We start from the raw sequence: 288358 nt of genomic DNA, 5'->3' as shown, positions 1-288358 counted from the left end.
AAAAATTGACTGTTTCTACCAACATGGACCTAAGAGTATTACAGAGGTCCATGGTACTAATGAAACAATAAGAAAAAAATGAGAGTGATCTTTCAAATAATGATGATGATGATGGGGATGATGACGATGATGATGATGATGGTGATAATGATGATGATGGTAATGATGATGGTGGTGGTGATGGTTTGGATGATTGTGATTATTTGGATTGTGGTTTTGGTGATGATGATGATGATGGTTATGACGATGATGATTATCATGATGAAAATGATGATGATGATGATGATGTTGATGGTGGTGATTATGGGAATGGTGATGAGTGTTGGTTGTAGTAGTGTTGGTAGTGATGATAATTGCGATGGTGATGAAGATGCTGGGGGTGATGATGGTAATGACAATGACGTTCATAATGACACTACTACATGTACAAACAAAAATTAAACCTAAAACCGAACATGAATTTAGTTTGAATCTTCAAGACGTTAAAGTGATTGGTTAACAATGGTTTGACTTTTAAAAAATCTGAGCTAGAAGGTCACACTTGTCACCTGTGTCTGTGATATGTTCCAAAAATGAATCCCAGAAAAAATTGCGTTCGAAAATGATTATTTAGTGCTTCAAAAATTCAAACATAAAGTGACCGGAAACACCATGTTAATTTCATCCCATACACTTATGTGTACTATTTAGGTGTCTGTAAGACGCCTATTTACAAAATCAGGGTTTGCCTTGTAGTTTTAGCTTTTATTCTCAATAATTGTTGTTTTCAGGGTTTATTAGTTCTAATACATGCACTTGTACACATGTTTCATCTTGGTTTGAGAATTTTTTAAATCGGCTGCTCACAAAGTTAAACAATACCTTTAATCTAAATCCATACCTTGACTGGTTACCAAGCACAGCCAATCAGGATTCATTTTAAATCCATAAGATAACTGATGCGGTAAAATTGAATGTGATTTGTCATCATGATAAAGCCATGGACTGTACAGTAGAGAAATTGATCCACAATGTGCTGCACTCAACCCAGGTGAGGTAAATGGGTACCTGGCAGGAATTTATTCCTTGAAACGCAGCGCGCGTAACAGCTGCACTGCTAAAGCCAGGGTAATTATGCTGCATATACTGTAGAGCGCTTAGAGACTTCTGACAAAGTAAGTATTAAGCGCTATATAAGCAAGTATAATTATTATTAGAGATACCTTTCTATCTAATACCTTTCTATCTAATGTGGAGCATTGTGGCCCAGTGGATAAGTCTTCTGACTTTGAAACAGAGGGTCGTGGGTTCGAATCCCAGCCGTGGCGTAATTTCCTTCAGCAAGAAATTTATCCACATTGTGCTGCACTCGACCCAGGTGAGGTGAATGGGTACCCGGCACGATTAATTCCTTGAATGCATTAGCGCTGAGAGGCAGCTCGAGCTAAAGCCGGGGTAATGATAATAATAACAACGCGCCTCGGAATAGAATATTTCTAGATAGATGGCGCTATATAAATGCCTATTATTATTATTATTATTAATAGATTTCATTTTCAATCCTACTCTTTGTTCTGGTTGCCATCTGGAACAAAATGGATAAAATTATTTTCAAGAAAATTGCATTTTTAAAAAAATAATTCTAAACATACTACACAGTTGCATTGTCAAACTAAAACTTTAAAAATCCTTTTGTTATTCCTTGATGGACTTTTGCCAAACATTAATTAATACGCCTCTCTCATGTTTCTGCTTATATTAAAACAAATTTTATGTGAGGATGAACTTCCCCATTTAAAATAAATACCAGTTGTAATGATCTCAAAATGAGTTCGAACAGAATCCAATAAAATTACCGCCAAAGTGTTTGTATGTATGAATAAAAAAAATGTGCCAAGTGGCTCTGGAAGAAAATGCGTAATTAGCAAAAAATGCGTAATTAGCAAAAACAGCATGACGGAAATCCATTAAATGTTGGGTATTTTTCTGAGCATTTTTGATATACTGTCCTGCATATGCTTTTATGTGTTATTGGTCAGCAGAATTATTGGTTTAGAGCTAAGATTTAATGATTTCACAAAGATAAGTTTACATTAATGTACCAGATCTAGATATATGATAATAGGGTGACAATTAATCTTGATTTTAAATGCTTTCCCATTAAATGATTTTTTTGCTGAAACTACTTTCTTTTACCTTTAAGTTTTAACCAGTCTACTTTATCATTTCTTGTTCTAGCTTGAGTTATGACTTAAAGTGGATGTTGAAGTTATTTTCAAATATGACTTTAGTCCCACTAATAGGCATAAATTTAGTGATGGGTCCATCTTTAGCTGAGAAATCTGGTGGCATGTCGGGAGCCGAAACTCAGTCAACACAGGCAAGCTAATATTAGGCCACTGCTAATTGAGTGTATCATTGCTAATGTTTGAAAACAAATACATGAGGAGTTGAAACAGATGATGTCTAGGGGCGCTGGATGTTTGTTCGTCATTTGTAACCTGTCTTTGGTATCTAGTTGTTTAACAAGCGAGTGCTCTTCTTCACCATCTTCTTTCCTTGCTCCCTCAGACATCAGTTGAATCAATACCGACACCCATTCTTTTCCTTTTGTTTTAATCTTTGATTTCTTCCACCACCATCGTCGTAGCTCAGCTGACGGGCCCATCGTAATGCAAGAGAGGTGATAGCTCTATTTGAGCAATTGCCATTTACAAATCAAATAAACCCTGTTTGAAGCGATCCTGACTTGTCTATCAGTTTCATTGGTGGAGGAGAAGGTTCCTTTTGGTGTAAAACACGAAGCTAGTTTCTGAAAAGTTGATCTGTTTCTCTAACTTTTAAGTTAAATGGGTCAAACGGAAGTGCAGGATTGGAACTGGGTGAAAATCAAGCTGTCTACATTTTGAATCAATTGACCAGAATAGTTCATTGCTAGATATTCCCTATTACTGGAAAACAGTGAAAACTCTATTTTATTATTAGAAAACAATAGCATTACTCCTGACACAGTTTGTTTCAGTTTCCTTGTTCCTGATATTTAAATAAAAATTGTCACGAGTAATCTTAGAATTGTAATTAATAATCTTAATATTGCAATTGGTGATCTTTTTTTAGTAGATATACATTTTTCATCTTGACTGCATGATATTATCTTTCATATCTTGACGTGCTGAAGATGATGCACTCTTAAACCCTTTTCATAAACCCATCCTCCAATTAGCCGCCTAAGAGTAATGCCGATAATTCAATAAAAATTGCGTTCACAAACTCTGAAAATAAGCCGCATTATTTTTACGAGCACCCCTCCTGTAAAAGGCGGATAATCGTCATGACAACTGGACACGCCCCCTCCGATGCGGTTGTGTTGGAAAAGGGTGACCTTGTGACTGCACCATGGCAATTATCCGCATTATTTGGAAATGCGTTCATAAACTCAAAATCTTGTCCCGATGCTGCTATTATGAGGATAATAGCAGCATCAAAATAATGCGGATAACTCCGATAAATTGGTCCTCCTCCAATTTTACGACCAAATTATGCTGCTATTAGCCGCATAATTGGGTTTATGAAAGGGGTATTATTAGTAGTGGTGATGGGTTCTGTATGTTGGACTCATTTCATGAATGTTCTAAACTTTTTCCACCCTCGCCCAAACGAAAGTGAAATAAAAAAATAAAGGGACAAAAAAATGAACGAAAAAAATAAAGTAAAATGAAAAATAGAAATAAAACGATAATGATAAAATAATATTGGAGAAAGAATGAAAAAAAAAATAGAGCTAGGAATATCAGATGATCTCCTGCACACTGTTTACAGTAATGCAATGTGAACAAAATATTTCCATACTACCATATTTTTTTGCTTCTAATACCCCTTTCATAAACCTATCCTCCAATTAGCCGCCTAAGAGTAATGCGGATAAGTCAATAAAAATTGGGTTCATAAACTCCGAAAATAATCCTCCTTTTTTTTACGAGCGCCCGTCCTGAAAAAGGCGGATATTCGCCATGGCAACCGCACACACCCCCTCCGATGCGGTTGCATTGGAAAAGGGTGACCTTGTGACCGCACCATGGCAATTATCCGCATTATTTGGAAATGCGTTCATAAATCTGGTCCCGATGCTGCTATTATGCGGATAATAGCAGCATCAAAATAATGCGGATAACTCTGGTCCTCCTCCGATTTTACAACCAAATTATGCTGCTATTAGCCGCATAATTGGGTTTATGAAGGGGTTTAAGATTTTACATGAGCCTTGAGTTGTGGCATTATCATACTCCAGTATACAAATTCCAGTTTCGGATTTTATGGGTATTTTGAAATAAGATATATTTGATCAAGCTTTAAATAATTCATTATTTGAATCATCTCTGAAGGAGAAATAACCTGGATGACATTTTATTTGAAATGTGACTTTTCCCTGTGCAACCTCGTAAGATTGTCGATGGTCCATACTCTTAGTATTCATATTGGGTAGTGGCTGGCTTGATGTTGAGAGAGCTATCGCTTTCATCTTTATTTGCTTGCGTCAAGTTTTAACGTCCTTTTGTCTTCAAGTCAAGAATGTGCGGGGAAAGGGACTCTCGAAAGAGACTTGGGTTGTTTGTTTGGTGGTTTCTTCTTCAATCCACTTCTAAGGACTTCTATCGTTCTCTCTCTCCATCTGTCTTTATCTCTTTCCTTCTCTCTTCTTCCTTTCTTATTCTCTCTTATTTCATTCTGTCTCTCTCATTCTCTCAGTTTATCCAGTTGTATCAGTAGGGTATTTTTCCTTTTTGGGGGGATGTCTCTCTCACTCTCACTCTAAGTATCTCTCTGTTGTTTTCCATCTCTGTCTTCTGCTATTCATGTATCCATGTATCCAGACTTTCCTTTTCTTCTGGTCACTTCTCTTTCTTTCTCTTCCATCTCCATCTCATTCTCTCTTTTCCTTTGTCTACTTTTTCTCATCCTTTACTGTCTCTGTGCCTTGTTTCCAATTTGCATATATATGGATGCAAACGAAATAATGATAATCATGCCAGTTTTCATGCCCATAACTACCATAGTGTGAAATCAAACTTTCCATTTCAGGTTCATATGTTAAACATACTCTTTTTACCACTTTATATATATATGGAGGAGCTGTGGTGTAGTGGTCCTGACTCTTACCTTGTAAACAGAGGGGCCTTGTGTTCGAATCCCTCCGCGGTCTGGCGTCCTTTGGCAAGGCGTTAATCTACACTTTGCCACTCTCAACCCAGGTGCTAAATGGATACCTGGTAAGATTTGAAAGTCACTGTAGCTTGTCCAGTACTGTGTGCGCCTCACCGGCGACTGAGTGGAATACTCCCCAGGGAGTGACTGATTGAATCCGATGACGGGTAATGATATATCTGTAAAGCGCTTAGACACGTCATTCTGGTGTATTAAGCACTATACAAAAAAACATATTATTATTACGTATCCGCCTCACATGCAACATCTTTTTATTTGTTGAAAAGTATGATAAATACCTATTATTGCCTTCTCATGAAAACATTTTGTATACTGTTTGAATGCAATCATGAAGTCAAGGTCTTGAATGAGCTAAATTACTTGTCAAAATGAAACTTGTACCATGTGAACTGCCTTCCACTTTATACTCATCTAGAAAAAATATACAATTTCATTTACAAAATGAAAAGCATGAGAAAAAGTCCTAAATTAGTCCTGAATTGACAAACCATTTCTACGCCGGTTATTTGACGTCATTCAAACTTAATTTCAGAGCCTTCAAGTGTAATGAAAAAATGAGTTGTGTGTTGAGTGCCGGCCATGTGTACTCTATTCATATTTCTTTACCGATTTTAGGATGATGTTTTTATTGCAAGCGCAGTACAGGGCAATAATTTTTACTTTAAACAAGCCATGCACTTTTTCTTATTTATTATGATTTTGTTTCCTTGTTAATTTTTCTCTTGTGATTTTATGATTTAAGTAAAGAGGGCAACAACTTATCATATTTTGTTGGGGGGGGGGGGCTACACTAACTTTTCATAGCTTACTGTCTATATTTGCAATATTTGATAAGCTTTTAAAGATAAAAACCAGTATTGGTAATGATCTCAAAATGACTTTTTACAGAATCTAATATAATGACCACCCAAGTGTCTGTTTGTATGAATAAAAAATATGTGCCAAAGGATTCTGGAAGAAATTGTGTAATTGCTGAGAAATAAGCAAAATAAGCGCGGATTTGGTCACTTCCGTCAGGTCTTTATTCCAGCAATAATAATACACTGTCCCAAGTGTGCCTATCTGTGTTGGTGATCTTCAGTGTGAATATTTTTCGGCGTAGATTTCAAGATTTCACAAAGTTCAGTTTATGTAACTGTACCAGATCTAGATCCTCGATGATATGCTGACAATTAAGCCTGGTTTGACAGACTTTCTCATGAAATCAGTGTTTATTGCAACCACTGGTATTTCTCTTTAACATTGCAAAGAAAGGAGATTTTTTAGGGGTCCTCTTTGAGTTTCCTCGGCTCGTTTGAGCATTTCGGGGGCAAAGTCGCCCTGAACTCTGCATATTTTTTTTAAATCTGAAGTGAAGGGGATGGCACTGATCAAGGAATGCTAATTTTCATATTTGATGTTTTTTATACTTCACAGTAATCACATTTTCTGTTAAGAAAATTGTTTAAAGTGGTATGTTCAAGATTTGAAAACTATTTTTTTCTTTTTTTCTTTGAAACAAGCTGTCAATGTTATCTTTTTGAATATTAATTTCTCGGAAATTATAAATCTGTTGGCATTCATTTGCCATGTTTGTGAGAGCGCAATGAAAGTGCCATGGTTTAGGGATTCTGACTTACGCGTTGTTATCAGAGGGTCATGTGTTTGAATCTAACCACAGCCTACAGTCCTTTGGCAAGGCATCACTCCACATTTTTACACTCTCTACCCAGGTGCTAAATGGGTATCCGGTAAGCAATATTGAGTTTGACAGCCTTTTGCTGGAATGCTCCCAGGGAGTGGAGAAGGTGCATACATTGCATGCAGACCAACCTGGATCCAATGACTAGGGTATATATCAGTTTCTGATGTATTGAGAGCTATATAAAGCAGAATATTGTAATGATGATGATGACAATAGACTATAATTTTGTTGTTTTGTGTTCAACGACTTTGATATTATTCAAAGAAATTGCTTTGAACAGCTTGGTGTCGGAAGGGCATGTGTGATATGCATAATTTTGTATTTGTGAATTTATATTTTTGTAGCTATTTGAAGTGAAATCAATCAAATTTGGAAAGGGTAATGAGATGTGAAATTAACAAGAAAATAAGTAATAAATCAATGCCAGCTGTTGATAGTGAAAAAAATTAAGGGAGAGGTTTTGTGTCAATATTGTGTGATGGTGTGAAAGTGTCATGTGGAGTCTGTATCCATTTACCATTTAGAGGATTAGGTTTTTATGATGAGTCAATATTGACTTGAAATATTTGAGCTGTATAAACTTAGGATAGCTACCTCAATTGTCAATAACACCGAACTGATGAGAGATATAGAACCAACTGGATGTGATCTATGCAGTATATCAATTTACTTATCAAATGCCAATTTATTCACGTTTTCTTTGAATAGCTAATGACACGCAGGTTTATTTTTTATTTCTATATGATTATGAAGAATTCATGTTAACCATGTCAATTGATATTTAAAAAAAATTTGCTCAATATGAATTACATTCTCATCAGGCCTGGCATTTTTAAGAGGTTTATATTTATTGTGTAGACATATTATTGAGTAAAACTTAAATGGATCATAATTAAGATCAAGGTCATTAACTAAATGTTAACCAACCATATTCATAAAAGAAAATGTTTGTGTCAATCATAGGTGTGCACATGTACAGCACAGACCTCCAGACTTAAAAAAGGACAAGTCCACCCCAACAAAAAGTTGATTTGAATAAAAAGAGAAAAATTCAACAAGCACAACACTGAAAATTTCATCAAAATGGGATGTAAAATAAGAAAGTTATGGCATTTTTAAGTTTCACTTAATTTAAAAAAACAGTTATACTGTATGCACGTCCTGGTCGGTATGCGATATCACCCACTCGATATTTCTTATGTATTTCACCACACGAAATATGAAATATTCGAACTTTCTCATTGTCATGTGAAACAAAGTTTCATTCCTCCCCGAACAAGTGGAATTGCCATTGTTTGAAAATTCTATGGTTCAGTCAAGTTCAAGTTGGTCTTTATTGCCAAATCTGTAAAATTTGAAAAATTGTATAATTCAAACAATATAAACAAAAGAAATCGTGAGTGAGGGACATCATCGACTCTCTCATTTGCATATCACTTTGTGCATACTACCTTTCTATGAAAAATAAGCAAAAATGCCATTACTTTCTTATTTCGCATCCGATTTTGATGAAATTTTCGGCGTTATACTTGTTTGATTTTTTATCTATTGATTCAAACAGCATTTTTCTGGGGTGGACTTGACCTTTAATAAACCGCAAGATGTTAGTGATAATAAACTAACTTGAAAAATATGTTAACAGAAGTTCATCAAGATATTTCTTTACTGCCACATTGATATCCTCCATAAGCTTATTCTATTCCAGGTAAATTAACCATTTTGTGAACTTACGAAAGAAATGTTTATATCTCCATGGTTGCACGAGCCAATGAATCAGGATATATGACTGATGTGATTCTGCGATTGAAATGCCGGATCCTCTGTAGATTTGCTCCCAGATTCTATCTGTAAATGTCTTGTATGCATAACCCATGATATTTCCTGTTGCGAGCAAGCATAACCTTCTTTCACAAAGCATGCAAATGCTGAAATACACTGACAATTGTTCTCTCATCCAATGAGATGTGATGATTTCGGTAGCTTATAACAGGAGCACGTGAATGATGATGTTGTTAGCTGATTTCATGAAACGTGGTTGAGTCTCTTATTTTGAGTCCAATCTGACATTTCCGGCTTCAACCTCAAGACTGATCCTTCTCTCTTTCTTTGGGTGCGACAGCTAGTGAATGCCATGATTTTTTGTTTAATTATCAATATTTCTTTTTTATTCTTCAAAAGAAATTGGGTTAACCACAAATTGGGAGAGAATCGATACCAAAGAACATTGCTGCAACTTCAAGAAATCTGATACACATAAAATGGCAGGGGAGCGGACTGCTGACAGTTTAATTTGTGGTTCATTAATGTTTTATTAACTCAGTGCATTTCCTGATCTTTTTTGTGAACATTGAAGGACTGTTTTAACAGATAACTTTCTTTTAAAGATGCATTATTATGTAAGGATGTTAGGAAGTGGGTTTGTGTTTATAAATAAAGCAGGTAAGACTTGAGCATGTAATTTCCTTGGCTCTGTGTGAATTAAATTCTCCCATTGAAATTAGTGACAGTAGACAGAGAAAGAAGACAAATTAGCTCTTTTCCAAAATGACAGAATCATGGCATAATTTCCTTGTCAAATCTGGGAGCTTGTGTGTCTTCGCCGGGGTGACGGGCGGGAGCAACTAATTAGACGCAACAGAGGCGGTGAGTAATAGAGCCTGGGGGCACGCTGGCCGTGCAGCTCTGCTTTTGGTGCGAAGGCCGCAGGGAGAGAGCTTGACATTGGTGTGAATATGTTTATCGGCTACGAATTAAACGCAGAACAGAACAATCGAGATTTAGACAGAAGGAGAGACTCACTTTTTTGGCTTGGGATGTAACTAGCGTGCTTTCGTAGGATAATGTCAGGCAACTATTACATAGAATGTCTGGAACAAGATGGAGATTTAGTGTTTCGTAATCTAAAAGATAGCTTGATTTTGTTGCTGTGCAAAACATACGCAATTATTTAATGTAATGATATCACCACTGCTCTTAAAATGATATTACCATTGCTACTTTGCCTCTACTACCACTATAGTAATAAAATTAAAGTTTTTACACATGTAGTCCTTAATTAAATACATTGGAACATCTCTTTGCACTACTACTAATACTACAACAACAACAACTACTACTACTACTACTACTACTACTACTACTACTACTACTACTACTACTACTACTACTACTACTACTACTACTACTACTACTACTACTACTACTACTACTACTACTACTACTACTACTACTACTACTACTACTACTACTACTACTACTACTACTACTACTTCTACTACTACTACTAATACTACAACAACAACTACAACTACAACTACTACTACTACTACTACTACTACTACTACTACTACTACTACTACTACTACTACTACTACTACTACTACTACTACTACTACTACTACTACTACTACTACTACTACTACTAAGTGGTAATGCTACTACTACTTCTACTACTATACTACTACTATACTACTACTACTACTACTACTACTACCACCACTACTGCAGCAGTAATTTCTTCTATTACTTGTCTCTTGGTCGCATGGCATCCAAATCTGAGAATCAATTCAATTTCAGTAAAGTAACTAAAAATTTAAATCCCTTTTAACTTTCAATTGATATCATTTTTGATATTTTGACAACTTGCATCAACAAAAGTAAAATTTTAATTCAGTGTATTTATAGTGCATTGAAATGACTACTTCTCCTGAGCACTGCATCATCATCTACCACAGCCTCTTCGACACTTTCAGCTTTACACATCTCTCTGGGATGAATATCAGCAACTCAAAGTGGGCCTATTTTCGTATGATTGTTCTAGATTTTATAATTGAACTTGCTTAGAATGATATCAATAATATTAGATTAAACTTTTCACATCATGTGGGCAAAAATAGAACTGTGAAACAGAAATTTAAAAACAATACACAATCATATTCATTAGTCTGCTCATGATGTTTTTGTCCGAAGCCTGCAATTTGAACGAGGTCATACGCTAGAGTTTAGTCACCTCGTGTTCCTATATTAATGACAGAAAAAGGAAATGGTTTAGTGTTTGGCACCAGTAGAAGGATGAATATGGACACAAGATTTATGCTTTAGGAAGTTGTTAAATACTTTCCCTCACCCTGCTCGACGACCATACTTCTTGCGAGTTTAAATATGTGTCTGCTTGGCTACTTTGCACAATGCAGGGCTCCCTCTATTGTTGAACTATTTATTGCCTATAATGATGACACATTTCGGAGTGAAAAGTTTATTTAAAGTACATGTATTGTACAGTAGAAATTTGTGGAGAAGATTTTCTGAACCTATCCTTTTTGACTTCGAGATTCTCTGCTGAAATTTTAAAAGAATTAATTGTGCGATGCTCAAAAATGTGCCAGGTGTGTTCTTGTCCAGGCAAGAGGATTTGCAAGCCGAAGGTAGTTTTGTGAGCTGTAATTTTGTTGTTAACCTGTTCGAAACGGAGCCCGCGCATGCCGTTCAATACACCAAATTACGAATTTCCTGTAAGATTACGCAATCTGGTAAGATTGCAGGTGTTCTCGAGACTCTGCTGCGGGAATTTCTTTCATTTTAAGGATAAATTGTCTAACAGTGTAGCAAAAAAAAACATTCAGTCTCGTGTTGGTTAAAAACAGTCTTTTTTCCATCATTGACAATTTGGACTTTTTTTTCTCTGTACATCAATATCAGTAATACTTTGTTGGTGTATACTATTAGATATGAACTTTGTTAACCTTTTAAATCTAAATCTAGAATCTAAACCTCAATGTCACTGCTATAGTTTAGTGTCTGTCAAACCAAAAATGAAGTTTTTATGGCTTCATTATCTAATCCAGGGATCGGGCTGTACCGTTTGAGACGATGATTTCCTTTGCTTTTAATTCAGTATGATGAGAGGGGAGGGAAAGACAAAGAAATTAAAAAGTGTTTCAAAAAGGAAACGGTTCACGGTTGTCTGGGGTTTATGAGAGAAACCACTGCGCTGTTGGAGAGAAGTGATTTATTATGCATGACATGTTTCCTTGCAAAAGGCCGCACTGTTTTCTTCTGGTGTAATCAACAAGACATGTTGTGTCATAACGATTTTTGAAAATCATTCAGGTTTTGCAGCCACCAACTAGTATTGGTCAGCTGACTGATGTTTAAAAGCAGAGTGGTTTTTCTTGAGGTTTACCTTTTCTTTGATTTTATCCTTAGTAGGTACGTGCAAGGAAGTCTATAAATAAGTAAGCACGGCACGGAAACACAAGAAATGCTTAACACACATTTAAACACAAATGGTGAATAGACCAGTATGCAGTCCTGAAAATAAGATACGATCAGATAAAATCAGGTCAAAAGGGAGAATATATCCTTAATCTGGCGAAATGTCAAACAGAAGAATAAATTTCCAACTTTTTGAATTAATGATGGTCTACCCCCCAAAATAAAAGAGAGCATCACTCCTGTTTTTTTGTAATGATTAAAAAAGATGACTGAAAATGATGATTAATTCTCCTTATTTTTTTTTTCAGATTCGTAGATAGCGAGAATGAATTATTATGATATCATTAAAAACATTATAAAAAAAATTAATGTCAAATTAAGTTCAGTTTCTTCAGAATGAGGTTATGCCCAAACAACCTTCCAGACAGCCCCCATTAACTCATTGCCTTCTGAAACTGAATGGCCTTGAAAAAAATCTGTGGGAATAGAGAATTCAAGATGTTCAAGGGTTAATTTTGATGACCAAGATATCAGCTCTTTATAAAGACAAGCAAATCAAATGATAATTCACATCGTTTGCATGGCGTAACATTTCTCTTGACTGTTCTTTTGCAGGTAGAACTGGAAACAGTTGCCATAGAAACCCCAAGCAAGACTGTTATACAGCCGGGCATTTATGTGATGAAGTGGGCACAGTGACATAATTGTGTTACAGTCCCCCAAATTGCCTTTTTTTGCCTAACACCTTACAGATCTGTTCGAAGGTAAACATTGATAGAGAAATATGGATTTATAGAATTCGCTAATGAGAGAGCGCCTTATCGGGCCAGAGAGGCGTGTTTATACAGCGCAAGCATCGGCCAAACCTCCGTTTTCATTCAATCAACGGCATTTATTTGTGCAAGGAGGGGTGGCGAAGAGGAAGAGAAAGAGGGTGATGCTAATAGCCAAGACGCGGGGAGCTATGAGCGGTCCATCGTCTGTATTTATTTATGGATGGAATTCATAAAGGCATTAGAACGGTGTTTATCTCTGCACAAAGCTTAATTTGCTCTGCGTCAGATTGATAAAATACTCTATTCTTTGCCCCCTCTCCTTTTTTTCTTTTCCTTTCCTATTTTCGTTTCCTTTCTTTTTCTCACTTTTGGTTTGTTCTGTTCTCCCTTATTTCTTGATCTTCCATTGCTCACCACTTTGCTAAAAATGCATCTCACTATCTCCTGACAGTTGTCTGAGTTCTTCCCTTTTTAAAAATCTTCATCATGAACAATATTTAAAAGAATTAACTTAATTTGTGTATTGCATTTTCCATTTCCATTAAAAAACACATACCAATGCTGTATCTTAAAATACAACAAATGCGAATTATGCAAATGTACAGAAATTGTAAAGGCCACAAGTCTATTTGAAAGCAAATCCCAGACAAATGATTGAAAAGTGGTATTAAAAACATGGCTAGACATTTGGAAAAAATTGAGTAAAACACAAACAGACAAAAGCACACTCAAAAGGGCATTATTAGTAAAAATTCAAATTCAGCCTTTGTGAACCATCTTCACTATATGAAACCAATTATGACAAAAATAATTTGATATTTGTAGCAACAGCATGTTATAGATACATTGTTCATAAGAATCCATGTCAAGAGATAGTGGAGAGTATAGGTGTTGAATTTTATATATTACTTTACTTCAGTTAAAAACTTCCTACAGTGCAGCAAATAATTTGCCAGTTTTGCCCCGACCCAAACCACAAAGTCTTGCGCCATACTCGAGACCCTCAGCATTGAACTCGACGGATTGAACCCTGTTGTCAGTTTGGCAAACAAGAAGAAAGTGTAACAGTTTTGTAGCCAGGAGATAGGGAGTAAGCCGGCTGCGTTTGGCTGTGCGTAATTCCTCTTTCTCAATTGCTGTGCCCCCGAGCCAACGCATTTTTAAATTATGCATATGACCGATGTGTTGCTCGGCGCTTCCCCAGCTCCTCAACCCCCTTATCAAATTTAAACACATTTTTTTTTCTCGCTTCTTCTTCCATCCTTGCAACTGACATGGTCCTGGATTGATTTAATTTGGAGAGGAAGGCGTATGGGAGAGATGATGAGAAACGGTCGGGGTATATAGAGGGATAGGAGCAAACTATGCTAATTTTGAGCCACGCTTTTAACTAATTTTGATCATCCAGAATGGATGCCTTATGGTGATGATAATTGTTGAAATGATTGATATTTGGATAGAGGTAATGATTATGATGATACTAGTAATAATGATAATGATAACAACGAGTAGTAATAATGATAATGATAACAATGAGTAGTAATAATGATATTGATAATAGGCATAATAATTATAATAATGATGATTATTATTATGATGATGATGATGAAAATATAAAAATAAAAGTAACAACACCACCAACAACGACAACTACTACTACTATTTCTACTATCACTACTACTCATTATTTTGGTGATGATGGTAACTATATCTATTTTCACTTGCGGATGTAAAAGCTTGGATATGAAGATAAAAATAAAATGTGATTTTAATTGTTTGCCTCACAAACATTTAAAAACAAACTATGCACCTATTATAAAACATAAAATAGGAAATATTGAGAGAGAAAATCATAGATTGGAATAAAGATAGGAAGGGGAAGAGGAATAAAGAAGAATGTGGAAACAGGAAAATGGAGAGACCAAGAGAAAAAGAAAGAGAGAGTTTATGAAAAAGCAATATGAAATTGAAAGAGAAGATCGTTGAAGATTCATGAAACGAAATAAAAATCATCGCTGAAATGCCCATGGAACTCGCTGCTTCTTTGACATATTGGGTATACTGTTACATCACAATCAGTGGCAAATTTGGCACGGCTGCACTTTATGCTATTAAAAGTATCGACTGCGCCCAACTTCTTTTCTTAGTCATCTACCGTTTTCTTGCGAAGACGAAACAATTTGTTGGGTAGATCAGCTCCTTTGAAGCCACTGTCAAGGCTGGCTGCAGTGAGCGATGCACCTCTAGGCTAACAATATAGTATTTACATTTATCAGATGCAAGACAGTTCGTTGACATTTTCAGTTATATACAATGTGAATTTGAGGTGAAGCTGCCAAGAGTAAAGTGTTGTAATTCTTCACAAGAAAAAAAATCAACATGCCTAGGTTAGTTTAGCAACTTAGTTACTCAGAATTAAAGTGTTTTCTTTTTTAATCGATGTATGTTTATGACTCCCTTACACTCTATGATATTCAAAAGCATGTCTGAAGAGAGAGCTTCTCTTGATATTTGTAGTGAGTAATTTTCACAAACAAATTGCTGTCAGGCAATCAAATACAAGGATTTTAGTAGCTTTTACCAGTGATTCTCCAACAATAAAAAGACCTCATACTTTGCGCAAAAGGGTCTTCTATAATACTATTATGTTCGGTGGTAAAGCTAACTACGACCTACTTGTGAAATTTCATAAACACTAGAAATGGTGGAGACAAACCGTGTCACTGATGACATCATAGTAGGAAAAAAAAATGATGGCGGGTGAAAGTGGGGAAGCTGTGCTGTCAGCGAAACGTCTGCACCGTTAACAGATGTGATTATCCCTGGGCTTCTTGTTGAATACTGCCCATTAGACTGTGACGCTAACGCCAATCTCTGTAGCTGGGACCGTAGGCAAAGCTCCGGGCCTGATGCTGGATCAAAACAGGTCTTGATGTTTCTTCTAAAGCAGCTTTACATCCATTTTATGCATGTCTTCACAATAATATGTGGAGACATTTTGGTAATCAGCTAAGATTTCTGAGCAGGAACTGATCGGGAAACCCAACCGTGACATATTGAATGTGATATGTCACAATCCCGGCTCTGAATCAATAGAAACAGTTTAGTTTGAATGAAAGAATATTCCCATTTTTTGTATTACTAAGATCTCATTATGCATCTGTTATGTTGAGTGTGCTTAAAAGTTGAAAATGAATTAACTCTAGTTTTTTTGTTAGTGGGTAATGGTTGCAATATTGCGAGGTCAATGTCTTATTTCAAAATTTAGCATTAGACCTAAATTACTGAAAATCTGATGAGGGGCTAGCAGGGTGCAGCCCCAAAACAAATTAATTATAATCATATCTAGCACATCCTAAACTCAATCACATTACTTCAGATGCATCATAAAAATCATTAAAATACAACATGATTATATTTCACTCTAAATGGAGTTCAGTGGTTGAAACAGAGCTATCTTCGTGCATAGATATCACTAGCCAATCATCAGTTTGCCAATGAAATTTCTTGTCAAACTTCAGATTATTGTATATTTATCTAACCTATGCTGGATGACGCAATACTAGTGACAATTAAGGATTATGGCGGAGACGGCCTTTGTGATGCATTTATCAGAAATAGTGTGAAAGTGTATCAAATTGATTTGAAACGGATGTTATCCAGAGCTTTTCTGTGACATCACGGTTTGCATGGCAACACGCCAAGCAAACATAGTTCAAGGAAAATGATATATTTATTATTTGGGGCTGTCTGCATTTTGAATGGAATGGAGGTAATAGTCATGATTTCACCAAGTGATTTAATTGACATTCTTAATTCAAATAGTATTTTGTGGGATAGAATTGAAAGAGTTTTAGTATATGGTAACACTTTTTATTTTATTTGAACTTTTGCTGGAATTAAGAGCCTTGATGATATAAAACTGTGGTCAAAGCATCTTTTTTGCCAAGGAACTCAAGAACATGTCATCTTTCCAGATAGGAAATCGCTTTTATTTTCAGGTCACAATTTGTTTCATTTTAGGTCTAAAAAACGTAAAAGCAAATTAAAGGTATTGTTTAACTTTGTGAGCAGCCGATTTTAAAAAATTCTCAAACCAAGATGAAACATGTGTACAAGTGCATGTATTAGAACTAATAAACCATGAAAATAACCATTATTGAGAATGAAAAGCTAAAACTACAAGGCAAACCCCGATTTTGTAAATATGCGTCTTATAGACACCTAAATAGTTCACATAAGTGTATGGGATGAAATTAAGTTGGTGTTTCCGGTCACTTTATAATTCAAGTTTTGAAGCACTAAATAATCATTTTCGAACGCAATTTTTTCTGGGCTTCATTTTTGGAACATATCACAGACACAGGTGACAAGTGTGACCTTCTAGCTCAGATTTTTTAAAAGTCAAACCAATGTTAACCAATCACTTTAAGTCATTGTTAGAATTTATTTTTGTAGATAATCCTGAATGATTTTTGTGTCCTATCTTGGGGCGAATCTAGGAATGGTGGTCGCTGCAAAGCATGCATTTTGAGGGAATTTGGGGGCGATTTGGGCTGTAATAAGGGCAAAATAGCCATCGCTCTCATCAATTTCCCCACGCTGGATTTTTCTATTAGATGCCTGAATGTATTGCAACCTTAAAACAATATAACTGCCTGGGCTTTTTTAATTACAATGTGAATTGTGTTCTGTGGATTAGGGCACTGTAGCATACATTTGGAGGGAGGGGGGAGGGGAGGAAGGAGGTTAGAGGGCCCTTGGGGCACTGAACCCCCCCTGTTTAAACATCATGTCATGTCAAATAGGGGAATAGATAATGTGCATTTGCCCCCTTGCTTCATGATTGTTGAAATAGGATTTTGTATTCTTCAAAGTTCAATGCTGTTCTGTTAAGATTTGTCTGGGAGATCAGACATTATGATAACATCTGATCAGCTTCATAGAATGGCGGATGCGTGGTTGGCATGACTTCAATATGATTATATTGATGCGGTTTCATTCAAACTATATACTTTTAAAAATGAAACATGTTGGTGAACACGTGTCAGACTAAAGATAATGGTCAAAAACAAAGCAAACAAAACTTTTGGTATATTCTTATCAATAATTTGGCTAATTTTGGCCATTTTCTTTGCTCAGTGTTGGACTCATACTCATATTTCCCAACACTGTGGGTTATTTTGACTAATCATTTTTACGAGTATATATTTGTAGGTTTGAATGATCGCAGCTTGAAAACTAACAAACTTCCTTTCATTTTAAAATTAAAACGAGTAAAGATGAAAATATATATATAAATTTCAGTGTGAACAAAGTCAGAACATGTTGTGATGCACCGAACAGGAAACAAAAAAGTATGAAGACAGTAAGAAAATCTGTGACGGTATTTACGGAGAAACATGTATAGTGATGATCTGTTTGAATGGAGATGAAAATAATGATGTCCCTGCCAAAGTTTTCAGAATCCTCGTCCCCCTTTTTTGTCAAGAATCCTCGTCCCCCTTTTTTGTCAAAGAAAAAAACTCAGCAAGGTTATTTTCAGAAGAAAAGATATGATAGTTGATACTTCTGGAGAACTTATATAATGTATTGTTAGATCTTTTCTGGCCATTCAAACTTTTCCTCCTAGCTGTAATATGAGACAATTCCATGTTGTTCACTTCATATGCGAAGTGAGTTTGTGACAGAGTGTGTTACTGTTCCGGAAAGACTGAATTCAACTGTTGTGTTAGTTTTACTGTCATTTATTTTGAGGAAGATAATTGAAGAATACAAATTATGGAGACTGATGATGATGATGTAAGTAGCGTGTTATCTTATTTCCAGTTTTGTTTTTTGTATCAAAATAGCCAGTACACTCATTAACATTGTTCAAACGCATACATTGTCATCAATTTCACAATGCTGCAAGTGGTTATACCCCAAAAGACCATGAAGCGTATTTGTCATGTGCAAAAGACCTAGATGTTCATGACAAACCCCACTTAAACTTCATGAAAATCTCTAGTTTATTCATCCAACATTTTACCGTATAAGGTTACACGACATTTTCTACTGCGACAATTGCTCCGGGCTTAATTTCATCTAAGATGTAGGGTTAGGGTTATGGCTGCAATGGGGTTTTATCTTTGGTTTAGGGTAGTGTATAGTGTTAAAACCGGGGTGTAGTGCGGAGCGGGGATCATTACCAGAGCAATTGTTGCCAGAGAAAATAACATGGAACACTATAGTAACAGTCGGCAACCAGTGCTTCTCACCCAGTCAAAACAAAGGATTTCACTGAAACTGCCTGAGCTGACAATTTAGGCAGTCCTGACAACTTTCATGAACACGCCCCCCACAAAAAAAAATAGTTAACCATTATTTTTAATAATAAGTCCACATCTACCCCTGATGACGATTTAAAAGACTTTGAAAAGTAAAACACAAAAATGTGCCTGTTCTGCATGGTTTGTTGTCATCTCATCATGTTAAGTAATATTGTGTTAAATGAATCCCAACAAATTTTACCTCAAGCTTCAGGTGCCTGAAAAAGAAAAATGGAGGAAGTTTCTCCTTTAGATGCTTAAACGGATTTTCCGACAGACTGGTGGGGAACATGTGCTTGACCATAATACTGGTCAAAACCATCCAAATGGTTGTTTTCTTCCATTGTTTTTCACATATTGGCCAGTGTAATCATTTGCCTTGGACACCCACATACCCTACCAGAGTATTAGATAGGTTGACCAATCCTATTTTTAGTGTTTTTAAGTGGGTCTACATACATGGTCATGGTTGCAATTTACTTTTCCATGTTGTCATGTTGACCAATTATATTATTGTGGTATGCACTTTTTAAACCCAACCCATTATATTTGTAATATTGTTTTTATTGGCATGATGACCATTGCGGTTTTCAATAAATAAATGGTTGAACAAAGTATTGATTATTTCCCTATTAATATGTTTGAAAGCTTATTAATAGAAGGTCCTGGAGTATTTTTTATTAACTGGTTTTAAAGGATATTAGTCCCTTTTGTTGATTATGAAACAAAATTAACGCTCTTGACGAAGTCAAACCAAGCATGAATGCTCTAAAATTGCAAACCTGTGCAATTGAATTAAGCAATTGGGAAATTCCATAAAATGATCAACCTTTTTTGTACCTCCGACCCCCATTTTCCTCAAGTCTTACTCTACTTCATAAACTGGCCAAGTCATGGTCACTTGAGAGCATTACAGAATGTCAAAAGAATCAGAAATCAGAGACGGAAAATCTCATGAAGGTCCTACATATAGGGGGTTGGATGGGCATATTTTATGGAATTGCCAAATTATTGTATTAATGAATGTGCTCGAAAAGAGTTAGCAACTAGTTACATGTAGATTGCATAAGCAACAATTATTTTAACCACATTATTAAATCATTGGCACAAGTATATTCAAGAAGCTGGATTCAAAAAAATTTGAAAAGAAAAATTGTCATTATTTCTGCTACAAATAAATCCAGTGCACTTGGAGTTGAAGTAGGGCAAAAAAGTATTTTATTATTTATTTATTACGTCCTATTTTACCAGGGTGACTCTGTCAGTGGGTCAAACACTGTTATAGAGGCAATGGAAAAGTATAACTACTGCTTGTGTTTGTATGAAAATCACCATTTCAGCAAAACAAATGATGAAAATCTTGCTCTTGACTCAAACCTTTAATAATGATTGAAATATGAACTTGTATTTCTAAATGAAGATGCAAGGAAGAGAGCATTCCCATCATTACGGCAGTGTGTAAGAAGAAGTGTGGGAATCTGTAGAACGTACGTCAACATTTAGCTTCCTTCTCCAACTCACTTAAGGGCCATCCGGGTTTCCTGCCTGCGAGAGCACCCACCAAGCCGAGAAACACTCAAAGGAATCGACTCTCAAGGCGTTTAGAAAGACAACAACAATGGTCATTCTTATAGCATGATACCAACATTTCTTATCTGCAATTTCTTAAGTATGTTATATAATTGAAAATTGTTCTTACACTTTCGGAAGAGGATGGGTCAAAGAAGGAGTAGGCCTAAATACTTTTGAGGGGACAGAATGTGTCCTGCTAGGGTAAATTTATAAATAGTTGCGATTTTACCAACCAAGCAAAAATTATTACTTTTTTAAAGCGAAAATGTAATTTTGTGACTTATTTTAACACAAATGTCTAAAAAATAATGTTGTATGTTACCCTTCATTTCCTTTCCTTTCTTTTTCCTCTCTCTTTCTTGGTTAATCCACCTTTTTTGGGAGGGGGGAGGGCAACTGCCACCAAGCCCTCTACCTCATAAAATATGAATTGTCACTCATCTTGTGTTTTTTTTTCTAATTGTAACAAGACTGGTTGTCCAATTTTCCATAAAGAAAGAAAATACAAAAAAACTACAGTTCTAACGCATAGTTTGATTTGATGGGGGGATTTCAAGTAGACATTCATGAGTTTACTCCCTCTTCTCAAATAAATTACTCATACCTTTTATAGCCAGGCAAGCTATTTTTATAATGTGAAAATTTTTGGTGCTTTGATAAAAAGGAGAAGTATGAAAAGCGTGAGACAAAATGCTGAGAGGTAATTATGAAAGGCTGGCCAGAAATACTCGATTCTGGAGTACTGCCTTCTTTTAATAGATCTTAGAGTAGAGGAGGATTATAAGGCCAATAAAATCTTGTTTGCAGTTGTTGTTAAAATATTATTGAAACAAGAAATTTGGAGCGTCACAAGTGGAGAACCTTATAGATGTTTCTGCAAGAAGCTTGTAAATGCTTTAATGCTTTGCCTTATTGGCAAAGTCTTTTCCAGTAAGCAAGAAATGGCAAAGAAGATTACGGGTAGCGGTTTGCACAACTTGGCAATCATTTATCTTCTGCCATCTCTGTTACACATCAAAAAGACTTTATAAACATTTGTTTGCTGAATGAACTTAGGGATTGTTTGAATTTCAAATAAAATTATGACAATTATGAAGCAATGTAATGTCTAATATTTATTGCTTAGAAGTTAAACATTGTTATTTTTTCAAAACATTTGTTTAATCTCTCTTACTCTCTCTCAAAAAACCCCCATATGTTTATGTAGTTAAACAAAGGTATTTCTATAAAATATTCATTTTGTTTGAATTTACTTTTTTACTGTGTATTGAATCATGTGCAATAGCAAAATTGATTTTGAATGAGCTCCTGCACACTAGCAAACATTTTATTATTCATATTCACCTTGCTTATTTTTTAAAGAAATCCAAACGGAGTAAAAATTGCTTTGTACAGCCTTGTTTATTACATGACTTATCAGACATTGTTTGTCTAAATTTGAAACAAAATATTATAGTGTTAAACATCAATGTCCGATACCTGTTATATAATTCTTTAAGTTGAACATTTTTGTACGAAAAAAAATTGTTTAAACAGTATAAACTCTCTATAGAAACTGTAAGTTTATATATATTATAGCAGGATGTATTTAATGTTTATGTGTTAAATTTTGTTTTTATTGTCTAATCTTAATGCTATCAGGAGTTTCATGGCTCGATATACTCCCATCAAATTTGAATACTGGTTTATATGGTTTTGTTGATTGTAATTACCTTAAAAAAATCAGGAAATGTGGATTTTTACAGCATAAACATTATCTTATACATAATTATCTCACCTTTTTATTGAATTTCTTTGATGATAAAGGCAAAGCTATGAACTCTGTTGAAAATAGTGAAAGAAGAGGGGGGAGGGGTGGGGGGGGGGGGGTAGATTGAGAAGGGGGCATGGTAGGCCTACATGTATGCAAAAAATAATATAGGATAAGGATGTAAAATATTAAAAAGCAAGATATCTTCTCTTTACATTTGAACTTCATGCAATGTACTTTTTCATTTTGTTGAAATGAGTGTTTGTGATTTTAGTCTCGTGTAACAATCATCCCTGTCCGTACTAAACCTTATGGCAAACATTACACTAATCCCTCGCACCAGTCACAAACCCACAAAAATACCTTTCACCTTTTATCCGCTGCCCTAATATTTTCGGGGTGGTATATAGTCGTCGAGAATGAAGTAAAAGTGCAGGTTAGGACGCAGAACCCGGAGTATGAGTATGTTTGAAGGTTATTCTTTAGTAAATATCCCGTCCGATAGTGGATTGCTGGCTAGCGGAATGTAGCCTATGCCATTTTACAAGTTGGGAATGGATGATAATTTCGACACTACATGCAGGGAGATGTTTTGAGAAGGAAATTGATCAAAGTGTGATTGTTTATATAAGTTCCGTGATGAATCTTTTCCCATGCTCTCTTTGTTTGTCTTTGTTTCTTCTTGCGGATCTCTCAACAAGTTTTGATCAATGTAATTATTGGCACCAAGGAGGCTGGCAAGCCGGGGCAGACGTATGAAGAGCAATATTTGCCTTTTTTTTGTTTCAGAGCTCATTGCAAGATCGCAGATGATTTTCCCCATTTCAAAATAGATTTAAATACAAGAGGAATGATTGTCTAGAATCTCTAATTACATGATTTAAAAAGAGAAGAAACAACATGGTCAACAATAGCCTAATTAGCATATAATGAATATCTCATGATATTACTGTAGTATGTGCATGAATTTAATTTATAACTCCTGTTATAACAGGAGTAGCTTCCTAGCAATGCTAAAGCGCTGTATTGCCAGCTATATGCAAAAGCCTGGGTGAAAATATGAAGTGCTCAAAACATTAGTGTTAATAAATGTTGAATGTTATTATTTTTGTCATCATCAGACATTTTGTATACAAGACATATGTCCTATCCTCAGACAGATACATCTACATGTATACATGTATTCTTGTATTTTCAATATAATGACAAAAATATGGGAATGAAATCAAGGCATTGTCTCTGCCCATAATGATATCAGAGATTGAATGAAATGTTATTTTTGCATGTTCACCACCAAGAGAGACTTCAAGCATTCTTAACTAATTTTCTCCTCATGAGAATAAAGCCTGAAATAGATACATACAATCAGACCATCGTTTTTTTTGTCTCCCATTCAGGGTATTAATTTTCTCCATATTTTCATTGGAAATTGTCATGTCAGTTTCAGTTGACCTTGAAAATGAGATTAAAAATCACCATAAAAAATCCTCCATAATTCTGTACAGTGTTCAGTGAGTTACAGTAAATACATTTTTATCCTGTTTTGAAATCTAAACAAAGCAAACCTTATGATTGAATATGATTTGTTCTTCAAATTCTAAGTAGGCCTGCATCAAGAGAGATAGAGATGCAACTGATCAAACTCTTATTTTACTCTCAATCACATAATCTACCTTATTTCCACCCCCTATGGACTAAAAACTGGAATCTTCAAACTGGTAAAAAATGGAGATTCAGACCCATATATCTGCCCGAGTGCAAACATAGACTCGATAAAACGTATTTACGCCGATCACTGGCACATCGGAACGTGACTCTGCAACCACCCTTTTTGTCTCGGACCGTGCTGACGTGTAAATTTTTGCAGAGCATAAAAACTTCAATTTTGGCTGGAGGTTGATCGAGGGAAGCAGCACGCTTCTGGTAGGGTCGGAGTTTGTACACGGGTGGATGGGGGAAGGGGGTCACCATGCTATGCAATATGTGCGCATAATTTAAGCCATTGCCTACGCCAACAGGACAATTTCTGGGTCTAGCCAAGAGAGAAAGAGAATTAATGAAGGAAGTCGGTCAGAAATCGCTCCGAAAAAAAGGTAGAATAATCTCACAGTCTTTTGAGAAGTGAATACCAAATGAAGTGAATAAATGAAAGAGTGGGCATGATGGTGAAAATAAAAAAAAAATTATGCATGAATTTATTTATTATTCATTCAGTTTTATTTACCCCAGGTATTTTTTCCGTAAACAAACTGCTAATATAATATGTGACTACCCAAAAACGCCAGCTTATTTTATCTGTAAAATTAAATATTGTGGTTTTCCTGTTGACCATCAACTTTAAAGTAGATTTTTTTCATAATTTAGTTAGAAGGTACAGTCAGCTGTCACTTCCCACTTGATACACTTTATTTTCTTTACATTTTGATGAATGGAAATGGATAATTAAAGGAAATTTCATTTTTGTTGTTCCTTTTTTTTGGGGGGGGGTTACTGTGGAGGGTTATGTCCTTGTTAAGGTCAGAACTTTTTTTTGTAACTGTCCTTACGCACTTTTTTCCCTCAGACTCTGCCAAAAGAGAATGGAACACCTGTATTTGTTAGTGGTGTAGATTTTTAGGATTAATCCGTCAAAGGTTTTATGGTGTCAAATTTTTCTCAGATGTTGATTTTGAACTCTTAAGACAGTTTTTGCTGAATACTAAGTTAATGTCTATATGAATTGATACCATCCAAGTCAATGAGTGTTTTGAAGTAAGAATGAATTCATGAATGTGGACATTGTAACATTCAAACAAGAAGCATATTTTTATGTGCAACATAAGATATAAAAAAAGGCATTTCAGAATCCAAAGAAAGGCTTGTCGAGTCGTAAAGAGAAATGTGACAGAGCCACGTCACTACGTGTCCAGGAACCTCCGATATAAGGAGGCTCTGTGAAGCGGACCAGTGCACTTCAATCGGCGTCCAAATATTTGGTCTCGTCTAATCAATTTGACGGGGTCGTTATGCACTCACCCCCGCGGCTGAGGCAGCCAAAGACAGAAAAGAAGAAATTGCAACGCACCATTTTCCGCAAGCCTAATTTTGTAGCGAATTATTCCTGCCTTTAGATGTGAGGGCACGTTTCTTACAGAAGGATTGTAAATACTGAGGGGGAGGATGAAAAAGTGTGAGAGAGAAAGAGAGAGAGGGGGGGGGGGGCTGGAGGTCCAGGATAAGACGGGTACAGAAAGGATACAGAAAAGTGCATTGTTCTGAGAGGGTCAATGTTTCAGAATGTAGTGTCTTAGTGTTATTAAAAGCAGTACTCCATATACCTAGTAAAATTTTACTAATTTGGTCGAGTAGTGGTCAGCGGTTAGGTCATTTTCACTCAAGAAATACATCAGATAAAGATTTAAATTAACAATTTGGTCTGTAGATTAGCATAAGGCGGTTTCAAACCGCCTCGATCACAAGAATCCCCGTTAAATTACGAGAACTTTTTAAGGCTAAAAAATACCCGTTAATTATTCCTGCATTCACACCGCCCCGAAACACATCCTTCGGGATAAGTTCCCGAAGTTACGAGCATGCGCAGTGTGGTCTGATAAGCAGGCAAGGCGGGAGATTCAAAATCTCTAGCCCAGCAGCCATCCACGCCGCCGCGCCCAACGACACGCTGGGCTAAAAGTTCCCGTAATTTGCTTTCACATCGCCAAAATACCTGCGACCTTGGAAAAATCCCCACGAAAGTTCTCGTAATTTCGCCAAGTACCTACTATTTAGCGGGTATTTTCTTTCGGGGAGATTACGCGTAGTTTGCTTTCACATTACCAAAATACCTGGTATTTTCTGATCGGGGTAAATTTCCCGATCAGAGAATACCTGGAACTGGCGAACTTCGAGGCGGTCTGAAACCACCTATAGACGTCTGCTGTATATTTCTGGCAGGATTTTCGTCATCCTGGTAAAATGTGCGAGGTATTCTGGATCGACGAGCTAGCATCAACGCCAACGTATGACTCAATGATATTGTGTTTGCTTTCCATTTTTCTGTTCATGCCTCTGCTCAGTTGCTTTTCTTCATAGCGTATGAAGAAAAATTAATTTCGGGCATGGAAGTATGGATTGTAGCGCCACGCACGCATGCATGGCAAGCAACCAGAAATGCCCCCTTTCCTTTTCCGTCTTGCCTGCACCCTAATCAAGCAAGATATCCTCCGTGATCTTTTGATCTGCTCTCTCTTTATTCCTTCATCACCCTTGAACCCCTCTCCAAAGTTGCCTGTCTCTTTCCTTTCCCTCAAGTCTCTCTTATTCCCTCCGTCTTTACGGTGATATTCTAAAAATTGAACTGCCATAACAATGTTCATAGAGTATAGTGATTTTGAAAACAGTAGATTAACTTGTATTTATTATATTCATTGTTATTATACTGCTGCTGCTGATGATGATGATGACGATGATGAAGATGATGTTTATTATCATTATGATGTTGAGTAATAACTATTATTAATATTATTACTTTCATTATTGGGCTGAATCATTACCCTTTTTGATCGCCAGCAGAGACCAATTACCCGCTTAAATAAAGAAGTACATAAGAAATTCATTATTGTCAGAAACTATGAATATCAACCACTTTAAGACCTAATTTTTTTTTATCTAGATCCATATTTATCAAGTCTTTGATATGATACTTAAATTCAAACCTTTAATCAACCAAGAAGGGCTGTGGAAATAAGGAGTACCACGCAGAATTTGCAACAGGAGTTAACTAAAAGTTGCAAACCAAACAGAATGGCAGCACTCAAGCAATGTGCTCACACCATCATGGGCCGATACAGTCAAGCAAGAAAATTGAGAAATCATGTTTGGTACTCTTACAGCTCCACTTGGGTGATTAAAGGTTTGAAATAAAGAGTCAAATGCAAGGTTTGATGCTTAGATTTAGATAAGAAAATAAAGGTCTGTAAGCGATTAATATTCTCAAAGTCTTGGTTGTAGCAGTCCACCAGTCTAGAAGACATTGCACTGGTGTTCGGCAGCTTTGGTCAGTCATGGGTTGACCGCATGCTTTAACTCCGCTCTGATTACCATTATTTCTCTCATCATTCTTTATATTTGTAAACTTCAATTCCCCCCCATATTGTCTAAATGCATTTATAATTTGATTTTGTTAGTGATAATGGGATTCTGAAATGTAAGTACTATGAAAATATTTAGAAAGTAAATAACTATAAAGAGATGAAGCGACGGATATTAAACCATTATAAAGGGGAAGTCCCCCTTGGATCAAACAGGAAAGCTTGAGATGATAATTGTGAGTTTTTCCGTTCCTTTCATACCTTTTGCAATTAAAAATATATGATTTTAAGAAAAAGTTCAAAGGATAGGCCCTTGAAAACTTTGAATTTAATGCAACAACATATGAAATGTTTCAATCGCATAATGAATGATACATTCTTGGGTGTATTTAGGCCTATTCATATATGATTCTACAAAAAAAAATGTTGGTCCTCTTACGTTCATATAGGGGGGGGGGGGCTTTTTATGTTTTATGACATTTTATGTTTTATTTTTGGAAGAAAAAGTGTGCGCCTTCATATCCCCCTGGTAAATTTTCAGATGTTTCTGGATACATTTTAAGCCATTAATAAGAATAAACAAACGTCATTTGAATCATTTGAGTTCATCATTTCATAATCTAAAAAATATAACTCTTTTATCTTTGAATGATTTTTAAAAACAAACTTTCATTGATACGTTTCTTCCAAATGATTGCTTTTGTGAGAATTACTTTCCTGCCACTGCTATCTTTCCCTTTAAGTAGGATACCTTAAAAAGCATGTTGTAACAAGGAGGTATAATACCTCCTTGCCTTGTCCAAAGGTAGCCTAGTTAATGACTTCCCAAGCTATTTTGATTTCCTTGCCATCGTGTTTATATGCCGCCCCTATCCATACCGACATTCACTCTCTCAGGGGCTCCGTGGGGACCGCCTCTTACTGCACAGCTCAGAGACGAGAGGAGAGCGTTTCAACACCACCAGAGTCGGAGACAAGGGGGAAAATAAGAGGGTTTAACACCTTCAAGTGTGGTTCAACATCATCGTGAGGATGGGGGGAGGGGGCATACTCTTCAAGGATTGTTAGTATTCTTCCCAGCTAGGTGCTGCACCAGGGGCACAGGGTGGGGTGATATGTTTTTACCCCTCCTTTATGAGAAGTGCCCCTGCCCCTTTGGAATCGGGGCAATTACTTTTTGTTATAAAAAAAAAGGAATTCTACACACGTTGGCCCCCCCTCCGTTGTGCCTTCTTCTTGAAAACCATGAACTGCCATTGATGCTGCTGTCAAAACCAGTGAGGTAGGCCTACATAATCAGAAGGGATATCAGGAGGAGTGTACACATTTTTTTAAAGACTATCCTTTAAGCTCAGAAGCAATCCCAGCCCGTTTATTGCACATGATGGCTGATAGAATCACTTGTGAAAAATGAAGAAAACAGTTATGCAATCATTTTCTGATTTTTAGTGTCATCAGATGTTGGTATAAATGCCAATTTCTACAATTTTTGGCATTTTATCCCCCCCCCTACTGGCAAATAGTGATAGACTATCGAGGTCCAGACACACTCTCCACGATATTGCAAGTGATGTATTTCACCTATCCTGCATATGGCCTGCTTTTCTGGACTCTGTCACACATAATTAGCAATCTGTCATATGATTGATCCCTTTTCATGATCAAACACACATCGTCCAGTGCAATTAATCATAAAAGTCCTAAAGATCGATTGCTTGGCTCTGTGTTACAGGGTTCGGGTCCAGTCCCAAAGGAGTGCGTGTGTCAACACCGGTCTTCACTTGGCTCCCACTGCTCCAAATACCATTCAGACTGTTGCCCCAACCTAAATATCACTTCAAATACCAGCCAGATATGTTGCACCCCCACTTTCACTGGCCCATTCCGATCGCAATCGATGACCATAGCAACAATGGTCATGACCTCTGGGCCCCGTCTTACAAAGAGTTTCGATCGATCGATCAATCGTAACTCTGTGGAAATCCATCAGTGTCATAATGTTTTTTCTCCAGGAAATATGCACAATGTCCTTTGTAAACAAAGAGAAGCACAGTGAATTTTCTAGAAAACAATGACTGCATGAATATACATCATAGATATAAAATATTTTGAACAAACATGCATAACAAATGTTAATGTGGCTGGCTGTCCATAGTTGTAATTGATCGGATCAATCGCAACTCTTTGTAAGACGGGGACCCTGACATGTTACATGTAGCATGCTTGGTCATTAACATGAGCTGGGATCTTCTTTACCAAATGACACTTCTTTATTGGGTCTCCTCCATACTCTATATTTGACAACACTTGTAGACAATTCAACCCATCTAATTGCCATATGTTTGATACAGAGACAATAAATCCAATACCAATGAATTAACTTTTCCAGTGTATTGTATAATTCAGGTTATATGAATCCATACTCTACAAACTAATGTGTCGTAAACAATGCCAGTTGGTGTTATGAAAGGACTGTACACCCAGGTGTTGAAAAGACACCATGGAGTTAGATTATACCACAAAGTAGTGTCAATTAAACAAATAGAATGTGACATGATAAACCTTACAAGTGTTGAAGTTACACCATGAATTTTAACACTGGTATACAATGGTTTGTGCTGTCCTCTCACACAACCAACTGGTGTTGTTTTATGAATACCTCTTTGTTGCAGTGTAATGTTATCTCAATTAGATGTAGAGTTGTTTTATGAAGATAAAGATCTTATTAACACATCAAATAATTCACATTTTAATAGACATTTAAAGTGATATTTTCTAAAGCCTCAACACCGATTAGTATGAATATGAAGGATATCGCTGTATATTTTCATGAAAATTAACCTCCAATAACATTTTATTTGTGTAAGCCATCAGGTCACTCTCGTGAAAGTAGACATTTCAGTCTACATTATTGATCAGGCACTTTTGCAAGTTGCAACATTGTGTCACCTTTTTCTGTGAAAAATGCCTGTCACTTGTAATTGATATGGACGTTTAAGAAATTGGTGGGGAAATTTTCAAAAAAAAATTGCCTTTCTAACAGAACAGCAAGTGATGGTGTTTTTTAGGTACCTGATTTTTCCCTGCAAAACAGGAAAAATGAAGAAGGAGTTTCAAAGTGTAATAATTTCCTGGACTTATTGGAAGGGTATGTTTGGCAGACTACATTCAAAGAAAATTACAAGTATGCATTAGACAATAAGTAGAATGAATATTTTTTTTTTAAATCAACTTTTTGCTGGGAGGCATCAGCCTTTATAACATTTTTCCATTGCACATGGAATGCGTAATGTAATCAAAAGATGAATCCATCCAAATGTTGTGGAAAAGGTGATTTTCTCCAACTCTGGTGACCGTGCGTATGTTGTGTTGGATTGCATGGTCTAATTGAAATGGATGAAGGAAATTACATGGCCACATCTTAACCTCAATTTACCCCATTATTACCACCATCAGTCAAATTACATTTGAATTCACCGTATTAAGGCAGAGTAATATTGGTAGGAGAGAGACTTAGGGAGGGAGAGAGAGAATAGCGGGGGGGGGGGGGGGTGTATGGAAATGATCGTATTGCATTCAAAGTAGGATATAAGGGAGTGGGGGGTTCAGAAAATCAGAGGGATGGGGGTAGATGCAATTTGTAGTTAGGAGATACGTTGAATTGCAGATAATCAAAGAATGAGGAGGGGAAAATAGTGACAGAGAAATGGAGAAAATTGGAGAGATAGAAAGAGAGAGAGACACAGACAGTGAGAGATGAATGGAAATTAAAGAGAAAGAGAAATGCAAGGGGAGAGGTTCACTGCATAATGAAAAAAATAGAGAAAATAAAGAGAAATGGAAAGAATGGTTCCATTCCATTCTCTTATTTTCCACTTCTTAATCTTGATTTTACCAAATGGTGCTGTTTTCCCATTGCTAGTGGGGACCATTGATATAAACGATATAAACGTCATTTGAAGAATGGGGCGCGTAGCTTGATTGATTGATGGCTGGTTCGTCGTCGCTCTTTCCTCATTCTACCACTCCTCTCGGCTGGCCGTCCGGCCATTCCATCTTGTTTCTCCATTTTGCTGCAAATCTAGCGATGAACATCATTACCAGTAATGACAAATTTGCTCTCCCTCATTTAGCCTATCACCACGGGGCAGCCTTCTGCCATGGCTTTGCTTCCATTCATCACCTGTTTGAATGCATCATCTATCTTCTTCTTCTCTCTCCCTTTCTTTACTAAAAGAACTTTAAATAGTCAGTTTTGACTGTTTATAATTGTATTCATGCTCTATATTTTTGTGTATTATCATTTTCAACTGTCCTCGCATTTGCCAGAGGTTATTTGTTTACTGTATCGCATTAAGTACATATATTTGCTGTTGTTAAGCTATTTTCTTGTTGTCATATGATCTGATATAATTCTAGTAATTGTTACTGACTAGATTTTAGGTTACAATATAAAGAAATGTCATAACAAGTAGATTACAATACAGGCCGATTTGATTTCATCATAAGGGATCCCGTTCTAAACATGTAATGTGATTTACATGGTAAACACAAGGGGTATTCACACTGGCAGAGAATCGCAATGATTTGTGCGGTTTTTCTGACACAAAAAAACTGCAGGAAACTCTGCGATGAACACCGCATGAAACATAGCGAGCTATTTTTTTTCAATTGCAAGTACTTTACTCGCGATGATATTAATGTGATTTCAATGATCTGAAACTCTGCGATGTTTTGTTTAAATTTTGCGTGTTGCCGATAGGCAAAGCAAATTGGGTAAGGGCAATCCAGTGCGCTCGTGCACTCGTGTCCAAACTCCACAAGGTTTTTACGGGTCCAGAAGATCGCAATGTTTTGCTTTAGTGTGAATCACGAGGAAGAAAGATCGCAATGAGCTTGTGAGTCAATTCATTGTGGTCTTTCAAATGAGAATGGCCCTAGTGATGATGATTACACTATTATTACTAATTACTACTACTACTACTACTACTACTACTACTACTACTACTACTACTACTACTACTATTGCTACAGCTGCTATTACTGCTTCTACTACTATACTACTACTATTACTACTACTACCTTTACTACTACTACTACTACTAATACTATTGTTACAGCTGCTATTACTGCTTCTACTACTATACTACTACAACTACTACTACTACTACTATTACTACTACTACTACTACAACTACTACTACGACTACTACTACTACTACTACTACTACTACTTCTACTACTACTACTACTACTACTACTACTACTATCAAGACATCTATAAGGATACTGACAATAACATCTAATACACCAATACTACCACGTCCTTCATACTACTATTACTATGTTGACATTGACAACTATTTACTACTTCTAGCAACAGAAAATATCTAAATAACAATGATGAGAATGACAATGTTCATGATTTTTTCACATTTATAGTTACATGTTTACAATTTCCCATGGTATTGGACCACTTTAGTTCATTCTAATGCTCAGTCATCCTTTTGATTGATTAGAACAACCCAGTCTATGGCAGAGATTTACAGACCTTATGTCAGACAGATCAAAACGCCTGAATCACCTCTTACTTGTTTTAAAATCCTCCTCAAAAATTAATTGGAAATATAACCCATTGCCTGCTAAAATCTGCTTATTACTACACAAGGCATATGAGATTGACAGAACTCAGTATTGAAAGTGTTAAAGAGTCTTTATATTTTGTTACCTTACTATACTCATTTGTTGGTATCACAATTTTCAATCACCAACCCAGCATCTATAGAAATAAGTATATATATATGGGGAAGGGTAGTTCACCCTCCCCAAATTAAAATGACAATGAATGATATCCTGTAAATTTCAAAATATTTCCCTACATTGCTGTATATACTCATTCATGAAAAGGTGAAACAATTCAGATTTTATGCAATTACAATCATCATCAGCTCACTCAGTGCATATTATTGATGACATATGTCTTTCCCTGTAACATTAAGCAAAACTTTATATTTTGAAAGCTTTGTTATCTCTTATTTGATATTGATGCCATTATTGGTATTTTATTTTTTTCCCTTTTATTCAAACTGTGATATTATCGGGCTGTAGTATCACTTTAATCTTGCCCAAAAGCAAGAAGTTGGGCTGTTAAGTTATGAAGCTTTGATGGGCATAATTTTGATAATCAAAATGAAAGTGCATGGACTCTGAACATTTTGAGGGTATTCGCTAGGCACCTTACTGGAAATAAATATTTGTAACATGAACCATAGAGTTATTTGAAAATATAGCTACATCTTCAGCTAATGCAGACCACTATCTGGTGTATATTCATTTGTACCCTTTCTACAGACCCCTCAAACCATAAGAAATCCATTTTTGTACTGGCTTTGCTATTTGCCACAGTCCTTTATTGTTTCTTCTTCAGTTTTTGTGGTACACCAAGGACCTTTTCGCTCTCCAAGTTTCTTCATCCCTATGATCCTATCTCTGTATAGCCTATGTTTTTTCTCCATACCATCACTTACATGTGCCTGTTGTTTTATGATTAAAAAAATAATCCTGTTTCTTTCTTCTCAATCATGACCCTTCCTTTACTTGTTTTTCTTGTTCTCTCCCCTCTAACCCTTTCAAGTCTCACCTCTTTACCCCTCTTGTCTTTTCTCTCCCCCTCTCTCTTTCTCATTATCTTTCCTTTTCTCCCTATTTCTATATGTGTTTTCTTTCTTTCTCTCCTTCCCTCATCTCCATCTCTCCTTTTCTCTCTCTGATATTATACCTCCCTATTCTAGATAGATGATCTCTTCTTTATCATCTCCTCCAGGTCTCCCACCAGACTCTCTTTATTCATCTCCCCCAATGCTTCATAGCATACCCCACAGCGTTACCCACAATCCATCATTCTCCTTCTCCTTTGCCCCAGCTCTTCTTCTCGCGATTCTCACAGATAATGTGTTTTCCTCCTTTGTCATTTTGTCGCCCAATTTTGTCAATCGACTTTGGCAAAATGTTTTTCTGATCGATGGGCATGTTGGGGGGAGGTTTTCGTTAAAATTACCCAAATGCTGGCGTGATATTACATTACAGACTTGTACATGGAAGCTGATTGAAGAGGCCTGGGGGCCTTTGTAGAAGGAGATGCGATCAAATACAACTCCAGAAAATCACTCACAACATGATTTTCAGCCAATCAGATGCCCCTATTTAGGAATTACGCTTGCTTTGTTTAGTTGCAATCAAACGTATCTCTTTTGTGAAACTGGCCCCCTGAGAGTTGAGGTTGAAGAGACGGGTCGGTAGATGGGATGATAAAGGAAAACAATGGTGAAATGAAAACAAAAAGAAAAATGTATTTTCAAACAGCCAAGCTTTACAAGTGTTTTATTTAAGTGTGGAATGAAATCTCATAACTGGTAAACTACATGTAATAAGATTAAGAATACAGTGGAATTGGAAGCAACAACACAGCATTGAAGTGCTGCATGCCTCAATGAGGATCAAAAACTGAGGTAGATAATGAATGAAGATAATAATGTGATCTTTATATAATAACATAAAGGCATTATTGAATGGAATGATTTCATTTAATGTTCAATATTATTGTCTTTGTATTTGCAGGTGAAGAGAGCGAGAACAGAGACAGAGGCTGAGAGTAACACTTCTACCCCAACAAGGTAAGAATTAACAATAATATCTAGTTTTCATACCGTTTTTCTCAAAAAATGACCCCTAATTGCCCCCAAACAGAATGAGCCGATTAATGTATTCATTTAGAAGAATATTCGGTTCTGTTATATGCAATATATCATGAATGTCAACATAAAATTCTGAATGAAAATCAATTAAAAATCTTTCAAAATTTTTGAAGCTACATAGTTACCCTCTGAGCAAAAAGAAATCTTTATATTTTTTGAAGTATATTGAAATTACTTCCGATAAATGTAAATGCTAGACTCTTAACAATTTACCTGCTGAAAAGTTGTTAATAATGGGACTAAGGAATGGGCACTGGATATGAATTTCGCAAGTGAGCTGAATAAAACGCAATGTTCCAATGTTTAAACTAGGGCCCTGTTGCATTAAGGTTACTATTATAGTAACTTTGCCATTCAATGGTATACAAATAGCGAATAGGCATGAGTGCGATGGTGCGAGATTTCGCATGAGGTGAAAGAAAGATGCTCTATTCAACGAGGCGTTAGCCGAGTTGAATAGAGCTTTCTTTCACCGAATGCGAAATCTCGCACCATTGCACGAATAAGAATATTCGCTATTTGTGTTGTACAACGCCTCGGAATCTAGCGAAAATATGAAAATACAAGAGTTTTTCCCTCCAGTAATCTATGAAAAGGGAGCAAAAATATTGAAAGCGAAAGGCAAAATCCCACAAGCCGGGCCCACAAGCGCACATGACCTTGGACAGCGTTGCGCATTTAGCCAGCGAGCTGTACGCGCATTGTCATCTTATTCAATTAAATCGCATTGTGACGTCACCTCCTAAAGCCGTGCAATGGTACATTTTGGACGGTACATTTTTGATGTGTGCAACGGTACGAATGTGTGACGTTCAGCCTCCCATTTGATCGCGTACAACTAGCTAAGTAGGCGTTGTACAATATCTGCCATGATATCCTTGATTTGTATTGCTTGTTGGGTCATGTTACCATGGTTACCATAATAGTAACTTTTATGCAATGAGGTCCAGGAAGGGGTACATAACCTTAGGCTATGCAGAATTTGTATAAGAGCACTTAATAAAGCATGGACCTACAACATGATTAAAGCATATGTAGTATTTTGTAAATTCTCAAATAGCCCTGGAAATCCCCCTTTCCTATGAAATTAACATCATTTGTTGGTAAACATATTTTGAAAATACTCAGCAGCCCATTATAGGGGCATTATCTGGTGATAATTCTGGAAATACCTGTCACTTTTGGTTTCTCTTCATATTTTCTTCCTTTCTTGCTTGTCCATATTTTCTAATCACTTCCATTGCAAGAAGATGAGTTCACACTTGTGAATATACAGGCTACAGGCTTAAGAATTTTGAAGACTTGTTAAAATACAACTGCCAGAGTGACATAGATGTGATGCCCATATAGAGCCCATGAAATCCTACTGTGTCTTGGTTAAAGGTCAAGTCCACCTCAGAAAAATGTTGATTTGAATCAATAGAGAAAAATCAGACAAGCACAATGCTGAAGATTTCATCAAAATCGGATGTAAAATAAGAAAGTTGTGACATTTCAAAGTTTCGCTTATTTTTAACAAAATAGTTATATGAACGAGCCAGTTACATCCAAATGAGAGAGGTTAGTCACTCACTATTTCTTTTGTTTTTTATTGTTTGAATTATACAATATTTCAATTTTTACGAATTTGACGATTAGGACCTCCTTGCCTGAAGCACAAAATGTTAAAATAATGGAATTCCACGCGTTCAGGGAGGAATGAAACTTCATTTCACATGACAATGACGAGAAAATCAAAATATTTCATATTTCAAACAATAAAACAAAAAGAAATCGTGAGTGAATGACATCATCGACTCTTTCATTTGGATGTAGCTAGCTCGTTCATATAACTGTTTTTGTGAAATGAAGCGAAATTTTGAAATGTCATAACTTTCTTATTTTACATCCGATTTTGATGAAATTTTCAGTGTTATGCTTGTTGGATATTTCTCTTTTTATTCAAATCAAGTTTTTGTTGGGGTGGACTTTTCCTTTAAGTTATTTCCCTACAACCCTAACAAGGCCAATGCAGTATGGAAGATAGAATAGCCAAAATTCACAATATGGCTTTCAATTAGGAGATGATGCAAAAAGAGATCGATGCAGATTTGATGTATAATTCAGAACACCCATGTTCCAATGATAAAATGCAATTTTTATCATATAGACTTCATGTACAATTAGACATGGAATCTGCAAAATCAATTGTTTTGTACCCCTCCTCTTCTTTAATTTTAGGTCAATGAGGTACAGACTCTATAGGCTTTTAATGACCAAATGTGACTGAAGCATCACATGTAGATGTGACATATCAGCACTCACTTGTTGCACACTATTTGATGTGAGACGCCAGTGTTCACACATCAAATCCATACCTTACCTTATGTCCAATTTGTCTTATTCCAATACGTCCAATTACCAACTCGTCTACCGTCAGTTGGTCTACCATCAGTTGGTCCACTATCCGCATGGTCCAATTGTCAATCCATCCACTCACCATTTCGTCTAATAACCAGTTGGTCCAGTAATCATTAAGCCCATACACCATTTGGTCTAATTGGACTAAGTTAGGATTGTGCAAAATGAATGAAAGTGAAATGGGTATTAGACCAAATGGTTATGAGACTAATTGGTCATAGATGAAATGGTGATTAGACAAAGTGATGATTGGACCAAATGGTTGTTAGAGGAAATGTTGATGGACGGAATGGCATTGGACTAAATGAAAGTAGACCATGTGGTGAGTGGACGAGTTGGCAGTAGACGAATTGGCAATTTACCTCCATACCATTTGGCATTAATCAAAGTGAACGTTCTGGATGCCATCAATGACCGCATGCATTATATAGCATCTCAGTGGTCAGGCAATCCTTTTAAGACTGACCCTTGCAAGACCTTGATTTCACTCACATCCAGCCTCTGTTTAATTAATCTTTCTTAATGCATTATATGCCCCTTGGCTTGATAATATGAATCATCTTTCTGTCTTCCTGGAGTGCTTTCACACGGGTGAATAAACCTGAATTACAATTGTGGTGCTCCATATGATAATGAAAACAGATGATTTCAGAGAGCAATCGCTAAACTTCATCTGCGCCGGCAATCTCGGCCCCATCCTCCGCAGAAGGTTGATGAGAAAGATGAGACTAATGAGCTGACGGGAAAATGGAGAATGAAACCAAACTAGAACATGATTAGAATCACGAATGCTAATCACATTCACGATTACAATAGCATTTATCATTACAATGATGATTCAAAATTTATGTGTGAAAAGGCCCATGGTTATTTTGCAAAGTGGGTCTCTGGTCTACAAATTAAACAATAAAAAAATAATTGGATTAAATGTAATAAATTTCATTATTAATGTGAAAATGTTCACATATCAAATTTCAAACCATAGTAACTGGAGTACACCAATTCACGATCTACCTGTTAATTTTAAATCATTCACAAAATTAATGCAACTACATAATATGGACAAAGTTCCATTGAAAAAAAACATGGCGCTAATCCAACACTACAGCACATCTTTCTAGATTTTAAATAGCATATACACTTGCTTAAACACTGTTGAAATGCTTTTACTTTAATTTCTTGCCAATATCTCTCGTGTGAAAGGCTTTTAGGATCCTTCAATCTCCAGAAACAAGGAATAATATGTTTTCACACTGTTACATCTCTCACTTCTACCCACAAAATGGTAAATAATGCATGCAGTTCCATCTCTCCTTCCTGCCACCACAATTCATCATGTATTCTTAAGTGATTGTAAAGAATTGACATCCTTGAAAATGAAAGGTGAAAATGATCTATCTATCTATCTATCTATCTATCTGTCTGTCTGTCTGTCTGTCTGTCTGTCTGTCTGTCCGTCCGTCCGTCCGTCCGTCCGTCTATCTATCCATTCATCTATTCATTCCTCATTATATCTGTCTATTCTAGGGACAGTGATTTTCCGCGATCGCGGAAAACGGACGGAATTCACGGAAAAGGCCTTTTGAAACGGAAAGTGGCATTTCAAACGGAAAATCTGGGAAAACGTATTTTCCCTCAAAATACACAGAATAGCAACAGAAATTACTCCAAAATAACAACAAAATGAGAATATTAAATGGCCACAAAACCCCAGAAAACACGATCTCACTTCGCTACAATCATGACAATTCACACATCGTGATTGCTCTCGACATCAGCACACTCGATAATACCCGCGATCGTACTCGGCCGGCCGCCGGGTTGAGCTTCACATCGCTTCAGATCGCTCAACTGCACGGTCGTGTGTTGCTGCCCTCTACGTTTGAAGATGTAACAGCACGATATCGTGGTCTTAAAATCCAAGATGGCGGATTGGCGAAAGTCGTTGACTGATGATAACGATGTCCAAAAAAACCCCAAAATTATCGATGAAATTTAATTTCACCGTAAAATAATGCTAATTATGTGAAAGGTGAGGATGTATGCATGCTAAATCAGTTTGAAAAATCATTAAATACACCAGCATAGATCCGATTAGAACGGATTCTATTGTGTTGTTGGTACAGTAGCAGATACAAATTTTGGCCAGAGCGAGTGTATGCGCTTTGATTTTGCTATTCAATGTGTAAACGGAATTGTCACTTTTCCGTGTGTACAACGTCTATGGGGAAACGGAATTTCCGTTTTCTGACGTGCTGAAACGGAATTTGTGATTTTCTGAAACGGAAAAGGCCATTTTTTGAAACGGAAAATCACTGTCCCTACTATTCCACATACTATCTATCATGGTGCATTTTTTCTATGAAAAAGAAACATTGATGGGAGGATGTTAATAAATTCCATATACTGCCAGGCTAGGCATTACTGGCAAGGCTGTGTATTTTGATGCACTTTCTGCAGAAGAAAGGAAAATCATAAATGTTGGATCCTTTTGTTCGGACTTCAGGGGCAGGCTTCTTCTGGTCTCATGAGAAATCAATGGAATTAAGTCTGAAGATTGGCCACCATTTTACCAATTAATCTTATTAGGCTTTAGGTCAGCAGGAGATTCGAGTTAAAGAGGTGGATCATGTGAATTTTGGCCCAATTTCTCCAATTCATGAAGAGGAAATGGTTAAAGACAATTGTATTTTAATTTAATGTTTACTCCTTTGTATGTGTTCTATTTTTTACTTTTTCATGTATGTCTGTTGTCTCTTTACTCATTCGTTCGTTCGTTTTTTGTTTGTTCCTTCATTGATTGATTCATTGAGTCATTGATTCATTCATTTATTCACTCACTTGCGCTCATTCATTTGTTCATTCGTTCGTTCATTCATTCATTCTTTATAAACCTCTCTCTTCTTCCCCCCTCTCTGTCCTAAATACCCTAACCACTACCAGATCATGGCATCATTATACCCCACCCCCTCTCTGTTCTCACTTCCTACCCCATCATCTCATCTTTTCACTTTTCATCTCTACCCTGACTACACAACTCCAATCATCTCATTCTTTTATCCATCTCCTCGCCATCCTAACTACCCTGAACCCATAGCATCATCCTTTACCCCCTCTCCATCCTCCCCTCCCCCACACTATCCCATCGCCCCACCCTCTGTATCTCCTATCTACCCTCCCCTCCCCTCTCCCCCTATACCAATCTCCATACCCCATGTACCTCCTCCCCACCCCCTCTCCATCATAACTAACTTAACCCAGCAACCTCTTCCCTTATCCTCACCCCCCCCGCCCCCGTCTCCATTTCTACTGAGCCGCCCCATCACCTCATCCGTTTACCCCTCCCCTCTTTTTTTCTTCTTTCCCTGACTTCACCCTTCCCTCCCATCTACATTTACCCCCCATCACATCACCCACGTACCCCTCTTTCCATCCTCCCTTCCCCTCTCCATCCCAACAAAGCTACCGCAACTTCTCAACCGAAATACACCCTCCTTTCTCCATCATAGCTATGCTACTCTCCCAACTTCTATTGTATACTAGGATTTGTGTGCTAAATGGATTAAGGCTCAAAAATAAATTACAATGCAGAGAAAGAGAACATTTCCCAGTCTGAAGCGAACGGTGGCAGAGTATTTCATTTTTGTCTCCTTTTCCTCGTACAAGGCGTAGGGAGGTCACCTACCTGCCTCAAGCTAAAAAGCAATTTTCTTGGGGATTTTCGCTATTTTGCATGACCGGCTTGGAAAAAAAAGAAGAAAATAAAGTCTGAATAGGGTTGAAGAATTTTGAGGTCTAAGGAGGTGTGTGAGAATGTAGTGAAACTGCTTTGTGATACGATACAAGAGCTCAATGGACTAGGATTCTTTGCAGTCGTCTTAAAGACTCATCACTGCAGCTTTTAATATTCTTGATATACATTGACTATAGATGATAATGAGGTGCAGTTTATTGCATATATACACAGAAAAGACACAAAAATGAAAGAAAGGAAAAGAACCCCAAAGCTAAAATGATTGTTATTTTTGTGTCTGCCATCATAGGCAAAATAAAATGTTTTTTTTTACTTGACAAACAAAAATCAAGTCTTTTCTATTGTGTAGGCAGACCTGCCTATTCCTCTATCAATATAGTACAATGCACTGATAATGAAAGAATGAATTAAATATATCAAATGAACATCAGCTGAAATTATGATATATTGATCATATAGATCTTTCATGAATCTTTCCATTTTTGTCATCACTCTCTTTTCAAACAACTACTGTCCATGCCTCAGTCACATTCGCTGTGGCCGCTTGTAGATTCTAACATTTCTACGGTGAGTAGCAATTCTACATCTCGTCGCAGAACTTCTACGGTCACTGACTGTAGCAGTCACATATGATATGGTCGCCGCATGGCATATTTTATATTTCTGGAGACAGAAAATCTGCGGCCGACGTATGTCCTTGAAACGTTGACGTACGGTTGCCGTAGGTTTATTGACAAATACTACGGCAGACGCAAGGTGGCCGCAAGGCACCCTCACAGCGTCCACAGTGGGACTAAAGTAAAGTATTCCAAGTGTCGCACCACGCACCCCCACCGTAGACCGTTCTACACCAGGGCTACGGCTAGTCTAATTTCTATGGCGAACGTAGAAATGTAAAAAATGTTAAAACTCCGCTCTAACATTCTACATCCTGTAAGAAAAGGAATCCACCATACGTTGATCCTGTGAGCACCGCAGAAATTTCTCGAATTAAAGTATTTTTGGCCTCCGTAGAGCAAATGTGACTGAGGTTTGAATATAAAGCATCTTGCCCATCTTGCATAAAAAAGAAAACATATATTTAATCATATCATTCATTTTAATTTTAAAATGTTAACACTTTTATATCGTATCCTGTTTGCTTTCTATTGAGCTTCAACAGGAAATTACAATAACAGCAAAATAGAGGAAAGTTCAAAGATGTTGACATTTTTTTTTACTCTTTTCAGCAAACTTCCGCCTCATTTTTTCTTCTTTTGTTGTAGTGAAAAGTGAGGATGTGGTCTATATTTTCATTTTGAAGCTACCATGTAATACACTTCCTTGTCCTATTGTAAACCCTCTATTATTTCCTTTAGTCGCAATTGTGCCCAATCACATTTTGTAAAGGATACTTAATGAACAACTTCGCCAAGCTCAAAGTAGTTTATTAAGAATATACTTTCTTTGTAGTGGAACTGAATTATGAAAGGGTAAAATAAAGATATTCGATTTATAAGTAAGACTGCAATTAGTGGTGTAATAGCATGGGATGCAATAGTCCACTTTTAAGACAGAGATAAAACAAAACAATTACATTACTCGATATTGTACAAATAATGCAATTTTCCAAGGTTTTTTTTAATCATTGGGATTACATTAAATCTCTCAGAAGAAAAGTTTTAAATAGTATTTTCAGAAAACATTTTCTTCAATTTGATGCTGTAATAGTCATTGTCACTTTCACAATACAATTCTCAAAAGCTGCCAGCCACGCTTCACAAGCTTTTCATTATTTATACTGGTTATTGAAAAAACAGATATTGAATCATTATAAACAATATCACAATTAGTAGAATTAATGATTATTTTTCTAAGATTTTATTTAGGAAAAGCAGCACTAAATGTTTGAATGTACTAAAAATGATTTTGATAATTCATTTAACGGAAAATTGTATAAATATATACAATACAAAGGAAAATAATAATAAAGTCATATTAAAATGTGAACATAACACTTGTACAAAGGTCATTTAATGTCACAATGATTGTATTTTACTGGTTCTTCCTATGTAGCTGGCATACTTCCTGATATCGTTCTCCGAAGTAGCCTCTTTTCCTTCTATTTTTCCATGCAAGTTTACATTTTTTTCTAATATAGAATGTTTGCATTTAATTTTTATTACCTACAAGTATGATTGTGAGTTCAGGGTATGTCTTATTAATTTTTTTCTGTTTTCCATTCACTCGTATACACCTAGATGGTGTTATTCATTTACTTAGAATTATCCTATCATTTTTTGTTTAATTCCTTGAATTCTTTTGTCATGAAGTAACACAAGAATTTGTTCCCTTTAAATTTATTCTACATGTATAACATTTTTGTATTAAAACAAATGTTATACCTCAAGATGGTATGAAATTAAAGGCTTGTGCATTTAATGTAGTGACAAAATATTGTTAAAATGATATTGTTAATATTCAGTAAATCTTTTTCATTATTAAAAATGAATTATCATACTTCACATATACAATATAAAATTTTTTACTTGAATATCATATTAAATGTATGTTAAAAATATTTTACTTTGATATTGTTTAAATTATGAACAGACAGTTCTTGATATATACCTTTAATCATGGGTAATGAATGGGGCTTCGACTTTTCTTTCTTTACTTGTTTTCTTTTCATAATGGAAATTGTTCTCTTGTTCTCGGCAATTGCCTTCATTTGATATGTCATTCTGATTTTTGTTTGTATTTTTTATATGTTAATTGAAATTGTGAGCGCTTTGGGCCATTTGGGAAAAGCGCGTTATAAATATTGAGTAATATTATTATTATTATTAAATTACCAACAAGAAAAAAAAACATAACCGGAATCTCCATTCATTTGCAATGGTGAAGGGAATAGGAAAACAAAAGTTATTGTTCTCTTCAACTTTGATAAGAAATAAAAGTTAAAATTCACATTGATTTTGTTAAGTTGTATGTAGTGCTCTCATTAAAGAATAAGTATGTGCCTCTCAAAATTAGATAATAATCTCACTTTACTGTTTTTACTTTTTATTAGTAGACAAGAGGGCGAGATTCTAATAAATGTAAGGCCTCATTATGAATGTTAATTTGGAGAAAAAAACTTAATGTCGACTTTGTCTAGTCTTCTGTCACCTTTGAATTAACATATTGCTTACTGGAATGGGTGTTATGGGTGGTTTCTGAACCCAAAAGTGAGGAAAACAGAATTCAGAAGTTAGTGGGTGGGTCAATTAAAAGTTAGATCTGGATGGGTGTTGTCCTTGACTTAGATTAGTAACTGTTTTTGATGTGAGCAAAACAATACATAGGACTGTGGAGCAACTCACTAAGGTAGAGAAATATCCTACCCTCTGATTGGTTGAGAGGTAGTGGCTAAGTGATCTGCATGACAAAACCATGGCCTGTGATTGGTCAATTCCTCCCCCACAGCTCTGCAGGCAGCAGTGTCTGCAGTGCAGTGTGCATAGCTCCATTCACAATAGAGAATATTACACACCCCTACACGTGACATGCATCTTGTGTACTGAATGACCCCTCCACACACCCACGTACATAGCCTGTATGTATATGAGAAATTGAAGGAGGAACTGCCGAGGTTCATAGCATACAGAGACGTTAGTGCGTGCCTGTACTATCGGCCCGGCAACTTACACCACATGCCTGCTCTTTCATTATCATGCGTTAATAGTGATCATCATCTGAAAACTCTTCTCTATTTCTTGTTTCTTGTCGACTGAAACTCACTCACATCTCATATATTGCAAATTTGGGCTTTTTCTTTAAAGCAGACATTCTTGCAACTTCCTTCAATCCGTGTTTCCATGGCAACCAGTAGTTTTAGGCTCTCACTTTCGTAGCCAAGGTGTAGCGGAATAGAAAAGGAGTAACGTAAACCGTTTGATTCGTTCCCTGGTATTCTCCGTTTACCGCAATCGGTGTTTGATTTCGTCACACTATCTTTGGTATACAAGAGTTCATTTTCACCAAACTCCTTTCTGTTTACTTTATTTTCCCCCTCCCACTGTGCGTCTCTTCCTCATACAATTGCAGTCAATTGACTATTCATTAGTGATCCTGCCTCAGATATATTTTCTCCCTGATCAGCCTACTTTTCATGTCTGATTAACTTTTTATTTGTGTATTCCGCTCAAAGTTTATATTTGCTCTCCACCAGTGAAAGAAATCCCCTTCCATCCGATTTTTTTTAAAAAGCTTCATCCCCATGGAAACAATTTGCTAGGGTTGCAACACATACTGTGACAAAGATTTAATTAACTTAACATCTTAATTAAGTATTTCCTTATTTTTGGATATGAGAGCAGTGCATTGAATTCATCATCATCATCGTCATCATCAAAAGGACTTGTGCACACTCTGGCTTGCTGAAGCCCCCAACTCTATTGGTTCACCACAGACGGCCTGCTCAGAGCCGTGTCCGGGTTCAGTGGCTGGGAGACCCGGTCAACCACGCTGTATTAACATCACATCTCTCCGCTACCCACAGGGAAGCCAGACCGCCGCTGTATGCCCAGTGAGAGTCCGTCCGCCTGGCTGCCTAGCTGCGCTGTGCTGTGCAAGGGTGGTGAGGGTACCTTGATCGAGTTAACCATTCCATGCTTATGCGTGCTTCGGAGCACTGTTTCTCCTAAAGACTTTGGGCATTAAGTTGGAAAGATGATGTACTGTATCAAATAGCAGCCTTGTGATTTTCTTCTTTTACCCACCATTAGACATCTTGACGACTGACATAGCAGCAAAAATCAACACATGTGGATGTGGTTCTACTAAAGGTTGATGCATTGTAAGGAACAACTTGATGATTCGATGTTAATAATGCATATCAGTATGATCGTGGAATGAACTACATGGAACTGTTTGATTATCAGCGATGTGGTTTTGTTTTGTTAGAAAGGACACCTAGCCGATTGTGAAGACTTTCACATCTAGTTCATCATATTGCTCTTGGATTGGGATAGATCAACTACAGAAATATAGTTTTCAAAAGCAAATATCGTTCAGCTCCCATATATCTCCATTGGCTTCAAGTGTTGTATAAATCTACTTGAATGGGTTGGTAAGTAAAATATCTTTAATAATTATCTCTGTTGTCATGTGAACATAATATCATGTTAACATGATAATGTTCATTACTTCATAAGTAATAAGAAATGTTTTATTATCCCCACCTCCATTTTTCACGTTAGTCTGTCATTTACCATGCAGCCAAATACACTAATGAAATGAGTAGACACATTTGATCTCACATCTAGTAATACACTTCACAATTTCTTGTAAACCTTTGTCAAAATTTGATGATTATCGGTTTTGCTAGCCTGTTTTTTCATTCATGTATCATACTTTCATGTATCATACATTCATACATTCATGTATCATACTATGTAAGGATTAAATTTATAGTTCCATCTTTGAATTAAAGGTGTATGTTACATAGGCCTACTCATATTTGAAGTGGAGCAAGTAAATTCGATTTTATATTAGGCATAGATATTAATGAATTGAGTTTGAGTATATTCTCAATTTGGTGCTGGTTTGATTTCACTTTGTTGGACATGTAACTCTAAACTTGTATTATCATCAAAGAAAACACAGAAACATAACCTAAAATCATCAAGCAAATTAACAAGCAAAAGAAGAAATATAGTGGAATGAATATTTATGAATGATGAATAAGAGAAAATCCATTAAGCTACAGGAGAAAAAGGATAAAATACAGATTATGACAGATAACTGATGAATATTGAACTTTACTGTGTATATCACTTCATACATTTTAAAAATGTAAAATATTGCAAGAAAGGGGTAGAGAGAGGGAAAGAGAGATAGGGAAAGAGAGGGAGAGAAAACAAATTACAGAGAGATGAAATTAAGACATCAAAGCAGTCAAGTTGTGTAATTACCATGGGGATTGACGTTTTATTAACAATAAATTTTTACAAACCCAGCCCTGTGCAAGCATAATTATCAATTATGAAGGAAATCAGGATTTAATGGCGAAATGAGGAAAGAATGAAGCCACATTGTTACATTCAAACTTTTGTGTGCGGAAGCTAGATTGAGCGTCGGTCTTGTTATGGTTCGACCTGCCGGCCATGCAGTACAGCGCTCAGCTGCTGAGGCCGTTGCAGAAACTAAATCGTCCACTTTCACCTCGCTATCAGTTCTCCCCGATATTGACTTAGGTTTTGTGGAATATAAAATTTCCCTAGTTTGAGTGCGTGAGTACTCGCATTCGGGTTTACACAGCAATGTTGCAGTTTAGATAAGGCAAGGTACCATCAGCATACCCAATGCCCAGATACGTTATACATCTTCTTTTTTTCTCCCCCCCCCTTTCTGTTATCCTAATCCTATTTTTTTCTGCCCGTATTTTAGATCGTTAATACTTCACTTTATTCTAAAATATCCTTCTGCCTCTTAGGAGACATGATTAATTATTGCAATATTTTTAATGATTTTAGTCTAAATAACATGTTTTTAAATACAAAAAAGAAGAATTTTTCGAAATATATGTTATTTTAATTCTTTGAATATTCTTGCAGAGAAAAACATTAATTCAATTATTGACTTTTGTTCCTTTGGAATTTTATTATCCCATGTACTATTAAAAGCTGAATTACTAAAACATATTCACGGAACTTAGTTTGTTATCACTTATGAATTTCGATTTCACACTTTAATTTCTCAAGATTATTTGATCTGTGACATTAACAGGTGTGCTGTGTTACTTGTGTTAGTTCTCTAGTTGTATCCTTTCTTCAGTACTTTGCAAGCTTACTTATTTTTTTCAAAGTATTTAAGGGGAATTTAGAATGATTTCATTATCCCATTTTGGACGATGGGTTTTTAAAACCTTTATTTGATTGTCTTCTGGTCTTCAGGTTAACAATATTAGTATGTTTATTGTAAGTATTGCCGCCATTTTCCACTTTCATGAATAATTTATAATATTGATATAGAATAATTTTACCCTAAGACCAAAAAGAGGCTGCCAATCTGCCAAATCTTCCATTGAGTTGCCAATTTAAGGATATTAGTAACTATTTCGATTTCAAATTAGCATTAACTGCAACTGATTTTTTTTTATATGATGTTTAGTATTCTGTGCCAAAAAATATAGTAGGCCTATCTTTAAACAAAACCACAGAATTTGGGAATTTTGTCTCTGGAGGGTTTTGGACTAAAATGTTAATGGAATGAGTGGCATATATAGGCCTACATGATATATCCATGGATATCTACCACTTTGATTGCAAAATTGTGATCGTTAATGAGGCCAATTGAGAAGATATAAATCAAACTGTCTTCTCTGCAGGGATAAAATTTATTCACCAATTTTTATCCCCTCAGTTTAAAGTGTCACCCCATGGCTCGTAAATCATTTCAAATGACGGAGAAATGCTACGTTTTCTATCTCCACATTGTGAAGATTTCCCAATATTTCATTCACCAAAAGAGTCCTTTCCCCCAAATGAATATATGTGTTCACAGATTTGTCAGTTGTGTTTGCAAGGTAATAAAATTTGCTATAAATTCCCTTGAGATTACTAATATAATATTGTGTACAATTGGTAAAGATGGAAGTGAAAAAAACTGTATTGTTTTATAAAAGAGCGGTTGAAATACAATATTATTTGCATTTACATTTCTAGTGAAGATAGGAAATGGCACAGTTTCGCCCTAATTTTTTTTTTTTGTGTAAAAGTTATAGTTTAGGACTTTGTCTTAAAGATGAACCTGGTGGACAAAGTGAAATAGACTTGATTTACAGAGGTGGATAATTGCATGATTGATAATTTTGGGAAACTATGTTAATAGATTACTTAGGTAGGATTTTAGCTGATATACTATTATGGACTGCTTTAAATAGTGCATTTGTTTGCACCATTTTTGTGCATCTAATTTTGTGAGCTGTCTTGCAACGTTGAGTCAATTTTGGGACGCGTGGAGCAGCGTCAAATATTATGAGATAGTTTTATGATAAGCATTTCAGAAGGATGGCCTCAGCATAGAGTGCAGCGAAAACAGGCACTGGTCGGGTAAAAAAAAAGGACGGATAGAGAGAGAAAAACGGTCCCACTTTGGAGAGAGCGGGCTTCATGAAATGCATAGGCACTACAACAAATTGATCGGGTAAACATTGCCTTGTCTGCCGCAGTGCCTCATCACAGTATACTATCATAGTACACTGACACCGTAACTGCACCAATAATGTTTTTCTTTCTCTCCCCTGATCTTTAAAATGAAATAGGTGCACCATTTTTTTTTAATTCTCCAGCGAGTCATATTTTTACATTTTTCTCCCCCCCCTCTCCTTTCATTCATGTGGCTGAGATGTCTGATATCAGTATTTTCTGATTCTGAATTCAACACTTTTTGATGGGATGATTTGTGACAAAATCATCATTATGAATGATAATATGATGAAATATTACCAAGGGTCACGTCTATTCATTTATTCATTTCTTATTTCTCTTCAAGTTCAATTAAAGGCATTTTCCCTTTTTAATATTAATTTTTAATCATTTTGAAATGGTGTGATCTTGTCACATTGCTTTACACTTGGCACACTGGGATTTCTTGAAGCTATATTAACAACAATTAAATAATGATTACCAATTCGTTGACTTACCAACACCACATAAGCCATTCTCATTCAAATAAAGTGGGCAAGTTTAGTCAATTATCTGAAACTTTATTTTTCGAACAATAGTTTATTTCTATTCCTTAGTGATATTTTGATAACTTTTGTGTTGCTAGAAAGCAATACCCATGGGCACATACCTTTGCCCCATTATTCTTCACAAACCCCATCTGCCTATACCAAGTTATTTTAATTGCATTTTAACCATTGATTATATAAAAAGTTTACTCTTCAGTTCAAATTAGCCAAATATCCAATAGGAGTTATATACAATGCATTCACAGACTCCTTGCTGAAACAGACAGAATACACATAAGATTACATGGCTGTAAGACACAAACAACGTGTTTACTTTTCATACTTTGCTTAAACACTATTTTTAATCTCCAGTTTAAAACACAAACCTTCCATTGTCCTCATTGCTATGTTTACCAGTAGGTACTTTCTCATAAACAATGTATTTCAATCACTGAGTTTACACAATCACTCAAGCACTCAACCAGCATAATTGTCAACCATTGATGCAAGTACTAAACCAGCATGTAAGCAGTTGAGTTTAAATGTGAGGCTTGCATTGTCTTTTAACACTGCTACCAGCATAATGATATTATCGTGCCATTATTAGACAAAGACAAATCTTTGTTTAGCAACCTGGAGTAAAGTCATTAAGAGGACCTTTGTTTTAACGTAGCAAAATGTTAAAACGTTGAACAGTGTATTATACAGTATCTAATTGTATTGAAAATAAGTTTGAGCCAAAAGATGTATTGTTCCAATAAAATAACTCAAAGAGTATTAAGAAATAGTTAGGAGAGGATCTTGTTTCAAGTTTGGATATGAAAATTTAAGGTTGTAAAATTCAATAGAGTGTGAGCTATTTTGTCAAAAGTTTTTCAAAGAAAAGTGGAAATACACCCTCACCCCCATAAAACTTTTTTTTTTCAATCTTCCTTTTCCCCATGTTTTTCTGTGAATAATGACTATTTTGAGACTGTGAATTTCAAGTGTGTTAATAATTAAGCAACATTAACCAATAGTATGAATAAAGAATTATGCTTTGAAATTAATGATCACTGTTTTTTTAAAATGTTTTCTTCAATTCTGAAAGTGAATTGTAATGTAATTTTATTTATTCAATTCTTTATTATATAGATATTTGCCTCACTGAATGTTAGTTTGATCACTTCTTAATGCGAATATGTATACATTTCAATTTTTTTTCATTTTTCAATTTCTCGGTGACCATTTTTTCACAGAAAATGATTCAAATTGCCTTCTTCATTCCCCTGTTCAGTCATGCCATGTGTGAATTCATTCAAGTACATTATGGATGTTATTTGGTAAAGGAAGATTTCATAATAATATAGGCATTATGTCAAGTGCGTTTTAGATGGAAGCTAAGCCTTCTGTAGCTACTCAAAATAATGCATGCCTATCATCGGCTTGAGCAGGGGGGAAAATGTTTCGTTGAAACCCAAGACTATTTCTGTGCTAAATATTCATATTAAAGCGCGCCAGAGAACTTAGAGAATAGTGTGAGTGGCATACATAAATAGAAGCATTAAATAGCCCTGGCACAAAACCGCTATGTGCGTAGACAACCGCTCTTCCTCTTGCTGCATCCCCGTCTTAAACCTAATTGAAAGTAAGATCAATAAAATCTATAGGCTGCTTGTGCCCTGTCATTTCTGTCCTCCCCCTTTTCTGCTTTCATTTTGGCAGTTTTGAGGGGCATTTTTTTTCTCTCTTTGGCCCAGGAGAGGCAATCATTTTATTATTAAAAATACCACCGGAGGCTTCCGATTGCATATTTGCTTGCGATGTATTGATGAGGTTTATTGTGAGATGGTGGGATAGGGATATGTTTTGTATAGACCTTCATGCAACACCCCCTATTTATAATACTATTCTCATATTTTTGTTTTCACATCTTCCTTTGTGAATTCACTATATTAAAGAACATAATAATAGAATGCATTTTTAAAGTTTTATTTGTTTTATTTATATGAATTTGAACAAAGTATGCTTTCTTCCAGAATAGTATGCTTTCTTCCAGAATTCTTGACAATAGCATTATCCCCAAACTTGTCCCTTCTCTTTGTCATCATAGTGAAGCCAATGAATACTGTCTATTTTATTGTTATTAATGAGTGTTCTGTCAAGTTTTGTTAAATTTTGATGAAGATAGTTTATTCATAAAAAGAGCACAGTTGAATATATAGATCTTCTATTACTTGAAACTTACCTATTAGCTTGTTCAGTATCATTTAACTTACAGACTACCTACATATTTAATGATTTACTAACATGAAAATGACAAGCCCTGAATGCGAACTGATTATCATAAACAAAATATGCAAATTATACATAAAATACATTTTTTTGTAAGTAATGCTTCAGCATGATTTTTGATTAAAAAACTGAAATAATTATCAAAATACATGTATATGCACATTTTCTCACCTTGCACAATGAAAAATACTCTACAATAGAAAAATATAGATTAGGAATTCCCTTTTCTCTTGGCATCCATTTGATTTTGAAAATATTGATGAAGATGTGTATGTATAGCTCGAGTATTTCGTAATGTATTTATAAAAAGTTTTCTTCAAAAGAAGACTGACACAAATTCAAGGTTCCCTTCTCTGTTAGTTATTATACACATTCATCAAGAATACTGAAGTTCCATTAAAAATTACAATATTACTGTGCCATTATTTTATCAATAGATAACTAGAATTCTGGAATTCCCTCATGTTTTCCACATAGTTGTTTATCAATATGAAGGATAAATAAAAAAATGAATGAAATTGTTGATGACAATGCATGTAAGAGGGTATGGAATGAGTGAGGAAACCTTGGATAAAGAGGCGGTTTCTTCCAAAGGAGTGATAATGCAATTAGAAGGTCTTTGATGCGACCATGTCCAGTATGAAGAGGTAAAGAGGAGAATGCTCGTGCATATACGCTCCATTAGGGAGCTATGGTCTCTTAATAGCAAAGCTTTTCGCATCTGGAATTTTTTTCCCCTCGTCTGATCTTTTGTCGCCCCCAGTTCAACGCTCCTTATTAGATTTATTCTCCATTTTTTACACTCTTATTTTTGTCTCATTTGGATGCCACTTTTTCCCCCCTTCCATTTCGAATAGTGTGGGGGGAGGTGACAATATTCACGTAGAAGATTGGAATTAAAGGTCATGCATTTCCAGCAAAATACTTCACAGAAAACAGTAGAAGCCTGCATTGTAGCCTATATAGGCTTGTCCTCTTTCTATTGATTTATTTATAAACTGCTTCTGCATTTTGATCTTGGTAAGACAATTACTGTATTTTAAAGAAAAAAAATATTAGCATTGGAATTTTATAGGATTGCAAAGAAAATGTGGAAACTGCATATTTCAACTTGAGGAATATAGAACATTATTTTGGGTCATTACACTTAAAGGAAAAAATAGACAACGGACATAATAATGTAATACGTTTCAGAATTGGACTGTTGATGATATGATTTGATTTTAACTTAAACTTGATGATTGACAAAATGTTCACTGCTAAATTTTTGTTGGATTTTCTTAACATACAACTACTAATTACTAATGATTATTATTCGGTTTTATTCTTATCAAAGACCTGTTTGTTCTGTATAATAAACTATTGTTTATGAACCATTCATGTATGCTTGAAGTGAAATGATTTTTGCTACCATCATGTTGTGATAGGGTGTATTAAGATAGCCAGATGGTCCTGATTCCATGCTGTGAAAGGAGTTAAAGATGTGGGAGTTTAGTCAGTCTTCGTTCGGAAGGCCATATACACTCTCGCAGGCAAACCTGTTTTATTATGCAGGGAAAGACGGGCTTACCATGACCGTACAGCCAGCCTGCCTGACCCTCCGGCTGCCTTGCTCGCTGGCAACGGCTATACAGCACCCTCTCTCTCTCTCCTTCTCTCTTCTTTGTCTCTCTTGCCCATCCTGCTCACTTGCCGGTGTTCCGTGCCTGGCTGGCTGGCTTGGCTTGGCTTGGGTGGTTTGCTACCTCTTGGGGTAGCTTTGCTTTGTGTATCATCCATAGATAATGTACATTCCTTTTGCGGCTGGCTTGCCAGAGAGGGCATCCCCCCTGAATTTCTCCTCTTTGTCACTTTCTTTTTGTCTTTGTCACAATTCATTAGGATATGGAATGTTAAAATGAATGATTTGCCTTTCTCCTTTTTGTTTCACAAAATTTTGTCTTCCAACACAACCGACCTATTCATTGCTACATTTGTATTGGACAATAATCATCTTGTTATTAACTTATTTTGTAAAGAATGAATAAGGCCCATGGCAAACATAAAGAAGTTAAATGTTTATTTAATCAGTTAATTCACCTCTAACAGTAGACCTTTCCCTCTCTCTATTTATTTGCCCCCCCCCCCTTCTCTCACTTGTTAATGTAACAAAAAGCCTACATGGCAAATTCATAATTATACCAATTAGACCATTGGACGAGTTAGCAATAGACAAATTCTAATTTTCCATTTGTAACACACCATAATTTTTCAATGTTTGAACATGAAACATGGAAACTCACAAACCTATAGGCCCCTGTATCTCCAGTTGGATCCCAAAGTGACAAAAACATACCAATTGATGATTGGTTAAAATCAAATTTGTAGACATGATAGTAATTTAGAAAGTAAATGATATAAATCATAATAATTATACACTCAAAAATTTCTTTAGTTAAAATCACTGGCAGTTTTATGGGGATCAGACCAAAACTAAATTCAGATTGCATCACTAAAATCAGGCACTCTTTCCATTAGTTTTAGATAAAAAAAAACAATGTTGCTTTGGTGACTAATTGTAATCCAGTGAATCCAGAATATAACTTCTACAAGGGAAATAATGAATAAGAAAGGGAGGAGGAGAAGAAGATTATAAAGACAGAAAACTGTAACAACTGCCCTTTCACCTTCTCTGAAGGTTTGAGGTTTACTTGACACCATTTGAAAAAAAAAGTCCTTATCAACACATTTCCGTGAATTGCGAAAGGGCATCTGTGTGGGCAATGGAATAAAAAAGAATTTGAAACACAAACCCTTCACAAATAGTTCTGCAATTCATGTGTGTAGTGGAGAGTGTTTTCATCTCTCCTGTTACTTTATTATCATATCGGATATTGATAAAAACTTGGTACAAAGTATAAATTTCATCTCATCTACTTAAAGCCTCCAAAATATGTATTGGCAATCGAGATAGAGTACTGATATTTATTTATTGTTTTCAATTGCTCTATAAATCTATATCACTTTAAAAACCTGTGTATCCTCATTTATGAGAGTGACCCAAATGTTGCCCTTGCTAAATTGTCAAAGTAGATTGAAGACCGAGTCAATTTTGTGAAATATTGTAAAATCTTATTTGATATTTATGATGTATTGTTTTCTAAATGTCTATTTCCAATTTATTTAAGATTGTTGTCATGACAAACTTAAACATTATTTAGCAAAAGGCATAATAGATAGATTGCATTTATAAGCATAATTTTGTACATAAAAATAGCATATAAGCAGAGGATAAGCATAAACACAAACACAAGCATAAGCACAGGCACAAGCATAAGGCTTAGTAGAAGTTCATAATCATTCATAAGCATAAGCAATAGCTTAAGTCAAAGTAGAAGTTAAAGTATAATCGTTCATAAGCATAAGAATAAGGCTAAGTATAAGTAGAAGGAGAAGTTAATAATCATGAATAAGCATAAGAATTAGCATAAGTCAAAGTAGAACTTAAAGTATAAGCATAAGAATGAGTATAAGCAATGGCATATGCATTACGACAATTAGCCATTAGCATTTCAGTACAACTGTAAGTTTAAGGTTAGGTATAGGTATGAACATGAGCATTTGCTTAAAAAACCTGTATGTGCAGGTTTAATGTACAACAATCATACAGTTCCCTGAAAACAGCATTACAAGTTTTTGAAACCCCTGCACAATTTGATTTTGGTATGAAACCCTAGGCATAGGGCTCAAAGGGTATTTTTAAGAAGAGATAAAAGAACTATTGTTCAGTACTTTCCAAAGAAAGTGAATGTACTTGGAAAAAATCTTGATTATTCCACTTGAGCAATGAATAGAAACAAAAGCAATTGTATTTTCAATTGAAAAGCATATTGGGTTTGCTTTAAAAAAAAAGAAACTGGGGAAGTTGCAAGTGTATTTCATAATCTAACACTAGTGACAAGATATAGATCAGGTTTCTTTGATTGATTGTATATAGACCTACTATACATCCCTTTACCTTACTTGGATTGGACACACATCCTTCAGGGTTTTTTTTAAGATGTTGACAGCCTTTGAAACCTATCATGTGTTTCATAGATTTTGATTACAGCAATTGTTTAAGAGTTAATACCCTATTTACTCTCCAAGGGTCCAAACTCGTTAAAAAACATGGTTATTGGGCTGGTGACCGATTAACAAGAGCATTTTTGCGGTGTCATTTCATTTTTCTGGTGTCATTTTATTTTTCTGAGTGGAAAACTCCCCCGTACATGCTGTATGCAACAGGTTGTATTTGCATGTCCTGTTTCACAAACACTTGTTACAATAAGAAATGCACAATTTCCATTAAACAAGTTTATTATCAGCTAATCAAAGGTGATTTTAGACCGCCTCGAAGTTTGCCAGTTCCAGGTATTCCTGATAGGGGTAATGTGAAAGAAAACTACGGGTAATTTCCCCGAAAGAAAATACCCGCTAAATAGTAGGTACTTGGCAAAATTATGAGAATGTTCGTGGGGATTTTTCCAAGGTCGCAGGTATTTTGGCAGTGTGAAAGCAATTTACGGGAACTTTTAGCCCAGCGTGTCATTGGGCGCAGCGGCGTGGGTGGCTGCTGGGCTGGTGATTTTGAATCTCGCGCCTTGCCTGCTTATCAGACCATACTGCGCATGCTCGTAACTTAGGGAACTTATGCCGAAGGGTATGCTTCAGGGCGGTGTGAATGCAGGAATAATTAATGGGTATTTCTTAGCCTAAAAAAGTTCTCGCAATTTAACGGGGATTCTTGTGATCGAGGCGGTTTGAAACCACCTAAAGTGAATGATTTCAGTAGCTTTAAACCATGACTGCTGATAACGTTTTATGAAACTAGGCGCCTGGTTTGATGTTCTCTCAGTCTGGTACACAAAATGAATATGAATCCCCAAGATAATTAAAGTTGACACTAGAGGATTGACTAAATTCGCCTTTATTTCATCAATACAAATTGGAGGCACAGTGCCCCACAAAGCATTGTGGTTGGAGTGAATGAATGATTGAATGTATTGAAGGCTAATAGTCAACAATGCAAAGCAGTTTAGAGCACTATTAGCCACAATAAATCTAGCATTGTCAGAAAACCCATCAATAATCGACTCCAACTGCAGTGTCTCGGACACATGCATTGGGAAGGAAATTGTCTCTCGCCTCTTTTTGTAAAGATACAAATTTGATGCAGATTTTAATGCTGTTTCATTCAGATTCAAGAGTTTCATTCTGTATAATAGTGACATACCATGTAATAGTCGGGATTTGGTATATGCCTAGATGAGTTTTCACATGTAATTGTGTTGGCAAATTGCAGATTCGTCCACTGCCAACTCGTCCACTCCCCACCTTATCTACCTTCATTTAGTCTTATGCCATTCGTCCAACATTTTGTCCAATTACAATTTGGTCCAATAACCATTTGGTCCAATCATCACTTTGTGTTATCACCAGTTTGCCTATGACCATATCGTCTCCTAACCAGTTGGTTTAATATTCGTTTTATTTTCATTCATTTTGCCAAATTAACAGTCTAATTAGACCAAATGATATATGGACTAAATGGCTATTGGACCAACTGGTAAATGGTAATGGTGAGTGGACGAAATGGCAATTGGACCATGTGGATATTGGACGAACTGATGAAAGACCAAATGATAGTAGACGAGATGGCAGTTGGACGAATTAGCATTGGACCAGATGAAAATAAACCCTTTCAAAAAAAATATTGTATTGAAATAGCATTAGTAGGATTTCACTACAAATAGCACAAAGCTACATATAATGCATATTTTAATGATTTGTTGATAATGAAAATGAATACTCTCCCCCCATTAGTTTGGAAGTAAATGTTGGTGCGAAGTGGGCTATTGTGACTTTTTTAAACAACATAGCTAACATCTTATGCAGTTGAACATTTCCTGCCTCATTTAACAGAACACTTTCTAACATTGGGTGAATTTAATACGTGCATGTGTTTCCTTAAAATCCTTTGTACAGCATATGTAGATTAGCTGGTACTTAATGAGTGAGTAGGTTTGTTCTCATTTACTATCTCTGCTGGTACTCTGGACTAAATTTGGGTTTCCTGCAAGAAGAGCATACTGACATTTATGCCATGGAGTATACATTAAACGTAACAACCTTTCTGCAGGGAAGTGGGACAAAGGAGTAGCTTCCTTTTACAAAAAAAATAATCTTTCAAACATTGATTATTGTGGACTAGCGCATATGTACCGCACATCAAAAATGGAGAAGAATGATGATTGCTTCTGTCACTTAGTGAAGAATAAAAACCTGCTAGGAAATAGTTTTATAAAAAGGCCCCACCCCAAAAAACTGAAAAAGGGGAAAGAGATGATATTGATCCCTTCTGCCACGTACTTGTGAGTGAAAACATATTTGAAAAAAATATAAAATTTACTTTTTTATTTCAGATCAGGCCTAGGTTGGAGAACAACTAGTAGGTAATTCTTAGGGTGTACTAAGGGTCCTGTGAAAGTAAACGCACTTGGTGGAAATAAACCTTGAACCATTTTTGAGCTGATAATCAAACGAGACACTACATGAGAAAAATATTTAGATGGTTATATCAGCCAAATGGTTGGGTACACACAGCCGCACCCTCAAACATGGGATGCCACATGTGCAGCTGTGCTGTGACCACACCCTTGTAGATACCGGTGGTAGCATGACCACACCCTCCCTTGCTAAGGACTACACCCATGTGTATATGGATTTCAGTGGGAACCAAAACAGGTGTAATATGGCTTCATGAAAAAAGACCAGTCGCTGTCTTATGAAGACGTATTCACACCTATACGAACAAGGAAAATGCATGATATTTTCTTACATAGTATTCTATGCTTAGAAAATTAACAATTTTCTCTTGAAATAAAAAGTATTTGTAATATATTCCAAAGAAAATACAGGAAAATGGTTTGTAGGTACTTTTCAAAATAACAAGAACTTTCAAAGCGATTTTTTTTCTTCTTCAATTTATTGGGATGTGTATTTGCAATGTGAGTGGAAATCATGAGAACATTTCATTTTTTACTTGTGAGGCAAGAAAAATTCATGCACCTCCCACTGAATAACATGACTGTTTGTACCAGGGGGTAGGGAATGCAGGACGCAGGGGGCAGTTGCCCCCCAAAATAGAGAAAACTTATATTTTTCCTGAAAATGTTCATGAAGTTCACCACAATTGTGAACAAAATCCTTCAATTTCACTTAAGATAATACAAAAGTGAGCCTTGACAACCTTGGTTACTTTACTCCCTTTCATTTGAGTTTCTTCTTTAAAAAAAATGAATGCACCTTCCACCCCCCTGAAAAAAAAAATTATGCTTACGCCCATGCTGAATGATGTGAAATCCTGATAGTAATAGGAGATATAGTGTGGTTCAGACAGGTGCTTATTTAAAAAATGATTATCAGATAATTTGATGCCTAATCAAGTTCTCATAAACATATATTTTTTCATGGTTGAGCTGGTGTGAATGCCCCTCTGCAGAAAATTAAGTTATTAAGTTAATTACCTTAGAGACACTTTTGACAACGAGAATATAGATAAACCAATCAATAGTTTCTTCTCATAATGGAAATTAAACAGTTTCTGGTCAAGAGCAAAGTATTTATGATTGCCAAATGTTTAATTATCAATTGTTCATAAAAACAGTTTGTTTTCTACTCAAGAGGGAGGTAGATTTTTTTTATCACCAGATGTTTCATTGCATTTATTTTTAATTTTCAGAGGTGGGCATGTGTTTACTGATGGTTTAGTTTATTTCTTCTTCAAAATCTGTTTTCATACTTGAAAATTGTAATTGTCGGACGGGTGAAGATTATGCTAAAGATGTCAATAGATATAAAACCACAAACTAATCTTGTTAGCCGTTTCCTACTCTTGTAGGTAATCATTATTGAACAAGACTCTAGAGAACACTGCATTCTAATCGCTTCATGGTCCTCTGTAGTACAGTACGTCGAAACAAGCTTGTGTAAGCACGAAAGCCCGAAAAACGCAGCTAAAGAAAAGTTAGAAGCGATGGTTATCTTTGAACTGACAATGTCACATTCCACAATCTCAGTTAATCCCGCTTCATTATCCCCTGACTTAAGTGATTATCAAATGATTTCAAGCCGAGATAAAATGCATTTATTCATGACCCGTAGCCAGGGAATGCAGGCTCGTAGGGAGAGAGGGGAAAGATACGAAAGTTTAGAATTTTCCCCCCTTCTCTCTATCTATTAGAGTGTTTCTCTACCCCTGCGTTTCTTTACCCCTCTTCATTTCCCCGTCCCCTTCTTCTCTATCCTCCCTCCCCTCTCATCTTTATGTCTTTGTCTGTCTGCCTGTCTGTCTCATTCTCTCCCTCTTTCTTTCTCTGTCTCCCTCTCCCTATCCATTTTCTCAATCACCCCTCCCTTTCCCCTGCTCTCTCTCCCTCTCTCTCCCCTCCTTCCCCTCTTTATCCCTTTACTCCGATGTCTTTATTCACTCTCTTACTCCCTTATCTCCTCTCTCTCTCTCCCGGTTCGCTGCAAGTATAATCTCTGGTATTCTGCGACTTGTTTCGCACAGAGGGCTAAGGGGCCTCGTTTCCATAAAATGCATTTTTCATAAAGTCATGAAGAGAATGCTAATTAAGACGGTACCCAGTGAATATGCTCCACCTAGGGGTATTAGCAGGACTACTCACATCCATTCTTTCACACGAATCAGAAAACCTAGAATTAGAGGTGTCTATCAATTCAGATTCATTTTCAATGTGTAGACCCGACTAAAACATCTCTTCAATGAAAATCGTCTAGCTATATCTGTATGACTTAAATCAGAAAACCTAGAATTAGAGGTGTCTACCAATTCAGATTCATTTTCAAGGTAAAGGCCCAACCTAAACATCTCTTCAATGAAAATTGTCTACACTCTTAAAAAGGATTGGTCAAAATGACCAATCTGTTGGTTAATATGTGTCTGAACGATAAAATTGGTCAATATCAACCAAAATTTTGGTCAATTTGAACCAATAATTTGGTTGCTTTTGACCAATTTTATCGGTCGGACACATATTAACCAACAGATAGGTCATTTTGACCAATCCTTTTTTAGAGTGTAGCTATATATGTATGACTAGAATCAGAAAATTTAGAATCAGGGATGTCTATCAATTCAGATTTATTTTCAAGGTATAGGCCCAACTAAAACATCTCTTCAATGAAAATCTTCAAGCTATATATGTATGACTAGAATCAGAAAACTTAGAATTAGGGATGTCTATCAATTCAGATTAATTTTCAAGGTATAGGCCCAACTAAAATATCTCTTCAATAAAAATGTCTAGTGATAAATATATGACTAAAATGAGAAAACCTGGCATTATGGATGTCTATCAATTCAGATTCATTTTCAAGGCCCAACTAAAACATCTCTTCAATGAAAAATGTCTAGCGATATATGTATGACTTAAATAAGAAAACTTAGAATTAGGGATGTCTATCAATTCAGATTCATTTTCAAGGTGTAGGCACAAGTCAAATATCTCTTCATTGAAAATACCTAGCCATATTATATTGTAATCAGACGATGATACATTAAAGCCACTTGAATGTGTGACTAAAAAAAACCACCTAGCATTAAGGGCTGCCTATCTATTCAGATTCATTATCAAGGTATACGTGCAGGTCCAATTAAAACATCTCATCAAAGAAAATATCTGTCCATATTTTATTTGTAATCAAACAAATCCATCTGAATGTATGACTGAATTTAAAAAACCTACAATTATGGGTGTCTATCAATTTATATTCAATTTCAAGTTATAGGCCTCTGCAAGTAAAACATTGAGTCAATAATCAATATCTATACTTATTTAATTTTGTAATGATGAAAATAGACAATTTAGCCACTTGAATGTATAATTGATATCAGGAGACCTAGAATTAGTGATGTGTATCAACTTAGATTAATTTTCAAGATATTATGCCCATTTAAAACCTCTAATAGATAATGTAAATAATTGCCCACATTTCATTAAAAAGAAAACAATTGTACTTTTGAACTACTTAGGGATAGTGGTGCTAACTGCCATTTAGGATCAAGTTTTGGTTTCATTATATCTCAAAATAATAGAGAATTACATTATCAATAACTGTGGAGTCTTCAAACATAATGTATATTTTACGAAGTAGGTCTATATAGTTTGCAATTGAAACTAACATTTGTGCTCACATTGCTTGAAATACCTGGACTGCAATTAGCAATTACAGTATGCCCATATAGTGTGTTGTAGATTCATTATCATGCAACCAGCATTATCAGTCTACTAAGTGGTGTAAATGTATTATTCCTTTTATAGCTGTATATAATTGATTCAGGACATGGTTGGTCTTCAGGAGGAAAAAAAAGGGCCTTGAATTGAGAATGAGATGGGGGTTGATGGGGGACACTATGGAGAGAGGATGCTTTCGTAATGAAGTGAAAACGAAAGCACGGGGGAAGAGCGGGGGGAGAAGGGAAGATTGCAGTTTATCATATCTTAAAAGCCTTTCATCCAAGGAGATACCGGGCACAACGAGTCATCATGGACTCTCATCCCCTCTTATCACCGCATCTTCACACTTACCCACCATCTCGGGCTAATCTCCGTGTCGCCATGGAAACGCTGAGCCTGTGGTGCCATCCCCCTCGCACTAATCTCAGTCGCATTTACATTAGGCGAGGAGGAGAGGGAGGAGGTGTTGGAAAGGGGGGTGGAGGTAGCTTTGATGTGGTAGAAGTTTTAAGAAAATAATCAGATTTTTGCCTGAATAGGTTGGGAAATAATTGACAGTCTCGCAGATGAGCAATATGGATATTGAGTCGGATTGTCTATTATAAGTGATGGCAGTTAGGAGAGGTAGCAACTTCAATAAAATAGTGAAAAAGGTTATTTGTAGTATACAGGGAAAAAGGGGGGGGGAGTTGGCTAGAACGGGGGCGAGTGAGCACTAAGCAAGAGAGAGAGAGAGAGTTAGACAGAGGGATGGGACAGAAAGAGGAAGAAGGAGGTAGAGAAATAATAAACGGAGCTAGGGAGATAAGGATCGATGGTATAAGAAATTGAAAATTCCCTATTCACTTTTCTATTTAATTATCACCAACATTATAACTTCTGGAGAAGCAGGAGGGTACTCGAATGATAGGATTGTTTGATGCACTGCTATTTTAGTATGATGCGTCTCTTTCATGGATTAAGTGTCATTAATTGTGATTAAAATTGTGTAAATGCCGATGAGGAGGATTAACGTAATACATATTGGATTTGTAATATCCCTGTTAGTCACCACTGACACAATTTATTCATGAAAATCATATAAAGAAATATGAATGCATGAAATGAAAGACTGAAGTTGTTCAACTTCTGAACTGTGAGTGAACTGGTGTACACATGCAGTTTGAACACTCACAACATTGGATTGAAATAAATAAGGATATAATGATAATAAATAATAGTACAAAATATTTATAGGGCGCTTAATACTGGCATTTATAAGCCTGCTGTGTTCTGATTTAACTTTACATGGGGAAAAAAATTCAATGGGCATAATAACACAGTGTGACAAAAATCATTAAGAAAGAAAAAAAATACCAGCAGGTTATAACTGGTGTGCACCTCTAATGACTGGGATTCATTGATTGAAAAGGTATGTTTTGAGCAGGGCCTTAAACTGACTGATGGACTTGGCACTATGCTTTCTGGATATGTTTTCTTGATTCTTTAAAGTTAGAACCATAAACAGACACGGAACTGCAGCTGGAGGATCGTTCAAATGGTTTTCCATTGAGCTGCCGTTATTAGTTGCCTTTCTTCATTCCAAGTCCACCCACCGCACCTCATACCAATGCAGATTGAACCTGGTATATTTATACGTTCCAAAAAGTGCTTATATTAACAAAAAATTATATATTTAAGTGCATGAGTTGTTATTTCCTGTTAATATTAATATGTATTCAAATATCAAATGCCACTATTGTGTTAGAAAAAAAATAGTGAGATTCTAAACTCTCCTTTTGGTGTTCTTAATTAACTCAATAAATTTCCAATCCAATCCAATCCCGTTGAATTCCAGGAAGCGAAGTTCTCTGCCAAACTTAGCGGATTAAGAGCAAAAAGAGAATTGAGTTGGTTCAGAAAAAAAAATTGCTGCGCTTGCGAGCATTAAATTTGGAGACGTTCTGATCCTTTCCTCCCACTCCATGATTAAGAAATTACGGCAACTTGTAAATAATACTTAACGGGTAATCACACAGAGCAATCGTACTCTGCCTGCCTCATTAACTCATTGCAACTGGGGCTTAGCCTCGATTGGGAATATATAAAAGGGATATTTCCATGTTTTCAAATCGACGAAACCATGTGAGTATATTTGTTTATTTTCTGTCAGTTGAATCGAATGTTGTTTCTACTCGTTTTAAAAAGCCTGTTAGGATCACATGCCTTTGCAGAAAGAGTTGCGATCCTACGTGTCTCCTAAAGTCAAATGCAGCTTGTTTTTGAAACAACAAAATGCATGTATTTGGGACTTATTCTTGATTTCTTTTCTCTAGTTGCATTTAGTTGCATGTGGGGGCGTCTTTGTCTTGTGGTTATGGCTCTTGTCTTTTAATCTGAAGGACGTGGGTTCAATCTCAAGCCATGACGCCTTTTCCTTCAGCAAGAAATTTACCTACATTGTGCTGCACTCAACCCAGGTGAGGCAAATGGGTACCTGGTGGGTGTTTCATAAAGCTGTTCGTAAGATAAGAGCGACTTTAAGAAGGACTGGTGATCCTTTCTTGTGGTAAACGGTATATTCTTTTGGGATGGTTTAGCACATAAGAAAGGTTCATTTGTTCTTAAAGTCGCTCATAACTTACGAACAGCTTTATGAAATGGCCCCCAGGTAGAAATATATTCCTTAAAACACAGCGCGCATAACAGCTGCTCTATTAAAGCCAGGGTAATTATGGTGCATTTCTGTAGAGCAATAGAGACGTCTGATAAAGTAAGTGTTCAGCACTATATAAGCAAGTATGATGATTATTATTACTATGAATGCTAATCTTTCAGCAACAGGTCCCAGAGCTGTTATATCAAACCATAGAGCTATCAAACTTGCAAATACTATGATCGCATACAAAGCTTTGTTTAACAGGGCTCAAGAAAGAATTCATCCAGAGGAAAGATTGAAATACCAAATAACGAGGCTTAACCAAATTTAACAGGAATAATTTCCACCCCGAAATGCGATGTATCTATTTGGTGTGATCATGGACCTGGAGGTAGTAGATCCGTGGTGTTATTCAGAGGCATGGTGAAATGAACAAAGAATGGATGAGTTGTGTATGTGTATGGGTGTGGTGTGTGAATAAAGTGAGAATTATGGAGACAGAAGGGAGTAGATGGAAACAAAGGATGAGTGTAGAGGTGTCAGGTGTGTTCAGACAGTCAGCAAAATAAATTTGAAACCTGTTTTAATAAATAAAAAAAAATGTGTAAAGAATAATAATTTTGATTCAAAATAGATTGGTAACAAGGACACATATACGCTTGCAGACTGCTGCAAAATATTGCCATTTCCTCGGCAGTATAATGGCTAATCGTGGTCAGGTCCAGAGCGTTCAAAGAATTCCCTCTTACCAGATGCCTATTTACTACACCTGGATGGAGGGAGTCAGATGTTGATAAACTAGGTTACAGTAGTGTGAATGTTCTTGAACTAAAAGAGCACAGATTTTAGTGTGAATGAATAAGCATCATTTGACAGCAAAATGTTTGCTGCTATGTCAGGAAAAGGTCAGCTGCTATTAAAATGACTTGTATGCCTATGAAATAATTATCATAGACATAGTTGTGAATGAAGAAGCATCATTTGACTGCAAAATGTGTGCTGCTATGTTAGGAAAAGTCAGCTGTTATGAAAATTACTAATATGCCTATGAAATAATAATCATAGACATGATGGATGTGAATGAAATAAGTGCCATTAAGATACTCATTGTTTGCTGCTATATCAGGAAAGGTCAGCTGCTATTGAAATTACAAGTGTGCCTATGAAATATTCTCCATTCAAGAGTTACATCAGATTCATGGCTGATTCTCATGTTTCATTATTATGATCCTCAGATCATTATGCCAAACATATTTCCTTATACAGCATTTGCCTAATATCAGAAGCAATATTTTAAATTAAGTGTAATGAATGCCCGAACCGTAAGTATTTGTGCATGTGAACACAATGATAGGATGAAGAGAGTTCTTTTGTGTGTAGGTTAGTATGCTAATGAATTGAGATGCAGCTCAGTAATTGAGTTTAGTGATGAACACGCTAGGGTCATTGACCTCGGGTCAGTATTGGAGTATTTCCTCATGAAAAAAACGTCATGTTGTGACATTCTATTGCATTTTCTGTGAGTGTATTAAGAGATAAACATTGAAAAGATAAGAAATATTGCATGAAATGAAAATGACCATGCTGTGTCTTTGGACAGTATAGATATTTGGAAAAGAGGGAAAAGGGATATTGATTTATCTTACGAGAGCTATATGTGATATGCGAGAGCTATATAATTTAAAACAATATATTGACATAGGCCTACTTAATTATCATAAATATAAATTTTGATATCTGACAATTTCTCTCCCCAAAATGTTAATGATAATTAGGCACATGTATGTCTGTAATATAGTTGGAGAAAATCTAAAGAGGGTTCCATGACATTTGGTCCGGTGACAATGGCTCCGCAATACACCATTCAAATGACTAACTTCAGCCCTGCATTTAACACTATACCCTAATTTCACATAATTGCAACCCTAACCCTACATCTTAGACAAAACAAAGCCTGGAGCAATGGTCACAGGGGCAAATGTTGTGCCACCATAAACAGACCCTGTGTACACAATGGGCTGATATACATTTTCTGTATAAGTCCTTGTTTGATTTGGCAGTAATTAATTTTTTTTTTTAAAATTATGATAGTAAATAAAGGTGAATGAAACTACCAATTTTTGTAATGGTACCTAGGCTAAAATTCTGTTTTAGTTGAAAATAAAGCAGGAAAGCACTGACATAAATCATTGTTTCACATTCAGGGGAGGGGGGGGGGGTGGAACAATAGATCATCCCCTGAACAGTAGGTGTGACTCAAGGGTTTACACTAGTGCAGGAGAGCGAAGAAGGTACCTGTGCAAGTTTGAACTACATCCCAACCTTGTACAGGTGTGATTGCGGATTACGTGTTGGATGTGAAGAGGGTATGTATGTGAAGAGGGACCATATCCCAGACCAAACATGTCATCTCGGAGCACTCCTTCAGCATTCCCCCCTGCGGCCCTCCACAGTCTCTCAGCCAGTTCTCTCATCTCTCAAATCTCTCTCAAACCATTCACTCTGTAGCAAATCTAGTCCACCCTGTCATTTTCATATGTATAGCCCAGCCTTTTATTCCTACGTATCATTGGTCGTGTTCAAGTGACCACTATTCCACCGTGAAATCACAATATCAATGACGTTCAGCTTGAAGAGCGATTGTGCTCAGACATTTGGCCATCAATTGTAAGGTAGCGAATGTGAAATGCAGTTAAAGACGTGTTTTATTACATAAGTCTGTAAACTGTGGTTGCCAACAAAAGCAATGGAAAATTGAAAATCTCAATCATTATTCAATGGCATCATGGTAGCCTCCTTTCGTTTTCAATGTGCAATGCATAAATAAACTCCGAGTTGACCAATATCAGTTGGTTCAAACTGCAAAGTATGATGTGTTCGAGCATATCTGGAAATAACGGAGAATGATCTGCATTGATAAGTTGCTTTTTTTATAGTGGCGTATCGATGCAAGATTTTATATTTAAAGACACTTGTATGCTCTTCTAGCCCAGCAACGCAGTCCTGGCCCTACTTAAATTCCATGTAAATATCAATGATGCCATCTCATTGGCTTTGCCATGAAATTGCCCTAATTATGCACTCATATGAGGTTTTAGAATTCTTTAAAGGGAAAGTTCGCCCTGAAGAAGACTTTGTTGTAAAAATAGCAGAAAAAATAGTAAAAAATATTGGTGAAGGTTTGAGGAAAATCCTTTAAAGAGTAAGAAAGTTATTAGAGTTCAAAGTTTTGGATTTGTGACGTCATAAACGAGCAGCTGCCCCATGTGTTATGTAATATAAAATGCATGAATTTCAAATTTTATATGGTTCCTGATGACTTGATTTTGTTTTCTATTCATGATCGGGTGTGAAATGATTTGTCTATTGATATACAAAAGGTACAGTAAAAACCATTTTCAATTTTCTTAGAAAATGACATTTCATTGATTTTTTACCATTCGCTATGTAGGAATGCTGCTCGCATGTGACGTCACAAATCAAATAATTGAAATTCTAATAACTTTTTAATGATTTGATGAATTTTTCTCAAACCTTCGGCAATATTTTTCATTATTTTTTCTGCTATTTTTGCAATAAACTTTTTGTCAGGGTGAACTTCCCCTTTAAGTACATGAATATGGTGTTATTCCCCTCAGTTTTCTACAATTTCAGGAAGAGATGCTCAGAGATTAAACAATTAGGCCTATAAGTAAGATTAATGACATCACCAACAAAAAAAATGTCCCATCTTATTTTTAAGACATGAGGCCATTATGCACAATATCATGATATTTTTGTTCAGTATCAAGATTGAACAAGTATTCTTTTCATTTTGAGTAATATTGGATATTTCGCAAGGAGAAAGTATGTTGTAGTTTGATCAAGTGTGTAAAAAGCTCCATCAAAGGAGAGAATTTATAAAAGAAAACAAAAAACATGTTGCCCTCCCAACTTCCAAACACAATGTTTTATGATTGTGTTTCACCAATATTCATTTCATAGTTATTAACCGTTGTTTGAATGATTTCTTATTAATTTGTTTCTAATATATGCATTTCTTTATGAAAATAATGATTGTGCATTCAATCATGCTTGGAATGATTTTCCAGCTAAATTCAGGCACAATCTGAATGCTGTCACTTTGACGTGAATAGAAGAGAATTTACCTGCAAGGTTTTTTGAAGCCCTTTGGAGAGGCTTTTCTTCAAATATTGATAGGCCCAGAAAAAAATTCTAAGAGAGAGTTAAGACATTAATCCATCCATATTGCAATCACTCTTAAGAGCTTAACCTTCGCGACCTTTTGTTGTATGGATGAAGAATTTCAGAAATTAGGTCGCGTAGAGCGCAGGCACAATTGAATTAAGCTCGGGGATATTTTTGGTTTGTTGCCGCTTGTACCAGTGGCATGATGGCCAATCAACCCACGAAAGAAACAGAAAGTGATCATGAATGAAATAATGAAATGGTTTAGGAAAATTGTTTCACTCGGTATTGAATAGGGAGAAATGAAAAAAGAGTGAAAGAATGTAGAGTAAGGGAGAAGGAGCAAGAGAGAGTAAAAAAAGGAAAGAGAAGGGGGAGCTAGGGTAAAGAGGGTGGATGACCAAAGGAAGAGGGGCGGAGAAAGATAATTACTGATTGATGACTTAGTCCAAGAGGAGGACTTTATACAGGGCAGGTCATTAGAGATGGTAATCGCTATGGATAAAGAATGATGTATTGTCACTGGGATGGTATGGTGATCACAGTTCATGATTGTGATTATGATGATGTTCATAAATCATAATAATGATGAGGGGAGGATGAAGATAGTGATAATAATGATGGTGGTGGTGATGATGATGGTAATAATGATGATAATATGATGATAATGATGGTGATGATGGTGATGATGATGATGGAGATAGGGGCGGTAATGATGATTGTGATGATAATTAATGATGGTGATGATGATGATGGTGATGATGGTGATGATGATGTGATAGTGATGATGACGATTGGTGATGATAGTGGTGTAGTTATGCAAATACTCATCATCTTTCTGGAATATTTTGAACTTGGGAGAATATAAGTTGTCAATATAAGTTGTAATGACAAATTGTCATTATATGACATTTTGTTAGTGCGTTCCATTTATTAATGTTTGGTAATTGAACCAGCAGTGCCAACTTACTCGCAGGAAACTGATGTGCTTGTACTGTTTTATACAATTAGACACAGTTACAGAACAATCATCCATTTCCAGCCTGAGCCAAGGGTCCCAAACACCCTCCTGCCAACTTTAATCTGTGAAAATTAACAAGATAACAATTTTCCTAATTGAGCTAATTTACATCCAAGATACAACCGGCCGGCCGAGCATTTGTATTATTTCCCCTTGCGTGTTACTGCGAGCAATTGCTCCTGATAAGACATTGCCATTGATGCGGACAAGTCTGCTATTTGACTTATTAGCAGGTGAAGATACATGAAAACTGTGGCCAGACTCGCGTGCAAGGAAGTTCCTCCAGCCAAAAAGATTGGCCTTTAGTGTTTTCTTTTAAGCAGTATGTAAGGTCTATCAGTAATGGTCAATTACAATTCTCATTTCAGGCTTCATTTTTGTGAATCATCTCAACATTGATAAGTTTAGACTCAAATTTTGTTCATTCATACAGCACAAACTTTATATATATGGAAATTGTTTATATAGCCAGGTCCAAGTGTGAATGTTATGATCAGGTGGAAGCAGTTAAAAGAGATTTTGTTGTGATGCATTAGGCGATAAGCCCAAAGTATTTTTATTTTGCATATATATTTTTCAAATTTACTCCTTAATTTTCATTGTTACCATGAATTCAAATATGAAACGAAGCATGATTAAAAATTGAAATTCATGCTACCCTGTCCTAAAAACCCCAACTATCATGCTTGACAACTTTCACTTTTGCTGGTCAGACCTAGCTGTTCTGACCTAGCTGTCCTTTTTGGTTGCAGGAATAAAACAATTTTTCATGTCTGAAATTCTGAATACAGGATATGACTTTTCTTTTTTCTTTATTTGGATTTCTATATTAAGAGACCTGTGCTTAATTAAGTTCATAATATTCTGTTCTACAAATTTGTGCATTTTTCCTCCTGAAATTCAAACGTTCCAACATTTGGGCACTGATGTCATTTTCACACACAAAAAATGTGATAATGGTAAAACTTTTGTGAGCCCAATATTTTGGATATCATTTGAAATTTTGAACCCAATTCTCATGACAATGGAAGCTCCTTGCAATTACTAATTCTTTTATTCTACATCAGTTTAATGTGCATTTATATTTTGATTCTACATATCGTATTCGTCAAATTTTTTTTTCTTTGTTGATATCTCTAACATCATGAGGTTATTCTCTGACTTTCGATACCTCGATCAAAACCAGGAATTTGGCTGAACACGTGTTAGATTAATCTCATCTTTGTTTCAAATGTCGTTCCTGCATGTAAATACTGTAGCCTTGTGCCTCTGTGGCACGGACACATATTAAAGAGCGGTTCCATATTAACCGGGGACAAGCACCGCACAGGACTGGTCCCCAGGGCCCCCTCCTGTGAGGACAATTTGTTGGGGGCTTTTGGGGGCCAGGAGCCGACCTGTCAACACCTCGGCTCGGTCGGATACTCAGCCTCCTCTCAGCGGCAGCCATAACCACAAACGAGCTGAGCCACAACCAAAATATCTCTTCCCTTGGCGAGCCCGAGAAACACTGAAAATTGGATCGAGAGAAAGAGAGAGAGAGAGATCAAAAGAAAAGGCATAATCAAGACAGACCTAATTAAAGATAATGCACATTGTTCGTAAACTAGGAAAAAAGGCCATTTGCTGTCTCCATTCTTAGATTTTTTTAAAGCACTTTCACACAGAACTGCAATCATGCTTTAGAAAATTAAAACTAATCAAACACAAAAAACTTTCTTTGAAATTGATCTATTCATCTGTGGTTTTGTGTTTCAAAGGTTTGATATACCTGCTCAACTCAATTGAATGACTCTTTGAATACACTTGTATACACATTCTACATGATGCTCAGCGAAGATAAAAATGTGACATGCAATCACTTTCTATTACCTGTAATGCTGTTACCAAAGACCATAGGCAGCGGTGAAATATCTGTCCATAATTTACGGTGCATAACCCTACCTATCTCTATTTTTTATGAGGAACAAAAACCATAGCTAATCTCAGTCAAATCTGGTCCACCTCTCGAATTCTTGTCAGCCAGGTGTTCTCATGGGAGTTTGATTTCTGGGGCAATTTGTTCTCATGGCAATGGAGGGCTTAATTTGATTTTAAATGCTGCAAAGTCATTGCAGAAAAAGAAATTGTGATGATTACAAATATGAATCAAATAGTTTAATACATATTTACACATACCTATTTTTCACAACATTTACCCCATATGGCTGTCCAGAATTCAATGGTTTATAACTTACATAGTTTCCATTCTACTTACTTACTCTGTACGTGTACCTTATACAAGAAGAGTAGACAACCATATTGTATTATGATTAAGAATGGTGTGAAGCATAGTTGATTACTCCAAAATTGTATGTTGAAATACTTTCAATTGTTGAATTGGCATTGAAAATTATGGAGAATTAGTGGCCCATTTTATTGATAAAGGATGCTTAAAAATATATATTGAAGTAGTTCCATTTATAACGTGAGTGATAGCATGAAGAGGGAAGGAAATTTTTCTATTGAATATGAGAGGACCAATAGTATTTCCCTGAGGGACCCCAAACTTTATTGCATCCATGCAAAGTACAATGTACTACACATCTTCACTTTTTTTATCTTATCATTTGACTGTTTGACATTTGTAAAGCAATTTTGATTTGAATACTTCTGCATTGGGAATTTGAAATAAATGTTTTTTTTTTCACTGAAAGGGATTGATTTATTGTCCAGTTATGATCTAATGATTCAGTTAATATAATTGTCGATTTACTTGTATATGGCCTTACAATCAGTGGCATTTACCTTCTATTAGATTTTATGATATCTCATAACATTCCATCATTTTAGGATAATTCCTTTAAGTTAAAGTTTGTTTGCAATCATGCCTTTTCTATTCCATAGCAAGTCAATTTAGAAGAGTCACAAGGGGGCGTTTAACCTCTGACATGCTGTGTGATGTACTTCTTAGGACTTCACAATCTATTGCATGTCACATAAAAAGAAAAGAACTTAGCAGTGACTGATTAAATCAATCAGAATTTGACATCTAAAAAAGGCAATTATACTTCACTTCTCCTCCCTATTCATTGACATATTTTACAGGTCAAATGTCATATTTTGCAGGGAGTCTTGAGCTGAAGTTTTTGTAAATGGGTTAACCCAGTTTTATCACTAGATGCACTCTGAAAGAGGGTCAAGGGTCATGATTGGGAGTTACAGAATTGGGATGGTATGAATAGATGTTGGATGGATGAATGTATGTAGGGGGGGGGGGGGGAGGGATGACTGATGAATGTTACATTATTATGAAGCATGTTGGAGCGGTGTGATGAAAGACAATATTAGAATGTTAAGAAAGAAGTAAGGGAACAGAACTGGCATAGAAATATTTTGGTGACTCACTCATTCATTACGAATGTAAAAAGGTGGATTTCTTTCTAGAATTGCCAAATTATATTGTTATAAACCAGGGGGATGCAAGGGAGGGACCACTTTCAGAGAATGGGGGGGGAGCAGATAACATCTGAAAAACGTCTTGAAAAAACATCACTTTGGCTGTGGTTGTCAGTCCCATTTACGTCTTTAATAGGCTTTAAATTTTTTGGTCATAATTGTTTCATCTTTATGAAGCGATGTTTTAAATTTTGATCATTATTTTTGCTTTGTTTGGCACCCTTATGTCAAGCATGTAACATGCCTCAACCAGCAAAAACTGCCCTATTTACATTGTAGGCCTACGTGTTAGCAGCAATTTGTAGTTGAGTCCCCCCCAGATATTTGTTTGCTTGTAATTGTATAAAGGCAATGAGTTCACCATTATTTTAAAATACATTGAGATTGTAGAAGAAAAAAGAAGATAAAGGGGTTTATTATTCTAGGTTCATTATGCCAACCATAACTGTCATCTACAGTCTAGCACAATTTATGTTATCAATCTAAATTGAAAGTCTTTTTTGTTTTTTACCCAATAAAAATGAAATCATCGAATGTGCTATTTGGCAAAGTGCCGTGCCAATTATAATTTGAACTCTGCAATTGTCCTCCCATAAATGTAAAGTAATTTGGAGGAAGGTAAATCATATTTAGTGATGTTTCTTTGAGGTTTAGTTGAGCTGTCTAACTTAAATCACATTGATGGGGGTTGACCTTGCATTTAATGTGTAGATATAATACAGTAAATCATTGTTCTTCTTAGCTTAAAGGCAACTCTTGTGTATATTTTGCCTGTCTTAGCTTGGTGATATGTACATGAATGTGAAACTGGGCATTTCACATTAGCAATTAGTGACAGGAATCTGTCTTTCCAACTTAATTGTTTGAGGAGATTGGGTTGTACCATTTGGTCAGATGATTTTTCCTCCTTAGAGGTGTATTTTAAAGTTTACCTGCCTTGTAATTTGTGAAATATCGCTACCATGATTGAGCAAGGTTCCTATGATGCAATTTTTTTTTAAATTTTTAAAACACCTTGTGTCTTTATTCGAGACTTGCACACGTACCCAGAGAGCAAGATGTGCTTTTAGTCTAAGAGTTCAGATCTGCAGAATGTGCTTTTGAAATTTCTCTGTGTAAAATTACTCCTTTTCAACAACAACTCTCATAAGGCATTCTTAATCATTCTATGTGTCAGGCTGCTCGAGAAACTCTTGATTTCAAATGAAAATGTTTAACATCCATCCATATAATTTAGTTTTAGGCCAAATGATTTAAGTAATTGATATGCCCTTTTCCGGACCTCCATACAGTATTCTTGGAATTGTGTTCCATTGGATTAATACATGATTAATGAAGACTTCAAAGTTTCCAATCCAATTCCTGCCAATAGATATATTGTTGCCATGGTAATATGTCCTGTTCACAACAATGGCTTTAAGAAAACCCAAATGAAGATTCCACAGAGAGATAAGAAGTTTGAGATGAAGAGGGAAAGTGCAGTCCAAGTTCAAAGTGTATCAATATTTGATTTTATGATAAGAGGCTTTGATAGACTGTCCTTAGGATTAGTCTGTTTGTTGTAAAGGGCTGCAGTACTTCTTCATCTTCGCTAAACAAATATTGTTTCTGGTAATAAAGGGATGTTATCTTTGGATCTATTCAGCACAGTTCATACAGGATACAAGACCAGAATTTAGGTTAAAATTGGAAAATATGTATATGTAATGTGCTGGACTATTAATGAGTCAAAATGTGTATTAAAATGGTTTAAAGGGGTAGCTCACTCAACAGAAAGATGATTTGAATAAATCAAGGGAAAGTTTTAAAATGATATAATTTTCTTAGTTTACTTCTTATCTAAATGAAATTTTCAGCATTAAGCTTGTTTTATTTTTCTCAATTTCTGAACCAATGGATTTCTTGGTTTACCAAGATATGAAAATGTTTGAATAAAAAAAAAATTTTCAGCTGATTCTGACTAGAATTTGGACTACAATATTTTTTGTGGTAATTAAGTAGATACGTTCAAGTAAAATGCACATGAAATGTATGCCCAAGAAGAATGAAGATGGTCAACTTGTTATTATGTGTCATTCTGGTGGTAATGCCATTCTCATTTGACCAGTCATTGTCAAGCAAGAATGGCTGTGCCTCCAAAATGTAATACTAAAGTATTCTCTCAACGTACTTAAGAAATTTTAATTTGCAATTTATACCAAGGAGCTTCAATCACATATGATAGTGAAATAATCAATTGAATGTCTTTTAACACAAACCCCGTTTGTGAAAATGATAATTACATGTAACTCTTCCCATATCGACTTATTAAAAGTCAAATGTTTGCCTAAGTCGATGCATTTTCTTAAAAACTAGATTATTCAACATAATTTTAATGTGTCATATACCTCTTCTAAGTCAAATTTGTCCTAAGTTGAACAGATTCCTGCGGTCCCAGAAGATTTGATGTACTGTAGAATGACCTGTATGTATACACAGATCTTGTGTGGTGCATGTCATTTCATTTGATTCATTTTGTTTATTTTATGTTCTTATATAAGACAAATACATTCAAATAGATGTACAAAATGAAAACAATAAATGTAAATAAAGAGAATATGAAGGGGGTAGCAGAGGCCTTTGGCATGTGATTTTATTCCCCTATGTCCATCCAAGCACTAGGATATTATTCATAGAGCTTAGGTTAATGAAACGTAGATGAAGTGACCAAAATGGATCATCAAACTCTTTTGACCTATGTTCTATTTGAATGTCCTTCAAGGATTTCCTTGGTGTATATATTCACCCTGTCATGATCCCAGTAATAATGTGTTTCTCATGACTTCTTGCTATGACAAGCAATTATCAGCAGAAGGCATCCGAAAATTGAAAGTCTTGTTCATGGAATGAGAACACTAATGTCCTCCCTGCTGCGAATCCTATGTAATTTCTCTTGTCCTACGCCTGCTAAAACGGAACAAAAATCTAGTTTTTATTTTGATGCGTTACATGGTGATATATGTAGGCCGCACCATGGGGTATAAGATGTAGGTCGTTGCGTAGTAGAACAAACAGCGGGAATACTTCCAACTAGGTTAAGGCTGCGCTACTAATGGACTGTTATTATGAAGGTGTTCCTCATTTGGATTATGCTTAAGTCTTCACTATTTCACTGTGCTTATAAAAATCCAATTGTTCTAAACTGGTGGGTAGAAATTTATATCTAGGCCTATATTGACATAATTCGAGGTTATTTTGCCCATTTTTATCTCAAACTTTTTTTCCTGGAAGGAAGTTGATATGAGCATATATTACACCAGTTATACGCCGGAAATATGAATATAAACTTGAATTATAACATGATGCCTTTGTGCCACACCAAAGTTGCCAATAGGGGGCTCTGGACACAAAACTTGGTCCTAAAATGGCGGTCTCCAGAACTATTATGGGATCAACAATTGCTAAAAATGCAATGCTGTGGAACTTACCAAATCAGAAATGGGGGTCTCCGGAACTAATCTGTTGATCGTAGCGGCCTATGCCTATCTCTATGTAGTGGTTGTGTAAAGCGTGCGTGCGTCAAGCTAGAATCACATCGGGCTAGCGCTAGCTAGCTGTGGGCGCGGGGAGCTTCAGCGGCCCGGCGCTGATCGAGCTTGTCACTCCGACCAGCTGCGTAATTCATGAGCGGCGCGCAAACAGGGAACCACAAACTTAAGGGTGTATGGAACGGAAAAAAAGTATGAAATTATATTGCTTTCTAAATTGGTAATGCTCTAGAACAGAAATTTAGATTGTAAATGGGCATCTTGACCATGGCACATATGTATCGTAAATTTATACTAAGTCATCACTATTCTGTCATGCAAACTCTTCACGTGAGTTAAGTTGTCTGAATACGCAGCCTACGATGTGGTGGCTCTTTCACACAACAGCAACAAGTTTTATACCTGTTTAGTCTTGTGTAAAGACCCACTTGTTGATCAAAGCGTCAATCAGGGTCTGTGCCTGCAGACTACCACTCATCAGTAATGTATTAAGTCATGTGTGAAGTAGTTTATAAAGTCATACTTAATATACTAACAGCTTCATGAAGCGGCCCCTGGTCAACTTCTTAAAAATATTAAATGTTTCATTGATGATTAATTTTGAAACATTTGTTTCCTTTTTTATGTTTTAGGTCTCTTGAAATCCAGCAGCTGTCGAGTCCTCACAGCCAAGTTTCTAATGCTAACGGGAGCTCTCCCCAGCATGCGAACTCACCCGATAGTAATAACTGCTCAGTGACTTCAAACGGCACCGACAGTAAGTGATAACAAGTTACAACAAAAAATGTATAAAGTGAAATATGCATGCATACATACAAATGGACATACGCCTAAATCTTTATCTACATTTATATATAAAAATCGGTTATAATTCATATAGATATATCTTTATAAAAAGAAACGACAAAATCAAATCTATGTACATTTTTTATCACTTTAATACAAAAATTGTGCATTTATAAGTGAAATGCAACACTGAAAGTTTTTTTATCCCACCTTTGTCATAATTATACATTTTTTTTCAGATTAAAAAAAACTTTCTGAAGTTAAATTAAGTAATGAAATATGAATACATATGCATGGATAACAATTTGTTACCAAACTTTATTACTCTAGCATTGATTATTTGATGACACTACTGCGCTCCCATAAATCATAAAAGTGATAGTATCATTGTTAACAATTTCCTTTTGTTAAACTACATTGCATTTGTCAGACATGTATTATGAAAGTAAAACTTGTATCTTTACTTTTCATGTTGCAAGGAAATAAAAACATTCTAGCAGTTTGTGTTGGAGCCTCGCTGCTATATTTAACACCAAAATCGACATAAACTTATAAACTGAAACTGCCATATTAAGATGATTTGATATGCACCACTTAGCAGTTGGTTCTTTATTGTAAATGCTTTTCTATCTCAAGTAATGTTCACAGAATTACTTCTAAAACTGTTCCAGTGAACTTTTGACCGTTCATGCTTTTCAAACGAAATTGGTACACTGAACACATATGGTTTTCCTCATGTTTTTCCTTGCCTTATAATTATGACTTCTCAAATATCTTCATAAATTTTGGACTATATCTATCAAATTGTTAGTATTTCTATCTCTGTAAGTCTAGTGGTGTAATGAGTCAGGACCGCCTTACAATCGGACATGGTTAAGGAATAGAGTTCTCCATAGCACCCTAGAAACTCTCCCTAGACCACGTCTTTTTCCTCTTTTCCAATCATGCAGAACATGACCAGAAATTGTTCCTATTTCCTCGCCATTGAGCCCGACTATGATCTCTATTAAAATGGGCACAGGGTTTTTATTACCTTTGTCGGGCCTTGCGCTGAGCTTGATTTATCACATGAGGTGATAAAAATGCAACTTATTTTGGGATGATTTTGACAATTTTAAGTGATTTTGACACGCCCTTCAACTCTTTGAGTTTTATCTGTAAGCATTCGTGCATGACCATGGCGGAATCACACTTATTTCTGTTCCGCTTTTTTTCTTGTAAACTACGTTTTTCCCCCGTTGCTACCCCAGAGGCTCTTTGCATCTTGAACTTTTTAAAAGTGACCCCTTTCAGTAGGATTTTATGATTAAGAGTAAATGTATCATGGAAAGCGAATCTTATCTTCTACAATTTCATATTATTCAGTAAAAATTCTTGGAATATTTAGGAACCTGTAATTCCAAAAAAATTGCATGAGCAGGAAATCATGAAAGAAAGTCTTATCAAAGCTGCTTTTTGGTCTTTTTCATTACTTGCTTTGTTGAATTTGATTGTAATCATTTCTTTATTTGGAAAAAAGGCAGTACACAAATGAACAAAGTGAAACAATGGAAAAGTAACAAGCGAAACCAGGTCCATGAACCTATACTGGTTCAAGGCACGTTGAAATGTACATAAAAAATGAAATTACAAAGACATAAAACATTGATTGCAAACAAAAAGCAATCATACAATAAAACTCTTGAGGTAAATTTGCATTAACATTAAAAAGAATGGGATTTAAATAGAGACTTGCTTACATGAGCAAAGGTACATCAAACATGACATTGACAGTGGAGCATTGCGTACATCCGTTATGGTGACAATAATTGCATATAGTAACGTAGTATTTAACATTAAGGGGGGCAGAAGAGAGAATCCCCCAAAACAGGTTCAATAATTCAGTTTATAATGTGAAACATAGTGTGGATGATTGGATATAGGCTATCAAAGCAATATACCAGATGACTTGAATATTGAAAAAAAAAATTAAGGTAAACAGATAAAAAGCTTGCCAAGTAAACTGATTTTAAGATTGAATGGCTTGAATTGAAGTTCATGGTAGTCCTGAAAGAGGAAATAAGAACAATGATTTTTTTTCTGAGGAAATCCCGACCTTTCGTTTGAGGACGCGGACGCTTATTTACAACGGTAGTTGACTTTGGAAGGGACTTTTTGGGCCCGTCATCATGGTCGTAAAACTCAGTCCTGCAATGCAAATTGTGTGACATGAGATTTTTTTTCGTTTCGCATCTGCGACGGAAACATTCAATATGCGTTTCGTGTGCAAAATTCTGGTTGCTACTATGGTAACAGCGATTTATCCGATTGAGGACGACTTTCCAAAGCCACATTTGACTCCTCCTAGAGCTCGAGAGGCCGCCCGGGGGGCCCACTTCCATTGATTAGTGGATACCAGTAGCGACCACCCGTAAAAGGGGACAGAGTGGGCAGGTACGTTACGTATATAGGCCTATGTAACGTTATAGGGTGTCAAAACGATGTTTAAAATGCTGAAAAAAGGGATATATATCCAATACTTGTAGGGTTTCACAAGCCAAATACTTGTTAAGAGATGCATTTTCATAATCTGGAAAAGAATTGCTTCCCTTGTATAGCATGTTTAGGGTACTTTTCGAAACCCCATGGTCGTGCCTGGTATCCACTCATCAATGGAAGTGGTCCCCCCGGAATTTGAATCTAATCCCCATTTCTGGGGAATGTAAAACGTAATGCCCCTCACATCGTGTGTGAGAGGCATATCGTTTGTGTATAAGGAGTAAACAAAAGAAACAAAGAAACAAAAGAAACAAGAGGAAACGAGTTCAAAGGTATCGCATATGATGTGTACATATCAACGCATGGGAAATGTTCGGCTGGAGAGGTTGATCTGATCCATGAAATCAATTACTGGTCAGTGATCCACCAGTAATCCACATTAAATGTAATATCGATTCGATGGACTGTAATGATCTATATTTAAGCCTTCATTCAGTAAGTTTTTCCTCACTCAATATGTTCTCGATTTGTTTGAAAAATCACTTTCTTATCCATGTCATAATCTATTTTAGCCATCAGTCGTAATATACATGCATATATGGTACGGGTGTCGCGGAAAGGGATTTTGCACACGAAAAGCAGATTTGTAGGGCCTGTAACTCCCCTGTTACACAAAGCTTAGCATTGATCGTAGAGCAGTTTTCTACGTTTGATTCGATTGACTGTAATGCACAATCAATCTTAAAAATCAAGTGTATGATTAAGCGTTAACTTTTGTGTTAGGGGACCCTAATACTAGCGTCCGTGAGGATTGCGAAAGGTCCCAAATGTCACTTCTGGAGAAGAATTGTCAGGTAGCTGACAGATTGAACATTCCCCCAAAATCAAGATCATGAACGAGTGACACTTCTGTGGAAGTTTCATTCTGCCAGTATTATTAAAGGAAAGGCTCAGTATAAGCCTCCACGAATAGACACCCTCAAGAAACATGGATTACATATCCACTCACTCTCCTTCATAACCTCACCATTTCCTTCATAGCTCTAGTTGAAAGCATCTTTCCTTAATGAAAAAAAATGCCTCCAAACGGCATTTCCACAGAGGGAAGTCATCTTCTTTTTCTTCTTCTCCAGCCACCAAACTTCAAGCCCACTACGGCAAATTAGGCTGTTGCGAAAGTGAAGTACATGGCATACATAAATTTGTGGGTGTGGGTTTCAACGATTCTTCTCCGTTAAGAACAGAATAAGGAAAGGGAAATGAAAATGGTCGGGGTGCAATTTCCTTAATGCGAGAGATACCTGGTCGGGGTGCATCGTGTGGATACCGAATATTGAGTATCGTGTTGTATAGTTACAGGGCATCGGGTGGTATAGGAAACCAGTCAGAAACTTTAGCACTACCAGGAGCCAGCAACTCGATGAGAGTGACTTTTTCTTTCTCGCTTAGAGCTTTATTTGAAGAAGCGGGAGGATTGAATGAAACACGGAAACAGAAATTAGCTGTGAGGAAGACAGTATGAATGCTATATCAAGATCATATTTGTTGATTTAAATGGATCTTTCTCTCTCTCTTTCTGCTATCTAGCTCTATCTTGGCCACTTTGCCGTATTCATATTTTGCCTGGCGCACACCTGTTGCAGACCTAATATCATTCCAGTTTTCTTCTCTCTATTTTCCCCCTCCATCTTGTCTGCTATGCATGTTTGTTGTATACTTTCTACCCATCTCTCTTTCTGTATTTCATCCCCTCTCTACCTGTCAAAGTGGAAGCATTGTGGTGTAGCGGTTCTGACTCTCGCCTTGTAATCAGAGGGTCATGTGTTCGAATCCCATCATGGCCTAACGTCCTTTGGCAAGGCTATGTGAAAGCCTATTTGAGAATGGCTAGCAATTGAGCCTTGGAACTCTTGTTGGAATGCTCCCTGGGAGTGGAGATGGTGCATACATTGTATAATAATAATAATATAATAATATGTCTGTAAAGCGCTTAGAGACGTCGTTCCGATGTATTAAGCGCTATATAAATGCGGAAAATTATTATTATTACTGTCTTTCTTTTTACTTTCATGGAAGGCTTCCAAATCATATGAATCATCTATCAGTTTGTCTACTTCACTTTTGTCTGTGCGCCTGGTAATGTTTTTAACAGAAATATATGGTGCAACATAAATGCTGTGGATCATCATCAACACAGTTATTGTTTATTCCGATGACATCCCACTTGTAGTATTTCTTCCAATCATAACTAATGAAAAATATCTAAGTAATTTTAAATCAATTAATAAGAAATTGATAATTTACTTCAATAACTCCATACATCTACTTGATTTGCTAGTTCAGCCCTCTGGACTGCCATACCCGAATAGAACTCCCAAGGATTTAAAAAGCGCGAGCGCGCCCTCTCCCGTTCAGGCTTACTACCCATGATCACCGCGCGATTAGCGTCCATCTTCCTCTTTTGCTTTCGGCAAGCCACCTGTCAAGACGTGCTCAGATAAGTCTCCTAAGAGCTCAAATCTTTTTGAGCTTTGGTATATTATTTTCGCTTATCTGTGGTGCATTCTCCCTTTTAATTTCAATCTTTCCATTTGTGTGTAAGATTGTGTTCAGAATTTACACTTGGCGTGACTTTTTAGACGTGTTTTTGGTGACACTTAAATTGTTTTTCTAACGTTTGAGTTCTCGTCGCGCCGCATCGCTAGCGCGTTCGCGAGGCACCGGGCTTGGCCTGCCTACGTGGCAGCAAGCCTTCACCACCTGTCATGGTTATTGTTCTTCACGTTCAAAGCGTGGTGGCTTTTGGTGCCGTTTTTGAATTAATTTCTAGACAGCCTCTACACTTTGTTGTCGAGGGTGTTATTGTTATTTCTTTTTGCAGGTTGGGATCTTCAACTCTGTTCCTTCCTTGCTTTCTGGAATTGATTTATTAAGATTTTCGATTGATTATTGATTGATTAATTCTTCAATTCTCTTTCCTTTCTGTTCTGAATAAATTTCTTAATTGATATTTTATTCACAGGCGGATCTTAAAGCTCAATTCGTTTTTCCTTCTGTTCTGAATAAATTTCTTGATTGATATTTTATTCACAGGCGGATCTTAAAGCTCAATTCCTTTTCCTTCTGTTCTGAATAAATTTCTTGATTGATATTTTATTCACAGGCGCATCCTAAAGCTCAATTCCTTTTCCTTTCTGTTCTGAATAAAATTCTTGATTAATATTTTATTCACAGACGCTTCGGGGATTGTTTAATTCGGCTTACGCAATTATACCTGATGATTGTTTGGTTATTCAATCCCCCCTAAAAAAAAAAAAAAAAAATTTTTTGTTCTTTACAGGTGGGGTCTCCTTCCTGTTAGAAATTTTTTTGACCTGTCCCGGAATTGTTTTCTTCGTTCAATTCCCTCTTCCCTCCTAGTCTTATATATTTTTTTATTTCGACAGGCGGGCTCTACGATTCCCTTTGAGGATTTACTGTGTCGTTCTTCCTCTTGGAATCGTTACTAGAGACGTTCCTCCTTCCTCCTGTTCTGAATTTCTTTACCTTTCCACAGGAGGTTACTTTTTTTTCCTCTTGGAAATTATCGTAAAATTTCTCTTATCTGGAATTATTTGTCTCTCAATCCCTTTTCTTCCTGCTCTGAAATGCTTGTTTTTGTGTTTCTTCGCAGGTGGAAAGTTCGTTCTCTTCTGAACTTGCATTCAATTTTGAATTTTTGTTTCGAATTTTTCCTTCGGGCACAAAAAAAGAGAATATAGTAGGGGAACCTTGTAGGAGTTTCTTTTTTCAAAGTCTCCGACCTCCTTTTTATTTTCTTACAGGCAGATACCTAAACTATTCTTAGTTTCTTCTTCCTCCCTACCCCTCCCCTCTTGTTTTGTTCTGTTTGCTCAAACAAACTCCTTTTAGGAGGAGGGAAAGACCACTCCGGTCTCCACCTTTAATCTAAGCGAGATCTTTGTAAAAAAGAAAAAGAAAAATTCTTGTTTTTCCTTTTTCAGGGTAGAGAGAGGTATCTTTGAATGGGACTAACACAGCCCCAGAGGACCTGGTGCCCTCCACGGGGACCGTCCCGATTGCAAGTTACAGAAGTCGGCCGCCTCCAGGCGAGCAGGAAGGACGCCGCGGTGAGCGCCCAGCGGCGGTGAGTATGAGGGTGCGTCGATCAGCATTCCGAATTTGCGGTCGGATGCTAAGAGAAGGAAGGCCGAGACTGTGGTGCCACGGTCTCGGACAAAGGAAAAAGTGGTAGCCAAGGCTTCCAAGCCTAAACTAGGTCCTGCCGCCGCAGCACCCATAGGGCTATGCGACCCACCGGCTACCGGGTCACCAGAAGTCCGGAGGGAGAGTGCGGTTCTCTCCCCCCGGCACAGGTCAGGATCTCTGCCGTATAAGTCGTCCTCCGTTGACAGCATCGGGAGAGATCGCCCAGCCCCTGACCGCGAGAGGCGTCACACAGACTGTAACCACAATCTGATCGTGACCACAATCTGACCCCGTCAGATTCGGGTGAAGTTTCGTTGTTGGCGGCCGCCCTGCCAGGGGCGGCAAATCGTAAGAGATCACCCGTGCCTCTTGTGCCTTCTTCTGCTCCGGCCACGCCGGCGGAGCCCGCAAAATAAGAAGAAGAAGAAGAGGTCGAAGGAGAGGTCGGCCAGCCCTGTTGCCATGGGCATTCCTCCTTCAGACCCTCTTATCGGTGGCCAGATGTTACAGTCATACATGTTATGCTGCTATATTCTGCTACCGCGAGAGGCGTCACACATCGGGCTGTGACCACAATCTGACCCCGTCAGATTCGGGTGAATTTTCATTGTCGGCGGCCGCCCTGCCAGGGGCGGCAAATCGTAAGAAATCACCCGTGCCTCTCATGCCTTCTTCTGCCCCGGCCACGCCGGCGGAGCCCGCAGAAAGAGAAGAAGAAGAAGAGGTCGAAGGAGAGGTTGGCCAGCCCTGCTGCCATGGGCGTTCCTCCTTCAGACCCTTGTGTCGGTGGTCAGATGTTACAGCTATTCATGCTGCTACATTCTGCTACCGCGAGAGGCGTCACACATCAGACTGTGACCACAATCTGACCCCGTCAGATTCGGGTGAAGTTTCGTTGTTGACGGCCGCCCTGCCAGGGGCGGCAAATCGTAAGTAATCACCCGTGCCTCTTGTGCCTTCTTCTGCCCCGGCCACACCGGCGGAGGCCGCGAAGAAGAAGTGGTCGAAGGTGAGGTCGGCCAGCCCTGTTGCCATGGGCGTCCCTCCTTCAGACCCTTGTGTCGGTGGTCAGATGTTACAGCTATTCATGCTGCTACATTCTGCTTTCAAGTAGTGCGGGTTCACCCCACCCTCGACGTCTACTCACCCCGCTGATGCCCCTGAGCATCAAGCGAGACAAGTGGGCAATAACCACCAGACACCCGGGAAATCCTCGAGCGATTCTGTTAAATCGCCAGCCAGTGCACCGACTAACCGGGTGCCCCAAGATCGCGTGTGCTTTCCAGCATTTTCGTCGATCTCAGAGCACGTGTCCCAGCCGACACGCGGGGCCACCCCGGCGCTTACTGGACAACCCCCCGGTTCAGTCCATAGAGCGAGACTCCCTTTACGAGGACAACCCCTATCCCGCGGTCGACTTTTCAGTAAGCGCTCAGGCGCTGCTTGACAAGTATCTACCTCACATCTACCCTCCGAGTGGGGGTATTGATGAAGCAAGGGAGTCCATATTTTCTCGCCCCGCCTCTTCAGGCGCTCCGAGCTCAATCGGCCGAATTGGGGGTCTCGGAGAGTGACGGGGTCGCTCTAGACGAGGCGGCTCCTACGACGAGGAAGCCGCCAGCTCCGTGGGTGTAAACCCACTCCCGCTCTGCTGCTGCCCGGAAGCGCCAGGCTCCGGCGCCGCCGTCTCGAAATTTTCAAGCCTCTCGAGGCTAGCGAGAAGGCAGAGGCAGGGGGGGGGGCGATTATTATGCAGGTTCTCCCGAATTCGCCCTCTACGTCAAGCTCACATACGGCGACGACTCCTTCAGCGGTAACTCTCTCCATTCTTCCCCCTAAGCGGGCCCGTAGATTGGAGGTATGAATCTCTTACATACCGCATGCCGCACTTCTCTCGTGAGAATGTTTGGCTGCTTTGAGAGGACAACCTATCACGTCCGCGGACCGTCCGCCCAGGCGACGGGACCGTCGCTTTTCTGGCCTGAACCTCACTTTCTATTCGAAAGTAAGGGTGCCCTGTCTTACTTAGCTCCTACCCTTGCAACGCCAGAGTCAGGGCTAGTACAGACACCCGTTCTCCAGCGATCGCCGCTGAAGAGAGGGCGACTCTGATATGAGCACCATCACCGCTCAGCGGTATGTCTCACTATCTCATAGCTCTCCGAGCTTATGAGTATGTATATCGGATCTGAATGTCACGGCGATTAAAAGTTCTCCTGTGCTTAATAATCGCTATGCCTTCACCACCCGGTGCATTATGGTTATGTTAACCTATTTGTCTCGTATTCGGGCGGCTCGTACGAACCCTGCCCGAGCTGCCATCACCGCTCGTCCCCCCGGACACCGCCGGCAGCACCCGCACCGAATACGTGGAAGGAATCAGCTTTTCATATGCTAGATATCCCTCCTGTTGACATTCACAGCTGTTCCCCGAGTCTTTCCCGGTTGGGTAAACATCATCTCGGAGGAAAGTAACCGCCGTACATCTCATGAGATTGTTGGCTATGTACGCGCGTTCAAACTTGTTTAAAGCCCCAGGATTCTCTGTCGGCATTCTATGCCTACTTTCTGGGCACACCCACCGTACCGGGTCGGCGAGTTCACACCAAACTGTACACCGCCAGACCATCGGTCGAGCTCTAACTGTCTATCTTATAGACTGCCCTCTATGTGGGTCAATCTTGCGGGCGTCTCCGCCGCTCCCTCCTTGTGCGGAGTGGTCTACGGTGGATGTCTTTACCGTGCCCGTTAGTCGAATCGGCTTCTTTCTTAGAAATTTTTTCACGGCACACTCGAGTCGCCCCGCATGCTGCTTTCATCCTCCTTCCATGCAAGGCATGTGGCCAGGGTCACCGCACGACCGAGGATGATGTAACAGTGGATGGATGTATGCTTATGCCTTCCTAACCACGATCACTACGACCCGCCTTCTCTCGGGCCGACTGTGGATGAGCCTCTCCATGTAAGTGATTTACTTCACTGGAGTTCTTCTTTTAGAAATTTAGATTCTCATCCCCCGCTGCTTAGGGCGTCATTTTTGCCGCCCCCCGCAGCTTTTTGGAGCTCCTTATCTTACCGATATCGGACTGTTCCACGCTGCCGCAACCGGCGCCGGCGGTGCTCGCTCTTACGATCACCTGAGAAACAGGCCTTGTGACTGTTTTCATAAACAACTGGTTCTCACCGCAGACTGATGGAAATTTTGTGATTACTTCCTCAAGTCTCCTTCGCTTGTTTCTTCAAGCGAGGACTTCGACACTCTTAGCCAGTTTCCGTCCCTAACTTGATAGGACAGGGCCGTTGCTACCTCATTCGATTCCGTTGGGAATGTAACGGTTGAGGTATCATATCTGGCGATGTCTGTTCGTTTAGAGCATCTCTTGATGGTCGTTTACACGTAATATCGTGACAGATTTTTTTTCGCCAGCTCCCTCTGGCGTACACTTGCTGCTGCTAGGGATTCCCCCACCCAGCGGACAGCCATCGCAGCCTAGCCTCACGGGCTCTCTCGGCGATGGTGGCTTGAGCCAAGCCACCTCTTCCACCGCGGGCACTGCACCCTCAGATGGGTGCTTCAATCAGTATGGGAGAAAGGGGATCCTGAGTTCTCTCTCGATCACTCGGTCTAACACACTTTTGTCGTGATGTGTACCGCGCTGTATCCCTGACACGCCCGGTTGAGCTGTTTTGACCAGACTGCTCTATTCTACATAGGCAACATGTCCGCGGCATTCCTTTTTAACAGGATGGCACTCAGTCGCTTTCTCGACCCTTGTCTGCCTTACGAGTGGTTTTCTTCCTAAATCCCTACTCTCCGTCGTTCCTGGTCCCCTTCGGACCGCTAGTAACTTTTTACCACAGCTCTCTATCAGAATTCTGCAGATTTCTGCCCTCACGCATTTGAGACAGATATCGAATTCTGGGCGCTTTCTCCCACGCGGAGGCTTCCCCTACAGAAATTTCCAAGCTTGCGGGAAGCGTGCGACTAGCTTGCGCAAGCTTGCGGCATGCTAGTAACTAGCATGCGGTTAGCTTAATAAGCGTGTGATATGCGTGCAGAGTAATAGTTAAGCGATCTTTTAGCGAGCAGGGACTGTTCGCTAGCATGCACTCGCTTATTAAGCGAGTGCCCTGCTAGTCGCATGCTAGTTACTAGCAAGCGGCACGCTTAAATTTTCGGTAGGGGTTCTGAGATATCTCGCCTTCTCAGATTGGTCGATTGATCACTTACTGAGCCTTAAAAGCTTCAGTTTTCCGATCACGATTCTTGTTGAAATTTTCAACAAATTTCGATTCTTACGCTCTAGTCAGCAGGTGATGTTGTTCTCCTGACACTAGGCCGAGGGCCCATGATACTTAGTATTCCTGAGTATACAGGGCATTCCTCTCGAGGACATTTTTGAGGGCCGCCTTTTGGCGCTCAACTAACTTCTTCACTTCTTTCTACTTGAAGGACATTCCGTCCAGCGAGGCGAGATTTGCTGCTTCGGCGCTTAAAGCAGCTGCGGCTTTTTCCCCCTCTCCCTAAATTTCGTTGTTTTTGTTTTTTTTTTTTTTAAATTTTCTTAGGCTTACAATTGAAAACATGCCTCCCTACGGTTTGAGTCCGTGCTGGTCTAGCAAATCAAGTAGATGTATGGAGTTATTGAAGTAAATTATGAAAATACTTACCTGATTTTCTTATTTACGAGATAACTCATACATCTACTTGATACCCTCCCACCGACCCTCCGCCTTGCGTAGCAACATGTTTCAACGTATGGGCTTGCGAAAGGTGAGGAAGATGGACGCTAATTGCGCGGTGATCATGGGTAGTAAGCCTGAACGGGAGAGGGCGCGCTCGCGCTTTTTAAATCCTTGGGAGTTCTATTCGGGTATGGCAGTCCAGAGGGCTGAACTAGCAAATCAAGTAGATGTATGAGTTATCTCGTAAATAAGAAAATCAGGTAAGTATTTTGATAATATCATTGAAGATACTTGATGTATGAAATATGAAATGCGCAGTACTTTTTTTTACTATGTTAAACTGACAAAATCATCCACTGGTAATAATGAAGCGAATGATAGGTATTGACTTGCACTGTCTATTTACTATTTAGACCTCTTGAGTGAGTGTCAGATTCAATTGCTATAGGCCGGCTGCGGCTGCCAGTGCTTCATGCATTTGGAGGGAGTAATTATGCCAAGTGAAGTGCCCGTTCATTTAACTCTCCTGGGTAGGGTGCAGCACAATGTTGGCGAGTTTCTTGTTGAAGAAGCTAATGCCTTGGCTGGGATTTGAGCTCATGACCCACTGCTTGAAAGGCGAGAGTCAGAACCACTGGACCACGATGCTTTCACTCACCTCACGTGGGTAGAATGCAGAATGTTGATGAGATTCTTGCTGATGAAAACTAATACCTTGGCAAGGATTTGAGCTCATGACCCTCAGTTTGAAAGGCGAGTCTCGAACCACTTGACCATGACGCTTTCGCACCCTTTCACTCACCTCGCCTGGGTATAGTGCAGCACAATGTTGATCAGTTTCTTGCTGATGAAAACTAATATCTTGGCTGGGATATGAGCTTATGACCCTCAGTTTGAAAGGTTAGAGTCGGAACCACTAGACCATAACGCTTTCACACCTCCAAATTGATATAACAGACTCGATGGCAAACAAGTTTAAATTGTTTATGGTTGGGATGATATTTTCATGTTCTACAACCGACTATTTTTATTTCACATATTTATAATCGTCTGTGAATGTATCAGAGCTTCGTTTCTCACCAACTTCTTCCACGAGTTTTGCGTGGAACATACCGGCCGATTCGCAGCCCCGTCCCCTCCTAGTCAAAACAGAAACCCAGGTTATGAACACACCCCTTTTGTTGTGAGATCAAGCGAGGGCAGGCTTAAAACACCAAGCAGAAGAAAACAAAGCGAAAATAACGACCTGATGAAGGATAGCTACCTAGGGATGTTCTGGTTTAATGGACCATTGCGAGAAAAAGACTGGGATTTAGATCAAAATTGTGTCAGATTCTTCAAAGGAAAGATTTGAAAGCCACGATCTTGGCTCGAACGAGAGTTCCGCTCCATCTTGTCTGGTCAAGCAGAATTAAATGTTCACAGATCTTTTTTCCCCGAAAAAATATTTCCAAATTGATTTGGTATAATCAAGAGTAACATGTTGCAGAGCAGTTTGTTTCAGGATTTGTTCTTTCAAAATAATCCATTAGATCTTTTTTTCTCAGAATTGTACTTCATGATTGTTTAAAATTAAATCTATGGAATATGATTTGAGCAAAAAAGATAACAATGGCTGGACTATTACAGCTGTAAGATATCACAATTCTGTTGACACCTCGAAAGACGGTGACCTATATCTTCACTGAGCATTCTAACAGCATGCCTACTTTCCACTCTATAATTTGACCAATTAGGTGCGTGACATTTATATAGACATACAAAGAGAGAAGATTTGAACATGTAGTTTTGATGATTGCCATTCCACAGTTCCCTTTCTAAATAAAAGCCACACCCTTTTATTTCTGCTTGTGTTTTCTTGTTGACAACAGCCTTTGTCCTATATCAAATCATGAACTAATTCTTCACTCTTTGGTTAGACTGATTCGAAATATGAAGTTACTAAAAATTTAGGATGTACTCTTTGCTGAAATTTCTTCCATCCTCACAATGCAGGGATTAGAAAATTATTTATTAGTGATTTCATTTGTTTTGGTATCCATTTATATAATTATTATTAGTATTATGTAATGGTCAGCCCTGTTAGAGGTAAAATTTGAATGTACATTGAGGCCCTGCATAATAATGATAATAATAGCAATAACAGTAATGATGATGATGTTGATGATGATGATAATGATGATGATAATGATGATAATAGTAAGAATAGTAATGATAATAATATTAATAATAATAATGATAATGCATATGAAAATGAAACCAGAAATCATGAAAGCTTTTTCTTTCTCTTTTCCTCGAGAGCAAGACATGAAATATCCCATTAATATGTAATTTATGCACTGTACATTACTTATTGCCATATCAGGAAAAGCTCTCAAAAGAACCCACGAATGAGATTTCTGATCTAAATTCACAACCCCCCTCTGCCCCTCCCTATATCAACCCTGGGTCTTTATCCCGCACTCAGTGCCCCTGCCAATCACTTAACCAGCACTTGGTTTCAACTAGTCGGCTGTAACCATCCTCTAAGTGTCGCTCTCTTTTAATAGTTGTACATCTGTTTGAGTTAGGGTTTACTTTGAGCTTCTGTTGAGAGTGGTTATCACTCAACACACGTCCATCAGGCGGAGGCAGCACTTGATAATCTGTGATGCTTTAACAACGAGAAAGGAGTTCCACTCTTTATTGTCGTACCTATCAGCTTTTCCAGCACATCTATTGGTGAATGTAAATGTATAAAAATGACACAATTTCAATATGAAAAATTGCTCATAATATGCATTAATGTTGTTAGGAGGAAAAAGGAATCTGTTACAGACTGCTGCCTCAATCCACATTTCAAGAGAGCTATAAAAGTGAACTCAAATATTGACGTGGCCAGCCAGGTATTCTAAAAAAAGGGAAAAAACAGAATTAAAGCTTTTAGCATCAAGTTCTCACATACTTATTGTTTTTTTTATTCTTTATTTTTTATTTTATTTTTTTTTTTTTGGGGGGGGGTTAAATAATGACTTTTATTTTAATATTTTCTTAAAATCTTGCTTTCCTCTTTGTACCCTTAAACTGTTATTTTTTTGGTAAAAAATTGACATGAAAATTATAATTTTTAGGCCTTTTAGTAAGAGTTTTTTTTTTAGCCAAATTATTGTGTTTTTTTGGCTTTGAAAATTAAAGTTTGCAAAATTGCAACATACACCTGGGTCATCTTTTTATTTTCCCTTCAAAGTTACTTAGTAACAAGAAAGACTTTAGCCTTTATTGAATAGTGATGATGATAATGATGGGTGATCACTGAAGATTATAAATTAAAGATTATGTGATAATAATGAAATTACCACTTATAATGATGAAAATGATATTAATAATGAACTTACTGTATTACAATTTTTTCCTAAAAAAAAATCACATTTTCATTTGAATCATAATCTATTCCAGCACTAATATGAAGACATAGTAGTGAATGTGAAGGTGTCTGTTTACCATTACTAATGCTAGCAGAGAAAGAGAGAGAGAGAGAAGGGCAAGGGTGGCGGAGTAAGAGCTAATATTTACACATTTTGTGGACAATTTTAATAAAGTGAAAATGTGTCATTCTTTGATGAAAAGGACTGATGTTTGCATGATATTTCTTCATTTTCTATTGTAAAGAAATATTGGTTACTATAGTATTGATCTTCCTTCGTCTCTTTCATAATACACTGAGATATTTAGGGGTGCGTTTATGCGCCACTTTTTTCATGATCTGAATCATGATTCTGCAGAATCATGGTTGCATTATCAACTGAAAATAAACTTCTTTCAAATCAAAAGCATGAAACATGGATAAACGGGCGTTTGGAAAGACGTTTCTGTAGAATCACGAACGAAAAGGTATATAAACGTAATCGTGATTTGAATCATGATTGGAATGAAATTCGTCTAAACCCTGATTTTATGGTATTATGATTCAGGTTTGTGTTTTGAATCATGATTCAAATCTTGATTCAAATCATGATTCCGGCTTGAGGTTGCGTAAGACTTTCTTAGAGAACTTTGAAGAGTTGGAACCCTATCAGTGAATTTAGACTCATATCCTGCCCAAAACTTCTAAACCTCCAAATCCTTTCTCAAATTATTTTCAGAAGTATTCAAATAATTTGTTAAAAATTAGGAATATCTTGCAGTTAGAGATGAAGAAATATAGAGTTAGTGTTTCTTATGACATGCTAGACAGGTGTCATCGCAATAAAAAATGATGCAATTTTTCATCATTCTTAACCCCCTCCCTCCACTCAGATAATTGTAAGTGTTGTTGGCCTGAGCTGCCTGACACTTTATTTAGGGCTGCACTGCGAACCAAATTTCTCACAATGAGTTTTCACCGTTTTGAAGCAATTATGTAGGCATTTACCACTGACACTGTTTTTTAACAGGTAAATGGTTTGGCATTTTTCCTGTATTGATTGCAGCCACCAGAAAAAACTATTTGGAGGAGAAAAAAGTGAGAAAAAAGAAGAAAAACAGTGAAAAACAATTCTGTGTCACAATTTGCACACTGTGAACAAGGAGCTTCATTGGTGTGATAAACTACCTGGCTAATGAGCTTATATGAGTGCAAACTGCGTAGCTCATGGGACAACCCATTTCAACTTATGGCAGCTCTTAGAACTGTGAATGTAATTTTGACATTGTTTTGTTTGTATTTTCCTAGAGACATGAAAAATGAATGTGAGGAATCCGTTTCAATTTAATTCGTTTTTTTCCCCACTGGTATGATATAGGCTTGCATATATTGAAGAGGAATCTATATAGGGTTAAAACTAGAAGTTGAGAAGGATTGAAGATAGAGAGGTAGGGTTATTTCTCTTCCTGTCGAGCTCTATACAAGCCAAGTCTGTATAAATATCAATACATCAATCAGCATCGTGGCCTCAATCTAACTCTATTTCTTGTTATTCTCTGTTCCTTTTCAAGGCATTTCACTGGGCATGAAAGTTACTTATTCATACCCCATTTCTCTCTCTAGCTCGAGACTGGTTCTCATCAGCCTCAGAGTCTGGTCTGGGTCCCCGTAACACAAAGGTTAACGATTAATCGTACACCTGATTGTACATTGTAGGCAATGCAACCAATCGTAATAATTGTTCTACGATCATTGCTAAGCTGTGTTTTACGGTCCCCAGATAAGAAAAATGCAAGTTCATTTGTATTTTGAAGATTATTTTAATTAGCACAACTTGTGGTGAATTTCACGAGGTTGTTAGCTACAAGTAATTTTTAATAATTTTTGCAGCATATTGGGGCTCTTGGTGAAGTATTATTCGAATGAGCATTTGAAGGTACCAGAGGCTAGGATGTTTATGTTCCTTTGTGAAAGGAAAGAATTGTCCAAGCTACGGATGGGGCTTATAACCTAAACTTTTGAGGATAAAGGCCACCGCACACCTTACGAGTTGTCCACGATCTGATATCAGAACATAATTCATTTTGCTCCTTTTCTTAAAATGTGGATGAAAATGTGTCTTTTTTATTAGATGTTCAAATTTAATGTTCAAAAGAATATATATTTTTTTATGAATACAAGCCTTTATTTTGGAGTAAAGCCCGAATTAATTTTGAATTATAGCGAATTGTACAATTGCTATAACATCATTATGAACAAAATTTGCTTTTATTCTAATTAGGATGATAGAATAATCACAGATTTGAACTTGGGTATTTGTACGATGAATTAGAACATTACACAGTAAGATGTTCTATGTCTCAGTATTAGCATCAAATTCTATGATTTTTTTATTCTAATCTAGGGCCGCAGACCAATCGTAAGGTGTGCGGTACTGGCCTTAAGAATGATAATGAGGATGAGGATTATCAGGAGGAGCAAAAAGGGGATGGGAGGAGAGGGAGGAGGAGGAGAGGGGAAGAGGAGAGGGGAAGAGGAGGAAGAGGAGGAGGAGGGAGAAGAGAAAGGGGAAGAGGGAGGAGGAGTGGGGGGGGAGGGAGGAGGTTGTTAATGATGAGGACAATGATGATGATGATGATAATGATGAATTTTATGATAATGATAATTAATATTTACAGCGTATGAATAGGTCCATAATTCAAACTTCAAAGGTGTAGACTCACCAGACTAACTATCCACCACTTCTACGCCAATCAATTCTGTTTAATTATACAGTAGATCTTCATTTTGTCATTCAATGATCCGAAATTTGAATTTTGATTATTTTCAGCAGCTTGAACCAAAATTTCGTCTTGGAACAGTCTGACATCATCCACTGCATGATTGATTTTATAAATTGCTATTTCAGTCAATCATGAATTTCCCTTCTCTGTGGCTCTCTCTCTCTCTCTTTCTTGTTCTCTCCTTGTATCTCTCTCCATTGATTTCATCTAACTCAATCACATTTTCTCCTCAATCGTCATGTATAACCTGTAGGCAAAGGAGAGTTTATCCTTCTCCCCACCCCTTCCTCGTTGCCATGGCAACAAACCCTAACTGAACCCTAACATCCCAGCCCAACGTCTGACTTTGTACAACCTCTCAATTCGTTCTGTCTCTCATATTCTGTCTTCTCTTAACTATCCCTTCTTTCTCTCTGACTTGGAAATATTCTACCCATTTCCTTTCTTCCTTCTTTCTCTTTCTATGTTTTTTCCCCATTCTCTCTTCTAACCTTTCTATCTTTTAAGCCCTGTTCATAATCGTGCACAATGTAGGCAATATTGCAGGACTTGGCCCGTCTTAGACACCATTTTCATTATACTTTCAACAACTAGTTTACTGGAAACTGGTTCAGGAAACCAGTGTGAAAGATCACTTTGCTAGCGTTCCCATTTGATCACCTGAAAGTGGTTTTGAAAAACCACTTTACGTAAAGCGGTCTTGTTGCTATGGGGACACTCAATGGGATGACATGTTTTGCGTGAAATTTGAAACCGCAGCATAGGCAGTCCACATACAGTATGTGGAGTACCGTGCTCAAAATGTGCGAAGATCGCTTCCCGAAGAAAGGTTGTGTCCTCAAACTAAAACCAGATTAACGAGGCAAAGCGATCTTCAAAACTACATTGCGAGGTAGTTTTCTGAATCGGTTTGGAAAATCGCTTCTGAGACCGCTTTGACCATTCTCATTACACGTTACAAGTTTCTAGTAAACTAGTTTGATGACGGCAGTGAGAATGGTGTCTTACTCTTTTTCACACAAGGCGTTGTCTGTTGCCTGCTTAACATTTAAGAGAGAGTTACATCTGAGGTGATTTTGTCAACACTTAAAATGATAAATTGAAATGTCAGGATTAATTCTCCTGCTTTGAGTCAACAAAATGAATTCCAACAACAATGGAAACAGGAGAGAACAATGTCTTGCAAGAATTAATGAATAAAACATCAACCTTTTAGTATAAAATAGATTTTTATCTCAAAAAAGAATTCTGCGTTTATTTTCTCCCAAATAGGGGGAGTGAAAGAGAAATTACTCAAAAAGTATTAATTATGTTCAAATTGTTTATATCATAATTTATACCCTTTTTTGTCATTTTCTGATAGTTGAAATGAAATCCTCTTAACCTTTGTATGCGTTTCATTCTGCTTTTAGTTCTTCTTCCTCATGTATGACCAACCTCTTTCCCCTCCCTATTTCTGTTGGTTCTGGTGTATCTCGGGGCCTTTTCACACGTGAATCTTGAATCATTGTCGGGGTGCTACATAACTTATTAGAAGCACTTGCCCAGTCGGACAAGTAAATTTTCAAATAGTTGGAATATACTTGCCCAAAAATCTATGTCACCTGCCTCAAAAAAATCCTTGGAATTTTTTTACCTCTTGAAAAGAAAGTTTTGCGGTTTTATAAACCATTGACGTTTTTCTCTCACTTTGACATGAACAGATCTACCTTCCATGACCAAAATTAGGGTCAATACCATATCATATCAACCCTAATTTCGGTCATTCTATTGTGAGAATTTGGCCTGCCCAATCCGGACAAAACGCTTGTCCGACTCTAACTTTAACTCACCCCGGGTAATTGGGCTAGTGCTTGTGTAGCACCCTGATTGTAATGATGATTGCAATTCATCTTTAGAATCATCGGTCCTTTCACACAGAAAATCTGTACCGTAATTTGAGTGAAATTTGAACTGGAATTCACCTCCGTAGAAGAATTTGAATTCATGATTGTGATTAACGTTGGTGATGCTAGTTGTTTCACATGTGCTAAAAATTTGTCATTAGCCTTATTTTTCACTGGAATCATCATTCAAATTATGATTTTTTTTACTTTGTGAAAGGGGTTATGTTAGGATCTTTGATGGGGTCTTTGTGGGGTGCAAGGCAGGTGAAAACAGGTGGAATGTTTTCGCATTCCATCATGAATCACAACTCTCTTATTTAATCATCTTCTATCTAACTCATTTATCTCTATTTTCACACCTTTCCTATCTTTCTGTTCTGTTTATTTGACCCCAATCCTTGATTTGTTTCTGTTTTGCAGTTGTATTTCTTTTTTGTTTTACCATTCTTTTCTACATATGATAATTATTGAACACCTTTGATTTATTTTTATCATAGATAACATCAATAATATATTTCAATCATAAAAAAAGTTATTAAATTTCGTTAATTATCTTAATCTTAAGTAAAAAAAACGTAGGTTTTATAGTTTTCGTACAATACGGTAGTCATGTAAGTCATGAATTTAGAAAAATCTTTGTAGAAGAGACCTTTTTACTCAAAAAGCTTTCACTAAACAATCACACTGTACTGCCAAGGAAAAAAATCAAGAAAATCAATATGGTATTGTGCATTGGTGAATACTGAAATCACATCATCATTGTATATTTCACAAATGAAACCTGCATCTCTTTATGTCCATTTATATCTACCATACAGACCTACGTGACTTTTACATAATGACCCAAGCAAACTCCCTTTTTCCTCTTCCTCTCCCTAAATACATCAATAATTTCACTCTCAATCGCAATTTTTTCCATCTAATAAATTGACACTCTTTTCACAGACATAAAACAAACACCGAGGAGGCCGTGGAAGGCGGGGTTGTATTGTAAATGAAAGAATGCATAGGGGACCTCTGTATTTGAAAATTAATAAATGTGTAGTTTTGCTTCAAGTGCGCTTGATTGTATGCTGATAATATGAGATTGAAAGTAATAAAATGCTTGGCACTTGATGTAAATCTCTTTATTGTGGGATGCACTAGTGTTAATGACTTTGATAACATGTTTCTTAATCCACAATATAAAAAAAATGAAATAATTGAATATTGTATGTCATGAAGTAATGCATCTTGTACTAGATAAAATAATAAGAAAGCTTGCAACAATAATACTGCACTACTTATTTGAAACCAATTATATTGAGACATTAGTTGACAAAAATGCAAAAAAAAAGAAGTATAAAGTGAGAAATCAACATTTAAAAATGACAAAACAGGAAGAGTTGACTTATAGTGACAAGTTGTTATTATTTCTTTTTTATGTGTTTTTTCCTTGCTACCATAAGAAATAATGATGTAGAGCTGAGAAAAGGCTGAGTGTGTCTATGATGTATTGATATTCCATTTGAGTTGATATTGGCATTGATTTTTAGCCAAGTGTTATCATACTTTAATTATGTTTGTTTTATGAAGCACCCAATGTTTGCTCTGCATACTCGCTTAGATTTGATGAAATTGCAACTGAAAAGAAGAAAAAAAAATAGGTGTGTGTAAGATGTATCTACCATCTGTCTGATAAAGTGAATCAACTTTATCTCACATTAAACTTTTTTTGTTTTTTTAAACAAATCTCTTTGTTAAGTATAATTATTTTCATTGATATTGATAAATTTAAATATTATTTCACATTTTGGGGGAGATTGATTATAAAAGTATGTGTAATAGATGTAAATGTGGCCCCTGTTGCATTGAAAAATTGATTTTGGACATGAATTTTGCTATAATTCATCATGCATAAAATTAGCTCAGAATTCCTCATATTTGTATTATTTTTTTCGAAAATACAATAATAAATTATATTTAAGTGATATTCTACATTTTGCAACGCAATGTTCCCTTTTTATGTGGCCTTTTTTTATGGTATATTTCAAAATCTTTATTTATTGATAATGGTCTAGTGGTTCTGACTCTCGCCTTTTAAACAGAGGGTCATGGATTCGAATCCTAGCCATGGCGTGTTTTCCTTCAGCAAGAAATTTATCCACAATGTGCTGCACTCAACCCAGGTGAGGTGAATGGGTACCCGGCAGGATTATTTCCTTGAATGCACTAAGCGCCGCTGATGGTAGTTCGTGCTAAAGCCGGGGTAATAATAGCAGCGCTTTGTATCCTCAGGCAAAAAACGCTTTACAAATCCAGCTAATGGTTATTTTTGTTATTATTGCAGTTTATGATGATTATGGTTATCATTCTATTATCTTTATCTTAATTATTAAGATTGTTAGTATAATAAATAATTAGTTTAACTGTCATCATCATCATCAACATCATCATCATAATCATCATCATTGTTATCATTAATATTAGCATTTTTAATTTTCATCACCATCATTGTTAATTGTTATTATTATCAATACTACTACTACTACTGCTACTACTACTACTACTACTACTACTACTACTACTACTACTACCACTACTACTACTACTACTACTACCACCACCACCACTACTACTACTCTACTAATACTACTACTACTACTACTACTACTACCACCACCACCACCACCACCACCACCACCACCACCACCACCACCACCACCACCACTACTACTACTACTACTACTTCTACTACTACTACTACTACTACTACTACTACTACTACTACTACTACTACTACTACTACTACTACTACTTTTACTACTTTTACTGCTTTTACTATTATCGTTATTTTGTCCAGTAAAAAGTGAGCCCCTTAGTGTACTACCAAGTGGTTCCGATAGTAGCTATGCTCCCTCTATAGAATCGCTGCCAGGTGAGCGGGTTATCTCAATCCTTCACCGATTTGGATTTATTGATTGTGAGCATGCTCCATTTTACCAAATGTTATGCATATTTAACATTTGCTGTATTTATTCATATTTTATTGAAACACTTTCCTTAAAGCCCGGTGTATATTATCTGAAGACCTGAATGAGTTATTGTGATAATGAGCCTCTTTTGTTAAAAGAGTCCCTTTTTACTATCCACATTTTACATAGAAAATTTATAGCAATATACATTTAATTCTCATTTGGGCCTTCATTACAACTTGTACCTTATCATTTTAATTTGTGTAGACTGCAAGAATGACTTTCTAATCTAAATAGGGATGCCGCTTTTCAGGCTAAAGTCTGAAGTAGGGGTTTTTAAACATATTTTCGGCCATAGAAAATGTCTTTTCAATGTAGGAAAGGGGGTGTCCAGATGATTTTCAGACATTTTTAAAATCAATTCTAAGTGGCATTCCTAAGTAAAGAAGAGTCAAAGTCAATGGAAAAAGATGCATGTCAGAATCCATCTATATTAAAATCGTAATTAAGGAGTTTGATGTTTAATGAGGTTGTATAATTATTACATTGTCATGTGCAGTGATGATGAACTGACAGTGGACAGTGTTGTGTAATTGACTTGTAATTTATGACTAGAATTGATTTTGCAGATGTTTGCATGCTTCACATGGTTACTGATTGAACAGTTTGTGTTGGACTTTATCACACGTTTGCTGTCCAAATTTACTGAAATAATCGACCATGTATTGATGCTTAATTTACAATATTGTACTGGAATTGTGATTCCATTTCAATCTTGCAAAAGTGTGGTGACCAGTTACCATAATTATAACCGTCTGATTTTTTTATTCTTTGGGAATATATGAATTTGAATTTGATAGTGCCTTTTTGCTCATTTTATTTTTCAAACACTACAAATACATGGTAGTTCATTTGATAAAAAACCAACTTGACAATAATAGTTAACATACAAGAAAGAGGTAGTAGTACTTTAATCAACATACAGTTTAATCAATTTAATAATTTCATAGTTGAGTATATACAAGTTTGTTTGCATATCTGAATAAATAAATACTTTTGCATCTTTTGTTGTTATTTTTTGGCATGATGTTTGAACATGGGTTTGATTTTTGTTTTATAGTTCAACATAATGACCATTGAAAATAATTTTCTATGTGTTTTGAAGTAATGTATAACGCTACAAACCCTAGTTATGAACATATGATTGGTTATCTAACCAAAAGGAAACTCTACTTGGAAATGAAGATCAATATGAATATTAGAACAGGATTCAGTTTATTACCATTTTGAAATCTGTCAATCGAATAAACAGACAGTACATGATAATATAAGCTGGTAGGGAAAACCCACAGTTTAATCTTTCCTCCATCTTACATTGTAAGTTTACCTCCTTCTTTATATTAAAGGGATGGTCCAAGCTGACAGTACATATAGCTTAATAAATAGAGTAGAATTTACTGAGCAAAATGCCGAAAATTTCATAAAAATCGGATAACAAATAAAGTTATTGAATTTTAACTTTTAGCAATATTTTTTTTAAACAGTTGTCATGAATATTCATTAGGTGGACTGATGATGACACATCACCACTTGTTATTTTGTAGTTTATTATATGAAATGAGGTTTATTCAAATGTTTTCCTCCAAGAACTAGAAAAATCGGATTGACAACTGATTCAGTGCATTAGATATTCATTGCTGCAACTTATTTCATTCTAAGGGAGACATATTCACACAAGTATGAAATAATGACAAAATTATAATGATTTTATGTAACAACATAAGAAAACGGAAAGTGGAGATGTGACATCATCAGCCCATCTAAGAATATTCATGACTACTGTTTTCACAAAATATTGCTAAACTTTAAACTTCAATAACTTTATTATTTGTTATCCGATTTTGATGAAATTTTCAGCATTTTCCTCAGTGAATTCTACTCTATGTATTAAGATATAAATATTTTCAGCCCGGACCATCCCATTAAATCACTTTGATTAACTTTGAATTTCAATTCAGTTTTCAATTTCAGTAATTTCCCCCCTATAATATGGAGTAATTTGGCCTTATTAAAAGGTTATATGTGAAAGAATGCATCTTAATGCAAAATGAAAAATTTGCTGAATGTTATGGCCCATATTCTGAAGTCAGGTTAGACCACGGTCTAACTCTGTGCTAAAATTATGGGGAGCCAAAAATTCAAATATTCTAGTTCTAATGTATATTTCTTATGTTTACTATTTTGCTTTCATAATGAAGAAAAATACTTCATTTACCATTCAGAGACAATTATAAACAATGTGGGTGTCATATGAGTCAATAAATTGGATGTGTAAGTTAGATATTTTTGCCTTAATGTGCTCTCCATAGTTAAACCACAACTTTACACCAGGGTTCAATTTAAACCTGAGTTCAGAATGCGGGCCTATACTTTAAAATGTTGTGTTATGAATTTTTTTGGAAAGCATGATGTAGACCTTGTAAATCAAAGACGTAGTATGATCTGTGTGTTTCATACATGTAGCTTTCATGGTCTTTGCTGAAAGTGTATTGCAATTTGTCAAAAAAGAAAATTCAAATTTGGAATTGATGTTTTCTCATGAGCGATGAATTAATCTAAGAAGCCCACTTGAAATTGAATGAAAGTTTAAAGAGCTTTGTAATAATGTGATCACTAATAAGTGAATGGTATCTCTTTTTTTTCTCTATAGGGTCAAGTTCGGGTCAAAGTTCATTGGACATGAACCTTCGTCAGCCCAAGTCCGAGTTCCCTTCGCAGTATTACAGGTGAGCCTATTCATCTTTTGCTTCATTGGCTACTTGTAATTTATGTTTATGATTTATATCTATCCAATAAAATAGAACCTGATCATTTTCTGCACACAGACCGGATTTCAACTTGATAAGTTTGTGCACTTTAATCTGTATTTGTGACATTGGAGATATCCTGCAAAAAGTTTTCTAAAATGGTAAAAGTGCTTATTACCTTGGTGTTTTCTTTGGGGATGTTATGAGCGCTTGGCTCTCACACCTAAAAGACACCTGATGATTTTTGATTAGGGAAGTTTCCTTAGAACTGGTGTGAAAGCTCTTGCCTTAGTACAATATTTTGATGCATTGATCAATTTTACAAAAGCCTTCCTATTGAAATAACTTTTACCATTTTCATTATGCAGTTCCAAAGCTAGGTATTATAGCGTCTTACTTTTAAAAAAATTAACACTGGACAAAGGTGCATTTTAGACTATCATTTATAGGGAAAGGGTTCATAGAATTTTGGCCAAGTGATTGGTTTTTCTGATTATTTTGGTTATTCTTCCTGTTACGTTTGAAAAACATTATTATGCAAATGGGTATCATCTGATCTGAGCTTTATGCTAATGAGTTCATCACCTCATCCACCACTTAAAAATCATGAACCTTGCCCTCTTTATGATCACGACGGGGGAAAAAATAACTTGACAGAAATGAAGGATAGAGAAAAAAAAATGAGATAGAAGATACTCTATTTCCTCCATGGCACGTAGTAGGATTGGTTTTTGGCTGGTAGGTTGGCCGCTAGGTAAGGATTTCTTCGGAGAGAGCAACCAGAAACCCTGGCGCAGTCCTAATCAAGCAGAAATGCGGGCGTTTGTCTTCAGATATTACTTTCTTTGATTACACCGCATCGACAGTGGTTAACCCATCTATGGAAAACATACTGTACAATACTCTGCGCTTGTCCGTCCATACCAACTACATTATCGCTGAGCTAATTGTTTAATTATCCATGATGTCTGGCGTGCGGAGTAATACCTCGGCTGGCCTAAACAGGTGAGTTGCGATGCTTCGGCTGTCTGATAGAGTGAAATCTGGATTAGCTAATTATGGGAGATAGTTTGTAACCTACACCGCCGCTCTCTGTTACATAATCCCTTCATATGATATGAGTACTTAGGCAAGGCTATCTGGATGGGTTGTAATATATCCACATCCAACAGTCTATTAACGCTTCTCTTTTACAGATTAGTGAAGACGAGAAATGGGAAGCCGATAGTGTGAAACCCTTCAGGAATTTAGCAATGCTTTTCGCACCAGTCTTCCACGGGGTTGTCTTTAGAAATTAGCCATATTGAGTGGCCAGACGGCCGGGTGGATTACCAATCAAATTAATTTTTCTGCTTTGTTTTTGCCGGACGTATTTGGTATCCATTTAGAGTGATATGAATTGCTCTTTCTTCTGAATGAAACAGACATGTGATTTTTTTTCAAGGCTGCTTTGAATATTGTGAATTGTTTGGAAAAATAATTTTTTTAAATGAAGTTTACTATTGGCCAGGAAATGTTTTTTCCCCCTCAGAATTTTAGTTTTTGCTATTCATGTGCACAACAAAGACTTTCTTTATATATATTTTAGAACACTGTCATAATGAATTTAACAGTTGTTGTTCAACAGTTTAAGCAAGTATATAAGATCATTTCAAGTTTAATTGTTAATATTTAATCTTCAATAAAAAAGCATGGTTGTTTAAACAGGTAGTGTTAAGTTCATAGAGTAAACCGCATTGCATAAAATTTTATTTTGTTCAGCATTTTTACTGTATAGTGTACAATCTTGGTTGTCTAATGAGCAATCAAAGTTTGAAACTAAAAAGTCAGTTGAATTATTTCAGGGGAAAAGTGCTGGAAAAATTGGGAAGTTATTAGATCTAAAGCAAGAAATTCTGTTTGAAATAAGAATATATTTACTCTTTATTTCATTTTCATTGACCTGCAGACCTTAAGTGTCAGTAATCGATAAATGTACTTAAATGATATCCATCAAAATGAAAAAAGAAATGGAACAAAGAAATTCAAGAAAGATACAAATATAAAGAATACAGGGAATAGAAATCTAATGAAGTGAAGAAATATTAAGAAATCACGCTATCTTTTTAAATATCAAATCGGTAAATCTGCAAATGGTTTGTGAATAGTTGGCTATCCTGTTATTATACTTTCCTTCATTAAAGGGTATTTTTTGTGGACAAAATTTCACTCATTTCAGTCTTTCATGAAGTAGATTCATTATTGCTGCACTGCTCAAAATGTATCATGGACAATAAATCCTAAAAAAAAATCTGAAGAAGGGCAGTTCACTCTCTTCGTCAGAGCCCTGTTGCTTAGAAGTTACTCCTTTGGGCCATCCAATGGTAACTTACTACCATGGTAACATGACCCAACAGCCAATCAGAATCAAGGATTTCTATGATGTTACCATTCAATGAAAAAAATACCATAAGAGTAACTTTTGTGCAACAGGACCCAGAACTTTGCTCATGTTTTTTTCAGAGGTTATATTGTTAGTACCATATTTTAAATTTTTTTGAAATTAATTTATTAATTTTTTTATTTTTATTTATTTATTTATTATTTTTTTTTGGGGGGGAGGGTATAAATCCAATCAAGTTAAAGAGCTTACAAATGGTTACTGCATTTTCAAGCAAATTTTTCTCATTCTGTTTTCATCTTTTACAAATTCACTTTTCAAATTCTATGCTTAATCTTCTTTTTATTTTTCATTGGAAGGCTATCATTTCCGTCAACATTATCATACGATTAGATATGCTAACACATCAATATATCCTTAACATTTTTTATTGTTTAATTTGTTGCTGATATAGATTTCCTGTGTTTCTGAGCAAATAAGTTATATCTTTAGTGATTTTTTCAATCATCACTATCATTTTCCTGGACTTTTGTTCAATTCTTAAAAATGCTATGTCAGTACTGTGACCATGATTATTAATGATAGCTAGAAGCAAATAAAAATCTAATGAAACACATCATTAATAAAAAAAAAAAATTCCTTCCTAGAATTCGTCAATCCTTTTCTTGAAATTTATAGATCATGGTAGTCAACTTCCTGTTTAGAATCTGAATAGGTGTGAAATGAAAAAAAAGGAAGGGTGGAGGTGTGCATATCCTTATCCACAGGATATATTATCAACCACACAGGAAAAAATACATCCACTTTTAATACATCCTCTTTCCACAAGGGGACCACAACTTTTGCCAAAATCACTTCCTACCGTAAATATATATTTTTTTTATTAATTTAATTTTAAAGCATGAATGTTTTGGAAGTGAGATGTATGAGATTGTTGCTATACAAAGTTTTGTTTTTCTTTTGAACTTTTTGAATTGGAAAAATTAAGTTTACATTGTAGATCAGAAAGTTTAAGATCGGTATCAAGCTCAGAGGATTTGGAGACCAAGAACTAGATCTAGACCAAGTTAACAGGTCTCAAAACTGGTCTTTAGACCATGGATAGACCATGGGTTTATCCATGTTTAGACCAAGATCATTCAAGACTGGAGACCTACAGTGCTTCCACTTCCAGGTGTACCGTTTATGTTATTCAGGAATTTGAATGTTAGGACTGCAACATCCAAGAAGCTCACATAAAAGAAAGTCAAAGCAATGAATTCGAAGGAAAAAACCCAGTAGGCTCTGAAAATAAGTTGGTTCATATAGCTGTATACATGTAGCTTCAACCTACCCGTGGTTAAAGAAAAGTGTTTGAAATTGTCTCACAGATTATTTTGTTGATGCTTTTAAAAGCGTAATCTTTGCTTTTAATGTTGTTGTTTTCATGCTCTAAGAGGAGGGGGGTTTAAAAATGAGAATGAAGTTACCATTGTTATATAATTTTAATTATATGAAAAATTGAACTGGAAAGTACTATGGACAAATATTTACAGGAAGCCATCATCTTCACCTTAAAAGAAGAAGACAGTTAAAAAAAAACCCTATTGATAGTTAACAATCAAACTTTGTCAACAACAAAATCTGGAAAATGAAAGAAAAGTTTGGAAAAAGACGGTGAAAGTAATACTGATTGGATATCAACGAGTTTCCGTATCATGCCACGAGATTTCCCGAACACCTGATCTGACCCAAGAGGAAGTTTACAAGTTTAGAAGGAAGCTGTCGTACCTGACCAATCAAAAGATCTCTTGAGTTTGTTTGTTCTTAAGAGGGGTTTTACTCAAGAAGGGAAGTTTGATGATCTTGGTTATAATGCAGTGTTCTTAGGTCACAGGTCGTTAGCTTCGGTGTGATTTTTAAACTTCACTATTAAGTGTAACTATTGCAATTGTTGTGGAACTTTTTTCAAACAGGAAATCTAGGTGTGTTTTTTTTTCATTTTAATGGTTTTACAGACCGAAATACTATTATTTTCATATAATATCTTTGATAAAAATATTTTTCAAAACAGATATTAAGGATTCAAAATCATCATTATAATGTTGAGATTGACAAAGAAGTCCATGTATATTGCTAACAAATGATAATACAATGATGATAATAGATTGTATTTATGTAGAAACTTTTAATTGGTGTTTAAAGTGCTTGAAATCTAAGCCAGGGCTTGATAACAGGCTTTAATATTTTGAAATTGGTAGTGATACCAAGAACTGCAATTGTTAGAACAAAATATTAATACAATGTTTTCTTTTTAATGCTTAGTTCAAGAGAGAGGTGCAAACTGGTTTTAAGAAGTCTTATTTATTTTGTAAACAGGAATTTGCAATGCCTATTGGTCATTAGATCACTGTTTGGTCTTCATTGGGATGTGCCACAAACATCACTGTTTTTTCAGTGCGCAAATACAATTTATTCAAGATAAAGATCAGTCAGTGGTGTGATAAAATGGAAATTTGAGGAAATTTTCTTCCAGAGATTGGGCAGGAGCAGCCAGAATCGCAGCCAGTCCTGGACTGTAGCCTTCAGTCCCCTGCTGTGCAGCGCCTCAGGAAAAAATAGTAGCGTCAAAGAATTAGTTTGAATTCCAACTTCACTCTTTCTTTTTCATTGCAGAGTTTAGATGGGGGTGACACCCCCTGTACCAGACAAATAAACTGAGCTATTTCTCATTAGAGCGTAGTCAACGTGGTGAAGGTCGTCTTGGATTGTTACTATCAGGGGGGTAGATTGGTCATCCCAAAGCTGAGTGGTGGCAATCTAGAAAATCTAATTTAAGGAAAGGCGGGAATTTTTTGTTCAAATATTCCCTCTAGGGGCCTGTGTGCATGCAACTTTTTATCTTTAAAAAATTAAAATTAGTCCTTGATCTGCGAAAGCCAGGTTTGCGGGATTCTACAATTGACTTTAAGACAGGAAAAAAAAAACTATGTGGGACAAAACGATAGGTCTCTCCCAGTTTTACATTTTGTACACTATTTGCTCTTTGCCATACTAATAAAAACAGTGGTACTACAACAGTAGCTGACTTAGTGCTAAATTGTAGATAACTGCCAATTTTTTGTTGACAAATCAGGCAAAAAACATGCAGGTGGATGTTTCATAAAGCTATTCGTAAAGTTACGAACGACTTTACGCACGACTGGAACATGTTCTTAGGTCATAACTCAATTACATAGGGATATCACATAGCACAAGAAAGGGTTACCAGTGGTGCGTACAGTTGTTCGTATCTTACGAACAGCTTTATGAAACACCACCCAGGCCATCTACTACTAGTATTAAACAAATCATGTGAAATGAGATGAATGCAAAAAGTTACAATAACCTTAAGATGGTGTTGTTGGCCACAAGTTTTCTTAACCCATCGGAGGCTGAGCCCATACATATGGAAAACTTGTACCATACTCATTCACTCTACAACAGGCTAGGGTACCTAAACTTGTTAAGATATCTAACTTGTTGAATAAAATAAGTTCAGAATAAAGAATGGATGTTTGAATTGTCTTCTTTTTTCAATTTTCCCCATTACAGTCAAGCATACCCACACATCCTGCCTACCCCGACGGCTCAGGGAGCCAACTTTCAACCAGGATCACAGACGCAAGGCACATTCGGTTCCCAGAGTGCGTCAAGTTATCCTTACTCTACACAGACGTCGCCCTCGCCCTATGGGCTAGTAGGACAAGCTATGTCCTATGGTAAGATACTTTCATATCGTTCTCCTTGCAGAGGTACCCCAGGCTGAAATTAATGTTTGAATGAATAAAATAAATTTCAATCAGCAAGTCACTAAAAATTTAATAATAATCTGATAAAAAAATACATTAAGGTTAAGTATTATTTTGCAAGTATTTTGGGTGAACCTGTTCTATTCATGCCTTTTTTCATATGCAAGAGGTGCAATATCAGAATATTGCTTTATGATATTGTTCGAGGAAAACAAAACAACATCATGTAATGAAATACAAAATCAAAAGTGGGAAGATGATGGCATTATCAGGTTGCTCATCGTATATTCATGAAGATATGCACATAACAGTTTCACTGAAACATTGGACAACTTTGAAATGTCAAGTTTGTTATTCTCTGTCCAGAATTGATGAATTTGTCAAAGTTTTGTTTATCTGAATTCACTCTATTCAAATCATATTACTTTTAGCCCGAAATCACCCTTTAAGTCAAGTATTTCAGAGTTTTTTAAATGTAAAAAATAATGGTTCCCTCCACAAACATTTATTGTAAAAAGGAGCATTTCTCTTGATACAAATTTTACAAGTGGTAACCAAATATGACAATGGCGGTATGAGAGAATTTGTTCGAAAAGTAAAATATTCATGCAGAATAAAGAAATACTGGTACCAATTAATCGCCAGGTGTTCCATCCATGTATATTAAAACTGTGCATTTATTATTATGTTTATATTATTGTATTTAATTTTACAGGAGCAAAGTCATTAAAGTCAGACCCTGCTACGTTACAAGGTCAAGGGCCATATCTTAGTACGTATGGTTCATCAAGCTTCACTGGTAGTCCGCAAGCAACGCAGAGCCCGTATTATGGCATGCAAGGTACCAATTTTATTTTTGTATATTTGTAAATCCCGACTAGTGAGGAGAGCTTCATAACAGGCACTAGTCGGTGATAATTTCTTCCTCTTGTACATATTCTTGTTGTCTTTTGCCTGGAAATAAAATATTTCAAGAAATAAATTTTGATAGCTAAGTACATCACAAAAGCCTTTATATTGGGATGTGCGATACCTTTCTTCAAGTATATATACCTCACAAAACCATTATTATGACAGAGCGGGACCTTTCTTTAAATAAAGCTACCTCATTAATCCTTTATTATGGCAAGCAAGGTACCTTCATTTAAATATGTTTTACCTCACAGAACCCTTATTATAGCATTCAAGGTACCTTTCTTAATCTTGATATTGAGTGCCTCACTTAACCCTTATTATGACACAAGGTACTTTTTTTTTATCTACATACCTCACCTAACCCCTATTGTGGTAGACTCTACACTTATCTTTAAGTACTCTACTTCTTTATCACGATCTAATTCCTATAGTTGAATTGTAGTGAGTATCTGGTCCTGATATCTGTGATCTTCATATTGCTTGATTGTTTTCTCATGTATTGTGGAGGTGTAGTGGTTCAGCCACTTTACTCTTATCTTAAACCAAGGCTCAAGGGTTCGAATCCCGCTTGGCGCTATAATGTCCTTTGGTAAGGCACTTATCCACGTTTGTCACTCTCTACCTAGGTAGGATGTGTAAGTCTTTGTCATTAGATTGGAATGTGAGCACCGATAAACGGTTGCGTGGTCAGGATACTCCCCAGGGAGTGGAGGTGGTGCACTTTGTGCGTGGAAAAGTGATGGATCCTGTGAAAGGGGTAATAATAACTACAATTGCAGGGGTGTGAGAGTTCAGATTTTTATCTGATTTCATATTTTTTTTTTGATCTTCAGCTTAATTTCAGCTTATTTTTGGCTTTCTTCTGTACAAAAAGAATGGGAGCTCTTTTTATTTCAGAGTTTTTCAACACTCTTCAGCTATTTCCAGATCTTTTTATTTGTGACCACTCACACCCCTGTGTAAAGCACTTAGAAACCAAAAGTATGAAGCCCTACAGTATATAAATGTATAAAATATTAATCTTTATTATTATTATTTGTTTGCATTAGGCACGTTTTCAACGGCAGGCTACACATACCCATCTACAAGCAATACAACAACAAATTCACAGGGTTTTAACAGTACACATCAGGTTTGTACACATTTATCTCCTTTGGAAATTCTTGTTATATTGTACAATTGTACCCTATTACTAATTTGTTGAATTCTCTGGAAACCTCTATGAGATGCAAAATTGATTGTGAGTTATTTTAGACATTTTCTCTTTAGTAAACTTGCTGGATGGGAGGGATTTGTAATAGTGGCAGGAAAATGGGTTTTGATTTTGTGTTTGAATTACAGTTATTAATGTGTTATTAATTAGTTGCCGACTTGCCGTAGTTATTAGCTTTTGATTTAGATTTTCCGATGTTCTTTTAATTTTAAATAGCTTTTGAAACCTATTATGTAAATCATTAAAGAAATGTATTGTGATCAATTAAGAATATGTCAATTTTGATAGTTTATATTACTTTCCATCCTGAAGTCATTCAAGTTCCCCACCGTTTTTTAAGTCCTTGAGATTTGGCCCGGTCTTTATCATTATCACTCATTTTGTTGAATATACCTGTACAGACCTTTTAGTTATGAATTATTGTTTCTTTATCATTTTTTATTCTATCTTTGAGTGTAGAATTAGATCTTACATGAAAATTTAAGTCAGGAATTCTTGTTTCTTTTAGTTTCATCCTTATACTTTCTTCCAGAGGGAGTAGAATATTTTTTCTTGTTAATGATTAAATCACAAATTTGTGTATCTTTTTGAATCACACTTCTTTCGTAGGGTGTAGAATACGGTTCTTATACGGCCTACAGTCAAACAGGTTTCAACCAGTACTACGCTTCACAAAATTACAGTCCATACAGCATGTCAAATAGCTTCAGCGCTGGCACGCCGTTACCCAATACAACAACGTATCAGTTAGCGCCGTTACCAAGTGATAGTAAGTGAAATCATATTCTATTATTGAATGTTTATCTTTTGTCATCCTTATTCAACCCTCAATTGACCCTTTTTTGTCAGTATAACATGAAGACTGTATAATAGTGTATTCTGCATGTATCGGCGTATGAACCTTTAATAAACGTACATGTGCTGTAAGGCTATGGGAATTACAGAATTTGATAGTCAACCTGTTGAATCACTTGCAATGATTTAACTCACTATTTAACTCATGGTGCCCAATGTTATTAACCCATTGAGCACAACAGTATTTCACCTCAGTCAAACCCATCTATTGTGATTACCAATGGGAAAGTGGTTACAGGAGAAAGAGTGCCCTTATAGATGGGTTATATTACACACCTTGCCTTGCCTTCAAATGGGAGACAATTTGTCTGGCCACTAAATACAGGTTGTCACTATAGACAGGTGGCCGCTGAGACAGGTTGACTGTACATCACACATTTTCCGTAGACTCTAGTCAGCTTGGGTATAGGTCTCAGTGGGTTAATGAATTGCAATTGATTCAACTTGTTGAATATTGGTCATTGTGGTTGGTTTAGCAAGTTTGCACCTTAACAGGCTGCTTGGAATGCTATGAATCCAGTGACCGGGTCATAATAATTGTGAAGCGCTTTGAACAGTCGTAGATTGATAAAGCGCTATATAAATGTCAATTATTATTATTATAGAATTTTGTAAATCCCATATAGCTTGAGGTTTATGAAGGGCTCATTCATTTCTGGTGGGCATCAGGTTATGAAGTTGAACTAGGGATATCCAATGATTCAGGATTCTTTTAATTGCCAAAGCACTGTATGTATAAACTTTGGTTTCCAATGGTTCTAACAATATGTATACACAGAGATGAAAGTTGCAATATATCGTAACAATATAGAAACCTGTACATAAACAATATGATGACACATTTTGTCATATAGAATATTTTTAGAGCATTTTGCCATTAAAGAGATGCACTTACATGTATGCAAAAATAAATTGTAAATTGTATGATCATTTTTTGTTTGTAAGGGAGCATTCACAACTCTCTATAAGATTATATGGTGGGAAGAACATGCGACCTCCTCCCTGTAATATTGTGAAATGGAATCCATTTTACAATCGATTGCACCTCTCTATCTAATACATGTTATGTGATAGACATATATGATTAATATCAATTAATGAGATTGATCATATCTTTCATGTTACAGAACACAGTACTGAATCCACTATAGAATGCATTTATCCATTATTGAAATATCCAGCATTTTCCTATACCCAATCAATTACAAGATTATACTTATATGCAGTGGGCGATATTTAAACACCAAGCAAAATGTTAGATTCAAGAATAATTCATGTGAATAATTCAGTCAAATGTTCTACAAGCGACTTGATCTAAAATGATCTGAATCTGGTTATAGCCTTAACTGTTGAATATTATATGCAGCAGACAATACCAGACATTCTTCCTCCTCGGTATGATGGAAATGCTGAGAAATATGAATTCAAACAAAATATTTTGATATTATAGGGAGAAATGTGCTATATATTGTTTGTTTATCCTATCACATTGAAACTATGTATAAATGTGATGCTTATTAGTTTGTTAAAGGTAAAAAGAATCTAGTCTTAAACCAATGTAAATAATCATGGTGTGTTTTGCCCTTATTTTATTTTTTTCATTGTCATATTTTTTATTCCTCTATCAAACAACTTTATCTCTATACCTCCTGGCCAATATTCTGTCAATTTTTTTGTTGGTCTGGCAGAAAATGAAGACTGAATGATCCTATTATCCCTAGGGGTAAACCAGTGCTGCATATTTTCCTCTGGTTTTTCACAGAGTTTGAATACTTGCTGAAGTCACGTTCGCAGGTCGTAGAAATTGATGTGACGCATCACATTGCCGGCTTTGGTAGAAGAAGCTTCTTAAAGGCTGTGTTATTGATTTGGGTTCGTTGAGAGACGCACACCATTCTACTCAATTATTCGCCGTTTTAAAATTCATTTAAACAGGTGTGGGCTTTTTCTGCAGGGCTGATTTTAAATGATTGGACTGGCTTTATAGATTTATTTGCTCGATCTTTCTTTTTTCCATATCTTTAGGTACTACTTCGCAGAATAATACTTGCTTGCTTGGGCATTGGTATATTTATTAAAGTAAAGAGTCTTAATGTACAAATAATGCAAATCATATTTCCATTGCCATAACAGATAACAAAATAATATTTGGTGTATTAGCAAATTCGTCTTGTATATCATGTTGGTTTTCGTATTTGTCTGAGCAGAAGATGTGCTCTGTTTTTTAGTAATCATTATTTGCATTGATTTCAAAATAGTATTAAAGCAGTCATTAAAGATGATACTATTCTTTCATGTCATATGGCTATGAATACTTACACATGTATATGAAATCCATGAACTTTCATAGTAACTATTTATCAGATGTGTTTAATACAAATCCACACTCAGATGTTATCAACTAAAAAGGTTAGTGAAAAAACAAGGGAAAATAAACATTCCCCCAAATCTCATTTTTATGTATCCAAATTTCTGGTATTTTCTGTCGCTGAAACTTCTAGATTTGTATGTACTTGTGAAGATTCTATTCTATTTTATCCGGTTAACATTGCGACAATGCATTTGGTTGAAGCCAGGCTGGGTGAGATTTTTGTTGCTAGTCTGTAAATTATTCCGAATACTTTATAAAAATATTCTGGATAATTAAGCCATTTAAAAAAAAATGAAAGTTAACCTTGACTAAATTCTTCAATAATTAATAATATTTTGAAAAAGTCATGAATGCTTATAAATAATTATCTACTTTTTATAACTCTCTAGATGCATTTTGATGAGATGAAAATTATCCATGCAGTTGAGAGAACGTCCAAACAAAACTCCATGTTACAAGCGCTTCAGAACATTTAGGCCCATGCTTTAATAGTGATTTAAAAAGAAAGAAATACTTGTTAGAAAGAGAGGGAGCCCTGGGAGGAGAGAGAAAAACGACTCAATTAAACTTGGTGAAAGTGAGTTCATACCGCAGGGGATTAAGGACAATCTAGAAAATTGGGCCATAAAATTTTATGAACAATTACAGTCCAACTGGTAGTGAATGCGTACTATTTATCAGAAAGAATGGGGGAGACGTAGATAAAGAGGCCTATTGAAGCTTGTCCAAACAGGGCCAGAAATACGCAGCAAAAGAATATCTTGGAGCTATGTGCGGGACGGACAAGGCTTCTCATCTATTCTCTATCAGGAGAGTATTCGGAAGATAGGCAAAATGCATGGAGGAAGATGGTTGAGAGGAGAGATTGGAAATTATGATGAAGGATATAGATGGTGGGGCAAAACAGTTGGAAAAGCAGCATGAGTAGATTTCCTTTTGCAAATTAATAGTCATCAAAAACTTAGTGCTAGTTCGTTCATTGAAGGAAAGGGGGAATGGGTAATCTCATGGATTGGGGATAATTGCAACTCACAAATGAATTTTGGAAAGAAAAGATTTAGAAATAGAATACAACGAGCAATAGATAGTAAGAATCAAAACGACGGAAGAAGACAGACTTACGAAGAATAAATGAATGAAAGTTTAATTTGCCGGGAGAAAATTAAAGTTGAGATGAAATAGGGGTGGAGTGACCCCAACCATTATTGTTTATGGGTCACAAGGTTGCGGCTGTCACCCATGGGCAACAGATGATGACCTCTGATGACCTTTGGTGCGCTGAATAGAAAGACAGTAGTATAATAAGAGGGCTTGCCTGAAATGAGACCATTATATATGTGTCAGGGCTAATAGAATCGGAGTGGTAACAAGTCTAGACATTTTCTTTGGTGGGGAAGGGGTAACAGAAACAAAGTGGTGGTACGGTAGAAGAGAGAATGGTCCAGGTTCATGGCTGTAGAGTGTGTCTTTGGGCCTAGATGAATCAATGAATAGGGAAAAGGGGTAATAGAATCAGAGTGGTAAAAAGTCTGGGCATTTTCTTTGGTAGGGAAAGGGGTATTAGAAATGGAAGTGGTGGGTTGCAATGAGGAAAGTTTGATACTGGTTCTGGTAGAGTGTTTCCCTAGATAGGCACTGTTGATGGGAAGGGGTACGAGATCAGCGTTAAAGTAAATCTAGATGTTTTATTCATGATGGAGGATTGAGATGGAGGGTTGTAGGTGGCACTCGACTTTTAAGTTAGTGGGCCATAAACTGAATTCATCTGTAAAATAGGGGTCTAAGGAATTACCCTACTGAGCAATTAAGCACAGAAAAAACAAAGCATTTGCAGAATGATGTATTACTACCAGCAAGCAATTTGATTCTGAAGGAAATTGTAAAGTGCTTCTATGCAATAGTAGTTAGCTCCCAAGTATTCTCGGTTTTCATTTAAAGATCAAATCGCCATTCTAAATCTTAATTTTACCCCAAATCACTATATTATACATACATCAAGACTATTAATGAAGCATAAATAGCTATTGCAGGAGAGTCAATGTAGAGATGGTATGAGCTCCCTGTTGGCCTTTACCCCTTTAATTCCAGATACAGCGGACACACCTACCATTTAAAAGTTTACAATGTGGGTTATAGATGTGCATGCCCATACTGCCCATAAACTAAACACCTCATTATAATAAGGTAGTATCTCATGTACTTGGTGGGTTAGTGATTAATGTGCATCTTTCTGAAAATTTTCATTCGGAGAACAAAAAGCTCATCGTGCTTAAAGAACGTCTTTTCATCGAAGACTGCACTCGCAGTTTGATGATGTGTAAAAGCGAGTGATGTCTGTAATGGCATTCAGTAGCTTGTTCAGATGCGTGTGATAGGCGAATGATCAGCAGTGACTGACTTAAAGAATACTTGAGAGTGGTAGGTAGGAACGGTGCTATGTAGGGCTCATTGGAGTGGTCAAGGCATATCACTAACACTCTCCAAATCAAGTTCTCCCTGCACGGAGGACAGGCACCCCCTCCAACAACTTCACTCTCCGACTCACCTTTCGAGAGAGACCTTTACACCGGTCGTTTCGCCGACTGCACACCGACCAACTATCCCTTTCCCCTCTCACTTCATCTTGCGTCTACGGTTACGCTTACCATACTCTTTCCCCTCCGTTTTTTCTTGAACGGTTTTTTAAAGCGCTCCTCGCGCCAATTGCCTTTGGGCCAAACTACTTGAGCTGATGAGGAACGAGGCTATTGGAATTATCTCTGTAACGTTCGTGTCGCCCTCCGTCAGGAAAGCTAGCGGCTAGAGGAAACTTGTCATCAAGATGTGCAAGATTTGACTAAATTTTCCCCTCTACGTAAAAATTATTTCAAACAGTATCCTGTCTTAAGTTGTTCTTTTGGTGGAAGGCTCTTAACAATAAGAAAATACTTTACAAAAATTATATTGGCGATTCTAAAATATTTGTTATAAATTTTGTCAGTTGAATATATTGTATTTGATATCTTTTTTTCTTTCAATGTTCAGTGTTCATTTATTCTGTTAAACATCACCCAAGTCATCAATACTGTCTTACATGCAAGTTTCCAATTTGGTTTCCCTCATTTTTTTTGTCTTGTGTGATTTATGCGATGACATTTTGATGTAACATTTTTGTAGTTTATGTATTTGTGTTTGTATATTCAAATAATGTTGAAGGAACTAAAGAAATACCGTACCATACACAATTTAAGTGACTTACAATGTTATTATTTACATCAGAAATATGAGCTTACAATTGTGATCAAAGTGTAAAATCTAAATTAGATTAAGACATCATGATTATATAGAAAAGATCATTTATAAAGCTACTTGGTAGGAATCTCATCCTACGTTTAGAATCAACTTATAACCTGCAGAATTCCAAATGTCCATCATTAGTTTAACTCTATGTGCATTTTGGTTTTGATAGAACATGTTTCCTGAGGTAGGGCATGCAACTGGTTAATGGAAGCGCCTTTCGGTGAGACCCTCCTACCATGCTCATCAACTTGCCTTCTAAGTTTACAATCCACGGCATTAAGTGTTGTTAACTCACTGAGCGCTTAGCCTCCTCCGGTTTCCCATTATTCGTGTTGGGTAATGTGCGCATGAACATGCATCTTAAAAACTACCAGTGGATGTCTAAATTATCGGCATTAGATTGCAATGCATTTTGATGAGGTTCCTAACCCTACTGGGTGCTTGTTTACTTCCTCTTCTGAGCAGACATCATTTTCAAGGTGAAATTAGAAGGTTGAAATGACTTCTCTATTCATCCACAGCCAATTTACATGTTAAATAGATAGCTGCCTCACCTGCCCTTGGCCCCATTTTTTCATTTATATTCATCACATTATGGTCTTTGCAAAACTTCCAAATCATATTTCCACTGTTGGATACGTTCAACGAATTTCAAATGATACTTTCCTTCGAAACACATTACACTGATCTCATTAAACTTTTTTTCTCCTGGTTATGTTCACGGAGAATGTTTGATTTGTTTTGTCTTCAGAATGTTAAAATACTTCAGGGTTTCATGGGAAATGCATTTCCCCTGAAATTGAACAACTACACAAGTCTAATGCAGTGTTAGAAATTTCTTTGTGTTTTCGCTGCTGAACTTGATCAAAACACACATTTCTCTTTAGCATTTCTGGTTACAGTTTTGTGTGATCCCTGTTAATTTCATTTACCCTTGGTGTAAGGAATTCACTTTTTTCACTTCAATATTTGGAAAAAATCCAATATTTGTTTCAAAATATCAGATGTAAAATCATATACCCTAAAATTAGATGTCTCCAAGCAATGCACTGTTGTTATGATTTGAAACCACATTTTAAAAAAAGATGATAACACCAAGGACCTGTTTCGTGGAGACTTACAATTTTGGTAACTTTGTGATTATAGTTACTACCATGGTAACAGGGCTATGGTAGTGACCATAATGGCAAAGTTACCATAATTTTAAGTCTCAGAGATGATGTGGAAGAGGTTCATCGTGGTAAAGGATTGAGTGGAAGAAATAACCAGTTGTCTCACGATGTATCAAATGTAGTACTACATTTGATACATCGTGAGACAACTGTAGTACTACATTTGATACATCGTGAGACAACTGGTTATTTCTTCTACTCAATTATAAGTCTCTTCGAATTGGGCCTCTGAAATGTTCTCAACCTTTATGATCATAGCGAAATGACCTGGTGTCTTTTCAAATGGAATCCATGTTTTTTTGTTCCATCAACTCCACCATATTGTTCCCCTTTATACTCCATCATGTGGCATTTTTTCCCCATTTGTATCTCACTTATCTTTAAAGAACTCGACACAAGTGCAGCCCAATCTGACCCCTCCACCACCCCATCTCTCTCTAATGCAGTTGAGAATTCTTTCACCACCGATGCCTCCATCAAGCTCGATGATGCCAATGGTCTTGGACGAGGGCGTCAGGGGCCCAAGAATGGTAGTAGAACCAAGTCGACGGGGAGGAGTAGAAGGAATAACCCATCGCCGCCTCCGGAAGATGGTTTAGAGGTAATTTCCCAGAATTCCCTTGTCATCTTAGCAACAGTCACTTCCTGTTTCTAGAATGAGAATCCCGGTGGGTGTCTCGTAAAGGTGTCCGTAAGTTATGAGTGACTTTACAAATGACTGGTTATCATTTCTAGTGGTAAATGATAAGCACTGAATCTTCATTGATGTTGATTTATCATCTAAGAAAGGATCACCAGTTGTTTGTAAAGTCGCTCATAACTTATGAACAACTTTATGAACACCTACCCTGGACTTTTAATAAGTTATCATTATTAAGAACTTACGATTATTGTAGCTCGGCTTTTACAATAACGGGGTTCAGTATCCGTAGCTTATAGGGACTTGCAAAAGACTTACGATCAATTGCAAATCTCTTTTGGGTCCCCGAAGTCAATTGTACATGTATGTCTTGCAATCAATCTGAAATGAGGAATTGATTTGCTACTTATTGCAATAAGGAGTATAAACTAATTTGCTGCAGCTAAAATTCATTTATTAATTGTAAAATTGCACTAAAATTTGGAGTATATTTCAACTGCTTTCTTGCAACACCTGAATCAAAGTTTCCATGGTATTTTTAGTAACAAAAACTTCAATGTTGCCATATTGGTGAGTCTTAGTGGAATGTAGCCTTAGCTTAGCATAGGTCAGAGAAGCAATTTTTATGATTGATTGCATTCACCGACGTATACATTCAATGGTGAATATCAAGCGTATGATCAATCGCTGAGCATTGCACTCCAGGAGATATCTAAGCCTGATGTGAAACAACTATGGAGTATTTCTTGAAGCATCTTGTCATTGATTTTACACTGACAAATTTCTTCTCAGCCAATCGAATGCTAGTATTTCAATAGCTTGTAACAATTGGCAATGAAAATGACAGACTTGGTGCTTCATGGAACACTGCCCCAGAGAAGATCCTCTTTACCAGAGGCTGCAAGGATATGATCCATCAAGGCTTCCGTTACTCCAGTATTATGTTGCACAATACTCTGCAAGGGAAGATCTTTAAGATTTACATGTAGCTTGCTTCTGCTCAAAGCAGAATAGCAATCAATCGCAAGATTTAAAATTGATTTGTGAACCAATTATTGAGAACCAATCAGTAGTAGATTTCTTGTAAAACCCCTGTAACTTGGACACTCAAATTAGGACCTTTCAAGTTATCGGAAGACACCTTGCCAAACAATCAGAGCCTCATCTTTCTCAGCAGGTTTCCCACAAGCGTCTTTCCATCGCTAAACCCCATATTTCATCCTAGACAAAACAATGGGGATTCCTTGGCCCTGTCTAACAAAGTGTTGCAATTGCTCCAAACGACCTTAACTATGGAAAGCCAGCAACATCAACACCCAAAATGCATGTTTGCTCAAAATATTTTCTAGATATGCTGTGAATTTATACATTCATTTATTTCTTGAAAATTCATTGTCTTTGCTTTGTTTAAACGGGACATTGTGCAATTAAAAAAAGATGATATTGTTGGATTTCCATACAGTTGAGGTTGATCGGATCAGTTGTAACTCTTTGCAAGACGGGTCCCTGATAAGATACAGGGAGAGACGCTTGTGCCTTTATAACAGGATACATGTAAAGACACAGCTCTGACTGCTTAGTAAGATGCCTAAGCAAGACAGTAACTGGTACTGTTTTTTTCTTTAATCTGATTTTACAGAGAGTGTTTGTGTGGGATTTGGATGAAACGATAATCATCTTCCATTCATTGTTAACGGGGTCATATGCAACAAGATTTGGAAAGGTAAGATCGTATTTTCATTTTTCTCTGGTCTTCTCCCTTCCAAACCTCCATTGCGCCTTTCAAGGTTGTTACCTCATCTTTATTCAAGGATGATACCTACCTGTGTCCAGGAATGTCTCAGACAGTTGCCTGTCTTCTGATGCCCAACTTAACTTAGTCGTGGTCAAAAGTCTGGGCTAATCCAAAACTATGGAAAGCTATAAGCATCCAACGTTTCTTGACAGCTCATGCTTCATTTGCATTTACTGGGATATATCCCATGTTTTAGGGTGAAGAAAACTATAATTGCATCATTTTAAATGCGAAATATGACAATATATTGATTTGGAGTTATGGAACTCTGATAAGCCATGGTTTTAAGTTAAGCTAGAGTTCAGAATACAAGCCAATGTTGTTTTATAATTTTATAATCATTAATGGTGTAAATACATGAACAATATCATAGCATGGGCACTTTTTTAATACTGGTTTGGGGAAGACTATATCAGAGTTAGAATGTGTGACATTTTATTCCTGATATGAATTTATGTTCCATGCACGTGTATCATACATCGCTACTCTGTCGGTGATTTTTAGATTTTTTCAATTTTTATTAGTTTCCTGTTTCTTTTGTGGATTATTGGAGCCCAAACTGTTTTTTCTGGATGTTCATTCTTGTATGTTATTAATATTTTTTTATTTTGTTATCTGTATGAGAATGTTGGAGGTTAGAGCCAATGTTACGATATACTCTGTCCACACTAGGCAACGGCTTTATACTTTTCCCCCTTTTCATCCTCTGTGACTTGTTTAATTCAATATTCCTTCTTCAAATTCTCATATATTGCTTTTTTCTCTTCTCTCTCTCTTTTTTCCGATAATCACGAGAGAAAAAAACTTATCTGTCAATTTTGAGGGGTATAGATGAGAGAGGAGAAAGACATCTGTGTGCGCTATGTGCTGCAATCTAAAACTCATGGCCTCGGGCAACCAATACACGCTCCTCTGTCATTCACCCCTCTTTCTCATTTACTCCTCTCATTATTGAGTGAAGAGAGAGAAAGAGAGAGAAGGAGAAATATGAAGAAAGAGAGAGAGAGAGAGAGAAGAACGAGATGGAGATCGAGAGGGCGAGTACATGTAAGGAACCAGGGGGCCGTTTCATAAAGCTGTTCGTAAGTTAAGAGCGACTTTAAGAACAACTGGTGAACCTTTCTTACATGCTAAACTATCGGCAATGAATATACCATACATAAAAGAAAGGATCACTAGTCGTTCTTAATGTCGCTCTTAACTTAAGAACAGCTTTATGAAACACCCACCGGAAATTAAAAAATGAAGATATGGAAGAAGTGAGTTGAAGAGACAGAAAGAGGCGTGGAGTAAAAGAAGATGGGGAGATCAGAAGAGAGAGAAAAGAAGAAAGGAAGGGAATGGAAGAGAGAGGGAGAAAGAGGGGATAGGAGGACAGAAAATAATAAGGCATTAGAAGGGCAAGGTATGAAAATGATTTAGATATGGTTGAAGAGAGAGAAAGAGAGATAGAGAGAGGAGGAGGAAGGAAGGGGGGGGGGTGGGGTGATACAAAACGGAAATAGAGGATAAAAGGGAAGCAGTATTAAAATTCAGCAGGATTTTTTTACAAGTAAAGAAATAAAAAAGGAATAAAATATTGTAAAATGTTAGAAAATTGACAGGTAGTGTCAAACAAGACCAAAGTGGTTCCCACTCTCACAACCTTGAAAGGTAGTCATTTTCAGCAATATTAAGAGCAACTTTTGCCAGTTTTTCTGACATTTTTAAAGAAATACGAAACACCCTGATGCAATCTTTAACATGTATCCTTTCTTTGGCAGGGCACTAAGGAGGAAAGTAAATGATATTTGAGATGCCATAACTATGTAATCTAGCCGCCTCCCAATCAAAGGTGAAAGATGAAATCCGAGTGCGCAGTATTGCATAACTAAGATCGAAAAAATAGATAATCGTAGTGCAGGTTTTTTTCATTTTTTGATGTTCTTCTGTTTGTGGTAGGCTGAGTATGACTTTCGTTGGCCAGTCGACCATATCATGCGTACAACCCTCAAGTGTTTGAGTAGTTATGATGTGATTTCCAAGGTAATATGATGAAGAGAATTACTTTGTGACATCATTATATCAGTAAATAAAAAGACAAGTTTTGAACTAAAAGCCGTTGACCTTCGAACTAAGTTTGTATTCTGTAAATGTTTGAATGATTTTGGATGTTGCCTTTGCTCTTATTTTGTTGAAAGTCTTTTCAGCCTTTTACCTCAATAGGATGTTATATGAATTCATACTTCCAGGAAACGTGTCAGGATTTCATTCTGGCATGTTGACGATTTTCACTTTCTGTCATTGTTTGATTCATATTTCACCTTGCCCTTTTTTTCACAATTTAATGAGTTGATTTGAACTAAAACAATTTGACAAAATAAGACAGATTAGTAAAAATAGCAGAGTGTTGGGTGTCTTTAAAGCAAGAGCATATTGCAGAGAATTTTCAATTTCTCTTTTAACAGTGTATGTTAATTCAGACAGGAGTTATAAAATCATTTCATGTAAGTGGAGTAAACCATGTCGCCTGTTAATGCGGTACTGGGCAGGAGTGTGTGTGGGTGCGTGTGGTATGATATAAAGTGGGTGAGTGTGTGTCCCCCTAGGAGTGTCTTAATATGAAGGATGCAGCCCATGTATTGAACAGAATAATAATATTCGAGGGTTGTAATCACAAAATGATCTTGCTAGATAACAACCTACTGCATTTTGAATCAAAATAGCTCTGGGCCTTTCTAATCATCTGTCCCCGTCAAAACTTTCCTTGTCTTCTTCGGGTTTTATTAATCTCTTGCCTTTCTCTCTTCAAAATCACTATTATTTCTTCTGTCAATCGAGCATGGTCCGTGCCCTCGAAGAACTACATTGCATGTTCTTCACAAGGGCTTCTTACTCTCTCCATATTTTTATTTTTATTCTTCTTTAAAAGATATTTTTAATCCAAATAGTTTAAGTTGGGATGCACATTTTGTTACCAGACTTGGTTTAGTTCTTGATAAAGCTTTTGCTGATGAAATTACTTGAGTGCAAGCCTGTGAGAATAAAAAAAAATAATCGTTTTTCTTGCAATAAACCCTGATAGTTTCTGTCAATTTTGTGAATATACTGCTTCTGTATTGAAACTTCATTCTCTTAATCAAATTCATTAAAAATTTAAAAGACAATTATAAGATCACATTCGAGTGCCAACTTCATTTTCTTTCATAGTAAAATGAAATGGCTATGGGTAGGACATTTAAGTATACACCATCCCCTCTCCTTTTTTTCTTTCCCTCTCTTCCCCTTTCTATCTGTCTCTTTCTGTCTTCCTGTCTCTGTCTCTCTCTCCCTCACTGTATCCTTCATGTTCCCTTTGTCCTTGTCCTTCGTTTCTTTTGCTATCTCCTGTCTTTATTTGTGTTATCATTCTTCATTTCCCATTTTCACCTACTTCAGGCAATATTTCATATCTCTTCTTCTTTTCCCTGTGGCTCTAATTGATTTTCTGTGCTGCAATACAATCTTGTGCACCTCCATTTTTAGTCAAAAAAAAGAAATGATTAAATTTAATGTTCAATAGTTCTGACCCGGTATCTCCAAGTTGTAAGACAAAGTATTGCTTCAGTTTCTTTCTGGTATTCTGTCAGTAGTTATGTACATGTTCCTCATACTATATCTCGGTCAAGCATGCACATGGTTTAGTTGATACCCTCTGAAAGAAATGAATGTCATTGTATTGTTAATTGTTCCCTAATGAATATTCATCATGCATCTTGATTTGATACTTGAAAATGAAATTTTCAAGTGATGTAACAAATAAGTTTATATATATTGTGTGTGCTTGTCTGCCTCCACGCATGGAGGCCTCGAAGTTAATAACCTTTGCGTGTTGGGCAACCCAACGCCTGGCTAGTAGTTTGCCCCGGGGCAACTTCTGTTCTGGGGCTTGAGAGAAAACGGCGGCTATTGATAACTTTCTCGAGCTTCCCTGCCTGCTCGCCACCGTCGTCGGTCTTCAGTTTGGCCTGCTTTTCACCCATTATGAATTCTCCACCATGTTGTCAATGCCATAGGCTAGGAGGTGCCCCGGGCTACTGCGTGGTGTCACTTGCCGAGTTGAGGAACACGGTTAGGTAGTGTTTTGTTCCTGCTCTATCCCTCTCTCTCTTCTTCTCTTTCTTTCTCTCCCAGGATCTTTCTATCACAACTATCGTCCATATTGTTGCCTGACTCTGTGCCGAGCTGTCTCTCTCTTTCTCTCTGTCTGTCTCCCTGTTTTCTTATCACTGGTGTATCTGCCTTTGTCTTTCAATCATGCTCTGTGTCTGCCTCTCTCCTATCTGTGTTTTTGTTCTTCTTTCTATCTTTATATTCTCCTCTTGTGTTTTCTCTAGACTTATCCATCCTTCTTTACCCCTGTTTCTTTTTCTCCCTCTTTTCTTTTCACTTCCTTTTTTCCCCTCAAGTTATTACTAAGAAGTAGATTACCTGCATCTCCCAAAGCTGTGTTGTATTGTTTAACCTCATCTGAAGTATAGTAGCCAAACAGTAGACTGACAACCCAGTCCCTATCATCACTTTGTCCTCGTGCGTAGCCCATGATTAGATTGCTTGCCTGCCCTTCCTGCTGCTAGCCCCACCAGTCTAGCAGGAGGATGCCCAAACGTGTCTTTTCATAGCCATATTGCCTGAATCCTTAAAACATCCTTCAATGATAATGATAAATAAAATCTCCACGAAAACACAAACCCTATCGTACCCTCAAACCTAACCCTAGCCCTAATTATGAAGTTTCTGAGCCCCCTCCCCCCCACAACTTTAACCCTAACCCTACCCATATCTTCAGGAAAATTAAAGCAGAAGCAATTGCATTTTCAGAGCAAATGTCTTGTATGTCACAGTATTGCCTGCCCTAACCATTCACCTGAAGTAGCCTCTCGTAGCTCAGCGGTAGACTTCCAGCCCCTGTGCATCTCACCGACACCTTTCGTAGCCTCCTGTACCCAGCGGTAGATCAAACGCGCACCTGTTGCTTTGAAATCAATCATTCGCCAGAGATCCCTTCTTTTCTCTTGCCTTGCTGGGTGTGATCTTGAACTTTCATCCTTTGCTACATGCCATGTTTCTTCTCTCCCTACCCCTGAACTTCCACTTCTGCTCTTCATCTGTTTTTGCCTATTCTTGCTTTACCCATCTTTTGTGCTTCCCATTCCCCCCCCCTCCCCTCTTGCCATCGCACTGCCCTCTATTTTGTCATTTCAGTTTTGATTATTTCACTTTTTCATTCTCCCCCATGCTCTTTTCAACCTTTTCTGCAACTACTCCCTCTTTTCTCCTGCTCTTTCTTTTTCTTTCTCGAAAATCTTTCCACTTTCTATCTATTTCTCCTCTGTTTTGTTCTTCCGTGCCTCGTTCTACAAAGAATTATGATTGGTCCGATCAATCACAACTATGGAAAGCCAGCAATGTCAGCATCTTAAATGCATGTTTATTCAAAATATTTAATGGATATGATGTATATTCATACATTCATTGTTTTCGTGAAACTCCAGAAGCATCTCCTTGTTTACAAAGGACATTGTGCAAATTTTCTGAAGTAGGAATTATGACATTGATTGGTTTCCATATAATTGAGATTGATCGGATCATTGTTAGTCTTTGTAAGACAGGGCCCAGTTTTCACTCTGTCCCCTTTTCTCATACTCTGTTCTATCTATGATATAATTAATTGATGTTCTTGACACTTCCTTTTCATTTGATGAATATTTGATGTAAAGACATGGGCTATAATCCAACATCATAACACATTCTACGACAGTGAATTGTCTGTCATTTCTAGTGTTCATAACTTTTCATAACTTGTCCAGCAATATTGTGACCTACATGCATTAAAATAGATTGATTTGAATAGAGATTTGAATGTGGTCTAGCTATAGCCTATAGGTCAGTTGCAAATGTAGTCTACATATTTGTGTCTCTTATGTTCATTATACCCCTGGCCTTTGAGTTTGAATTTATTCAAATGATTTGTTATCTATCTATATAGAGCTGAAAGTTATGACCAATCTTAAATTTGAACAGTTACAGCTTCTCATAAGATGGATCCTTCCATTATTAAGAAAATCATTTGTACTTGTTGTTCCCAGTTTGTTGAAGCATTGAGACTTATCTATAATGGTTACAAAGATTTATTATCAAATGGTATAAAATGCCCTTCATAAAATGCCCATCGCCCTTGGGATTAATGTCACATTGAGCTACCAATAGTAAGGTGATTATCTAAACCATGGTTTTTGTGACAGGACTTGGTTTAGTGATATGATATGGCAATAATGAATTGACTTCTTTTTCTTTAAAAACATTCAGAGAATGTAAATGATAAAAAAAAAATGAGACAAAAAGTTCATACCATTGTATAAGCTCAAAATTGCATGGAAGGAAGAATCTTCGAACTATTTGAAGCCTCGTTGATTCCGAAATCTTGATGGATACCGTCGCAGCCCGTCGTTCATGCCTCCAGGACAAAAACACACAACAGGAAAGATTGGGTAGGCATAATGTCTCAATGAGTGACTGAATATAATGCTTAATTGTAGGGAGCCGGAAAGTAGAACATCAGAAATCCAGTCTTTCATTCCCTTCGGGTGACACATAGGCCAAAATCTTAAAGGACATAACATGTTCAGTGCGAGGCTTAAGTGATCGTCTTCTTTCATCTCGCTACACAAAGTCTTTAATTTCCCTTTCCACCCAGCTATCCATGCGTTTGCTTCCAATACGCATTAGTCTATTTTCTGATGAATCACGTTACCTAGTTTTCGGAGTAGCTTCAAATCCTTCACGGATATTGAATACAAAAATAAGCCGGGGAAGTGTTAATATTGTGAAGACAGAATTTAGACATGTTTCCTAGGCTGCTCCCTATATGAAGCAATAGAAATATGACCAAGTCTGTAATGTGTTTGTATGAAGTTATTGTTATTTTGATACTCGTAAGTACGCCATATGTTCGAGGACATGCAATATCATGACAGTAATATGCATTTGAATATAACTGGACCTATCACTTATGTTTTCAACAAAAATACAAATTCATTGGTCCTTGATTAGCACTTTTTATGCTTTTTTTTGCATAGATACTGTAAACAATAATGAAATGCAGCTTTGAATTCTTAACACAATTATGTGAATATATCTTGTCCTTTCGCAAAACAGCTTCTCCATCTTATGGGCATTCATATTAGCGATTTTTTCTAAATGAGTTACAAAAGTTGCCTCATAGCCAAAACCATATTTACAAATACAATGTAGCTCTTCAGGTATTTCCTGTCACATTCTGTTTATTGGTGAAAACTGAATCCATAACTCATATGAGAATGATATTTCTCACCAAAATTAATTAATTTCTCTCATAAAGTTTGCTCAGAATAGACATAAAAACTTAAGACAGAAAAGCATCTTTAGTGAAAAATTTCAAATGAAAACGAAATCATCTATTTGATTGATAATAATAGTAATAAAAAAATAATAATAAATTTCTTGCTGAAGGAAAACACGCCTTGGCTAGGATTCGAACCCACGACCCCCTGTTTCAAAGACGAGATTCGTCAGAACCACTAGATTACGACGCACCAATAACAAGCACATCAGTGGCTCTTATACAACACAGTATATTTTTGTAAATGTTTTTGTTCACTATACAGTGTAGTAATGAATAATGATAATAATAAAACAGCACCTTTCGCAACTCAATTTATAGATTCTCAAGGCACGTAAGCAAAGAAAGAAAACAAATAAATACTTAACAGGTTATAATAATATAATTATTATTTTCAAATGCAAATGTGTAGGTTGATTTGAGATTACTATAGAAGGTCTTCTGAACCCAAACAAGTAGTAGGTACACGATGTCAAGTGTAAAATATAGAAATATGTTTGGTTGCTATTGAACTCACACCTCACAGTGTGTCTCTTAAGTCCTTTTGATCCTTAAGGATTTCGCTCACATTTTTCGGAGCTCTTAGAAGCTGTCTCTCTCCCCTGCCGCTCCTTTTTTTTCTGAAAAAAACCCCAAGTATAGCTCAAAAGAAGGAACAATCACAATCGAAAAAAGTCTTTTTTACAAACCGTTCTTGAATCCAGAAAGCAGAAAAGATCAAAGAGTTTGGACAAGTTTGTAATGACTGTCATCACGAAATATTTGTTCAACACCTGGCTGATTTCTGTTTTTTGTTTGTGATTTTTATTTTTTTGTTTGGTTTTACTTTCATCATAGATCTTGATTTTACTTTTTTGAAGTTCATCAAATTTTCATTTTCAAATCAACAAAGTTCTGTTGTTGCATTTTGGTATCATTCTTTCCATATTTATATCATAGAACGAAGTGAAAATATTCGAGGTCCACTTTTTATGTTAAAAAATTGTCATAATGGTGTTTTCCTCCTTGATGTATTGACATTGACTTCTAATATTCTCCTATGCATTGGATGTGGGATATATGTTAAAAAAATTATGGCATGTAAAAGATTTTATCCCTTATATTCTTCTTTACTTTCGCCAGTGTACTGATAGGGCTTTAATGGGTAAAAAAAAAGTTATTTCCATTCTTAATATTCTTTTGGATATTGGTTGACTGTTTGAGTGATAGAATTAAAGTTGACGGTTTAGGAATATTGGAAGTAATTTCATTTTAGATTGAGTAAATGAATAATTCATGCTAAGAGTAATAGAATTGTCCATAGTTACTTTCCCTGGAACCTTACATTGCCCCCTATGGATGGGACTAAAAGGTGTTCATATAATCAATCGCTCGTTCTATTATCTACCAGGATTTGAAATGAAGAAGAATAAGACCTTCTCTTGGGGCGCTATTTTGAATTAAAAAAGCAGCAATAGCGGATCTTTTCCTCTCTCTGGTGCATATCGGCAAACTCTCTCAACATTTAGTGAGGAAATTAACAGTTTGAGCCGACTTCACGGACGATACGAAACACGAGATTCTCGCCGGCAGTAGAGGTCGCCGCGTCACAGCTTCCATCAGACGGACTGTCTTGAGAGAAAACGCCCGAAAGATGGTGTTGCGTCCCATGATTCAATACCTGATCTAAACTCCGAGGTCTTGACCAGATATTATTAACCGCATATTCATAGTGACATATGTTTTTGCCACATCCCACATGAATTTGAACACCACGAAGATTCCCTTTGCTCCCTATTAATAATTAGACCTTCATTATTTCGTGTTATCTGCCACTGTCTCCCTCCAAACAAAGTCTCTCGTGTCGAAAATCATTAATTCATTAGATTTATCACTTTGGGTTTGGTGACATCCCAATGTGTTAGGTTGATGTTTATTCCATCAGATTGTAGAAATCAGCTATGGTTTTAGTTTTATACCTTAAAATAGAAAGTTTTTCTTTATTCCATTTTCCACAGTGACAAACCTTCCCCTTTACATTTTTTTTTACAGAAAAAAAGGCTTTTGAACTAACTGCTTAAGAGCTTTTATTGCTGTATCCTGTTTTCAGAAAAAAAACCTAGTAGTAGTACGAGCTAGATCTGTTTGAATTACATACAAAAAGGAAATAGATACTCATTTATCATAGTATTCATCTTTCATTGTTTTTATTTTCCATAAGGACATTTATCCTGGATGCAAATATTTAATTTGCTAGAGAAATTAGTTCTTTTTATGTGCTTCCTTCATTACGATTTCCTTAAGATGTACATGCACTTAGCTATATTGGCCAACAAGAAATAAAGCAATATTTCTGTCTTGTTTAAGAGAAATACCAGTAGTTGCAATAAACACTGATTTCATGAGAAATTCTGTAAAACCAGGCTCAATTGTCAGTATATCATATATCATCGAGGATCTAGATCTAGTACAGTTACATAAACTGAACTTTGTGAAATCTTGAAATCTACGCTGAAAAATGTTCACACTGAAGATCACCAACACAGATAATACGTGGGATTATTGCTTTGAATGTCGGCCCGACGCTTGACCCAAATCCTGTGCTTATTTGCTAATTTCTCAGCAATCACACAATTTCTTCCAGACTCTTTTGGCACATATTTTTTATTTATACAAACAGACACTTTGGTGGTCATTTCATTGGATTCTGTACGAACTCATTTTGATATCGTTACCACAACTGGCATTTACCTTTAATTGATTTGTTTGTTTAGTTGTGCCTTTTTTATTAATCCAAGTTATGCATGCAGTAATTGCAGCCACTTCAGTGTACAAATCTCTTGTGTTCTTTAGATCCTTATTTCTATAAGTAAATTGGAAGGAAATTCATAGCTTTCTCATTTTCAGGGAATAGTACATAGAGGAAGTTTTCTGTTTGAATAGTCCATAACATTGAGAATGTCTTAAGAATCCACAAATTAAGAATGTTTTCTCAATGTTGTCACATAACATCTCTTTAATACAAGCAGTTTAGACAAGACTCACACCAAGTTTCATGTTCAATTAACCCACAATATTTCCAGTTTTATTATTTTATGGCATGGTTAGAACTTCTACAGTTAGTATGAACATAATCATCAAAAGTCGTAGCTTATAAATGTATGAGTCTGTATGACCCCTTGAAAATGGATTTTGTGTTTATAAAGAAAAAAAACAAGCGATTAAAAAAAAATGATATTTCATATTGCTGTGTGCCAGTTGATTTGTTCGTAACAAGTATTTTTTCTATTTTTTTACATTGAGCTAAAAGGTAGACTGTTTTGTTTGTAATGTAAAAACCGTCCTGGGGGGTGTTTCACAAAGATTTAAGTATGACTTAGAGTCGCACTTAAATGTCTAGTTGCGCGCAGTATAAAAGGTATGACAGCATTGGTCAGATCATACCAAGAGGACTCGCACTACTGCGTATTGATCAATAAGATTGCGCGTTGCATATCATGTACGCGTCGACATTTAAGTGCGACCTAAGTCATACTTAAATCTTTGTGAAACACCCCCCAGAAATAAGACTAGCCATGAACCATTTAGGAAATAATCAGAGAGCTAATTAGGTGGTATGATTTATTCTCTCATTAACAACAAGTAGAAAATCGTAATCCAAAAGTCAGACATGCACACATGGTTTGGTCATCATTGCCTCAATCTGTAAGCCCTGTTTGGTAGCTATCCATTCTGCTGGAAACATGGACCCATTCACACATGAACCATTCACACATGAACCCATTCACACATGAACCCATTCACACATGAAATTCTCGTACCGTTTTCTGGTATGTTTTATTGCCACGGATCTGATTTTTGAAAAAAATTATATACCCATGTAGTTTTATTTATTTATTTATTTGTTTAGTTATTTGTTTATTTGTGTTTGTATATTTATTTATTGATTGATTCATTCTTTATGTATGTGTTTTCAGGGGGATATGAGTTGAAAAAAAGGAAGAAAAAAACCTTGTCATCAAAATAGGGGAGGGGGGGTCAGGCCTTTGTTCTAAAAACGAAGGACGCTGGGCTGATGCCTTTTTAAATTCAAAACATGTTTGTATAGGCCTTTGAAAAGATGAAAATGGGAAAAGTTAGTAAATCAATCCAAATTGCTTGAACACCACCTTGAGATGTTCCTTATGGCAACTGTAGCACTGTATTAACTCCATCACCGCCAGTATAGGAGGGAGGGGAGTCCCTTCTCTCTCATCCAATCCATTAGTCATGCTTCATGAATCAAGAACAAAGGCAAGATGGTCTAATACCAGTATCTAATGGATCTCATAGACCATGAAAACACACATTTCTGGAAAAATCATCTTTTTGACTAAGTTGCTGGTTGATTTTTACCAGAGTGTACATAGGGAAATGTTGATTTTTTTTCCTGGTTTAGCTTGCTTATAGACCTTTTACAACTGGCAACATTGTGAAAAACATGTTAAAACCCATAATGAAGCCCAGGATTGATTTGTTTTTGAGGATGCTTGACACAAAATCATTTCTTCCCAAGATTTTGTTATTCTCTTTGAAGAAGTTATATAAGATGTATTCAGACCGACTCAATCGCCAAAATACCCGTGAATATTACATGAGAACTTATAATGCCTCAAAATACCTCATTATCTGCAGGAACAGACTTTTTTTCGAAAAGTTAGGAACATGTGCTGTATGGTGTGATAAGCAGGTGAGGATGAGGCATGAACAGCCTACATTGCCCACACCCAACTACTCAATGGATTGACAAAGTTCTTGTAATTAGCTTTCACACTGCCACAATACCTACGACCTTGGAAATAATCCCTGCGAAAGCTACCATAATTTTTACAATAAGGGCTTACCTACTCCAGTGTATTTTGCGGGTATGCACTTTTAAGAATATTTTGAATATTTTGTTTTCACATTGCAAAATTTCTAATCAGGGTAGATCAGGTTAAATTTCCCGATCAGAGAATACTTGGTATTCTCAACTTTGTGGCGGTGTGAATATGCCCATAGCTAGGGCAGGGGTAAACTAGGGTCCTTCTTTGTCGTTTTGTCTAGTGTGGTAAGTGGCAGGCCCACACCTTACTCCTTGTCTTCCAGCCCTCATTTTGTGGGAAAGGCTCAGCGTGACACCCCCATGCCCACGGTAGGGGGGCATTATTGCACCCATCTTACAGAAACCAAGCTCCAAATTATACCAGACTCCACGGTAGGAAATTGTATTATTGTAGGTGTCATCTGTGAATGTCCTCGCGTAAAATACTTCTCAGCCACCCTAAAGAAGATAGAGAGACGAAGAAAGAGAAAGCTAGATAGTGAGAGAGAAAGAGGGAGAGAGATACAAAGACAGAGATGGAGCGATAAGAAGAAAAAGTGGTGAACTTTTTTTCGCCTAAAGGTTCACAACAGCCAGAAATGAAAGAGAGAGCGATTCTTTTTGATTTGTATCAGATATGTCAAAGGTGATTTGAAACATTCTTTTTTTTATCTTGTGCAAAAATCTAATGGATTACCAGAGCCCATGTTCATATTTATCATGACACAAAATTTGTGCATGTCATCTTTAGGAATCTTAACGAATTCATGGAGATTTCTATTGCCCTGTATCTAGTGTTGTTTATGTGGTGACCATCATATTCCTTACAATCTCCATTGCTTGAAATACTGAATCTGATGAGATGTTACCAGGTCAGAAAGATAATTCTAAGGAGGAGCGACCAAGAAACCAGATAGCCGCCAGATCCATCCAATTGTTTTGATGTGTATGATGTACACCAATCTTTCTTATATTCCATTTCAATTCTCCAAAACCGCATGTATCTCTGACGTGCCCTAAAAAATCTGCTGCTATAGGATTTGCATAATTTTGGGGCAGAGAGAAACTAGCGCACTCTTTTTTGCTATCCCCAATTGAAATTTGAAAGCTCGTAGGCCAATCTTGGGAGGATTTAGCGGAATAAGGACCTAATGCTGCTAGAATATTAAGTGAAAGATTAGTTAGTCACGGTTCAAAGTTCAATCTTGCACCGATTACAGGGAAATATTGGGGAGAATGGGAAGAGTTTGAAAGGAAAGATGGTTGCGCAATTCGGATGTCGTATCCGTTGCTAAGAAGAATTGTAAGAAACATGGCTTATTTAGGTATCCTGGTTACATCTTCTAATATCATCGATATCTTTCTTACTCATCTCTTTCCCTTTGCAGCTAAAGCCATTGCAAAATTTCACATCTTCAAAAGTAGAAATGAAAAAAAGAAATGTAAGACTTTTTTATATTTGTTCAAAATGCATTTATGGATATAAAATATTTTCAATTTGCCATGAAGTAGTTAAAGAAGAGTGATTTCAGGCCAAATTGATTTATATTCAATAGAAGTGAAAATAATCACCTTGCATTTTTATTTGTCATTTAATTGAATGTTTATATGGATGAAAAGTTCTCTGCACTGTCACATAATGCTTTTAGTAAGTTCAAATAGTATTTTCATAAGAATCTGAATCACACCATGACAATATGACAAAACAATTGAATTCTGTCAATACTACACTAGTTTTAGAGAGTGATTTGAGTGTGCTCATTGCTGGAGAGAGCTATATGTGATTGAAAAGTTGAGGTAAGCACACTTATTTTAAAGCAGGCAATTGTAGAAACGCTAAATACTCGCACAAATGTCATGTATACATCCTCACCCCATATTTACAAAAATGAAACAAATGCAATCAATCTCTTTCAGCACTGATTTTAATGTGTTATCAATCATACAAATCAAAAGTACTATCAATTGATAAGTTTTGTGTTGGGGATCCCCTGTATACTGGTAAGTGTCGTTAGTTACTAGTATAACTATGAAAGCATTAACTTGATCAATTCACAGTACCTGTATGCCAATTGGGCTTTGAGCAATTATTTCCCCCGAAATGCCTAAAAGAGCCCTGGAAAATATTAAAAGAACCCTGGATAATTCCAAATCATTGTAATGCTAAAGCTCCTCCATAGTCCAACGTTGCAGATTCAGCTAGTAGGTTGGGTAAAGTAGCCTAAATATATATATATATATTGTATGCCTGCATGATGCCAGTGTATATCGTAAAATTGATAGCGATTTATCATGTCCTGAAGTGAACTGACATTGATTGGAAGTTAATATCAATAGGGAAGAGCGATGTTGTTTTGTTTAATGTTTACTGTTTTGGATGACCAGGGAGGGATGGCAACATGATGGGGAAGATGAAGACAGGTAGGAGATAAATATAGATATGTCAAGCGTGGGAGTTTCGGCGGTCTTGTCAGCTGACTGACCCTTGACCCCTTGTTAATGGAGGGAGAAAATTTGTTGACAAATGCGCACAGGACCGGGAATGGCAGGGATTAGCAGAGGCTAGTCCCTAGGCGTTGTAGAAAGCTCGTTTTTGAGTCGGGGTCCGTAATGACAACAGGCTGCGCGGCGCGGCGAATTGAATTGAAGATCGGGATGGATGAGGGGTGGAGGGGCGGAGGATGATTAGAAAATGAGGACGGAGGTTTGGGAAGATGGATGGAAGGAGAGCCGGAGTAATACCTGGCTGAGGTCTTTGATGGATGAGGGCTGCTTAGCAAATGATTAGAACAGATTCAGAGAAAATGAGGGGACTGAATTGAGGTTTAGAATGAATCGCTCGACAGAGGGATGGTACAGGTACGTGGACGTCCGCAGAAAAAGGGGGTTAAATGAGTTCGGGCAGATTGAGATTTACATTGAGGAGGTTGGTTATGAGAATTTGTTCAGAGTTAAGGCTTTAAGGAATTTATTGAGGTCTTTACTTTTGTAGTACACTGTAAACTCGTGCTTAATTCAGTCTAACCATATTGCTTCTACCATGGATCTATTCGTGATAGGTCCATGCTTCTACTAAATTATGATTAAGTGGGATAAAATGGCATCATATTTGAATCTTGTTTCTGTAAATGAAAACAAAATCACCTGATGAATATCATGGAGTACCTACCTGGATTAATATCCAAAATCGTTTAACCACCCCATGGACTGAAAAAAGTGGAAAGTAGAAGATGTTCAAACAGTTCTCCTGAGTAATTGTCAGAGATATATCCAGTGTGGAGTACATCTTCAGTAGATATTAATTAATTATGTGGATTGACCATTTTCTATCTGCAGCATAAACTCTCTGTCTGTCTGTCTTGTCTGTCAGTCTGTCTGTAGGTCATGTCTGTCTGTTTCTGGCTCTGTTTCTTCCTCCCACCCTCTCCATGTTTTGTCGTTTACAACATTGATCATTTTATATATTTTTGTAAATTGTTTGTAAATCCTACTTTTATATTTACACCATCCTCCTTGCTGACCCTGTACGCTCCTCTTTCTGTCTGTCTGTCTCTCTCTGTCTCTATCTTTCTCTGTCTCTCCTTCTTTGTGCCTTGGCTCTCTCCCTCCTCCATGCCCCACCCCTGCTCCCCCCCATGTGACCGTCTCCCTGACTCTCTTCACAATAAAACTTCATACTTTCCCTCAATCCCTCCAATGTCTTTCAAGAAGGGAATATCCCCCTCTGTCTCTCTTATACTCTTCTACAGAAAAAAGCCTCCTACTTTCTTCCAGTCCCTCAGGTGTCTCTTCACCTTGGTCTTGAAAGGAGGGATTGTTGTCATCCCCCTCCCTATCCCCCCCCCTGCTTCCGTCTTCCTCTGTCTCTCGTCCTCCCATAAAACTGTCTCTCTTCATCTTGTTCTTCATAGGTGAAGTAGTGCCTTCTTGCCCCCTACCCCCTTCCACCCCCATTGTTTCGTCCTCTTCGTCTTGAAAGGAGGGGTAGCCCCCACCCCCTCTCTCTGCCTCTTTGTCCTCCCATAAAACTTTCTCCTTTCCCTCAATTCCCCAAGTGTCTCTCTTCACCTTCTTGATAGGTGAAGTAGTGGTCTTCCCCCCCCCCCCTCCAACCCCCTTCCACCCCCATTGTTTCGTCCTCTTCGTCTTGAAAGGAGGGGTAGCCCCCACCCCCTCTCTCTGCCTCTTTGTCCTCCCATAAAACTTTCTCCTTTCCCTCAATTCCCCAAGTGTCTCTCTTCACCTTCTTGATAGGTGAAGTAGTGGTCTTCCCCCCCCCTCCAACCCCCTTCCACCCCCATGTTTCTTCTTGATGGTCTTGAAAGGAGGGGTAGCCCCCACCCCCTCTCTCTGCCTCTTTGTCCTCCCATAAAACTTTCTCCTTTCCCTCAATTCCCCAAGTGTCTCTCTTCACCTTCTTCTTAATAGGTAAAGTAGTGGTCTCCCCCCCCTCCGATCCAACCCCCTTCCACCCCCATGTTTCTTCTTGATGGTCTTGAAAGGAGGGGTAGCCCTGCCCAACCCCACCTGTCTGCTCCCTGTCTCTCTTCCAATCTTCCACCAATAAAGCTTCCTTACTTTCCCTCAATCCCCCAAGTATCTCACCTTCACCTTGGGTTCTATTGGAGGGGTAGCGGTCTCTTAACCGACCAATTTACTGCAGGAGTACCATACTAATGCAGCCGAACAGTTACAAGCTGCCGATTGATACATGTATTGTAGTTCCCCAGTGGGAGCCAAGCACCGATCTTGGCTAAGGATACGTTAAGAAGGGTATCGCTTGTTTAGCTTTGCTCCGTTGCTCAATAAAATCTTAAGCATTTTGAATTTACTGAAGGGGTTTTCAGTATTAGTAATCGAGAAATATTTTTGTCTGTGAACAGTAAATATTCAAAGAATTAAAAATTTGTTAAAGAACAATGGGTTTGTCAACCTGTTGACACCAAACCCCTACATGTATATATGCTAGCTGGGGTCTAGAGAAAATGCATGTTTGTAGTCAGCCGCCCAGACTCCAATCCTTAAAGATGGATATTGCTTATCTGCATGGCCACAGAGAATTGCTTATGAGTAATTTTCAGGCGGGGATACCGATCACAAGATGATTTTGTGCAGAGTTCGACCAATTGACGACCAAGGTTTTAAACTGAAAATTTTCACAGATTTGTATTGTAAAACAAGTGAGGATGTATTATAACCTCAGCTGTGTATCATCTAAAAAGTGTTTTTTTTTAATATTATTTTTAGCTCATCAGACAAACTTTACTACATTGTATTACAGTTTATATTAGATCTTATGGGAACTTCAGGGGCTTTTTCTTAATTTTCCACTTTTCTTTTGGGGCATTTTTGGACGAAGTAGCCCTTTGCCCCTGTGTAATTTTTTTCCCTATCGTATAGTCGTGTGAACGTCACTTGATGACTAAGAGAGGGGGAAAAAAGGAGGTTCTTACAAGTGAACTTGGCTTGAGTGGATGAGATTTAGGTAAGAGTAATGGAACAAACCACTACCCCCTCAACAATTAGGAGGAGATTTGAAGTTCAAAAAAGCTCTGTGATTGAGAGCATATGTGTGCTTGTTATTGTGTTTGGGTAAATGGTTGGGAAGTTTTTCTCTTGGATTTTCAGGTGTTGAGCTGAATGGGTTCAAGGAAGAATCAAGGGGGACAAAAATTAACTCCATACAAATTTCATTTGGTAATATCTTAAAATGGTGAAAAATCATATTATATGATGAAATTTCGTTGTAATTTAACCATCCTTGGTGAAATACATGAAAAAAATGGACAATGAGAATAAAAATATTATATTGTCTGTATTCTATAAAAGGTATGGTGTATGCCATTATACTATTGGTTTATTGCTTACACTTAAGGTAAAATTTCATCTTAACACTTTAGGGGATTTACCAAAATTTAAGAGGGGCTTTTATAATGTAACAACAGTGATGTACAGATGTTTGTAGGACATAATCCTCGTAATAAACTTTCATGTCCTCCCAATAGGTGGTTGGCAGATCTGTGGCCATAAAATCAGATAGGGTATTGAAACAGCCAAGTTTGACCCAGTTTCGATTAAAATTAGGCCACTGAAAAACAAATCATTCTGGTTCATATTTTGATTTCAATTTCAGGGAGAGAGGGGATCATAGGAAAATAAAAGAGTGTTGTAGATAAAATTCATATTATGTTGATGACCTTAACTTCTTCATTTAACACATTAAAAGCCATTTCAATTAAAAGCAGGCCTACTTTATATGGAAAAAATGGTAGATGAATAACATAATTGCATTCACAAATACTTTGTTTTTCACTTATTTAACTGTTCCTTTCATGATCTGGCTCACCGTTACATAGGGCCTAGGCTATATCTTCCTTTTTATCATTTTGCATTTTCTGTCTTTCTCTCTTCCTTTTTTTAATCCTTCCATTCAGTCCTCACTTTCTTTCTCTCCAACCCTCTCAGTTCTTATCCATTCTTACACTCTCCCAGTCTCTCCCTCACTCTGTTTCCCTATAGAGCTCTAAGATTAAGAACTGTTTTACTTGTCCAATGGGGTGTGATGGTGGGGGCTGGCCAGGGCCTTCAAATGCGGGGCCAATGTATATTGGCTCCTGCTCAGTGTCTGTTTCAACAGGTCGCCAGCGAGATGAGTGACAGAGCGCAGTGTTCCTTACGCTCGTTAGCATATTCATGCTGGGTTACTGTTAGGTAGATTAGAATTGCATCCCCCTTTATTTGCTGTTGAGTTCGTGGAATGGTGTTCATTCATTCAAACGGGGTTCGCCGATCACTCCAGAATAGTGGGTAGATCACTCCAATGTGGATGTCCGTACTCCAAAGAAGGATGCCTTTGAAGAGAGAGACAGGCTGTTTATGAGGCTTGCTTAATCATGAGATTCAATAGCCAAGTGGTGGTCCTAGTTAGAGAGCTATTCTCCTGTACTTTATTAACCTATTAATTTGAGGTTGCCCCACAAGGAAAGGGAGGGGGGGGGGGGCAATCCCCCTTCCCCCATGACCTGAACTCTGTTGCATAAAATGAGCCAAACATTTTGAGGGGGGTCAAACATCGTTCATGGGGCAAAATTTCTAAAAAGTTGTGAACACGCGAAGAAAGTGAGCAGAAAATGTTGACCTTTATTTCAACAATATAGTTTGAAAATAATATTGTATTTCCCCCTTTCCCTTTCCTTTTCTCCCTTTTCTTTTACCTAGTGGTGGAATTTCTTAAAGCCCAATATGCCAATGTCTAAACTACCTCATGGCCGTGGCAACCCTCCCCCCTTATCCAGGATGCAATACTAGTATTTGATATATACTAGTATATTTTACCCACCACCTTGTTAGCCAAGAAATAACACTGCATCCATGCATTACTGACTGTTTTCCAAAATTCATCAGGTGACCATCAGAAAACCCACAAAATTCGCCATATAATTCTGATTAATTGATGGAAGGATATCAAACCTAACCTGATTTTCGTAGGCATATGGCATATAGTGTTTTGAGTTCAGTGCCCCTTCAAGTCACTCGGAAGAACAACAGGATTAATAATATAGTATAGCATTTTGAGGTGGTGATTATCTAGTTGCCTAGTCAATTATGCACAATAGGTGGTTTCGAACCGCCTTGATCACAAGAATCCCCGTTAAATTACGAGAACTCTTCGTCTAAAAAATGCCATTATTCCTGCATTCACACCGCCCAGAAACATACCCTTTCGGGATAAGTTCCCGAAGTTACGAGCATGTGCATTATGGTCTGATAAGCAGGCAAGGCGCGAGATTCAAAATCACTAGCCCAGCAGCCACCCAGGACGCCGCGCCCAACGACACGCTGGGCTAAAAGTTCCCGTAAATTGCTTTCACATTGCCAAAATACCTGCAACCTTGGAAAAATCCCCGCGAAAGTTCTCGTAATTTCGCCAAGTACCTACTATTTAGCGGGTATTTTCTTTGGGGGAAATTACGCCTAGTTTGCTTTCACATTACCAAAATACCTGGTATTTTCTGATCGGGGTAAATTTCCCGATCAGAGAATACCTGGAACTGAGGAACTTCGAGGCGGTCTGAAACCACCTAATATTACTCTGGTTTTATAGCTTTAGCTGCTAAAGGCACTTTGTGCATCTTGCTGGGTACCTAGTCATCTCACCTGGGTTGAGTGCAGCACAACATGGGTAAATTTCTTGCTGAAGGAAAACATGCCATGGCTGGGATTCAAGCTCAGAAACCCATTTCAATGGCAAGATTGAGTCAGTACAGACCGCAAGGATGAGGGACAACGAATATACCAAAAGAGCCACATCCTTACAGGGATACTGCAAGCATCTTTTAATCAATAATAAGTGGAGCATTGTGGCCCAGTGGATTGGTTTTCTGACTTTTAAACAGAGGGTTGTGGGTTCGTATCCCAGCCATGGCGTAATTTCCCTCAAGAAACTCATCCACATGGTGCTGCACTCAACCCAGGTGAGGTGAATGGGTACCAGGCAGGAAGAAATTCCTTGAATGCTTGAGCACCTAGGCAGCCCAGCTAAAGCCGGGGTAATAATAATAGCAGGGCCTGATGGTAGAACGGTTTTCGAAACTGAAGTGGCTACCCTAGGTGAATATGCCTATATTAGTAGTATTATTAGATTATTATAATAATAATCCTTGCACTTTGTCATGGACAAAACAATGGGAAATGTGGATAAGCCACTGTAAAAGACGCATAACACTGACCTGTGCATGTTGGTTGACTCCTGGTAAAAGGACACAGCACAGGCATTTGGGTGAGGGTTCTTATTGGGAAGATAGTGTCACATGAGGGTGTTGTAACTTAACAAGATGCGATCAATCAATCTTACAGGTGATGGCAAATCTTGTTTACATGGAGTTTTAAACAGTTACAGTTTGATGATGTATTTATGAAACGGGGCTAAGGTCTCTTGTGTGTTGCGGAGTACATAGCAGTTACATGGACCTACAGGTTATATGTAGCGAATTCGGTGCGGTCCCATACAGCCAAGCGCTTGGCACCGGCCAATGCATGCTAGGCGATATGAAATCATTTGGGTATTAATCCTTAAATACACCCTTTTCAGGTTCAAAGCAGACAGTTTATTCCTCTTTATGCCATCATACTTCCTACCTATCCCACCTTCTTCTCCTCATAACCCCCGATGGCCTGTGCGGCTTGCCACACGCATAAAAAAGAAGTCAGCAGCAGAAAAGGTTAAGAGTGCCGTTGATTGAATAGTAGTCTCTCGTTCCCTTTCCCTGTGGATTAACAAAGAGAAGAGAAGATGAAGCGTAGAAAGAGCGCAATGAAAGGACCTTTCATTATCTAGATGCTCTACCAATCCATTGGTACCAGTTATTGCATTCTCTACCCTTATATTTATTGCGAAAGTGCCGTCTTTTTCCCCCCTTCGATCGGAATATAGCCGAAAAGTAAGATGTTGCAGAGGGAAAATCTGGGTTAATAGTCTTGTAGTTTTGAGGGTGTTGAAAGTATCCTGAAATAACTTCTCATGGTCCGCTAGTATTTATTGATTTGATTCTTAATTTATCCCTTTGTATTTTTTTCCAACTCTCCAGGGTAAATTTATACTTAAGAATGACATATCTTGTACTCTGTCTCACTGGGATGTTATATTTAATGAAATGAATTTATTGTATGTGCTCTAATGTTGACTTAATGTACTTAAGGTTTATTGCCTTTCCATGAACTGAAAACAAGAAATAAATATATAAATAGACCAAAAAAAATGCAGTTTGTACAATGTTGCAAAAGGAACACTTGTGAATTTTCCCTTTTATCAAATGTAATCTTATTATAAATGGTTCTGTATTCAGGATTAATATTAAGCCATGATATATCTACCTCTGATTTTGCTGTCTGAAAGGATTTTTTTACCAGCTCATCCCCTATTGCTTTCTGTGATTTTACCTTAGATTTGTTCTCCAATGTTTTAATTACCGACAATGCTTCAGCAGCTATCTTTCTCCCGTATCACTATCTATACATTTACCTTGATTTGTCCCCATTGTTCTTAATTACCCAGGATGCTCCAGCAGCTGTATCATTAGGTCTTCGAATGGAAGAGATGATATTCAACCTTGCAGACATGCATTTGTTTTTCAATGATTTAGAGGTAAGAAACTTGTACATTTGGACACATATGCCCTTAATTTAAACTCCAGTTTAAATCAGAGAAAAAAATGCAACATGGGTAATTGTATCTGACAATAGTGCCAGTCATTCATGATATCATTTTTTAGCTAAAATATTATTTGTAAATTTGTTGGAATGACAAGTTCAAAAATTTTATTGGCCATTAACAGCACAAGACAAAGTCCAAGTAAACATCCTGAATGTCTTCATTCTCTCGGCATGAAATTTTATTCATACATGTAATAAAATTGTATTTGGAAGGGGAATAGCTGGGAAGAGTCCATTTTGAGGAAAAAAAATATTGACTGTTATTTCACTATCCATCTTCATAAAGTTTTGGTGACATCATTCCTGGAGATCCAAAATATGAAATACAAGTGAGAGAGGAAAAAAGAAATCTCAAAACAAAGAAAGAAGCATGTTTTGTGTCAATTTGATGAATAATTGAAGTTAACAGGGCAAGAGGCAAATACACGGGGATGAAGCTTGGGAAACATGGCATATACTTGTCCCTAGAGGGGGTAGTATTACATGACGGAGAGGGAATCCTACATTCCGCGCAGTGGTAAGATGATGTGAAGTAGTACTACTCCTCGCAAGCTTTTTGTTTCGTTGAGAGATTGGGGGATTACCGCAGGATTAGACGTTGCGCACTCAAGAGATCGCCAAAGACGGGCAAAATTATTCGTCTTTAATCCTTGGAACGTAGCCTTGAAAATCGTTTACCTTTCCTCCTAATTTCTAGAGATTTTCCCCGATTATTACTAGGATTATTACATCAAGTGCATTGCTTCACTCTATTTCATTCCAACGCTGTTACAACATCAGTCTCGAAAACCTCACTATCTTCTCAATGTGTTTCCATTTTTTATCCCCGTTCCCTCAATCCCAGTATGGACTTGATTGAGGCGAGAGCAGTGGAACTGGGACTGAAATTGGTTGAAATTGCAAAGGCAAGACGCGGGGGAGCGACATGAGGGAATTACCAAAATGCTCATTCCTCCCCTGCATCTTGCAAAACTAATCAAATTTTCTTGTCATTTTTGTCGTCGTAATCTAATTTTCATTTCTGATGTGATCATTGGTTTGACACATCCCATTTCCATCCTAATTCTCTCTTTTTTATTTTGCCATCCTTCTCGTTCTATTTCTTATCCCTCCTCCCCTCTCCTTTGCTCACTCTTCTGTCCTCTCCATCTTTCTATCCTATTTTCCTATCCAAATCGTCCTCTCATCTCTTTCTGACTCTTTGTTCTTCTCTTTTCTCTTCCTTCTTTAATCTTTCTGTAAATTTTATTTCAAACATTCATTCAATTTTCCTCAAGCCAATAGTCATTGGGAACAAAAAAGAATTTTCCAATACATGAATATGAATCTGAATTCAAATGTAGTCTTTAGTGTATTACAGTTAATATAATATAGGCCTACTCAAATCGTCCTCCTTGGTCGCAGATTATGAGTATGATCGCCAGATCAAATGGTTGCCATGATGCGAATTCAAGGAAATATAATTTCAAAACTGGATTGAATAGTGATAATGAAATACAATGTACTTTTTATGCATACAGTATATGTCATATCTGCCAATATTTACTGTAAAATGTAGTATAATTCGAGTTTGTTGCCCAAATCTGAAACCTTGTTGAAGTATAGTAAACAAAGAATAAATATTGCAGAAATACATGTAAATACCTGTTTGCAGGGTGCTATATAACTTTCTATAAGCGCTTGCCTGTTTGTGCAAGTAAATTTTTGAATAGTTGGAATATACTTGCCCAAAAATCTATTTCACTTGCCCGAAAAAATCCTTTAAAAAAGTTTTACCACTCCGAAAGAAAGTTTTGTGGTTATATAAACCATAACTCTATTTTGAAATGAACATATCTACCTTTTAATTGTAATTCTTTTTCCAAAGTGATTTTAGCTTGCCTGCCATGACCAAAATTAGGGACAATATCATATCATATTGACCCTAATTTTGGTCATTCTACTGTGAGAATTTTGCTTGCCCAATTTGGGCAAGTAGTTTTGTTCTTTACTTCAAAACACTTGCTGGACTCTTACTTTTAATTGTCCCAGGCAATCGGGCAAGTGCTTTTATAGCACCCTGCTGTTTGTTATATTTGGCATTTTCCATCAAACGTGTACTGTGCAAGTTGAATATGTTGAAGGAAACCATGAGCCAATTATTAGTTTTGCATGCAGATCATGGAATGTTACCGTGCAATTCCAAAATAAAATTTCTCAAACTGAAACTGACCCGGGCCCTACTGGAATCAGATAGGCCCTGTACAAAACCTATGAAGGAAACAAGTGAATATGGACTTTTCTTTGCAACAAAACTTTTAAGTTTGGTAATAATGAGGTGGAGAATGACTGACTGTAATAGTTGAAAAATGACTTGTTATTGAATGTTGGCAGAAAAAAGGGAATATTATGAAGAACACATTCAGTCATGACAGATGAAATAAACAGGGAAAAGGGAATGAGGAAAGCAAAAATCAAGGAATTCAAAAGCAAGCTACCAGAAAATGACCATAAAATAGGGGGAAAAGAACGAATAAATACCACAAGAAGTTTGCCGGAGGCGTGTACCTTTATTCCCTGTTATTATTCTAAACATTTCTAAGACAGGCAATTAAACCACGTATAAACATGCCAAAGCTGCCTGCCTTTGGCCAAAATCCTTGGCCCAGGCATGGCCCAGGAGAGAGAGAGAAAGAAAGAGAAGACTCATTCAAAGACCTACTCCATTAGAGCCCTACTTACTCTGCTTTTTCTTTAATTCACGCTCCATTCTTTTCACTTTCTTCTCTACTGGTTGTGTGGTTTTAAAGCTGAAATCCCCAGATATTCAAACAAGTGATACATACCATTCATTGCTATTTTTGCTGTGTTGAGATATGTATATATTTAAACTGAAAAGAATGTAAAACATCTCATTCCGATCTAGGCCTTACATCTGTAATGTCCCGATTTAATATCATTCGGATGCAGAATGTTACAGTTAGGCCTTTACGGATTGTAATAACTCTTAGTGGAGTATGAAAGTTGCCATCTGGTAGACGGAAAGTAATAGATAGCCTTAAAAACAGACCTACTAAAGCTGTTTGACATGCCCTCATCATAGTACAATTGCAATGAACAGAATGCTTGAACAAAACAATATATAATAGAACCAAAAGAGACAAAACGACAAGCTGTGATTGGCTTTTGAGGTAAACAAATTAACAGAAATTAATAGGCCAACTTTCCTATTTGTTGTTCAGAATTACTTTTGAAATCTTGATAAGAAGAAATCCCTTGTTTATGTAAATTTATTTGGAAAGCATAACTTCTGATATTACCCATTGTGGATAAATTCCATCGTATAGATGCAAAGTACATGTACGTAGGCATATTACTGGTACCGATAATTACGATAACCAAACATTGCTTTAGCCTTTAAGAAAAGTTTAAACCTCTCAAAAGCTCGCCGGGTGAAAAAAGAGGAAAATTTTCCTAGCTGAAATTGCTGTATGTTTGGACTATTATATGTATTGAGGGATTATAGTTTTTTTTCTCGCACATTTGGAGGAAAGATGTTGTGGAATTAAATAGAGCCTGAATTGAAGGAGAGTTTAAAGATGCCCAAAAGGCATTCCCATTTATACGAGCAACAGTCGACAAAATCTGCACAGTCAAATCACAAAGTAAGAAAGATTTTGCAACAGTTTCTTTGGAGAATTCTCTGGGGACAGTAAAAAGAAAGTTGATCGTTCCCATGTTCCTTCTCACTTTGGACGCATATATGCTACCGGTACTCATTTTCTGGCTGAAATCCGGCTTTTGTTGCATGCTATTTAAAAATAAAGGTGCGTCCTTCCTCATTTCATTTTAAATGTAATACTGATCGTAGACGTATTAAAGGCATGTTTATAACCATTGAAAAAAAAAATACTGGTAAGAATAATGCAACGTTCGTTGAAAACCTGCTTAAATGTGATCATTATGATTGTAATTCTGGTTTGATGAAGATGGCAGCATTTAACAGCATGCACTGATCCTTACGGAAAATTGCATCCCTTCCAATTAACCAAGTTGACTTTTCCTCCAACATCAACGTAGCATGCACCTCCGAGTAAAAAATAGCATAAATAGGACTCTTAAAAAAATTAAAAGAAAGAAAAAGAGGGGTGAAAACCGGTTAGTTAAAATCTTATCAATCCATTCCCCTTTCTTATCCTCCAAGATGAGCACCATTATCAGTTTGTACTGTAGCTTATTTGGATCTCTGAAACTAGCCACATTTGAAGTTCAATTTCTTAAAAGCATCGATAGGAATTTCATCGTATGGGCCTGCTGCCTGGCCATAATGTTTTCCTCTTGCTTTCCTCAGGCAAGGCTGTATATGGACAATGTGTTAGACTAAAACCAAGCTATGTTGAACAGGTGAAAGTAAATGATTACCTTGGTAATTCTGATGACAATTACATTGATTGATGCTCTGTTCATGTTCATTTTCCACGATATAGTATTAATAGGAAATTACTTATGAATGGTTAATCAAGACCTTCAATACAAAGAAAATGACAGGATGGAGATAAGAACATAGCTATCCGTAGAAGAAAAAGTGCCATTTTCCTCCGGAGGAGAAATCTATTAAGGTCGCCCGTCTTGCGCTGGTGTGAGGAGTGCTAGGATTTATCAGGCATCGGGGACCGCCCTGCTCGCCTTGCTTGAAAGCCCTGGCATCAAAAATAATTAGCAGCACATATCATTAAAGCCTGCAGGAAACCAGGATCATATAAAACTCACTCACAATGACAAGTGAACAAAAGAATGGGGAGTTTTAATCTTGTGAGAAAGGGATGAAGATCATACGTATTTAACAGCTGTTGATTTCTTCTGGAAACAAATGTTCAAACATACATTTAGTCCGGAAAGTATAAAGGCAGAGAAAAAAAATCAATAAATAAGGACCAACGGCAATCAATTTAACCCCCAAATGCCAGATATAGGCCTTGTGGCCCTAGGCTATGATGTAAATTGCAGATTTAGAAAACCCTGTAAATTAGTGTATGATTATTTAGCAATAACTAATATGGAATAAAAAGACACAGGAAAAATTAAGTTCAATTTTTTTCAGGCCTAAAATTGCTTTCTGGAAACATGTTTATTTGAACTTTGCCTATTATTATTTTGATATGTTTATAGAGACTTCATCCTTAATCCTTGATTTGAACCCTTCTTTCTGGGTTATGACTATATATGAAATGCAGCACTCGTGATTGAGCGTATAGGTCTAATGGATGCATGAATTACGTAAAAAAGAAAACAGCCCTATATTTTTAAGGACAAGATAAATTGTAGGACTTTGATTTGCGCTGGTGTGGGGGTATACTCATTTATACCAGTCTCGTGGGAGTTGTCGATAGTCCTTCACTAATTGTGCTTTGATAAACACAGTGGTTGAGACCTCCTTTTCAGTGGCCTCGGAGCTTGATTAGGCAGGGTATCTAATATCAGCCGTGGCTGGCCCACCAGGGACCTGCTATTGAGGATGGGGGACCACCATTAACAGAATCGATCTTGTCTCATCTCATTAACTCCAAACTTCATCACAAATTAGCACCCCATTTGTCATGTGTTTATCGTCCTCCCCCCTCCCCCACCCTCACCCATCCCTTTCCTATTTATGATGGTCTCCTGTCAAATAATGTTCCCCTGCCCCCTTTTCTGTAAGATCTTCTATTTTCCAACCCTGTGTACGAGCTCTGTCTTTGCTGTTGACCCTTTCTTCTCCATTTCCTTATTGTTCCTTCTTCTTTTCTTCTCTCTCTCCTCTTGTTCTTCTCCTTTCTCTTCTGTTTCCTCTCTCTATATATATCCCTTGAAGGACTTACATTATATCTGCCCCACTCCCATTCCACAAGCCAACATAAAGCACCCCATCCCCGTGCTTTGCTTTCTCTTTAATCCCCCCTCCCCACTCTTTACTATCTCTCCTCTCCCGCAGCTCTTTCCCTCCATTTCCCTCCAACATCGCTCTCTCTATCCTCGACCCCTTTACCCCCCCTCCATATTCAAATTTTAATTTTTGATGTAAAACAGCTATCCCCTTTGTTCCTTTTCATTGTTTCATCCTTTCTTTGTTTAGTGTGATGTTTGGGTTCCTTCTGACATTCTTGAACACTGATAAAGTATTTACTTGTAAACTTTGGAATATTATTATTTTCATTTCAGGAATGTGATCAGGTGCACATAGACGATGTAGCATCAGACGATAACGGGCAAGATTTGAGGTAGGATACAAAGTTTTGTCGAGACACAATTGTGATAACAAATTTGTGATCAAAGTAGCCTCTAAACAAATAAAGACGTATGATAAGAATATTCCATTTTGCATTATGAATTTTAATGTTGTTTTCCAATATCTCAATCTAATTCACACATATATATCAATATTTTTATGGCCTTTAAGACACATATTTAGTAAAATGGAATAAGATCTAATTTTGCTCTTCAACATTTAAATTCCTTAAAGAATGAGATTCCTTTTACGATCTGAACAGTTTTGTTTTGGTGATAATATTACATTATCAGTGTTATGAAGTAATTAAGCAAGAAAAAAAAATTAAATAATAAAGTTGCATTTGGTAACATTACTTTGAATAATTAAAGAAATCTCCATTAGCATTTCCCTCCCTCTGTTCCCCTTTTGTTCTAGTGAATCAAATGATTTAAGAAATAATGCTACAACATAAATTTCTACTATATAAAACAACTTTCTGTTTTAATTCTGTATTGATGTTTTTGTATTCATTTATTGATTTCTTGATGATAATTTGTGTCCTCTCTTGTCTTTCTCAAGCAGTAATTATAATTTCCAGACTGACGGGTTCCATGCTGCTGCTACCAGTGCTAACCTATGTCTCGCTACCGGTGTAAGGGGCGGAGTCGATTGGATGAGGAAGCTCGCATACCGGTATAGGAGAATCAAGGAGATTTACAGCTCGTACAAGAACAATGTGGGCGGTTAGTATCTTGATTGATTATTCCACAAGATGGAGAATGAAAACATTGGATAGGTAGATAGATGGATGGAGGGATTTAGAATAAGAGATAGATGAAAATGATGAGAGCAAAAGTGTTTGAGGGAGATAGAAGTAAGAGGTACATTGGGTGATTTCAAGTCCGGTGTTGGCCTTGGTGTTCAGGTGTTGAAATTTGGATTGCTTCCCCTAGCTCCAAAACTTTTTCAGAGTTTGCAAAACTGATCCAGATCACATTATTGACATCTCAACAACTAGTGAGTGACTTTTCGGGATAAATAGTGTAAAAGTTTACCTAACACCAACACCAAAAGGTCAACACTGAACTTGAAATCACCCATTGAGATACATTGATAATTACATCAGCATGTTATAGTAGTAGATTGATAATTACATTGGCAGGTTTAGGCAGAACACAGATTGATTGATAGATCGATCAATAGATATATACGTAAATAGATACACACCAAGATATGTATGTATAGATGTATTTGTGGATTGATTTAAATTGATAGACTGATAAATATAATTTGGCCAAATACTAGTATATTAGTAGACTAATTTATGATTGATATAGGAAATTATTTTTAATAATTTTTAAATATTTTGAGTTTTTAATATGTTAGCATTGTTTGAAAGAAAAAACGGTGTTCAGCCAAAGTTCTGTACTCATCAATATTACTATACATTTTCTTTGCATTCACAAGCAATGCAGTTTGTAGTGCAGATGGTTATATCAGTAGTATGGTGTAGTGTTTTATTCAAAGATTATCAAACACAAACAGTGGAATAAAGCATAACATCATAGAACTCAGAATGATATGTGTGGGACCCAAGTGAAGCACAGCTTGTTGACGGGGCCCCTTTACATAGTGGTATATCACAAAAGTAACATATTTACAATGAGTATAACTACAGAACAAATGATGTAACAATATAATTAAAAATAAAGCTCTAGGAATTAATTTTACTTTGATTTTTGATTTTTTTTTGGTTTTAGGCCTACTCGGACCACAGAAGAGGGAACAGTGGCTACAATTACGAGCAGAGATTGAAGCTATGACGGATTCATGGCTTACCATCGCTCTCAAATCTCTATCAATTATTCACTCAAGGTAAGAAATGAGTTTAGGTGTATCCCTCAACACAAGTCTTGTTTTATTTGTCACACCTGCGAAGCAAAGTGAGACTATAGGCGCCGCTTTTCTGACGGCGGCGGCGGCGGCGGCGGCGGCGGCGGCGGCGGCGTCAACATCAAATCTTAACCTGAGGTTAAGTTTTTGAAATGACATCATAACTTAGAAAGTATATAGACCTAGTTAATAAAACTTGGCCATAAGGTTAATCAAGTATTACTGAACATCCTATTAGAGTTTCATGTCACATGACCAAGGTCAAAGGTCATTTAGGGTCAATGAACTTAGACCATGTTGGAGGAATCAACATCGAAATCTTAACCAGAGGTTAAGTTTTTGAAATGTCATCATAACTTAGAAAATATATGGACCTAGTTCATGAAACTTGGACATAAGGTTAATCAAGTATCACTGAACATCCTGCATGAGTTTCACGTCACATGACCAAGGTCAAAGGTCATTTAGGGTCAATGAACTTTGGCCGAATTGGGGATATCTGTTGAATTCCCATCATAACTTTGAAAGTTTATGGATCTGATTCATGAAACTTGGTCATAATAGTAATCAAGCATCACTGAACATTTTGTGCAAGTTTCAGGTCACATGATCAAGGTCAAAGGTCATTTAGGGTCAATGAACTTTGGCCGAATTGGGGATATCTGTTGAATTCCCATCATAACTTTGAAAGTTTATGGATCTGATTCATGAAACTTGGACATAATAGTAATCAAGCATCACTGAACATTTTGTGCAAGTTTCAGGTCTCATGATTAAGGTCAAAGGTCATTTAGGGTCAATGAACTTTGGCCGAATCGGGGGTATCTGTTGAATTACCATCATAACTTTGAAAGTTTATTGGTCTAGTTCATTAAACTTGGACATTAGAGTAATCAAGTATCACTGAACATCCTGTGCGTGTTTCAGGTCACATGTCCAAGGTCAGAGGTCAATGAACTTTAGCCGAATTGGGTGTATCTGTTGAATTACCATCATAACTTTGAAAGTTTATGGATCTGATTCATGAAACTTGTACGTAAGAGTAATCAAGTATCACTGAACATCCTGTTCCAGTTTCAGGTCACATGATCAAGGTCAAAGGTCATGTAAGGTCAATGAACTTTGGCCATGTTGGGGTTTTTTGTTGAATAACCATCATATCTCTGTAAATTTATTGGTCTAGTTCATAAAAAGAGGACATAAGAGTAACCATGTATCACTGAACATCTTGTGCGAGTTAGAGTAGTATGCAAAGTCAGCACTGCTGCTATATTGAACCGCGTGATGCAGGTGAGACGGCCAGAGGCATTCCACTTGTTCTTCATATGCCGAAAAAATCTGAGTTCTATCACAAGTTGATCAAGGTTTGGGCGGGTGCAAGGGATGCACACTATGGCCCGTATTCTGAACTCAGGTTTAGATTAAACCCTGGTTTAAAGTTGTGGTTTAACTATGGAGAGCCAGTTGGGCACAAATCCACAGTTCACATTCAATCGATCAATTCATAGGACACCCAAATTGTCCATATTAATCTGGGAATTATACATTTAGTATTTTGAAGTATTTTTTCTTCATAATGAAAGCAAAATATTAAACATAAGAAATATACCGTAAACAACGTAATTTTCAAATTTTGGCTCCCCATAATTTTAGCACAGAGTTAGACCATGGTCTAAGTTAAACCTGACTTCAGAATACGGGCTTATGTCTTGAGAATCACTCATGAAACATATGTATTGATTTAGCTACATTTAAGTCTATTAAAAATGGTCACAGTTGCCCCTTCTATTACAAATCCTGGATCCACCATTGTATATGGAATGTATTTTGTATCAATAGCTGACTTGGAAGAATAAAAGGGGTAACGGTAGTCAAATACTGGATGACAATGTTAATATATGTATGACTTTTCTGTATTCACTCTTCATTCATACACAATCTTTGTTTTTCTCTTTAAACTTACAGAAAATGAGTCAGCGAGACCACTTGGAATTTATTCAAAACACAACTACAAACTAGTTATTCTCAAGCAATGTGTTCTTACTATTCATGATGATTATAGAATGATGTAATTAAATGTGCATTTTGCCCAATTATATTCTCATGAATTGAAAAAGCTCTCTCGATATATTTTCCTGACAGATCAAACTGCATCAATGTTTTAGTGACAACGACACAACTTGTCCCTGCCGTTGCCAAAGTCCTGCTCTACGGCCTAGGAGGAGTGTTCAACATTGAGAATGTGTACAGCGCGACAAGAGTTGGGAAGGAAAGCTGCTTTGAACGAATCGTAGCGAGGTTCGGTCGTAAGGTGACGTACGTCGCTATCGGTGATGCGAAGGACGAGGAGACGGCTGCTAAACAGGTAACGAATTGATTTCATCTTCAACGTTAAACTCTGGAAGTAAAATTGATGATGTCTACAAAATTATCATCTAATGATTATTGATATTCAAAGTCTGAAATTCATTGTTTGATGAATTATAAAATATATCATTAACTCAAACGTGTCTTAAATCTTACAGTACAATATTCAATTAGAAGCTCCAAAATATTATCCTTGACAAAAATTTAGAAACAAAGGTACATTCCACTTCTTTTGTAAACATGGAATAGAGCCAAAATATCAGGATTACAATCTTTATATGTAGCTTGCTGTTATCTCAGAATTTGTTGTGTTAGTGTTCAAAGGGCCTTTCTTTAGAAAGCGAGGAACATTCTCGAGTGAGGGCCCACATATACGATCAACAGAAAAAGGTGAAGAATCAGTCGGTGAAAAGTGATACAACAGTCACTACACTTTCAGTCAATGTAGGACGATAGTTCAATATCATTGCATCTGTTACCGAAGCCTTAGGGGACGTTACAAGGAAATGTTTGCAAACAATTGCAAATATAAGTTGAAAATTCACAAGTGATTAGATCAATTTTCAAAAAGATCAATCAATGTGGAGCGTTGTTGCCAAGTGGATTAGTCTTCGGACTTTGAAACAAGAGGGTCTTGGGTTCGAATCCCAGCCATGGCGTAATTTCTTTCAGCAAGAAACTGATCCACAATGTGCTGCACTCAACCCAGGTGAGGTAAATGGGTACCGCCTAGCTTAGCCGGGTAATATAGGAGCGCCTTGAGCACCTAACAAGGTGGATATGTGCGCATTATAAATATCCTATATTATTATTATTTTAAATAAACAAATGTTGATGGAAACGGACCGACCATCAATTGCAAATTTGCGATTGATATCAAGACTTAAAACTGGTTTAATGATCTTAAAATTGATTGCAAGTTTCTTGCAACTCCCCATTAGATAGGCTGTGATAAATTTAGATTCAGTGATTTTCATCCTAATGATGATGACTATGGTGATAAAGATGATAATGATTTCCCAAAATTTCTGTCTTTGTTTCAGTTGGACTTTCCTTTTTGGCGGGTAACGAGCCACTCGGACTTAGCAGCGTTACATCATGCACTTGATCTTGGATACCTCTGAATATCAATCCCGAACGATGCCATCCACCCCCACCCCCTTCTCCGTCACCCCCACCCCCTCCTCTGTCACCACCACCCCCCTTACAGTCCGGTGGGTTACTCTAGATACACCATCTTTGATCTATTTTCTATCTTGCCCCTCCCCACACCTCCTTTTTCACTCCCCCTCCCTTCCTGTATCCTGGACATTCACCTCTTGGAAAATGCCATTGGTGCTAAAAAAAAAAAATTATGTGCGAAAGACTGATAAGCAGAACAAATCGATGAACTTGCCATAGCGATGACATTCAAATGTAGATGATGGGATGCATGGGCAGAGTAATGTGTTTGATGTTAATCGGCAGCTCGAACTTAGTTGCGTCGGGGAATATATTTAGACGCCGCGGAGAAAACAAGGTGAAGCCTTCCGACGGAGACGAAACTGCCGTTTCCATGGCAACTGGTGAATATATATACATATATATATATTCAGATCTGTGAATATTGGTATCTTTGTGGAAGATGGAGTTGCGTGTTTTGAAGGTTAATGTTGGCCCCATGGAATCACTCAGGACTTTGGAGTCGTCTCCGTGTTTCTCTACGGGATGAAATAAATCAAGCTTGATTTCATCGGATTGGCTCTTTTATTTCCCCTCTAAGAATCCTCTTAGATTGTGGTATATAGGCTTTCGCTGCTCCGGAAGTCAGTTGTTCTTTTTCATTATCATAAGAGTTTCAGGTGTATATTTAATTTATTGTATTTCAGAAATAATGATATTTGTGATATTTTTTTTCCACCGAGAAATTATTATTGATGAAGAATAAATCATGTAAGTGAAGATTTTTTTAAAAGAAATATAGATAATATAGTAAAAATGTTCAAATGTCATTATTTCCTCCGAAAATAATTTCCAAAGAGTTACTGAATTGAAGTTTTAATGCAGTTGAATAGAAGCATGGGAATTTTCAAAATGATGTATTATTGCAAGAATTTTTAAAGATCATTTTACCCACAACATGAACTTTTTATCTTCCATGAAGACAAGTTGCTCTATAACATCAAGCAGTAAATGTATAAATTCAGGACATAAAATGAAATAAAGAAATGTTTTGGAACTGTAAATAGGATAGTAGTTGTTTTTATAAAGACAGGTTACAGGCTGAATACAGTCAGAAAAAAAGGCATATCATAAGGGAGATATTTTGTGTGTCATGATTTAGTACAAACTTTGTAACATTTTCCCTTTATTAAACTGCGCTTTGTTACAAAAAAGTTTAGTAATTGATCGTAAAACAAATGTTGCAATTAATTTAATTGACAACAAATGTACAATCAATCATGAAATTCAGTTTTATGCTCTATCACTAAATTCTGTGTTACTAGACCATGGATCTTGTTTCATAAAACTTGCTATCAATGACAAATGCACAACCCTTATGACAATTTTGCTATCAACCAATTAAATGCCACCGTTTCCATAGCTTTTAACATTTCTTATTATTGAAAGAAGTTTTATGCAACCGGACCCTACGTGAAATTACACATGTGAATGTTATTTATCATGAACTGGTTTTGAATGTAATAGTCTGTGTGATTTTTTTTTTATAGAGTAAATTTTGAGAACAAAAATCATGTTATGAATGATGGCTCGATGAATATATTTTGTTTTCAAAGTTTAGTATTAATATATTTGGCTTGTTGTTTTTTGTGTTCATATCAGGACATACCAAAGAGAACTAGTATTACTAAAACAAAAGACGGCCTTGTTGATTTCTGTCCACCGATTGTGTTCATACATGTAGACTAGGTTTGTTTAATTGTTCTCATTAGATAAATGATATTATTGAAAGATATTTCAAAGAGAGTCCAAACTTCCAACACAATAATTGAGAGGTCCAGATAATCAATGTTGTACAATAAATCACATCTGCTTTTATATGTTGAACATTATTTATACAAGCATTTTTTTTGAGACACCAAATCTTTTAATATGTGATTACTAAAAATTTTTAATTCAAGTCTGTATAAAAACTGAGCCTTTTCAGTGAATGATTTGAAACGGTCTCTTTGAATATTTTCTTCTATTTGATGTGAAAGCAATGTGTCATGGGCTGTTGCAAGAAATATGATTGCAATAAATTTGCAAGTATCAAATTATTTCCGGTCCTTTACACACATTCGCCACCCTTGCAAAATCTTGCTTACAAAAACATTATTTTTCTTTCCTGTTTTCATGAAAGATGGGTAATGTTTAGAAAGCGTTAGGGCCAAAAAAATTTACAGAGTTAATTTAAAAAAATTAACTTTAATTGATTTGAGTGTTTTTTTTTTTGTAGGTGGGGTGTTTCACATCAAAGATGATGATGATGGATATCTGGACATTGGACAAATGGAACTTTGTAGGAAGCTTTAATTGGTTCTCTTTTGTCTTTAAGGGGGATCAATCTTTGCTAAATATTTCTTACTATAGGGCTGCTCTATTGAAATCTCCTACAATCGTGGTTTATGTTCTCAACCTCTTCTGTGTAAGGAAGATGTTGAAAGTCGATGCATCTTGTAGGACAAGTTTATTCTGCATCTTCCTGATTTAATACTCATGAGATATTGTTGTGTGGGAACTAGGGTATTTAAAAGAGATATTCTATCATTTTTCTTTCTATTTTATTTGCAAAAGAGATGTACAAGAAGACAATACTTATATGTATAAAGTGTTCATTACTTGATTTCATGTTGTCTGTATGTAGGTATTAATTATTCTTCTTATTATTATCATGTGAAGTTTTAATATCAATTGAATATTTGTAAAGTAAGAGGAGATTTTTTGTGAACACTTTGCCAAAATGTCTAGTGATTTGTATAAAATGTGATCTTAAACCAAGCCGTGCTATGTTTCTTGACCGTGTTCACGCCACTGAGGGTGAATATCGTTGTTTTGTAGCAAGTTCTGTGTTTTAAATCTCTGTTTGAACATGACTAAGTTGCCAAAGGATGTTTTATTAAAAGAAAAAAACCCTTAACAATATGTAGGGTGCTTAATTGATTTATATGTATATTGTCGCTTAAGGCAATACACAGTGTTACAGCAACATATATGTAGGGAACAGATCAATCTTATGAAGATACCAATGATTTTTCTAGGCTTCTAAAACCGATTCATTAAAGTTGTCGGCGCTGACTAAATTCTCAGTTCTGACATTGTGTTGTAAAATCCTGTTTTTGATTGGCTGGAGAAGCACTGGTCTTCGACTGTGACTATTGAGTGCCGACAACTTTCATGAAACATCCTCAAACACTATGGCCCGTATTCTGAAGTCAGGTTTAACTTAGACCATGGTCTAACTCCGTGTGTTAAAATTATGGAAAGCCAAAAATGTCAGAATTTTCCTTACATTGTATGTTTCATATGTTTACTGTGCTCTTTCCTAACTTGTGAATGGTGATGAAAGCTATCTTATTCATATTTCCGAAACAGTAATGAATGATTCGAGAGAAAAATGAGCTGATAGATTGAAATTATACTGTTAGAGATTTATGCCACTATTGGCTATCCATAGTTAAACCACAATTTTAAACCAGAGTTTGATTAAACCAAACTTCAGAATACAGGCTTATGTATGGCTTTTACATTCATACATACTTCTTCAAAACATAGTTCCTTTTTTTAAATTATTCAGATTTTTTGAACTCCTTTTTCTAAGAACTTGACTAAGTGTGCTTCAAGATTGATTTTGGCTTCCTTTACCAAGTTTCAAGTATGTGTATTTTTATTTTCTCTCTTTGCTGTATGTGAAATATTTAAGTGAATATTATGAGAAGATCTATTATAATCCAGACATCCGATGACTGTACATTTTTTGGAAACTGATATGATGTGTGATTATCCCGCTCTTCTGGTGATTCAAGATGATTAATGAAAAATTAACGAAAATAATATTGCATGGACTATCAAGAAGCTCAAGCCCCTATTATTATTCTCAATTTAAGAGTTGATATTAGAACGGAAAGTAATATCAAATGTTTCGAAGTCTTTATGAATTTTGCCAACTTTTATATGTGGGTAAAAACGTCTTGCCGTTTGTAACGCTGAATTTTCATCTTTTTTTAATGGAATGTGTATCAGCTCTGAAAGTGTGCTTTTATACAAAGTCATTGAAGGACTCTCTTCAAAATCATAGCAAAATACCAGAGGGAGAGAGGGGAAAAACAGATTTATGGTAACTTGCCACAGACTATGCTAAGTCTGGAATATGGTTGTAATATATATATATGAAATATATATATGGTCATTTGGAGTACCAAGATAATTGGTATATAAATCTTTGTTAACAATCTGTATAAAAATGGAAACATATTTGTCGTTATTTTTTTCTGTTTCTGTTTTTCAGTTTATAATGTGTATTGTATTTATGTGTGTTTTTTGGTGTTTTGAAGACTTACTGTTAGCTTTTTGAGGAAAGAACTTTTAAAAAGCAAGTCATTTTTCTTTTCTTCATTTTTCTTTCTTGAAAAGATTATTAAAAACTGACTGACATGAAGACAAAATAAAGTCTTATTTCTTGTTTCATTTGTTTCTCATCTCGATATGTATCTTCTCAAACACAAAAGTACCTTAACCCTAAAAGTAAAGGCCACCGCACACCTTACGACCCGACCGGTCGCCGACTGGCTTGCGACTGGGCGAGGGGAGATGAATCGCAAGGCTGTCATAAGCCTCGACACCGCACACCTTGCGATCCGATCTGCGACTCACGCATGCACTTTTTGCTTTTTGGCATAGCAACTGAGAAATTGCGCTTACTACTGCGTATGCGCGTTTATCATAATACGCGTTATGCAACTCTGCTGTCTGATTGGCTGGAGGTTGGATTGAGCTTGCGATCCAGTCATAAGGATTCGACGTGTCAAATCCTGATTTTCCGTGCGACTTGTCTCTGACCGGTCTGCGACGCTCAAGCTGACAAGAGCTGTGACATCACATCTCCCCTCACCCAGTCGCAAGCCAGTCGGCGACTGGTTGGGTCGTAAGGTGTGCGGTGGCCTTAAGGGGGGGGGGCATGATGGCCCCTTCAGTCCTCGATACATCTCAAATAGCCCAGTCATTTTAGGGTTAATAACAATAGAAACATCTATGCAGGCTCTCACAGCCAAGATCCTTCATTCTTTTGAAGCACTGTATGAGATTCTTGCCAAAAGTCACGCCTAATGAGCGATCACATCGACAAACTGATCAAAATCTATTAATGAAGTATACTTCCAATCAGTTTGGAGTCGGTTTGAAGTGCGGAGTATGGTTATCTCCAAAGTCATGGCTAATGCAGAAGTCAACCCAGTGAAGCCGACTCCAGACCAACCACAGCCATTCCATTCTTACCAATAGGGATTTTTTTGCAACCACCATGCAGACGCTTTCTGGAACGTAGAGAATCTATTGTCAAAAGCCCTTTATGGCAAAGCAGTCTTTGTCGGAAAGAAATTGTGAATCAAAAGAAAGGTTTGGTCCATAAATCTGGGGGGTGTTTCACAAAGATTTAAGTATGACTTAGAGTCGCACTTAAATGTCTAGTTGCGCACAGTATAAAAGGCATGACAGCATTGGTCAGATCATGCCAAGAGGACGCGCACTACTGCGTATTGATCAATAAGATTGCGCGTTGCATATCATGTACGCGTCGACATTTAAGTGCGACCTAAGTCATACTTAAATCTTTGTGAAACACCCCCCTGGACAATTATATATATACATGTACATATTCGCAACTTCTCATCAGCTACGAATCTTGCAATGATCTACTATCCCGGTTTGCCAATTTTAGACAAAGACCTCTTGGCTGTTCACTGTGATCTGATGGGCATTCTCAATGCATTTACTATGTTCTGGAATCCGTCCCTGTTGCAAGTGCAAAAACCCGATCCTGACACAGCATCGGTCGGTTTGGGGTCAGTTTCACTGGTGAGACTGTAGCGTGAGAGTGGATCAGAATTTGTTAAGGTACATAATGACTTGGGCTTATGAGGGCTGGACATCATTCACTGACAGGAAGAAACACACACCTGGGGGGTGTTTCACAAAGATTTAAGTATGACCTAGAGTCGTACTTAAATGCCGACACGTACATGATATGCAACGCGCGATCTTATTGATAGATACGCATTAGTGCGCGTCCTCATGACACGATCTGACCAATGTGGTCAAGCCTTTCATACCGTACGCAACTCGGTATTTAGGTGCGACTCTAAGTCATACTTAAATCTTTGTGAAACACCCCCCAGCATGCACAAATCAGAACCTTTCGCAACACAAGGATTCCAAAGACACAATGCACACTTGAAACTCTTTGATTATTGGATGGATAAAATCTCGTTATATGTATGTTTTTTAATTGATTGTATCACTTGAGTACATGTAGATGTACACCCTCATATCTTGGGTTACCCTTCAAGTGCATAATAGGGAAAAGTTTCAGAAAAGGACGTGCATTTATGATTCTTGTAACTTTGCTATAATGGTAATTACCATGGAAACATGGCGGTAGGAATCGAAACCTTGATTTTTATTGGCTACCAAGTCCTGTTATTGTAGTTACCATAACAGCAAAGTTACTACATTTAAAAGTCCTTTTTGAAATGGGCCCATGTATAGTGTTTGGAATACATCATCATTGATATTCAAAAGAATTAGCCATTTCTGAGAGGACATCATAACATGTTCATTCATCAAAATGGAAATATAGAAAATGTTACAAACTGATAGAGCTCTAAAAATGTGCATTCCTCGAAGCAATTAAAAGCAATTTTCAAAAGGTTTTTTAAACTTCAGTTCCTTTGGAATACATTGGATTATCAAGGTGAAATATCTGAATGAAATAAGGCAATAATTATAAAGACACATTTATAAATATATACACATATATACTTTTTTACACTATATACAGTACAGAATAATTTTCAACACAATGTTCAATATTCACAGAAAAACAAATTTAAATTGGGTAAAAACCTGTAAGTTCATGTGCCAACCGCTAGAAGGCTACAGAGTAAAGTATGTGTGCTCATGAAGAGTTGTAATGCTCTAAAATATCACAGCTGGAGCAGTTGTGAAAATGGAAAAGAACTGGGGGATTAACGAAATGGTTAATAATGTGATGAAAATGCCCTTTAGTTAGACTTTTTAAATAGTTCTTGTGTACCTATTGCCAGACCATATTTTACTCATTTTACGAGGATTCAGGATGGCTACTGACAATAAGGTCTTCACATTTTTTAAAGCTACACGTGTATTGCAATTGAAATGCAGTCCTATTGATCAATGAAAGATCTTTAGTTATTCATATTTCTTAAACAATACCTCAAGGGTTAAGCTTCTGCGTGATGCAGCAGTTGCTGTGTTACCCTCACGGTATTGTTGGAGAAATATGAAAAGCTTATCATTTAGCTTTACCATCCAACGATGATTCTATTGATTTGATATCTAATATACATGGGATAGCTTGAATGCAGATCACTATAGGGCACTCCTGTGGTCTAGTGGTTATGACACTGGTCTCGTAATCAAGAGGTTGTGGGTTTTATTCACACCCGGTCTGCCTACAATTTTTTTCATAGGCAGGCATCACGCAGCAGTTGCTGTGTTACCCTTGCGGTATTGTTGAAGAAATATGAATGCCATTCGGTGAAAGAAAGAGGCACTTTATTCAACTCGGCTAAGGCCTCTTTGAAGAGAGCATCTTTCTTTCATCTTGTGCGAAATCTTGTGCGAAATCTCACACTCATGCCTATTTGTATACTGACTTATTTATTTCTTTATTCAAATCAAATTGTTGCTGGAGTGGACTTGACGACCTACAGTCACATTTTCTGTACGCCGACCGTACGGCGAGCCAAAAATAGCAATTTTTTGTACCAGCTACAAGAGGTGGTTTGAATAAAAATGAATAAAATTGCTGTTTTTGACTCGCCGTGCAGACGCTGTAGAGAGAATGTGACTGCGGTATTACCAAATGAGTAAAAGACAGTTATTTTCCCTTGGTGGAACTATTTGACTTTGACCTTTCAACTCTCTCTTCACTGATTGACCCATCTATAGTCTCGTTACCAGCCCCTGTCTCGGATGCTGCGGCAGCTAGAGCCAGGGCTCGTGCTTCTTCGGCTTGCTTTTCTGCTTCACGAAGAGCTTGAATCTTCTTTAGCCGTTCCTCGCGTTCCCGCTCAGCCTGGAGGCATGCCAGCTAGAATACAGAATAAAACACATCATTGATAGTTTAGGTAACTTAACAAGATTCATTTCCTACAGGGCATTGCAAGAAATTTACATTCAACTCAAAATCAAGTGACAGTCCAACAATCAAGCACAATTCTGAAAAAATTCAGAAAATCAGAAATCCATATTTTAATGTTCGAAATAGTCATAACATGAAAAATTTGCTGCGCCCAACTGATAGTGGGCCCAGCAGCCACTGTGCAGCACCAAATCGACGAGGCTCTATCCCTTTAATTCCTTTGAACAATAAAAATTTATAGCTGTTTTCCATTTAATTGGGACTTGGTATACATGTACTTAACATTCTTTTTTTTAGTTATGCTTGTATTGCTATGAACATAAGCTGAAAAGTTCAAAATTTTACAGCATCTTTTCCCATCACCCCACGGGGTGACTTCAAAATCACAGTTGAGCATCTGATGTTGGTATTGGGTCTATTGTAAGGTAAGCACGATGCCAAACGTAAAATGAAGCTGGTCCAAGGTCCAATTTCATACAGCTTTTTATAATGACAAATACACAATCAGTCAATCAGATTAACAGATTTCAGTAGCTTTTAACTGTTATTACAAATTTGCTATTGTGACAGTTTTCTGAAAGAGGCCCCTCGGACGAATCCTTCTTGGGCTATCAATAATGTGATCATTTTTGTCAACTTAGATCACACTTTTCAGCTAAATCATACTTCCAGTTCCAACACCAACTCAGACCACTCATTGCACTTCTACTTAGAAATTGAAGGATTGACAGGAAAAACATACTGAATGGGATTCCCACTAACCTCCCCCAGACTTTTGATAATGTGCTAGTCACTCATACTTTGCATGCAATGTTTTTTCTAAGGTAATTATATTTCTTCTCTTCCTTCAGCTGTTCATCCTTTTCACTGTCACTATCATTGTCACTAACAATGCATTTCCATGAAACGACCAACCACTTCACATATGGGGGCATTGTGGTCTAGTGATTATGACCCTCATTTCTCTATCACAGGGATGTGGGTTCAAATTCCAGCCAAGGTATGTTTCCCTTCAGCGATGGGCACATGACAGGATTAATTACTTTAATGCACCAAGTGCCTTTTATCAGCTGGAGCTAAAGGTGGAATAGTATACAATGTGCATAAAATATCCTCATAAATGCTAAATATTATTATTATCATTATATCCGACCTCCTCTTTTCTCTATTCTTACTTCAATTCATGAACTGCACAAACCATGAAATTTTGTGAGCATAATATCATCTAGAAAACAAAGACAAATGATTTCAGGATGGTCGCACAAATAGGGAGGTTGGATGTACACATTTTATGGAATCGCCCCATTACAAATTGCCCCATTATATAAAAAAAAGTATAGTTACAGTTACACAAGTGAATACTGACCTTCTTTTCTTCTCTGACTGTGATTCTCTTGCTCTGGACATCTCTCATGTGTTCATGAGCTGGGAAGAGCTTCCGTAAGAAGAAGATGTTGATTTGATGCGTCCAGAAGTTGAACCTTCTCGTCTCCTCATCCATCTCTTCCTCCATTTCCTCAACTAAAACAAAAGATAAATTGTGAAACATCATGAAATATTGAGAAATAAGTATAAAAATATCAGAAATATCAAGAAGTAATTCTTAAAATATCATGATATATTAATAAAATATAAATTAATAAAATATCATGAATTATCATAAAATTAAAGAAAAATCAGAGAGATAAAATACCCCTGTCATCCCTCTCATAATCGAATTGGCCTAAAATGGATAAGTGTAAAAAAAATTGAAAGATGTTCAATATAATCAAGAGAATAAATCAAAACCTTTGTTTGATATTTTGATGAAAATTCACAATAACTCTTCACAATCTTTCTCAAAACCCTGGATGTAAATATGAAGCAGGGAAGTTTTGAAGCAGCAACATGTCAGTTGATTACATTTAGAAATGTACTTTCAGCAGTTAAAATGTAATGAATTCAGTACCTAATGACAGTTTCAAGTGAAAAAAAATCACTAAGACAAAAACGTTTCAAACTGTTTACTGTAACCTGACAATATGTAACCAACAAAATAATCATAAAACAAGAGCAATTATTATTTTCTTATTCACCCCCCTCCAATGTATGATCCTACTTTTTGCACTCTGGTGCAGTAGTAAACAAGCATTTTGGGGCTATCAAGGTGCTTCATGATGTCTTTCTTTTTTGTGAATAATGTAAAAAAGTGGGTTGTAGTCCCATACCTTGTGGTTCTTGTTGCTGTGTCTCTTCAGCACCCATTGATAACACAGATTGTAATAGGTGGGTATGACTATCACTGCTTGGGTTTTCACCGGCTTGTAATGATGCCACAGAAACACCTTTACCTGCCTCGGTACCTACATCTGTAAACAAAAAAGAATCCCAGTTAATCATATGTTTCCGAGTTCATTTTCATTTTTTTTTTCTTTCACCTGAAATGTATTATAATAAGTTTGATGTGTGATATCATTTGCCATGAAGCTCTAAATTCCATTGAAATATCATCTGTCTCAAAAAATTGAGACAGATAGCTTCTTTAACTTCATGAACCATTTAAAAAATGGGAATTAGTGGAACTTATATGATAGCTGCTTGCATAATTCACCCTTTTCCCTCTTTTTTTTCTTTTTCTCGGTCGGGACAAATTTTTGGGGTCCACGGTTCTCCAAGCCCTCATCTGTATGGTAGTGACCACATGATTTCTTAAAAGGTTAAGATATGTCGTAAATTTGAATCTAAAAAAAAAAATCAAACTCTTCCATGCATTAATGGACTATAATCAAACCTTCACTTACACATTTTTATATTTTGGGGTTTTGCCTTATTGAAACCTACTTATAATCAGGGTGACCCCCCCTTTATTTTAAAAGTATGATAAAGAGTACAATAGACTCTCACCTGATTTAACAGTTTTATTATTGACACCTAGTGTGCTGCCCTCTGGAGGCTGTTCAGTGTGCATGCTCTCAGTGACAGCAGCAATAGACCCATGTGCCTGGATATATTAAAAAAAAAATCATAACAAAACAAGAATATAAATAGGGAAATTGATCAAGATTAAGTTTGAAGGTACTTTCACACGTGACAAGATCCATTGCATTTCAATATGACATTCGGTCTTTCTCACATCAAACAAATTTACCAATCAGTAACAGCACTCGGAGATTTACTGGGCCTTTTTTTCCCACAAGCTCAGTATATATTCCACATGTCACTACAATTGACTTCAATTTGGACAACCATTAAGAATTCACAACATGACATAGGTTTAAATTTCATATCAGACAGGATCAAAATATTCACTATTAAGATACATCTATTAATCTGCTAAAGACTAAGGCAACATAATATGGACAAGCGATTTGTACAGGTCTTTAATAATCTGAAAGTTAGGCATGCCTTTATGATTAACTTAATATTTAAAGTTGAGATTTGCCAATCAAGTTAGCCGTGATGCGTGTACAATTATGCAGCAGGGATGTTGTCAAGGCTAGCCTCAAGGCAAAATTTTGCAGACCTTGGCTCCAGTTTCAGCCTCAGTCTAAAAGACAAGGTTTTCCATCGGCCTGGTGACTTGGTGATACCAGCCTTGACTAGTATGCAGGAATTGTGCAGATAACTCCTTTTATATCTATAGATTCTCTTCTTTTTTTTCTTATAGGGTCACAGAATTTGAATGAGAATGTTAGAACAACAGCTACATGTATACTATCAAGTAAAGGAGGAGAAAAATTGAGGGTTAGATATACTGTACAAAAAAGGTGAATTGAATTGCCTGTTGGGCTTTTATTTTCCACAGTATAGTCTTTTCATAAAGTTGTGCATAATTTTTCAAAGCATCTTTATGAAAAAGTTCACTTGTACTTATAACTACAGAAATATCTGTGTTTGGGAACAGGTGGATATTCTTACCTCTACTTTACCATCTGATGCCTTCCTCACGACCTCTGATGATGACATCGCTCGTAGCGGAGGAGAACCATAGTTAGATGTACGGGGTGAGGCAGTTTCATCCCCATCGTCATTGTGCTGTATACAGATAAAACAAATAATGTTTGTTAAGTGTTATGTGTAGTTACATAATGTGAGACATGGAGGGCATTTTTTCATTGCTAATAAGGGATTTACAATCGATCCAATTGGTCTTTGGGCCCTTAAAATAAGATTGAAATTTTAAAGCAATTCCATCAAACTTATAAATCAGGCACTACAAAACCTACAGAAATTAACCAGGTAATAATTATAGTAAAGAGCCCATCTGAAAGAGGAGATACTCAGCTTTATAATGAGGTATAACTCACTCCTGTTGGATGAACCTAACCCACTTTACAAAGGTTATTCACAGCCATGGAATGTTACTTTGGTAAGTACATATAAGGGATAAAATTGGCCAGTCCTTTCAAAGACAATTACATGTATCCTCCCACTATTGGGTCAAGGGAACAAAAAGAGGATTAGAAATCAACACATTCTTTATAAAAGGAGTAATTATAATCACCACAAGTTGGCTCACTACTGAAGGACATCCTGGTTATTGTTATGAAATGAAACCAAAGCAAGTCCTTGCCCAGTTCTTAAAGGAGAATGAAACCTTTATAACAAGATAGCTTGTGTGAAAACAGAAAAATTCAAGGAAACAGTTCAACAAAAGTTTGAGAAAAATCAGACAAATAATGAAGAGGTTGTGAGCATTTGCATATTGCGATCACTAATGTTATGGAGATCCTCACATTGGCAATGCGACAAAGATGTGTGATGTCACCTGCGAACAACTCTCTCCATTACTTTAGTATATATTTCATTTAAATTGGCTTTTTTATCACATATATCAGTAGATCATGTGTTCTTTCTATAGGAGGGCATGTAATACAGATTTTTAAAGAATAAATCAAGGATAAATAGTTTGTATCACCTTAAGAAAAAGCAAAAAGAGACATTTTGGGGGTATTTTATAGTCCATCAAAGGGAAAGTTGTTCACATGTGACATAACGCATCCTTGTCGCATTGCCAATAGGAGGATCTCCTTAGCATTAGTGATTGCAATATTCAAATGCTCATAACTTTCTCATTGTTTGTCCTATTTTTCTCAAACTTTTGTTGATCTGTTTCTTTGATTTTTCTGTTTCGACACAAGCCTACTCATTCCAAAGGTTTCATTCCCCTTTAATACATGACGTTCAAAGCGAGGGGAACAATGTGGATTTTAGAAAGAAGACTTGATTGCAATGGAAGCCTTGAAAGCCAAAATATGGGTATAACTATAACTGTCTAAAAGCATTCTGTAATTGTTTGGGACATATAAAAATTTTACATTACATAGAAAAACAAAATAATATACTCTTTCAGAAAATACTGAAAACTGAAATTTGACCATTCTGACAAAAATACTCTTGATGCCCTCCAAATGAAATTCACACGTACAGGCCAACTTCTTGTGGGTTGGGGTGCTTGGTCACATAATTAAATTTCGAACCAATCATAACTGCATGATTGTAAGTCTGTATAGAGTAAAGCTATGATCATTATTGATGATAATTATATTAGGCTTTAGAAAGGTAGTAGCAACTTACGTGACTTGTTCTTGATGTTGACCCATGCGTTGTTGAGCTGTAGCTAGTATGAGTGTGATTGGAGATAACAGTGCTAGGTCTAGGGGTCGTAGGGTCTTTGATCACCTCCTCTGTGACATAGTACATCGCACAACCTATCACTGCTTCAAAGAAGTCCAGGAAGGTCATCTGAAATCAAATGGAACAATACAATTCAAAATCTCAGGGCTGGAATTAAAGGGTGAAGGACATTTCTTAATAATAGGGCACTTAAATCAAATGGAAGCCAGTGCTCACTTTCGGACTGGGGCATCCAAGGTCATTAAAAAAAGGCATCAATTGTAAAATGTAATTTTGAATGGGACACATGCACTCGATTACCGCTTTAGGCTTAATTCTAGAAAATGTTTGGAAGGCCATTTGTCATTTCAAATCCTAAATCTTGGCTAAGATTTTGATGTTGTTCACCAACACAATCTACGTTCATTGACCCTAAATGACCTTTGACCTGGCTTATGTGACCTGAACCTCGGGCAGGATGTTCAGTGATACCTGAATAGCTTAATGTCCAAGTTCCATCAGATAGGGCCTTATTGTTATGATGACATTCAAAACTTAACCATGGTTAAGATTTGCATGTTGCCATCACGGTTGGAGAAGGGGCGCCTTTAGTCTTACTCTGCTATGCAGGCGTGACAATAAGCAATCATGATAATGAAATATACGACACTGAACTTAACTTAGTACTCCAAATGTGACACACAGGACCAAATGAGATTTTCTTAGTTTTTTCAACTTTCTGATTTTGAATAGTGATTTTCAGCCAATCAATATAAAGGAAAGTTGTCAGATCTGCCAACTTGTCAGACAAAAGTTTTGATGAAGTGCTCCCCCTGTAAGCAATGGGATAGCAAATTAAAATCAAATTTGTATGGGGATGGGAAGGTGGATCTATGAACACAGTTATGGATGAAATCCAAGCTAACCTCAAGTTCAAGATTACAGTCTTTAGAGTCGTACGCAGCGGGATCATCACAGGATAAGATCTCCAAGATGCGCCGAGCTGTCAGGTTGTCGTTCACTAAACCATACTCGTTCATAGTATACAGAAACTCTCTCATCTTCAGAACTGAATCATATGGCTTGTACTAGAGCAAGATAAAATGGTGAAAAGGGATGGAAATATAATAAGATTCATTATTGCAATACATCAGAATGTTTGTTATTCATCAATTCCACATATCATTATTTTTTCTCTCAATATTTTTTTTTTTCTTTTTAAATTTTGATTTTGTGTATTAAAGTGCATTTTCTTGCTAATATGCATTTATGACAGAATGTTTGACAATACAGAAATATTTCATTGAGAAAAAAATATATAAATTTATGGTAAGGTCTATAAAAAAAACACCTATAACACAAATGACTATCTTTCTAATTTCAATGTACTATAAGGACATTTCTTTGGGGCAGATTATTTAAAAATCTATTGAAATTAAAAGCTAAATACTAAGCCCATTTATTTACAAGTCCTGATGAAAATTGTGGAGAATTACAGCATGCTTTCTATTATCAGCTTTATGATAATTAATGGTGTTAATACTTTTAAATCCTTGCTTCAAAATTCAGTTTTGAAAGCTGGTGTTATTCATTACTGTAAGCAACAGTTACAACACTCAGATTGAAGCAAACTGGTGATGGGATTGTTTTTTTGGGGGGGGCATTAGGATACTACATGTGTAGCATGAAATTGGTGTCATGTCTATTTGCATATTCAGCGTTTGAACAGCAAGGTAGGTTGAGGAGCCTGATTAAAATTAAACACTTACACTCTTCTTGCCATAACCCAAAGTGTCTTTGACCTACCTTGGAAGGTTTGCTGATATCCTGATAGACCTCATAGCATCTGTCCATATACCCCAGTGCATTGACAGCGTGGGCCTCGTCGTACAGGAAGTTACCCTGGACATCACATCCAAATGGTACTATGTTCTCTGTGATGGTCTTAGACAGACACCAGGCTAGGACAGGACCAGATCCAGATCTTTAAGGGCAAAACAAGATGGAGGATAAGTGATGAATATATGGGCACTGGGATACTGATTGGGAGTCTTGAGTCCCTCTATGTTAGCTATGGGGAACAGAGCTTCCATACATCAGCACCCAATCTGGACTACATAATATTCATATAAGAATGTGAGTCTACACATTGTACATGGTCTGTCTTTCAATAAAGAACCAAATTCAATAATATCTGATTTCAAAGGCAAGCGTAGGACTAGTTCCAGACCATATAACACAAAGCACGATGGAGGATAGGTGATAAATAGATTCACTCATATAGGAACGTGAGCCTATGGCCCGTATTCTGAAGTCAGGTATAACTTAAACTCAGGTTTAAAGTTGTGGTTTAAGTATGGAAAGCCAAAATAATCAAAATTTTTATTAAGTTGTATGTTTCTTATGTTTACTGTGCTCTTTCCTGATTCATCGAATGTTAAGACAATCATTTATTTATACTTCCTACACAATTACAATGATTAGAGAACTGAATGAGCTGAAGTATGATGTCTCTACTGTTAGTGATTTATGTAACACTTGGCTGTCCATACTTAAACCACAACTTTAAACCTGAGTTTAAGTTAAACCCGACTTCAGAATACGGGCCTATGAGTCTGTACATGGTCAGTCTTTAAAAAAAATCAAATTCAATATTGAACAAATGGTACAACCCCAAACTGTGCAATGCTCTATAAAATGGTCATAGAAAGACAACAGGTAGGCATATGGCTGGCTCTGGAGCTTAACAAACAAACAGGCCAAGCATATTAAAGTGATTTATGACTTTAATCATAATTAAATTAATGCAAGAAGTATCGGACCAGTTTTACTAAGTTTGGAGTATGATAATGAGAAAAAGTCACTTTGGCCAAATATGGGTCTTCTTAAAAGATCTAATGCCAAATAGACTTCAATTTCTGAAAACAAATTCATTTTAAACTCAATTCATTTATTTTATTTCAGATGTTACAATATAAAATGTACAAAGGTTAAAAAACAGGTAGCACCTAAAAAAGCTTACGTTAGTCGAGCAAGGTGCTCCCTTACAGAGAACAGAAAAAATAACAACATGACATAATTTTTTTTATGTTCATGAAATTGGTAAAGTCATGCAAAAAGAAAATACATTTGGGATAACTCACTCGTATTGATCCTTGTAGAGATGGTATGACAGTGTGATGATGTGATTCAGAAATTCTCTCATCAGAAGCTTGTCCAAGGGAGAATGGATGTCAGTTGATGTCTTGTCTGCAGCTGATACAAGAATTACAACACAATGGAGATTGAAAGGTCACAATGCAATAACAGATTAAGCTGATGGTCATGTACTCAGGCACTTTGCAGTGTACAATGTTGGTAAATGGCATCAATAACAAGTCATCTTTTTAATCACTATCAAATTGGTGGTAGTTTAGGAGTGAGTGGTGAGTACTGCACCAAACTGCCTAAAAGACATGAATGCCAGTTAATAACCAGCTAGATGTGGTAATCTAAAAAGTGATCTGGCTTGCATTATCCATCTTAGATTTTGATTTAATGGCAAACAATACCGTGGAAATGACCACTTACTACGCCAAATTATCATTAATAATTACATTATATGAACTAGTCATGAGGGAGATGCAGAATTATTTCCCCCAAGTAGATGAGGGCATTTCTACTCAGGGGGAAAAAAATGTCTTTTCAGCAGAAAAATTTAGATAGTCTATATTAATACAAAATAATTTCTTTTCAGATATCTTATTCTCACAGGTCCTATGCGCTTTTCTCAAATTCTCTTTCAATCAAGAGAATATCTACCGGCAACTAAGGCAATTAAAGCGATGATGTTCTTTTGTATTATATCCTACACAAATTAAATCCTGTATGCTGATTGGTTTAAATAGCATCATATTCTCACTATTTTGCGATGATGTCGAAAATTAAATGCCCAACGAAGAAAATGTGCTATTCCGTGATGTCAATGATGGAATAGTCGACTATTCCATCATTGACATCGCAGATCATGATGGTGCAAGCACTAATACGCGTTCTGCGCGCTGAGCGCGTAGCTAAGCACTTCAGGAAAAGTAGGTCAATCAGTGCGAGCAGCTGGTGGTTAATTTTGGTTCAGATTTAAAAAAAAAGTTGAACTAAGATTACAAGAACAAGATTATTAAGATCTATTGCTCTAACTTATTAGAGTAGGATATAAAACAAATATACCAGGCCTTTATTTCGAAAGTATAGAGGGAATTATTCATCCTCGGTTGTACTGGCAAAATCACTATTTTTCCCTCAGGGCTTCGCCCCTCGGGAAAAATAGTGCCAGTCCAACCTTGGATGAATAATTCCTGCTATACTTTCTCAAAGCCTGGTATATTTGCATATTATTTTATGCACTCCTCATTGTTCGCATTGTACATGTTTTTTCTTTAAATCTATTTGAGTTTGAATGAATAAACAAATTGAATTGAACAGAATTATTAAAATTAATAATAAGCTTTATGCAATAGAGCTCATCATTTGACTTACCAAGTATTCTATCCATCTCAGCTAGCGTTGCATCAAGATGATGAAGACGGGAATCTTTGAGGAATCTCCAGAACTGAAGCCTCGTCATGATGAAGGTATTATCAGGTGATGCATCGTGGCCAAGACCGCTATAGTAGGAGTACACCTTCTTCAATGCACTCATGTGACGCAGAATCACAAACATAACCTGTAAAGAAATAATCACTCTCCAAGTTATAATTTTTTCCTTAACTTGAAAAAGACAGAGCTATTTGAGATGATTTGAAGGCTGCAGGGGGCCACCACGAAATATACATTCATGATGCAGGTATTATCAGGTGATGCATCGTGGCCAAGACCGCTATAGTAGGAGTACACCTTCTTCAATGCACTCATGTGACGCAGAATCACAAACATAACCTGTAAAGAAATGAACACTATCTTAATCATCATTTTTCCCCAAACTGAAAAAAACCAAGCTATTGCAGAAGATTTGAAGGCTGCAGGGGGCCATGAATATACCTTCATGATGCATTGTATCCTTGACCACTGTGGCAGGAGTACATCTTCTTCAATGCACTCATGTGATGCAAAATCACAAACATAACCTCTATAAAAAATAATCTTTGTCTAGGTTATTGAAGCTTACATGTATTTATGTCCCCACTGTTCATCCCTTTAAACATGCTGTGAATTTTCTTACAATATCTACAATTCTGTATAATTAATTTTGTAAGAACGTCAGTAATGAATAAATATAAATTAGTATCCAAAACTATGTCCCCCAAATATTGATCTGCATATAGATGTATAAATTGAATTGAGGATTCATATATTTTGAAACAATCATATGATATCCCTCTTAATAAATCAAGCAATATACCAGAACATCAATCCGACTGTTAAGTGCTGTAAGTTAAGGTGGCCATAATTGGGGGCAGGGAGTGGGACGGGGGCTCAAAAGAAGAACTAAAGTAATTTCAAAGGGTTATGGAATGAGTCAGTTATGTTGCTACATCAGTGCATATGTTCTACCCTAAAAAAAGCACCTACCTCGACTTGGTCTATAACAAGACAGAATTATCACACACATGATTATTTACCTGTTGCAATTCATCTTCTTTCTCCTCAGAACTGAATTCATTTAGCAAATGCTGAAGGTCAAGGGTCAAAGATGGACCAAGAGTATTGCGACTCTCGTCGGTCCTCGCTGTCAGATCTCCCACTGGTTGTTCTGGAGTGAGGAAGGTACAAAAAGATTGAGATGGTGATAAGGGATGTCCGTTCAAATTCTATTTCATCTTAAAGATGCTATTAGGATTCCTTTCAAAAATATTTTCAGCATTAACCAATATGAACATCAGCAGAAATATCAATAAATATACTAAAGAAATGATTAGTAAGTCACCAACTTTCTTATTAACTTTGTTGGCATAGAGAGTAATAAGAGTTTTAAAAAAGAATAAGCAAATTATCCCCCTCATTTCCATTTATGCTCTATATTATACTGTTTTTTCTGTTTTACGAAGTAAGAATGCCCTTCTATAAAATTGTACTTGATTTGTATCGCTTTATATTACTTTGTATCATGTTTTGAATGGAAATGAAATAAAAGAATTGAACTGAATTGAATTATTATAAAATGTTGTATTTTTTTATTTAAAATCTAATCTCAGAAAAATTTCAGCTTAATGCTTATTTGATTTTTCTCTTTAAAAACATTAAAACTGTACTGTAATTAATTTGCATTTCCTGGAATTCAGGGAGAGATTCACAGAATATGTTGGGGGGAGGGAGGGCAGAGGAAATTTGATTGGCTGTCAATCACGACAGGTGATACTGAGCAAAATGTGTTGAAACTCTCATTACTATGATTATTTCAATTTTAATTTAATGTCATTTGTTTAATCACATGATCAATGTGTCTGCCAGTTCATGTAGCTGAATGAAGAGCAATGCTCCGAGTTAAGTTAAATCTGAATTCTTTTTTGTGAAGTCAACATTCAGAGAATCTTACAATTCGACTTAATCATACATTCATGTAGCTCTTAGGATAGTACCTGGACCTGCTGGGTCTGGGGTCCTGGTCCTGATACCTGACAGGTCTGGAGTATTAGTCCCATCCATCGTGAATTGAGGGTACTCTGCCATTCTATCGTCCACAAAGATCCCATCAAAGATACGTCCATTCTTGAAGGTGAAAACACCCTATGAAAAAAAAAAATCTCACGGGTCATAAATCAATATGTTAGGCTGTGGTGACACAACATTTGCTCCTGCAATGATTGCTCTGGGCTTTACTTAGTCTAAGAAGTAGGGTTAGGGTTGAAGCTGGTCATTCGATTAGTGCGTGGAAATCATAGAAGAGCAATTGTCGCCAGAGCAAATGTCATGGAACCAAAGCTGTAAATAAGAATAAGCACTAGAAGTGTATTTCTTAAGAGGCTTATTAAATCTGACTGACCTAACTTAAAAAAAGGTGCTCTTGAATTTGTGATTTGACACCATGACTTACGCAGTTTTCATGCACATATTACGCTTAATTGGGTGTGTATATTGAACAAGAGTGTCGCTAAGGCGAGCACATAATACGCCCGTCTGTAACGCGGTAAATGGAGTTATTGGTCCAGCAAGAAAAGTGGAACGTGGCGACTTCAACTTTTCTCTTATGGCCTCAAAATCAATAGGCTTCCTGGGATCCAAGCTAGTTATCATACACACTAAATTATATGAGCCTAGATTAAGTTAAACTGAAGTTTTCGAGTTTACAAGGACTGCAGAAGGGTAAGATGAAAACATGTCACTGTGATCTTGACCTTTGGACCTCAAAATCAATAGGCTTCCTTGGATCCAGGCTAGTATCATACACACCAAATTATATGAGCCTAGGTTAAGTTAAACTGAAGCAATCGTGTTTACAAGAAAAAGTTAACAGATGGACACCGAGCATGATACCATAATACGTCCCGTCCTAGGACGGGTGTATAAAAAGGGTCCGATATTGAATGCATACTGTTATCGCAGTGCAATATTGATGCTTGTTACTGTTACTGTATTAATGAGCCAACTGTTTATGCAAATAAATTAACATGCATGTAAATCCTTTCCCTTTGGGTCATCATTCAAATCAAAGAATGCCCTGCCTATAAACATTGTACAAATCACTGTCGGATACACAATGCAAACAAATGGGGTCAATTACTCTAGCATAGGTCCAAAGTGACCTTTACATATTGTGCTAATTTATATTTATAATACATTGAAATTCATGGGAATTCACTAATGGAATATTCGGACCCTGTTGTATTTAATTTCTAAAGGCTTTTTGGTAGATCTAAATCAAATTCAAATTATGATTGATCTAAAACTCTTAACTCCCTAACTATACAAATTCATATCAAAAGCAAGTTTAGCTTAATTTGAATATAAATATTTTGTTTTTTTATACAGGGTGTTTAAAAAAAAGTAACCAAGGTTCTGACCTTTTGAGCTTCAGTAACTTTTTTTAGAAACACCCTGTATGGTGTTTCTAAGAGAAAGAGAGGTTGAGATAGAGAGCGCATGATTGCAGCACTCCTCCAGAGCTCTTAGAATTCTATTTCATTTTGTCAGTTATACTGCATCCTATGTTTTAAGATTGCAACCAACTGACAGAGACATATGCCAGGACTTTGGTAGACTATTTCTGGAACAAATCAGCAAGGTTGAAGTGAGTTATTTCATGGAATATTTTTGATGACATTGACTTATCTTGTGACTGAGTCAGGAGGCCATGCTTGGATCATTTATGCATGTATATACTCCTTACTTGAACTTAAATACAACAGAGGACTTGAATAGAGGACTAATCCTATTGCTCCTCCCACACAATGGGCTACATTCATCTCCTCTTACTGGTAATAATAGGTCTTCCAGTTTATCTGAATGAACCCTGGACTTACAATGTTCAATCATTAAATCCTAACTTTGTTCAGCAGCCCCTCATTAGGAAGCACTTTCTTAAGAGAAGAATTCTGTACAATTCCAATAGCTATGCTTCCTTCCAGATCGAAGTACTGAAAGCTGGAGACATTCATAGGAACCCTGGGCCGACTGCTAATGTTAGTGATGAATCTGTACACACTCATGCACAGCCTAAGTACAGTCGTGAGAGTCTAATTACTATCCAGAAGGACTGTAATAGACGGCTACCGCGTGATGTTTATTCTATCATCAAGTCCCTTGGACTTAATCGTCGGAGGGCAACTCGTAGAGGAACCAGAGGGGGTCAGCAGACAAAGGCGCGATCTCAACTTAGAGTAACATGTACATCACCTCTTCAGACATCTCATTATGACCATGATACACAACAGTCACTTGCTCTTTCTGCAACAGAAGCAGGCATTGCAGAACACCATATTCCTGTTGTCGAATTTATGCCAAGGCATAACCAGCCTACCGAACACTCAGGATGTCATAGCAGAGGTATCAGCAATCTTGTACAGATACCGCGATCCCACATCAATTCTGCTGGACAGGAGTCACTTACACTTTGCACTGCCAATTTCAGGTCATTAAGAAATAAGTCAGCAGCAGTTCTGGACTATGTTTGTGACAGTAAAGCCGATCTATACGCGATAACCGAAACATGGCTTACCGAGAATGACGCAGCAGTCATTAATGACATCGTCCCTCCAGGTTACAAATTCCTGCATCATCCACGGGCTTGTCGTCGAGGGGGAGGAACAGGTCTCCTTTACAAAGATACCATCGATGTTCATGAGGTAAAGGCTGGTGAAACGAAGTCATTTGAATTCGCTGTAAATAACATCACCTTTGGTTCATGCCAACTCAGAATTGTTAATCTCTACAGACCACCATACTCCGAGAATCACCGCATCCCAATTTCTACGTTCTTATCTGAATTCAGCGAGTTTATTCAGCCACACCTGATGTCTAACATTCCTATAATTTTGACTGGGGACTATAACATTCATGTTGATGTTATTGATAATTATGACTCAAGATTGTTTCGAGATTTGTTAGAATCTCTTGGATGTGTTCAACATGTTAAAGTAGCTACTCATGTATCAGGTCATACCTTAGATTTGATCATTACTCGACAGTCTGATGACATTGTTTTAGAGCCACCTTGGTCGGACTCCTTGGTGTCTGATCACATGTCCATTTTCTGTACCCTTAATGTTTGTAGAACTCCTCTGCCATTGAATAAGGTGTCATATAGGAAGCTATCCAATGTTAGATTAGATGCACTTAATAATGACCTTGCCTCATCTGAACTTTGTTTAAGTCCACCTGATTCTCTTGATGACCTAGCCTCATCATATGATTCCACTTTACGGTCTATCCTAGATAAACATGCCCCTATGTGCTTAAAGAGTGTTAATAGTCGTCCTAGAGTTCCATGGTTTACCGATGATATAAGGATGGAAAAGAAAAAGAGAAGAAAGGCTGAAAGGAAATGGAGAAAATCCAAATCTGTCTCCGACCTAAATGCTTTTAAGACAGCTAGAAATAGGACATTATACGTAATGAATAAGGCCCGTTCTAAGTATTACACTGATTGTATCACTGATAATAGCTCGAACCAAAAGAAACTCTTTGGCATAACAAAGTCCTTACTGAATATGACAAAGAGTGATCTTGTCATACCTCCTAGTGTTGACAACTATGATTTTGTTAATGGACTAGGAGACTTTTTTGAACAAAAAGTAGTAAAAATTCACTGTGATATTGAATCATTGTTACATGAAGAGCAGATTGGTGTTGATGGTTTGCAGAGATGCTTTTCTGCTTCTAACCAGCACGTACTCTCGAGCTTCAAGTTACTATCACTAAGTGATGTTAGGAAAATTGTTATGAACCTCAGCAAAAAATCATGTTCCCTCGATCCAATGCCAACAAGATTGGTTGTTGAGTGTCTAGATACCTTACTACCTGTGCTTACGAAAATCATAAATCTCTCATTATATGATGCCAAGTGTTATTCGGGTTGGAAGCTAGCGTTAGTTAGGCCTGTGCCAAAGAAACCTAATTCAGAAGTAAACTTCAATAACTTTAGGCCAATAAGTAACCTTCAATATGTGTCGAAATTGGTTGAAGGGGCAGTCACTGCTCAAATTCAGGAACATCTCGATCGTAACAACCTCTACCCCTTAACACAGTCAGCTTACAGGAAGTTTCACAGTACAGAAACAGCCCTACTAAAAGTCAAGAACGATTTACTAATGGCTATGAACCAACAGAAAGTTACCTTTTTAGTACTCTTAGACCTTAGTGCTGCGTTCGACACTATTGACCATAGAATACTTGCTGAAATATTGGAAACTGATTTTGGGATAACAGACTCTGCTTTGTCTTGGTTGCAGTCTTACCTTTCCGATAGGCAGCAACAAATATCAATTGGTGATATCACCTCAAAGAAATTTGACGTTAGATGGGGCATTCCCCAAGGGTCCAGGCTCGGACCTCTCCTTTTTTCCCTCTATTCTAGTAGGCTTTTTTCGGTTATCAAAGCATACTCTGAAAAAATATCTTGTCACTGTTATGCAGATGACACTCAATTATACATTTCCTTCAGCCCAGTCAGGGAACAAGAACAGTCCTGTGTTTTCGCCCTTGAACACTGTCTACAGGAACTTCGTAGATGGATGTTGAGCAGTAAGTTGAAACTCAATGATAGCAAAACTGAGTTTCTTATTATTGGAACACCTAGACAAGTGTCTAAATTAAATATAGATTGCATAACAGTTGGAAATACTGTAGTTAAGCAGACCATGGTTGCAAAAAACCTTGGTGTCTGGTTTGACTCGCAGCTAAACATGGAAACCCACATATCCAAAACATGCAAAACTGCCTTTTATCATCTCTACAACTTACGTCATATCCGAAAATATTTAAGCAGCACATGTATTAATACACTGGTCCATGCATTTGTAACAAGCAAGTTGGATTATTGTAATGGACTACTTTTTGGCTTACCAGATTCTCAGATAAACAAATTACAGTGTGTTCAAAATGCATGTGCCAGACTCATTTGTAATTCCCCCAAATTTTCCCATGTAAGGCCCCTACTCAACGATCTACATTGGCTTCCAGTACGTCAGCGAATCAAATTCAAAATAATGCTCCTAACATATAAGATACTACATGACATGGCCCCCATCTATCTCAGTGAACTCCTTAAATTAAAATCACCCACCCAGTCTTACAGGCTTCGTAGTTCTCATGACACAATGCTCCTCAGTCTCCCACCATGTAAAACAAAGATCACACTAGGTGACCGTGCCTTTATCAGTGCTGCACCCAAACTCTGGAATAGTCTCCCTTCCTCAATAAGAAATGCATCCTCTGTCAACTTATTTAAAACCAAACTGAAATCCCACCTCTTTCAAGATAGTTTTTAAAAAAGAAGTCACTTTTTCATGTTTTTGGTTATGTATTTTGTAGAAATGATTAATCTTTACTTATTTTCTTCGATTAATTTAGCGAACTTAATTTTACTTTTAAAATTTTTGCGTATCCTGTTAATAATTGTTTTTCTGTTTATCTGCTATGTATTGTAATGCGCAGTTGAGTATATCCAAATAGAAATTGCGCAATATAAATTTACAATTATTATTATTATTATTATTATTATTATTATTTAATGCATCATAGAGATGTCTCTGTGTATTTTACAGATACACTATTACTCAGACCATCCACAGCAACAGAGCCCAGATGATCCTGTCAATGTTTTTCTTATATTCAAAGCAGATAAATTCACCCTGTATTTAGTCAGTTGCACCCCAAAAATATATTTTGCTGACAACACATTATATTGTACTTACCCTACCACTCTTCTTATCATTCATCCATTCTCCTTCGTACTTTGCCCCATTCGCGTAGAGGAATACACCGTAACCATGACGTTTACCGTAAACAAAGTCCCCAATGTACTGATTGCGTAATGGATACTGTGAACCGGGAAGACGCTTGAGGTACCATGTGTGTTCTCCATGACCATGCTGAAAGAATTTAAAGTAACACAAACATTGAAAATAATGATGACAAATTAGTAGTAATCACTGATGTGATTTACGGTACACCATGTTAAGTATTATAGAAGAAAAAGAAATGGATAGGCAAAAAAGTGGAAATTTGAGAGTAGAGTAATCTTTCTTGAATGTAGTCCTGAAAAGGACTCTAAACCAGAAGAGATTGATGAGTTGAAACAACTTGAGTAGTAGGATGGATGAGGAGGTGCTGGCTTGAGTCGGGAATTCTACTACATGTTTCAAACTATGCGAGGCCCATTATCCCTCTCTGATACTCAGTGAACACCGTAATCCTACTATTATCCCACTGTTACACTGAATGATACTGAAAAAGTACCTGAATACCATCACCCCTGAGTAATATCATCATCACTATCACACTGAATTAACACTCTCATATCTGAACATTGCTTTCCCATCGTAACACTGAACAAAGAATTCAGTGCTATCTGAACTGACACCACTATCCTACAGTAGTATTGGTTAAATGACTGCTAGGCCTTCCTTGACACCAATATCCCAATGTAACACTGAATATACTCTTCTACCTGAACAGCTTTACCCCACTGTAACACTGAAGAAAGCATACAACTGAACTAAACTGACACCATTATCCAATTGTAACACTGAATGAACACTACAAATCCATCACCCCCAATGTCACACTGAACAAAAAACTGAACACCATAATTACTCCATTGTAACACTGAACAAATCAAATACCTGATCACCATTACTCCCATTGTAACACTGAACAAAAACTGCAATTATTCAGAACTGACAACTTTAACACTTAATGAACACAAGAACCACACCTGAACACAATATCCCCATTGTAACACCAAAGAACTAGCTGAACACCAGTACCCCATTGTAACACTGAGCAAACACTTAACTCTTACCTGAACACCATTATCCCATTGTCCATTGTAAGATTGATTGAGGTCTACCCATCTCATCATCCCTTGGCCATGTCTGTTGTTATTTGACCACTCTCCTTCGTAGACGTTGCCTGATCGGTAACGCCTAACACCGTACCCCTGGCGTTTGTTGTTGACCCAGTCTCCCTCATAAAACGAGAGTCCATCAGTGTCATAGCGAATGATACCCTGAAATGAAGAGGACATAGGTCAGAAATTGTAAATTAAAGTCTGCAAATGTGTAACTAATGATTGACTTTCTTCTTATAAATAAATACAAATTTAATCCTGAATATATTAATTCGGATGCATTTCTTATAATGCCTTTTATCTACTCTACTTCATTTTAATACACAAGTATTTTAGTAAAACTAAACAGGTTCACAATTATGAAAATGGTACAGAAAGTAGATTGATGCTCAAAAAAAATATTCAAAATCAATCTTAATTTTTAATTTGATAATTTGGCTTCCTCTCTGATGTGAATTACAAGAAAAATATGCCAACGTCTAAGGAGATGTTTCAAGAAAGTTATTCGACATTGAATAATCAATTTCATTCATTTTACCAGAAAAAAATATCTATGTTGCAAATAGTAAAACAGCATTTAATTGTAAATTTGGAATCAATCATATGATTTAATGATTTGGGGACCTAAACTTTAATTTGAAGATCCCAGCAAAATAACCTAATAAGTCTATAAAGGGTCAGGCTCAGGGGACTATTTAAAAAGAAATTATCATTATGGTAACTGTGGTAACATGGCTGAATATCCAATCTAGACCAAGGGATTCATTGTAAAGGCATGAATGCCAAAATTATCAGTCCTCGTGAAATGGGGTCTTCCAGTATACTTACTGTACCATGCCTCTGTCCTTGATGCCACTGTCCTGTGTAAGAAGAGGGCGAGGACATGCAGCGGAATGTCCCGTGACCATGGCGACGACCCTTCTCAACCTCTCCTTCATACGTGCTATCATCGGGCCATGTATAAGTACCTTTACCTGTTATTCCATTCATGTTGAAATCCCCCTTTAAAACAAATGAGAAGAAAGAAACAAACATGTTAATTCTGTGTGCAATATCAATTTTCATAAAATATCCAGTTTGATGTTATGCTGTAGCAAGATTCCATGTTTCCACAAAGCTTACCTGAAACATAGCTGCAACTTTGCATTTGAATTACGATTTCAATTTTGATCTTAAATCTAACACAATCTCCACAGAGATGCAAACCATGGGGAGAGTTGGACTAATTTTTATTTTTTTTTGTTTTAGGTGAATACAAAATTTCGTGCAAAAATGATGGCGAATGGCTTGTAGAATTTATTGACATAATTTCTCATTAAAAAAATAACAAAACAGTCACTTTGCGAAAAAGGCATAGAAGTCATGATCATGGTTTGAATTACTTTGAAAAAACTTTTTTTTCCTGGCACCCCCTGGTAAACACAATCACAATCATAAAACCAAATAAGCAATTCCTCCTCCACAATTAAGCAAGTAAAACTCTCCACCCTGAAAAGTTGCCATTATTTCTCCCTATGAATAAATAATGCGTGTAATTTAATTCTTGCAGACAGCAGCACAGTAATAGTCTGAGCAAGCACATGTTGGGAGGGTTAAACTTGTAAACACACAATTGCTCATCCCTCCAAAAATTTTCTGACCAGGGGACCGTAACACAAAGCTTAGCAATGATCGTAGAACATTTTTCTATGATTGATTCCATTGACTACAATGTACCATCAATCGTGAAACTCAAGTGTAGAATTGATCGCTAATCTTTGAGTTACGGGCCCCTGATCGTTACATGCTACGGCCTGTATGCTTGACTTACCTCATATTTGACTTTATCTGCCCACTGATATTTACCCTTGCCATGCATCAATCCTTGCGAGAACTGACCCTGAAGAAGACAAAATATATATATATTTTTTTTTTTATTTAGAAGTTAGGAATGTGTTTCTAATTTGCTTATTATTTCTTTTTTTTTAATATAGATAAAATCTGTATTTCACCATTATATGATTAACCTTGAAAAAGTGTCTATTGTCATGTTTTAATTCACTTGGAATTGGGACAAAGTCATTTGTCACTATTACTCTAATAGTTCACATTTTCTCTCCCCAGCTGCTCTGCATTCCAAGGCCAATATACTGCATTATGTCACTACCATTCATTTGAACTTCTAATTCAAAGTTAGAGGAATTGGTCAGCTTCAACAAAAAAAACCACAGTGAAACGTCTTAAAAAAAAACAGGGGGTTCGAGTTCATTCTGAAGAAAAATATGATGAGTTAAACCTGTAGTACATATAACTTAAAAAAAAATAGACTGATGTACTTACATAATTTGCAAATTTATTGTCGAAATACTGCAATTTATTCTAAACAAAAGTAGTGGGAAATGTATGCATAGTTTGAAAAAACAGTACCCTTGTGGTCTTCAAAAATGGTGATCGTTATTTTCCTTACCTTGTAATGATGTCCACCACTAAAAGCAGCTATGCCTTCATTATCTTGGTAGAGACCACGTACCTTCTCTCCTTCATAGCTGCAACGAAAATGAATATGCAATATTCAACCATGTAATACTCTGCCATACATTTCCCTTCAATACACCACAATGGCTCAAAATAAAAAAAAAATACTCAAGCCCATCTTGGCCAACTCTGAGGCAAGCTAACAAAAAGTTGAATTAATAATATCTAAAAGGTAGTTATATTTGACAAAGTTATATAGGTCTATGTGCTCCTGTGGGTGGCCATCCCCAGTGAGTGGCCAAGGGTGAATAAAAACATAAAAGGTATTTTTGACATCCCTTCGGAAATTAACTTGGACAGTGTCAGGTACATGTATATATATAAATAAATGAATAAATATATACTTAGCAAAAGGATTAAGCAGAAATGAGTCTTATTCAACATCATTTGAAATCGATACCTTTAGTCAAGGAGAGAAAAATGACAGTATTTTAAATTTTGACTGTAGAAACTCTGATATACTTAAGCCCATACATAAGCTTTATTTGTTCAATTTAATTACTAATATGATTTTTTTTAAAGAATGAAGTCAATTGTCCATATTTTGCTACAGAAAGTCTTATTCACACGACTAAAGAAAAAGTTGCATGGGCCATAGGGGGAGGCCGCTCACTGGCACTATTGATCTAGATGGGTCCAGTGAAATTTTAGGTAAAAATTGCTGCAGACCTCCACCCATGCACAATTTGCCTTTGCCTCCGGTCATCCTCAAAATTGGTGATTTTGAGGATAACCGGAGGATGGACATGGAGTGAAATACGGGTTAACTTAAGTGTAAGATATTATAGACTCTAGCCTAGGTTGTTTATCTTTCTCTTTATATTATCTTTCTTTAATTTTTACATTTTTTACAATAATCATGATTTCCATCCCACCTTTGTGACTCGGAATGTCCGATCGATTTGACTGTCCCGAAGTTCGGGTAGGTGGAGTGTAGCGTAGTGGTAGTGAAGTGGAGCCTGCACGAACTTCGTTCGAGATAGTGAACAAAGAGGACCCCCATCATCGCAAACACCAAAATCAATATGTGGGACTGTAATAAGAACATGGGAATTTACTAAAATAAGCTTCAATCTGAGCCCTACTAAACAAAGGTATTTTGTTATTTATTACCAAATAGGTAACTATATAAATTCATTGGTATTCAGGGACTATTCATTATCATCAAAAAGATATTTTCAAGTTATGAATACGAAATAAAATGAACATTTCTCTCACTGTTCTACGATTAATTCAGCAAGAGTTGGCTCGTCGTATTCTGGTGGCGGAGTTGGTACTTTCACAGGTTCCTGTTCCTCTGATGGGGACAGATCCTGCTGTTTTTCATCTGCATTATCTTCTGGTGTTTCTTCTTTTTTCTCTTCCGCCGGTGGAGGTGCTTCTTCCACTACCTTTTCTGACTTTTTCGAGCCTTTTTTGCCACCCTTTTTGGATGCCATGATTATCAATTTATTTTTATCGCACAATTTGGTATAGCGCCAGCTACTGTTTCAATGTGGTCAATTATTTACATAGCAACAGTTGTTATATGAAGATAGTTTTATTCAGAACGTTTGAACCAAAGTAGTTTGTGGATTTGCTCTCATTCACCAACAAAGGATAACCACAAATAAAATACGCTTAAATAAATAATAACAAATAACCTATATTTATAATTGATTATGTGATTTCTTTGATAGTCACAAGAAGTGGCTCTGCGTTTTTTATCCTTCAATACAAAGCCTGAATAAAAGTCTAGTGTAACATGTGCTGCGAGAAAAGAAGGCAGTGACTTCCGGGTTCTCCATAGCTACCACTGTACACAAATGAGTTTGTAAACACGGTAGTCCATATGCACACACGTACACACAAGATCGGCAAGTCAAAACCCAGCCCATATCATCAGCTGTACTACGGTCAGATCACAAGTCAACAGCAACATAGATATTGAATTTTTGCTCATTTGATTAAAAAAACAAACAAAATGTCAAGAAGCGCAGGAACTCTTCAAACTACTCATCAGGCAACATACATCCCTCCCCGATTGATGCCAGGGTAAGTCAAATTTTGAAAAGGTTTGCTGTGATACTAGGCATGCTTGCTAGGACTTAGGAGTAGGACTGGTGTCTGTGAAATGTGTGACTAACTTTTTTGTTACTAAATTAGGCCTACGTTATATTCTGAATCTGAATAGATGGGTCAGCAAATGTTGTTGGGATACACATATCCACGCTAACATAGTGAAGAGAGTGGAATGACTTTTATTGAAGTTGTTTCAGTTTTACTTTTAGTTTAAATGACTCCAGGCATGCCAGGGAGGGGCAATTTACAATTGAGGAGGGGAGTTTATATTCATTAACTTTGTTGTTGTTAGTGTCTATGAGTAGCACCAGTAGCAAATAGTACCTAGCAGCTCATCAACCTTGTGACAAACACTGAGAGAATACTGAGGAGATCATTTGGGTGTGGAAACGACCCACAACAAATAACAACAACAACAACAACGTCTATTAGTAGTGAAAGTGAATATAAACAATCTAACTTAGCCAATAATAATATCTAATGTAGATCTACTTCATTGTACATTAAGTAATTACAGTTAGATTTCCAAGTTAAGTTGGCTCACCTTAATATTATTAGCTAGGGAGGCAGCATAGCTCAGTCAGTTAGAGCGCATGTTTTGGAAAGATCGTAGATCTCAACGTGAGAGGTTCGAGTCCCACTCATGCCGAAACGCATCTGACAAAAAAATCTGATGCTATAGCGTTGTGTGTTAGCGTGCCTCACCACTGTGTTCAGTGAAGGTGTGAATGCAGTTGGAAAAACACTCCTTCCATCAGAAAGGACACAAATGTTGGTCCCGTGTATAGGAGAGTCACAACCTTATGCACGTTAAAACCAATACACTATTCATCAAAGAGTAGGGTGTTCACCTGGTGTTGCACCTGCCGGTCCTGGCAAAATTCAGGTCAAGTCAATCTTGACGTTCATATGCCATAATAATCAATATAATGATTGTGGGCATTAATGGAAACACAAGACAAGACTATGTTGCAAATAATCTCATTCATGTTTCTGTCTGTAACATACAGTAATGTTAAGTATAAAGTATAAGTTACAATTTAAGTCTAGATTATCCTTGTTTTTCCACTCTCAAGATCTAGTCTTCGTGTATCTAGACTAGGCCCTCGATCTAATAGTCTGTGGCAATGACTGGCAGTATCTGTATCTGTCCGTTGACGTACAATCACCAGCATCTGGTTGTCGCGTACGTTTGAGTTTAGGGGGTCAAGCACTAAACACAGTTAGTTTTGATAGTGTGCTTTGGAGACAAGGGTGTTAATGTCCAAACCTTCAAGTTTGAGTTTGAATACTCCTACGTCTTTAGAATTTCTGACATCCTCAGAGAGAAGGTTCCATTCTGGGATAGTCTTGGGATACAGGGAGTGTCGGTGGCAGTCTTTTGTGTTTTCAGTGTACATGTATTACTTGTTTTTAATGCTCTATTTTCATTGGTATTATTCATTGTCATGACTAACTTGCAAATATGGTAATGTGCAGGTTTACATCTAATAAAGGCAGTTAACATTTTGTCAAGGGTACCTTTTTATTTCCAATACTTGTTTAGGGTAGGGTTTCACATGCCAATACTTGTGAAGGCCTTAATTCCTTGTTTAGGTTTTTTTTTTAAACCCATGGTCACTCATGGTATCTACTCATCAATGGAAGTGCCCCCCCCCCAGGAAAATGCATAAAAGTGTGTAGAAGTAGGTCTACATCTCAATTCATAAAACAAATGTGCAGATATATTATTGAACATACCTTGAACATACCTTGAAGTGCCACACTTCCATCTTCACATAGGTAGATATAAGTGTGGCAGAGTTTGGGGGGCTTTGTAGCCCATTAATAACCCAATTTTTAGTCTCTGTTTAAAGTTGAGGAGTGAGGACGATTTGAAAGCTTCTTCAGGGAGTTTATTCCAGCTATTGAGTACACTTTTGCTGAAAAAAAGTTTTTCCTTATGTCCAGTCTGGAATGAGTTTTGTTTTTAGCTTTTGAGAATGGCCTCTGGTACTCTGAAACGTTGCTTTCTGGAACATGAAGTCAGGATTGATGTTATCGATCTGTGACATTATACGGTAGGCTTCAATGAGATCACTCCTCTTCTGTCTTTGTTCCAATGCTGACGTAGACTCTAAATAGTTTTCAATATTCTTAGTCTCAAGATTGCATATACGTTATCTGTTCCTTTTTTTATTAGATACAAAGGACATTGCCCTACTATGAAGTTCGATTACGGGGAGACATACGGAAATGCCACTGCCAAATGCCTTCAAGACTATCGCTCCACAACCCTGAACGACAGCAAGACCAACTACGCCAATGGAGGCCAGTTCCCGACGGTCTACACTCATAACCCAGACCAAGTGATTGGAGCTAGGGACAGGACCAGGGAGAGGTGGAGGACAGAACCAAAATACTCTCTCAGCAATGTAAATCATGACAGGAAAGAAGAAATCAACAAATTTGATAAGGTAATTTGAAACCAGTTGTCAGCTGAAATTCCAATGATATGTACATTTTTGAAGTCACATTGGTAATGAATTATCTCTCCAAGTTCAGTACAGCTAAGTAAGGTGATAGGGTCACTTTTCACTTTTCCTTGGCAATCCTTATTTTTCTAAAAAAGAAGATTAGGAAAGAAGGGGTACAGATTACATTCAGTTCTCCTACGTGTAAGTAGTGATTTTCCATACAATTGATTATTTGCTTTCAGACCAAAATATGAAACTAAGAAAAGGTGAGGAAATGTGGTACATGTATAATACATGTACATACTGGAAAATAAAAGTACTTGATAATTTTCATATTAAAAAGTGTTATGTTTTTATGTGCACCCTACCGTATGTCCAAGGATTACACTCAATTTTCTTACTCTTGCAAGTATTGCAGGGGCATAGCACTTTCTTCCAAGAAGGAAAATCCAAAGTCTACATTGGATTTGATATACATGTAATAATGAGACTGTTCTCATTGCTTTTAGCTTGCTCAGGAACAGAGGGAACACTACAAGGACAGAACGGGTACCGTCGGCCGTGTGAACGAGTTCTTGATTCCGCGGTCAGCGCAGGAGATGTATCATCAGGACAGCGCATTGTAAGTTAGCGTGCCGGTTTGACGTGATGAGGGCGCACTTTGCACCTACAGTGTGAATCCATGGCACATCTTGGGCTATGGTACACCGACATGACATAAGGAAGCAATATGATATGACAACTAAATATATGTGTTATTGAAATTTTCATTCCCCAGCTTTTCTTCTGGGCCAAATTCAGATACAGTACATAGTATCGATTAATGTCTGTATATTTTGTCACTTGCTTCCTTTTGCGATTGTTGTAAAGAGGGTGTTTCTAAAAGCATTTCATAAAGTTATGCATGACTTGCATGTAAAAAATGACTGGAATATGAAATAAAATACTGCAACAAGTTTTCATGAGATACTAACTGAAGAACAACTGTATTTCACATAATTTTTGCTAATTATTTATTATTAAGACAAAAATACCTTGCCATGAAAGTGTGTTTTAAGAGTAAAAATGTTGATAATATCTTAATATTTCAATTTCAAACAAAGTGATTTACTTAGACACACATTTAGCCTCCCATATTCCACAGTCATTTGCATAATTTTACGAGGAGCTTTATTAAAGGGGAAGTTCACCCTGACAAAAAGTTTATTGTAAATATAGCAGAAAAAATAATAAAAAAATATTGCCGAAGGTTTGAGAAAAATTCATCAAATAATTAAAAAGTTATTAGAAATTCCATTGTTGATTTGTGACGTCATATGCGAGCAGCATTCCTACATAGCGAATGGTAAAAAATCAATGAAAATTGAAATGTCATTTTCTCATGGGGCAGCTGCTCGTTAATGTCGTCACAAGTCCATAACTTTGAACTCTAATAACTTTCTTACTCTTTAACGGATTTTCCTCAAACCTTCACCATTATTTTTTTTACAATTTTTCTGCTATTTTTACAACAAAGTTTTCTTCAGGGTAAACTTCCCCTTTAAGCAGCCCCTGATCTATCAACCTTCATAAACTTAACTTTCACATTTAACTAGCGCTCGTTTGTACAGATTTTCAGTGTGTTTAAATGTACCTTTTTATGATCATATCGTCCATATCTCTGTTCAATTTTGAAAAGATTGACTTCAAGCATCTTTTCATGTTGAGATAAACAAGATTGAATTTTTTTCATTGATCATTCCATTGGTTTTGGGCAGCATATATTAGTAACATCTTTGTAATCCATAACATAATTTCATCTTAAAGATTTCATCAATATATTTCCCATCCCACATCGATATTGGATGGTGGAATTGAAAATTTCAGTTGCCATGCACAGCAAAATCTTGTCTTAATTGAAAGAAAAACAACAATCAAATTTGATTCATATTAATATTTGTTCTTTAAAGATTGAAATAGGAGAAAGTAATGGTATAAATCCGCTCAATTTGATACATTTTTCGAAAAATTAGACTCACACTGCTGCTCTGTTATTGTGAATCTCTCTCTCTTTGTGTATTTCAGTTTTACATATTAACTTAACCGGTAGAATGTAGTATATTGGTACTTTTTAACCTGTCATGATTATGTAAATTCAAATTACAAAAGATATACCTTGAAAATGCAGGGAAATGTATAAAATATACATGTATAGAAATTAGCATTATGTATGCTATTATAATTTCTTGCATTGTTGGTTGTTTTTGTTTTTTGCAAATGGGCTGATAAGGATACTAATAATCTATCTCACTTTGCACTGAAATATTGCTAGAACTCAACTCAGAAATAGCTTTAGATTTATGTTCTTGATTATTACTTGCCGTTAACATATGTGTGAATTTTATTTTGAAAGTCAATGTTTTCTTATCCATGTTATACATGTACATGTAGATTTAGACATGCGTTGTGGACTTCATAAGTTCAGCTATGTGTGAATGTTCAATATACTCATTGTCTTTTTAATATACTGTGAGTAACAAAATATTATTTAGATTTTTTAAAAGGATAATTTATAATATTTTTCCTTATATCTACAGTAAGTCTCCAAATAAATTTACCAGATGTTTAATGATCCCTTCAGTTTATGTCATATTTAGAATATTTGACCATGAGTGGATACATGTATGTTTGCATTTGGCTAGATAAACATTTATTATATAAAAAAAAAACACTGAACTATACTGCATTTGAGTATGAACATATTAATAGGCCTACACTGGAATTGATAAAGCTGAATTTGATATCATTTTTTTTCTCTGTTACACCTTGATATGGTTCTTCTACATATGTAATCCTAATGTAATTTGACCTCATGTTATACAAAAGAATATCTGGCTGAAATTTAAATTGTCTTAACATTTGAACCAAGACAAGAGTATAAAGACACTTTACCATATATGTCATATTTTCACTTGATCATTAAAAAATAAACCTTTATATTAGTAAAAGATATATATACATGTATTGTAATAGCATGGGAGAATGTAAAGTTAATATTAGATTATGATATACTAGTATAAAATATTGATTTGTTATTTATTCACACTTGATTGAAATCAATGCAAAGCTAATGAATTTGAAGGGGAAAATCCACATAAATAAACCAGAAATCAATTAAAATATTATATAATACTTAAAGTAATAAATGTTTATGTTTGTTTAGATTGATTGGGCACGTGGTATTCATGTAATATTATCAACATAGGAAACTATCATTTTTTAATTCATACTGTATTCCTATTCTTCTTGGCATACTTTATCTTTTCTTCATACCTTTGGTCTTTACAATACACACATATCGTTTGATTCACAACAATCTCTAGCTGTATATAGTGCTTAGGAGTCAAGTTGATTATATTGTGCAAGTTGTATGTAACTGCATATAATGAATATCAACTATATGTTAACCTTTACATGTAATGTAAATCAATTTCAACGTCTATACATGTACATGTATATGTTTCAAATTCGGGATCGTACTAACCCATGCAATTAAACCTATAGAAGATGAAAATAATGATATTGTTTACTCTTTGTCACACTAATACACATGTCTAGAATATGAACTCACTATCTACGCACTGTACATTTCATTAATCTCATTAACAATAATCATTATTTTGACTGTTAATTCCCACCGTTTGTATGTTGACTTTCTGTCTTTTTTTTGTGTGTGCATGTGTATTGCAGTGTTTTTCTCTCCGATCGATGCCGCTTTGTGTTAAGTTCTAAATTTTGCATTGCTTCCTCATGATATGGCAAATTGGCAATGTATTTCAGAAAACTCTTACTCCCATTCGAGCTGATGTTATTCTCAAGCATTAAAAAAAGAAATGGAAAATCCCTCGTGAAATATTGGATAATTAGTTGTGCACCTCGCTATAGTTGGGGGAAATATAATTTGTAAAAGCTCAAGGAAGGTCCATTTGTGATATGACTTCGTATATATTTCATGAATACGATTAATCTATGAAAATAAACAATATTCAAATGAAAACCTGTTATTCATCGAGTTATAATTTTCACCAGGATCCTGCACCATCCATTGGTTGGTGACTTATGTGAGATTTTAGTCCTTCCCGTAGGCTGCTGTATAAAATGTTTACTACCATCAAACATTCAAAAGAAAGTAACCTCGGGACCATGGCAGAATTATAATAATGATAATGATAATAACTGCATAACATTATATGTTATTACCATAATATTGTCGATTTCATGCAACAGGGCCCGACTGTCAGAAACTCATTATTAATTCAAATACCTGGTGATTGAGAATGGGCATGAATATCTCGTTGTTAAAGGGATGGTCCAGGCTGGAAATATTTATATTTCAATAAATAGAGTAAAATTTCACAGAGCAAAATGCTGAAAATTTGATCAAAATCGGATCACAATAACGAAGTTATTGAATCTGGCGAAACAGTTCCAGGCATGTCTTTATCAATATTCTGTAAGTGGGCTGATGGTGTCATATCTCCACTTGTTCGTTTGTATTTTATTATATGAATTTTGGTTTATTCAAAAATTTTCTACGAAGAGCTAAAACAATTTGATTGTCAACTGATAAAGTGCATTAGTTATTTAGGCCTATAGCTGCAACTTATTTCATCATAATGGAGATATATCATTTACACATGTACATGTATGAAAAATGAAACATTTATGATTTCATTTAATAACATAACATAAAGGAAAGTGACGATGTGACATCAGCCCCACCTAATGAATATTCATGACGATGTACATATAACTGTTTTCACAGAATAATGATCAACTTTAAAATTCAAATGTTATTTGTTATCCGATTTTGATGAAATTTTCAGCATTTTGCTTTGTGAATTTTACTCTTATTTATTAAGACATAAATATTTCCAGCCCGGACCATCCCTTAACAATGTTGCAGCGAGATATTCGGTGTTACGCGCAGTACTCACTGAACAGCACTGAACCTTAAAATCCCCCTCCCCAAAAACCAAATGATTGACGTAATTCTGACAATCGAATGCACTTTCTTGATAAGTAAAATGGGGGAAAATTAATTCTCATGGAGTCCTTACAGTCGAATCTCAACTGTTTTGAAATTTAAAAAAAGGCCTGAAATAAAATTAGCATGCCGGCTATGATGCTGTACATGTCATTTTCACTTAAAAGAAAGAAAAAAATTGGAATTTCAAAAAATAATTTTACTTCAAAGAATTCAAATGTGCATTTTATCAACTTTTGACCTTGAATTATCGTGAGAGATGATTTTTGTATCAGTGCCAACAATTACAAATACACCTAGATCTACATAATCTGGACTTCTGGTCTCCGTGACAATAAAAAGTAAAGGGAAATCCCCACAAGTTTTACCCAACTTTCACTTACGTCATTTTTGTGGCAAAGGACTTGAAAGTTTGCATGTCCTTTCAGTATATTCACCAGAGGTCATACCTAGTATCATGCCCCTCTTTATCGCTCTATCTCTCAGTATATTCTCTCTCGATCGCCTCAGTCTCTCACATTCTCTCTTCTGATTTGTGCCCTGAAAGGAGGGGGGGGGGTAGCAGTTGGCCCCATACATATACGCTTATCAGATATGGAGAAAGGCAAATGGAATTAAGAGTGCCAAAAAAAAAGAAGAAAAGATGGAAATCGTATGATCATAGATATTGCCGTAACTTAATCGCCACCTTTGATTGATGAAACATCATACCGCTCGTTGCTGCAACTTATACCCCTATTGCGTGTGATTAAACAGCATGCTGTGACAAAAACATTATTTCTTGCGAGCCAGCAAGACACTGGCGTAAAGGTGGGGGCGCGCCTGCCCCCCCCCCGAAAAAAAACCACGACAAAGGAAAAAAAGGAAAGGAAAGAGAGAAGGCGAGATTTTCTGAATATTATCATAAAATGTCAGAATCTAAAGCACAAAATTTGATTTTTTAATAGAAACATCTAAAGTTTTTGCTCGCAACTTTTTGTCAAATTTTACCCTATACACAATCTAGTCCCTCCAAAACTGTTGGCTCATTACGCCACTACAACAAGACAAGAAAACAGTAATTGATTCCTTCATAGTTTGTCAAGTGAAATATGCTTAATTGGTCAGGTAGGCATGTCTACAAAATAAATATCAGAGAAAATATGATGTTGACTCACCCATCCCCTTAAAAATCAAATAATATTCAAATAAGCGCAGCTTGATCCAGCCGGCAGCCGTACAATATTTTTCCATTAATTTTGTTGATGAATCTCATTTGCTTACATGCTTCTGTGCTCTCTTGTGTAACTTGATATTTTTAATGCGCTTCGAGCGAGAAATGGGGAGGGGTAATTGATTCAGTATCGAATTCGCACAATGTATCACGACAAACCCCTTCCACGTGGAGGGCGGGATAATGATTATTTTTTTTCAATAAATATTGTTTTGACAAATTGCTGACCGTGTTAGTTCGTGGGAGTTGAGCTGTAATTCAATGCAAAGAATGATTAAGACCACAGGCCTAGATGTAGGCTAACATCCAGAGATGTCACTAGAATGTAAAAGAGGAATTTCCTGTGTCATTTACGCTTTGGTGTAAAAACATTGAAATCTATGTCCTTCCGTGAACTTTTTCCAAGGGGCCCGCGGAACGGTTTTGAAAGTGCAGGGGGGGGGGGCGGAGTTCATCCAGCTCTTCCTCCGTTTCTCCAGCCCCTGTATACCAGAACACCCCGGTTTAGGGACTGAGTTGTGAAGCGATCGAGAGAGTCTCATTTCCCCCGAAAATATAATAGCACAATAAAAATGGTTGAATGGATGAGAAAACTTCCGGATCCAAATGAAGAAATTTATACGAGAACGATATTTTTGCAAATATAGTTAGATTTTCTGTCATTACTTATATTTATTTATTATTTTGGGGGGAGGCGGACTTGAGGCAGAGAGCAGAGCGAGGACTACAACAATGATATGCTTTATTTAAAATCCAAAATTTACAGGCTGAGATAGGCTTCGTAAAGTAACGTTTACGTTGTTAATAAAAAAGAATATCTTCAGATACTGGACAGGGGCGTGCCATAAGAGTCTGAATGTTTGAATATTTAGCAATTATGGGCTCTGTTTTTTTTTTGGGGGGGGGGGACTGTATCAACCACAAAGCCCCTCCATCTTTGATCGGACAATCTGTAACGCAGGGATGGGCCTTCAGTGTATTTTGCTGGGAGTGAAATCATGATCATTGGGGGAAGTCACCCCCCCCCCCCGAAATAGCGTCCCTTTATCGGCAGTCATGTAAACTCAAATAAAGATAAAGATTGACTTATCATACACTTGCGAGATAAATCTAAAGTGCATATATGTAATATTGATTTATTGGCTATGCAAAATCCTTTCATTCTAAAATATTCAAATTCCAGCTATAGGAATTATTAGGACTACCGATTATTACCATCCCCGATATTTCTCCTTAACAACGCACATCATCATCATGATCATGTCTTTTTTTTATACCAAAGAAGCTTAGCATATTCCCTAATTTGCACACGTCTTACCGGGACATTTTTCTTTTCTCTTTCATCTTCATTTCATTTACAGAATCGATGACCATGTGGATATGCGAGAGGAGGCCTCGACGAGCACGACGAGGAATGTACCGGTCCATCGGATGGCCATCCCACCCATCCAGACATTCAGCAAATCATCAACGGTCCGTGATCGAGCAATGCGTGATGTGTTCTTCGAACACCGCTAAAAGATGCTGCCCATTACGTACTTTTTTGTATTTTTTTCAGAAGCATGTATATGCATGGCATTATGTACATAGGACCGGAAGAATATCTAGCCGTCGTGAAATTAAGTGTGGCAGATATAAGGAAATGATTAACAAAGTCACATAGTATTGCATGGACCTGTTTGAATTTTCATAAAAAGTTTATTGCCAGAAACAACTTATGTTTTTATTGAAACTTTTTTTTCCTTGTCTTATCAGGGTAGGAGGCGTTTGGAATGCCTTCCAAATTAAATTTTGAGTGTAGGCATATTTCAAAATTTATATTAAAAACAAAATGCTGTAAAATCTTTGACATTCTCACAGGCCTAATTCATTTCCCATAGACTCATGTGTTAAAGTGGCACTTAAAAAGAATTCATAAAAAATAAGGAGGAAATTCAAGGGTTGAATGCTTACTACCAGTGGATAGGATAAATGTCTGACATGCATACGTACCAGAAAAGGGTACCTCAACCGGCACATTTTAAAAATAAATAAGCATTTCTGAAGACTACACCTGACGGGACCAAATTCATCACTTGAGAGAGTAAAATGACCCTAATTCTTCCGCCAGTAAAATATAGTTCCATAATGGTGATATATCTTTCCAATTTGGAAAAAGTAAGTTCAGTAGGTACCCTCCTTAGAATCGGTGCAGTGTTGTCAGTCATATTCAATCTTTTTTTTCAATCAGCAACATCAAATTAAAAGGGTTGGCTCGAATGAATATCTATGGCCGGCCAGTGATTAGGCCCGTGTAACCAAAAAAAAAATTGAATGAAACGGCATTAATGCTTGGCCCTCTATTGGTGACTGCCGGTATATCGCGACGCGTCGGCAATAGCGGGCCAATTTGCCAACTAATAATTGATTTTTGATACTTTTGCTTTTTGCGTCATCTACGTCACACACAAATATAGACACCCGCGCACGCATTCTTAGTCAAATAATATGTGAAGTCGTTTTACATTTCACCGCCAAAGTGGGAACGTGTGCGAGCCGTGCTGCCAATCGGTCTAATTTTTGGACATTTTGTTTATAAACACAAACAAACGTGATTATTATCCATCAACCGATAACGTTTGCTTTCTCTTACACAGTCATATGCCTAACATTGTATTATCCCGCGTCGGTCTAAGTGTTCAAGACAGGGTATTCAGCACTGACTTTATTAAACTTGTTTAAGACGCGGAATACATCGGCAAGGCTTGGAAAGTCCCCAGTTGTCGGGCTCTCGCGTCACCGTAAGTAGGTGAAAAAATGAAAAAGTATCCCTAATATACATATAATAGGTCCATACAACATGTTCAACTTAAGCCCATCCTAAAAGCTCTTCATATAATTATTTTCTGCAATAAATAATTCTTTCAAATCTGAATTGAATGGATCTGATAAAATGATGCGGTGATTGTCACTCATAAATTATGAAAACGGAGAAAATAATAGGAACTATTTAAGCATAATTACCGATGTAAAAGCTTGCAATGAAATATGTGCATAGGCTTCTATCATGAATGAAGACAATGTTATACCTTATGAGCGCGTGGTTTATAAGTGTGCTTGCGTGTGCTTTATCAATATGTAATTTTCGCACTACGGCGAGAAACTCTTAAAAACCTAGAAAATGTATTGTCAAATTCCACTTCATAACAAAGGGTATACCTAACAAAGAAGTCTTTGTCAAGAATTGATGAACAAAACAGCAGGGTCGTTCTGGACTTTCGACAAACGACATAATTTCCAATTTTCGTCTGTCAGCTCCAAAACTCAGGACGAAAATGCTGTTCACGGGTTCAACAGTTATTATTTCCGACAAAGACTTCTCAGCTGTGCATTGTCATTCGAGGGACTTCAATACATTTACTGTGTTCTTAAATTCATTCTGCGTAGCCGGTGCGAAAACTCGCTATTTTTACAACTTTCATATGAATTTAATTGGTTAATAATGGTATGAACATCGGCACTGACACTGAGCCTTATAGGAGATTGAACCCGACACTGTAATTCTAACAAGCTACTAGTGTTAAAATTGACAAGGCTCCGTAACACATATAGGTTAAATATTTTGGGGGCCGTCCCCCCACCTCAATTTTTTTTGGGACCTGTCACCCCCCCCCCACTTCGCCGCCTATTCATATCACAAGCATTGTCTCGTGCGTATTTTACTCAATAGACTGACTAGGAACTAATCAGAATTTCTCTTTTAATTAGCGGTTAATCGCTAACCAGTGTGTTACGGGCCCTTGATGAAAACACGTTCATTTCTGACTAGAAAATGGTCCAGGGTTTTCGCATTTACTACGGGGAAACTCCTTACAACGTTTGGTGGACCGGGACAGCACTGGAATATCTTGACTCTGGACTACGACATAATTGCAACTGTTCGTCCGGTGCAAACCTTCAGATATCTGCTGTCCCAGTCCACCAACTTTCGACAAAAGCCACTCTCAGTTCTACATTGTGATTTTAATTGCATTTTCAAATGAATCGATGCGTTGTAGAGAGTTTCAGCGTAGTAAATACAAAAACTATAGATTACTAGTTCGTTTAGATATATAAGAAGTACCAAGCTGACCACTAATTCATTTATTTTGACTTGTTGGGATTTTGGATTTGAGCTTTCATGCATTTTATTATTTTGCTTTGTTTGATAAGATATTAAGATCATTTTAATTATCGCTACTTACATCATTTTGATAATTTGATTCATAAGAATTTGCATTGTTGAATTAATATATTCATTTGCCACAAACCCCCAAGTGGTATTTCGTTTAACGTGCAATAAATAGATTTTACCACCTATAAGTTATACCAGCTTCTGTATACAAGCATGCCAATGTGAATTTCATCTATTATTCCGTCCAATTAGGCCTATCTGTGCAAAACGAACTTTGATGTTTTTTCGAAGTTTTTCAGAAACATTTATGTATAAAAATTAGTGTAAGATCTTACTGTAAATAAAGACCCCTTCAAAATTATTGTGATACAGCATATTTGTGTATGTCTCTGACTACATGAATTAGTAATCGTACAGGGCCCTGGGAACGATTTTCAATAGGGGGGGGGGGTGCTGGTTGAAATTGAACCCCAAAAAGGTTTTCATGCAAAATGGAGGTCATATTGGTCACGACGAACTTGACAAGAAAAAAAAAATGAAAAGGTTTTTACTACAAAATGAAGGTCACTTTGGTTACATTTCTGCTTTTTAGCGTACTTACCAGACTTCCAGGGGGTGCTGCCTATGAAGAATAACACACGCAACACCCCAGGTAAATATTGGGGGTGTTTCAGCATCCCCGCTCCCCAGGGTCGTGTAATCATGATTAAAATTATGAAGGATGATTGTCATGATGATGATGATGATGATTGTCGTGATGATGATGATTGTCGTGATGATTGTCATGATGATGATGATTGTCGTGATGATTGTGCATGATGATGATTGTCATGATGATGATGATGATGAATGTCATGATGATGATGATGATTGTCGTGGTGATGATGATTGTCATGATGATGATGATTGTCATGATGATTGTCATGATGATGATGATGATTGTCATGATGATGATGATTGTCATGATGATGATGATGATTGTCGTGATGATGATGATTGTCATGATGATGATGATGATTGTCATAATGATGATGACGATGATTGTCATAATGATGATGATGATGATTGTCATAATGATGATGATGATGATTGTCATGATGATGATGATGATGATGATGATTGTCATGATGATGATCAACGATATATCGGTAATGGAGACGTTATAGACGGTAACGAAGACGATGAAGATCATGCAAGAAATAGATAACAATGAGAATTAGGGTGAAAGTGAGGATGAGGTGACTACAGAAGTGACGACAATAATGAAAGATTATAATCATAAGTAGGATGATTGTATATAGTCGGTTAAAGCTAGAGTTACACCAAAACCAAATCCTATACTCGGACCGATTCTGCCCGAAAATGGCCTGATTCGGAACCTATTCGACTCTTATTCGGAGAGCTCTCCGAATGAAAAAAAAGGAAGAATTTGTCCCGATTCAAAATTTACCCGAACCAATTTTGGCCATCTCGAATAAAATGTGAATGCCAACCCAAATAGTGGCAAGAATCAAGCAAAAGGTGCCAGAATCGAGCCGAATGCTCAAATTACAGCTGAAGGAATTAGAATGTCAAGCCGAATCGGAAAGAATATGGCCGAATGCGCCGAGTTAACCAACGAATTTCCATAACAAGCACCCGCCGAATATTGTCCGAATTAGGTTCAAATCTGACCTAATTTTGACCAAATCGCCTTATAACAAGGTTTATACTTTTTAACGGGGTATATTATTGGTTAACAACCATGTGCACCTTGTCATTCGACTTGTGCACTCAACTGAAAATGATGATCTCCTCGCTACCAAACACCCGATATCACGCTGTAGGCGATTCGGGTAATTCCGGCCATTAATTCGACATATTCGGCTGCCATTCGCCCGTATTCTGGCCTATTCGGCTCGATCTCGCCCTATATTTTGCTTTGTATCTGGGTAATGATTCGTACGGATTCGGCGAGGTCACTTTCCGGGGCAATCTTTGCGGATTCGGCTCAATTCGGCTGGTTTATAACATTTCAAATGAATCCCCGGAAAGCCAGGCTGACACTTGCACGACTTTTGGCCACGATTTTGTCGTGGCAAGTCGTGCCATTTTGGGGCACGAACTGGGAAGCTCCCGCACTGTTTTACGACTTGTTCACGCATAGTTCACGACAAGTTTACGACGAGTTCACGAATAGTTCACGAATGCGTGCACGTCAATGTCCACATTGACACGAACTGGCACGACGAGTTCACGCATAGTTTGCGCATAGTTTACGCACTTCCCGCATAATTGGCACGACGAGTTTGCGCAATTCGGACGGTGTCGTGCTGAATTATTCGTGAACACGACGTGAGCTGTTCGTGAACCATTCGTGACAGTCGTGGCCTGGCGCGCACTGCCACGCACTGGCACGCATCCTCCTGCATCGTCCCGACGAGTTCACGACGATTTCACGAACAGTTTGCGCATAGTTAACGACCCGGTGGCTAAATTTTGTCGTGACCAAAATTTTGAACATTTCAAAATTCTCGTCCCGACATGGCACGCAGTCACGACATGTGACGACGTGTTTACGCACACTTCACATCCGACTAGTTTGCGCACTGGCACGACTTGAGTCGTGCCAATGCATGACACTTGCACGATTTTGAATCCCTCCCGAGCTTTCTGGCATTCAGGAAGGGAGAAAATAAAATAGATGGATTCTGAACCTATTCATCTCTAATTCGGGGAGCTCACCGAATTAGAGACGAATGGGTCCCGAATAGCTGTCGATACAGTCCAGAATCACCCTCCCCCCAAAAAATCGAATAAATTTTGGCCAATCCGATTTAAGCCGAACGCCATCCATTTTAGGGGTATATGCAGGCAGGCGCCATAATAAGGGGGGGGGGGCGGTGTCTGTCCATCTTGCTATAGTGAAATATGACATAAAATGGCATGGCCAAGGGAAGCGGGGGTGCTTCAGGCTCAGCACCCCCAAGATTTGCACGGGGATGCTACGTTTTAGTCACAACAGGCAGGTGAAGGAGACTGACGGACGAGGACGGATTAGCCCGAGCGAGACCGTCTGTAGTTTGCCCACTAGCCCGACGCATATCGGATAGGCTACGCCTGCCCGCAAAAACACCCCCTTTTCTGCCTTTAATGTTTTTTTTTTTTTATCTCGGGGATGTTGTTCACTCCCAATGGCAGTGATCTGCCCAGGTGGTTATGATGGTGCTGATGATTATGATGATGGTGACGATGATAAAGATGAATAAAACATGATGAGGATGGTAGTATAGTTCCATGGTATAATAAATCCTACTCCCTCTCCCCCCTAATTATCTTGCCCAATGGCAGAATCAATTGGACCTGGATGCCATTCAATGAATTCATCGCAACTACCGAAACACTTGCTTCATGAATTCTCCTTCGACCACAAACCCACTCGAAGGATAGTGACACGATGGACCTACTAAAAGGTGACATTTCCCATGTCCTTGTAACAGTTTTATCTTTCGTTAAAAACAGGAAAGCATACCCGCTCAAGTCATGTGGTTCGCGTGTACTGGGCGACTGATCAAGGTTATCTGCAAGTAACATTAATGTATAGGCCTACGCGACAGGAAAGTCGGCAGCCCAATAGGCAACTAGGAGGGGCCCCGTCTTAACAAAACGCTTTACGATTAATTGCCAAAACAATGATGAATAATGATAGTGGTTATGCTAACATTAAAGCCAGTCGTAATCTTTACGAACGAGAGATTTGACTTTTGGAGACAATGGAGTAGAATTTGTCCTATTTAAACGCATAGGTTGCGATATCAAGAAACATTCCTCGATGAAATTCCCGAGTTCGTCAATACAAACTGCTCATGAAGATGAAGATTGCACTCCTGTTCACCGTTGTCTTATTCATTGTGTTTATCTCGACTGTGTCAGGTTATACAGGTAGGTGAACAATGGAAGTATTCTTCCTCTTGTATTTCTACTTCTGATTTTCTTCGTGTTCTTTTCTTTTCATCAAGATTCTTCATTAGCGGAACAATGATTTTCGTAAAAGCGGAAAAGGAGAAGTAGCTTTATACTAAAAACGACTTGGATCCGCTCTCGTCGTCGTCGTCAGTCAGTCAGTCAGTCATCATCATCATCATCATCACCACCCCCACCACCACCTCCACCTCCACCGTTATCTTCATTAATCTCAATCATCCATCATCATCATAAACAAATGCGTATCTCTCTAGAACCAAATAATGAAACTCGAATCACAAGAAAAACAATTTTGTGCATATTGAATTTAAACGGGACCTTTTTTAAACGGGGTATCTTAAAAAAAACACTCTGTGTTATCCTTTTGACAAAATTATTCCACTAAACAAATAATGCGAGCGGGAAGCGAGAGCAAAATTTCTATTTTTCAATTTAATGTAATGACCTGAAATTTAATGGATTTCGATGTATTCCTCCTGGTATGACCTTAAGAAGTGTTTTTACACAACCATCCGACGTGTATTTTTGTCTGATTTAATTCATTTTTTTCTTGTTTGAATTCGTTTTCTTTTGTTTTTCTTTCCTTTAATTGTTTTTCTTTCTTTCGGGAGGAGGGAGGGGAGTGTCTGACCTGAGAACTGGGCATTTCAAGCATTGTTTGTGAAAATTCACTAACCGGATTCACTGACCGGAAACGGGGGAGAAACACTTGACTTAAACATTTGTTTCATAGTTTTTTTTATATGTTGTTTATAATTATATTAATATTTTGTATTCTCAAACTCCGAGAGGGGTTGATATGGCAAATGAAATCTAAATCCAAATCTTAATTTGAAACACGAATACAATTCTATACATTGATTAATGCATATTCAATTTCACCCACATGCAGACTATGCAAACGTATATCACTGGCACATGAGAGCGGATGATTTTTTGATAAACGTCCCAGGCCATCCCGCCACCGGGAGAAGAAGACGTGATGTCTACTTGAACAAATGGCGGACGAGGCATTCTGTGGTCCACTTCAGGAACAAGTTCTACGAATGGGGGCCCTCCAAATGGCGTCATCATTACGTCTCATACTATGATGGCGGAATTGGACGAACCAAAATCTATGGATGGAAAACCTTTATAGGAACGAGCCACTGCACGCAAGAGCAAGCAGATAGTTTGGGAAGATGGTACATGCGACGTTACCCTACACACAGGTTGCTCTTCAATAACTCCCACCATTATGCCGAATGGTTGATTAACAAGCTTGTTAATAACAGGTGTGGCAGTTACTCCTATCCCTGAATATTATACTTATGTTTGGGATTAAGTTTATTTACAAGATGTATTTCTTAAATTGTATTCTTGCCCGGGAATGTTAATACTGTAGCAAACATATCCCACAGAATATAATTATAAATCTGAATAGTCATCCGAATAGATAAGCCTCAGTATAAACATCATATATATTATACATCAATATATATTTTTGTATCTAGACCTATTCATCGTTGAAGAACTATATTTACCAAACGTTTATCTCACAGAATGCGTAAATTTTTATAGTAATACGAGTTAAAAAGCCTCAGTTAAACATGATGCTACGGAGCTAAACAACATTTTACGGGTTAACCCTTTGCACGCTGATGTTGCAATTTTGCACATTCGTACAATCAAATTCAACAATCGTAATGATTAGTTTTCTTCCCTAAATTCATATTAGAGAAGCTAGTAAAAGGCAAAAGTTCTTGGACAACATCTATGTAATAATCATTAGTATCAATGGTTCAAAATGGAAGATTTGATTTTAATAAAATCAGGAGAAAACAATTGTGATTAATATTTACCAAAAATAAATTCAGCGTTCAGACCATGGGGAATTTTCGCAATCTCAAGTGGACGCTTTCTACAACGAATCAATTTCTTTAAAAGTGCAAGTCAAATCACGATGGACAGCTGAGAGGTTTGTGTCGAACTTTTTTTAAGTTTGATTAAAGAAATTGAACTCTCAAAAATGAAAGCGGTTGCTTAAGCAGTCCTATCGATCATTGTTAATTAGATTGAATGTGCAATTCCTGACTTTCATTGCACAAAATTTAGGATAAAAAAGTATATTCGTTTTTATTTTGTAAGGCTATTAACGAATCTCTTTGGACAAAATCATATATAAGCACATGACAAATATGGAATGATGAAGACTGAAATAGTCTTCACCATACATTTATTTGAATGGTTTTAAATGAACTCTAGTGTCTTTAAATGATCTCCGGGGCAACGATAAAGAGTCAATTTAAAAATGCACATTAATAAATTTAAGCGATTAATATATGAAATAGGACAAAAAGACCTATAATGAAATTCACCAATTACCAGAGAATGCTTTTAGTCTTGCTTTCATGTATTGAAAATTGTTGTAATGTACTGACAAAGATGAAAAAAATAAACAAAAAAAGAAAAGGAATTCGGGAAAGAGTACTGAATGCTTGTTAATGGACCCCCTAACCACCTTTCACAAAATGCGAAATGAGTAACGAGTGTTCGGGTGTGTTGCAAGAAAATATTTGCAATCAATCGCAAATATTCTGTTGCAATTGTATAATTGATTGATCACTTTTAACTATAGCAAATCAGACTACACTCCTTGTTTCATGGACATGATGGAGCAGATTAGCAATCAATCGCAAATGTGCAATTAATTGCACAGCATATGCTTGATTTCGAGAACGAAAATAGACTTGCAATTGATCGCAGGTTTCTTGTACTGCCCCATAAGTGTGATCAGACTGGGTATACGGGAAGATAATCACATCGAGGGGGAGAGAGTGGGTGTGGAGTGATCGAGAGTGGGATTGAAAAAAAGAGACAAAAAACAAAGGGGCAATTAATTAAAAGATAATTACAATGGGAAGAGGGTTGGAGTGAGAGAGCTAGAATTGTGGCAAGTACGAAGAAGGTGATGAAAGAGAAATTGGACGAGAAGTATGGAAGGAAACAGAAAAGTGGGAAAAGAAGAGGGAAAAGATAACAGAGAGAGAGAGAGAGAGAAAAAAAAGACTTAAGTGCATAGGAAATGATAACACGAAAGAGAAAGAGCAAGAAATAATGGAGGGAGCTAGGGAAAGCCTCGCAGTTAAATGGGGCCCATTTCATGGTAATAGACCAGTTTGTAGTTACTTCATGGACAATTTTGGTCAGATGACTTTTCATTTCTTTCCCTATAATAGGCAGATTTCAAAGCAAGATATTACGTAAGCTTGCCTTACATAGCAGGATAAAAAATTGAATAGACCAGGTGACTAGAATAGCACATCAATGAACCCTTTATGAAGGTATTTGTTGCATTCTTACTTTGATTGCATTTCATTATGTCATTTATACCATGGTCACATTTGTTCTACGGCGGCCATAACGGCCGTTTTATCATTTTTGTACCAGCTAAATATAGGTGGTTTGAATAAAAATGAATAAAACGGCTGTTTTCGACTCGCCGTACGGCCGCCGTAGAGCAAATACCAAGGTATAAACCACCATGTCACTTTAGTAAAAATGACCTTCCTCTGATCATGCGTAGAATCTTTTGTATCATGTGCAGAAAGGAACTACAAACTGGCTTATTTGTTCATGGTAACAGGGCTCAAGAAACAAGGTTACCCGTTACCGTGGTACAATAATGTCAAATTTACAAAAAGCCGTAATTACTTATTAAACTGATCCCATATGACGTAAGCAATCTTGGGGATCTAGTGGGCGGGCGCCCCGAGCGCTGACCCCCTCCTTTATTTATATAATTTTTGATTTTTTGCTTTTCAATTCGTTGTAACAATCACAAAATGATCTATGTTGGTGGTGACATTTTTTTTCAGTAACCGTACTTACTACGGGGAATACAACACACCCAATACATTTGAAAATGCAAGTCTAATCACAACGGAGAGGCTTTTGTCGAAAGTTGGTGGACCAGGACAGCATCGGAATCACTTATTTCTGGACATGGACCTATTACGGATGCTCTGGACAACGACATAATTTGCAATTGTTCTTGCGCGGCAAATCTTCGGATGATCTGCTGTCCCAGTCCACAAGCTTGCGATAAAAATCCTCTCAAGCTGTCAGATATATATCCTATCCAATTTGACCCCTTCACTTTAACGCACGAGTCTATGGAAAATGTTTTAGGCCCGTGAAAAAAAAGTGAAGAGAGGAGAAATATATCATATTATGACGGAACTGATACTGAGTTGACTGCATTGAAATAGGAAATCCGATACTGTAATTCTAACACGTTAGTTAAAAGTGACTATAATAGGGCCAGTATTACATAGGTTTATAGCGATTAATCGCTAAATGAAATGGCCTATCAAGATCACCGTTGCATGTGCATTTTGTTCAGTAGACTGAAAGGGAACCAATCAGAATTGTTCTTCCAATAAAGCGATTCGTACGGGAGCCCTGAACAGGACACGTTTATTCCTGACTAGAAAATAGTACGACAAATAGGGCCTATGACTAGATCACTTTGACATAATACACATATAATTAGTGCCAAGCTTCTTACTACTCTATTTATTTTTAATTAGTTAGTTTTTGGATGTGAGCTTTTATGTATTTTATCATTTTCTTTGGTTTGATACGAAATTAAGATCATTTCTTTTCTCTACTTGCATCATTTTGATTAGTGAGTCTTTGGATTGCCGAATTAATATGAGTGGACAGTATAACAACCAATATTCATTCCAGGGCACTGGGAACGATTTTTAACAGGGAGTGCTGGTTGAAATTTGAACAAAAAAAGGTTTTCACGACAAAATGAAGGTCATATTGGTCACGACGAATTTGACAAGAAAAGAAAAATGAAAGGGTTTTCATTACAAAATGAAGGTCACTTTGGTTACATTTCTGCATTTTTAGAATACCTACCATGCAGGTTTCCAGGAGGCACTGTTTATGAAGAATTACACACTTCACCCGGGCCTTGTAATCATGATTTAAACATGTTAAATGATGATCAATTATAGCGGTAATGGTGACGTTGGAGACGATAACGATGACGACGCTGATCACGATGATAACCATGAAAGAGAAAATAACAATGGCCCAAGGCGTGATGAGGGTGAAAGTGGGGGTGATGGTGATCCCAGAAGTGACGATAATAATGGAGAATATCATAATCATGATAATGATATTGACGGTTATCTACATACTGGTGATGAAAAATGAGGATAATATCAAGTTACTAAATAAATAATGGATGTGATGAATTTTATAATTTTAGGGGCAAACTCAGGCGTGGCTCCATGGGGGTCAGGGTGGTTGCCCTCTTTAATAAACACAAAATGGAGAGGAGAAATGGAAAGAGGGAGAAAAGTAAAGAAAGAAAAAAAATGCTCTTGGCCGCTAAGCCTCTTGTCGAGGGGCTGGCGCTTCGCCCTCTCCCTTGCTTCGCCATGAAAGCAGCCGACAGGGCCTCGACAAGAGGCTATGGGCCGCTTGACTTTATGATACCCCTAATATTCAAATGAGGGGGAAAATGGCATCCTTTTAAGGTCCTATTGCCCCCCCCTTCCTGCGCCGCGTCCCTGGGCTTGTTGATTATAATGGAGATTTGGGATAATGCTGACCATGTTCACAGAGGAGGTAATAAAGATGATGAATAATGAACCTATAGTTACTAATGAATGTTATGACTAATCGTTTGATGGCAATTCAAACGATGATAACGATTGTGGTGGACGTGATTTTATTGGTGGAGGATGCAGCGTTGATGGTAATGATGGTGATGATGATGGTGATGATGATGATGATGACGATGATAATGGTGATTATGATGATGATGATGATGATGATGATGATGGTGGTGATGATGATGATGTTGGTGGTGGTGAGGATTAGTGTTAATGATGATCAACATTCGCGAGCATTGTCCTGAATAAAGCACCCCAAACGAGGTAACAAGGGAAGGCCCCAAAAGGACACTCGAAACGCGAATTTTGTGCAGATGTCCCCCGGAGATGTCTCAGATTTGCACACACTATCATAACATTTTTGTACAGATGCCCCAGGTTTTAAAATTACATATCTCTTTCGCGTTTTAGGCTAGCGTGAGTTTGGGGCCTGTTTTTCTCATTATTTCGCGTTTCTCATATTTTGCAGTCTATACATTCGATCACCCGCCCATCTCTTCCGTTGGATAATGTATATTTTACTTCAAATTAAAAATAATAGAAAAAAAAATCAATGTTGTTTGCAGACAAATACATTCTAATGTTCTTGTAACATTTTTTTCTTCCGCTGAAACAGGAAAACATACTCACGTCACCCGATGCCAATAGGTAGCCTGTAAAGGCTACAAATAACATTACAAGGGACGTGCCTCTATACTAAAACGCGACAGGAAAGCCAAGAGCAATCACATGACTCGAATCGGCAGCACATTTTGAGACCGGGAGGGCCCTGACGTAACAAACACTTTATGAAAATAGTTATGAACAATATTATTGCAAAACAATGATAAATAATCCTCTATTGGTTGATAGTCCTTACGTTAACATTAAGGTCAGTCGTAATATATAAAACGTAATTGGCGATCGGACTTCTGGAGACATTGGAGCACTGGCATTTTATCCTATTTAAACGTAAGGTTCCGATGTCAAGAGATATTCCTCGAGAAATTCATCAGTTCGTCAAAATAAACTGCTTAGAAAGATGAAGATTGCAGCTCTGTTCACCGTTGTCTTACTTGCTGTGGTTATCTCGGCTGTGACAGGTACGTTAACAATAGTATTTATAACCCCCTTCTTATATTTCTCCTTATTCTTCGTATTCTTGTTTATCCTTCGTCATCTTCGGGATCGGATTCAGACATGATTCTCCGGGGGGGGGGGGCATTTTCTTAAAAACGAAAATGAGGAGTAGGCCTGCAAAAAACCACCTGGATCTGCACGTGATCATTATCATCGTCATCATCATCACCACTACCAACGTCCTCATCATGATCACAGAGGCGGCGTAGCGGAGTTGAAAGTGGGGGGGGGGATAGGGAAAAGGACACATTTTCCTTCGAAAAGGGCACCTTAAAAGAAAGAAAAAAGAAAGACTTATCTTCAGTGGCGTAATGAGCAAAAAAAAATTGAGGCGGCTAATATGTCACATCGCGTGAAATCTATTAGAACTTGCGAGCGACCAAAAAAAATGACATTTTTATAACGGAAATCCAAGTTTGTGATAGATTTTGACACAACACTCACAAAATAATATCACATTTTACCCTTCTCTCTTTCCTTTTATCTTTTTTCTTGGTGGTGAAAGCACTTGCTTGGCATGAAACAACTCCTTCTCAGTTATAAAAGGGGCACAGAACAAGTTCGTATGGGGCACTTTTGTTGGGTAAAATGGGGCACTGATTAGAGAAAGGGCACTTACAAGAAGGCAAAGGGGCGCTCGCTTACGGAATAAAACGGGTCCTTCTCAGTTATGTAATGGGCACTGAACACGTTCGTGAGGGAAACTTATGTTGGGTAAACGTTTGTGAATGGGCACTGGTTAGAGAAAGCACAGAAAACGTTTGTGAAGGGGAATTTTTGTTTATAATTGGCACTTACAAGAGAAAGGGCACTTGTACCACCTAAAACCGATCCTCATGTGAAAGAGGCACAGTACACGTTCGTGAGGGGACACTTTTTCAGTGATTGAAAAGTGTGGGGGGGGGGGCACTATGCCCCGTCCCCAGATCGCCGCCCCTGCATGTTCATCACAATCATCTCCTTGCAGCAGCACCACCACACCATCATCTCAATCATCATCTTCTTCATCATCCTCATCATCATCATCATCATCGTCATCATCATCATCATCATCATCATCATTCATCATCATCATCGTCATCATCATCACCACCACCTCTTTATCTTCTCTTCTTCCTTAATTTCTAAATTTGCACCAAATTGTATTTTTACAGACTCTTTCAAGTGACAACACTATAAGTTACACCTTATCTATATTTGCTATTTGATATTTCAAATAGCGCCCTGTAACTGATTTTTCTTTAACCCTATCTAGGCGGGGGGGGGGGCCTCGGAGGCCCCCCCCTCAACGAATTGCGCGATATTTTCGCCGTGCGAAATTTTTTGACCGTGCCGCTCGCTGAGTTTTTACTTTCAAGTCTTGCGCAACTTTTGAGACCAATTTTGTGTCACCCGGGTACGTGGTTCCGAAATTACGCAACATTATGTAAGTGCATGTCAGACCGAAAATTGCTCAAAAACGTGATTTCGTGTACAAAGTCAATGCAAATTGTGTTTTCAACCAAACTTCATAAATGTATGATTATTTTTAGTTTTGCTAGTCTAAATTTATTCATGTTATGATTTTTATGATCACAGAAGAGTCCCCAACAAATTTCATTGAAAAAACAATGAAAAACAAAAGGTCAAAAAAACAAAGAAATACATAAGAAATTGCAAAAAACAATATAATACATAAGAAAATGATTTGATATCACAATTTTTTTCATGTATTCTTGCTAAGGACACCACAAAGAGTTTCTATACCAAAAATTAGTACATTTGGAGCTTTATTTAGGGAGTTAGAGGAAAAAGTATGATTTCGCATACTAATTAAGCATGAATGAGCATAATCACTTAATAGCGATTCGCATGAAATAAATTACTATACAATCTTGTAGATTATATCCCAGACAACCTGCGTGCCAGTTTTCGGCGCAATCGCGCCAAAAAATAAAGCTCGAAATGTACTAATTTTTGGTATAGAAACTCTTTGTGGTGTCCTTACCAAAATACCCCGGCCTAGATAGGGTTAAGAGAAGAAACTGTAATTTTTGTTATTTTGATATGACTCTCTTTTCGTAAATATTTGGTTTTCTTGCATGGTAGTGTTCAGTGAAAATGCAGTGTGCATCTAAAACGGACAGGCCTTACCTTGGAAAATCTTGGAAAGAATAGAACTGCTTTATTGTTTACAAAGAGAGAAGAAAAATGTCTATCAGTAGCCTGTTGCATAAAACTTTTTACCTGAGAAAACTCCGGTAAAAAATGAAAAGTTGGGTTAGTCTGATTTCTGACATTGACTTTAACACAGGGCAAAAACTCAGGTAAAATATACCTGAGTTTTCTCAGGTAAAAAGTTTTATGCAACAGGCCCCAGATGTCATGTACAATATTCATTATTGTTTTTATTCCTTATCAATATATTAACAAAATGAGGGGAGGGCGAAAACCTGTGGTCTCATTTGCAGAACGGACACAATTTCATGCATTAATTTTTTTGCATTTTCAATTTCACCCATCAGCCGACTATACAAGCGTGTATCACTGGCACAATCGATTCAGTGATTTTTTGAAAGACATCCCAGGTCTTCACTCCGGCGGGAGAAAAATACGACGCGATGTCTACTTGAATAAATGGCGGCTTAGGCATTCTTTGGTCGACTTCGGAAACAAGTTTTACGAATGGGGGCCTCGAAGATTTGGTGGTCGTTCTCTGTCGTACTCTGATGGCGGACTAGGACGAACCCGCGTCCGTGGATGGAAGACCTACCAAGGAAGGAGTCGCTGCACGCAAGAGGAAGCAGATAGTTTGGGTCGATGGTACATGCGTTACAATACATACAATTTGTTATTCAATAACTGTCACCATTATGCCGAATGGTTAATTAACAAGCTTATTAATAACCGATGTCGCGAATACACTTTGTCCTGAGTATTGGACATTTATATACTCAATGAAGTATAGGATTAAGTTTTAAAATTACAAGTTGCATTTCTTAACGGATATTCTTGCCCGGGAATGTTAGTATTCTAACATTAAATCCCAAAGATTATATAAATGTGTTTAGTCGTTCGAAAAGATAACCCTCCGATCTCTATTATATCTCAATATAATTATATCCATCAATATTACAATTTTTATATACAGACCTCTAGATTGTCTACGTTTGGTCTACGTTTGGGTTCAAAGCTACAATTTTAGATGTTTTGCTTGAGAAATGTATCATTATTTTGTCCTGAAATGTCAATATCCTTTCAAACGTTTCGCTCACAGAATAAATAAAGCTACAATTATAGTCATACGAATTAATAATAAACCTCGGTCATTTATAATGTCGCAGAGCTCAACAACATTTTTTTTTCAATTTGTTTCCCCTCCACAGGGATTTTATTATTATTCAAACATAACAAGATATCTTTTCAATGACAAATCAAATTAATTAAAACGAAATACAGTACAACAGTAATTGCAACAAATATATAAATTGAACTGTCAGGTTCACATAAAAGTTAACAATTTAAGGAACAAGCAAGGAGTAAATGAACAATAATATTCGTATGTATCATTGTACATGGAAAGGGAACTGAACAGATTACTTCATGTAAAAATGGCACGTAATTGAAACCCTTTCTTTGTAAACTTTACCATTTTAGAATTTGACTCTGCGATATATTTTTCATACTATGCATTTTTATTTTGTTTTCATTGTTCATACGAATATTTAATAGGAAGCCGCATTCAACAAGCTTCGCTTATAAGCAGCTTCCTCCGTTTCCTGATACATGATTATCTTGATTATTATACTTATAAAGTTTCCTTGTTTTATTAATAGTTATTTTAAGATGTATGTAACAAAACTTATTGTAAAATGATTCTTGGAAATGGACAATAAATGAAATGAACAACATAAAATGTTTTCCGTTGTCCCGATTGTCTTTGGATTTGTATCTGCTTATATATATATATTACATTCGTTAAATTAATGTAAAAAGAATGGGGCCTTAAATGCTTCCCTGTAGAACTCCTCATTTAATAGGCAGTGAATCAGAAAGAATGGTCTGCATGGTAACGGTAACTACTTGGTGACGATTAGATACATATAATCTAAATCTACGGAGGGGGGCAGTCTGCCCCCCTGACGAGTCACAAACCATGCAAAAAACGTATCCCTGCCCCCCCTGACGCGCTTGAAGACCTTTTTTGCCCCTCCCCCTGACGAGCTTGAAAACCTTTTTTTGGGGCTTGTCAATTTTATTTTTCTGGATCGAAATGTTATATTTGTGGTTGAAAAACTTTTTTTCTTGTAAATTTATTTTCCGGTACAAAATCCCTTATTTATGATTGAAGACCTTTTTTTTTGCTTGTCAAATTTTTGGGCGGACGGTTTTGCCCCGTCATAGGTACGTTACTCGTTACTGCCAACCATGCGCCCATCTGAAAATTTAACCATCAAGGAGACTATTTTTGCAGTGCAGGAGGATGTCGGGTTTTGGGTTGGGATTTCTCTCTCACTTAAAATGACAATGACAGGAAATGGTCATGTTTGCTGACAGAGAGCGCTTTTCTTTCCAGCATTTTTGACACCCTCTCCCTAAAAAAATGAATAAATAAAAAAAGTAAAAAAAAGTCATGATCACTTCCGAAGTTCATGTTTCCCTCTCTAGATCCATACTGCATAAACAATTTGATCTTCCTCCAAAATGAAAATCATGCCAAGAAAATCAACCGACCCCATGAGTTCTGGAATTATCTCCAGGTGGCAGCGTTATCGTGGTGGGAATAAAACTATTTAAATTAAACGAATCTGGTTCCGAAAGTCATTCCTAGAGAAGAACTGTTATTCAACAAAAGATATCTGCAGTTCGCTCTGGAGCTACTGTTCTGAAAAAGTCAGCCTATCTTAAGTAATTCAGAAAGATGAAGATTGCAGTTCTGTTGAGCATTGCGGCCTTGTTGGTCGTGTCTATCTCTGCAATGCCCCAAACAACTCTATGTAAGTAGAAATTATATTTTATTTCTAAGCCCTGAAGTAATTTTGACTAAGACCTGAGTTTAGAATAAGCAAACTCGGAGTTTACGAATAAGATATATGTCCCGAATTGATACCATTTTCCCCCTCTCCGATCCGAAGAGGTCTATATATATTTTATATTATTTGATGATTATTTTAAGAATATCGCAGAATCAAAATCCATATTTAAAATGAGTACTGCAGGCTGAAAATGATTTGAAAAATCAGAAAATTCATAGAAAATTTGATTGAAATCGAATGGGGAATAATGAAGGTATGTATATTTGCATTGTTTCGGTGAAACGGTTGTGCATGTTTTCATGAATATTCAATGAGAAAACTGACTGGTAGTCCCGTTCTTACTTGTTCTTTTATTTTTTATTATACTATTACATATGGCCTACTATCATATTCAAATCATGGGTCCATGCTCATTGAGCATCGGTCGGAATGCTTATTTAGGCATTGTTCCTGATGTCACACAAAGTCACAATGCATGCATGCTTTGGGATATACACGCTTGTGATTTAGAACACAGCATTTGGTGATAATTAGGTCCCCTATGTTAATGATGGAATAATAGGCAGTTGTTTAGCGCCATTGAAGGGATGCTCCGGGATGAAAATATCTATGTCTAAATAAATAGAGTAAAATTCACGGAGCAAAGTTATGGAATTTTAATGAATTTTAAGGGTCAACACCCAACAAAAAGTTGATTTGAATAAAAAGAGAAAAATCCAACTAGCACAACATTGAAAATTTCATCAAAATCAGATGTAAAACAAGAAAGTTATGACATTTAAAAGTTTCGCTTCTTTTTCACACAATAGTTATATGCACGATTTAGTCACATGCGAACGAAAGAATTGATGATGTCCCTCACTCACTATTTCTTTTGTTTTTTTATTGTTCGAATTTAATATCATTCACTTTTTACAGGCAGATTTGACAATAAGGACTAACTTGATTGAACCATAAAATGTTAAGCAATGGTAATTCAACATGTTCAAGGAGAAATAGAACTTTATTTCACAGGACAATGAGGAGAAAATTAGAATATTTCATGTAATAAATACAAAAGAAATAGTGAGTGAGTGATGTCATTAGTTCCCTCATTTGCATACCGACCGGGATGTGCATATAACTTTTGTGTGAAAATAAGCGAAACTGAAAAATGTCATAACTTTCTGGTTTTACATCCGATTTTGATGAAATGTTCAGTGTTGTGTTTTTTTTAATTTTTCTCTTTTTATTCAAATCAACTTTTTGTTGGGGTGGACTTGTCCGTTAAAGTTAAGCAATATTTTGTGAAAACAGTTAAATGCACGTCGTCATGAATAAACCTTAGATGGGTTGATGATGTCACATCCCCTCTTTCCTTTGTCTTTTGTTATTACATTAAATCATAGTTGTTTCAATTTTTCTTACATGTATCAACAATTTGTCTCCTCTATAATAAAATAAGTTGCAGCAATGAATATCCAATGCATTATATAAATTGTCAATCAATTTTATTTTTTTTAGTTCTTGATAGAAAAAAAAGAAATAAACCTAATTTCATGTAAGAAAATACAGATGAGCAAGTGGGGATATGACATTGTCAGTTTCCTCATTGAATATTTATTGAGACATGCCTAGAACTGTTTAACCGGAATAATGTAAATCCATAAAATGCCATAACTTTGTTATTCCTTGTCCGGTTTTGATCAAATTTTCAGTGTTTTGTTTGTTTGATTTCTCTTCATCTTTCAGCCCGGAACATCCCTTTAATCTAAATTTAGGCCTAATTACATGAATATTCAGGGTCAATGCCAATTTACCATTTTCTTTTTGTTTTTGTTTTTGGGTTCATTTGGTTCTCAGCGCCTGTTTATCACTTGGAAATGTCCTTTTTTTCGGATTCTTCTTCATCATCATTTCGATCCTCAAAAGGAAAACGTGCTTCCGAGTTCTACAAAGTGTCTACATTGACTCTTAAGCACTCCCTGGTCCTATTCCGTAACAAGTTCTATGAGTGGGGAAAAGAGAGTGTGATGGGTCCATTTTCCAATGGCGGGATCGGGAGAACCGAGAAACCTGATCTATTATCAAAAGATTACGAAGCAGGATACAGCCGTTGTACCACGGAGCAGGCCGACGCATTGGGCAGAGCTTACATGTTGAGAAACACCTACAGTTTAACAAGGAACAATTGCCATAATTACGCCCAATATTTGATTAACAAGCTGATAAATGACGAATGTTCTTAGACATAAATGTCTTTCTTCAGCATCTCAAATCAAATTGAGTTCTCATTTAATGTCTGCTGATCCGAGAATATCAGTTTATAATGTATTATCTCTTGTCAATGTATACCTATTCAATAATGCTTTCATATATGAGCGTCATGAATCTAAATACTAGCTGCTGATTGTTATGTGAAAAAATAGAAGGACGAAGAATAATAAGAATGGTCTGTAGAAATGAATTCTTAGCTATTTCATTACGCATGTATTGTAGATAAAGTGTACATGGAGTTAGAAAATGTGTAACATTCGTATGCTTTTCGCATGAAATTTATATTTCAAGATAATTTTAATGTGTGACAATTAGTTAATTGCTATATACATGATATATGGTATCATTTGAAAGAGGAATTCATAACCTACAACCTTTGTACAATTAATGTACTCTTTGAGACTTACTTATGCTTGAAAAACATGCGCTATACATTCGGGCTTACATAAGTTGGTAGAATTTGATTAAGCAAAACCCTTTTCACATGAGGGTTAATAACTTATTTACTATATACATGGACCAATTAAATAAACGATATGAAACATTGTGTGCTAGAGAAGTTAATCCCAAACAATATGGTACAACTTTTGGAATGAGCATTTCCCCTTTATTAGTCCATGCTTTGGAGAATATAGGGAACATTAAGAGAAGCAGTCTTGCATCATTCCCCCATTTTGCAACTTTAGCTATTGAGAGCAGATGTGTATCGACACAATTTTACATTGACATCTAAATGAGTGGATTATGACCACTGACTTGGATGGCCTGGACGTTCCGTTGGATAAATAATGTGATGCTGAACATGCTGAAGTGCCGCCATGTTACCCTTCCAAATTAATCGACGCGCGCACAGACACACCCACACACACACACACATACATACACCCTCCCATACACCCTCTCGTTCTCTCCCCCTCCCTGTCTTTCACGCATCCACACACCCGCACACACACCCTCACATCCCCCTATCTCTCTCTCTCTCTCTCTCTCAGACACACATAGTAATACAGATTTTTGAAGAAAAAAAATAAGGCCAACTTTTCTTCTAGAACTTTGTAAGGATGAGTTTTTGTTGCAAAATTGGACATACTTACATGTGCTACAGTCAACTTTTTTTCGTCCTCAACTGAAAGTGGCTTTCTTTTATGATCTATATAGGCCTAAATACGATGATTTACAATGTCCTGAGTATTGATAAAATGTGATAAATATATATTCTAAACACTATTTCTTTGATCTTTTTTAATTTCTAATGACAATGATGAACTGAATAAAAAATGGAAGTGTGCACGAAAATAAAATACATGTTAGTATGAGAAAGAGTACTGTGATGCACACGAGAAAGAAGGAAGTAGAGAGAAGCGGGACAGCGAGGGAGAGAGAGAGGGAGGGGGGAGAGAAAAATAAGACAGTTATAGGGAAGGAAGAAAAAACTCAATTTTAGAGAGATACAACGAAAATTACAGATCTTCTAACGATTAACTTTTAAATCTAAATTAAGCAATAATAAATTCAAAGCTTTTAGCTTTACATCTAAATATAGGATTGAATCTAAATTTAAATTTCTGCTGGTCACTATTCAAAGTCGAACTGAATTATAAATCTTTGGAATTAAGAATGTAGAAAGACGACCGAAAAGATAGGGGATTGCAATGCATTATTGGCTGACAATTTTACAATTAAATTTAAATTGAGAAAGAGAGAATGAGAGAAGGGGGGAGGTGGTTAATTATGATGGGAGAGGATCCGAGGTGTGATAGAGTGTAACGAATAATATCACGAAGAAGAAGCGGAAGAGCCTTCGAGAATCCTTGCGAAATGCTGGGACTAGGAAGTGTTCATTATTCTAGGGGTGTAATTCACTGAACAAAATACTGACAATTTCATAAAAATCTGATAACAAAATAACGAAGTTATTGAATTTTAAAATTTATTGTTTAAATGTGAAAACAGTTATTTGCAAGTCTGCACGTCATCAAGAATATTCATTAGGTTGACTGATGATGCCACATTCGCCATTTTTCCTTTTTTTCCCTTGTGTTATTACATGAAACCAGAATCGTTTCAGTTTTTCATACATGTACATATGTCTCACTTATAATGAAATAGGCCTAAATTGCAGTAATGAATATCTAATCTACCAAATAAGTTTTGAAATTCATTTTTTTTTGTTGCGAGGAAAAAGCAATTGAAAAAAAAATCAAACTTAATGCAATCAAATACAAAAGCACAGGTGGGGATATGACATTAGTTAGCTCATCGAATATTCATGATGACATGATGGTTTCACCGGAATAGTGGAAATCTTAAAAATTCCATCATAGCTTTGTCATTCCTTGTCCGATTTTGATAAAATTGTCAGTGTTTTGTTTGTCTGCTTATTCTTTATAATTATATGTCCAAATCATATAACTTTCAGCCTGGACTACCCCTTTATGCCTACATGTTGGTAGAATTCTATATGTTCCTTATACACAGCAAAAACTGTGGTGTTAACCTGTGTACATAGAGGACCACGCCAGCTATTTTACACCGGTGTTAAATTGCTGGTGTTACTTTTACACCGCGCCGGAAGCGGGGGGGGCAGGGGGGGCACTTGCCCCCCAAATAAAATTTTGGGGGGGCAAAACGAGATTTTGCCCCCCCCCCCAATGTGCCCCCCTGAAAGTAGAAAACTGATAAATTATTTAAGGACAAAAGTAAACGATGAAGGCACTTTTCTACCTAAAAATTGTCATTTCCATTGTCAAAAATGAAAAAATTTTGCCCCTGACGGGGCAATTACATTATCACAGTAAGCCTCGCGTCGTTTGACGAACAGTTTCTCTGTGAAACATACCTTTGATAAGCCCCTTTTCCATCTTATTACAGTGTGATAACGTTTAACTTTTTAATGAATACATTTCAGACTAAAACCGAATGGCAAGCTAATTTTCTTTAATATCTAAACCTACAAATTATGAAAAAGATGGATATCTTCTTAGATAAATTATTTGATTTTATATATTTCGATCCAAAAAGTGAAAAAAAAATCAAGCACGTTTTGAAATAAAAAGATGGCTGTGTATTTATGCATAGCGCGAGCGATTTTTTTTATTTTTATACTGTGACCTGAAAGTTTTCTTTTTTTCCCAATTATTCACCTCCCTTCCATCATTCAACTTTCTTCCCGGTCCTATCTTTTTTCTCATTTTTCGCCTCACCTTCCGCCGCTTCGCCCCCTTGATCTACCTATGATGACCCCTCCCACGGCAGGAATTTTGTGTAAAAATGGAGTATAAGTCTCGTTAATAGAGTGTTTAAAAACAAATTTTGGGGGATTAAACATAGTTAAAGTTCACTCTGAAGGATTAATCATAACTCATGAAAACTATTCTTTATACTGAGTACGCGAACAATAAAAATATTCTTATATTCCAAGTAAATTTGGAATAAAGGGAAAGTGAATTGGCTTAACAAAGGTATGATTTTACTGATCTAACCGTCTACGCACTAAATTTACTTATAAGTATCCAGAGGCGATTTTCTTTTTTCGTAATTTTTATTAGTTATGAAATTGACAATGGCCATCAATGTCATCACTCTTTGGCTGGCATATATGGCTAAATGAGAGTTCGAGAATAGTTGGGCCGGTATGCCCTTTCTTTTCCTAACCAAGTTCTTAACAAAAACTATCTGTTTATATATATTTCGAAATTCGAGGATACATGTGTATAATTTCGATTTTAAATTATGTATTTTTTCCATAATAAAAGAGCACAAATAGTAGGGGGACATTTGATATTATGTACCCCTTTCCAAAATGGTAGGGGGACGCGTCCCCCCTGTCCCCAGTGGCGGCACCAGGATTTTCAAAGTGGGGGGGCAAATGGGGGGCAAAAGAAAATATTGGGGGGGCAAGGGCAGTCAAAAAATTTTTTGCATGTGTGGAAAAATCGAGCGCGAAGCGCGAGTTTTAGTGGCCCCAATAAACATTTTTTTGTTACACTTGATATAAACAGAAATTTTTGTAAAATCAGGTAATGCTTAATGGAGCAAAGTTATTGATCAAAACTAGATCATGAACTGAACATTTACATATATGTAATCTTAAGGCGTAGACCTATTCTACTTTTACATTTTTGTATCACATCAGAAAAAATGCATGATCGCATTGTAAAAGACTTCAATATTTAATTTCTGTTCTCTTTTTCATATCTTATTTTTTTCATACATAGGCCTAATAATTTTCTTCCGAAGACAGGAAAGTTTTTAATACACAGGGTAAAGTTTATTTTCAAATATACTATAGTTGGGTGTCTTGTTATGAGAATATAGCCTAATAGATACAGACATTCCCCTCGTGGAAAGGTCGAAAATTTAAGAGGGAGGGGACAGAACACCCATCGCAGATTGCACATCTTTACATAGCCTATTTACTTTTTCACTAAAAACCATGACGGTGACAAATTATGAACGAAGAGTTCAAGCATTCTTATTTGTTAATGAAGCAAATCGATGAGTTTAATCCAAATTTTACATGAGTAGATGCATATTTATTTCAAGGAAGGGGGCAGACTTTGAGTATTTGTCCTCCACGCCCCCCCCCAAAGAATAAACATTGCTGACGACAGAATACACGCCATGTACTGTAGTTTAACACTTACATTAGCTTGTGTATCACACATTGAAATGTCTGCCTTAATGCAAGATATAACAAGCGATATAAACTTATTACAAACTAATAGTGTGCGAGGAAGCCAACAGCGACTAAGTGAGAAAATTTTCAAGTTTTGAAGAGCAGAAAATGGTATTTTAGAGCACTTCACAGCTGAGCTTGAATATGTAGTACGACAGCATCTACTTATTTACAAATTACTGTATAATTTTCTTTTAAGTCCTCAAAATTTCTGGGGGGGCAACTGGGGGGGCAAAGCTTCTGAGTGGGGGGGCAAATGCCCCCCCATGCCCCCCTTGGTGCCGCCACTGCCTGTCCCCTGGGATTTCCGCCCATGGTGATGGGGGAGCTTTTGCATTTTCTAGAATAAAATTGAAAGATTTCGTGCACACTTTTGGTGAATTTTGTTAATTTTGCCCTCTCGATCGGCGGCCCCCGGATGCGTACGGTCATGTTTGTCATCTTAAAGTCTTTAAACGGCATATATTACATTGGTTTGAAACAACTGAGTTTGCAATAAGGCTTGTAATTTGCTGGAACTGCGACCCTGATCACGAAGAAACACCAGTCTGGGTCAGAAGGGAGGAAACAGAAGGAGCAAAAAGAACTCAATTTAATTCTCAAGAAATTTATTTTTGAATGCTCTTAGAAAAGCAACTTTTACACTCAATTTTTACACAAAGTTCTTACCGTGGGGGTCCCACACCCTCTCCCGCTCAATCGCTTCCGTATCTCACGCTTTCAAAAATATTGTGCCCCCTTCGGGATTTTGCCCCCCCAAAACTGAAAGTGTTCCGGCGCGCCTGGTTATTACAACACCTATGGTTGTTACATTTACACTCTTTGGTGTAATGTTCAATCTCTAGGGTGTTATTTTAACACCTCAGGGTGTGGTCCTCTATTAATACCAATTGGTGTCAGTTTTAACACCACAGTTTTTACAGTGTATAGCCAAAAAAAAATATGTGGGATTGAGCAACGAATATTTTTTCCATCATTCTTACTACAAATATATATATATATGCAAAATATATATAAGCCGACACAAACAAGCGGGGGGGGGGGGCGGTTGATCACCTTTTCCATCAATTATGCTTACATGAAAACAAATATCTAAAATGATTATGCGGTAAACTTTCGTCCTTGTAATATGGCGTGAGATGAGTCTATGTCAAAGCCAACAATAATATATACACCTAGATCTCGATCTGGGGATGTCACTATGTGACCATGGATGTGACAATAACAATTAATAATGTGACAATAACAATTAATGGGAATTCCCCGCTGGTTTTACCCAACTTTCAATGGGTCACAGATATTCGCGCGCTTTAAAGGAGAAGGTCCATCCAATCTGGCTGAAAAAAAAAACCTAACATATTTCCGCAGGATTTGAAAAGACCTTAATTTCATTATTCCTTACAAATTAAGCTGATAATGTGTTATTTGTTTTTTAATCAGTGTATAAATGATAATGATAGAATAAAAACAACTGATTATCCTTCATTATGACGTCATTGTGATAAACAAGTGATGCTTTCCAGTGAGTTCCTTTTTCATTTCTGTTATTCATATTCTGATTTGTTCCTACTTAATTTTTAAATTTGTTTAAAATGAAGAATAAATTCAATCAATCAATCAATCAATCAATCAATCAACCAACCAACCAACCAACCAACCAATCAATCAATCAATCAGTCAATCAATCAATCAATCAATCAATCAATCAACCAACCAACCAACCAATCAATCAATCAATCAATCAGTCAGTCAGTCAGTCAATCAATCAATCAATCAATCAAACAATCAACATAATGGAGCGGTTACATCGAAATGCATCCTGGGTGACGTGTATGCAGATCCTGGACCGGAGAATCGTGATGACCCTGTGCTGTCATGACGACCTTCTGCTTCTCACAGGGTCCCCTGTACTCTCCTCTGAACTCTCTCCATGGAGATTCACAAACTTTCCAGTATCGTCTGTTTATGACGCCATCCATACCTATGAAATTGAGCGGGGAGACGGGGGGGGGGGGGCAAGGAAAGGACGAAGAAGCAGCAAGAGGAGAAACATTATATAACAATAAAAAACGTAAAAATCATCAGAACAGCTTCTTCTTTGCTCCACAAATGTTCACTCAGTGCGCGACAAATGGAGATGGCGGGGTTCTCAATTCTGATTGGTTCTCGTCGGGCGAGGGTAAGGACGTGACGCATGCGCAATGCCTTAAAATGACGTCATTTCGTACCAGTCGTCTATGTCGACGTATGATTTCAAAGGTGCTTAATGATCATAATTATTTGACAGTAACGCTGATCTGCTCCATGTGACAGAAACTTGGCTAACAGACAGTGACTCGACTATAAATTCTGTTTGAATTTGTCCCCCTGGCCATAGGTTTATTTATCATCCTCGAGCCAACTTCCGAGATGGGGAACTAGATTAGTTTTCAGCGAAACCATCAATGTTTACCAAGCATCTGCCGGTGAGAAAAGATCGTTTGAATTTGCAAGTACCAGTGTTTATGTAAGTCATATCAGTTATGCTTGATGTATATATGTATATATATATATATATATATGTATATTTATATTTATGCAAGCAGGTTAGAGTATTGGTTTATTACAGAAAGATATAGAGAATTCCTTTTTAAAAAGTGATATAATCCCGTCTATACCGCCAGATTACTCGGCGGTTGTATTTCAACTCTTTCTGGGATTTCTTGAAAATGAAAATCAGCAATTTTTCTCCGAAATATTGAAGGGAAAAGGCTGAAACACGAGAAGAGAAAATTAAAAATTTAGAAAAAGAAAATGATGATATTCAAACGAGATTAACTACAAGATGATAAACAAGAGAATAAAAAGACAGAAATAACGGCATGTTATGTGAGCGAGGGTCTTAAAATCAGATCTAGAGCTTCTTTTTATGAAAGAAGGGGAAGGGATACCAGTGAACCGATCGCTGGTGAGGAAGTTTTAGTTGATGCTTTAAATAACGCTTTTCTAAGAGGAGAACTTTCGCCATCACAAAGACAAGCAACTATTATTATTAATTCAAAAAGAAGGAAAGGACCCATCATCGGCCCATCTCACTTTTAAATGTAGACTACAAGATTTTGGCGAATGTACTATCAACAAGAAAAAAAGAGGTGTTGTTTGAAATAATCAATGTCGACCAAGTAGGATATTAAAAGGAAGAAATATTGGGGAAGCTATAAGACTTATAGATGACATGATCTTTCACTTGGCAAGAAATTATATATCGGCATATTTATCGGCCGGTGATTTTGAAAAGGAATTTGATTCTGTTTCCCATTTTTTGGATTGCAAACTATTGATTTTGGACCCTCATTTTGTAAATAATTTGTGTAAAAAGCTAAAAGTTGTGTTTTTGATGGCAGTATTTACTTTGATATAGGGAGAGGGGTAAGACAATTTATCCTCATGTATCCTTGTAATTAGGATAAATTTATCCTCATACAGCCTTGAAATTAAGATAAATCTAACTTAATGTAGCCTTGAAATTAAGATAAATTTATCCTCATGTAACCTTGAAATTAGGATGAATTTATCTTTGTGTAGATTTGAAATCAGGATAAATTTATCCTCGAGTAGCCTTGAAATTAGGATAAATCTATCCTCATGTAACCTTGAAATTAGGATACATTTATCCTCATGCAGCCTTGATATTAAGATAAATTTATCCTCGTGTATCCTTGTAATTAGAATAAATTTATCCTCGTGTAGCCTTGAAATTAGGATAAATTTATCCTCGTGTAGCTTTGAAATGAAGATAAATCTATCCTCGTGTAGCTTTGAAATGAAGATAAATTTATCTACATGTATGTGTAGCCTTGAAATTAGGATAAATTTATCCTCGTGTATCCTTGTAATTAGGATTAATTTATCCTCATACAGCCTTGAAATTAAGATAAATTTATCCTCATGTAGCCTTGAAATTAAGATAAATTTATCCTCATGTAACCTTGAAATTAGGATAAATTTATCCTCATGCAGCCTTGAAATTAAGATAAATTTATCCTCGTGTAGCTTTTAGATGAAGATAAATTCATCCTTATGTAGCTTTGAAATTAAGATAAATTTATTTTTGTATCAACAGGATGAACCACTCCTTATAATTGAAATAGATTTGAATGATATATTTATTTGATCTGTTATTTGTATTAAATGGTTGTATTAATTGAAATGCTGTTCCCGTTTGTTTCTTTTTATTGTTAGAGACTGGAAAACATACATTCAATTGCCAATAGTCATTAAATAGAGTGATTGGAGAGAATGTGTAGAAGAGAGAACAAGTACAAGTGGTTGTTAAGTGCAAAAATGTAAATTAAATATAATGGAATGAATATGATGAACGTTTGAAGAAAAATGAACAAAGATTCATTCATTTTGAAAAGATTTACTGTTGATACCCTTGTTAGTATGAAAAGGGATATACCCCAAGCATTGAAAAAGCTTGAGGAAAAATATAATATAACAAAATAAAAAAGATATTTCTGATATTTTTTAAGACCACGAAAATCCTCTCTGAACAGTAGACTCGGAGAATATCAATATAAAACATTACACAGTGTACTATACACCAAAATATTCATAGTTATTTAAAATGACAACAGATGATTTATGTTCATTCTGCAGTAAAGAAGAAACATAATGATCATACATTTTTTTCATGTGATAAGATAAAACTATATGGAAAGAAGGTGGGAACATGCTTCAACTCCCTATTATTACAAATATGGACACAAAAGGTGTTCACTTAGGCGCGGAAGGTTCAACTAGAGGAGAGGTTTAATCATTAAATCACGTGAAAATCCTCGTAAGGTATATATGATTAAAAAAATAGTGGAAACACAAAAGATCCACCGACCCTTAACCATTTTAAAGAGAAAATGCAAGAAGATAGACTAGGAGAAAGAAAACTAGCTGAACAGAGAGGTCTATTAACAAACCATGTTTATGTTTATTTTCTAAGGATGCTGAGGCAAAGAAAGTTCAAGCATATGATTAAACTCTCTAAATGCGAGGTAGATGGTCTGGTCCCTATAAAGTCGCACTCCTCTTGGAGTTGGTCGGGGCAGTCATTTGGGGGTGGGTTTTGTGTCTTTGGGGTGCATTGTGGTTCTTCTGGACGTATACATTAGTAATTCCGAAGCTTCGTTATTCCGAAGCTTCGGATATTCCGAAGGTTTGTTATTCCGGATGTTTGTATTTCCGAAGGTTCGTAAGTCCGAAAACGAAATGAGGTTCGTAATTCCGAAGGTTCGTTAGTCCGAAAACGATATGAGGTTCGTAATTCCGAAGGTTCGTTAGTCCGAAAACGTAATGATTAACGAACCTTATTTCGTTTTCGGACTAACGAACCTTCGGAACATCGAACCTTCGGAACAACGAACCTTAGGAATAACGCCACAAATGTTCGGATTAACGAACCCTTTTACGTTTTCGGATTAACCACCATCAAGGTATAGGCAATTTACGTGTTTCGGAATTACGAACCTTCGGAATTACGAAGTGCCACCTCTTCTGGAGTGACAATATAAAATAATAATAATAATAATAACAATAATAATAATATATATATATTATCATTATTATCTGGGAAGGGTGCGATTGGGGCCGGAGCGATTCAATTGCATTTCGAGTGAAGATTCAGATGCGCAAGTTAAATCATGGTTGCGTTACAAAATGCAGATTGAAATGGAGGGTAGGCTAGGGTTTAGGGAAGGTAAGCAGGCCACGCTTCTTGGGCTTGGATGGGATGGGGGGGGGGCAGTGCAAACATGCCAATAAGGTACTGTGAGAGATGGTGGCGATTAATTCAATACCTTCCTCGAAGTCGAATAACAACGACTAAAACTTGTACTAAAAAACTTTCTACTGTCTGGTTCATTAGGATTGACGTATTGGGAGTAGAAAAGTTAAAAGCCCGTAATGATATCAAGTGCGCAAGACAATCTTGCTACAAATGTAGCGTCTAAGTAGTTACCCATTCCATACAATCTTACTTTTCAGCTTTGATATATTATTGTACTTAAAAAAAACCCGTAGATCTTCAGTGAGATTAACTTGAATTGGTAATCACCAGAAGTCTTACCATCCCATGAGCAAGAATCATCATCAAATCATAATACGAGGAGAACTACAAGCTGTTTTCCATTGACAAGGTCAATTTATGTTTAAAATGACAATTCCTATTAACGAAACGAAGTTGTTCATTGGATACAAAATACACGATCGCAAGTTTACGTTGGTTAATTTGTTTATGATATTTGCACAGTATGCAATATACAAATCCTATGTCATGTACACGATGCAAGGAAGAGCTTTCAATACATATTCAATTTGGTTACACTTCGTAATTCCGAAGCTTCGTAATTCCGAAGGTTCTTTATTCCGAAGGTTCGTATTTCCGAAACACGTAAATTGCCTATACCTCGATGTTCGTTAATCCGAAAACGAAAAAGGGTTCGTTAATCCGAACATTTGTGGCGTTATTCCGACGGTTCGTTATTCCGAATGTTCGATAATTTTGGTGATATTTTCCCCTTAAGATTATCATCTGCTTGAAGTCATTGTGTTTGATAGTGATTAAGTAGAGAAAAACCTTTTTTGAAGTGATTTCTTATTATGGCAAAACGTATATTTAGGCTTTATTTTTCGGGAGAGAGTGTAATGAGCGAGCGGCTTGGTAAAATAAATTCAAAGGTGAAGTTGTAAAACATTTTTGGGGGTCAATTATTCTTAAAATGGCATAATTGCGAGGTGTTGCGAGCGTGCATCACAAGCTAAAACTTTAGGGTATTTCAATAAAAAATGAAAATAAGTTTTTAAAAATCCGAGCAGATTTCTGCTGTCATTAAAAAGATGTGCATCTAACTAAAAAATTAACACGAGCGCAAAACGCAGCTTAAACATACTGACCAGAAAAGGAACCTGTTAAAGAAAGCATTTAGTGACCTCTTTAGGATGCATATTTCACCAATCGAATGAGAGTGCGAAGCGCAAGCTGAAAATTTGCAATATTCCAGCCTGAAAACTTAACTTGTATACTTTAAAAAGAGTATTTTATTTCGAAAAAACACGAAAAACCGCATATTTATTTTTGAAAAAGGAACTTTCCCATTTTGGAAAATATTCATTTCCCTGTTTTTTTTATTTCATTTTGGGGGTGCAAGTGCCCCCTGCCTCCCTCCCGGCGGATCCAACTTTCGTCAAATAGGGGGGGGGGGCAATATTTTTTTCAGCCACATTTTCCTCGATCGGCAGCTTAAAGATGATTTTTGTTTGTTTCTTTGAAAGGGTATAGTCCTAACAGTCAATAATTAGCTTTATACTTATAAACAAAGTAAATATGTAATAACATGATAAACCCTTTTTTAAATAATGCGAGCGCGAGCTATATATTTCTTTGATATGATGGGCAATATGTTTGTGATCTTCAAAACGAAATGCCTATGTAACTAACTTTAGATAATAACTGCGAGCAAGGTCGCAAACAGAAATTTTAAATATATAAGCTCTGACCTGATCTAAAGGGGACATTTAAAGAATATTTTGCAGTTAGCCATGAAGACGATGCGTGTTTCAACCAGTGGCGTCGGAATATATTTTCCTGGGGGGGGGGGGCAAATCCAAAAAAGGGGACCAATAGGGGCAATTTGGTGCAAACTTATATTTTCACCATGAGATCATCATCTGTGTAAAGAGGTTGTGTGTTTTGTAGTAATTGAATTGAGCAAAAAAAATTAAGTGATCACTGATTGATAAATTATATATTTACGTTTCATTTCTGCGTAGCGAGCAAGCGGGGTTTTTTTTTTTTTGGGGGGGGGAAGAAATCAAATCTGAAGATGTAAAATTCGCCTTTTTGGTCAATTACTGTTAAAAGGGCATCCTTGTGAGATGTTGCGAGCGAATCACGTGCTCAAACTTTTGGAAATTTCATGTAGGCCTAGAATGATAATAATGATATAGATATAGGGAAGCCACTTCAGTTCTGAAAACTGTTCTCCCAGCTATTATTTTTTTAACAAGAATGCTTAGAATGTCCAGTTTTCAGGTTGGAAATCGGAAAATTTTGGCTCACGTTTCTCGCTCGCATCAAGTATTGTTTATTGAGGAACTCATTCTATTCCTGGTTACAAAAAAATATAAAATGTCCAGTTTTCAGGTGGAATATCACAAATTTCAAACTTGCGGTTCGCGCTCTCATAGTTCGTGAGATATATATTCTATTCATGAGTCACTAAATGCAGTCCTTAAAAGATTACTTAGGTCACTATATAAACAAATTACAGCTCGCCCTCGAGTTAATTCTTTAAAAAGATACACATCTTTCTCACGATTAAAAAAACTGCTCAGAATGTTTAAGTTCACGTCTTGTTACATGAAATGTCTATTAGTTTGAGCTTGAGATTCGCGCTTTCAACATCTCACAAGGATCATTATTATAGTATTATTTTTTATTACCAGCAGAAGCTGTTATTAAAAATGACATCCCCTTCAATACAAATCCTATTATCTAGAGGTTACTCGCACGCGACCAACACACTTGATCCCCTGCATCTTTAAACCATTTGCTTAGGCAGCAATTGCTCAGATAAAATCGAAATTAGCCTATGCTTGATCAGGGCGCCTATTCTTAATGAAATACATGCTTTTGGCCACAACACATGCATGTATCATCGATCGTCATTGCATAATATCGTGTAATCTTGTAATGACAACACCGTTCTTGTTACCAAAATGAATAATTTTTCATTTTCGGAAATACGAACCTTATTTAATTTTCGGATTAACGAACCTTATTTCGTTTTCGGATTAACGAACCTTATTTCGTTTTCGGATTAACGAACCTTATTTCGTTTTCGGATTGACGAACCTTCGGAATTACGAACCTCATTTTGTTTTCGGATTAACGAACCTTCGGAATTACGAACCTTATTTCGTTTTCGGATTAACGAACCTTCGGAATTACGAACCTTATTTCGTTTTCGGATTGACGAACCTTCGGAATTACGAACCTTATTTCGTTTTCGGATTGACGAACCTTCGGAATTACGAACCTTCGGAAATACGAACCTTCGGAATAACCGAATCTTCGGAATTACGAAGCTTCGGAATTACGAATGTATGCGATTCAATTTAGTATGAGTTCAAGAAAGAGTTTTTTTTAATGTAAAATGACGATGTAAATCCAATGTTCATTTAATTCAAATGTTCGAAGAGCTTTAACCTTATAGTAAAATTACATCTTCATGTTTATATGTAACTTGTTTTGTTACTCTATACGCACTGTGCCTCGAAAGAAATTGTTAAAATGAGAAAGGAATTTGAAGAATAAAGTACCTCTGAACGAGGAAAAGAAAAAAATATCAAGAGTACAAGACAATCTTGCTAAATGTAGTGTCCAAGTAGTTACCCATTCAATAAATCTTACTTTTCATCTTTTGTATATTCTTGTTCTTAACCCCACCCCCCTTGTAGATCTTCAGTGAGATGAACTTGACAAGTCTTACCATCCCATGAGCAAGAATTATCATCAAATCATAATACGAGAACGACAAGTTGTTTTCCATTGACAAGGTCAAGACGATGGCTGGTGTGGTTTTATTGCATGGACTCGCAGTTCTGCTGCTAATTATAGGTAATTGTTCCCCTATTATAAATTTTCTTTAAAAAATAGTTAGGAGTGATCGAATGGCGTATGAATAACCGATTCCATTCGTAGAATGTAAACAAGTCAAAAAAAAGAAAACTAACATCAACAACACAATGTTTGTGAGCCTATTATCGTACCCAATTAAACTAACTCCCGTTTTCATTTTGCACTTGAACATTTCAATGAATGATATCGGTTTTAGAATTATGATGATTGGGTGATTCTTAAAGCACTTTTATTTCGTATTCGATGTTGTCACTTATTCACCAACAAAAGCACCGTGAAATTTTTATTTAAACCCTCCCCCTTCGTTTCTGCTTCCGTTTGGGGTAACTCCCGTAGGAACTCGGCAGGATAGCATTTTGCTGGTAAACGCCAAATCGGTATATAACCAATTACCTTGGAAACACGTTACGTCTAGGTTAATCAGTCATAGTGGCTGACGTAATAGACAGATAAAGCCCCTTTTACACCTTCACGGAAGCAACACGGATCATCCCGGATTGTCAATCCGGGGTCATCCGTGTACAGTCCGGGACTACCATGTACACTCCGGCTACTCATCCGGCGCCATCATTGATGTACCGGCATGTCCGGGAGAAAAATTGAACATATTCATGATATTCAATTTTTCATCCCGGAGTACACGGACTGATAACCATCCGTGTTCATCCTTTTAGCCTCCTTGTACATCCGAATGCATCCGGGAGGCTCCTTGTAAGAACCGGGTGATCCTTATTGATACCGGCTTTATCCGGGGTCAAAATATGTTTGTATTGTTTGCGTACATGAACAATAGTCCGTATTCATAAACAAGCACGAGCATGCTCCAGATGTCGCAAAAAGGGACGAAACTTCATTCTAGCAAGATGCCAGCGACAAGAAGTGGTAAGGTCCGTGTAAAAAGACCCAGTAACGTCCGTGATCATCCGGGAGTTCCGTGTTGGCTCCGGGAACATATCAAACAGGATCCCTATTGCTACCTTGCCTATCCTTGTAGACTCCGGACTTTTCCGTACATATCCGTGTTAATAACCAGTTAACTCCGTACTCACTCCGGGAATGCTAGGAAAATACAAATTTGGCACCCTCGGATCATCACGGACTGAGATCCGTGATGATCCGTGTTGCATCCGTGAAGATGTAAAAGGGGCTTAAGGCCTTTTTATCAAAGTGGAGACACTGGCAGAGTTGCGATTCGAATTCATAACCTTGCGATTATGAGTCCAATGCTCTAACAACTGGACCACAGAACACGTTCGCACTTCCTCATCAATACCATGAAATGTCTTTATTTGGCAAGGCGTTAATCCACACTTTGCCACTCTCGACCCAGGTGCTAAATGGGAACTCGGTAGGATGCAAAAGATATTGTGTATGTTTGATTTAGCCAGCGCCATAATGTGGTTGCGATTAATGCAAGGAATGCTCCCCAGGGAGTGGAAATTGTGCATTTTTCATACTTTATTGAAATGAATCCAATGACCGGGGTAATAATATGCTGTAACGCGCTTTGGGCCATTCTGGGAAAAGCGCTTTATAAAAATTGGCTATTATTATTATTATTTATTTGTTTCAAAATTTTCATCCTTGTTCCAGGAACCAATGGTCAACTGGTTACCATGGTAACTGGTACTTCGCCAGCAGTATCTGGGACTGATGTCACACTCACATGTGGTATAACAGGCGGAACAGCACCCTTTATTCTATGGATAGATGATAGTACAACTCCTTCGTCGATTCTTTTTGCTGGAACGACCCGTCTCAGTGTTGACGAAAAGTTTGATAACTTTGAGGTAACATCGTCCACTTCCACACAATCAATTTTGACCATTTCTAGCGCAGAGGTCACGGATGATGGGATGTATGTGTGTGCTATTCCCAATGATGATGGTACTATAGACATGATAGACTTTGTGGTAGAAGGTGAGCAAATTGCGTCGCATGTTGTGAACTACATAATGAAAAAAAAATCCATTTTATTTCGTAATGTCAAGAATGAAAACAAACATTTTGAAGACCAATTTTACACCGTTTCATCTTTGACAGTGATACTTTGCACTGACTGATAAAAAAGTTGTATTCCACTATCTGCTCACCAACGCACTACCGTCTGGACCTTGGTTGGTGAGGGAAAGTCGTCCTTTGTTCACACCTCGCCGTGTGCAAGCGGACAAGTGCCTGGATATCAATATGCTCTGACCCTTGCACATGTTGCAGTTAAGGCTAAGATTAAATTCTATATCAGATCAGATATTAAGTGTTAACGACTCTCGTTTTTTTACGTCTGAGGGACGTGGGTTCGATTCCCAGCCATGGTGTATTTTCCTTCCTCAAGAAAGGTACCCACATTGTGCTGCACTCAACCCCAGTGAGGTAAATGGGTACCAGCAGGAAGTAATTCCTCAAAAAGCTGTGAGAACCTGAATAGGTAGCCTAGCTTAACCGGGGTAATGTTGGAGCACCTTAACAAGGTGGATACATATAGATACTATACTATTTATTATTCATTTATCACATGACATGATAGACTAACCAATGTATCAAAATGACGAAATTGAAATTATCTGATATTCATAAGAGAATAGCACAATTTGGGAAGGGAGTTACAAGAACATTTAAATGGATAGCCAATCTTCCAACGTTATAAAGGTGCTCTATTACCTGAAGGTGAAAGGTGATTATTGGATGTGATTCTCAGGCCAAGGGAAAGTAATATTAATATCCTGCATTTATTCTCTCTGTAGCTGCACCAACTATGACATTGACTGTGATCAGTGAGTTGCATGACAACGAAGATGTGTATGTAGTAACATGCGATGCTGGAAGCAAACCACAAGTTACTCTTATATGGACGCTTGGTGGAACTACACAGACTGATGGCAATGGGAACACAATAGTTGAAACGAACCCGACAGTTGCACGTACATCACCTGTATCTAATACAAGGAGTGTGTTCACATTCCCAGCAACTCAAGAGAATTATGGACAGACTTTGGTTTGTCAGACCACTGGACATCAGCTGACAGAACTAAACAGACAGGAATCAATAGATTTAAACATTCATAGTAAGTATGAATGGATCTTCCTGTTCATAATATGTACATGTAACTTACTTTGAACATGTTGAGTTCACAGTAGATTAGTAATGTACATTTAACATGGTACTAATGTACATTACGTGTAGAATATTCCTGATTTATCAGTAAATTCCCCACACAGTTAAAATTAGAGCTAATTATCTAAACGTCTTCCAGTTTCACGGATTGGCTTAAGTGATAACAGGACAAATTAAGATATATCCAGTTAGTGCTTTTACCAATCAAAATATGTTTACTGCCCCCAAACTTTTGCGTGAATAGAATTAGAAAATGAAAGGGAAGGCGGCAATGTTGCCTATTTCAAATTGGAGTTGTATTCCATGCTTGCACAGATATGTGAAAATAATACGTTAGGGCGGGGGAGGGGTGGAATTTTCATTATATATGTCATCATTGAACTGAAAAATATGAAATGTTTACGAAGTTTTAAATGAAAACACAAGACATTTGTTAACTCTTTTTTTTGTTTTATCAACCAAGCCTCTCCATCTACCGCTCGTACTACTGTCACTGCTGATTATGTAACAGAGGGAACAGACAACATCAGAGTGACATGTACTGCACAAAATGAAACTACTCCGATAATGAGAAACTACTATATATTCTCTAACGGTGTCCTGATACATGAATCAATGGATAGTGTGAACGAGTACACTGCTCGAAAAACATCGGTCAGAACGGAGATTACATGCATGGCTGGTAACTACCTTGGGAATACATCCCTCAGTGCAGCAGTAACATATGAGCCTCCAACAAGTAAGTAATTTCCTTAGAATTCAATTCTTTTATATTCATTTCTGCTTCTTTAATAACAACAACAACAACAATAATAATAATAATAATAACAATAACAACGGCATATTTACCCAGGGTAGCCACTTCAGTTCAGAAAACTGTTCCCCCAGCGGGTCCTGCTACATGTATTATTATTACACCGGCTGTTGTATAAACAACATTGTAAAACAGGCAGACACGTAAAAACTGAACAAAACTAGAAAAAAATAAATGACACAAGAAAGATATAACCAATTGATGAAAAAGTATAAAAAGCAACCATCAAAGTTATGGAATTAGTAGCATAAGTGGTACGATAAATATTGCACTTCAACTTTATTTACTTGACAAGTGCCAACTTTGGGAGATCATAGCCCTATACCATAATAAATATATATTTATTGAGTGTTTGAACGCCAAGGGCTTCAGAAAGCAACCAACCACGCACTTTCAAGCCCCCCCCCCAAAAAAAGATATCATAAACAATAACGTCAACAACAAAATGCTTGTGAGCCTAGACATCTATCCCTCGAACCCAAGTAAACTAACTTCCATTTTCATTTTGCATCTGAACATTCAAATGAATAATATCAGTTGCAGAATTCTGACGACTGCGTGATTTTTAAGTGCTCTTTTTAACGTATTCGATTTTACCATGAAATTAAATTCATGCCTTTACCCCCCCCCCCACCTGTGTTCGCACTTCCTTATCAGTACCATGATATTTTGATTTATTTGTTTCAACAACCCCCTCCCTTGTTTCAGGAACCAATGGTCAACTGGTTACCATGGTAACTGTAACTGGTACTTCGCCAGCAGTATCTGGGACTGATGTCACACTCACATGTGATATAACAGGCGGAACACCACCTTTGATTCTATGGGTAGATGATAGTACAACCCCTTCGTCGATTCTTTTTGCTGGAACGACCCGTGTCAGTGTTGACGAAAAGTTTGATAACTTCGAGGTAACATCGTCCACTTCCACACAATCAATTTTGACCATTTCTAGCGCAGAAGTCAGGGATGGTGGAATATATAGATGCGTTATTCCGGGTACGGATGGTAGTAAACATTTTGTGGTAGAAGGTGAGTACGGTGCACAATATGTTTATGAATTACATCATCCAAAATCCATTTTATTTCATAATGTCAAATACGAATTCAAAATGTTTGCAGAACAAATTTTCACCGTTTCATCTCTGATCATGCTGATAGTGATACTTTACACTGCCTGACAAAATAGCTGTATGTATAGCTTGTGAATTGTAAGTAATTTTAGTTAAAATCTAATAAATTTTCTACCAATAGTAGTATAGTTAGCTAGATTTTCTAAGAATTAAATATATCATCATCCAATTAATCTATACCAATTCTGGGTAGTGGATTATTAAGGCTCTTCGATTTCATTGCCAATTGTCCATCGCTACAGCAATGTTGTTGTTGTTGTTGTCATTTTCCCACGTAGAAGACGTACCACCGCTGATCAATTTGACAGTCATTGCTATCACTCACGAGGATCCGACAGTAGACGCCCTGGCGCAGGATGCAGAAATCCGAGCATTCGTTGCTGACCCATCGGCACAGTATGGCACCATGGAGGTTGCCTCTGCGTTCACTGGTCCTGATGGCATTGCGACGCTGATGGTTCCTCACAACCAGTCTTTGATCGTCACAGCATTTTATGATGGTACACTGGCCAACTCAATAACTACCAAGGCTAACCCTAAGCTAAGTGAGTGGAAACAATTCTCTTTCATTGAGAATTGAGTCGAGCCTCAAGTAAATTAAAATGTTGCTCTTACGTTGAAGGTTGTGTTACTCTTATATTAAAAGTTTATCGAGTTTAGCCTTAGACTGTTAAAAGTAGAGTAAGCGGGAATGATGTTCTTACATTGAAAGTTAATCCGGGGGGGGGGCACTTACATTGACGAGTGGATACCATGCGCGACCCCAAAACACGTAAAAAGGATGTCTTTTTCACAATAGGGCACGTTACGTACGTAACGTGATAAGGGTGTCAAAAACACAAATATAATGAAAAAAGGGTATCTATTTCGCTTGGAAAATTACGTGTTTAGGGTCGAATTTGCGGGGATGATAAAACAAAATTAAAATGTTTTATAAAGGATGTCCTTTTTGCCCCAACACTTCGTGTTTAGAGTCTGATTTGCGCGACTCGTGTAGAAGGTGGGGTCGTACTAAACCAAATAAGGTAAAGCCGACGACCGAAGGACCCGTAACAATAGAACATTCCTGTACTTGTTTAGGGGTTCATTTCAGGGAATATTTGCCAAGAGTATCGTTTTAGTTTCAATAATTGTTAAGGGTAGGGTTTCACACGCCAATACTTGTTAAGTGGTGCATTTTCAGAATATGAAAATTACGTGTTTAGGGTGCTTTTCGAGACCCCATGGTCGCGCATGGTATCCACTCGTGAATGGAAGTGCCCCCCCGGGAAGTTAATTGAGTCTAACTTAGTGGAAAGTAAGTGGGAATGATGCTCTTTCATTGAAAGTTAGGTTACTCTTATATCAAAAGTTAATCGAATTTAGCCCTAGAAGTCAAGTAAGTGGGAATGATGCTCATTCAATGAAAATAAGGTAACTTTTGATTGATTGATTGATTTTGTTCGTCAAGAATATCACATGAGATTGCAATGAAATTGAGGAATACCTTGACAGGATAGCCCATGAAAGCCGAAAGGCTTATTTCCAATGGGGTCCTATGGTTAGTATAAAAAATTAACATATTGTAACAAAAAGTATAAACTACGACAAGTACTGAAATATGGTTAAAAAATACATACATACATCAGTCAAATAATTTGCAAACATCTGAAGCAAACAATAATCTTCCTAATATGTGAAACAAGATTATATTTTAACAGAAATTAACTTTTATATAAAAAGTTAATCGAGTTTAGCTCTAGATGTAAAGTATGTGGGAATGATGCTCTAACATTGAACATTAATTGAGTCTAACTTAGTGACAAGTAAGTGGGAATGATGGTCTTTCATTAAAAGATAGGTTACTCTTATATTTTAAGTTAATCGAGTTAGCTCTAGAAGTAAAGTAAGTGGGAATGATGCTCTTTCAATGAAAGTTAGGTTACTCTTATATTAAAAGTTAATTGAGTTTAGTCTTAGAAGAAAATTATGTGGGAATGATGCTGTTACATTGAAAGTTATTTGAGTCTAACTCAGTTGGACGTAAGTTGGAATGGTGCTCTTTTAATGAAAGTTATAGGTTACTCTTATATAAAAAGTTAATGGAGTTTAGCCTTAGACTGTTAAAAGTGGAATAAGTGGGAATGATGTTCTTACATTGAAAGTTAATTGAGTCTCATTTAGTGGAAAGTAAGTGGGAATGATGCTCTTTCAATGAAAGTTAGGTTACTCTCATATTATATTGAAAGTTAAGTGAGTCAAGCCTCTAGAAAAGTATGTGGAAATGATGCTCATATAGTAAAACTTAAAATTTTGTAAGTGGAAATGATGTCATTTGGGCCTATATCAAGATTTAATTGAGTCTATACCCGCAATTAAAGTATGTGGAAATGGTACTCTTGAGCCTAACCTAAAGCAGACTTAAGAGACAAAAAGTGTTTGTTTTGAACACTAATTTAACCTTATGCATGCTAAGTTGTAATGATGCTCTTTTTTATATTTGTTTGAGTCCAGTCTTAAGTACAGTTTGTGGAAACAAAACTCTCTATCTGAGAGTTAATTAAGTCTGGGAATTAAGTGGAAACAATACTCTTATACTGAAATTCAATTGCGTCTAGCCTCTAGAATAGTCCATGTGAAGAAAATGATAGTGAAACTTAATCGAGTTTAGCTTTAAAATAAATTAAGGAGTAACAATACTTTCATTTTGAAAGTTAATTGAGCCTACCCTTAAGCAGCGCAAGGGAAAACCAGTATTTTTTATTTGAATTAACTGAGTCTAAGTTTAATTAAAATATATCGAAATGGTGCTTATATGTTGGTAGTTCATCCATCCTAACCTTCATTATGTGATATTAATGTGAACATTAATCAACCACTTCTGCAGAAAATGTAGTGACGATACCAGTAGCAGCCTTTGAGGAACTGAATTTGTTCCGTTGGTTACGATTCTCTTCCAACGTCTTTTCTTTCGGGGGTCAGGAGGGGTCATCAATGTATCAGGTATCAATTCTTCCCGGTAAGTCATTAAAATGACTTCATATTCAACCATTTGATTTATTTACCCATTTATTGAACCTTTTTTAACAGGGTAGCTTTATAAAGCTATAGAAGTGGACTGACACATTGATTTTAGGAAACCGGCCCTGTTTAACAAATAATACATGAATAGATGAAATTGCTTTCTAATTATTTCATATGCTTAGCTCCCTATAAATGAAAACTGACGTTTTGTAGATGAAAATTAAGGTTCGAAAGGAAAGTTCGAAATACGAACGTTTCTATATATTACTGCATTTTCATTTGAGTGAGATTAAAATGATAATGCACTTGAGTATATATGTTGGTTTTATAATTATGCTTCGTATCTCAACCTGATTCTATGGAGCAAAAATATTACACTTTCACAGATTAAATTCCTTGCGTATCTCTTTTTATACAAATTTAAGGCATCACGATATGTTCAATTCAATTCAATGATAAAAAATACAAACACGGGTTGATTAAAAACTGACAAAAAATCAAAAAGCTAACAATAAAAGATACAAAAATACAAAGACCAACATGCAAATAAACAAAAACAGGAACGAAATAGGAACAATTAAGGCAGCATAGCGCCATTTCAGGTGTAACAAGTGAATAGCAGGTAAAAAGAGCGAAAGAAGATATGTTGAATATTTTGTGGAAGAGGGCATTTGTTTTTTGATGTTTACAGGTAGTCTGAGTGTTCGAAGAAGGGGCCTCGTTCAAATCGAGTTCTATGGTGTGAATCTTACAATTCCAGAGCAGTATGAACACGCTCCGGAAGCAATTGGTGTGCTCAATATGGGTAAGTATTTTTTTTAATGTAGTGTTTTTTTCATTTGAAAAAAAGGCAAAATAGTAGCTGTTAATTGTCATAGGTCAGAGGTGATTGACTTGAATTTTACACATACTTTCAAATACCAGAATTTTCATGAAATATCCGAGACAGTGAACATGTCATTACAGAGATTACAAGATCAATACTTACAGGTCATAAAATTATAATACATCATGATACAAAGTATTTGTATAGCATCGTTTTAATATTTAATCAGATCCACAAGGCGCTTCAGAGCGAATAGGATTTAAGGAAAAGATGGAAAAATTACAATGCAGGCTCGAACTTTTCAAATAAAAAAAAAATGAAAATGAAAAAAAAATATAAGGTTGTCTGTCAAAACAAAACAACGTTATACAGGTATGGCTTCTGGTTGTCCCCGAAGGAAATCGCTTTCAACTTTGAAAACCCAGTAATAAAGATGTTGTTAGATATTCAATCAAAGGCGAAATTTTCCTTGATGATAAGTTGGTTTCAACAAAGGTAGAAAAAATTAGAGGGAAATTTTGAACGTGAACGTGTTAGGAAAGTCCGTCAAGAATACAAGAATTAATTCAAAATTGTGATTTTTTGACATCACAATACGGGGCAGCTCTGCCATTATAAACTGATGAATAGTGCCATATTCTGCAGACATTGATGATTTAATTTGTGGGGTGGATATATCACCAGACGCATCATTTCATAACATCCTATCTACGAACAATATTTTGTTCCAATAAAAGAAAGTGATTTATCAAATTTACATCACATGATGAATAAAACGTCACATAACGTCACATGAAACATCACAACTCAAAATCATTAAAAGTATTTTACTGTCAGGGTGAACTTCCCCACTAATTGGCTTCATTGTGATTACATATTAACGGTTAGCATCTAAGTCCATATCCAGGTTTTTCGTATACATGTATATTGACCCCCAAAGGGACATTTTAAGGATTATTTTTTAAGGAATTCATTAAGAGTTTACATATCTTACCATAGTCATCTAATGCGAGTGTCAAGCGCTTGCTGATTTTGATAGAACTACATGTAAACACACGAAGCACATTTTGTGGTCATTGTAATCATGATTATCATATGCATCTCACATATCAAATATTGCAAGCGCGTAGCGCGAGCTTATAATTTTTGGAAATTCAGACCTGAAGAGGGGCATTCTAAGGCTTGTTTGTAGGAATTCAAGAAGACCATACTTATTTCACTAACCGAATAATGCTAGAACGAAGTGCGAGTTGAAAATTTTTGATATTCAGATTAAAAAAGGGACATTTTAAGGACTGATTATTGGAATTCATGAAGAGCAGACATATATCACCAATCCACTAATGCAAAAACGTAAGCACGGACAAGAAATGTTTTATAAGACCTTAAAATGGGTCAATTACAGTCATGAAAAAGAAGATTATATGTCACTACATAAAATAATAATAACTCGACGTGCGAGGAAATGTATTTGGTGTATGTCGACTTGAAAACGGGAGGTTTTAATACAACAGGATTATGTATATCGTTAAACAGACAATGCGAGCACCAGGAACAATGAAGACATAGGCCCTGAGCAAATTATGTTTCACAAAGCTATGAAAAATGTTTCTTATGTAATATTACACAACATAATTATAAATATAATGAACAATAATTTATTATTTCCCGCTACGTTTCTCTCCCTTTCTCCGTCTTTTTCTCCTCCCCCTTTTTTGGTCAGCCGATGGGGGCACGTACCCCCCCCCGTAGTTACGCCACTGAAGGTTACCATGGTAGGTGCAATAATGAACAAGTTTAATTAGTTGCAAATCTTTATGAAAAGTTGCCCCAGAATAAACAATTGTTACAATTATCATTCTTTAAATGTTCACGTCTTATTATTACAGGGAGAGCTGAATTGGTTGATCTTGAGGTATTGGGGATGATGGAATTGAATGTCTTCGCAACTACATCCCCTTCTGTTCCTGCATTATTCAGTGACTATGTTACTATCACCATACCTGTAACCAGTCCTTCCAATGATATCAGTGTTGGCGATTCTGTTGATGCGTGGTACTTCAATCAAAACCATGGTATGGGATTCTTTTATTATGCCTTAATATTGTTTTAACGTATGTTTTGTTCGTTGTTGTTGATGATGATTGGTTTTAAAACGGCGATCCCATGCAAAATAGAATACATGCGCCAGCTTGTACTTCTGGCCTCTTCTTTCGTACTTAAACATGTTAAATAAACAAAAAAAATCGTGTTTTTCAACTGTTCATTATGCAGGCGTGTGGGTAAATGATGGCTCAGGAATCATTAGGAGAGACCCTGGATCGGGACAGTTGGTATGGGAGTACGAAGCAAGGCATTTTACCTGGTGGGCAGCGGCGACTGTTCAGACTCAGACTAGTTGTGTGAAGGTCAAGACCTGTCTGGATGATGCATGCAATCTTCCTTTACCTGGTGTTCGAATACAGTGAGTCATTCATACTATTAACAAAACTCTAACAGAAAATGAACTGAAGCTGAATCGTAAGGATGATCACTCAATAGAGAGCCAATTTGTATTTTTTGTAAGTTCTGACATTATATGTATTAAACTTCTTTGCTCATGCTTAATGGTAAAGATTTTTATTGTTCATTTAATTTTGAGACATTTTTCCTTGTTGATATACAAAATATTTGAAAAGATGAACAGTTTTTTTTATTAATTAATCATTTGGCTACCCATATAATTTTACCCATCTCAAGATTGTCCCTTATTCAGAAAGGAGTTATTACCATTTGGGTCTATTCATGATAATTATTTTTCACAAAGCGTTTTGTAAAGTTAACAATGAAATGATGAATGACTGAACTATTAAAACTGCTGGATTGACTTCCTGTTTTTAACCCTTAATAAAAAAGTACAATTGATTCAGCATTTATTGAGCAAAAAGCTACTTTCAAATGTTCAAATGTTGAAACTGTCATAGTTTTTATTATTTGCAAACAAAGTGCGTAGCTTTAGGTCCCCCGATCATACATGAAAATCGAATTTAAACTTTCGTTTTTATGATGTTACATGATTTACAATCACATTTGAATTTACTAACAGTTTTATGAAACACCTTGATAAACCAGTCTTGCAATCAGAATGGAATATGCCGTTCTGTCCTATAATTGTATTGTAGCAGAATTTTTTAATTACAGCTACATATATAAGGATAGGATATAATCGTTGAAGGATACAATAAACTATTGTGTATGTTTTATCAATGTGTAATGTTTACCTACTTATAAGATATGGTGAAACCAAATAATCTTACACTTTTGTATTTCGATATTTTTTCTTTGCTTTTTAGACTTACTGGTAAGGATTATGCTTTCTCAAGCTCAAGAACTACTGACCGACATGCAGAAGCCTTATTTAACGTCAAACGTGGAAGAACTGTTACTCTTGAAGCAGTGTGTGCCAGGGAGAAGATGACAGTGGCCATTACCTCAATTGTGGGTGCCTTTGACCATGCAGATGCGGACATACCAGCAGTTGAACTTGATCCCCTTCTACCATGTCTACCGTCGGATGTCTGTAGGGAAATAACCATGACTATCCCACTCGAATCAAGTATGAATTTTGGCTTCCCGAAGCACAATACTATGGAAATAGTTAAAATCATTTCATCAATGCCATGTTAAAAAAACGTGACCTTGTCATCTATCAAAGTCACCACTATAGACATTTGTTAATACTGTAAATGCACCATAGATTGTTTGGTGATTCCTTAATTTGTTTAATTGTTCCAGCAGTGGAATATGAACCTCTTCCATCAAAATGATTGGTACCCACCCAACTATAGCAAAAGCTACATTAGGCAAACGCGCTAATGTCGGCAAATGTCGAACGATGCATTTGCCCTACCATCAGTTTTTGACGTTGAGCTAATGTTTGAAACATTGAACTAACGTCAAATTGTAATGTTGGACTATATTACCTTGTCATTTATTAATGTCATCACTGGACCTGTAAACTTTCCTTATATTGTCCGGTGTTGCCTTAAAATATTATTTGGTGGCAACGGTGGGATAGAACTGGTGCAAAGCCACCTGATCCTTAAATGGTCTGGTGCTTTCTTCAACACTCGTGTTGTGGCAGCAGTAGGATAGGAACCTATACCTAAAACTGTCTGGTGCTTTATCCAGATCACTGCCGATTTCTTAGGGGTTGTTGGATGCCAGATCAGCCCCCAGTCTTTGTGGAGTTGAGTTTTTTTTCTCCAAAATTTAAGATATTTTAATATCAATTATTGTAAAAGGGATGTTTTTGTATTACTTGATTGTGATTTTGCTGGTGAAGCGCAGCATTACTCTACTCGTAATTTAGATGATAAATTCCCAATCCGACGTTTAAAATATATGTATAATCTTTATGAAAATTTATCTTAGGCAATTTTTGTCCTCATATTTGTAAATGACCTAACTCTGAAACATTCGTTTCATAATATTTAAAAATAATCGAACAGCTATTTTGTTCATTCTTGTATTTCTTGATTGTATTTCGCTCCAGGTAATATCACATGTCGAGATCCAGGTGAGGTGGAATTCTCCACCCGCAACCTCAGGGGTAGAACTTACTCTGATGCTGTACAATATACGTGTGACATGGGTCGATTTGCAAGAGAGGGATCTTACAGAACATGTCTTGAGTGCGGCGTATGGTCAGGTCGACCCATCGAATGCACAAACTAAATATGGTCCTTCCAAGAAAAGGTGGTGACGTCATTCATTGTGTTAAACAAATGACCGGCCACTTGTTTTTAAGCTTTTATTAAATCGTGTAAAAAAAGATGTAATCAACATATTTGGTAACTTTTTTATGTTAAGTTGTTGGTGCTTTCTCCGCTTAACCACGTATTAATCAAACGCTTTTCTTAGAAGAAGCAAATCGTATAGGCTGTGATTGTGTGTATCTATGTGAGTAATGAACCTTTAAAGAGGTAATGGAGGTAATAAGAGGTAATAAAAAGAGACTGGGAATATGTATATCTAAATAAATAGAGTAATATTCATGGGATAAAATGCTGAAAAAGTTGTAAAAATGGGTTAACAAGTAAAGAAGTTATTGAATTCTTAAGGTTAAGCAATATTTTGTGGAAACATGCAGTTATATGAACTTATTCATTAATATTCATCAAGTAGGATGGTGATGTCTCATCCCCACTTTCCTTTTTTCTAAAAACGAGTGGGGATATGACATCATCTGTTTGCTCATTAAATATTCATGTAGACATGCCTAGAACTGTTTCACCAGAATGATAGTCTTTAAAATACCATAACTTTGTAATTGCTTGTCTGATTTTGATCACATTGTTTGTGTTTTGTTTGTCTGATTTTTCTTTATATATTCAAATCATACTATTTTCAGCCTGGAGCATCCTTTTAACTGCATACCCGTGTGTAAAATCATACATATTAAACAACTCCCAAGAATGTTCTGTAATCTATTTGGTCCAAATCGTATCGCATGATATTCAGCGAATTGCACTATTGCATCCAAAATGCACTATCATGCACTCTGACGTCATACCAAAAGTACTATACTGCACTCTGACTACAGAGTGCAGGATAGTACTAGGTCTGCAATTATCTAAATTAATATAGAACTTAGATCAAATATAGCATTCGGGGCAACTCGGTAAAATAGGTGATGAGGGGGTTGTATAAAACAAACAACTCATGCATTCTTGTGCATAGAGGACCTAAATAATGAACTTTGTGCTCGACTCGCCAAATGGATATACCGCATTCGGTCCTGCGGATCTCGGTCCGGTACATCCATTGGCCCTGCATGCACGCGCTTACGTGCATTATTGGTAAATTAATATTACATTACTTAATTGGTTAAGGGACATGCGGAATGTTTCATGTTCATGAGCCCTCCTGCAAAACATATTGGTAATCATGTTATAAAGCTGATATGTGAGATATAATAATGTTCTGGTTTTCTATTTTTGTTGAGGTAACGCCCGTAGGAACTCGTTAAAACAGCCTTCTGCTGCACCAACGCCATACTGTTATACAGTATGACCAATTACATATGAACCATTTTAATCAGTCATAGTGGGCATTTTCGGCTTAAGTGGAGATAATGTCAGAACTGGTGTTTGAACTCACAGTCAAAACATTTCAATCATGAGTCCAATGCTCTAAATCCAAACGAATTTACATCAAAAAAAGTTATTTTATCTACCAGGGAAAGCAATTAATCACTAGCATTTTGCATAAATATACTTTGCAAGAATAGATTTATTGAGCTGAAAAATCTGCTGATGAAATCTTTTAAATGTATATGTATATTCCTTATGCGAAGAATAGTTACTGGTTTTAGCATCTTATATTGTATTGTTCATGAGGGTATTTCTGTACGATATAGTATAGATATTTCACTAACTGTTGTAGAAGTTGATACAATATATAGCTACTTCCGTTCAGCATATATGTACAGATATGCAGGCGCGGATCCAGGGGAGGGGGTGCACAGGGGCACGTGCCTCCCCCCTTGAGAAGCAAAATACAATAAAAATAATGTAAAAATGCCATTAAAACAGAGGTGTGCCTCCTCTTCAGAAATTGTAGACCTTTTTGCTAGTCAAATTTTTCAGGGGTACGAAATACCCTTAATTTGTGTTTTGAAAACTTTTTTTCCTTGTCAAAAATTTTCGGATACGAAGTATCCTTTCTTTGTGATTGAAAACTTTTCCCTTTTTTTTTTTTGGGGGGGGGGCTTGTCAAAAATTTCCACCGAAAAAAAATGCCTCCTCCCCTTTTGGCAAATCCTGGATCCACCCCTGCAGAGATGTTAATGCATAATGATATATCAAACACACTGCGAAATATCGATGCTTATTCATTTTTTCCCTTTGAAATAACTTAAAGGTAATTGTCCTAGCATTACTGTAAAAACTGTATGATTTTACAGCTTTCCGAGAGGTGTTCCTACAAACAAAGAGTTATTGACGTCCAAAGATTCAGCACAAATTGCGCTTTATATTCTTCCTCATTAGCAGTAATGTGTAGGACATAATATCGTAAATTACCCTGAAATTGATCTGTTATTTTTCATTCTATGGTGTTTTGCAACAACATTTTATCAATACTATCCATTTAGCACGCTGAAACAAAATTTTTTATTATTATGTTATCTATTTTATTCATTCATAAATATAAATCTGAAAAAACCCAAACAGATCCTCGATCGTGGTATTTTGTGTAAGTTTTACTGATTATTCTTCAATTTATGTATAAAAAATTTTTGCCAAAAGTTCTTTTTGTGGTATTCAACACCTAGAGATATATGAAAAAGGGGATCATCAAAGAATATTTTCGGGTCTATTACAGTGATATTTTTTTTGTCTTTCGACTACTGATTAAAATCTTTAATAAAAAAGTAATAATGACATTTATCAACACCATCATCATCATCATCACCACCATCATCATCGTCACCACCACCATCCGGGGGGGGGGGGGGGGCACTCAGTATATAATGCATAGTGGGTATGTGCCGCGGAGGGGACCCCCATTTTTACACTCAAATTTGCGTTCCAAGGCATAGCATTTTTGACTTGTTGAGAAAAAGAACAAAGAAAGCCGCTCCAGGGCATAGTATTTTCTTCTAAAGCCCCTTTCACAATTGTTACCAAACAGACTACAACGGCTTGCGACTCGAAATTTTTCCCGTTGTACGACTCGTTGTAGCCGTTGTACCACTTATTGTACGATCCAGATGCGACAAAATGGTCGCATCTCGGTCGGGAAAAAAAACCGTGCTGCTGCGATATTTTGAGCGACTGACGCGATGAAAAATAATTGCACGACAGGCAGTACGAGTGTTGTGCGACTTTGCACGCACTCGTAAGACCCCGAACGAGTGTTGCACGAGTATTTTCATGTCGTACGATGATGCATCCTGTCGTACGAGTCCGTTGTACCACCCTAAGATTGCATTTGCTAAGTCTGAGAAGGCAAATCCAAAACGTTCAAGACAGACATGTCATATTGATGGCCTTACTCATCCGTAGACGTCAAAGACATGCAAGGCAAAGAAGAAGGTGGTGGGTCAAACCCTGGATTGAGAGACGTGTGCTGTTTGGACAGTATGATAATCTGATGACGGAGTTGCAGAGAGAATGTCAGGGTGACTTCCTGAACTACATGAGGATGCCACCAGAAACGTTCCTTGAACTGTTGCAGCGCATCACTCCGAGGATAGAGAAGTCCTATCGCTACCGGCAGCCACTGGATCCTGGGCTCAAACTGGCCATCATCTTGAGATATCTTGCGACCGGCAACAGCTACAAAACCCTGCAGTATGCCTTCCGTGTTGCCCATAATACCATCTCTCTGTTTATACCAGAGGTGTGCCAGGCCATCATCAGTGAATACCAAGATGAAGTATTTTCCTGTCCAACTACCCCAGATGAATGGAGAGAAGTGGCCTGGACTTACGCTGACAGATGGAACTTTCATCATGTCTGCGGAGCCTTGGACGGAAAACACGTGGCCATCAGAAATCCACCAGGCTCTGGTACGATCTACTACAACTACAAGGGTTTCTACAGCCTCATCCTCTTGGCCCTAGTTGATGGCAATTACAAGTTCCTCTGGGCTGACGTTGGTAATTCCGGTTCATCATCGGATGCCCAGGTCTTCAACCACAGCCCGCTGAGACGTGGACTGGAGAATGGTACTCTTGGCCTGCCAGATCCAGAGCCCCTGCCAGATGATGACCGAGACACCCCTTACTTCTTAATTGGGGACGACGCCTTCCCTCTCAGGACATGGATGCAGAAGCCGTACTCCAACCGTGAGCAGACCGACGAGGAGAGAATCTTCAACTACCGTCTCTCGAGGGCTCGCCGTGTGGTGGAGAACAGCTTTGGCATCCTTGCCCATCGCTGGAGATGCTTGTTGAGTACCCTACAGCTTGATCCAGAAAAAGCCAGGACAGTCATTATGGCCTGCATGTGCCTCCACAACCTAATGAGAGATCGTTTTCCTGGGCTTCAGAACATTGACGTTGACCATGAAGATGAGTTGGGCAACCACATCCCTGGGGCATGGAGAAACGCAGCAGTTCTGCAGGATGTTGAACGAGTTGGCGGAGGCTACCAGGCAAACAAAGAGGGCAAGAAGCTGAGAACTTACCTGAAGCACTACTACAACAGTCCAGTTGGAAGCCTGCCCTTATGGAACAAACACAGTGTTACCACAGTGTGTTCACATAGTTGACTATGTGTAAACTATGTGTTAACTATGTGGTCACAGTGTTGTCACAGTGTGAGACTTCAGATCACATAGTTAATCACATAATTGCCCACATAGTTGGGTAACAAACACAGTGTTACCACAGTGTGTTCACATAGTTGACTATGTGTAAACTATGTGTTAACTATGTGGTCACAGTGTTGTCACAGTGTGAGACTTCAGATCACATAGTTAATCACATAATTGCCCACATAGTTGGGTAACAATCACAGTGTTACCACAGTGTGTTCACATAGTTGACTATGTGTAAACTATGTGGACACAGTGTTAGACTTCAGATCACATAGTTAATCACATAATTGCCCACATAGTTGGGTAACAAACACAGTGTTACCACAGTGTGTTCACATAGTTGACTATGTGTAAACTATGTGGACACAGTGTTAGACTTCAGATCACATAGTTAATCATAATTGTCCACATAGTTGGGCAACAAACACAGTGTTGCCACAGTGTGTTCACATAGTTGACTATGTGTAAACTATGTGGTCACAGTGTGAGACTCAGATCACATAGTTAATCACATAATTGCCCACATAGTTGGGTAACAAACACAATGTTACCACAGTGTGTTCACATAGTTGACTATGTGTAAACTATGTGGACACAGTGTTAGACTTCAGATCACATAGTTAATCACATAATTGCCCACATAGTTGGGTAACAAACACAGTGTTACCACAGTGTGTTCACATAGTTGACTATGTGTAAACTATGTGGACACAGTGTTAGACTTCAGATCACATAGTTAATCATAATTGTCCACATAGTTGGGCAACAAACACAGTGTTGCCACAGTGTGTTCACATAGTTGACTATGTGTAAACTATGTGGTCACAGTGTGAGACTCAGATCACATAGTTAATCACATAATTGCCCACATAGTTGGGTAACAAACACAATGTTACCACAGTGTGTTCACATAGTTGACTATGTGTAAACTATGTGGACACAGTGTTAGACTTCAGATCACATAGTTAATCACAAATTTTGCTCACATAGTTGGGTAACAAACACAGTGTTACCACAGTGTGTTCACATAGTTGACTATGTGTAAACTATGTGGTCACAGTGTTAGACTTCAGATCACATTGTTAATCACATAATTGCCCACATAGTTGGGTAACAAACACAGTGTTACGACAGTAAGTTCTTCAATCATACCCGAGAAAAATTTAACAAACAAGAACAAGGGTCTTCAAGCTCGCGCAGGGCGGGGGGGGGGGGAGCATGCAGGGAGGAGTACTAAACTTGAAAAATTGTTTGATGCACTATTCCCAATACAATCTCCATTTAGTTTTTAATTTACACTGAAATTTTGCCGGTAATTTTGATATTTGATGATTTTTTATTTTCTTTTAAGATCATCATCGCAATGGATAAACTATCAGTAAAGGCTATATAACGTTAATATACTAGATATCCGGAACTCTTCGGTAAATCTCGGCCTCGGAAATCTATTTTCGGCGAGGCATGCTAGCGCTAGCGCGCTAGTACGTGTATACGGTACATGTGCGTTTCAAATTCACTCGCTGAAGCTCACCGACGCCCGTTACAGTTTATCGCTTCATCCAATATTTACGCCCGTTAGAATCTGATCTTACTGCACTTTGTCTTAATCTTCTTGAATTGATAAGGATATCAACCATGTGCGTCTTAGTACACTGGGTGGAAACAAGGAACTGTTACTTCTAGCGATTTTGTAACAAACAAAAAGATGTCGGTCAACTTGGTGGACCCGAAGTTTGAGGGCCTGGTGCCGTGGTGGAGTCCGGAACCCCGCAGAGAAACGGCCGAAACATTGGCTGGGATGTGGAAGGCCAAGGTGTTAGTGGCCAGTGGTAAATATACATTATTATATCCTGATTTGTACCTAATATGTAATTATTTATGCTCTCCCTTTGTCCAGGGGTAATTGCCGAAGAACCGTATGTATATAGATCTATAGGCTATGTGGTGCTCGACTAGCCTGGAGGCGTCTGAAACTGAAAGTCATGATTTGATTTAACCCAGGGAACTCCCGCCCGCGTAGCGGGCGGGAGTTTCCTGGCCTGGGTTACTATGAATTTAGCTCTACAAAGTACTTTACGTAGTCGTAGGGTTACTCCCCACTGACGCCTGGGATCACGAGCTATATTCACCCACGTACTGGTACAAAACCTGAAACTTTCGCCCCCGAGATTTCTACTTTCCCTCTAAATCTAGCCCTAAAACATGTAGGCCTACCTGTCATGGGGTTCAACTTATTTTCCAAGTGAAGTAGATTACCGGGTGTAACATTTCTGCGATATTGATTTCATTTTTAAAGAAGAATTCATAAAAAAACGAATCGCGCGATTTGCGTGCTGTCGCCAAGCGAAAGACAACGAAATCAAGATGGCGACATAAACACGGCCGTAAGCTCTTTCCATCTTTTCTACTAGCCAGGAGGCTTCTAAAGAGTAAAAAATCATTTACTAATACTATACTAACGTAGTCTTGAGGAAGCAATGATGATGATTTTTTTTAGATATGTCATATACTTCTTCATCATTGACGTCTTGACACTCTCTCCATAGTGTCTTAAGCGAAGGACCAAAACAAAGATGGATTTCCCTAGAAAATCCATCTTTTTAAACCAAAATCACAAGAATTCTATTAATTCTATTCATTCTTACACCTTCCTACGCCTAATGCGTAGGGAGGTGTTAAATATTATTATATAAAAATATAAAATTTAGAGATAGAAATTAGAGATGAAAATTCTTATTCAACAAATCTTAAAATTTATTTCGTGATCATAAATAATTTATATATATTAATATGAATTATTTATAATGAAAATATAAATTTTAATGGGTTAGTCAATGATTTGTTAAATAAGAATTTTCATCTCTAAATTGTTAAGACGGAATTGCTTTCCGGAAGTACGTCATACATAAGCGGTTCAAGGGTCGACGCTATTGTATTTCCATTGTTTACATGTGGAACGGGGGGTCTACGCGGCATCAGTTAGGTAAGAAATCTTCATTTTTTAATATTTTTTATAATAATATTTAGAACCTTCCTACGCATTAGGCGTAGGAAGATGTAAGAATGAATAGAATTCTTGTGATTTTGGTTTAAAAAGATGGATTTTCTAGGGGAATCCATCTTTGTTTTGGTCCTTCACTTAAGACACTATGGAGAGAGTGTCAAGACGTCAATGATGAAGAAGTATATATCTAAAAAAAATCATCATCATTGCGTCCTCAAGACTAATACTAACGTATCTTATGGTGTGTTTATAAATGCTTCCATTGCGAGGACAGAATCAGCGATTTCAAACGTCGATTCAAAACGCCGATCGTAAACGTGGTTCTGGGAGTGCTGTTTATGCTTAACTTTTCAGAGCATATCATGATCTCCAGCTGGCTTCGCATCGTAAAGCGAGGTCAAATTGGGCGCGCCTTTTTTCAAAAGTTTTTTTTTCTGATTGTTGTTTTTACGTAGAGATAACAAGGAGCAATACGACTGTATTTGCCCGCGGATTTTCATCTCACCGGAAGCATGTACCAAATGACGTCATTTAAACACGTTTATGATCGTGGTTCTGTTTATACTTCCCCAGAAAGCCTGATTCTGGTCAAACAACGTTTACAAACGCACCTTTTTGTGAGTTTACGATCGGCGTTTTGAAACAGCGTTTAAATGAAAGTAAGCATGGACGCAACCGTGTTTTGGACTAATCACGTTTGGAAACGCTGATTCTGGCCTGAAAAGTGGAAGCATAAACACGGCCTTACTCTCACCTAGCCAGGCGGCTTCTAGTTCTAGAGAGTAAAAATCAGTTACTAACGTAAGGTTACTCTCATCCGAAGCCAGGTCTTCCTTCTCATTGACCCACACGACGGAAGCCAAACCACCTGAAACTTTCACCCCCAAGATTTCTACTTTCCTTAATAGAAAAGATCTAGGCCTAAATCATGTACATTGAAAAAACTTCATTTCCGACATTTCTACGCTCTCGTTATTTTTGAACAAGAATTCATCAAAAAAATGAGAGAAATATTGTGAAAAGACGGAAGAGACTTGCCCGATGTTTACGCCGCCATCTTACTTCCTATTGTTCTTCGCCAACGTTACCCGACGCACGCGTCTATGAGAAGGAAGACCTGGCTTCGTATGAGAGTAACCTTACGTTAGTAAATGATTTTTACTCTCTAGAAGCCGCCTGGCTACTCTCACCCACGTTACGCGACTCAAGCGTCCGTATCGTGGGTGAAGAACAATAGAAAACAAGATGGCGGTGTAAACATCGGGCAAGTCTCTTTTTTTTCATGACAATTTTTCATTTTTTTAATGAATTCTTGTCTAGAAATAAAATCCATAGCATAGAAATGTCGGAAATGAAGTTGTATCCCAGGTACATGATTTAGGGCTAGATCTTTTAGAGAGAAAGTAGAAATCTCGGGGGCAAAAGTTTCAGGTTTTGGCTGCCTACATGCACATGTATACAATAGAAGCCCTGGCTTCGTATGAGAGTAAGTTACGTTAGTAAATGATTTTTATTCTCTAGAAGCCTCCTGGCTAGACTGGATTAGCATTACATCGGCTAATTAACAAATTTGGGGACAAATTTAATGATGTGAAAGATTCTTACTAGTTTTTAAATAATAATTATCTTATTTAGAATAATACTGAAAAATATGTCTACAACTCAAAATAGTTTGTGTGTACAGAATTCAGATAAAATTATTTACGTCTATAACTTAAAAACTGGTGTCTGAATTCTGATTTGATAACTTGTCTATACTCTGTAGTAATAATTCTAATAATGCTAAAACCCCATTTTTACAATGCATTTCATAAATGGCTCTTTGAAATTACTCTGATTATTTATGTCTGTCCTTAATGTGCCTGTCCCTTACAGAAAAAAAAGCTGATGTACTAAAGAAAGAGAAGGAGTTCCTAAACACCGCAACCAGAGTAGATGAGGCTATGGATGAGTCTGATGCCACAGATGAGGACATGGAGGATGAGGCTTCAACCTCAAAAAAAGATGTGAGAAAGAGGGTACGTTGAAACTTTACATTCAACTTAAATTTTTAAGACGTGCATGGATCAGGAAATTTTGAAGCATACTAGCCAGGAAATTTAGTCCAAAGTGATAAGTGTTTACCTGAAGCAGGCCAGACTTTATTCTGTGATTTGCAAAAAAAAAAATGACTTATACATAACTTGATATCGCTGCCAGTGGTGATTCAAAAAATTGCTCTTAAATTTCTACTTGAAAAAAAAAATTGATGGAATTGGAAAGTATTGGTGGTACTACTTCAATAAAAGAAAATTCATTAGAAAAACTAAAAATAATGATACACTTATGAATTTTGTCTGGATTCCTAGTCTAGATACAGAATTGCATTGGATTTGCACATGACCGCGTACCCAGGTGTCGCAAATTTGAACTCAGAAGATATGCGAGACTTAAATGTGAGTGGCGCGGCGCGGTCACCCCAAAAAATCGTAGCTGGATGGTCTTGAAAAATGTTGAGCGGGGGAGGGGGGGGGGCTACATTAAATTTTAATTTTAAAAATTCTAAACATATTCCATATCTGTTCATATTTTATTTCCATTTTTGGTTGCAGGTTGGGAAAGCTGACAGATCTGCTATGGCAGAGCTTCTAAAGAAGAAAAAGACTGAAGACCAGCGGAACCATAAAGGTCAGTTTAAAAGTTTATTATTTACGGCAAGATTCTGTGGCCAATTAAATGAAAAATCATGACCAGAAAACAAAATTCTCATATGTCCAGAAAGAGTATCTTCTCCAGAGCATTGCATTCATGCTTTTGGTGCAAATAGAATTTTACATCACAACAAAGAATACCTCTTAATTATCGAAGGTTAAACATATACCACATAAAAATTGTATCTGAAATTATGATGGAGTAGATGCTCTTTCAGGACATACATCTATATGAGATGAGAGTTATGTTTTCCGGACATGCTTTTTCATTAAATTGGTGATTTTTTTAAATGTTAAAGTTTTTTTCTGACTCTCTTGGTATATCATTGTAGGATATTGGCACTCTAAATGGATGAATTTCCATTGCTAGCCCTGGCATATCAACATTCACAAATAACACTGTGTCTCACACACAGATTTGCGTTATGGTAAATTCTAGTAGAAGGGGCTATGAAATGATGTGTCTGAGGATATATCCACCGCAAAAATAAAAAAATCACTTTCAATTTTTGAAAAAATTGCATTTTGGCCAATTCATATCGTCTGTGATGTCATAAAATCATATTCTAAAAAAATCTCTGTTCTTTAATGATATTTATCAAACCTTCACTGATATATTTCTCAATTTTTTTTTGTTTCTTATTACAACCAATTATTCATCAGGGTGAACTTCCCCTTTGATAGCTTTTACATTTTCTTGTGTATTTTGCCAAGAATGATTGTCTCTGCGTGAATCTACAAATGAATTCAGAATATCACAATTACTGTAAATAGGAAGATGCTCTGTAATTTCTCATATTACCAAGCTTGTCAATAATTTCAAGGCGGAGGGTTAGGGTGAATCTCCCTGAAAGAGAAACTACATGTACTAGAATAGCACAGTCTCTCCAAATGGTAATCTACGGTGAAAATAAGTTTTTGATGTGGAAACAAAAACAAACTAACAGAAAACGGAGGAAAAGGACACCGACTTTGATTTGAATCTACGTAACCATAGAAAACATTTTAATGTTTTAAGTAAGTGATTGATCTTCACAAATGTCTTGTCATTTTACATTTTACAATGATGCTGCCTGTCACCGGTACAATTTCTTCCAGAGCGGCGGACCAAAAAAATTAGAAATTCACAGAGTCAAAGGCTTAGACAATCAACCAGTTTAAGAACTTACTTTCCTTTAAGTCACTTCCTTGTCATTTCATAAGATATTTTCAATCAAGTAGGACTATAGAAATAAGATTACCGAGCCTGAAATCTTGATTTTCTTGCTTTAACTTATCCGCCCCTAATATTATAATCCTGTTTCATGGGTATGCATGGTTTTTTTGTTGTGTTTGTGACTCTTAGATACTCCACTGCAGCTGAGTAACCAACAGTCACAAACAGACGGAACTTGACTTGGCTTTAATTAATATTTATATATGATGTAGAGTCTTTGATAAAAGTTTGAGACTTTGAGCCAGTTTTTGTGTCCTTTCATTTTCTTATATTCAGCACACACAACAAGCATGACAACAATTTCCCTGCACTTCCACGGGCCAAGTACGTGCACGCATGGGCCAGAAGCTGAAAGATGTCCGTGCATCTCGAAGACGTGCAGAAAAGCAGGTTTAAGTGTGATACCTTTTTTTTGTTTGGAAATAAGCCTTAATATTGCCTCATACGAGTCATTAAAAAAACCCATTTTATTCTGATCATGGGTATATATTACACGAAAATGTCTTTCATGTATTATGACATGTCTGCTAATACAGCCAACTCAGGTTTATATAGTGTGTGCTTTCAAAATTTATTATGACATGCCAACTCCTGCTTTATCACCTTGTGATATTCATCAAACTCAGATTGATATATTTTTATATTTATACTATGACAAATCATTTTCTTGCCATGTGCCTTCCGTTTGATACTGTTTCCAAGTTCCAACTAATACAAAGGAATACTTATATGCAGCTATATGGACGCTAGTATATGCACTTCATGCAAGAGATTTGTGGACATTTTTTGGCTCTTGTTCATATTTTTCTGATATTTGTATATAGGTGTGAAAAGGCAAAATATATGCAAAGTGTTCTTATTTTTGAAAAATAAATGTTGGTTACTTGTTCCTGTTTCGAAATTTCACAACTCTCTGTGATGGTAGGGATTTGCTTTACTACATGTGTAGGCGTTGCTTTTCCGACTACGGCGGCGTCGTCGTCAACATTGAAATCTTAACCAAGGTTAAGTTTTTGATATGTCATAACTTAGGAGTTAGGAAGTATATGGACCTAGTTCATGAAACTTGGACATAAGTGTAACGAAGTATCACTGATCATCTTGCATGAGTGTCCAGGTTGAATGATCAAGTTCATTTAGGGTCTAAGTTTTTTTTATGTCATAACTTTAAAAATATAAGGGCCTATTTTATGAAACTTGTACAAAAGTTAAATTGCTGATAATCTTACATTAGTGTCAGCCTGTCAGGTCACATGATCAAAGTCAAAGGTCACAGCACTGAAACCTGAACTGTTAATTTTTTTAACTGTCATCATCATGATCCTATTTCATGAACTTGAACATAAGAGTAATCAAGTACCACTGACAATGAGTTTCAGGTCACATTGTCAAGGCCAATGATCATTTATGGTCAATAAAATTTGACCATGTTTGGTTATCAAAATTGAAATCTTTAACCAAAGTTTTTGAGATGTCATCTTAACTTTGGAATTTTATCGACCTAGTTTAGGAAAATTGGACATGAGTATTTAAAGCCTGTGTATAGCTTTGGTAAAGGGTCAATAATGTGATTGATAATCGAATATCATCTAATATGACAGTCTTACTGAAGCGTAGAGACCGTTAGATATTTTTCCAACTGCACTTCTCTGAGAAAATTTCAAATATTCAAATCTTGGATATATAGCGCCCTCTCTCGGCGATGCTTGTTTTAAATTTTAAAAATGGGCATTCAAGCGCTTATTTTATAAATTTAGTGATGAGATATCCAAAAGTTACAGACAAAGAACATATCTTGAAAGTTTAAGCCCATTCCATGATTTGGAATAGGATTTAATTGAAAGACAAAAACGCACAGATATTTTAATTTGATCGGGTGACCCGATCAAGTTAAATTTCCATGTAAAATTGCAAAATTTATCCTGTAAAACACATTTTCATTTCATATCCTCCACATCATAACTGTTATAGGGCATATCCATTCATATTAGCTAGCAATGAATTGGAATAGTGATAGGTGCATTTTGGTGGATTTACCAAAACTATACACAAGCTTTAAGTTTCACTTATCATCTTCATGAGTTTTAGGTCACATGATTAAGGTCAAAGGTCACTTAGGGTCAATGAACTGTGACCATGCTCGAGATATATAAATGTCATAACTTTGAAAGATTATGGATCTGGTTCATGAAACTTGGATATAAGGGTTTATCAAGTATCATTGATAGTCTTGCACTAGTTTTTAGTCAAATGATTAAGGTCAAATGTCATTTAACTTTGACTATGTTGGGAGTAATTTTAGAAATGTCTTCATAACTTTGAAAGTAAACTTGAACATTAGGGTAATCAAGTATCACTGTTTTTATTCAAAGTCAGCATTGTTGCTATATTGAATTGCGTGACGCAGGCGAGACTGTCAGAGGCGTTCCACTTGTTTTTTTTTTTTTCAAGTAACCTTTTCTTTTAAGGTTAAACAGGTTATTTTAGTTCGGTGTTTTCATCACTTGTAACCTTGCAAATCTTGTTTCGAATGAAGATACTTGCATTTGAATGAAAGAACAACCTCAAAGATAAATTTGTCAGAATATAGACTCATAAATGTTAGATACCTTAAAGGGGTACATATCAAAATAAATATAGTAAAATCCACCGAGCAAAACGCTGAAAATCTGACAGCAAATAGTGAAGTTATAGAATTTCAAGCTTAGCAATATTTTGTGAAAATAGTCATATGCAAGTCATCATGAATGTGCAATAGGTTGACTAATGATGTCATGTCCCCACCTTCCTTTTTCTTATTTTATTTAATAAAATCATGATCATTTCATATTTTCCTACATGTGTACACGACATGTCTCCCTTGTAACAAAATAAGTTGGCACAATGATTTTCTTACAAACTAAATCAGTTGTCAATCCAATTTTTGTAATTATATTTGGTGACAAAATTTGACTAAATATAATTTTTTGAAATAAAATACAAAAGATTACGTGGGGATATCATCAGCTTGCTCATTGCATATTCATGAAGACATGCATAGCACTGTTTTGCCCTAGTAATGCAAAAGTTAAAAATGTAATGACTTTGTCATCCTTGTCAGATTTTTATGAAATTTTCAGTATTTTGTTTGTCTCATTTTACTTTATTTGTTAAAATTGTATTATGTCAGCCTGGAGTACCCCGTTAATATGTTTACATTTAAGAAATATTTCATACCAGGCTTGTTTTCCCAAACAATTTCATTCCACAACGTATGTTTACTTGTGAAAATCGAGGAGAAAAATTCATGTTTGTATTCACTGTGCTGGTATTTATGACCCAGTTATTTTCATGTTGCTTTTATTTTATTACTGTTTATTAAACTGAACGAAATGAATTTTTTCATTTTTTATGTCTAATTATATTTTCTCGTGTCTTGTGGATTGCTCTCCCTACTCTTCAGATTGGGACCAAAGCACAATGTCTACCATGATACAACCACCCAAGTACCTACAGCCAGTGACAACAGACAAATTCTCAAATCAATTATGTTGTGATCAGGAGGATGGAAATTTTTAGTGTTGATTTTTTTTTCTTTTTTTACAACTGGGTATGCAAAATGATGAAAGATATATTCTAAAATTTGATTTGAATTGGTGACACTATTATTAGCTTCCACTCCTATTGAGATCAGCACTAATTGGCAATGATGGTATACTTTTGTGGTCAAGATTGCGGGACACTGTGCTTCGTTCCAGTTGGCCTGTGTTGCAGTGGTCTACATGGTGTGTGCTGCATGGGTATGTAGTGGACTGCATGTGGTAAATGAGCTAGTGGCACATGCATAGTGTGGGGGACTATGTGGTGTATGTCATAGTGTGGGGGAGTATGTGGTGTATGTCATAGTGTGGTGGACTCTGTGGTATATGTCATAGTGGGGTGGACTCTGTGGTATATGTCATAGTGTGGTGGACTCTGTGGTATATGTCATAGTGTGGTGGACTCTGTGGTATATGTCATAGTGTGGTGGACTATGTGGTATATGTCATAGTGTGGTGGACTATGTGGTATATGTCATAGTGTGGTGGACTATGTGGTGTATGTCATAGTGTGGTGGACTATGTGGTGCATGTCATAGTGTGGTGGACTCTGTGGTATATGTCATAGTGTGGTGGACTCTGTGGTATATGTCATAGTGTGGTGGACTATGTGGTTGATGTCATAGTGTGGTGGACTATGTGGTGTATGTCATAGTGTGGTGGACTATGTGGTGAATGCCACAGTGTAAAGGACTATGTGGTTATAAACGTGTGGTACACAGTGTGTTTAATATGTGTTTCGGACTATGTGGCGACTGTGTGGCAACACTGTGTTACACAGTGTTGTAAACACAGTGTTACCACACGTCCCAAAATAATATATTAAACACATGTGGTACACGCTGTGAACACACTGTGGTACACACTGTGGTACACACTGTGTTACACACTGTGGTACACACTGTGTTACACACTGTGGTACACACTGTGGTACACCCTGTGTTACACACTGTGGTACACACTGTGGTAACACTGTGTTTGTTCCATAAGGGTGCCCTGGCAACAACACATGATATAGACTGCCACTTGGCGCACTACTTGGGATACAGCACAGACTCTGCCATAAAAATGGCATGTAAACTTCGATCATGATTTTGTGGAATGAATCATTTCAAAGTAGAAATGAATGACCATGTCAACAGTTATTTTAAACATACATTACTTTTACATCGAAAGGTAGTTTGAAATTTAAAAATTTAACTCTCCTTAATAACATGTGTTTGAAATAAAATAATGAAGGAGAACATGTTTGAAAAAATGTGATTTATGAGAATAAAAAAGATGTACAGATATAACATATTTTCTTTTGTCATTAATCATGTTGTTTTAAACATGATATATATTTTTCAAAGACATTTTATTAACGATAATTAATTTTATTGACCATGTTAATGTTTAAAATAAAGTTTGAAATAAATGTTCCAAAATGGGTCAGTTGTAAATTAAATTGAGAGAGTTCATCAAGTAACAATAACAATCCAAACAAAAGTTCACTGTTCATTTTCTTTATTTGACAAGTCTGACAAGTTCAAATGGATGATGATTGATGTGACGGCGCTGTTGCTGCCTCCTTGATTTAGTGGAATGAATCATTTCAAAGAAGAAATGAATGATCATGTCAACATTTATTTTAAACAAAAATTTCTTTGACAATGAAATGTTTGAAATAATAAAAGTTGATTCTCCTTTAATAGCATGTATTTGAAATAAAAAAAGATAACATTTTTGAAAAAACGTGATTTATGAGAATAAAAAAGATGTACAGATATAACAAATTTTATATTGTCATTAATCATGTTGTTTTAAAAATTATATATTTTTTCCAAGACATTTTGTTAACGAAAATGAATTCTATTCACCGAGTAAATGTTTAAAAAAGTTTGAAATAAATGTTCCAAAATAGTCAAGTTATAATTTGAGTTGAGAGAGTTCGTCAAGTAACAATAAAAACAATCCTAACAAAAGTTCACTGTTCATCTTCTTCATCTGACAAGTTCAACTGGGTGATGATTGATGTGTTGGCGCTGTTGCTGCCTCCTTGCTGCTGCTGCTGCTGAAAGGGGGCCTGCTGTTTTTGCTGGAAGTGGGGGTGCTGCTGCTGGAAGGGGGCACGCTGCTGCTGGAAGGGGGCCTGTAAATTGGGCTGCTGAAATCCTCCCTGAGGGTTCTGAGGGGTCCAGGTGCTGCTTGGCCCGAGCATCCCAAGGAAGGAAGCAGGTGGAGCGTCCTGGGTGAAGCCGATCGGCGCTGACTGAGGCCTGAGTGGCTGGATCATCTGGGGAGTGCTGGGGCGAGATACTGGGGTGGTGGAAAGGTGGTCCGCCCGATCCTGGTAGCGGCTCACCAAGTTGAAAGTGTCCCTGGTGAACTCTCGCCAGAGGGGTCTTGGGAGTGGGCGGACGGCCTGCAGCATCCATTCTAGCCGGATGTCCGTCTGCTCGGTGGATGTTCTGATGAATTCCAGGAGGGCCTTGTCCACATCGGTGGGCGACCCCCTCTTCTGCCTCTTCTTGGGAGGTGCAGCCCCCTGGCTGGAGACTTGGTTGGAGCTGGGTGCTTGGCTGGCATCTGGACCCTCCTCATCTAAACCCTCTTCGTCGGAGGCGGCTTCAGTAATTCGGCCACTGAGGTGGCCCAGTTGGCAGCCCTGTGACCGATGGACTATGTGCTTCGTCAGAAAACCAAGGTTGTTATTGACCCATCTCTGCCTGGGGGTAAGGACGATGGCCTTCTGACCACTCTTCTTTCCAGCGGTCTTCATCTTCCCCAGGATGGTCCTCTGGCTTTTATACCATAGTCTGATGTCGGCCACTGAAAATATACAAAATGTAGAAGCAAGAAATTAGTCAACATCCAAAAAATTGGTATGTTTAACTAATAAACATCATCAATAAATCAGAATGTGCATATTTTCAGCTACTACTTACCGGTGACTCCCAGCTTTTCCGCCATCTCCATGTACTTGCGCTCCTTCTTCTTAGAGTTTTTGAAGTCCACCTTGCTCTTGTCGTAGATGAACTCATTGTCAGCGAAAAACTCGGCCAGCTCCTGCTCCATGGCTTTGGTGATACCGCAGGTAGCATGGCCATCTGTCACGTTGTTCTCATCACTGGCGGCGGCTGGTGGATCTTGGCCCCCTTCCTGCAGCATTTCATCATCCTCGGTCTGGGCTTCACCAAATTCATCACCCTCATCACCAGCTATGACAGAAGCAGTAGCTTTCTCCTCGGCCACGGGTATAGGCTGGGGCCCTTCCTCCTCATCAGGCTGATTTTTCCTCTTTTTCCTTGACTTCTTTGGGGCCATGCCGATGCTTGTATTTTGGTTGTGTCTTGTTCACTGTAGCAGCGTCTCGTCAGGCATCAGCGGTTGTAATGAAGAAAGTCGCATCGCGTGTCGTATTTATAGGCCAACACCTCGCGCGACAGGTGGTGCGGTGTGTCGCACAATGGGTCGTAGCCTTGTACGATCGGTTGTAGTAGTCGTACAACGGGTCGCTAGGTCGCGCGACATATGGCGCTACAAAACGCATATGTCGTGCGACTTGGTCGCATCATCGTTCAACCGTTGCAGCCGTTGTACGACTGTTGCACCCGGAAACATGAAAATAATCGCACGATTACGTCTCACGACTGTTGTATCCTGGTGCAGTGGTCGTTCACCTCTCGTACGATTTTATATATTGCTTGCGACTCAAAGACAACACTTCTACAACAGGACGGAAAAAATATTTTCGAAAAAAAAATTATCGCACGAGTGAGGCGCCAATTGTGAAAGGGGCTTATCGAGAAAAAAGAAGAGAGAAATCCGCTCCAAAGCTTCGCATATTTTTCGTTACGCCGTTCCGATCTCATTGAATGAGCTGCAATTTTGGTGAAAAGCGGCCGCAGAGCTCCCCGGCGGAGGCCGCGCTAGCTGTATCATGCACGCATGACCGTTCTATAGGGATGCATACTCACATATCACACGCTGGCGATCCGTTCCAAGGACCCCCGTTTTCACACACATTTGTCGTTCCGAAGCCCGTTCCGAGGACCCCCCTTTTTACAATAAGCCCCCGTTTTTTGTCTCGCCCGCGGCACACCCCCACCACTTTTTTGGTCGAGTGCCCCTCCCCCGGGCCACCATCATCATCATCGTCATCACCATCATTATCATCCTCACCATCCTTAAAGCCACAATCTAATCTAAATAATATCATTGTGCGCTTTTAGGCCACCGCACACATTACGACCCGACCGGTCGCCGACTGGCTTGCGACTGAGTGAGGGGCGATGAATCGCAAGTCAGTCATAATCCTTGACCTCACACCTTGCGATCCGATCTGCGACTCACGCATGCGGTTTTTGCTTTTTGGCATAGCATCTGAGAAATTGCGCTTACTAATGCGTATGCGCGTTTTTTTTTTATCATAATACGCGTTATGGAACTCTGCTGTCTGATTGGCTGGAGGTTGTGATTGAGCTTGCGATCAAGTCATAAGGATTCGACATGTCAAATCCTTCCGATTTTCCTTACGACTTGTCTCTGACCGGTCTGCGACGCTCAAGCTGACAAGAGCTGTGACGTCACATCTCCCCTTACCCAGTCGCAAGCCAGTCGGCGACAGGTCGGGTCGTAAGGTGTGCGGTGGCCTTTACACACAGTATATATGCATCGGGTAATTTATGGTGCTAAAAAAATGCCAAAATTTATGACAGCTAGCCCCTGTCATGAATTTTACCATTTCTTTCGCTGGCATGGTATAGGGGGCACTTCTACGCGGGTCCTAAAGCTACTTATAGCGTGTTTACTTACACTTGATCGGCTTTTGGTTCAGAACCAAAAGCCGATGCAGAATCTTGTATGATGGGCTGACCAAATTTTGCGCACATTTTAAAAATTATCATGAAGTTGATTTTCAATCCCAAATTCTCACAGTTCACACAACATTAATCAAAATCAAACGGAAGGCAGGGATCCAAAATCACATTAGCTTGACGAAATTAGAAATTAGACCAAGGGTTTCGCCGGTGTCGTGATCTCAAAATTCCACGACGATCGACTAGTGCGCGGTCGGCTGAAAAAGTATCATTAAAAAAAGTGTGACCTTAATTTGCGCACGATCGTTCTGCAAAGCTTCAGAAAAGAAAACAGACACGGGTAAGTTAATTGTATCAGATGGAGGTTAAAATGCCATAAATTCGGTTGGTATCACATTTTACTGACTTATTTGGAGACCTCTGCTTGCAAACTGGCGATTTCTTGATGATTACCGAGAAGTTCGGATTAACTCGGAGGGGACGCAAAAGGTAATATAATTTGCCGATGTTTTGTCAATATTTTCACAAATTTAGGCCCCACCTTCAAGAAAATCTCCATAATGAGTAATTTTAAGTCGCTTTTTCTTTTGGTGATATCAATTTCTCAATACATTTATTTGATATTGAGATATTCGACCCTGCGCAATATTAGGTAACGCGCGAATTACGGTCTCACCTCCAAACGGAGCTTAAAAGTGCCACCTACAAGGCGATTTGTGTAACTCGCCAAGGCACCTTGTCTGAGACAAGAAGGCGAGATGGCGACTTGTACAAAAATACCAAGTCGCCTTGTCTAAGACGAGAAGGCGAGGTGACTTGATCGTCGCTAAATGGTTTGACGTCACATTGGCTTTCCTTCGCCGACGGCCTTCTACTTACGAAATAGAGTGGCCCATATAATCAGGAGAGATTGAAGAGCGCCATCATATTCAACTACTACTACTTCTATTACCCACATACGCACACACACTCACATATAAAAAAACACGCACGCGCACACACGCACACCTACACAACCTCACGTGCACACACCCACACATTTTTCCCCCAAACACACACATACGCACCCACGCATTTGCCCTCCTGCCAGATCGAAATAACACTCCCAATGAACTGTATTCTTCCCCTCCCTTTCGACCCTTGGGTGTGTTTTTACTAGTACTAACATTCATGTAACCTATGTTGGCAAGGTTTGTTTTTATTACCCTGGCAATATATATATTCATGATTGCTTTCGAGGTCACAACTTCCTACAACAAATAGCCAAGTCGGAAATACGTAAGTAAAATAATGCCAACCCTTGTAATGAATACGACATGTTCGACGAGATGCAATGTCAAGAATCCTGCAGATGCGAACGGAACAAATTTTTTGAGTTTTTTCTATAAAATACAGATATTTCGGTAAGATCGTCGACATAACTCATCAAACTTTAAAAGTGTTATATTGATATATTGATCAAGGCGACAAGATGAAGATTGCTCTGTTGACCATCGCCATTCTCGTCGTGGTAATCCCGTCAGTGATTGGTAGGTTGCAATTAATATTTGCCGGTTCAAGTATATGTTGTTGTTTTTTAATAAATGATCACTGATGTCTTAATATTTATGAATTTTCATAATAATTTGGTTTATGTATTAACATGCGCACTTTTGATTTGCCAGTATCAAGGTGCATCATATATATGCACCGATCATTACTAGCCTGGTCAGAAATTGTATGGTCATCCTCCACTGACTGCGCAATTAATTCATTTGTGCATTGTTATGTTGTACAAAAATGTTTATACACTAATTGAGAACAGTACCTAAATGAGTAATTTTAAATACTATTCAGAAGCTCCTTTTTTCATTAACCGTCACATCAACTTTTTTTTTCGCACTTCAACTTTTTATACATTATACTTACAAAGCTTTGACCAGTAGGATCCACATTCAACAAGCAATGCATTTCTTTTTTTTATTGAGAATGTTCTACATTTTAGTCCTATCATAATTGTTTATATCGTTATTGATTAATATGATTATCACATCGGTTTGTGTTTACCGTAAACACTTATTTCTCTTGTATAGTGCTTTATATATATTCATTTGTATCGATTTGTATGGTTATCATTTTACATCTGTGTAGTCATTTCCTATGTTGTGGAATTGAGTTGAGAAATTGAATAAATCAAAATTTTGAAAATTTGTAAATATTACTCCCTGCTAAAGGAAATTTCATTTAAATATCAGTTTCATAAAGCAATAATTTGCTTTACGACGGGTAAGGATAGACCGGAAAATTCATATGTTTATTCTTGAATACAGGCAAAATCAAAATTCCACCTTTAAAACGTTTCCCGTCGTGAGAGACGTTCTTCTTTCTGCAAAATCATACCGATGCTCTCAGAGTAACATCCTTAATGCTCATGCAGAAGCAAATTTGAACCTATTTTTCTTACGATGATGTGTGGCAGCAATGCTACTCAATAGTCTTTGACATTCTCCATCCATTTCCAATTCTGCTTCCATTTTTTTGTTCTATCCATCATTAGCCGATTACTCGAATGTGTACCACTGGCATATCAAATTCAAAGATTTCCCCTGCGGTGTGCCCTCCTCCTCTTGGTCGGGAAGACGAAAGCGTGATACCTACCTCAACAAGTGGGCTCTGAAACATTCTATGGTGAACTTCAGAGGAAAGTACTACGAGTGGGGAAATGACGATGTGATATATAGAGATGGGGGCATAGGAAGACAGGGAAGATCCTACTGTTATGGACAGAAGAGCTACGTAGGACGAAGCAGATGTACCAAGGAACAAGCGGATCGGCTCGGAGCATGGTACAGCCGTAATAATGTCTACTGGTTTCTGTTTAATAATTGTCATCACTACGCAGAGTGGTTGATTAACAGGTTGGTTAATAATAGGTGCTGACTTGTTAAATCTTGTCCGGATGGTTGATTAAAAAGTTGCTTAATGATAGGTAAAAATATTTGACTTGTTAAATCTTATCTGTTAGGTTGATTAACGATCTGGTTAATTGGTGCTCTGTCTGACTTTTTAAGTTATGTCTGTAAAGTTGATAAACGATCCTGTTAAGTATATCTCGTTAAATTTAGGGATAAGGCAAAACTGGAATTTAGGGAAATATTGATAGCATATGTTTATGATGGATTTTTTATTGGTAACATTTAGTTTAGTGAAATCCACCTACTGTTTTTTCTAACTACATGGCATCGTTTTAAATGTTAATTTATTTTCTTTTGTTGACTTTTCATTCTCATTCTTGTTAAACAGACAAAATGTGAAGAATATTATAAGATTCTATATAGTTATAATCTGAATTTGATGCGACTTGAGTCTATTTACATATCATGGCTTATCAATACGTGGTCATACACTCTAAAAAAAGGTTTACCAAATATTGGGTAAAATGGGAACATGCATGCATGTTGGTTGGGTATAAAGATACCCAATATATTGTAAATTTTACGCAATGTTTCGTTGAAATAGCCCAATTTTGGTTAAAAAAATACCCAGCAAACATGCATGTTCCCTTTCTACCCAATGTGGGTAAAATTTTACTCAGTGTTTTTAGAGTGTAAGATTCCCGTCCTAAAAGTTCGTTCAAAGTCTTGGTCAAATCAGTTTTCTTTTATATTTTCGAAGTTTTTCATTCATTGTCAATATTAAATAAATATAAAAGAAAGCAATGCCTGAAATACGATCTAAAATACAACAATTATTGATAAACAATTAAGATATAAAAATTTTAAAGTGTTGGCTTCGATCCTCTGACAAGCCTCCCCATCACAGATCGTGCTATTAAAATGGAAACTTTGTTTTGCGAGTTCAATAATCAATTACTGTTAATAACTCTTTGATCGTAGTGCACAACTATTTTTCTCTTCTTTTGTAATAATTGAGCATATTGAAGAGAACCTACGAAAAAAATATATATATCTATTATCTGCCTTGAATACATTGTAACAACTAGAGTAGAATTGTCAAAAAAGCACCAGTGATGTAATAAGACAATAATTTTGAGTGGCGAAGCATATTATTTTTGAGAAGATTAAACTAAACTAAAACATGTATAAAGCTGTTTTGGTCGTGTGTAGACATGGTAGACTCTATAGTCCAGGATAGAAGAGGCGTAACCTTGTTTGTTTTTATATATACAATATTTTTTGATGGTTTCTTGTCAATTCGAGGGTGCTGATTACGAATCTGAATGATGCCACTCGTGTAACCTTGAGCATTTTCCGCAAATTGGCAAAATCCAATATGGCCGCCAAAATATGAAAATTTGTAACATTAGACATATAATTTTGACAGAATTTGGCTTTGTTTTAATCTAAATATTGCTTATAATTGTGAATTCTGATGCAAGGGTGAAATATTGTCTAACACCATGGTTTCTAACGAGATATATCATAATGCTGTGTATTTAAGGTGATAAACACTGCATTTTTTAATTGAAAATGGCCAACATAAGTCCTTATCGTATAATATACGATTTGAGTGTAGACAAATAATGTTCACAAAAAGGGCATGTGGCAGCCATTTTGAATGTTGAAATACAGCATTTATCACATAAATTACATAAGAGATGATATATTTTGTTATAAATCATGTTTTCAGACGATATTTCACTCATACATCACCATTTGGACAAGCAAAGCCGAATTCTGATGAAAGAATTTGTTCCTATTCACATTGTGCATAATATCGTAAGGGCCTTTTTGACTTTCCAATAACAGTATTTATCACCTTTTTGGCATAATAAATGATATCACTAAATAGAAATCATGCTTTCAGACAATAATACTCATAGATCACTAATACCTGCATTTATGCTCACTCCTGTGAACATTGGTTTCCCACTTTGCATTGTGCATAATAATTTTAATGTCTCTGGCGGCCATTTTGAAAGTAAAAATACAGTATTTAACACAAACTTTAAACCTGAATGATATATTTCGTTAGAAAATATTATGTTTTTAAACAGTATCCCATTAATTTATCACATAATTATATGCATTTTAGTGATCACTCTTGTGATTTCTTTTCCCCACTTTCTCATTGTGGATAATGCTTTTACGGCCTTTGGCAGTCATTTTGAATATCAAAATACAACATTCATCACATACATGGCAAATTAATAATATATTTCGTTAACAATTATGTTTTTAGTCAGTATTGCACTCGTTTAATCTTAATAATATGCATTTCAGTGATCACTCTTGTGAATTTTTTGCCCCCCATTGCCATTGTACGCAATACTGTTTGGGCCAGTGGCGGCCATTTTAGATATCAAAATACAGAAATGTTCCCATTTATGACATAATAAATGATATATCTCGTTAGTAATGATGATTTGCATATTACTTCGTTCATACATCGCGATTTTTTGCGGTTTAGTGCTCATTTTTGTAAAAATCAGTTTTCCCTATTCATATTGTACATAAACGAGTATACAATGGACTATGGCGGCAATTTTGAATATCAGGAAAATACATAGGTTGTCAAAAATTATTTTTTCAGAGTGTATTTTACTCCTGCCACCCGCTTTTATGCATTCCATAGCCAATGTGCAAAAAAAATAGGATTTTTATGGGTAATTTGCATATTTTGGCAACCATATTGGATTTTGCCAATTTGCGGAAAATGCTCAAGGTTACACGAGTGGCATCGTCCAGATTCGTAATCAGCACCCTCGAATTGACAAGAAACCATCTAAAAATATTGTATATATAAAAAACAAGGTTTGGTCAAGTTTCTATGGGGCCTATCCTGGACTACTACTCTTATATGTATAAGGATCATGAATGAGAGAGAGAGAGAGAGAGGCGGGAGTGGGAAGGGGAGGGAAAGAAGAAGAAAATGAAGACAATGAAGGCTTATATACCAGTAAATGTGCCTGCCTTGCCTATAGATATATTTCGGTTAGGTCACCCCTCGTTTATTCAATTTTATTCCAGCCGTCTTTTTCGAAGCTGCAGTCGTAACCAATAAATGCTAGGCCATTTTACCTCTCACATAATTATACCCGTAAAACTTCACAATTTTCTGGTGATGCCATATGGGCGAAAAGTTGATATTCATTCAATTTGTTTACATGCGGTTTTACTTTGATTGAACGTGAACAAACACTGGGACTACATACCAATTTCTACATTTATTATATTCGTACTATGACTGAGTGTAAATAACGACTTTGTTACTGGACGCTCTAGAAATTAAAGAGAACACTACAGTGAGAGAGTGCCATTGAAAACTTTGAAACATTCCCTTTTGGAGGGAGAAGTAGAATGAAGTTCAACCCCTCCTAGAGATCTCGGGCCCTTTGTGGCCAAACTGCTACGTTTGTACGCAAATCAACAAATCAAGCGCCTGTACTATGGTTATTTCATTGGTTGAAAGTCAAGTTGTGTATGAAATTTTGAGTTGCGTTTGATCGTACATGTAACTCTTCTTGCACAAAATAATTTCAGGTGTGTTATACCTTGGTCACATTTGCTCTACGGCGGCCGTACGGCGAGTCGAAAACAGCCGTCTTATTAATTCTAATTAAATCCACCTATATGTAGTTGGTACAAAAAAATGTTAAAACGGCTGTTTTCGACTCGCCGTACGGCCGCCGTAGATCAAATGTGAGCAAGGTATTACACGGTCACACCAAAGAACCCCACTCCAAGCTATGTCTATGTCATTGCCAATGACATTCCAGCAGCCGGTTTGGAATGGGTTCGTGTGACGGTGATACCAGGGTCATTGCTATTCTATCGAGGCTGCGATATTATTAAAAAAATGAATATGTACTAGAATTTACCTCCGACAACTCCTCTCTGTATCTTAAAAGATAACACATTAGAAATCGACTTTAGCTCCGACTGACTGAGATTGATATCACCAAGTTCAATAATCTAAAAAGACGGATAAAGGAAACCCTGGATAATCAACAAGAATGATTTTGTAAAGCACGATGTCGTTGGTGGTATGGATATGATAGATCTAGTCCGGGGGCTGGGAGAGCTTATTTAGCTGATCGGGTACAAATGGTTTGATGGTCCCATCATGTTGGCATAAAGGCAGAGATCAAGGAAAAGTGTTGCTGCCGGGCCATATCCTGTACGGAAGGCCCTGATGGCCCCAAATAGGACTATTCAGCTAAAAAGGTACATGGCTAGTTCTTTTAGCAATGGACCGAGTATACATTGAGATTTTCAAAAATACATGCACCCGTTCATGCCAGCAACTTTATCCTGTACGGGGGCCCAGACAGTATAGTCTAGGAGATAGGGGGCTTTATTCAGAATTTTTGGTGGGGAAGGTTTGACAAGTTTATCCGGGGTAAAGTTGTGCGCTGATTCCAAAAATGTAACTCTTATTGACCGTACTCACGCCATTTTGGCCAATTTTTGACCAAAAATGACCATTTTGACCACTCTTTAGAAAATGGTCCCTTAACAGAATGCTTTTGTAGCCACATGCAATTAAAAGGGTCTATCTTAAGTAAAAATGCACCCAGATTCCAGATAAAGTGGTTTCATTTGCCATATCACAAGAAAAGTGGTCATTTTGGGCATAATTTGGCCCAAAATGACAATTTTCATGATTTTTTTGTTAGTAATGTGTTACAAATATTGATCAGAGCTACGACTGGATGTGTTTAGAAATCAACATTTATTTTCAAAATATGCGCTGGATCATAACTATCAACCTCATGTAATTTATTCCGTCAGTTTTGACCTATGAGGGTCATTTTGGGTACTTTAGACATAACTGACCATTCGCATAGATCGCATTATTAACTGTTCAAATAGGCACCAAATTGAGGTCTTCAGCATGATTTATCTTTTTCCCTTATAAAATGAGAATGCATTTAAATGTCCTTCTTGTGTAGAATTTTATACCGATTCCAAATAAATCAGTCATAATAACCCTATTTAATAGCTTGTGGTCATTTTGACCACTTATGGCCATCAAAATGGCGAATGACATCACTTCATACCCCCAAATACTTTTAACGTTACCAGAACCATTACAAGGTGTGCTGTGACACCTAACATTGGTGTGTTAATCCTTTAAATTGAACATCTCACAAAGTATCTTGAGCTTATGTAATTTATTCCATCAGTTTTGACCTATGAGGGTCATTTGGGGGTACTTTGTACATAACTAACCTTTCACGCAGTTTTTCATAATAACGTGCACATATACATGTAGGTAGGAATTTGAGGTCTTATAGCCTGTTTTATCTTCTTCCCATATAAAATGCAAATGCGTTCAAAAAATCCATTTTGTGTAGAATTTTATGCTGATTCCAGATATATCAGTCTTAATGACCCTATTCATTAGATTATGGTTATTCTGGCAATTATGGCCCTTAAAATGATCAATGACATCAGTTCATTTTACACCCAAATACTTCGAACGTTACCAGAATCGTTACAAGGGTGTGTTGCGAAACCAAAGATTGATGTGCGTTAATCCTTTAAACTGAACATCTCCAAGGTTATTTTGACCTCATGTAATTCATTTCATCAGTTTTGACCTATGACCATTCGCACATAGGCAGGAATTTGAGGTCTTCAGCGTGTTTGATCTTCTTCCCTTATAAAATGGCAATGCATTTAAAGCTCCATCTTGTATAGAATATTATGCTGATTCTAAATATATCAGTCTAAAATAACCCTATTGAACACCTAATGGTCATTTTGGCCACTTATGGTCTTAAAAATGACCAATAACATTAGTTCAATTTATCAAAAAAAAACCTCAATGTTACCAGATTCGTTACAAGGGTGTGCTGTGACATCTAACATTGGTGTATTAATCCTTTAAAATGAACATTTCAAAAGTATTTTGACCACCTTGGTCATTTTGGCCACATTTTCACCTGCCTAATGTGTATACTAAATCAGCCTATAGTGAACATGATGAGGAGACAATTCTGGAATGTGTTAACAATAATTGATGCTAATATTAAATGGGAAAGTTAGAAAGCTTTTGGGTGAAAATCAATGCCATGATTCCATATAAACCAGTGTTATTGGCCGAACTATTGGACTTTGTGGTCATTTTGATTACTTTTCATCAATAATTTCTAGTGACCACACATTATTTGATTTAAAAATGGCTCAAAAGTTGCTTAATATTATTTTCAACGTGAGCTATTACACCAATAATCAAGAGTTTAATGAATGTGATAAAAACGTTTACATCAAGTAGGCCTATACATAAGGTTGTTTGACCATGCACTTTGGTCATTTTCATGATTTTAGGCACATTGACCATTTTGTAATTCATGGAAACGAATTCAAGAATAAAATATTATATTAGCATCATTTAATGTTAGATAGGACATATTACAAAAACTTTCTGAACCAGATTAAAACAATGATTTCAAATATATCAGTCTTAATGACTACTCAGTGGTCTTTTTGGTCCCTACAATTAGCAATAACAATTACATGTATCAAAAGTATTCCAATGTTTTATTTAATTCAATATGATATTACTAATACATAATCAAAATGTGACCATTTTGGCTACTTTGACCGTTTATCCAATGTGTGAATTTTGAAATAAACATGACTTGGCAGCAATTGTAGGTCTATGAACATGATGAAATGCGTTCAATCAATTTTGATGGGAAATATTAAAGGCTCACCTTGAGTAAAAATTGTGCCAAATACCTTATGACTGTCTACTGTGGCCCCTTTGATCACTGTATGTTCCTAAATAGCCAGCATTATTTTCCTTCTTTAAAGTAAAATTGTACCGAGAATCATTACAAAGCAAAATAGGTCACAATGAAGTTCACAAAGAGTTTTAACTATCATTCACTTTTACCATCTTTGTTTTTTTCTTGTACAATGGTTCACAAACCTTACATTGGCATGACTGGTGAGCAGCAAATTTACCCTTAATTCTTTTGAAGACGTACTAGGTAATAAAACACATTCTCTATATGAAATCATTCTCTGTGCCGATTTTTGGTCACTCTCACTATGAGATCCCCGGCCAAAATCTCTCCATACTCTCTCGTTATTAACTCATCAATGTCACGAATGGCCTCCAATTCGACTAATTTTCTACTTGGCCAAAATCACTCGTTTTTATCTCGTCAGGGTGAAAGGGGGTAGTTGTAAAAAAGTTGGAAAAAGGATATATTTGAGATTTTTCATACATCGTTGAGCCAATGGCGAAGGTCAGAGAACTTCAATTCCTCTCAAATTTTGACAACGGTCGTAAACCATTGCTGAATCACTAGAAACCGTCTCGATTTAATGTCCCTTTTTACGAGCGGCCGAAGGGCGCTCACTCCCCAGATAGGTCATCAAATAGTCTGTATATTCATACATTGGATTGGATATGATAATGGCATCGACCAACATGGCCAGCATTTTCTATTCTGCAAGTAATATAGTTAATGAATTAACAATGAAATGAATCAATGTATCATATACTTTAATTCATTTTTCCACCAACACCATTGTTTATTGTTTTTTTATCTGACATTCCCACCAATTTGGTCTGGACAAACAACTGTACGTAGACTATGAAGTCTGGCCCCGATATAAATAGAAGGTCATTGGTCTGGGTGAAGTATAGAAATTAGCTAATCATGATTATTTCCCTATCTCATTTACATGATATCGACTAAACATGTAAACAAATGAATAGAGTATGAAATTTCATGTTAAAACAAACTTTAAACGAAGGAAATTGATGCACGAGAAGTCGACTTTCTGCACATGGAACATAGCCTCATGTCAAGACTTTTGGTATCGGTTTATTATTTTGTTCTTTTGGTGGCAGCCCCATAATAAGGCTATTTCTGCTGCCTTCTGAACTGTCTCCTCATTTCACAAATCATTTCGATTTCTTGTGTATCTCTCGCATGAAGAAATATTAAGCTTACCAACTAAAACTTTTAAAGCAATTTCCGCCAACATCTAAATAATTCTGGCACTATGGTGGTTGTAGCAGGGTTTTTTTTTTCAATAAACCTCGCCTGAATTGAATTAAATCAGTGGCGTAATGACCCCCCCCAAAAAAATAAATAATAATGATAAATGAGGGAGCTGTATAGCTTTTCGGGTATATTTATGAAAACGATTTCAACATTTCAAAACAAATTTACGATATTGTGATAATTAATGTTGGCATAATACTCAAATAATAAATTTGACACTTCTCTATTTATTCATTCTTAATCGTGATTTTAATTTCTTTTGGGGTGGGGGGTAAAGCGCCCCAAGTAGGGGGGGGGGCATCTGTGCGCCACTGAAATGATAAAGCTTTAAGTTGAGCTCCCCCACCAAACTTCGAGGAAAAGGGGCCCAACTGCATAAGGCTCTAAAATACCATAAACACGATTCCACCTATTATAATGATCATGGTACTGCATCCGTATTCATTGAAAATATTACGCAAGCTTTGTTTTCAAGAAAAAAAAATAATAAAAATGATTTTTAAATCATTAAATAATTGATTTACTTATTTATTCAATCATTTATCTATTTTCATGTACAATGAAAATGTTCAGGACAGGCCTAACGGAAGAGCTGTTTTGATTAAATGCAGAGACGCAGTCATGTGAAAATTACATTTATTTCTTGACGTTTGTTTAGAGAACCTCTATTCGTATGCTTATAGTATGCAAATATATTTCTTTCAGGAAGGATTTCCATTAAATTAATACAATATTAGGTCTATAGGATATATATATATATATATAGGTATATTCTCAAGCATCAATGCGCTCCGCTGGTCATGCATTCTATATTTGTACAGGTCTAGAATTCACTGTTAGAAAAAATAGAAGTTCCTGCAGCAGAGTCTCGAGAACACCTGTAATCTTACCGAATTGCGTAATCTTACAGGAAATTGGTATTTGATGTATGGAATCTTACAAATTTCCTTGAATAAAACACCCTTTTCCCCCTTTTTAAACAGACCTGTTCTGTTAAATTGCAGGAAAATACTTGTTTTATGAATTTACAGAATGATTATTACGCAATTCGGTAAGATTACAGGTGTTCTCGAGACTCTGCTGCAGGAACTTCTTTTATTTTTTCCAACAGTGTTGGTATACATTAAATTGTCATCGCCATGAGAGTCATGTACAGACGCTGGCGCAAAAGCATATTGAAATTCCTCAGTTTATTTTTTCATTGGGTAACTCCCGCCACCACTTATGGCAGTTACACTATACGGGCGAAATTTTGAGTTATTGTATATATCCTTGGTTTCGCCATGGACACATCCGTTGAGAATACACGCATGTATGTGAAAGAGGATAGAGAAAGGGAGAGATGCGTGATTGATTCAATCCATATGTTGGCATTTCATTGTAAGTTTGTGCTCCAACTCTTGGAGCTTGGAGTGTGGTAATATCTGTTAATAGCTCTATGGTAATATTGATAGAGAAAGTCATTAAACTTCTGTTTATTCTAGTGTAGATCTAAACACTTCGTTTTGTCCAATATAAAACAGATAGACAAACAATCAAAGTATAGACACACTGGCGTGAATGTAAGCGGTGGTGTCATACCCTGTCATCTTTGTGGAGGCGGATGATATTTTTTACAAAAAAGTCCTATCCCATACTGCAAGGCAATCAAGAGTGTATGATGAGATTACATTGATCAAATCAACCCGTTAATGACACATTACGTTTGGACAATATTTCCCATATAATTATCTTTGCAAAGTATCCAATATATATGGTGACTGCATCATTTTTTAATATAAGTTTAAAATCTGTCCTATAAATTTTTATTTTTATTTTAATCATCCTGCTATTTCCACGTATTTATATAAGCCTGTTGTGGCCTGTGGTGGATTATAATTATTTCATAAGGCATCCTAGATAATGACAACAACCAATTTGACCAGCAATAACTATTCTGAAATTAAATATGCAGTTTTTAAATTAGCAATTAAATGAAGCAAAGTGTAATAAATATAACACCAACGCCATTGTTTTTGTTTTGTTTAACTGACATTCCCTCCCGACTGGTCTGGACAAACAAGAGCGACTGAAATCTGGTCCAAATAGAAGGTCATTGGACTAGGTGAAGTACAGATGGCTAATCTATTTCCATTGCTCATTTACACGATTTCGAAAAAAAAATATGCAAAAATGAATAAAATATGAAATTTTATGTTTAGATAAACTTTGAACAAGAAAATTGACAAGTAAGCTTTTCTCCACATTGAGCATAGCCTCATGCCAATACATTTGATATAGATTCATTATTTTGTTCTTTTGGTGGCAGCACCAATAAGGCTTCTCTGTATTCTATGCCTTCTCCTCGTCTATAGTATTAAGCAAACATATTCGTTTTTATTCATTTTTATCTATATTTTTAATTGCACACATTTTATCTCCTTTATCATTTACTATTGTGAATATAAATCATTTTTAATTCTCAATTCATTTTTCAATGGGTACTCCAATCTGAACAATATTTACATCTAAATGAATAGAGTATTATTCACAGAGCAAAATGCTGAAAATTTAATCAAAATCGGATTAGGAATAACGAAGTGATTGAATTTCAAGTTTTATCAATATTTTGTGAAAATAGTTATCTGCACGTTTAATATTCATTAGGTGGGCTGATGATGTCACATCCCCATTGTCTTTTTTTAAATGTTATTACATTAAATCAATACGTGTAAATGATGTGTTTCCCTTTTAATGAAATCAGTTGAAGCAATGAATATCTGATGCACTTAATATGTTGTCAATGCATTTTTTTTCAGTTCTTGCTTGAAAAAGAATGTATAAAGCTAATTTCATATAATTAAATACAAAAGAACAAGTGGAGATATGACTTCACCTTGCTCACTGAATATTCATTAAGACATGCCTAGAACTGTTTCACCAAAATAATTCAAATCTTTAAAATGCCGAAACTATTCCTTATCCCATTCGGATCCAATGTATTGTTTGCCTGATTTTTATTTATCTCTTTAAATTATATTATTTTCAGCCCGGCTGGAGTTCCCCTTTAATTGAATTGAATAAGTGGCATAATGAGCCATTTTTTTGTAAGGGCTGGATATTATACTATAGTAAAGTATTTATTTTCCGTATATTAAAAAATGCAAAACGGATGGATAGCCCATTTTCAGTTTAGTCTACATGACTATACTGTTCTTTCATGGGTCCATATATATACAAAGAAAAAAGTAAACACATATGGAACATATACGGTAAATCAAACAGAATAACAAAAGTGACATGATATTGTTATAAGAAAAGATCATAAAATTAAATAGTTTGGCAAGAATTTACACTAAATATTTTTTAAAATTGAATGAATTAGGCTGATACCACGTTATTGAAAAGGCTTTCACAAGGAGCAAGGAATAATAAAATAGGTACAATGATTCAAAATGAATATGTAATTATTGGAAACTGTCATCATAACACACAATTCTGGTGCACGCATACAATTTTAAGAGGACAAACAATATAAGAGTGTAAAAATATTGAAAGGAATTCAGGATAAAACTACAGATTGCATTGAGACAACATCAATATAAATATATAAAAACATGTATATACACTAATTGGAATCATATGAGGGGTAAAAAATAAAAAGTGAAAAGGATCATGGCTTATTAGACAACATTTATGAAAAGTTGTCAGCGTGCAAGCAAAAATTCTGACATAAGTATTATGATAAATTTTGACATATTCAGAAAATGTATATCACCTTTCTCTCTTTTCAATTTCTTTTTTTCTTGGTCGTGATTTTTTTAGTCAGGAGCAAGCGCCCCAAGGCCAAGTTCTCCATATGCACGCCACTGAGTTGAATAAAGTTTATGTTGACTCCCCGCCCCCCCCCCCCCCCCGCCTTCATGGAAAAGGGACCAACGCTCAAAAACATCAAAATGATGAATCCTCCTGATATCATACTGCTCGCGCATATTCATTCATTCATTCAATTGTATTTACTCTTATTTACAATGGCAATTTACAGGATTTATTAGGCAACAGGCCTAATAAACGAGCTGCTTAATTATGAGACGCCAATCATGTGAAAATTACATTATTATGAATTATGTTGACGTATGTTTCGAAAACACATATATATTGTATGTGGTTATAATATTAAAATTTACTTTTCCTTCGGGACGAATACAATTTATAGGGAAAAGGTATACTCACAAACATCCACGTGTTCTGCTGGTCATTCATGCTACTGGTGGACAATTCGTCGCCATGATATATATCACAATATTAATGTACAGAAGCCTGCGCGAAAGCATATTCCCTCAGTTTCCCAGTGAGACAGTTCCCGCCACCACTGACAGTCACGTTACGCGCGAAAGTTATATCCGCGCATCCCGGGGTTATATCCCTGGGTGAACCCAGCTGGGTTCACCGTATAAAATACACACATACATGCGTTTAGAGGATGGAGAGCCAGAGAGAGAGAAAGCATGATGGATTGTTCAATGAAAATATTAATCCATATATTGTTCACATTATTGTAAGTTTGTGCCAGATGATCCAACCATCTTGGAGGATGGCAATATCCATATAGAGGAAAGTCATTCGTCTATAGATCTGGACGTCTTTATTTTGTCCAATATAATGGTCCACGGTATGACCATAGACCAATAAATCATAATACAAATGTTCATTTCATCTACTTCAGACCTTGTAGTTTGAGCTAGGGGTTAAACCCTTGACCCATGGAGCTATTAGCCCCATTCTCAACCACTGCCAGGAGGACTGGACATGACTTGTGTCATGCAGAACATGGATATATAACTTCCACATCCAAGTAGGCAATATATGCAAGCATTGCCCGCCAGTAATAGTATTTTCATTAGAGATAATCAATACGCACCTTGTGAAGAGAAATGTACTTAAAAGAAAAAATATTAATTGATTAATGTTCAAATAATAACGCGTGAATTCATAATTTAATGCACTCAAAATGTTTTATTTTGCATTCTAAAAACGAAAAGTTCCTCTGCGGTCTTTCCGCTTTTGCAGTCAATCATGATATAATATTTTTTTGTTTCTAATTCATTTTATCTCGATTTTTAAGTATACATATTTTTTTTTATTTATTGTGAATATCAATCATTTCAGATTCTCATTATTCATATGTTACTGTGTACATAATATTGTGCACAATTAAGTCTATGACCGCAATCATGTTTCTTATTATCATTAACGGCTCCGTATATGAACTGTATGATTTCATTAACTTTAATAATATAACTTTGATCATGAACCGAACCATCCTGACATTCACTGGCGTGGATGTTAGCGGTGTGTGTGGAAGCGAGTGACATATTCTTTTCTTCTTTTTTTTTAATACTTCAAAACAGTTAAGTGTATATATATGACCAATGTCATTAATGAAACACTTATACGATAGGACAACAACATTTCCGACATATCTCTACAATTTTATTCATTTTATAGGGTAATTACATCATCTCTGCATAGTTTTAAAGATTGTTCAAACTCTGTCCTTTTCGCAATATTTTCCTTTTCATTTTAATCATCGTGATATTTCCAAGTTTTTTGTTTGAAGTTGTGGCCTGTAATGGCATAATCATTTCATAAGACATCCCTATACCCGATAACCATCGTCTAAATATCTCACCTCTAAAAAGTTAGGAAACTAGTTTTCATTTCAATTTTAGTTTTATTTTATTGTTCACATGGAAATTTGTTCTGCTCATTATATTAACATTTGTAATAATTACCTAATACTTAAATGATTCGACTTCAAAGAGCAATTTGTTTTTGTTTTTTATCCTTATTTGCCAACTGTGATGTAACAACTAATTTATATTTCGTTTTCCTATTCTTATTAGAGTTCAAGTCCACCTCAGAGCAATGTTGATTTGAATCAATAGAGAAAGATCAGACAAGCACAATGCTGAAAATGTTATCAAAATCGGATGTAAAATAAGAAAGTAATGACATTTCAAAGTTTCGCTTATTTTTAACAAAATAGTTATATGAACGAGCCAGTTACATCCAAATGAGAGAGTCGATGATGTCACTCACCCACTATTTATTTATTTTGTTTTATTGTTTGAATTATACAATATTTCACTTTTTACGAATTTGACGATTAGGACCTCCTTACCTGACGCACACAATGTTAAAATAATGGAACTCCACGTGTTCAGGTAGGAATAAAACTTCATTCACATGACAATGATGAGAAAATAAAAAATATTTCATATTTCATATAACAAAATACAAAAGAAATAGTGAGTGAGTGATGTCATCAGTTCTTTATTTGCTTACCGACCGAGATGTGCATATAGGCCTAACTGATTTGTAAAATGAAGCGAAACTTTAAAATGTCATAACTTTCTTATTACATCCGATTTTGATCAAATATTCAGTGTTATGTTTGTTGAATTTTTTCTCTTTTTATTCAAATCAAGTTTTTGTTGGGGTGGACTTGTCCTTTAAGTTTTCGTTCTTCTTGCACTTACTTTCTTCTGTAATAATATGCACATTACTTTCTAAGCAATCTTCAAGGCTCACTCACTACGCTCGCTTACATACCCCTTGAACGACGTTATTCTGCCTTTAGCTGCTAAAGATCTAATTTCCATAGCAATAGCCATCTGGAAAAAAAAATCGAGAGAGGCCTTATCTGTTAACACGATATTAAATTCAGAAATGGTAGTATTATTGTTCACGGAGCCCCATATGCGTGTGATAAATACTGTAAACTACACATTACTTGAAATATGGTTTGGACAACATAATTCTGTCCTTTGATGTAGTAATAATTGAAAACTGTTTCACTCGCCTAGTTCCCACATTGATTTATATCATTTACGCCATCAAATAAATAAAGGCACAATCAATCTGGGTCGAGGGGGGGGGGAGGAAACTTTCCATCTCCTGCGATCAAACGAAGTCGGGAAACTTGTAGACGTGTTTCGTAAACAATAAAATCTTGCTAGAAGTCAGTGCTAACAATAATGGAACCCCGCCTTGACCCCCTGACCCATGGTCTGCACGCTTTATGGTAGGTCTAGTATGAATAGCTCTATGGTCTGAGGCATTTATACTTTCTGGCAGGAGACGATTTTTTTACATGCTATACATGCATGGAGGGAAGGAGAGGGGGTGCAAATGGAGCTTCAAAGCTTACCACTTTTTTTTTTTTTGTATTTATGTTTTTATTGTAAAACAAAATAATATATACAATAACAACAAAACTTCATAGCTACTGTACTTAAGATATCTACACAAAATATCTACACAACTGATGAACAGACGACATATACATCTCTTTCGGAACATAGCCCCTTGATTGTTATACCAGTGAGAAGAAAACAAAATAAAAAGAAAGTTGCATAACATACGAGAGAGGCAAAATAATTTTTCTATTAAAAAATACTCCCTGCTAACATAAATAATTGTTTATAGCCTAAATGATTCGTAAAAAATATTTTTAGCCAACACGCCAAATTTAGACTCTAAAATAGTATATTTTGCTTTAGAATTCAAGGATGAGACCCCCCCCCCCCCACTTCGGATCGTCGGGTGTGCCAAAAATGTGGCAGCCAAAAGGCATATGCAGCGTGCAACGATCTTTGGTCGATATCATGGTGCGTGTGCTTATCTGATTTATTTTTACATGAGTCATGGCAGGCATAACTTTAACATAGGGGCAATGATTTTCTTTTCTTCAGCTGATTTTGTTTTCTGTTATGTTGTCAATTACAGCTGAGATTCCGAAAAAAATATACGGTAATCAAATGTAGACCGTGAGTGTAACCCCGGGGAGTGTAACCCATCAGTATGTCAGTGATCTTATAAATTTGCAAGGAATCCTGTCCTCCTAGCGCCGAACAGTATTGGATTAAACGAAATAATTAGAAGTACAGCAATCACACCACATTGGTTTGCATAGCTTAATACAGTTAGCATTTAAAAACAATCAACAGGAACCATGATCGTAATATTAAGGCTGTGTGAAACATTTTAAGCCAGAATACTATATTTCTTACGTTTTTCAGTTTCATTTTTCATCACAGCTATAAACGTTGTATCGATATTTTTTGTTGCTTCCCAAACTTTCTGTTGGCCAAGAATTATTCATTATCGTCACAGTTATTATCATTGTGTTGTTGAATAACTATCATTGTTTTCTCGTACAAGATATATTATTCCAGAGGTCTTTTTTTAATTTACTTAATCTACTGATGGGTTACTTTTCTGTACATTGTTAATCCATAGATCTGTAATTAAACTTTTATAAAGGTGCACCCCCGCACGGACCTCAACATTTCTTAACTACAAAATATGAAGACTGGATTCCCCTTAAGCCCGCGGTGCAAAACGATTCGTAGCGATCCGAAAAGCAAATAAATTGTAATAACATTTGATGCAAATTTTATTAACATTACATCCAATAAAATCTTAGCGTTCAAAGTAGTGGTAATGAAATCGAAATTCTATCTTGTTCGAGCCTTTGTGTACGAGAACAAATTTATTTTGATAATGAAATTCATCCCTATAACCTCTAAATTATTGATTGTCCTACATAGTAAAAAAAATATATACAATGCTGTTTACTATACGAACCTTACGGTAATTGTGTAAAATGATTAAACAAGGGTTAGTGTTTTACTCTTAAGCAACAAAGTTTAATTTTCAATATCTTATCTTCAATAAATTAAACAGGATTGTTTAAATGGTTAAACAAATACTGCAAGGTTCATATAGTAAACAGCGTTGCATAAAGTCTTAAAACATACCCTTGTTTACTTTTGATAAATTTTCAATTTGATAATGTTCTAATAGCGTCCCTTTTCCTTTTGCACAAGTTTTCCTACTACATGTATAAAGATTCTGGAAACACACATTTTAAATTACTAAATATTATATCGAGCCTCGAGGAAAACGAGGCTGTTGCTAAAATCAAATGATAAGCTATGTACATTAGTTTCATGTCAAAGCTTTGTGAGTGCAGTGAGTGCCATTTCGGGAAAAAAATGTGCCCTTAACCCTCCCCCTTTTCAACTTCGCTCCACCACCCCTGGAATTCTGTGTACTTTCCTTGTCTGATGACAGTTCACCGTTGATTTCCTTCAATTTAAAGGTACACATATGCAAAATGTTAGGAAAAATACTGTCCACACAAAAATTGATTTGAAATTTTTATCCAACTCTGGGTAGTTTTCAAACAAAGCACACATTATTGGTTTAAAACTACCCAGAATTTGATAAAGTTTTAACCAATTGTTGTGTGGACTGTATGTTGCCAAACAGTTTTGAGAGTGGGTTTTACAACACTTCTCAAACGCATGGTTTGACCGATGTAGATTACTGAAATTAAATTGTTAAATGCTGTAATTTGAATTAAATCATCTTGATCCATATCCCGTTATGGTATACCAATGCAGATTTTATCTTGAATATGATCGACTGTATTTTGTTTAAATAATAATAATAACACATTGATATAAAGTAATTTTATATTTAATTTGTATTCAACTTTGATCCTGCCTCATTTAAACTATGGTATAACAGCATGGGGGAATTGTGCTGACTGCCTCCTGAACAGAATTTTACTTTTGCAGAAAAAGGCTATTCGTATTATTTGTCATGCTGATTTTCGTTCACACACTGACGAACTTTTCTATAAATATAATATTTTAAAGATTGTTGACTTGTATACAATCTCGGAAAACTCATGTATAGTTTAGATAAAAATGAACTTCCAAATATTTTTTATTCCATGTTTACTAAAAATGTCGATATTCATCATTATCCTACTAGGTCTGCCGGGCTCTTTCATCCACCAAGAGCTAGAACAATCCTCTTGAATAAAACATTTATTTTTACAGGTATCAAACTATGGAGCTCCCTTATAGAATCATTACGTAACAAACCAACACATTTAAGTTTCGGTCGAGGGTTGAAGAAAATTTTTATCCTTCAGTATAAACCCCAGAACTCAAACATTTCTGTGTAAGCAGCTACCACCTCTTTTGTTCTTCTTCCCTTCTTATTTTCTTCCTTCTTATCTTTCTCCCTCTCCTCTCACATTTCTTTTTTCTCTCTCTCTTCCTGTCATCTTTATGTCTAGTTCTATTGCTTTTATAATCTTTCTGTCCGTCTATGTTTTGTAGTGTGTTTTGTTATGTTTCTTTTCCTTTTTTCTGCTGTCTTGTCCTGTTCTGTTTTGTTTTTGTTTGTGTGTGTGTGTGCCATTTTGTTTCTTTTCCTTTTTTTTTGCTGTCTTGTCCTGTTCTGTTTTGTTTTTTGTTTGTGTGTGTGCCGTTTTTGTTTTTGTCTTTGTTTTGTTTTTAGTATTCGTCCTCTCTTGTCCAAGTGATTGTCTGTTCAAACACTCCTGAACTTAGGTTTTTTTATTTATACAGCAGGGGCACGATATAACATTTTTTTCTGTTAATTGTAACTTATTTAGTAAACATAAAAAGCTTGACCCCACTGGTATTCTTTTTCATTGTACAAACCTTTTTAATTTACGAATTGAATTTCATCGATCAAAGATATACTTTAACTATTTATTGCAGGGAACCCATACTAACAAGCTTTGCTTTCCAGTGGGTTCCCTTTTTTCATTTCTGTATATGATATTTTTGTGTTATGCTTTACATTGTAACTTTTGTTAAATTTGGAATGAAAAAGAATAAATGCAATCAATCAATCATTTTTCGGTGCTCTTCCCACCAATTATTACCACTGCAACTTGGCTGTTATAGAGCTGTGGGATAACTTTGTATTCTTGATATTA

General features: G+C 36.7%; 6 protein-coding genes across 7 annotated transcripts; 5 read left to right on the top strand and 1 right to left on the bottom strand.

Annotated features, from left to right (window-relative positions):
- The first annotated feature begins 78189 nt into the window (after nt 1-78189).
- Nucleotides 78190-156011, top strand: LOC121431094 (eyes absent homolog 1-like). Of its 2 annotated transcripts, XM_041628579.1 has the most exons (14): nt 78190-78310; nt 103428-103503; nt 109478-109644; nt 110390-110515; nt 111639-111721; nt 112412-112571; nt 119926-120080; nt 121759-121842; nt 144190-144279; nt 150525-150583; nt 151156-151316; nt 152334-152448; nt 154609-154831; nt 155877-156011. In XM_041628579.1, the coding sequence occupies exons 2-14, from the start codon at nt 103457-103459 to the stop codon at nt 155955-155957; spliced, it is 1551 nt and encodes a 516-aa protein (XP_041484513.1). In that variant the 5' UTR covers nt 78190-78310; nt 103428-103456; the 3' UTR covers nt 155958-156011. The 2 variants fall into 2 exon arrangements, with proteins under 2 accessions (XP_041484513.1, XP_041484512.1); XM_041628578.1 differs by lacking the exons at nt 78190-78310; nt 103428-103503 and adding an exon at nt 103546-104529 and having other exon boundaries at nt 119866-120080; nt 151153-151316.
- A 6263-nt stretch (nt 156012-162274) lies between these two features.
- On the bottom strand, nt 162275-187283 carry LOC121430998 (radial spoke head 10 homolog B-like). The gene is made up of 18 exons (XM_041628449.1): nt 187023-187283; nt 185737-185815; nt 185101-185169; nt 184119-184292; nt 183243-183449; nt 182134-182310; nt 176362-176509; nt 175405-175535; nt 174323-174509; nt 172951-173062; nt 171614-171791; nt 170734-170895; nt 169769-169936; nt 168110-168226; nt 167096-167192; nt 166420-166560; nt 165579-165733; nt 162275-164161 (listed from the first exon to the last, which is right to left on the bottom strand). Exons 1-18 carry the CDS (start codon nt 187241-187243, stop codon nt 163949-163951), a joined length of 2736 nt encoding a protein of 911 aa, XP_041484383.1. The 5' UTR covers nt 187244-187283; the 3' UTR covers nt 162275-163948.
- Nucleotides 187284-187593: 310 nt separating this feature from the next.
- LOC121430997 (protein FAM166C A-like) lies at nt 187594-198440 on the top strand. The gene is made up of 4 exons (XM_041628448.1): nt 187594-187838; nt 190048-190321; nt 190831-190943; nt 197922-198440. Exons 1-4 carry the CDS (start codon nt 187768-187770, stop codon nt 198076-198078), a joined length of 615 nt encoding a protein of 204 aa, XP_041484382.1. The 5' UTR covers nt 187594-187767; the 3' UTR covers nt 198079-198440.
- Nucleotides 198441-235566: 37126 nt separating this feature from the next.
- On the top strand, nt 235567-246729 carry LOC121430984. Its single transcript, XM_041628429.1, has 10 exons — nt 235567-236154; nt 236668-236943; nt 237727-238050; nt 238430-238696; nt 241018-241149; nt 241846-241959; nt 243870-244055; nt 244255-244444; nt 245313-245575; nt 246515-246729. Exons 1-10 carry the CDS (start codon nt 235845-235847, stop codon nt 246694-246696), a joined length of 2244 nt encoding a protein of 747 aa, XP_041484363.1. The 5' UTR covers nt 235567-235844; the 3' UTR covers nt 246697-246729.
- Nucleotides 246730-250008: 3279 nt separating this feature from the next.
- On the top strand, nt 250009-262955 carry LOC121431258 (putative nuclease HARBI1). Its single transcript, XM_041628767.1, has 2 exons — nt 250009-251192; nt 262771-262955. Exons 1-2 carry the CDS (start codon nt 250009-250011, stop codon nt 262790-262792), a joined length of 1206 nt encoding a protein of 401 aa, XP_041484701.1. The 3' UTR covers nt 262793-262955.
- Nucleotides 262956-268020: 5065 nt separating this feature from the next.
- On the top strand, nt 268021-269499 carry LOC121430648. Its single transcript, XM_041627977.1, has 2 exons — nt 268021-268105; nt 269113-269499. Exons 1-2 carry the CDS (start codon nt 268048-268050, stop codon nt 269493-269495), a joined length of 441 nt encoding a protein of 146 aa, XP_041483911.1. The 5' UTR covers nt 268021-268047; the 3' UTR covers nt 269496-269499.
- Nucleotides 269500-288358: the final 18859 nt, after the last annotated feature.

This window comes from Lytechinus variegatus, chromosome 17, assembly GCF_018143015.1.
Source record: "Lytechinus variegatus isolate NC3 chromosome 17, Lvar_3.0, whole genome shotgun sequence".
NCBI lineage: Eukaryota > Metazoa > Echinodermata > Echinoidea > Temnopleuroida > Toxopneustidae > Lytechinus > Lytechinus variegatus.
The sequence above is the reverse complement of the archived record's forward strand: the minus strand, read 5'-3'. Positions and strand labels throughout refer to the sequence as shown.

Bases quoted from the DNA above. Each gene is read 5' to 3' on its own strand.
- LOC121431094 (XM_041628578.1), top strand. From the start codon at position 104,486: ATGATGTCTGGCGTGCGGAGTAATACCTCGGCTGGCCTAAACAG. The intron at 104,530-109,477 runs GTGAGTTGCGAT...TCCCCATTACAG, and splicing joins ACCTCGGCTGGCCTAAACAG to TCAAGCATACCCACACATCC. The intron at 109,645-110,389 runs GTAAGATACTTT...TTAATTTTACAG, and splicing joins AGGACAAGCTATGTCCTATG to GAGCAAAGTCATTAAAGTCA.
- LOC121430998 (XM_041628449.1), bottom strand. From the start codon at position 187,243: ATGGCATCCAAAAAGGGTGGCAAAAAAGGCTCGAAAAAGTCAGAAAAG. The intron at 176,510-182,133 runs GTAAGTACAATA...TTTTTTTCATAG, and splicing joins ATGATAAGAAGAGTGGTAGG to GGTGTTTTCACCTTCAAGAA. The intron at 169,937-170,733 runs GTTAGCTTGGAT...ATTTGATTTCAG, and splicing joins ACTGTAATCTTGAACTTGAG to ATGACCTTCCTGGACTTCTT.
- LOC121430997 (XM_041628448.1), top strand. From the start codon at position 187,768: ATGTCAAGAAGCGCAGGAACTCTTCAAACTACTCATCAGGCAACATAC. The intron at 190,322-190,830 runs GTAATTTGAAAC...CATTGCTTTTAG, and splicing joins AAATCAACAAATTTGATAAG to CTTGCTCAGGAACAGAGGGA. The intron at 190,944-197,921 runs GTAAGTTAGCGT...TTTCATTTACAG, and splicing joins TATCATCAGGACAGCGCATT to AATCGATGACCATGTGGATA.
- LOC121430984 (XM_041628429.1), top strand. From the start codon at position 235,845: ATGACATTGACTGTGATCAGTGAGTTGCATGACAACGAAGATGTGTAT. The intron at 238,697-241,017 runs GTGAGTGGAAAC...CCACTTCTGCAG, and splicing joins CAAGGCTAACCCTAAGCTAA to AAAATGTAGTGACGATACCA. The intron at 241,960-243,869 runs GTAAGTATTTTT...TTATTATTACAG, and splicing joins AATTGGTGTGCTCAATATGG to GGAGAGCTGAATTGGTTGAT.
- LOC121431258 (XM_041628767.1), top strand. From the start codon at position 250,009: ATGGCCTTACTCATCCGTAGACGTCAAAGACATGCAAGGCAAAGAAGA. The intron at 251,193-262,770 runs CTTATGGAACAA...CATAAGGGTGCC, and splicing joins AGTCCAGTTGGAAGCCTGCC to CTGGCAACAACACATGATAT.
- LOC121430648 (XM_041627977.1), top strand. From the start codon at position 268,048: ATGAAGATTGCTCTGTTGACCATCGCCATTCTCGTCGTGGTAATCCCG. The intron at 268,106-269,112 runs GTAGGTTGCAAT...ATCCATCATTAG, and splicing joins GGTAATCCCGTCAGTGATTG to CCGATTACTCGAATGTGTAC.